Source organism: Chiloscyllium plagiosum, unplaced genomic scaffold (assembly GCF_037043375.1).
Source record: "Chiloscyllium plagiosum isolate Xiang-an unplaced genomic scaffold, Cpla_swu_hap1 HiC_scaffold_1, whole genome shotgun sequence".
Lineage (NCBI taxonomy): Eukaryota > Metazoa > Chordata > Chondrichthyes > Orectolobiformes > Hemiscylliidae > Chiloscyllium > Chiloscyllium plagiosum.
This window is the reverse complement of record NW_028270139.1, coordinates 89,523,849-89,762,507: the sequence shown is the minus strand read 5'-3', so window position 1 is coordinate 89,762,507 and position 238,659 is coordinate 89,523,849. Positions and strand designations below refer to the sequence as shown.

Sequence of the window (238,659 nt, the reverse complement as noted above, 5' to 3'; positions counted from 1 at the left end):
TGAGTATTTTGCATCAGTATTTACTATGGAAAAGGATATGGAAGATATAGACTGTAGGGAAATACATCTTGCAAAATGTCCATATTACAGAGGAGGAAGTGCTGGATGTCTTGAAACGGGTAAAGGTGGATAAATCCCCAGGACCTGATCAGGTGTACCTGAGAACTCTGTGGGAATCTAGAGAAGTGATTGCGGGGCCTCTTGCTGAGATATTTGTATCATCGATAGTCACAGTTGAGGTGTTGGAAGACTGGAGGTTGGCTAACGTGGTGCCACTGTTTAAGAAGGGTGGTAAGGTCACGCCAGGGAACTATAGACCAATGAGCCTGACCTCAGTGGTGGACAAGTTGTTGGACGGAATCCTGAGGGACAGGATGTACATGTGTTTGGAAAGGCAAGGACTGATTAGGGATAGTCAACATGGCTTTGTGCGTGGGAAATCATGTCTCACATATTTGATTGAGTATTGTGAGGAAGCAACAAAGATACTAAGGGCAGAGCGGTAGATGTGATCTATATGGAAGGCATTTGACAAAGTTCCCCATGGGAGACTGATTAGCAAGGTTAGATCTCACGGAATACAGGGAGAACTAGTCATTTGGATACAGAACTGGCTCAAAGGTAGAAGACAGAGTGTGGTGGTGGAGGGTTGTTTTTCAGACTGGAGGCCTGTGCCCAGTGGTGTTGGGTCCTGTACTTTTTGTCATTTACATAAATGATTTGGATGTGAGCCTAAGAGGTACAGTTAGTAAGTTTGCAGATAACACCAAATTTGGAGATGTAGTGGATAGTGAAGAGGGTTACCTCAGATTACAACAGGATCTTGACCAGGTGGGCCAATGGGCTGAGAAGTGGCAGATGGAGTTTAATTTAGATAAATGCGAAGTGCTGCATTTTGGGAAAGCAAATCTTAGCAGGACTTATACACTTAATAGTAAAATCCTAGGGAGTGTTGTGAAACAAAAAGGCCTTGGAGTGTAGGTTCATAGCTCCTTGAAAGTGCAGTCACAGGTAGATAGGATAGTGAAGAAGGCATTTGGTATGCTTTCCTTCATCAGTCAGAGTATTGAGTACAGGAGTTGGGATGTCATGTTGCAGCTGTACAGGACATTGGTTAGGCCACTGTTGGAATATTGCATGCAATTCTGGTTTCCTTCCAATCGGAAAGATGTTGTGAAACTTGAAAGGGTTCAGAAAAGATTTACAAGGATATTGCCAGATATTGGAGGATTTGAGCTATAGGGAGAGGCTGAACAGGCTGGAGCTGTTTTCCCTGGAGCATTGGTGGCTGAGGGGTGACCATATAGAGGTTTACAAAATTATGAGGGGCATGGATAGGGTAAATAGGCAAAGTCTTTTCCCTGGGGCCAGGGGGTCCAGAACTAGAGTGTGAGGGTGAGAGGGGAAAGATATAAAAGAGACCTAGACAGAGGGTGGTACGTGTATGGAATGAGCTGCCAGAGGAAGTGGTTGAGGCTGGTACAATTGCAACATTTAAGAGGCATTTCGATGGGTATATGAATAGGAAGGTTTTGGAGTGATATGGGCCAGGTGCTGGCAGGTGGGACAAGATTGGGTTGGGATATCTGATCGGCATGGACGGGTTGGACCGAAGGGTCTGTTTCCATGCTGTACATCTCTATGACTCTATGAACTTGCCAAGCACCCTAAGAATCATATATGTTTCAATATGATCTCTTCTTTTTTTAAAACTCAAAGGAATACAAACTCTCCAAGTCAGAAAATCACTTTATACCCAGGATCAACCTTCATTACTTCTTGATTCAACTACTGCAATGACTGGTCTCTTTCCCATCGTCTGCCCTCCATGAATTTAAATTCATCCAAAACCGTACTGCTCATGTTTGAACCCACAGCTCAACATCACTCTTTTGTTTGCTTGACTGGGGAACCAGTGAAAGCCAGCAATGTCTTGATTTTAAGATTTTCACGCCTGCCTTCAAATCCCTCCACTGACTTGCTCTTCCTGGCTTTTCTTCAAACCCACAATCCTCTGAAATATTTGACCTTGCAAATAATAAATGGTTCACCATTGCCAGCTGTGTGTTAATTTGACAAGGTGCCTGAACTCACAAATTCCCTCCCAAATCTCTTCACCTCACTTTCTTCCATTAGTTCTTCAAGTTTACCACTTTGACCAGACTTTCAATGGTCTGATCCAATATCTCTTTATCTGATGTAATCGTTTGCATTATCATAGCCATAGACAGCACCTTGGGATATATCATTATGTTCAGGGTATTCTCTAAATAATTGATGTTGCTGCTATGTAAATGTGGCAAAGGAGTTGCTTTTGCAGAGAAGCAGCAGACATGGGCAGGATGGTCTCCTTTAGCACTGAGGCAAAAGTGGGTATTGCAGATGCTGGGGATTAGAGTAGTGCTGGAAAAGCACAGCAGGTCAGGAAGCATTGAGGAGCAGCAAACTCAACATTTCAGGCAAAAGCCCCTTTTTCAGATTCCTGCTTTTCCAGCACTACTCTAATCTTGAGTCCTTTGGCACTGACACTATTCTATGATCTAAATCATTTGTTTTTCCTGGATAAAGTGCTTTCATCCCTTCATCAGGGCTCTGTGTAAAAAACAATTTTCCTGTGGAACTACTGACAAGTGGAGTCAGCTAATAAGCAACCTTGCCCTTCCCTCTTTCTCTAAAGAACTGCATGTGTCACGGCAATTTAGTTAAACTTTATGACAGTATGGAAACAGTCTAACTTCAAAGCTTGCGCAGTGAGCTGCCAAGAATTTTCACTGCTGCCAGATTTGTTGCAACACGGTGTACAGTTGGAAAATAGGAAAAGTGGAGTACTGTGGGAAGTCTGATGAGTAGCACAGCAGAAGGCTGGGCCTCAATTGCTGAAGGATGTAATCGTCATGGAAAGGGCAGCCTTTTTGGACAATTTTTGTGGGCGTTTCGTCTCTGAGGGACACATGTGGAGGGGGCTATTGCAAAATAAAATTAAGCTCGGTCAGTTCCCTGTAGTCTATTCAACTATAAACTAGGGCAAAAAAAAAGTGTCTGGCATTGACACTTCACAGAACACAATCCAATGTTTTTCCACATCCTCCGAGAACGAACGGAAATTGGATTTGGATAGAGCAGGTAATTGCCAGTAAATACAAACTTGATAAGGATTTTCCGGTTACGAAACATGACAATATGCATCGTGCATTTCAATCAGCTGAGACCATTGGAAATGCAAAAGTAGTAACATTTAAAAAGTCTTTACCGCTATTAAGATTTTCAAGAGGAAGTTATGATTTCGAGGGGCCATGTTTGGGGGGGGGGGGGGGGTGGAGAAAGAGAACTGGCGACGAGAATGAAAGTCTTAAGCCAGATTTAAATTTGCTTCGGGTATAATTAACCCAAGAGAAAATATACTCCCGAGGTCCATGTGGACAAAAAGCTCCCAAGCAAAAACCAGCACGATCCAGGACAGCTGGAAAAGCTATGTTGCAAGGGGGAACATTTTGTTTTAAAAAAAGGAGCAGAAACAGGAAGCGAGCCAGTGTCGCTGAGTAGACAACTCCGGGAGTCGCCTCGAGCCGCACAGCCTTTGTTTTGAAGAGCCCAGCGACGTCGACTACCGCCTGCCTTTATATGACGTCACAAAGGCCGGGCCGCCGGGCGGGGGTGGGAGAAAGGATCGCCCACATTCCAGGCACCCCGCCATAAAAGGAGCGCCTGCCTTTATATGGCCGCACAAAGGAAGCGGCCGGACTTTCAAGGGGAAACACCCCCGCATTCTTTCTCCTGGTTAGGTCAGACGCTCCTTTTATGGCGTCACAAAGGCAGCGGCTGTTGTGCTCACCCCTCCCCCTCCTCCCACAAGGAGGGGGGCGTGTCCGTTTGGAATTGAGAATGAGAACGCGGTGACTCGGCCTTCCATTCCCATTATGGATCGAACGCCCATGTAGGGGGTGCGCGCGGGGCAGACGGAGACAGGGGAACGCCCTGCTCCCGCCTATTCCGTCCGACGATGGCAATCAGAGGAGTTCACCGGCGCTGAGGACCGGCCCCCCGGTATCCCCATATTAGGAGTGTGTGACCTTTTTTGCCGCACCGAGGCGCGCCCTCATTGTAAACAGATAAAGGCTTCTCTTATAATGTACATAACTTCCGTTTCAATGTAACAGTAGCGAAGCGAGGCAGTATGGCGGAGCGTGGTCAGCCACCCGCAAAACGGCTCTGCTGCAGGCCCGGCTTTAACCCTTCCAAAGCGCCGCAGAGGGCGGCCCCGACCGGCAAAAGCTACAAGCCGGAGTCGCTGCTGGACATTAGTGCCAGGAAAGTAGCGGAGAAGTGGCCTTTCCAGCAAGTGGAAGAGCGTTTCACCCGCATCCCGGAGCCCGTTCAGAGGCGAATCGTCTACTGGTCGTTCCCCAGGAATGAACGGGAAATTTGCATGTATTCCTCATTCAATTATTCGGCCGAGGACGGAGGGGACGACGAGAGCAGATTGCCTTTTAAACGGGGCATCGCGCTGCTGGAAAGCGGCTGCGTGGACAATGTCCTTCAAGTCGGTAAGTATTCCCCCCCCCCCCCCCATACACATCCCTCCTCCTTTTTCCCCCCTCGGGCTCTTTAACTAGACCTGAAGCCCAGAGGAGAATGCATTCTGTGCCCACGTCAGGAATTTAAAGAGCAAGCCAGGTGAAGAAGTGTGCACAATACACCCTTTCTTTTAAAGGGACAGCATTCCGTCTGATGACTCGGGACAGCGTTGGATTTTAACCCTGTCAACTCTCAGCCTGATGTTTCTTTCAGATACGACACGGAGTTGGTGTAGATTGTTTGAAATGCTCGCTGCCACAAAAGAATTCCCCCCACCCCTCCCCAAAAAAAACACTCCTGATCTTTCAAAAAAGATGGCGTCCTGTTTTGCAGCACTCTTCTTTTTTTTATTATTTGTAAAGATATGTTGTTTTGAAATGTTTGCGAGGATGTGTCACGCTACTGGACAGGGGGCAATCAAAATGTTTGCTTCAGGAGGGAACTCCAAAATTCCTCTCGTCCCACAGAAAGACGGCAGTCTCGGTAACCTTGCAGATCTTAAAAAAACCAGGATCTGGATTCAGGAGTTCCAATGAAAAGGATTGACAATGGGGTGACGGCGGAGGAGCAATGTAGAATATAATATGCACATATATTTCATTTTCACTTTTATTTCCTCTGAAATACTTGAGGAGGGGAGTAGCTTTTGTTGGATCCTGGTTGTTATATTTGTCAATTGCGCATATCAAATAGCCTTCAGGCTTTGCCTTCGCACCGCCTCGTTACTTTGTTCCCATTTTCATGTTTATTATTTGTCCTTTTCTGTTTCTATCACCCTCCACCGTCGGACAATGGAGCTTTCTTCACTGCCTTGTTAAAGTCACTGGGGGGAGAAATGTGTGCAGGCTAGTGACAGACTGGCTGCAGAGATCCTTTCATACCACGAAGAATTGAGAGGGGGATCCATCCAGGGTGCAGGGGATCGGCTGACCAAACCAGATTTAAGTTTGTTCCCCCAAACAACCCACCCCATTTTTCGTCACCAATCTCAATGGTCAGGCTTGTTGCCCCCCCCCCCCCCCCCCCCGTCCGTGGTTAATTGGAATTCAAAAGCAATCTGCAAACGTGATTTTCTGCATGATCATTTATTTTCTAGTGGCTCATTGGGCGCAGTGCCCTTCCGCCTAAAGGGCTTTTAGCCCAGTATGTATTTGGCATTCTTCGCCCCCTTTCTTTTTGAAATATTAGCTTTCACATTGGCTCAGCTTTTATCTTTCGCCATCCCTTTTAAAATAGATCAGTTTTGTTCACGCTGTTATACACACGAAATTAAAAATGAAGTGGTGGCCGGTTCTGTTGGGCTTTTGAGCTTTTTTTGCGCTTGATTCTCCGCATGCAACCGATCAAGAATGACAGCAGCGCGTACAGGGAGGGTTCTTGGCTGATTGCATTTAGCCAGGAATTTACTGTGAAAATAAGCCAAGGGGCGATAAATAAAAGATGCAATCTTCCAGGAGACACAGACGAGCTTTAGTAGCTTTCAGCAGGAACGATGTCAAGGGTTTTAAAGAATTTTCAGAGAGAGGAGGAACCTCTGCAGGATCTGGGCAGCTTTTTTATTTTCCGTGGCTCTGTTAGAGGGAATATTTGGTCCGAGCTCAGTAAATCTTTTAAGATGGGACTTATTTTTGAGTGAGACAAGTTCCTTAGTTTTCTTTCTTACCCCTCCCTCCAAAATTTGATTGCATAGTTTTGACACAGTATTGTCTCACTCTAGTGACAGGCCTCCCTCAGACATTTAACATTTAAGCTGACTTTCTTTTTGATGTCCCCTTTCTTCAGTCCTGCACACACTTAAACATCTTCCCACCTGGATCTGTTTCATATTGCTCAATACATTGTCAGGATTATCTGAGATGGGCTTTGAATGTAATCAGCTGGAGGCTTGAGGTATTTAAAGGAAAGATAGGTACTTTATGGGAATTGAAGGGGTGAACCAAAGGAAACATTTCAGATTTGCTTCAAGTAGCAATACAATATTTGGCATGGCCATTGTTTTGAGAAGCCATCAATCTTAGTCAAACTTATGGCAAATGTCTTTGGTGACAATGGGTAAAGGAAAAATCTTTTACGTAGAATCATATATAGATTAATGAAGGTATATACCTGGATATGTGGGTTTCGAATTTTTGTTTTCATGAAAATATTTAGAACTTTCTGCTCTCAGGAGACAGTAATATTATTGAGGCTAATTTTGGGTGTGACTGGTCAGACTGCAGTTTTGTTATAAACCTGTATCAACATGGTAGTTTGTGCAATGCTTGTAAAATATGTAATTATTGTCAAGGTCATCAAGTGAGTAAAACCACTCCTGAGGCTTTTCTTAGTGTAAAGGTAAAGGCTAAGCTGGCAATCATTATCATAACCATATGAAAAATCAAATTATTACTTTTTTGACTTCATTATCGTATCCTTGTGATAACTCTGACAAGGAGTTGTGTGCACATCCATCTGTGTTCCACTGGCTGGTGTTAGCTGACAATTTATAACTTTGAGAAATGTTTTTTATGGGTTCATCAGTCTCTATAATGGAGGTGATAATGGGCTGCTGAAAGTGTTAAATACAGTATTTGCTATTCTTTTGAGTTTTTAACCGTTTGAATAGATAATGTATATATTGGATTTTGGTTACTGCCACACTGCTTTTAACTGGTAGCTCAGGGCCAACTTTATTTATGGCTGTGCTACTTCAGAGCAAATGAAGAGCACAGTTAGCTGCTGGACAGTTAATAGTTGCCTTTTTTAATGTCATAAATTGTTATATCTCTCTCTTCATTGTATGGCACATTGAATTAGCAGTATCCCTCACTGTAGGCTTGTGTTGAAGTTAGAGTTGAATGTACTATGCAAGTGTTTGGCTCATATATCTTTGTAGTCCATGGTTTAAACCACATTCCTTATGTTTTGAAGGTATTTGTACCTGCCCACATCTCCCTGCACATACAATTTAAAGCCCTTGACACTTCTAATGCATGCCCACTTAAGCTAGATCCTGTTTTTCAGATGATCACTGTGAAAGTTAGCTTGTGTCGTATTTATTGTTTTTGCACTTGTACATATTATTTTCAATAAGCCTTTCTTATACATACATTTCAACACAAAGTAGAAAATTATTTTCAGCTGCTCAGCATTTAAGAATGTAGTTATTTTGTAATCTTGGCCCATGCTTTTTATCTTTAGCACAAACATCTGTACTATTGACTCCCAAAAACCAGTTGATTAAAATCTTAAATTTTGAAAACTAACTATAGTTTAAGTTGATGAACCTGTTATGAGATCAATAAAATGTAATTCCATTTGAATTAGAATGCTTTTGAGTATCCAATATTCCTTTCTGCTGGGAAGAATTTGCTCTCTGCTGTTTATAGGAGTTATTACTTCAGTGTATCTGACTGACTGGGTTTATCCAGTTGAATGAAATGCTAGCTTCCCATACTGACTTATTTTTAATTAGTATAATAACAAATTAAAGAACATATCAAAAACAATTCTTTTAACGTAATTACTCCGGTAGCAGGAAAGAGCGGCGATTATCTTTTATTGTTGTCTTTCCCCAAATTGCTATTATCAAATTACTTGTTTGATGTTAGCCTTTTGTGATCTATTTTTTCTCCAGTGATTGGTTGAAGTACGTATTGTGTAGTGAATTGTAAAAATTTAGTGTGTTTTGATCCATCTTGGTACAATTAATAAAATATAAGATCCTTTTAACTGTTCAACTAAGTTGTACGCTACTATCATATCCCAAATGCAACACCAAGGACCCCTCCCGAGTCTTAGCATACATGAAATGGACTTAAATTAAAATGCAAAATTGCAATAAATTTGAATTTACAGACCAAGTATAAATAAGATCTTCATCTTATATGCATGTTTTATATTTGCTAGAAAGCATTAAGTCGGAGTATTCCTGGTAAGGAATATTATCTAATATTGCCAAGTCAGAACAGGAGCTCTTCACCACTTTTTTGGAAATGGAAGCTATGGAAATAAAATGCTATGTCATGAGATTGTAAAAGTAGATATATGGGTATTGCACTGATTGCGATCCTGGTAAAATAATTATCCTTTAGCACCTAAATATCATGGCGAACAATGGTAACACCTCTAATTGACAGGAAATGAGTGATGAGTGTGCCAGTTTTTAGGAGAACTGAATCTAAAGGGTTTGAAAGTTCTGTATTATTTTGGATGAATTTACAATTACAGCAGACTCCCTTCCAAATTTAGCATTTGCAGGGGTTTATAAAAATTTGTTTGAGTTAGTATAGGCTAACTCATGTGAACATTTTTATTTTCTCTCCTGTAGTGTTTGTTAATGGGAATAGCATGGAATACAGTGTGACATTTTTGTGTATTTAAGATTTGAGAAATTGTCAATTTGATCATTGATTTGCAATTGTTATGAAAATGTGACTTTAATTAGATGCATATCAAACTGATAAGCGGTAGCCATGTTATGCACTTCTGAAATGTGCAATTGCACCTTTCTGTATCTGAGGGGAAAAAGGCACTTTTTAAATCTGTTTTGAGAGGTTTTTTTGTTGTTGCACAATCTCAAGTGAGAATGCAAAGTCATCTGTTTCTGACTGTCTTTGAGCAGTATTGGGCAAATTTGAGAAAGCTGAATTCTCAGTGGGAGAAAAGTGGGAAATATTTGCATTACTTTGACCTTGTTTCCAACTGTGAGCTTTCTGGGGTGTGGGGCAGGTGAGATCGAAAAAGAATTATATATTACAAGTTCTAACAGTGCTACATCAACTTTGTAGACATTCATTCATGAAAAATTCTGTTGAACAATGAATCTTGTGCTATTTGATTTGATATGGAGCTTTCATTTTAGTTTGTGACAAATTCCTGGGAGTCAATTAAGAAGACAGACCTGAAGTCATCCACTCAACTATTTGTGACTAAAGTTGATTCCTGTGCACAAATAATTCTTTTTTGCATTATATTAATTATCTATAATTTGGAGTGCATATGCATACAGAGTTAAAGTTCAGTCACAAATGACATTGTAGTTGACATATTGTTTTGCATTAATTTAGTACAGATGCTGGTAACACATTTTGGATAGAGTAGCTGAAAGAAATTGTGTAATATGAATTTTGAAATTGATAAATGATTTTAGCAAAAGTGTTTTTCACTTTGCTTTGAAGAAGTCTGACTATAAAGAACATCTTTTATCATTTTTTTAATATGCCTTTAGTATAGTGTACACAAAAAAATCAATTCTATCTCTTCAAGCTTGTCTGGCTGCAGTCTAAGGTCAACCAAGGTCAGGTTCAGAGTCAGATATGATTGGCTCAGTATTGTAAGTGATTGGCAGTCAATCATATTAGAGAGCTCAAGGTCAGATGTTGGTATCTTCCTGTTGATTCAAGGCATATGGGATCTACCTTTCCCTATAATCACTTTTTTTTTTCTGCCCCCACCCACCCCTCCATAAATGAACACACTCAACAGCGAGTAATAATTTTGATAAAATGAACAATGCCTGCCCAATGCTACCACTCAAAACAAGAAATTAACTTGAAGGCTATGTTTCTTAATTATTACTGGTGGACTTATTGAACTAAATGTCAGCCTTGACTTTTGGATTCAAAAGGTTGGTAACTCACTGCTTCCTCCAGAGATAGAATATAGAATGTTACAGCGCAGTACAGTCGAATTCGACTGGGACAGCACATCTATCCTGGGACAGGCTAAGCAAAGACATGCCAGAGAATTCCTAGAGGCCTGGCACTCCAACCACAACGCCATAAACAAACACATAGTTCTAGATACCATCTAATCAACCCCTCAGAAAACAAACAGGAAATGACGTCACCAAAAACCCCAGGAACCCCATCCAGGACAAACATGTAAATAAAAAGCAGGAGACAACAGCTTCGCTTCACTTGGAGGTTGCCACTGATGATGTTTCATTACCTGGCTAGGTAACGTCTGGATATCAAACCTACAGCTCAGCGAGCAAACCTACACCCTAAGCAGTACACTTTCTGATGTCCTGACTGACAATGATCCCTTGGTCAACATTGCTAAAAGAATTATTATAAATATTGATAACATTGCAGTTATGTGGTCTTTCTGTGCACAACCAAGAGATTCTGCCTTGCAGGATAACTGTACTTGCAGCATTTCACAGCCTGTGGCATATCAGAGGACCTGGAAAAAGGCAATATTTAAATGGAAAATTGCAGAAACTTCAGTTTTGTTGAAGGATTAGGTATTTCAAAATATTCACTTGTTTTTACTTTTCCGTTGTGGAAAAGAAGGAAGGCCTTGTTGATTCAATTTATTACCTATTGTGTTTATCAGGTTCAATCCACAATGCCACGAATTATTATTTTACCCTTGGCTTATATTGACATCACTTCCTCCTACATTAGTATGCATGGCATTTGCAGAATAAATCCTTCTGAAATGTGGCTTGAGATAGCACCAGAGGACCACCCTTTAGCACACTGCTTTTTTGTATTCTATGCAGAAACCTTACTGTTTCACTCTTGTCAATTTTCACTCACTGTAAATTTTACATGGCCTGTTTTTAGAAATATTTCTGTATGATGCATGGTGTTTGATAAACTCTACATTTGCAGTGTCGGAGCATTGCCATAATCAAATATGAATTAGGTTTGTTGGTTTGTTCAGTCCTGGATATATCCTAACTTTATTATACTTTTCTTGCTTCCTGACCTTAACAGTAAAAGGTCAAGGGCTATATTCTGTGTGAATGGATTTGGTGAAAAAGTATTTTGGTATATTGGCAACTATCTCAAAGACTGCAGCCATGTTACAACCATTTAATAAATATTTTCATAACTGTGCACCAGTAAGAATGTACATATCTTCTTGATTCTAACAAGAAAGTAGTTTGTTTTTTGTACAATAAAATATTGTGCCCTTCGGAGCAAAGGTTTTGGGCAGAAATTTAAGACTGTGGCAGGTTAAAAGAAAAGTTACATTTTAAAAATTTTATTGTTTAACAATTTCTTGTTGATGGCTTGCCCAAGATCTTGTTGTCATTGTTCTGTTGTGACTTTTGTCCTAAATAATTATTCATTTAAACTTGAAATCTCATCAAATGTCTTCAGGGATGCCTGAAATCTGCAGTGAGGCAGCTGCCATGGTGTTTTAAGTTGGCTTTGTTGGGGCACATTAGATTTAAATGTTTATACGCAGAATTTTCTCCTTCCTAGAAGTGGCAAGGCAGGTGATAAGGGTTAATTTGTTTGACAGTTCAGCACTGGCAGGATACTCATTCACATCCCATCACCTCAGCAGCCTAGTTGTAGGCTATTTACAATACTAAGGCCGCAATGCATCTGTCAAGAAGACAGGTGTAAAATATGGCTACTTTCCCTCCAGAGAAACCAAGGCAGCCTACCTGCTGGATTTTTGTAGGTTGGGTGGCATCTGTTTACCTGAATCTGGGGCTAATTGTGGGCATCGATTTGGGAGTGGTGAACGGGTGGTGACTAATGATAGGGATGTAGCTATCGTCCACCTGTGTCCCCATTCCTCTCCCTCAGATCCTCACCTTGCAATTCCTATTTCTTTTAAAATAAATTCACTTGCCTTTGCAGCCTTTTATGACTGGCTACAGGAAAGTAGTGTTGGGTTAGAAAAGCAGCCACAGTCACATTGAATAGGAGGCAAACTTTGAGGGGCTTTATGACCCACTCTGATGTTTATGCTTTTATAATTGTGTATTGTATTCTCATAGCTTAGATTAGCACCTCGAAACTAAATGAGGAACGGAAGTAAGAATTCTATAATAGTTTTTTGAAGAACAGGATTGTATAAGACCTTTCAAGACATTTCGAAGTGGTTTACAGCAAAGTATCTGTTGTGATATAGGAGGAGTTGGCATTCTGGTGGCATGCAGTGAACTCTCTCTATAATAGCAGTTGTGATCATGACCGGGTAACCTTTTTGTAGGTGTGCTGTTGAGGGATAAGTGCTCAGAACACTGGAGAAACTCCCTTGCTGACTTTGAAAATTGTGTTGAGATACCTTTTTAAAACTCATCGGAAATGTTCAACATAGCTCAGATTACACAATTGCACCCAAGATTTTGTGCTGCAGTCTTTGAATGAGTCTTGAAGTCAAAGATTTCTGACTTTATATGAGACAGCTCTGGTTCAACTGGTGGCAAATGCAGGGAGTGACTGCCAATCAAGTCCTTCCTTAATCTTGGGGATCTTGAAACAGAGAAGGTAGGAGCAGGATTAGGTTATCTCACCCCTCAAGCCTACTCTGCCACACATTATGATCATGGTTGATTATTGAGCTCAGTACCACATCCGACCTGTACCTGCATATGAACCAACTGGATGGTAGAACAGGATAAATTCTAGTCTTTAACCAATGCATACAATTCTCTGTCCTGATTAAAATAGATTTGGGCAGATGGATAACTGGTTTTGGAAACAGGTGAAAAGCTAAACTAATGGAGGGTGCTATTTTGAGATAGGAGCTGAGATACTTGTTGGTGCCTACTTTGCATCTTGATGTACAAGTACCTGATGATCTTCATGTTTGATGCTGAAACTGAAGCCTTAAACAGGAAGATTTAATTCTCCAGTGTGAAAATCTCTTGTGTTCGGATCAAATTTATGCATAATTAACCATTTTCATTGAATTTTCCATCCAAATCACCAACCAACTCGTAGGCAGTTAACTGAAATAAATATTGTGAATTTGGAACATTTTTGTTGGCCTTATTTCAACTGCATAAGTATAGGTGGATTTTTTTCAATACTACATTTGGAAACCTACTGCCAGTTTGCCTGCATCCCACCACACACTTGTATGACTGTAACTTGCATGTGAGCAGTGCTTTTTAAAGGGGAAAAAGGTCCTAACTACTTTACAGTGAAACTTCAATTATCTGTGCTATGGTAATCCGTTTCATAGGACAAGCCCCACATGATACTCTATATCCTGCAAATGCCAATCTCTTCAACTTGCCATAAATCATCTTCCCAGTCATAGTCATACAGCATGGAAACAGACCCTTCAGTCCAACCTGTCCATGCCGACCAGATATCCCAACCCAATCTAGTCCCACCTGCCAGCATCTAACCCATATCCCTCCAAACCCTTCCTATTCATACACCCATACAAATGCCTCTTAAATGTTGCAATTGTACCAGCCTCTACCACATCCTCTGACAGCTCATTCCTTACACGTACCACCCTCTGTGTGGAAAAAGTTGCACCTTAGGTCTCTTTTATATCTTCCCCCCTCACCCTAAACCTATGCCCTCTAGTTCTGGACTCCCCCAACCCAATGAAAAGGCTGTCTATTTATCCTATCCATGCCTCTCATAATCTGCCCCTCAGCCTCCGATGCTCCAGAGAAAACAGCCCCAGCCTGTTCAGCCTCTCCCTATAGCTCAAATCCTCCAACCCTAGCAACATCCTTGTAAATCTTTTCTGAACCTTTTCAAGTTTCACAACATCTTTCCGATAGGAAGGAGACCAGAATTGCATGCAATGTTTTAACAGTGGTCTAACTAATGTCCTGTACAGCCGTAACATGACCTCCCAACTCCTGTACTCAATACTCTGACCAATAAAAGGAAGCATACCAAACACCGCCTTTACTAGTTCAAGAAAAGTTTAAATTCACTTTACTGTATTGGCATGGTTATGTCTTTCTTTTCTTCCCTATTGTTGCCCCAGAATCACAAAATCTTTTTCCAGACAGGAGATTGTTGAGCCCATAGTATCATTTGGAGAGCCAACCGATAACCTGTCTTTTTGTGCCTTTCTCTAGCCTTCCCATGGAACCCAGAAATTCTTCCTGAAAATTCCTCAAAGAAAACTACCGTCAAACTCTCAGCTATTGCTGGACCCCATCTCATTGCCATGTGGAAAATGTTTTCCTTAAAATTACTTCTATACAAATTGAAGTATGTGCCTTTTTTCCATGATCCTTTTTATGAATGGGAACATTGTCCTCCTCTTTGTTATGACTCTGATTTTGAAAGCTTCTAACAGATAACCTCTCAGCCTCCTTCTGTCCAAGTCGAATAATCCAAGCTTCTCCGATTCTCTTCCTCCTTGGAGATATTTTCATAAACTTGCTCTTCACATGCATTCACATCCTTTTTCAAGTGTGGTGCCCACACTGGACATAGACTCTAGTATGCCAGCTGCAGCTAATGAGTTCAACATAAGTTCCTAGCTCTTGTGTTCAGTGTCCCTCTTTTTAATTTAAAATAAACCTCAGACACAGTACATTTTGTTAACTGCTCTCAACATTTCTAACCACCGTGCTGAGACTTGTGGTTAAACATATACTCTCTGCCTCTGCACCTCTTTAGAAGTGGGCCCTTTATTTTAAACTCTTTCCATGTTCTTCCTAAAAAATGGATTGCCTCCCACTTCTCTGACCTCTATCTGTCATCTGCCCATCCAATCCACCAGCTTGTCTGTTTTTTCTGAAGTTCTGCACCATCTTCCTATTAACAATGCTTCCAAGTTAATTCCATTTACAAATTTTGAAATTGTCGTATAAGCCAAGGTCTCGATCAATATATTATCAGGAAAAGCAGGATCCCAACATTGGGGAACTCCGCACGAACTCTTCCCTTGCTGTTACAAATCTTCTTCCAGCCTGGGGGAAAAAACCATTAACCATTACACTTTTTCAGTTCATTCCAAATTTTGTATCATTGTTGCTACTGTCTGTCCTTTATTCCATGAGCTCTTTATTTCCTACCACTGTATCCAACATATTTTGGAATGCCATCCACCCCACACCATGATGAACCCTTTCTATTATCTCGAAAAAAAAATCCAGTAAGAAAGTAAAGCATGATTTTGCCCTTGTGGAGAGTCAGGCTGGATTTCATAATTAACCCCTGTTTATTTGTTTGATTATTGACTTTGTCCTGAACTCAATTTTCAAAGCTTCTCAACCACCAAAGTTATATTGATTTGTCTGTCATTGCTTTGCTTATTCTTGCATTTTTTTTTTGAACAAGTACTCAGTATTGCAGTTCTCCAGTCCTTTATTGCCATCATGAGTCTAAGTAAAACTGAAAAATTGTCAGTGCCTTTGCAATTTCCATTCTCATTTCCCTTGGTGTCCATGAATGCATCTTGTCAAGCGCAACCCACCTATCCAATTACCACCATCTTATCAATTTTAAACTCTTAAGACTGAATTCCTTCTCTATGGCCATGCCCTGGGTAGAATAGTTTCCTTTGGTAAGTAAGATACAAAGAAGTCAGTTAGTACACTGGTCATGTTCTCTATATTTAAATCACCGTTTTTCCCAAATCCACCTTCTTTGTAATAAACTTTGAGATTCCCTTTCATGTTAGCTGTCAGTCTCTTTTGTTATTTCCCACTGTGCTTTTTCAATATCCCTCTGAACCTTCTGTATTCGGCCTGACTCTCTCCTGTATTTTCTACCTGATACCTGCCCTAAACATGTTCTTTGTCTATTTCTACCTCCCCTGTCATCCAGTGAACTTTGAATTTGTTTGCTCCGCTGTTTCCTCTGAGAGTACATACCTTGCCTGTGTCCAGACAATCACTTCTTTGAAGGGTATCCATTCTTTGGCAAACCTTTTTTTTTTCCTGCCAACCTTTAAGTCCAATTTATTCCCAAATCAGATTGTTCTTTGTTGAAATTGACTTTCCATCAGTTAATGTGTGTTGTCCTGGTTTGTCAGTTATTCTTTCCCGTAGTCCTGCCTGCACCTTTTATAAAAGTGATCATTGCCCTAAATACACTCAAAATGATACTTGATTTACTTGGTACATTTCTTTCCTAAGAATTAGTAGTGCCTTCTTTCTCCTTGGACTGAAAATATTGTGTAGAACATTCCCCTGAACATATTTAAAGAACTCTTGCCATTTCTATCGTCTTACATGCTTACTGTCCCAAGCTATTCTGATAATTAAACCCCTATTATAATCTATCATTTTCGCACCTCACTGTAATTTCCTTACATACTTATTCCTTCACATCCTTCTCATTAGTTGGTGGCCTTTTAGATTATATTGAACAATGTCATTGCACTTTTTTTGTTCCTTAGTTCCAGTGGGATTGATTCTTCTGGACATTCTCTTTCTCCAGCAGTGGAAGGTTCTCCTTAATTCCCATTCATCTCTTATTTTCATGCTTGTTTATGTTACCTACATTCCTTTTCTCTAGCAATGTCTAACATCCAGTCCTGCCTCTCAAACCAGTATCTGTTTTAGCCACAGTATCATATTTCCACTTGCCAATCACTTTTATCACACTCTATGCATTAACATAAGTGCACAGTAACCCTGACTGAGAACATTATTAATTTTCTTCCAATTCTGACTTCACCTGTGAACTTGCTATTCTGCATTCTAGATCTTTCTATTTCCGTATTCTGTGCACTTGTGTATTCCTTGCTGACATCATCTCATGGTTTCTAAACTTTTTTTTTCTGAACCATCCTTAACAGAACAGTCATAGTGCTGTATGAGGAACTTGGATTCAACTCTGGTTCAGGTGCAAATCATCTGTCCATGTAGGACCCATCTTCCCCAAAGGTGGGCCCAATGTCTCAATCTATATCTTTTCTGTTTGCACCAGTTTTCCAACCATGTAATTGTCTGTTTTATCATCTTGCTTCTAAACTCTACTCCCATTACCACCAGCAGCAATCTTGAGGCCACCTTTGGAAGTCCTACTCCATTTTTTGTTTGATAAATTTTGATACAGTACCACACGTTCCTTTTTCTTCCAATGTAATTGGTCTAGTGTGGATCAAAGCTACTGGCTGTTTGCTCCTATTCTCTGCAGATGCTCTGCAGCCATTTAACAATGACCTTGAATTTGGCACAAGAGAGGCAATGCACCATCCTTGAATCCAAATGTTTTTTTCCCTCACTGAATCATCTTTCATTATGGTTCTTCCTTGTAACCCACTGTGCAGCTGAGCTACCTGTGATGCCATGAATGCCGCATTGTCTACCCTCCCCAGATGAATCATCACTTTCATCATTTATGTGGAACTTGATCCTGGTTGGAGAGTAGGATGCACTTTAATGACTCCTGTACTACTTACCTACTTGATTTAGCTGCTTGGTGATAGTTCATTCCCTCTTAAAGCATACTTTTTAGCTGCAGAGTTACCACATCTAAACATCTATCCATATAGCTTTCAGCCTTACTGAATGCAATGATCCCAGCTACTGGGTAAGTTTTGGAGCTCAAGCTGCTGCAGTGTTTCCTGCACAAGTTGCTTTTCCGGACACACATTTGCATTGAATTCCCACAAAGCAGAGGACGTGCATTTTCAAAACTGAAACAGCATGCCATTCCTTTAGTTATTATCACTATTGTTATTTTTTAAAATAGCTTAAGACTGATAAACCTCCAACCATTAATGATAAAATTACCAGTACTGCTAAATGCAGCTCATACTTAAACTCTTCTAGGTGCAGTAAATCTTAAGGCACTCTTTTCACCATAAGTAGAGTCAAAATTTGGGAATGTTTACATTATCTGGGTGAATTTTCACTATTCTATAGGTGGTTCCTGTCTATCGTGAAGAGTAGAATGTTCATTATCTGCTTCAAAATACTGTTACGATGAAATTTTTCAAACTTCAATAATATTCTGCTACAGGAATTGAAGGCTAGAGGCTGAATTATTCTGTTTCTTCAACTACAGTAATCTTAAGTGAAAAGATAGACCTTAAAGTAATGTTTGTTGCACCTAGAAGAATTTAAATCCGAGTTGCACTTAGCAGTACTGGTAATTTTTTCAATAATGGTTGAAAGGTTTGTTAGTGTTAGTGTTAGTAACTTTTTTTTCCCAAAAAAATAACATTAGTGCTAGTTGCCATATCAATTTTTTTCCAAAATGAAAGGCAGGCTGGAGTTGCATGATCTGAATTTATACTTCAATAGTATTTGAAATTTTAATTTAGCATATGCTGAATTAAAAAGTAATCCCTATGCAATGTTAATTCGCCTGGGGGAAAATCGTGCATGTCTTTTTAACACGTACTGTCATTCAATAAAATGTTAATCCACAGGCCCTAAATATTAAGGGAAAAGTTCATACAATGGCGTAATCATTTTAGTGTAGAATACTAATTCTATTGCTTTACCTTAACAGTGCACACGTACAAAGTTGTATTCTTGATAGCCTTTTAAAATGTCAAAGGATCCGTTGGGTGTTGGGAGGGGACATAATGAATGGTGGTCTGGATTTTGTGGTTCGTGGCCAAGCAGTTGTATTCCCTGCTGCCCTCCTGGAAATCTGCCCATGAAGTTTGACTAATCTTGACCTGAATTTCTCCTTTTCCAACTAAACTTCAGTCAGGTACAGGGCCAGGTGTCCAGCAGAAATGATGCAAGGTAAACAGTGTTTTTTAAGTAAAATGCAGTAAAATGCACTGATTATTATTACTTTTTGGAGTAGAATTCGATTGTGATGTGCAGTGTAACAACTTAAATAAAAGTGAAAAAAAATTACCAAAGAAAAATATAATATTGCACAAAATTAACATTTGTTTTCTTGGTTCAGAGAGCATAGCTATGAATTCTAACATAGCTTAAACTCAAGTTTTTAGGAGATTTTAATTTAAAATTTATCAACCTCAATGTTTTGTTTTTGGAGAAAGCTTGAAGGTTATGTAGCAGCACAAACTGTAGAGGAGCAAAGAATCACTAATATCTTCTGGATTTCCACATTTAAGTTTATGTTGACACCAGAAATTACTGTTAGTTTCATGTGGCACTTCCTGTGAACTCTGTTTTGTTGTCTTTGTTCATAAAATGCAGACAACTAAACTGATTTGTAGCAGGTTGCTACAACCAGTTCAGAGTTTTCCAAACATACCGTGAAGGATTACTTCACATTGAAAACTATATAGAACATCTGCTTATAACAATATTGTGCATAGGTGCCTGACCGATTATTGCAAGTTTTTTCACTAATGTGCTTCTCCAGGAAGCTATTGATATTCATACTTTTCGCTGTAATGGAATTCCAGACATGCTGCCATTTTGTGAATTTATATTTGTTGAATTTAGCAAATTCGTTTTTTAATTACTGTCTACACAAATAGTGTTGTTATGGGATCCTCTTTAGAGCAGTTTCTTACAAAGATTTTTGTCTATTTTCATGAGAAACACTGTTGGGATGACCGCTTACCACCTCCCCTTGCATATTTCTGATGTGGAGGTGCTGATGTTGGACTGGGGCGGACAAAGTCAGAAATCATGTGACATCATGTTTATAGTCCAATAGGTTTGTTTGAAATCTTGAGCTTTCAGACCGTAGTCCCTTTGTCAGGTGAATTAAGGGATAAGGACACAACACAGAATTTATGGGCAGAGAAATCAAGAGTAAAGAGATCAAAAGATCGTGGAAATCGTGTGAGTGATTTTTTTTTTGATCTCTGCCCTTGATCTCTAGACCCATAAATCTTTTGTTTTGTGTCCTTCCGCACCTGATGAAAGGGTTCTGCACCCAAAGCTTGTGATTTTCAAATAAAGCTGTTGGACTATAACATGGTCTGTGATTTCTGGCTTTGCATATTTCTAACAGTAGATGATACCATGGCAGTATTTAAATCTGCATGTAAGGTGCACAAGGAAATTCTTGAGGTTCTACCCCATGCTAAAATTTACTTTAAAATGGAATAATCCAATAAAACTGCTTTATTTGATCTCCTAGTTGAAAAATCTGCAAATAAGTTCTCTCATTGTCCACTGCAAACCCACCATGCAATGAGATTCCTATGGATTTATGTGCTATAAGATTGGTCTTGTCAATAAACTTAAATGCTGCATAAGACATTTGCTAAACATTTAATCTTGATGTTGAAATTCTGTGCATAAAAACTGTCCTATGGGATAATGACCAACTTGATCATTACTAACTGTCTTAAGTAAACTCCTCCCCTTTTGGCACTGAATAGTGAATAGTGTACTGTCTACCTCCTGTTACCCTCAATTTTGAGCTATGGATGAAGTTTCATGCTACTGCTATGCAGTAGCAGCACAAGTAGTATTGTGTCTGCTAATGAATTGTTGCTGTCAAGTCAGGAAGGCAATCCATTTACCACAAGTGAGTAATGTAGTATCTGTTTCAGTGTAATGCCAGTCCGTAGACCATACATTACAACGACTGGTAGATTGTATCAAAAATCATGTCACCCAACTATTCACAATAAGCAGTGCTGATCATATTCAATCAAAATTCAAAACATGATGTCCTCTTGACACTGTAGGTGGACAGAACTTGTTCAAAAGTCTCAAATGTGCTAAGAATGATCCATAATGGTCTTTTTAAGATGATCTATTTCACAACAAGGTTCTCTTAGTTTGCTGAGTGCTGTATATATTCATAGTCTGTGTCCTCCTGCAGACTAGGCCCATATAGTTTATCCAAGCGTCGTGCTTTTCAATTAAGCAATAGCGTGAGGTAACTGCATTCCTCTGCATTTTCCATGACAGTGCCTTGACCAGTTAGAGTCCACTTATCAGCAGTAGTTCCTTGTTATTGTCCTGATGAGTAGCAAGCAAAACAGCTTTTGATAGTAGGAAATGTCTATTTTTTTTTCTTTCTTTCTGTCATACTTAAGTTTACTTTTTTGATTAAAAACCAAGTTGTTGAAGCTGATTTCATAAAGGACAATTGGGACTGCCTTACTTGAGGATGGGGACAAAGTGAGTTCCAGTAACTGGAGTTGTAACATCCCAGTGCTCACTGCATTGTGAATTCATGCAGTGAGCTGACTTCTTGTCATGTTCTGAAATGTTCAGAGAACCATTATTTCATGCAAAACCTACAGTGAACAGCATATTCTTCCAATGTCACTTGCTAGATATTTTCTAATCAACTGGTTCTGAGTTGTTATTATGTTCTTCAGGAGCAGGTGGAACTTGAACCCAAACCTCCAGGTTCAGAGATAGGGACACTATCATTGTGTCAAAAGGGCCCTTGTGTTACTTTTCATAATATCATCTTTGTAAATGAGAGGATATTATACTGTAATTAGTTGCTTGATAAGAGACCATCAACCTATCATAAGCATTTCTTAATCAAACACAGCAATATTCGTTCAGTTTGTGCTTACCTTTCCAACTTAGAAATCACTAGCTATGCAATATGTTTTCTTGTTTCTCAACCTTTTAGAATGCCCATTCATTTACAGATTGATTCAAATGTCCATTTTTGTTCATCTTCCATCTTGATACATAATGGATACATACCTTGTGCATATGAATCTTGGCCTCAGCAAACAAGAATGTTAAGTTGCTCTTTGAGCCAATTTAAAGTCATAGAGATGTCCACCACGGAAACAGACCCTTTGGTCCAACTTGTCCATGCCGACCAGATATACTGACCTAATCTAGTTCCATTTGCTAGCACTTTGCCCATATCCCTCTAAATTCTGCCTATTCATATACTCCTCCAGATGCCTTTTTAAATGCTGTAATTATACCAGCCTCCATCACTTCCTCTGACAGCTCATTCCGTACACGTACCACCTTCTGCGTGAAAAACTGCCTCTTTAGTCGCTTTTATATCTTTCCTTTCTCATCCTCAACCTATGCCCTCTAATTCTGGGCTCCCCCACCTTGTGGAAAAGACCTTGTCTATTTATCATATCCATGCCCCTCATGATTCTGTAAGCGTCTGAGTATAGTTACCCCTCAACTTCTGATGCTCCATTCAGCCTCTCCCATTGGCTCAAATCCTTCAATCCTGGTAAGATCCTCGTAAATATTTTCTGAACCTTTTCAAGTTTCATAACATCCTTCCTATAGGAGGGAGACCAGAATTACACACAATATTCCAAAAGTGGCCAAACCAACATCCCATACAGCTGCAACATGACCTCCCAACTCCTGTACTCACCATTATGACCAATAAAGGAAAGCATATCAAACACCGCCTTCATGATCCTATCTACCTGCTATTCCACTTTCAAGATCTTTGTTCAGCAACACTCCCTCGGGCCTTATCATTAAGTGTATAAGTCCTGCTAAGATGTGCTTTCCCAAAATGCAGCACCTCACATTTTATCTAAATTCCATCTGCCACTCCTCAGCACGTTGGCCCATCTGATCAAGATCCTGTTGTACACTGAAGTAACCCTCTTCGCTGTCCACTACACCTCCAATTTTGGTGTCATGTTCAAACTTACTAATATACCTCCTCTGTTCACATCCAAATCACTTATATAAATGACGAAAAGTAGTGCACCCTGCACCAATCCTTGTGGCACACTGCTGGTCACAGGCCTCCAGTCTGGAAAGCAACCCTCCACCACTACCTTCTGTGTTCTACCATCAGGCTAGTTCTGTATTGAAATGGCTATTTCTCCTTGTCTTCCATGCTAACCAGTCTCCCATGAACCTTGTTGAACGCCTTACTGATGTCCATATAGATTATGCCCACTGCTCTACTCTCATTAGTCCTCTTTGTAACTACTTCAAAAAATCTCAATCAAGTTTGTGAGACATGACCTCCCATGCACAAAGCCATGCTGACTATCCCTAATCCGTCCTTGCCTTTCCAAATCCTGTCCCTCAAAATGTGTTCTTAATATGGAAATTGCCAAAGTACTACAGGTTTCTTAAATCTAACTTCAAATGGTGAATGCTACAAGTAATGCAGTGAGTGATTGTAAGAGTTAAAAGTGGAATGCACTCTCGCATTGCAGTCTTGGTATGGCACATTACTGTCTCCTTTTTCTAGGAATTGGATTACAGGCATTTGACTGCAACTAAATTATAGATTTAAGAGCCAAAAAAAACCATTGGAAACAAACATGTGTTCATGGTTTCCAAAGTTATAATGCCAATGATGAGTTAAAGTATTTTATTAATTATAAATTCACCGCAAGAAAAGGCAGAATTGCCATCTAAAATAGTCTTGTCCTTTCATCAGCAAGAAGATTCAAATATCATCGAAATCACTTTCCCCAAAGGGATTAAACTTGATTATTCTGTGGCTAAATTGGTATATGTGTACAACTAATTGCCCCAAAACTATACGCTGAGTTCTGGCCTTGAGTCAGAAAGCTGTTTGCGTCAAATGTCTTTGGTGCCTTGCCAATCTACTTTTTATTTATCCTCCTCGTGCTATGTACACTTTTAGTTTGAGGGAGTGTCAAAAACTGTTTATGGCCAGACACATGTCAGTACAGTCCAAAGTCAACCATGTTCTGATTATTTCCTTGCAGAACTTTCAAATGCCTTCCTGTTTCAAGAAGATAGAAATGGAGGAGATGTAATGGTTGATTTTCTGAAAGACTGTTTGTTTTTATCTCAGTGATTAAATTAACGTGGAGAGGAATTTTGAGAATGGGTACGTGGAATTTTACAACAGGATCGGATGTTCATCTGGCCAGATTTGTCCTATCCAAGATCTCCTTATGTTATGTTTTGCAATGTGAATAGCCAAGCAAGTATTGCAAAATACTTGCATCAGAAAAAAGTTAGTATAGACTTGATGTGAATTCTTCTTGGAATCCAGCTTCTGACTTTTTTTCCTGATGTGACTGAAAGATGCAATGAGTAGTGCTGAATGTATGTGCTTATTGGCAGGTTAAGGTGTTCTTGGTGGTGATGGTGGGGGAACATGGTACAGCAAGTGGGGTGTGGAGTTTGAAATATGCTTTATCTTTCTAGTTAGCAACAAAATGCATGTTTCTCTTCTGTAGAAATTATTTAATTAGAATAAACATTTTTCATCCTCCATATGTTTATGGAATGAATTTGTCATGGCCAATTTTGAAGTGTCAAAAGGAGGAGAGTAGCCTCATTCTTCACACCCACATACAGTGCAGTAAACACATGAATCTCTCAGAAGGTGAAAGACTTTGACAGGTTTTGAGATAGCTGAAACTTTTTTTTTGCCATTAGAAGTGCATGGGGAATGCTTGACTGGTTCTGACATTAATTGAAAGTATGCAGTGGAGCCTGTCAGCATATCTAAACCCTCACCAGAGCCAACTGATAGATAAAGCGGAAGTTCATTTACTGAATTAATGTGCCGAAAATTCAGGAAATTTTGCCTTTTGTCTTGGTGTGTTTATCAGTCTGCCTATTTACAAAGACTGTTTCATTGTTAATTCAGATCCAGTTTTGAGTTCTGAAATTGTGATTATATTCTGCAATATGTAATTCGTCTATGCGGGGAATAAACAATTTCTGTCCAAAGGCAGTGACTGCAAGTGGTTTTGTTATGTTCAGCTGAATGACTGCATATTCATGACATAAATCAGTTTGCCATTTGATTTTTAAGGAACATGTCCTTGTTTATTTAATGAGATGCAGACCATGAACTGAACAAAATTAATTGTTTTCTACTATTAATTTCCTTCCAAAATCTAATAAATAGCAAGGCCTATTATTACTTACCGTTGTAAGTTTTAGATGCAACAAAACTTGATGAACGAGGTACTGGTTACATACGTGATGTTTTTGATGCTATTGAATGTTTTTTCTTTGCCAAGCTATTTCATAACATTTACTATGGGAACTATGTACTCCTTTGTTATTTGCCTGCTACCTGTGCAAGTTTTCAATCAATGCTTCAGTTTGGTACGTTTCATATGATAGCCTCATACTTGACCTCAAATATTTCTTTTAAAGAATCTACAGTCCACTTTAGTATATTAGGATATATAGCAGTGCTTCTGGGAAACATTTTTGGGAAATTGAGCATTTTCTTTGCACACAAAATAATCTCTCCATTGAATATAAATCTCTTATTCAGTGCTAACCTAAGGTATGCAGCATCTGGAAGTATGTTATGAAGTCCTGTTTTACTGGTCTGTAAACATACCACAACTAAATATTGCCTCCTAATCCTTGAGGACGATTTTGCTTTTTTAAGTTTCTCGACCTAAGAGTTACAAGAAGTTTGTTTTCTGCAGTCTGACTTCATCTTAGTGGTTTTCATTCATTCCATACAATTAAAATTAACCTTGACAGTGAAAAATGTGGTAGTTTGGAATAAGTAGTTCTCACTGTTTTTATAGACATACAGCATGGAAACAGACCCTTTGGTCAAACCAGTGCATGCTAAACATAATCCAATTTGAACTAGTCTCACCTGCTAGCTCCTGGTCCATATTCCTCCAAACCTTTCCTATTCCTGTGCTTATCCAAATGTCTGAAGTATCTGATGTAGCCACATCCACCAGTTCTTGAGGAAGCTCATTCCACATGCGAACTACCCTCTGTCAAAGAAAATGTTTGCTCCTTCATCCTTTTTAAATCTGTCTTCCCACCTTAAAAATGTGCCCCTCGTCTTGAAATGCCCCATCCTTGGGAAAAGACAACTACCATTAACTCTATCTCTACCTCTGCCTCTTATTATTTTATAAACTTTTCTATTGGGTCGCCTCTCAACCTTTTTATGCTGCAGTGAAGTCCTGATGAAGGTCTTATGTGAGAAATGTTGACTCTCCTGCTCAGATACTGCCTGACCTGCTGTGCTTTTCCAGTACCACACTTTTCAACTCTGACTCACCAGCATCTGCAGTCTTCACTTTCTCTTGAAAGAAGTCCCAGTCTTTGTTTATAACTCAAACCTTCCATATCTGGTAACATCCTGATAAATTTCTACTGAAACCTCTCCAGCTTAATAATATCCTTCCTATTACTGGATGTTTAAGAGGAAACAAAGTGGTCATTTTATTTAAGCCATTCAAAGAACATAATTTTGGACTGAGAAGGCAGAGTAAAAGAAATATCTTGCATTATAAGCCCCCTTTAAAGATTTTGGGATTTTTCATAGCAAATAAGTTACTTGTGAAATATTATCACCTTTGTTTAGGAATACATATAATGATGGCAAACATGTTCACCAAAAGGTGCCATAATTTGTAGGTGATTGTAGGCTCAATGAATAAAGTTTGGCATTTGACAAATTCTAGCTCGGGTAATTTTGGAAGAGGCTAATTGCTGCTTGTTTTTCGAGTTTGATAGTCCTCCATTTTGGGAGGAGAGTGTCGTGGTCGTTTAACTGGACTAGTCATCCAGAGGTCCTGGATAATCATTTGGGCCAGAGGTTCAAATACCATCTGGTGAAATTTAAATGTAATTAATTTATAAATTTTGAATCTAATCTCCGTAATAGTGGCCTTGAAACTATCATTGATCATCATAAATTCCCAGTTCACTAAAGTTTTTTTTTTTGGGAAGAAAATTTTGCTAACTGTACCTCATCTGTCCTATGAGATTTCAGACCCACTATCGTGTTGATTCTCAACTTCCCCTTGAAATGACCTGGCAAGCTATTGAGTTCAGGGCAATTGGGAATGGGTGACAAATGCTAGTCTTGGCTACATTGCCCACACCCAATGAAAAAGTTTAAAAACACAATCCTTGGCTTTTTTTTTTTGGAAATGTATTGGTTCTTCGGGATGGGGGTGAAACTTGCAAGACCACATGTATGACTATTTATTGGTTTCCCTGAGGGCATTGACTCAATTGCATCATCTGGCCAAGGAGTCACAAATGGACCACTAGATTATGGTGGTAGTTTCCCTTCTGAAAAGTACATTAGTTAAATAATTTGTGTTTTATATAAATTCAGCTTTAATTGCCATTTTTATTGCATTTTATTGAATTTATAATAAATAAATTTGCTGTGGTAGGTTTTGATCTCTCTCTCCGAAATCCTGCATCAGTTTACCTGTCCAGACTATGAAAGGTGTGAATAATGTTTATTATACAAAGCAAGCTATTGGAAGGTTTCCAAAATGTTATGGATGCAGTATAGTTTGTTTTGGGATGCATATTTATTTTTCTGCAGGTGATTGTGTTCATCTGTTCACCTTAATGATAACGCTTTGCCTGCAGTTTCCTCTGGTGGCATCCCATGATCAAATCATCACCAAAAACATATTATCTATGTTCACAGTGAAATCTAGTTACTTTCTTGGCCATTTCTGTAATCCTTCCTCCACCTGCAAGTCTGTTATTGTATTGTTTAAAAAAAAATGACTGAATTAGCGAAAAATAAAAACAAAGTAGCATTTTTTGACCCATCTGTTTGCTGTGTGAAAATGATAATGGATCATCTTGAACTGCTTCAGTCATAGTCATAGAGATGTACAGCAGGGAAACAGACCCTTCAGTCTACCCTGTCCATGACGACCAGTTATCCCAACCCAATCTGGTCCCACCTACCAGCACTGAGCCCATATCCCTCGAAATCCTTCCTATTTAAATGTTGCAATTGTACCAGACTCCACCACTTCCTCTGGCAGCTCATTCCATACACGTACCACCCTCTGTGTGAAAAGGTTGCCGCTTAGGTCCCTTTTTATATCTTTCCCCTCACCCTAAACCTATGCCCTCTAGTTCTGGACTCCCCCAACCCAGGGGAAAGACTTTGTCTATTTATCCTATCCATGCCCCTCATAATTTTGTAAGCCTCTATAAGGCCACCCCTCAGCCTCCGACGCTCCAGGGAAAACAGCCCCAGCCTGTTCAGCCTCTCCCTATAGCTCAAATCTTCCTACCCTGGCAACATCCTTGTAAATCTTTTCTGAACCCTTTCAAGCTTCACACCATCTTTCTGATAGGAAGGAGACCAGAATTGCATGCAATATTCCAACAGTGGCCTAACCAATGTCCTGTACAGCTGCAACATGACCTCCCAACTCCTGTACTCAATATTCTGACCAATAAAGGAAGCATACCAAACGCCACCTTCACTATCCTATCTACTTGCGACTCCACTTTCAAGGAGCTATGAACCTGCACTCCAAGGGCTCTTTGTTCAGCAACACTCCCCAGGACGTTACCATTAAGTGTATAAGTCCTGCTAAGATTTGCTTTCCCAAAATGCAGCATCTCTCATTTATCTGAATTAAATTCCATCTTCCATTTCTCAGCTCATTGGCCCATCTGGTCCAGATCCTGTTGTAGTCTGAGGTGACCTTTGCTGTCCACTACACCTCCAATTTTGGTGTCATCTACCACATATGCTCAGATCCTGGGAATCTATCCACCCTTATGCATTTGAAGACATCCAGCACTTCCTCCTCTGTAATATGGACATTTTTCAAGATGTCACTATCTATTTCCCTACATTTTATATCTTCCATATCCTTTTCCACAGTAGATACTGATGCAAAATACTAGTTTAGTATCTCCCCCATTTTCTGCGGCTCCACACAAAGGCCGCCTTGCCGATCTTTGAGGGGCCTATTCTCTCCCTGGTTACCCTTCTGTCCTTAATGTATTTGTAAAGACCCTTTGGATATTCCTTAATTCTATTTGCCAAAGCTATCTCATGTCCCCTTCTTGCCCTCTTGATTTCTCTCTTAAGTATACTCCTACTGCCTTTATACTCTTTTAAGGATTCATTCGATCAATCCGGTCCATGCGTGACACATGCTTCCTTCTTTTTCTTCACCAAACCCTCAATTTCTTTAGTCATCCAGCATTCCCTATACCTACCAGCCTTTCCTTTCACCCTAACAGGCATATACTTTCTCTGGACTCTCTCTCATTTCTGAAAGCTTCCCATTTTCCAGCCAAGCCTTTGGGTGCAGATGTTTGCAGGTAATCAGCTTTTGAAAGTTCTTGCCTAATACCGTCAAAATTGGCCTTTCTCCAATTTAGAACTTCAACTTGTAGATCTGGTCTATCCTTTCTCGTCGCTATTTTAAAATCTTGTGAAGATGATGTTGGAGAGGCTGAACAGGCTCGGGCTGTTTTCCCTGGAGCGTCGGAGGCTGAGGGGTGACCTCATAGAGGTTTACAAAATTGAGGGGCATGGATAGGTTAAATCGGCAAGGTCTTTTCCATAGGATGGGGTAGTCCAGAACTAGAGGGCATAGGTTTAAGGTGAGGGGAAAGATATAATAGGGACCTAAGGGGCAACGTTTTCACGCAGAGGGTGGTACATGTATGGAATGAGCTGCAGAGGAAGTGGTGGAGGCTGGTACAATTGCAACATTTAGAAGGCATCTGGATGGATATATAATTAGGAAGGATTTGGAGGGATATGGTTTGGAGTGCTGGCAGGTGGGACTAGATTTGGTTGGGATATCTGGTCAGCGTGGACGGGTTGGACCGAAGGGTCTGTTAGGTGGTGTCACAGCCACCTTGGTGAGTTGCTGCAGTGCATTCTAAAAATATGATATTAGATCTCCACAGCATGCTTGATTGATGGTGAGGATGAATATATGTAATAGAGTTTTTAGTGTTAATATCACTGGTTTAATAATTCAGCATCCCAGTTCTGGGCGAATGTGTTTGAATCCTTAGTTTAAATCTTGTTGTGTGGATCATGGTGAGGTTCTGAGCATCAAAACCTGGATATCCAAACTTCACTTCTGTACCAGTCTGTTGCATTTATGTAGAGCCTTTCAGCCAATGAAATACTTCAAAAGTAATGAAAGAAACCTGCCTCCCATTCGTACGTTGGAAATTCAGGTTTGCCCAATCAAGCTCCTTGCTGGCTTCATCATTGGATGTTCCACATCAATTGATGAGTTCACTGAAAAGTAACATTACTGGTCTTATGATAGAGGAAAACTCACTGATAAAGGAAACAATGATGAGGGTCACATGGAGCCCTTTGTTATGGATAATATGATTGGCCATTAACAACTACCCATTGGAGGGCTTTCCCTCTGTTCTCTATTGATCTAAGTTCTGCTAGATTGCCTTGATGTTGTCAATAATTGAATGATGCCTTGATATTTGAAGACAGCTGTCTAGCCCCTTTCCTTTTGGGTATGGTATCTACTGTTACAGAATGAACATCTAGGCAGTTGTAGTTTCAAATCCCACTTTGGAAATTAAAGGTATTAAATTCAATTCATCTGATTATATTAGATTAGATTACATTACAGTGTGGAAACAGGCCCTTCGGCCCAACAAGTCCACACCGACCCGCCGAAGCGAAACCCACCCATACCCCTACATTTACCCTTTACCTAACACTACGGGCAATTTAGCATGGCCAATTCACCTGACCCTGCACATCTTTGGATGGTGGGAGGAAACCGGAGCACCCGGAGGAAACCCACGCAGACACGGGGAGAACGTGCAAACTCCACACAGTCAGTCGCCTGAGGCGGGAAATGAACCCGGGTCTCAGGCGCTGTGAGGCAGCAGTGCTAACCACTGTGCCACCGGACTGACATCTGAAATAAAGAGTATGACATATGGTGGATTGTTACTAAAGAGCCAACTGGTTTACTAAAGTGCTTTGGAAAGGAAAACTGGAACCCTTATTTTGTTAATGTGATACCTTACTCCAGTGCCACCTAGTTGATCCTTGATTTGCTCTCTTTGTTGGCCAGCTACCTAGGTGTAAAGCAATTACTCCAGCTTAATTTTTAGCCTATGTCTTAAATGTTCTGAAAGCAACTTAATACTGGAAAAATACAATTCACAAGGTGAGAGTGACCCTCTAGTGTATCAACAAAGTCCATCTCAAAGGTACTTGGTGCCTGATCAAGCAACCCAACATTAGGAAAGGAGCCCTCATCAACTCTGCTCTGGTCTGGGTTCCAGGAATGATCTTGTCCTTGGGTGGATGTAATATCATCAGTGGTGCTGCTGGTTAGTAGAGCTGTTGGTCAGCCTATCAGCAAGTGAAACAATCAGGATCCTGATCTTGCAGATGGCATGTCAATGTCCAGTTATGTGCAAGATGTGGTGCATCTTCCTCGTAGGGCTCTTCAGCTTGGGATCATTGTCATCTCCAAAGGATTCTGCTCAATTGACTGTTTCTGAATAATCTCTGTTTTAGTAGGCAAATATGGCTGTCAAGTCAGATGAATAGCATTTTGTGTCCTTGGTTGGGGAGATGAATAGAAGCCCATATTCCATCTATTCAGTGTTTTGGGAATGTTTCATGTACAAGTGAAGTGGTAGGTCGGACTCTGGTTGGTTAATGCCCCCTGCAAAATTGATCTTCTACTGCACTGAAGACTTAACCTAGATTCTTTGCCAAAATCTAGAAACAGACATTCAAACTGTAATCTTCTGATACCAGGAATGCTATCCACTGAGGCAAAATGAGATTTCAACAATGTATAGTTTGTCAAGTTCTTCCCATACTCCAATATAAAATTGCATACTGCACTCACTGTTAATATCCATCCAATCCAGTAAATATGAATCCATAATATCCACTAACCTTTTTTAAACACGTTGGGCTTATAATTCTACTGAAGCCAAAGGGATACTATGATTTTTTTTTAAAGAGGATAATTTTCAAGTGCTGCTTCAAGTGATGCAAAGGTTCTCTTTGCACTGAATGTTAATTAGCTGAGCAGTCTTTCGAAACAGTAGCTGTGCTTCGGATGTGCCATCGTGGCATACTAAAAATGTGCCACAGTTTGTTTAGAAATGAGCACTCTCACTCCACTTTATGCAGGATTTGCTTAATTGTCTGAAAAATGGTTTCTAAACAAATTGAGATCTCCATTAAAATAACTGAACATTTCATTTTAATTGAGTTTTGCTAGTGTTTAGTGATGGGCCTATCATTTGTTTTAATCTCTAAGACCTGGGGCCCTGTTTAGAATAAGCACATTTGAAAAGCACTTGGGTCTTCCTGTGAGGCTGAAAATGATGACCTTCTGACTGAGAAGCCAGAGTTTTGTGTGTTACCCACATTTTTGGAGATATTTTAAAAGAATTTTTTGGAGAATTTTCTCCTTTAGTCCTGCTTTTTGGATGGCATTCAATGTTTTGCCCATGTTATGAAATGTAAATATGTGTTTGGGTTGTTAAGAGTACATAAATAACCTTCTTTTCCAAGACTTATCTTGGCAGAAATGCCCTGTAAATGTAGTCATTGGATGGACCATGTTATATGCGAAAGAGTCTTCATTTCAGTTTTCCAGTGGGAGAGGCTAGAGTTGGTAAACTTCCAAGACGTTGAATAATAAAAGATGACACTTGATTCATGAACTGGTTATAGACAAGAGATTAGAAGTCCATTTACAAACCTCTATTGATATCGCTCTACTTGTACAAAAAAAAGGAAAGACTGAGAGAGACTATCTTTCTAACCTACACTCTAATTCCTCGATTTCTCCAATTCCATGCATTTTACTCCTCGCTACCAATGTTTCCTTAGTCTTTGATGCTAACAGTTTCTCATTTCCTGGGGAGATGTGAACATGTGAGGCCACTGTCTCATGCCGCATGGTACGTTCGCATTCTGAATTAACTGAATCAACATGTCACCCTCTGAAATTTTTATAAAACATTTCATTTTTATTTCTGTTTTGCAGCCCCCCCCCCACTTCCATTTTATCTCAAACTATATATCCCTCCCCCAACAAGGTGCTTTGAACTATTGGGTTTTGTTTCCTTTTTTGTGTACATGTGTATATACCTCTGGAAGTTAACCTTTGAAATATACTGGAGTCCTCAATGAGTTGGATCTCAATTTTTAATTCTAAGTTTCCTTATGTTAAAAATGTCACTATGCTGGCTTCTGTTTGTGGTTTCGATTTTAAAACAAATAATATGAAATGCTGTCTACAGAATCTGACTGTTAAGCTTTTGTTCAGTGTTGACAGTGAGTTGAAAGTGACTAATACTTACAGGTTTGTGGACTGTTGGGTTTTAGACTTGCCAGCGACCTGAGCTTGATATTCACAACACAAATGTATTTAAAGTAATGACCAGGTTTCTAAATACTTGAGGCCAGGCATTCGTTTCCTTGAGCTGATATTGTGTGTTAGCAGTTCTGCAGTTCATATGTTTCAAAACATTCCTTTTAGTTAAGATCTTTGAAACCCGATCATCTCTTCAATGATTAATAGTGCAGGTTGCTTTTCCTGTTTTATTCTGAAATTATCTAATTTTCTCTTAGTAATGGGAGCTAAGATGGAGCCAACTAAGTCGATTTATTGCTTCCCTTCAGACTAGGTGATTTGGAATACTCAGTGTTGATTGGATAGTTTAATTTTCTGAACATGTACAAAAATGTGTTTCTCGAGAAGCCTGCTATTAATGGATGTGATTCTGCTATTTTCTGGCCTTCATTGATACGTGTTAAGTCAGTAGAAATGTGAAGCTTTTCACACGAAAGCTTTACAGATGTTTCTCACTAACACATTGTGCTTTCAGACCACCTCCTGGCGTGCTTTGGGAACCAAATCAAACAAAATGTGAAAATGTGTGCAACACATTGGGGAGGAACAGAGTTGGGGGTAGGGCAAGATGAGTGGAGAACTATTTGCACCTGGTTTAATACTTCAACCTTCCTTTTAATACTGAACAGCTTTGCATACACATCTAAATATATATTAAAACTGTGATTGTAATATTTAATATGTTGGATATTTGTAATTATAGAAGGTTTTGTTTAGTTATTAGAAAAGGGTTTTCTGATTCCTGTTTTTCAGGCAGTGACAATTTGGAAGTGTGTGCTGTCCTCTGAACTGGCTGTTCGAGGATAGTCGTTCTGTAGGAGGTTCTCATACTATGGAAAAGCACAGTACTGTGATCATTTGTTGTGCTACTAAAATACAAAGGGAATATTTTGTGTCGCATTTCACCAATAACACTGGCACAGTTTGTTTGCAGACAGTGTTTGCTGTATTGTTATACAAGCAATTTTACAGTTTTTCATGCTTTTACTTTGTTAATGCACTTTTTTATAGCAGTGTACTTTTTAATCTCCTTTATAAGACATGCTGTAAGTAAATGGTATTTTCTTTGATTTTAAATGTGGGACAAACATGATTCAAAATAAAGATTTGGGTGCACAGCTACAAGTAGTTGTAGCATGTCCTCCCTGTCTGTTTTCTGTTACAAAACCCTTGGCTTTGGAGGCATGTACAGTGGATTCCCTGATATCCATTGAGTTCCCTATGTTAGCTATATTATGTAAAAGCTTGAACTACATGGTTTCCCTAGAGGAAGAAAGAAGGCTAAAGGGGAATGGTTGATTTAATGATGACTGGTGTTAGTATCAGAGCACGAATGGCAGATGTGTAAGAGTTACCTGCCCAGCTAATAGCAGAAAATGGAACATTCGCAAGAAAAATAAGTGAGCAAAGGTAAAGAGACCCAGAAAATTCAGCTTTCACAGTGTGTATAATGTACTGATGGTTGTCTCTTTAAGCATAGAATCTTTTCTAAAGAATAGACAGATGCAATGCAATTTATTTTTTCCTATTTTGAAGAGCAAGAAACACGCCACTAATGTGTTGAATGTTATGCCTCTATGCCCCATACTGAATGATCAAGCTGCACCATAAAGTTATTGGGGTTTTTTGCATATTGGATGATTCATTTATTTAACTTGTCAACCAAATTATAAGTAATCCTGGGAAATTACTTGCCTTCCATTTGGTCTTGCATTAAAATTGGAAGTGAGAAATTTATTTATCAGACATCTTGTTATCATTCAATTCACTTTATTTTGTCACTTTTTTTTTCAGTTTATGCTGGCGCTCTGCAAAAGTAATCCATCTAGTCTCACTCCTTCTCCCATAACCCTGTAATTTTATTCCCTTTTAAGCCTTTTTGGTAGCCTTTGGAAAGCATTGATTTGAATATGCCTCTTCCCTTCAGACAGTGTATTCCAGATCATAACTAGCCACCTGATTTTTTTTAAAAAAAGGTTTTCCTCCTAATGCCCACTTGCCAGTCACCTTAATCAGTGTCTTATTGTTCCAGACCAGTACTGCTTAAACCTTTCTGGTTGGACGACTTTTTTTAAAGTTGTTTAAAATAATGTATAAAATCCATTTAATAACTGTACTTGATACAAATGTACTTGCATGCAAAGAGTGTTTTAGTAATAATTTAAGGAAAGTTATTTGTCCACACTGGATTGATGTGTATGCTTCTCCCAGCATAATTTATCTGTCATTTAGTCTGATGTATGACAGTGACAGTCCTACATCATTTTCCACTTCCAGTCTAGACATGTGCTTTGTGTTCAGCATTGCCATAGCAGAAAATGATGTTCCACAAATGTATATTGTTGAGAAAGGTTGTAATGTTTTGATTATTTTGTTTTAACTTAAGTGTGGATTCTCTGCAGCAACAGGTGGCCAGAGCTGAAACTTAATTTTCAGTGAGCAGCCACAGGATAGTTTCATGCGCTCCCCATCTGTTTTCCATTTGTGCAGCAAAGGACAGGATTTTTGACCCTGCATTGTCTCATCACCCAATGGTGATTTGCTTGAAGTTGAGGAAAAGAAAAAATATCCTTGGGGCGCTGACCCTTCTGGGTTGTCATTGGCAGTTTGTTTCCGTGCATTGGCCAGTACTTGGGTGCCAGTTGGTGGGAGGAGATCCAAGTGCTCACTAAAAATTTCATTTAGTAGGCCCTTGCATTTTCCCTGAATTAGCAAACTGTTGCTTGTGGATGGTTAGCTGTCACCCCCTTCTCCATAACCATCCAATTTTGAAATAACCCATTAGTTTGAACTTTTTTTTAAATTCACTCATGGGACATCGGTGTCGCTGGCTCAGTCAGCATTTATTGACTGTCCTTCATTGCCCTTGGTTAGGTGGTGATGAGCTGCTTTCATGAGTTGTTGCAGTCCACATGCTATAAAGTTGACCCACACTGCCTTCAGGGTGGGAATTCCAGGATTTTGACTCCGTGATAGTGAAGAGATGGTGATACATTTCTAAGTCAGGATGGTGAGTAGCTTCGAGGCGAGCTTGCAGGTTGTGGTATTCTCATGTATCTGCTGCCCTTGTCCTTCTAGATGGAAATGGTTGTGGTTAAGAAGGTGTTCTCTAAGGATCTTTGACTTTTTGCACACTGCTGCAACTGAGTGTTGGTGCTGGAGCAAGTGAATGTGGTACCAGTCTATGGGCTGCTTTGTCCAAAATGCTGTCGAGCTTCTTGAATGTGGAGCTGCATCAAGCTGACAAGCAGGGAGTATTCCATCACATTCATGACTTGTACTTTTTAGATGGTGGACAGACTTTGGGGACTCGGGAGGAAAGATACTTGCTGCAGTATTTTGAGCCACTATATTGATATGGCAAGTCCAGTTGAATTTCTCATCAATGGTGACCCCTCAAGATGCTGGTAGTGAGGGATTTAGTGATGATAACACCATTGGATGTTAAGGGTTGATGATCTGAGTGGAGGTGATCATTGCCTGCATTTGTGTGGTGTGAATGTTACTTGCCACTTATCAGGTCAAACCTGATACTTTCCAGATCTTTTGCATTAGAACAAGAATCTAAGCGTTTACAAATGGTGCTGAACATTGCACAATCAACAAATGTCCCACTTTGACTTTACGATTGACAGAGGTAATGGAAGCAACTAAAGGTTGGACGTAGGACACTACTGAGAGGAACTCCTGCAAACATGTCCTGGAGCTGAGATGATTGACCCTGAACACTGACAGCCATCTTCCTATGTGCCAGGTATGACTCAGTTTGTCCCTTGATCCCCATTGATACCACTTTTGGTCTGGCGTCTTGATGCTACACTGTCACGTGGCCTTGATGCCAAGGACTGCCACTCTCCCCTCATCTTTGGAATTCAGCTCTTTTGTCCATGTTTGAACTGAAGCTGAGTGGCCCTGGTGGAACCTAGACTGGGCATCACTGAGCAGCTTTATAACACTGTCAATGACCCCTTCCATCACTTTACCGATGATAGAATGTGACATGATGGTAATTGTCGAGGTTGGATTGGTCCTGCTTTTTGTGCTCAGGGCAATTTTCCACATTGCTGGGTAGATGCCAGTGTTGTATGTTGGCAAACTGGCCCCTCTCAGCTCTCATTTTTATTGCTGTCCAGTTGCAAATCTCAAATTTTGCCCAATGTATCTAGGAAATGTTGAAACTGGATCTGAACCTAGCTCTACTTCACTTGTTTGTTTACATTATACAAATAAGAAAGAACAACCAACAGTGCAGCACAGGAACAGGCCTTTCGACCCACCAAACCTGCACCAAAATTTGACTCCTTTTTAAACTAAAAGCCTTTTTGCATCCAAGCAGTCTCGATCTCTCTATTCCCTGCATATTTATGTATCAGTCAAGATTGGCTTGAATTGTGCCCCTTATCCCTGCTGCTATCACCACCTCAGGCACTTATCATTCACTGTTTTTTTTTAAAAGAAAACTTCTCTCTCTACTTCTTTAAACGTCTCCCTTTTTATCTTAAGTCTATATACTTAGTAATTGATATTTTTACCCTGGGAAAATGGCTGACGACCCATTCTATCCATTCTTGTCATCACTTTGTAAACTTCTATCAGGTCATCCCTTAGTCTGTTAAGTGCAACTGAAAACAAACCAAATTTGTCCAATCTCTCCTCAAAAATAGCACCCTCCAAACAAGAAGACATCTTGGTAAACCTTTTCTGTACCCCCTCCCTACACACCTTTCTGGTAGTGTGACAAACAGAACTGCACAAAATATTCCAAATGTAGCCTAACTAAAGTTCTTTACAGTTGCAACATGACTTGACAATCTTAATGCTCTGTGCTGATTGATGGAGGCAGGCATACCATAGCCGCCTTGACCACCTCCTGGAAAACACTGCAGTCTTATGTTAACAGAATGATAAAAATGTGATCGAATTAGGACCAGAGGCAGAAATTTTCTGAAGCTGAAAGTGGGTCATCTTTGCGATGAAGAGGACATATTAAATTCTTTATTGTGTTGCCACTTTCAGGGAACTGTGGGCCTCTGTTAATGCTTCTAAGGATAGTGCCATTTACTGCATACTTCCCTCCTGCATTATACCTTCTAAAATGCATCCCCTCTTGTTCTTTTGGATTTAATTCCATCATTCATTTTTCTGACCACATCTGCAGCTGCATCCTCTGGCAATCTTTCTCACCGTCCACAGCTCTCCCAATCTTTCATGTCGCCTGCTAATCAGACCACCTGCATTCTACTCCAAATCATTTATATATTAAAAACAACTGGGGCCCCTGCACTGATCCCTGCAGAACACCAGTGGCCACAGCCCTCCAGTCATAGAGTCATAGAGATGTGTACAGCATTGAAACAGACCCTTCGGTCCAACCCATCCATGCCAACCAGATATCCCAACCCAATCTAGTCCTACCTGCTAGCATCCGGCCCATATCCCTCCAAACCCTTCCAGTTCATATATCCATCCAAATGCCTCTTAAATGTTGCAATTGTACCAGCCTCCTAGACTTCCTCTGGCAGCTCATTCCATACAGGTACCACCCTCTGTGTGAAAAGGTTGCCCCTTAGGTCTCTTTCATATCTTTCCCCTCACCCTAAACCTATGCCCTCTAGTTCTGGACTCCCCGACCCCAGGGAAATGATTTTGTCTATTTATCCTATCCATGCCCCTCATAATTTTGTAAACCTCTATAAGGTCTCCCCACCAGGGAAAACAGCCCCAGCCTGGTCAGCCCCTCCCTACAGCTCACACCTTCCTCCGTCCAAGCCTCCCCCATCCTTATTTCTTCCTCGGCACCAAAACATGGACATGCGCACCTTTTCATGAGCATAAATAGATTTTCCCAGTTACTATCTGATGAAGAGTCACTGAATTCAAAAACTATAACTCTAGTTTCTTTCCACAGGCACTGCCAGATCTGTTGAGTTTTGACAGCAATTTATGTTTTTGTTTCAGATCTCCAGCACCTGCAGTTCTTTTTGTTTTTATTTCAAAATAGCAATATTACCTCCTTAAGTATTGAGATCGTGTCACTCACTTTTTTGAGTTTGGCAAGTGTGATGAAGAAGGTGCTATTGAGGACATTGGTCATTAGAGTCATAGAAAAGTACAGCATGAAAACAGACCCTTCGGTCCAACTCATCCATGCCAATCAGCTATCCCAACCTAATATAGTTCCATTTGCCAGCACCCGGCCCATATCCCTCCAAGCCCTTACTATTCATATTCCCATACAAATGCCTTTTAAATGTTGCAATTGTACCAGCCTCCACCACTTCCTCTGGCAGCTCATTCCATACATACACCACACTCTGGGTGAAAAAGTTGCCCTTTTTGGTCCCTTTTATATCCTAACCCTCTCATCCTCAACCTATGCTCTCTCGTTCTGGACTCTCTCACCCAAGGAAAAGACTTTGTCTATTTATCTAAGCCATGCCCTCATGATTTTCTAACCTCTATAAGGTCACCTCTCAGCCTCCGACAGGAAAACAGCCCCAGCCTATTCAACCTGTCCCTATAGCTCAAATCTTCCAACCCTGGCAACATCCTTTTCGGAACCCTTTCAAGTTTCATAACAGCTTTCCAATAGGAAGGAGACCAGAACTGCACGCAATATTCCAATAGTGGCCTAACCAATGTCCTATACAGCTGCAACATGACCTCCCAACTCCTATAGTCGATACTCTGACTAATAAAGGAAAGCATAACCAAACACCTTCACTATCCTATCTACCTGTGACTACACTTTCAAGGAGCAATGAACCTGCACTCCAAGGTCTCTTTGTTCAGCAATGCTCTCCAGGACCTTACCATTAAGTGTACAGGTCGTACTCTGATTTGCTTTTCCAAAATGCAGTACCTCTCATTTATCTAAGTTAAACTCCGTCTGCCTCTTCTCAATCCATTGGTCCATCTGATCAAGATCCCGTTGTAATCTGAGGTAACTTCCTTCGCTGTCCACTACATCTCCAATTCTGGTGTCATCTACAAACTTACTAATTATGCCTCCTATATTCACATCCAAACCATTTGTATAGATGACGAAAAGTAGTGGACCCAGCACTGATCCTTGTGGCGCTCCACTGGTTACAGGCCTCCAGTCCGATAAGCAACCTTCCACCGCCACCCTCTGTCTTCTACCATCAAGCCAGTTCTGTATCCAATGTTTCTCCACACACCTTGTCAATTTTCTGCTGATTATGGCACTTATTTTGTAGATCTGAGAGAATCTATGCAAAGCTCGAGGGGTCTGTGTACTGTACCTTGGCAACCAAATTTTCTATACCTTTTTTGGTAACGAGACCAGCTTTATTACTGTTCGGTCTTCCTCTGCCCTGAATCCTCATGGCTTTAACTGTCTCTGTCAAGTTACCCCTTCATGTTCTCTGGCGTCAAGAGAACAGCCACAATTTCTCCGATTTGGATCACCAAGGTATCCACCCTTGACTCAGTTTAAATCATAATTTGTAACAGCTGAATGAGGCTCATGTGGTTAATCTAGCTGCCTTCATTCAATAAGATCATGGCTGATCTGTGTATGTTGTGAATTCCACATTGCTATCCACCTTGATATCCTTTTCATTCCCTTAACAAGAATCTATCAACCTCTGCTAAAAATGTTCAATGACTCTGTCCCCACTGTCTTCTGATGTGAAGAGTTCCAAAGTGCATGAACCCTCTGGGTGGGGGTGGGGGAAGAAAAATCCTCCTCTGTCCTGTGACTCTTAACATGAAAACAGCCCCCCACCCCCAGTTCTGGACTCACTCACAAGAGGAAGCATCCTTTCAATGTATGTCTAAGGATCATTCAAGACCTTATACTTAATCAAGTAATTTTCACTCTTCTTAGCTCCAGTGGAAACAAGGTAATCTGTTCAACCTTTCCTCGAAAGACAAAACACACATTACAGCTATTATTTTGGTAAACCTTTGCTGTATTTACGTTCTGCCTTAAATAGGAGACCCAAAGGTGCACAGTATTTGAGACATTGGTGAGATAATGTCCAAGACAAGTGAAGTAGAATATCCTTTTGTGTTCAATTCCTTACTAAGGCTAGCATTCTGCTAGGCTTATTTTTAAATTACTTGTACCTGCTTAACTTTGACTCAAGCACATGGCCATCTAAATCCCTCTGCATCCAAAATTTTGCAGTTGTTTTCTGCTTAAGTATATTTTTTAAAGTGCCAAAATATATTTCACATTTTCCCACATTATAACTGTTTGCCAGATTTTTGCTCGCTCAGTTGACCTGTCTGTATCCATCTGCAACCTCCTGTCCCCTTCACAATCTGTGTTCCTACCTGTATGTTGATTTCAGATTTAGCCACAGTCCTTTACCAAGCTTCTGCTCTTCTTGAATGTCATAGACTCAATATTTAGGACCCAATCCTTGTCCTCCTGCGGCCACTTCTTCACAATGGCTGTCAAATCAGTGTGCACTGTCTATTTGTTTAATTCTTTGAATGTTGTGTATATTCAGATATAGAATCTTAATTTTTGTCATTTTGTTATCATGGTAGCATTTCGTCTTGTGTTGCTATATTATGAGGTCGTTGCCATTCTGACTTTCGTTTTCCATATTACAATGTCGCTCTACTGTTTGATTTCTACATTTACCTAAACTGTTTTGTCGTTCATGTAGTAATCCAGAATTCACTACCTATTTGAGGTTCTGCTTCACATACTCCCTCAAATCTCTTTGCTCCTCCTAGTCTCTGCCTTTGCTACTGAAGTGGACCACAATCACTGAATCTTCCCCCTCCCACTGCAACCAGCTCAGACCAGCTGTCCTGAATCTGGTGGCACAGTAGTTAGCACTGCAGCCTCACAATACCAGTGACCTGGGATTTGATTCTAGCCTTGGGTGACTGTGTGGTTTGCATGTTCTCCCTGTGTCTGTGTAGATTTCTGCTAGGTGCTCTGGCTTCCACCCATAGTCCAAAGATGTGCAGGCTAGGTGGATTGGCCATGGGAAATGTGGGGTTATGGGGGCTATTGCTGTTCCCTTCATGGATCACCATACTTTCAAGCTTTGTCTCATTTGCAAATTTTAAATTGTCCTGTAGACTCGTCATTAAAATGTATCAAAAATGATTATTTCGATGAAGGGTTTGAAACACTAATTCTGTGTCTCTCTACAGATGCTGCCAGACTTGCTGGGTTTCTCCAGCACTTTGTGTTTGTAGTGATCCTGCAACTCTTCCCCTAGGGATCCCATTATGCCGTCTTCCAGACCAAAAAACAAACACATCCCTTCGAGAACCATCCTTCCTTCCTTCCTTTGTTGCTAAACAGTTGATATATCTGGTTATACTCCCGTAAAAGTCATCAAGTGAGATAGTCCCCAGTTTGAATTTTGGCATAAGATCCCCATTTGCTGATCTACAGGGATAAGTCAGGAAGCCTGTATATGGTCAATATGCATATCTGATGTTGACTTGAGTTAAACAATTTTTTAACTCTAAATCAAGCCAACAACTTCCTAGCAATCACTACTGTCTGCTTTTAACTGACAGCACAGTTCTTGCTTTAAGTCTTTGTGAATATCCTTCCTGACATGGAGCAAAACTGGGAATTAGTAATTTGTGATTTGATATGTTGGCTATATTCTCTCTTTTTTTAAAGAAAAGAGAATTTATGGAACTACTGTCAACAGTTATGGCTGATCAGTTTATACTTCTTTGCAAGTGCTCATTCAGCATGTTTGTGTGAATCATTTCACATTTGAATTTTTTGAGAAAAAATACTGTACAAAACTTGTGCTCCCTGGTTTGCAGCTGCTGTCATTGAGGACAGCTGAAAAATCCCATGCATGAGGTTTTCAGTCAACAGCCTGTGCTGGTCAGTTGGGAGACACAAAGGCTTTTGGTGTAAAAGTATCCTGGATATCATTTGGTGGGGGGAGAACAGCCAAATGTGGAAACAGCTGGGAAAACAGCAGAATGACACCAAGGACCTCTGTTTTCAACCCTGTTTTTTTTTGTGTGGGATGGGTGATCAGTGAATTGTGTGGAACTAAAAATTAAAATTCATACAGGCAGCTGTGGATGTACAAGTTCATAAATTCTGTCTCCAAAATATTGAACTCCATTGGGCATGCTGATCAACATGCTCTTGACCTTGATGTCAGGTTATTCATAGATTTTTGTTCAGAACTAGTTTTAGTTTGGAAGACTTGCATGTTGTTGCAGGTATCTCAAATTGCTGAAGAATTTTCAGAAGCAAGTATTTACCAAAAGCAAAAAAGTTGTGTTTTGAAATGTTTAGGGATTTGAGGCTTGTTGTTTTTTCTCAAAGCAAATTATATCCAATGATAGAAACATCAATAGAAATTCTGTTTTGGGGCAGCACTGCTGCCTCACAGCATCAAGGACTCTGGTTTGATTCTAACCTTGGGCGACTGTGTGGAGTTTCCACATTGTCACCATGTCTGCGTGCGTTTCCTCCCATAATCCAAAGAGATGTAGGTCAGGTGAATTGGCCATGCGAAATTGCCCATAGTGTTAGGTGCATTAGTTAGAGGGAAATGGGTCTGGGTGGGTTACTCTTTGGAGGGTCGGTGTGGACTTGATGGGCCAAAGGGTCTATTTCCACACTCTAGGGGATCTAACCTAATCTTAACTCCTTTTTCTCTTGCTTGCGTGCGTGCTGTCTCGCTGTCACTCCTTTCGATCCATTGTATTCATACGTGCAAGTCTTGCCTACTCTCCACAACTTGAAAAATAAGCGATTTGGAGCAGGTAGTATGGACAAGCATGTTTCTTTTGTATCAGTACAATTTCTAATGGTTCAAAATTCTTGGTTCCATAGTTGCCCCAAAGGTTTACATTTCGGATTTCTGTAGGTCACCTAGAAGGGTGTACAATATCATCCTGATCATTGGCATCTGTGGTTTGTATTCTGCAATGATGAACAAGCAACTTCAGTGCCTGTGAATTTTCCAATGAAGATTCATGGACATCTCTGATGATTGGAAGAGATTGTGGAACAGATAATAGAAGTATGGACCGTATTGTCAACCAAGCATTCAGCTGATCTTGCATGTTGTCTTCCTGCTGTCATGGTAACCAGTCTACATGCCAGAATGTGCCTTTTTTTGGAATTGATGTAGGGCTTTATCTGATGTACCTTAAAAGTAAGCAACAGAATAAATTTTTAAAAAAATTGTGATAATGTCCTGATTATTAGTCAATGAGTAATTGAATGTTTGTTATTCTTTCTAGCTCTGCATTTAAACTTGATTTATTCTTTGGATCTGGAGCTGGCAAATCTTCTATGTTTACTTATAGACTATGGTATCTACTTCATATTGTGCAGGTTTGCTTGATAAAGGCTGAGCTGCTTTTAACTTTCTAAACATCATATTGGATCACCTTGCATTGCCTGCTTCTTCAGAACTCCTTTGTCAATCTTCAAGCTATTGATAGGATCACCTTGATGGAATGGATTTTGAATTCAAGGTGTACAATTTGCCTTTTGCCTTGGATGCACATTCTGACGTCAATGACTTGAAATCTTAGATTGTTCCTTGGCCCAACTTCAATGTGGGAGTAAAACCTTGAGGATCATCTGAAATATCATCTAACTTTAATTGAATAGTATTTGGTAAAAGGTCATGTGGACAAACTTTACAGCCAATTCAATTTCAGTTTGTTGTGTTCTGGATTTGCCATCTGATGATGGGTTTGAGCTGATTCTCTAATTCCTTGAATTGTATTGCTTTCTGGTGAATGACTCATAGTGGCATGTGGACAGACACTAAGGCTGCTCTATTCTGAATTAATGCATGAATATCAACATTACCTGGCTCATTCCCCAACTAATGCCTGATGAAAACAGAGGTTCCTTTTGTATTCACTGTTTACGGTCAGTGCTTCTCATTTTTGAGTGTTTCTGGTATTTTAACACTACAGTCAGTAATTGTGGTTAGATCAGATTTTCAATGCAGCTGTATTGTTGACATTTCCTTCTCCACTCCCCACCACTAAGATTTCATTTAAAGTGTGAGTAATACAGGTGTGAAATGTCTGTGCTGCGTCCTGCTTGAGTTGCTACATAAAGTAAAATATGCTAATTAAGTCATGTGACAATACAAGTTGGTTCACAACGGAGTAAAGGCATTGAGAGCAGTTATGCTCTTATAGCAAGAGCTGTGCATGCATTGAAAGCAACACTACTATTTTTTTAAAAAAACACCTGCACTGCTTAGATGTTGTCTGAGGGACGGCTCAGTGGTTAGTACTCCTACCTCACAGCGCCAGGAATCTGAATTCGATCCCACCCTTGGGCAACTGTCTGTGTGGAGTTTGCACATTCTCCCCGTGTCTGCGTGGGTTTCCTCCGGGTGCTCCGGTTTCCTCCCACAATCCAAAGATGTGCAGGTTAGGTGAATTGGCCATGCTAAATTGCCCATAGTGCTAGGTGCATAGTCAGAGGGAAATGGGTCTGGGTGGGTTACTCTTCAGAGGGTTGGTGTGGACTTGTTGGGCTGAAGAGCATGTTTCCACACTGTCTGGATCTAATCTAAAAGCTGGTCTTGATGTGTGTTTGCTTTGCTTGTTGTCCAAATTCTTGTAATTTTCTGAGCTGCTTTTTGCCATTGGATTGGTTCTCCAACAAAAAAATTCCAAGTCCTCATTCATCCGTGATTGCTCTCATTTGCTACCTTACAATTAGCTAAGTTTGTTTGAAAACTTTTAACACTTATTCTGACCAATCTTGTTCATACCTTTGTTCTAGTTGTCAGTATTAATCTGGGTTAAGTTTGGAGCAACCTAGTCTTGGATTTAAAGCGAGGATTAGAATGAAACTTGGATTAGAGTTACTCGGATTACATCCAAGTTCACATTTTGTCCCAAGTCTTCCATTAAGGAAGACAACAGTTGCAGGAGCAGTACCGAGCTGTGGAGGCCCACCCACCCCCTACTCGTAAGACACCCCGATGCCCCAACCCATCCAGAAATTGTTTGAAACTTCTGATTTGAAGTCTCCAGAAAAGTCTCCAATGCTAAAACCAGGATCTGATGTGCTTCCTTGGGAAGGTTTATAGAAACCTCCTTTTTCATTCTGGGATATTTTTAAAACTTCTCTTGTACACTCGTCTCCATTGCCCCAACTTCCACCTGATATCTCTGCACCAATGCCCCCTTTGCACCTCCCCCATACCCGCTCACCTAATTATCTGCCTACCCACTCTTCTCTGTCCCTTTTCCTCATCTCTCCGACTAAATTACCTGCTACTGTCATTATCACCAACTTCACTGAATATGGCAGCGAGTGCTCTAATAAAGGGTTGTACTTTTGCCTCCCCATATGATTCAGCTAGAATGAAGTTCCACAGATCAATTCTGAAGATGCAGCGGTGGAACGCTGGTCCTGAAACTAATGCAGTTTTATGGTAAGAAAGTAGGTGTGACAGCAGAAATCTTGCTTTCAAGGTTAAAGATTTGGGCCTTTATGGCTTAAGAATCCAAAATCTGACAGCACAGAAAGGGGACATAGAATCAACAGTGCTAGCGTTTTGAAGACTATTCAATATGGTCCCTGATCTCCGCTCACCTAATGTTCTCCATTAATGTGTATCCTAGTTTTCTTATGTTAAATTACCTTTTCAAAACACTCAGCAAATTTAATTCAACCAGTCTTTCAGGAATTGTGTTCTGGGTTACAATAACACTCAAACTTTTTTTTTCTCATTTGCAGTCTTTAATTTGCTAATAATTTTAATTCTGAGCAACTTGGAAGAGGAAATGAACCAGACAAGTAAAAAGCTAGCAAAGCTACAATGATGGTACATATGTGGAGACTAGTCTTTATAACAGCATCCTGAGCACAGTAGAGACGGATGACTGAATAATGATTTAGGATAGGAGACCGTGCCATTCATGCCCCCCACTACCACCACCCCACTCTCCTCATGCTTAGTTGTGGTGTGGTTTAACTGCTTCCCTTGTTATCAGTTCACAGCACAACATGGCTTTGCACCATACCTTTTTAATGTATATTTACCCATTGTGCAAGATTTCCAATCTGCAATTGTATTGATATTGCAGCTCTCTAAATTATTCACAATAATAGAGGGCCTTTTACACTTTTTTTGTGATCAATATGTGAATATATAATTGCTTCTGCTAACTAAGCCCATTCCAAAACTGTAGTCTCTACTGCTTTTGGAGGACCTCCAGGTGAGCTCTGTCACCTGCTAGTAAATGGTACAATTTAGACAAACAAAAAGCAGCACTGTGGGAGTACCTTCATTATATAAACTGCGGTGTTTCTCAATGTGACTTGCTGTTGTTTTTCTTTGTTTGAGAGTAACTGGGTATGACGAGTAAATGCTGGCCTTACTACCAAAGTTCATATCAAATGAATGAGAAGATGTTATAAATTTGAGTTTTTAAACAAATGTGTTGATCAGCTGTAAAAGTGTGTTGCTACAGTTTATCCTGAGATGGCTAAAAGTACAATCGAACAAAGTAACAGTCAGGGATGTGTTTCGAGGGTGAGGAACTCAAACCTTAGTTCATAAAGGAGGTAATATTATTCAACATTATTTAAGGTAAGGAGCAGAAGGTTTGGAGAGCATTTAAGGAAAATGTTTCTTGCCCAGAGAGTTGTCAGGGACTGGAACTTGCTGGCTGAAAGGGCAGTGAAGGGGAGAACATTCTACAAAACAGGCCTTGTAACCAAGTGTTGTAGCTTTAAAATAAGCTTCACGCATGTTTCTGTTTGAATCCAACTGACACAAATTATCTGCAATCTACTTCCTAGGAGAGCCAGCAGTTCTGATCACGCATGTTTTAAGATGTGTCCTGTGACCTTCTGCTTTTGTGCACCCAGTGCCAAGTATTTAAAAGTTTTATCCATGTCTACATTCCAGTGAATTATGAATTGGCAGCAAGGGCACTCTGCTTTTTAAAGGATATAGCACTATATTTTTGTTTATTTGCCATTATTTGCTGTTTGACTAGGCAGTTCTCGAAAGCAATGGTAAGTTGCCAGGATTAATTGTTTCTTGCATCGCAAGTTGGTCCCAAAGAATAATTCATTCCAGGACTTAAGAAAGCAAACCTTAAATTTCATGCAAGATGTGACTTCCTTTGGTCTAAAACTAAATGACGCAGAACCTTCCCAAGAGTCATTTAAATAGTCTACTTTCCACACTACCAAGCACCATTTTATTCTTTGTCTGTGAAATTTCTGAAAAGTATGTCTTTCTGCTCTTGTAGAAGTTAAAATCTGATACACCTCATACATTGAAGTAAAATTTGCATTTGATCTAGTACCCTAAATGAAGTGGTTTGACGGATTAAGCATTATAACCACCTAAAACTTGACTGTCTTTCCATATGTTGTATATTTGGTTCAACTTGTTATTGAACTTGCACCTAAATTTTCCCTAACTACACATGTCAAGATCATCAAACCTCTCAATAAGAATTCTATTGTGGCACACTGATGCTGTTCCTACTCCTGGACACAGGTTCAGGTCCCACCTGCTCTAGAGGTGTGTAATAACATCTCTGAACAGGTTAATTAGAAGAGTAGGTTACAAATAGAAAGAGAGCCATGAATGATCTTTGAGTACTGGGGTAGGTTTCTTGACTGGGCAGATGAAATTTAATGGTAGAAAATGATGCTCTGAAAAGCAGAATAAACAGAGGAAATTCACACTGATATATAGCTTTACAAGGATCAGTGAAGAAATGTTGGAGAACAATACATAAATATTTGTGACAGCAAAGGCAAGGTTCTCAGCCATATGTCAGATGGTTTTTCTCCATATCAAAACACAATGTTAAAAATAAAAGATATCTCTCTAAATAAGAGCTGAGGAAGGTTTCAGAATAGTAACACCAGGCAAACATGTTCAATAGTCAAGGTTCTAGCTAGAAAGAAGCAAGGAACAGGTATCAAGGTTGAAAACTTAGACTATTAGACGAGGACACGGTTAAGCTTAGATGGGAAAATTACTGTAGGAAAGTGTATTGAAGCAGGACCAAAATAAGTTAAAACTGTGCATTGGAAGCTAAAAGATATAACTAGACCTGAGTTACTGAAAGATGAGAAAAGCTATAAGGATAAGATTAGAGCACTGAAACAGTAGTAGATGCAATGGATGGGACTATTGACAAAAAACTGACAGGTCAGTAGCTTTCAATCTGCCCAAGAAAGCAAGTGCACAAGCTTACCCAAAGCACCATATGTTAAGTGTAATCAGTCATGCACCTACACTAATACTTGGCATCATCAGGCACAGATATGTGCCTCTCTGAACAGAAGTGGCAGAGGAGCAGTTTGGCTTCCTCCTTGGAAAGAGTACTATTGTTCATGATGCTGTATTTGTGCTCTGAAAACCCATGGAGAAATAGTAAAATAAGCATGAGGCTCAGCTTTCGCTGTATTATCATTGCTTTCCCAGAGCATGAGATACTGTGTTCTAGGTTCAGCCATCTTCAATTGCTTTGTTGATTACTTTCCCTTTATAAGGTCAGAAATGGGGATATTTGCAGATTGCACAATGTTCAGCACCATTTGCTGCTATTCAGATACTGAAGCAGTTAGTGTCCAGGTTGCATCAAGATCTGAACAACAAGTCTTGGACTGACAAGCGACAAAAAACATTTGTGATGCACAAGTGCCAGGCAATGACCATTTTCCATAACGTCCAACTATCACTGCCTTGACATTCAGTAGCACTGCTATGGTGTAGCCCCCACTGTCAACATGCTGATCTTGCCATTGACCAGAAACTAAATTGGACACCCTCACAAACACTTCAGCTACACCTTCTAGGTCAGAGGCTAGGACTGGTGACAAGTAACTTGCTTCCTGTCTCCCCAATATCAGTGCACTACCTACTAGGCACAGGTTAAAAATGTGGTGGAATACTCTTCGCTAATGTTATAATTCTCAAAACCATGCAAGATAATTGTCTTGCTTGATTGGAATAGCATCTCTTTTACCAATGGTGCACAGTGTGCCCTCCAAGATGCACTGCAGCTACTTTACTAAGGCTTCTGAAACAACATCTTTTCAAGCCTGCGATGTCTACCATCTACAAGGACAAGGGGAGCACATGCATGGAAACAACATTGGTTTCCTCGCCAAATCACACATCATCCTGACTTCCAACTACATCAGTACTTCATCAGTATCACTTCTAAACAGCACTGTGGGTGTCCCTGCACCCCCAGGACTGCAGTGGCTCAAGAAGACAGCTCACCACCACCTTTCTCTATGGCAGTTAGGAATGGGCAGGAACTTGCAAGCTATATCCACACTGCATGCTTTTGACCCTGTCCTACATAACACTGTATGGAAAACACTTGGATGCTTTCCTTTATTTTGTGTGGCTATTAGAAGATGCATCAAATTTGATGGGCATTTGCACCAATTCCAGTTTGAGGGGAGTCAAGCAAGGTAATCTTCATTCATGCTGTGTGATGGTAGAAATTATGGTGCAGGCTGAGTTACTGGAGAGATGTGGCTGCATTGTTGGAGTTTGTAACTTTTGGACTCTCTAATAGGTAGACAACATTATACTCTGTGTTGGAATGAAGGAAGAGCCAGAGATTTTGGCATGTCTAGTCTAAATATTTATCATAAAGACCAAAGCTGTGGATCTAAATAGGAATGGGAATGTGAAAATTGGAAGCACAAATTTAGGTAAATTCAGGTAATTTAGCTCAATGTTAACATCGAAGTTGTATCCCCAAGAACAAAGTCCATGTTAGATTTAGCTACTGCAGTAGGTGTGGCTAGTGACTTTAAATAGGGGTAGTGGAATTGAAGTTCAGTGATCCAAAAGAGTTGCTTGAAGTTAAGGGGGAGAGAGAGAGAGAGAGAGAGAGAGAAAGATAACTAAGCATAAGCATTGAAAATATAGACCAGTCCTGGCAACAATTAAAGGAATAATTGAGGATAAAAACAAGAGGGGGAAAAAATGAGTAGGTGGATAACATTAAATGATGGACTGAAGAAAGCTTGTAAAAAAACTAGAGAAGAAACAACAGCTAAAATGAGCTAGCAACAAAACCAAATAGAAGTGGTAAACTATTGATTTTCACTGTCTACTTGGAGTTTTGAGCAGGGGCAGGGACAAACTCAAGGGACTTACTGCTGTTCTTGCCCTGTGTCCCTGACTTGTGGACAGCAGGCCGCCTAGAAGTTTTGGCACAATTATTGGCTTAATGTACTTTTCTGTTCCAGGTGCTGGTTTTGATGGGAATGGGGCTAAGCGGATAGCTTTATCAGAAGAGCAATACAGATGTCTGGTAATTGAGTAACACTAAAGTATTATTAATGAAATAACTTTGAGGTCCTTACCTGGAGCATCAAGTGGATCATTATTTACCTTTCCAAATGAAATCTTCTATTGCTCTGAAATGCATCATTGGCCAATCAAGAGGAATTTGACCTTTTTAGTAATCTTAAATTATGACGAATGATTAATAACTTGCCTCACTTGGAGGGAAATTTAAAACATTTATTTTGGACCCCCTTCATAGCCTAGCTAATGCGAGGTTTTGGTTTCTGTGGACGTCAGGCATCCTCCTAGAATTGAATGATGTCAGGGTTTCAGATGAGAAATTTCTTCTTTTTAAATGGTTCTGTCTCTTTGGAGTTCTTTTATAAAGCCATGAATGCTTAATTGGCAAACATATTCATGAAAAGAGGTTGATAGACTTTTGGTATTAAGGGAATTAAATGATATGAGGATGATGCAGGAAGGTTGATTTAAGGTAGAAGATCAGCCATTATCCTATTGAATGCTGGACGAAGTCCAAAGGGCCTGTTGCCTATTCTGCTCATGTTCCTGTTGTGCTTATATTCATCATTAGCTGGAAGATTTGCACCTACACGTATGTACATTGGATTAGAATTAAGACCTTTCATTCTTTGGTGAAACGTCTAAAGCAGTGCCTTCAAATAAGAAGAGATAAAGTTTACTATAGTATGGTACAGCTTGGAGTCTGAGGCCTTGTTTTTTCACTTTTGCCTTATGTTCGTGTCCATTAGATGGCTGATTGTGACCTTTTCATGGCTGATTCCAATGGCAGTTCCAATTTGGTTTGACTGATGTGACTTGTACTTGTTGATGACAGTTATTCTTGGTGGATGTTTCTTTGTCATGAATCTTGTCAAACTCATAGACTAATGAGCCTTTCCCTATTGAACATGGATAAGTTTTTAAGTAGGTATTTCTGATTTACAAAATACCTTCGGAAACTTTTACTTCAGTGTAAGATGTATGTTCAGATTTGAGATTTGATAGAAAGTAAATTAATAATTTGATTTTAATATTTGAAATTAATAGGTTGATTAACCTGTGAACCTCTAGTAGTTGCTGTTGACTATATTAATACTTGTGTGAAACTGACATATTACATCTTCGAATAGAGGAGAGCAATTAAAGGATGTAATAGAGCATTTAGAAATGCATAATATAACCAAGTAAGGTCAGTATGGCTTCATGAAGGGGAAATCATGTCTGGCAATTTTACTGGAATTCTTTTGAGGACGTAACCTGCATCTTAGATTAAAGGGGAGCCTGTGAATGTAATGTATTTGATTTCTAAAAGGCATTCACGTTGGTACCACATACAAGGCTACTTAATAAAATAAATATACTAATGACTTGAATGAGGGAAGTGACTATACTTTTGCTGTGTTTGATGCAAAAATACATTAGGTTGTAGAGGGAGTGGGCAAAAACTTGACAGGGGGAAAATGTTAGATTATGCACTTTGACAGGCAGAATAGAAGACATTATTTAAATGGAGAAAAGTGTGTGGAAAGCTGCAGCACAATGAGATTTGGGGGTTAAAATGCATGAATCACAAAGAGCTAGCGTAGAAATTCAAGTAGTAGGGAATGTGTAGAATATTATTGATTGATTTTTTTTTTGAAAGACCATGTTTAAAAATAGGGTGGTTTTGCTAAAATATACAAGGCACTAATTTGATCACGTCTAGAATACTTTGAGCAGTTTTGGTTCCCTCAGCTAAGGGACAAACCACTGGCATTGGGGATAGTCCAGAGAAAGTCACTAGGGTTTTCTTGGGAATGGAGGGACTGCCTGAAAGAAGAGATTGAGTGAGTAGGTTGGGCCTGTAACCATTGGGTCTCCAGAAGAATGAGGGGTGACCATATTGTGAAACACAGGATTCTTGGGGACTTGACAGAATAGATGTGGAAAGGCTGTTCCTCTTGTGGGAGGTCTTGGCCAGTGGGCATAATCTGAGTAAGTGGTCACCCATTTGAGACCGATTTAGGAGGAATTTCTTCTCTTGGGATATTGAATTTGTGGAATTCTTTTCAGAGGGCCATAGAGGCTGCGTCATTCAGTCCATTCAAGGCTGAGAAACTGATCCTAATTGAGAGAAAAAGAGCAGGAAAGTAGGTTTGGGGAATAAGATTAGTGATTGAATTGAATGGTGAAGCAGACCTGATGGAACCAATGGCCGACATTTTCTCCCATGTCTCGTGGTCACGCTGTGCAATTTTTAAAAAATTGCTAATATTGCTATAGAGTCATAGCTATGTTTAGAATTTTGACATAACATGCAAATAGTGAATTATCTTAAAAATCATTCATGCAGATAGTTGAAACAACATTAGGTAGCTTGACAACAGTGAAATAGTTTTTACAAGCATTATTTTTCAGTCTTTTTTTTTTCTCTCAATCCATCATAGCCGAGTTAGGGGCTGAGAATGAACTTGGCTGTGATTCTACATTCTACTGCAAAAGCTGCCAAATATTCATTATCCCCTACACACTGTCGTATTAAATCATGATTTTATGTCCTCACTTAATATCTATATGAAAAAACTGATCACTGTTTTGACTTGCAGAGTCTTTAGAACAATCTGTATTATGCAGTGAGGTGGTCCTTGTGCAAATGATGCAACTGTGATGACAAATGGTGTTTGTTTAGTTAGGCTGACACTTCAGTCTAGTCTGTGAATGCAGACTTTTAACTGCATTGATCTCTGCTCTTTCAGCCAATGAGCGTGTAGGAATTTAATAATGCATGCATTCAGTACCCCAGTACTCAATGTTTTAGTTTTCTGGTGGTGTCTAAATCTCCAGGATTTCTACATATTAGCAGCTTCTGAACAAAACACCTTTTCAAAAAGTTGCCTATGACCTACCAACTGCTGTAATGGCATCCTAGTATAAATGACTAAACCTTGGCAAATGTTTGCAATGTGAATAGAACAAACATGCCTGCATATGGAGTTTATTGTAAGATCCGTGCAAGAGTTAGGGAAGCAAGCTCTTCAAAATTGAATGCCTGTTAGGAGTTTATTACTTTCTGAATTATAGTTTGCTATTTAAATACTTTGGGTACAGGAGGCAAAAATACAATTTACCTTGCATGTTCCTTAAAACAAAACAATTGATTTGATAGGAGGAATATGGAAATATGGGATCTTAATTTTCTGCCTCATTTTTCTAGTTATGCTTCTCTTTTTGTTTGTATCATACCATTGTTGAGCTGGCAATTTGCTGTTGGAATAACAACTTTTCAGCTGGTTGCTAGGAAGTATGTGACAGAAGCTTTGAGGGAACCCGCCAGATTTGAACTGTTTGTGTTGGGGAAATATGTGGCTTTTCACTTCTCTATTCCTTTCTCTAAATAATGCAGCCAATCTTGGAAATATGCTGTATGGAAAATTATAGGTAGGAGTCTGTGTTTAATACTTGAAGGGCAGACTGACTTAGAATTCCAAAATACTGTGCTGATAACTAACAAACCAGTTGAAGTGACTGCTGCAAGAATCTGCGCAGAGAATACTTGAGCTTTTTAATCTTGGTTTAAAGAATGCATCCTTAAGAGGGAGTGCTGCATTGCTGAGGTGCTGTTTACAGGAAATGATGCAAAAACAGGTCTATGTCTGCTCCCTAAGACAAAGATGCAAAGCACTCAGTGAAATGTTCAAAGGTGGTCTTTTCCAGCATTTATCCTTCTGCCAACACCAGAACACAATGCCATTTTGTTTTTAGTATCAGACTATGAACTATGTGACCAGGGAGTGTAATTTGTGCATTGATTACAGTTTGAGTCGTGGAGTCATAAAGACATAGAACTCAGAACCAGACCCTTTGGTCCAACTTGTCCATGTTCACCAGATATCCTAATGTAATCTAGTCCCATTTGCCAGCACTTGGCCCATATCCCTCGAAATCCTTCCTATTCGGGTACACCCATCCAGATGCCTTTTTAAATGTTGTAATTGTACCAGCCTCCACCACTTCCTCTGGCAGCTCATTCTATACACTCACCACCCTCTGCATGAAAAAGTTACCTCTTCGGTCCCTTTTTAAATTCTTTCCCTCTCGCCCAAACCTATGCCCTCTAGTTCTGGACTCACCCACCTCAAGGAAAAGACCTTGTCTATTTACCCTATCCATTCCCCTGATGATTTTATCGACCTCTACGATCACCCCTGAGCCTCAGATGCTCTAGGGAAAACAGCCCCAGCCTATTCAACCTCTCCCTATAGCTCAAACCTACCAACCTTGGCAAGATCCTTGTAAATCTTTTCTGAACCCTTTCAAGTTTTCAAATATTTAATTGTCAAGTGCTTTCACCTTTCAGTACATGTTGGTATGAAAGACGTGGTCAGTTTAAGTCCTTGTGTTGATTTTGGCCAGCAAGTTTCATTCATTCTGTGAAGTGAGTTGCTAATGGATAAGTGCTGGGTAGGCCTAAAGTTGTATTCAGTATTTAAATTAAACTGAGAGCTATGGACAGTAAGAGAATCTCCTGCAAGGCTGCTGGAGTTTCAGATGGATGTCGTGAAGGTGCTGGGAGGAAACTAATTATGGGAGGGTGATGGAAGTTGTGATTTGTGATTGGGGGATGGATTGAGAAGGGGAAGGCAAGGACAATATAACATTGCTACAATCAGTTCTGAAAATGTTAACTCTGCTTTCTCTGTAAAGTTGCTGCCAGATCTGCTGAGTTTTGCCAATAATTTCTGTTTCTGATTTTCAGCATCACCGTTCTTTAGTTTTTTTTTTGACAAGGTAATATTGATCTGCAGAAATGGAAAAAACACTATACTTCTCCTACCTCTACATCCAGCTACATAGTTTTTTTTATTAGGAACCTGCCTTTAATTGGAGGTTTGCACAGGCCCAGATTTGGTTGCATGTCGGCATATTTACATTGAATGCAGGAGGCCAATTTTTAAAAGAAGCTCTGAAATATTTGAGATCTCCCTCTTCACATACAATAGACTCCAGTATTTGCTTTATACAGGGACAGGATATCTACATATGCTGCAATACCAATAGGGTAGGCATGCAATATGCATAGCCTATTGGTATTATTGTATAGGTGGATATCCTGTCCCTGTATAAAGCAAGCTGACTGTGTCAATGTCAGATGTGGTGTTCTATACCAGTAAAACAGGTGCAGTGTCAAATAATTCATAGACATTTGTGTTTTCAACCATGAATACACAAGATCAAATTACAGTAAATCTGAATTAATGATATTTTCTTTAAAAATTCCCTTGTCCTGCGAGCTTCATCAAACAAAAATCATGTGTGGTTTATTAACTAGTTCATTACATTCACCACTGCAGCTGTGATTTTGAGGTTTCTGGTTTTCATGGACTGCCTTCCTTGGAATCAAGAGAAATGATAAGTGATAGTGCTTTCGACTGGAGGAAAGCTTTACTGTAATGAGATTGCTTAAGTGTTGGCATTAGGACCCCTTGCTTTACTTTATCTATGTTAATAACTTGGACATACAGGACACATTTGTAGATGACACCGTACTTGGGAAGTATTGTGAACTGAAGACAACCATGTTAAACTTCAAAAAGATCTAAGGGTGGGTAAATGGCAGATTAAATCTGATATAGGAAAGTGTGAGCTGATTCAATTGTTTTTTGGGAAGGGTGAGGAAAGGCAATAAAATTCAAGGTTCCAAAGGCTGCAGGAGCAGAAAGATTTGTACGTACAAATCATTAAAGGTAGCAGGCAAGTTGTGTGAAAGAGTGGGTCATAAAATACACAACATCCTGCACTTTATAAGAGAGGCATAGAGTGCAAAAGTAAGAAAGCTATGATATACATGTATAAAACATTGGTTTCACCCCAGCCAGTGGAGTATGGCTGCATCTTATCAAGAATGTGAACTCGTGAGAGATTGAGAATATTTCTAAAAATGAAGAACTTCAGATATTGCTGAAAAGTGTGGTATTTGTTTGTCATTAAAAAAAAGCCTGGTCCAGATTACTCTGAAAGAGTAAGGTGTTTGAGTAGAGGTAAAGCTTGCTGTTTTAAGCTGGTATAATGCAATAACATGATCGGGTGCTGCCATCAAGGCAAAAGGTTATCCTGCCTATCACATGATGTATAATGTGATAACTGAATTTCTGTGCTGGTGTGATGCCAGGTATGTAGCCCTCCAGTCCCGAAGACTAGTGGATTATATCAAAACAGCATGTGCTTTTCACTGTTCACAACAAGCAACATACTGACTACCCAATTAGCTTGTGCTCGCAAAATTTGCAATATGATGTCTAACATTAGTTGTGATTTGCATTTGGACCACATTTGCTGGATAGTCATGAATGTATGAAAAACTATGCGGGCAATCCATTTGGGATTGCCATTTGAGCTCAATGTGGTGTACCCATTTGTATGGGCAGCTAGATACATTATTTGATAGAGCGTCTACGTACCCTGTGCCCATTTTTAGTTCAACAAAATAGGTGCCAGTCATCTGTCTCTCAGGGCAATGCTCTGACTGAGGGGTTGGTTAGCTCAGTTGATTAGATGTCGCCATATTTTTACCAGTCATAGGGCTGCTCTCTCATTTAGAGAGACAATGAGTGTTTAATCTGAGGCTGTCAGTGCCTCGGGTGGGGAGAGATGTCCAGTCTGTCATGGTAACCTCAGCTAATGCAGGAATTGAACACACATGGCATCATTCTGCATCCACAATGAAAACTCATCTTCTCAACCCCTCTCCTTGCCTGAGGCAAGAAAGAGCAGTCCTATGGCCTGGTCAGAATATGGCAGTTATACCTTTGCTCTAACTAATCAGAATTGATCTGCCTGTTTTAAAATTTAAACAAAGCCTGGCTGTTAGCTGTCAATTATCATTAATGGGTTTGCTTTTTATGGAAATGCCTCTCCAACCAGAGTCATTTGCATAACAATCAGCAATCTTTTCCAATATAATTTTTGGTTTTCCTCTTGAGTTGACAAATGTCCTGATGAATGCAAGTGAGGATCTAAAATCTGGATTTAGGCTGTTGTCAGGAGCAACAAATCTATGTGTGCTTTTATTTACCACAAAATGGCTTTTCAATATAAAGTAACATAACAAAGTGGCTTCAGGTTAATACTGTGCTAAAATGGTTGGAAGCTGCATTCTTGCTTTGAGCTAGCTGAATTAAAGGATAAAGCAGACAATGGAGTCTTCATAATATATAATAAGACATTAACTGACCACCCTGACTAACCTTGAACCACAAGTATGAGGCAATATTGTGCGAAATACCATTTGGATTAATCTGCTGCCCATTGTCACCTTACTCCATTTCCTTGGTTTTCCTTTGTAATAAGGTTGTACAGTCTCTTAAAAGCATTTTATGTTTTTTCTTGTTCAAGTTCAATTGTGCAGTTTCTTGAAGGAACACAAGCTGTTAACCTTTGTGTTGCTGGACACCCTGTGCCCAGCATTGTAATAATCTGTAAAACCTTGCCGAAGCAGACCGTACTCCCAGTGATTCTTCTGACCGATCGCGGAACCGGGAGGTACCTCCTGAGGGTCTAGATTTTCACAAGATGAAAAGCTTTTGGTAAAATGTCATCTTTTCAGCAACACCAAAGTTCTGTGCCACCAAATGAGTACTCCAGTTATGTGGCGAGGTTGAAAATATGGCTGATTTCCTTAAAATAAGGTTGAGATGACTTTTGATTTTTTTTAAATCATGAGAGGTGTGGTTAGGAATAACCTTTTCCCATTGATAGAAGGATTGGCAACTAGAGACACCAGTTTATATTGAATAGCAAAAGAAGCAATGGTGGCATGACAAAAATCTTTTTACAGTGTGTAGTCAGAGTATGGAATGCATTATCAAAGAGTTTGTTGGAGGCAGATTTAGTTATGCCGTATTCTTTTGGAAGCCATAAGGATTATGAGGGAAAGATGGCTGAATTGGACAAGGTCACTTGCTTTTGTAGTGAGCTGTCATAGAAGTAGGCATAATGGCCTGTTCCTGTGTTTCTGTGATTCTAATTAAAACAACGAGGGTTTGGTGTCTGAGCTATCTCTTATCAATAAGCTATGCAAAACATGAGCTGCTGTGCAGTTTGGGTAAGGTTGCTGATTTATCTGCGTGACATGTATTTCAGTCTTTCTTTTGATGAAAGTAGTATCTCTAAGAATGATACATTAAATAAATGTGAACAAACATTGCAGTTCATAGCAGCTAGAAATGTACTCGCGATACTGCTCACTGCTCAATGTCCATGCACGACAAATAGTATTTGCAGCATTAGAAGGGTCGCTCGCACAAGAAAATGCGTGGAGTGTTGGAAGTTGCAACCTGAATTCCTGAAGTGTTGTTTATATCCTATGATCTCATTAAAATGTAGAAGTGGTATTTGAAATTCCTGTTCTAGTGGTATAGAAATTTTGTATTGTGGAAAATGTCTTTCTGATGATTAGCAATATTTTTGTGAAACAAAAGTGATGTAAAGGGAATGACAAAAACAAATACAGCAGTTGGTAAAGTGGTGAGATGTAAACATAATCTTTCATGGGGGAGGACGATCAGTCTAGGATACAGAGGGGGTTGCCCTTGGGAGGTCCATGTTTTATGGAATTCACAAGGGTTGCATCATCTTATATAGTGTAATGGTACAAAACAAACATTTTAAATTCCTACTCTTTGGGGACTTATTTTGATGTGTTTCAGCTTTGATCAGATTATCCAGACTGCCTTTCACCTTTCTGCAGAAATCATTCAAGAAAGAAATGTTTGAATTCCCTCGGTGGGGATCGAAAGGTAAACTTTCTGGGCCTCTTTGCTGCGCCACTGAATTGAACTGCAGCCAGGAACCACACAATTTTAGCATTTGTGATCAACTTTTCATACTATTTGGCAGCTGCTGAAATTCTGTGTTCCACATACCGTCTTCTCTTGACTTAAGCCTGTATTGCAGGATGGGAAGAAGAAATAACTTGATGCAGCTAGACACAATGAACAAGAGAACAATGAGTTGATAAATTTAATATCAGATATTGTAGGTGATAGAAATTCAGGAAATATGCTAGGAGGGCAAGAAAACCAAAGGCTTCTCTTTGCTTAATCTGTGCTCCAGCTCTTATCATGAAACTCCATATTTATGCATATTATTTATTTACATGGAAAATCTATGCATGACGGAATGTCCAGCTGCCACCTGTGGTTAGGATTTACATCATTTATAGTACTCAGTGCTTGACCGATACATTTCTTCTATTTCTTTGTTTCTCTGGGATACTCATTGCAGAAATGGTGATAGTGTATTCTGATTTTCTTCCTGCCTGTCTCGAAGATAATTGCTCAGTTACACTATCACAGCAATGCTCGCTCACTTATACTTGGGTCATGTCATGTGTTTTTGAGCAAGGTCAACCAGCTATATCCACCACTTCCTATCAATCCTTGACTTGATGTCGACATGTATACTTTCTAATGAAGTCTTCTAGATCGTGGGAAAAATAGTGAGTGCCATAATCGTTCTTTCCTTCTCCTCACATCATAAATCAAAAAAGGATTCTATTGCAGCATTAGCATTGTTGCCCTCACTGAAATAATTGACTGTAGAGGTGGTGACAAACACTATCTGATACAGCTCAGTACATTAGCATATGGAACCAAAGAGATTGAATTTTTCACGTTTGGGAATAAACTATCTTCCAAATATACTGCAAGTACTTGGGCCTTAAATGCCTTAGAATTTTTGTACCCAATTAAAGATGTTGAATAAATACAAGTTGTTACTCCTAGCTTGTCCATCTTACTGTAATTCTGAGAACAAGGCTGTTAACTTGGATTTTAGCAGAATATAAGAATAACCCATGGATCTTGTACTGTTTCAAGTCCTACCTGTCCAGGTGGTGTGTCAAAGCATGGTTGAATTGATTGATTAATATAACTTGTAAGACAAACTCAAAACCGTTTACCTGCTTTGAACATTTCAAGGAAAACTTCCAAACAAATTTAGGTTTTTTTTTACTATTAACAGGTGCACTTCATTAGACTGTTCTTCCAACTTAGGAATTAATCAATCCTAGTAAAGCTACTCTGACTCCTATTCAGGAAATGGAGCAGTTCGTAAATACAACAATTGGGCTTCCAGGGCATCTGTAATTGATGTGTAAGAGCTATTTTAAGTCTGTTTTCTGTTGATGATAAGCGACAGTATTGTAATGATCACATTTTACAAGTTTAGCTTTCCATTTCTAAAACTGACTCAGATTTTGAGAAATGAAAATTCAAAAAGCAAAATAACTGATAATAGATATGGTCTATTAAACCTCACTGCTATTTTAAGAGAACTATACTGATCAGTAAAACAGTGAATTGAAATATTTCAGACACGCATTCACCCATTCTCCAACAGTGAAATGTTATTTAATGGCTTCTGAAATTGGACAATTTCATTAATTACTTCAGGTATCCACCCAATATTCAATTCAATTCCATAATCAACCCTGACAAAATCAACTTTTTATTTTCCCCATAACCATACCCTAACACTTTTTTTAAGTCTTCCCTGCAGCAAGGAATCCAGGAGCAGGCTGCCTTGACTCTCTTTTTTTTCCACTCTCTCGCTCGCTCGCTCGCTCTCTTTCTCCCTCTCTCTCTCTCTTGCGCGCGCTCTCCTACCCAGTGAGAAAATCTCTGAAGCCCTGATTGAGATGATGGGTGCTGAACTGCTTGGAGAATTTTATCCTGAAGTGCAGCCTGATATTTTGTGTTGCCTTAGTGTTGCAACTCTATTTTGAGATTCCAGTAACTCTTAATAAGTAGGTTTTGATTGGTGGGATTTATGATCCTGTCTTTTCTGAAGTGTAAATGGAAATTTGCAGTGTAGGAGAAGGTAGGTTATAGCTTAACAGGTGAGGTCTATACCATTTATAAATATGTAATGTGAATCAAATCCTACTGTGGTATGTCAAATAATGAACAGATGTGCATTTTCAAATCAGGATGACAAAGTTTCATAAATTAAAAACTTTAGGTCAATAATATTATTAAATCTTGATTTGTGATGTTTTATGTAGTTGAATTTCATGAATAAAATATTCTTTTAGCTAATCTATCTGGATGGTAATGTATGTGATCTCATGATCCCTGTTTGTTATAAAGCCTGAAAAGAGCTGAAATAACTTCAGAAATTGAATTTTCGTGTACAGCCTGAAAGAACGTGACTCCACCCTCACAAATTGCCACCTTTTTAAAAATGTTTTCATTAACCCTGTGTTGATTTTTTTTTTGTGTGAGGAGATGCCATATCTTCAATGTTTTGTTATACTCGCCCCGGTGCCTTCCAAGCAGTGATTCTAGTTCCATTCCCAGACATCACACTTTTTTCCATTTCCAAAATCTCTTCAAGCTTATGGCCATGCTAGTCTGGAAATGACCAATCTCCTCTGTTCTCAGAAGCTAATTGTACTTGTGCCTGGTTAGTTATTGGATGGTAGACCGGCTGGGAATACTGGGTCCTGCAGCACAGTGACCTACCTTGTGGCCAGAAGTCCCAGGTTCAAACCTAGTCTGGAACACATCATGTCTAAAAAGGCTGTTTAAAAGTAGATAAACACCACCTCCCTATCCCAAAGACCCAATGAATGTTATTAGATAGATATCCCCAATTCGATTTGTTTATTTCTTCGAGTCCAATACTAATTGGGATTAGAAATGGAGGAAACTCATGAACTACCTGGTGTGCCGGGCAGTGAAGGGAGGAGAAAGTACAGATGTTTTGCAGGTACATTGACAATTATTGGTGATAAAAGTCTTTGTGGGACACAGTGTGTAGGGCAGCAAAATCGACGTTTCGGGCAAAAGTGAAGGGCTTTTGCCCGAAACGTCGATTTTGCTGCTCGTCGGATGCTGCCTGAATTGCTGTGCTCTTCCAGCACCACTGATCCAGAATCTGGTTTCCAGCATCTGCAGTCATTGTTTTTACCACAGTGTGTAGGGCGACAATGTTTGTTGTTAGGGCTGTTGCAGAATTAGGAATAGCAGTGGAGGTTCAAATGTTTCACCAATGAATTCAGTAAAAAAGTTTTTTTTTTGAATTGGCAGTAGGTTTGAAGGGTAATTTTCCAGTTCCAATTCATATTTTGTACTACTTTTAAGTTCAAACTGTGTTTCTGAGTTAAGTACATGAAACCTAGAATCGAGTTATAATTTTCATCTTTGCTGATACCATTCCAATTAAAAAAAAACTTTGGCCTCCGTTCGCTACATGACTACTCTGATGCTATTGTGTATTTTAAAAACTGCATGATGGTAAATGTTTGAAATTTGTCTGTCTGGGTGATGAACACATGCTCGTTCTGTTATCTCTTTGTCTTGTTTTCTTTAAATATATCAAACTGATCAGCCTGGAAGGAACAAAAATCAAGAATGAATTTGCATTTATAAAGCACCTTTGCCAACTCTAAGTTCCAAAAGGTCTTGAGTAATCCTTTAGTCATATGTGCACAGCAGGGTCCCATGAACAGGGCAGAAAAATGACTGCGTAATTTGCTTATTTTTGTTGGTGTGGAGGGATTACTGTTGGTTTAAAGTGAACTCTTTCACTTTGGTGTCATTGGATCTTTGCATTTCACTTGGCAAGCAGCATTCTTCCTGCACTGCACTGAACTATCAGTCAAGATTAGTTATTTTAATCAACCTGTTTGAACATGTTTTGACATATCTCTGGCAAATGGGACTTGGACCTGGGCCTCCTTAGCCAAGATTATATGCTTAAATCTTTGGAGCGAGGTTTGGATGTACAACCTCGTTGGTTGAAGACAACCATGCTGTTGTTCAGCAGAACAGTGTGCTTCTGGCTAAGAATAAAATTGTGCATGTAGTTTGGATTTCAAATCAGTTTTTTTAAACAAAAGCATTGACCTTAATGCTGAGTACACAGTAAAAGTTTACTGAGATGCCTCTGTGAGCAAGGGGTTAACTGCTAAAGTGCATTTTATTTTCTCCCATGTGTATCCAATTAAAAAGGCGTCTCTTCCTGGAAGTGTTCAGAGCTGGGCGGTTACATTTTGGTTAATGCAGCCGCATGTTCTTTGGCTCTCCCCAACGTCTCAATTCCAGAGCAGCGCAAGGGGTTAAATTTAGATTTGGTAGAGGCATTATGCAAGCTGTTAAAGTAAAAGGAAGTGCGTTACAAAATGCTTAGCTCAGTAGTCTGGCTCTGAGCCAAGGCTTTGCTTTCTTCACTACAGCTGAGGGCTTTCTAAGCTTCCCACCAGTGGGTTTGTCTGATATGTTTAGGAATGCTGGTTGAGTTGTCGGCTGATGTCAGCACAGGCAGTTCAGCTGAGGGCCAGACCGGATCAGCAGTACAGCTGGGAGTGGCTTTGTAGAGGTGGTGGCACACTCTGCGTGTTAGACTGCTGTACAGCAGGGGGAGGGATGATGGCTATTCCATGAATCTCTATGCAAATACAATAACAATATGAGAAATTTCAGAACCGGTGATGAAATGAATCAGCTTGTATAAGATATAACAAGATTTGTAGTGCAGTTCTGTGTATAGATTAGATTAGATTACTTAGTGTGGAAACAGGCCCTTCAGCCCAACAAGTCCACACCGACCCGCCGAAGCGCAACCCACCCATACCCCTACATTTACCCCTTTTAACCTAACACTACGGGCAATTTAGCATGGCCAATTCACCTAACCCGCACATCTTTGAGAGTGTGGGAGGAAACCGGAGCACCCGGAGGAAACCCATGCAGACACTGGGAGAATGTGCAAACTCCACACAGACAGTCGCCTGAGTCGGGAATTGAACCCGGGTCTCTGGCGCTGTGAGGCAGCAGTGCTAACCACTGCGCCACCGTGCTGCCCAAACGGTATAGGAGAATATTAAAATCTTCACATTTTCTAGTTCAGTGCAATTTGTCTGGTTCAATATAAAACAAGTAGTTGTGTGGATAGTATCTAATAACAGACACCTGCTGCACTATTAGTTCATGTTTGTGTGTGCTGCAGGGGCTAAATTCAAATATTAGACTCATAGAGATGTACGGCATGGAAACAGACCCTTCGGTCCAACCCGTCCATGCCGACCAGATATCCCAATCCAATCCAGTCCCACCTGCCAGCACCTGGCCCATATCACCCCAAACCCTTCCTGTTCATATCCCCATCCAAATGCGTCTTAAATGTTGCAATTGTACCAGCCTCCACCACTTCCTCTAGCAGCTCATTCCATACACGTACCACCCTCTGTGTGGAAAAAGTTGCCCCTTAAGTCTCTTTTATATCTCCCCCCCCCCCCCCTACCCCCTCACCCCCTCACCCCCTCACCCTAAACCTATGTCCTGTAGTTCTGGACTCCCCCCAACCCAGGGAAAAGACTTTGTCTATTTACCTTATCCATGCCTCTCATAATTTTGTAAACCTCTATAAGGTCACACCTCTGCCTCTGACGCTCCAGGGAAAACAGCTCCAGCCTGTTCAGCCTCTCCCTATAGCTCAAATCCTCCAACCCTGGCAACATCCTTGTAAATCTTTTCTGAATCCTTTCAAGTTTCACAACATCTTTTCTGATAGGAAGGAGACCAGAATTGCATGCAATATTCTAACCAATGTCCTATACAGCCACGACATGACCTCCCAACTCCTGTACTCAATACTCTGACCAATAAAAGAAAGCATACCAAACGCTGCCTTCACTATTCTATCTACCTGCGACTCCACTTTATTACTGCAAGTTTACTGATGGAATAGACAGCAAATTGATAAATATAAAGTGAGAATGCTAAAATCTCATCAAATTGGAAGCATGTTTTGTGAATTAAAGTTCATGTAACTTTATTTTGATTTTGCTTTACACATTTGTTATTTGGACCGTTTGGGGCACTGACTTCATTGCATACAATTTGTCTCAAAAAAAGTCTTTCTTTATCGTTAATATAAGCTTCCAGAATTTCAAGCTTGTTTAGCAGGTAGCTTGTTTTGTCTACTTGTTTATTCAAAGAACCGTGTAGTGGAAAGGCAGACATCATGCAATTCTCTAGTGATACTCTATCTCAGTTGAACAGTTTATTTTAGAAAAGCCGCCTTTTGAAAGTTTGCTTTATTGACATAGTAATACTCAAAATGAGTAATCGATATAGCTGAAACATAAGTGATTTTACTTTAAATATAGCATACCTATTAGCTTAAATTTGAAGTATATTTTTGAATGGTTACCTGGTAATTGCAACAAGTGTTTTTTTTTTTGAAGATGAACCTGTTTGAGCCTTGACCTGAATAGATTTTATGGAAAATATACAAATTTTCATGTACCTTTATTGCACCTCCAACTTCTTTTTCATTTTTGTGTTTATATTTTCACTTCTGAAATGGATTTTATAAAGTTTGCATATCTGGAATCTATTGGGCCCTTCCACATGGAGGCTAGTTACATTCTCTTGTTTGTGGTGAACTAAGTATCCTTTTGAAGATGTTTCTCTTGACTGAGTGCATGGTCATCTGCTAGGATGTGTATGTGTTTGTGTGTTGTTTCTTGACTTTTGATGGCTTTCACAAAAATGCTGGTTTTATAATTGATTTTCTATTATTAGTGTTGTTTGTACTTTTATCCAGTTTTGCTCGGTGATAACAACTTGCCAAGATGATCAGAATGGGTGGAACATGGGGAGCTGCATTTTTTTAAAAAAAAACCTACAGGCAATAAAGTCCCGTATGCTGGCAGGAATACTGTCTGGACATTGTAGAAGTTAGTTTATAATGACAAGAATATAAAAGCAAATTTAACAATAGGAGTGTTATTTGATTAGTAAGAATCCAGTTGGGATTCTTTTACGGTTATGAAATTTCTGCTGGGTCAGACCGGCTATTTGGTTTGATTTTTATCAACACAATGCAGTTATAGAAATTGTTGCAGAACATTCTAACGTTATCAATTTTATTTTAGTTTTCTGTTCTAGACCTGCAATTGTTAATGTTAAGTGGGCAATCAGTGTAATCATTTCTGAACCTTGGATCCATATTGCAGATATAGTTTGGTTGAATAATAGTAGCTGCAAGTAAAATAGATTTTAGTTTCCTTAGAATAATGGTAAATATTTGGAAGGTTAAAATTTATTTTAAAAGTTTAGCCAATATTTGGTAAAAGCTAGATCTCAGTAATGTTTCCTACTGTCAATTTATTTTAAAATAGCGGTAAATATTGATTTACATAAAGATGCAATTGATGTGAAGTAGAATATACTCTTCAGTTTCCATGAAAACCACAGTGCCTAACTGGTCACATGGATATTAGTTCTGTACAGCACTGAGCATCTATCATGTCTGTATGCATATAATGCAATCTATTCTAGTTTGCTCAATGGAACAGGTGTTTGGCTGTCCAGGTAAAGTCTGAATAATGGTCCAACAGTTGAGGACAAACAAGTAATAGAGATGAACGAAGCTTGCCAGCTGGTCTTGCTAGTCTTTCCTGGTTTATTAATGAATGGTTTTATTGTAGCGACCTGGAGAAAATCAGTTGTTTAGATGTCCTAATGAGTAGCTGAGATTGTTTTGGAAATTTGCTAACCCTCTGATCACTGAATTGTTCTTGAGTCAAAGTTTTGAAGTGGAGATTGAGGGGATGGATGAAAAGTGTTTTCCTTTGATGTTATGCTCAATTTTGTAAATCACTGCAGCTACACTTTTTTAATTCGTAGCATTTTCAAAAACATTCAACGTTGTTCAATCCTATAGACTCGTAAAAATTGAAACATTACTCTCAGCATTGATTCTTTACGTGATAACGAGAAAAATTTTCAAATTTAGGATTGTTTCTTTAATCTTAAGTCAACACATGCTGCGGTAACTGTAGTTCATTTTACATTTACAAAGCCTCTACCGACTTGGGCAGTAAGTCTATTCGTTGCCTCAATGAATATTTCTATTCGTGCAAGCATTCTTAGGCACCTGAGTTTTCAAACACTTGTTAACCATCTCTCTCTTTTGTCTGCTAATCTGATCACCCGATTCTTGAGGCATTGGGTGTGTCTTGCATAGCATAGAACCTATGAGAATGCTGAATGACTGATGAATTGGAAAATTGGAACATAGCATTGCCAAAACTGAGAAATATAGTACAGTAAGTGTGTCTCAGTAACTAGTAATTCAGACTGTGATTCTGTAGAAATGAATCTAGCAAAATCTCCCCTATCCAGAGTCTGAATGGGCAAATTATTTTTTCAGCACAGGTGTTCCTTTTGATTTTAGTTTGAAATTGTTTTGGTCAAAATATAAATTCATTTTTAACAAAGTGAAAAACTTGCATTTATGTTCTGCATTTTACAATATAAAGGTGTTTTGAAATAATTTACAACTAACATACTTCTAAAATGCAGTTCTTACTGTTACATAGAGAAACATGGCCGTCAGCTCATGTATAGTATGTTCTCTATTAGCAGTGAGGCACTGGCCAAATAATTGGTTTTAATATAGGTCGAGGGATAACTTGGGCAACTGAAAGAAATTGCCTGCTCTTCTTTGAGAGCAGGATTGGATTTTTTTACTGCTACCTTGAAGGAAAGAAGTGGGCTTGGGTTAGCATGTCTTCTGAAACATTGCAGCTCTGACAGTGGAATATCACAGGAACTCTGCATTGATACGTCAGTTCAGATTTGCTATTTGGGTCTTTGGACTGCAACTTAAGACTTTTGACTTGGGCATGTGCGCTATGGTTGAGTCTGACTTTAAAAGATAGAACAGCAGCGATCTTAATGTTACCTGTGTCAGTGCACCCTTCTGGTGCTAGCTGGTGTGATGTGATTTAGTTACCCAAAAATGCTTGCATTCTTTGGAGAAGGTCCTGAGAACAGCTGACTTTGCAAGCCGGAAAACATCCAAGAGCCTGATAACTAGAAGCAATGACATCAACAATCAGTTGTCCCACAGTCTCCCTCTTTCTGTTCTATTGCACTCTGTAGTGACTGGGCAGGAATTGATAGAAGACTCCTTGAGTTTTCATTAACTTTGCTGAGTGTAGGATCAATTGGCCTTGCTAATTGCTTCTTTGCCTTTCGTGTAAGTGCACCCAGAGTTCAACACTTGTCCATTTACTCCAACCTTTTCTTTGGATGTGCCATTTGTACTAACCTTTTTGATGGTTTGATCATGGTTTCTGATATCTGACACCTGGAGCTGCTGATTTTTCTCTACAGCAAAATTGTTGATTTTTTTTTTTGTACTGAAACTATTTTCTCTCCTTGTTCTGTGTTCCCAGCTGTGCATGGGGCATTGTGAAAGAATCTGATGGATACATCTCAAAAACCCAGTTTGGAGTTACCTTGGGTCTGTTGTCCACATACTCTTCAAGAGGGAATTGTTCTATTACCTGTTTAAAATTGCGGAGTGTAACTGACTGGTTGGTTTATAATGTTTTGGCTGTTGGACGTTTTCTATTGGAGGGCTTTAGAAGTGGACAATTTATACCGAATGTGTGACAGTATAACTTGAGAAAATTAGTAATAGGAGTAAAAAATCTGCTTGAATAACTTTGAAATGGTGGCAATAAATCAAGCTATGCCACCATAGTCGCAGAAATCTCTAATGTGAGTGTTGTAAGGCATTTCAACCGATTTGAATACCTTGCCAGAGACTGGGAAGAGACACTTGAGGTCAGACATGTTTGCGGGACGTGACAGAACAGCCCAGCACTTGACCTTGTTTGGCTGCTGAAGTGAAGACTGTATAGCATTAGGTGGATTCAATAATAATTTATCTCTCTGCCATTCGTCAACAGTAATATTTGTGGATCTGCATTGAAACATACCCTGAAGCAGGTGGTTTATGACTTAGTTAACTATTGCAATTGCTATATCAGCACACCTGTACTTTTAAACTAATTGCATTATCAGACTGTCTGCTGACAGAAACCTATATAAAATATTTGTCACGATTACAACTGTGCTTACGGAAATGGTTAGTGGCATTTTTGACCTATCATGATTGGGATGATGTGGTTAGACAAGAATTCACTTGCCTTTATGCCATCAGACTTGCTGTACCAGCAAAAGGAGTAAAAAGAACTTGGGTTTTAATTCTCGGGTTATATGGGGGAGAAATACTGTAGCAGTGTCAGGAAATCTAAATTTCTTGCTGTGAAATAATGCTGTCAATGAAATAACTTATTAAATTCTTTTTTACCTCAAAATTAATAAAATACTTGCGTTATGGCATTGTAGTTTAATCTTAACTTCTCAACTGCAAAACACACACAGTGCACACATTTTAATTTTTAGTTCTGCAAATGAGGTACTAAATTTCTTTTAAACCCAGTTGCTGAAGTCTGCATTTGCATTGCTGCTCACAAGGGGGAATGTGAGCTGCTGGGTGTTGTAATGCCAGTGTACCCACAATGTGGTGTCTATTGGCAGCTTGAGTCATATTGTATGACCTCAATGGCAGTTAAGAAACAGGTGTCTACATGCAGAATTATAGGAAGCCTCTTTTGCAACTAGAACTGTAATGGTATCTCTGTCTGACTTTAACCTCTGGGAGGCTTATTTCAAAACCAGGTGCCTTGTGGAACTGAAGGGATCTGAATTGGAGCTGTACAAACATGAATCATGTACAGCTGTACTTTACAGCCATGTGCTCAGATACAACAGACCAACTGCCACAATACTCCCAGCTTTCAAAGGCAGGGAGGACTGCACGAAGACCACACACGTATATATTGTATATAATGTTTGTTTTTGAGAGTGTACGAGGGTTATTTTAAAGATCTGTCAGTGGCAAATTTGGAATTGTGGTAAGATAGAATTTTTACTTAATTCTAATTAGTTCAACTGGTTATTTAACTCTGAAGCTAAAACCTTATAGCTTGTTTGTACTATTGTAAGATCTTATGTTTGTACTATTGTAAGATCTTATGTTTGTACTATTGTAAGATCTTATGTTTGTACTATTGTAAGATCTTATGTTTGTACTATTGTAAGATCTTATGTTTGTACTATTGTAAGATCTTATGTTTGAATTTGTGAAAGAAGAATATTTCTAATAGATTGTGGTCAGATGGTGATGTGTATATGCTGTCTTTTAAAACGTTAATACATTAAGTGTGAAACTTTTTTATAAAACTGACTTTCCATTATCGATAAAATGGCAGTATTATTTTGTAGATAGGTGTATGCAGGAGACTCATGTTATGAAACAAAACTGTGGATGCTGGAAATCTGAAATGGAAACAAAAACCAAGTTCTGGAGAAACACAGCAGATCTAACAGCATCCATAGAGAATGCAGAATTAATGTTTTGAATCTGGGTGCCCTTTGTCAGAAAGTTTTCAGGTTGTTCCCTTTTTCAAATTGAGAAAGCTAAATAAAGGATAAGATCATTGTGCAAAAAATACAAAATTGATGAGCAGGAAGACAAGACAAGACCCATTTATTGTTTAATAATAAAACTCAAAGAACTGCAGATGCTGTAAATCAGAAACTAAAACAGAAGTTGCTGGAAGTGTTCAGCAGGTCTGGAACATCTGTGAAGAGAAATCAAAGTTAACGATGCATGTCCACTGTCGAATCAGTTAGACTCAAAACGTCAGCTCTTTTCTCTCCTTACAGATGCTGCCAGACCTGCTGAGATTTTCCAGCATTTTCTCTTTTGGATATGAACAGGAAAGGTTTGGAGGGATAAGGGCCGGGTGCTGGCAGGTGGGACTAGATTGGATTGGGATATCTGGTCGGCATTGACAGGTTGGATCAAAGGGTCTGTTTCCATGCTGTACGTCTATGACTCTCTATCACTATGACTCTTCACAGATGCTGCCAGACCTGCTGAGCATTTCCAGCAACTTTTTGTTTATGATTCTCTTTGTTTTTGTTGGTGTTAGGCATAAACTATTTGAATTGATTTGCATCTACAGGTAGGTAATCAATTTTTAATGTTTCTAAAGTTTGTTTTGCTGAAGAAATATTTTAAAATACAGATTGGAGATAAGCGAGTTTTGAGAAGGCTTATAGTTCAGGTTGAGGTTCTGGATGTAGGTTCGTTCCCTGAGCTGGAAGGTTTGTTTTCTCGAAAACAAACCTTCCAGCTCAGCAAGTGAACCTACACCCAGAGATTTGAGGGGCAAGAATTTTGAATGGGATGCGAGGAAATTTCTTTCACCCAGAGGGTGGTAGGAATCTAGAACTCTCTGTCTGTGTAAGGGTCTTAGAGGCCGAAACCCTCACAACATTTGAGAAGTATTTAGATGCGTGCCTGCAATGTCAAGGTATACAAGGCTCTGGGCCAAGAGCTCGAAAATGGGATTCGAATAATTAGGTGGTTGAATTTGCAATTACAAACTATGGACTGAAGGGCCTCTTTCTGTGCAGTAGACTTCTGTGACTCTATATGTCTCTGTTCAAATTGATTGCAGCTTCTGATTCTATTTATTGCCATTTTTAAAAAAAAAATTATTTGTGTCGTTGTGGTTGATGCAGAACGATAGATCAAGTTTGTGTTCTTCTGACTAGGCAGTTATTGGGTTTAAACAGATAAAGGCAGTTTGTTTTTAATTTGGGATTATGATGAACTGTTTAAACAATAATACTCAAGAATATGTAGCATATGTAGATTGCATAGTGCAATTAATACTCAGTGTTATGTGTAATATTGGCAGAGTTACAGCTTTTAATTAGATCCATAATGCTAGCTTTTAAAAGGGAACTCTAATCTCCCTATACCATCAGGGCATTGTCTCACGATCAGTGGGTTGCTCAGTAATATTGCAGGTTTACTCACATTGTAATCATTTAAGTGTGTATTTTACACAAGTTTTGTTAGTTGTGTATATGATGCATATCTAGTTGTCTGGGGTGGGAATAAAGGCAATTGATTTTATGTAGTTGCGAATTGTATCAAATGCAAATAGTTTAAATCTCCTGCTACAAACATACACAAGGACTGAAAACTTCACTTTGAATTTAAAAATGAAATTGTTGAGCTGAGATTAAACCAATTACCACTAATTAGCCAGAACAGGGTTTTTAATTATAGTGTAATTGTATGATGAATACTGTATGTAGCATAACATAAAGGCACTTAGCCCTGTACAAAATGAATTTAGTGAACAGTTAGTAATTAGAACTTTCAATTGTAGGTGCAGCTGGTGATGGCCAAGCATAACCTTAGAAACATACTGGCACAGCAATTGCTTTTAATCAGGTGAAAGCAAATCAAGCCCAAATTTGAAGCAAAACAGAGTTGAATCACTCTTAAGTTAGACAGGTATGCAAAGTAGTGAAGAAGGCAATGGGTGTATGCCTTTATTGATCAGTGCATTGAATATGGGAGTTGGGATATCTTGTGGCTGTGCAGGACGTTGGTTAGGCCACTTTTGGAATACTGTGTGCAAATCTGACCTCCCTGCTACAGCAAAGATTATGTTAAACTTATGTGCAGAAAATATTTACAGGAATATTGCCAGAATTGGAGGATTTGGGTGAGAGGGACGGGCTGAATAGGCTGGACTATTTTCCTAGGAGTGTCAGAGGCTGGGTGTTATAGAGGCTTTACAAGGGGCATGGATAGGGTGAGTAGCTAAGGTCTTTTCCCCAGGTAGGATAGTCCAGAACTAGAGAGCATAGGTTTAGGGTGAGGGCAAAGATTTAAAAGGGACTGAAGGAACAACATTTTCATGCAGAGGGTGGTACTTGTATGGAAAGATCTGCTAGAGGAAGTGATGGGGGCTGTTACAGTTGAAACATTTTAAATGCATCTGGATGGGTACATGATTAAGAAGGGTTTAGAGGGATATCGGTCAAATGGATTAATTTAGAATATCTGGTTGTCATGGATGCATTGGACCAAAGGGTCTATTTCTCTTGAATCTAAACTAGTGTAAATAGGAGTTCTAAATGGTGTGGTGGGACTAGTATGAATAGGCAAGTAACTACATGTCTCCTGAATCAACCAGACTGAAAGCTTATGAAATAAGTGGTGTAAAGGACCAAGAAGAAATAAAAATTAGAATTGCGAACTTGATATTGCAATTTAGTGAGTTAAGCAAGAAGAGAGGAAAAAGGGGCATTGTTTGGTTTTTCTTTTCTCAAAGTTCAAAGAGCATTCCAGACTTCCACCGTTTTAAAGCTGATGAATTGAAACCCTAAGCTTGTACAATAATTTTTGTTTCTGATTATTCTTCAATAATTAAGGCTGACCCCTCTGGTAGCGTTCTTGGACAGTAAAATATAAGTCCTTGATTTTTGCGGTCAGTTTGCATTATATAGGTGCAGGGACTTCACACTGTTCAATGTCTGAATGTATAGTACGGTGCTTTCATTTTTGGGAAAGTGTCAGGAGAGCAAAACTATATTGGATAACTTCCAGATTTTCATGTTTTACCTCCCATTTTTCCCTTGCCTGGTGCTGAGATTTTATAATGAATAAAAGTGAGTTGCTCCTTTATTATATGATTATTAAATTATGCCCCAATGTGAGTAGAATTTCCATCTCCTCCAAAATAGAAAATCTTGTCTTTTTATAAAGAAGTTGAAGTTTAAATAAACTACAGTTTAAAGTTTTGACCACAGCTGTTGCAGAAATGTATACATGGTTACTGTTTATCAAAACAGTCCTGTAACCAGATGGTTATAATATTTGAAATCGTAGAGGGGATGGTTGGCAATAATAACTTTGAAATATCCTGTGTTTCACTGCACACTGAGATGCTTTCAAATCATCCCGTATGTAGGATTATCAGTGTGCGGGCAATTCTGAATGTTTTAACAGGATACATGGGTAAGGATTACCTAACGCCTAGATAACACAGCACTTTGTAATCAGACAGTTCCTTTTGCATTTATATTTCCAGTGTTTTGTCACATTCATTTGCCACTGATTGTTTTAAGTTGTTACCTTGATCCAAAATGACAGAATCTCAGAATTGTTACTGCACAGAAGTGGGCTACCCGGCCTGTCATGTCTACATTGGTTCGCCAAATGAGCATAATGTAGTGCAAATCACCTGCCTTTTCCCAATACTCCTTTGTTTCTATTCAAATAACTATCTAAAACCCTCTTGAATGCCTCCAGTGAACCTGCCACCACTACACTTCCAGTAGTGCATTCCAGACTTGACCTATTTGTTGTGTGCATCTTTTCTAGTTGCAAATGACATTAAATCTGTGCCCTCTGGTTCTCGAACCTTTTTATGAGCTGGAGAGTTTCTTCCTAACTACTCTATCTAGCTTCCTCGTGGCTTTGAAGACTTGTATTAAATCTGCGTTTAATCTTCTCTCCAAGGAGAGAAGTCCTAATTTAACCAACCTATGTTCATGACAAAAATATCTCATCCTGGAACCATTCTTGTAAATATCCTTAATGTGTTCACATCTTTCCTGTGGTGCAGCACTTCGAACTGTACACCATACTGAAATCTAATTAGTGTCTCATACCAGTTCATGATAGCCTCCTTGTTGTATTATAGCCCCCTATTAATAATTCCTAGAATGTTACTTACTTCTACCTGCCATCCTTGATGATTTATGCACATGTACATCAAGATCCCTTTGTACCTGCACCCCCTTTAGAATTGTCCCTCTTGTATTTGGTTCTCATGTTGTACAAGGAACCTTGCACTTGTCTGCACTGAACTTTATCAGCCACCTAACTGCCCATTCCACCAACCTGTCTGTGTCCCTCTGAAATTCTGTACTGTTCTCCTCTCAATTTATAATGTTTAAGTTTTTGTCATCAAAAATCTTTGAAGTTGTCCCCTGCACAGCAAGACCTAGATTAATATATTGCAGGAAAAACAGAGGTGCCAATTTTTACATTTATGTTGCTATTGTTCCTTTTATTCCATGATTTGTGTATCTCAATTTTTTGCTTTTTGTACTGCTCACTTGAACAAAGTTCAAATATTGCTTGAAAGTCATTAAACAGTGTTATCAAAATATTTTCTTTTCTGGATCTGAGACAGCAATTTTGAAAATTGGGGCTTCTTTTTGCAGTTCTGGTGTACTGCAGTGTGTTGTGGCCCTTTTGAATAGTGTCCTAATGCAGCTTCGTTTGTGTGTGTTGGGGTGGTTACTTTCATAGTTTAGGACTTGGTCTGTGTGTGTGGCTTTCCTGTATACCCTTGTAGTGAATTCTCCGTTCAGTGTTCTCTGTACCATCACGTCTAGGAATGGGAGTTGGCTATCCTTTTCTTCTTCTCTCGTGAATCGGATTCCTGTGAGTGTGGCGTTGATGATCCGGTGTGTTTTTTCAGAACTGCAAAAAGAAGAGGAGGAACACCTATACAAGGTATTCGCCAAAAACGGATACCCGCACAACTTCATCAACAGATGCCTAAGAGAAAGACCACGGAACGAGGACATACCAAAACCAAAAGGACTAGCCACACTACCATACATCAGGAGCATCTCAGAACTGACAGCCAGACTACTGCGACCCCTAGGACTCATAACGGCACACAAAACAACAGCCACGCTCAGACAACAACTCACCAGAACGAAGGACCTGATACCCAACATGAGCAAAACTAATGTAGTGTACAAAATACCATGCAAGGACTGCACAAAACACTATATAGGACAAACAGGAAGACAGTTAACAATCCGCATACATGAACATCAACTAGCCACGAAACGACGCGACCAGCTATCCTTAGTAGCCACACGCAGACAACAAGCAACATGAATTCGACTGGGACAACACTACTATCATAGGGCAAGCCAGACAGAACAGCCAGGGAATTCCTAGAGGCATGGCATTCATCCACAAACTCCATCAACAAACACATCGACCTGGACCCAATATACCAACCACTACAGCGGACAGCTGAAACTGACAACCGGAAGCAGCAGGGACAGACCACTACAAACACCGGAGGAAACATCAAAGAAGCGCTTCGCAGGAGGCTCCCAAGCACTGATGATGTCGCCTAGCCAGGGGACGAAACGTTTGCAACAAAAACTTCCAGCTCGGCGAACAGAACCACCACAACGAGCACCCGAGCTACAAATCTTCACACAAACTTTGAATAAGTAACAATTATTCCATGTCTTTCTTTGGCAAGAAGAGGTTAAGTTCTGTTGTTGAAATTATGATGATTTTAGTTCACTCAGGCTCGAGCAATAGTAGAGGCTCCAACATTTTCTGTTTCATAGCTGACCAACCATCTCTGCAGCTTGAAATGCCTGACTTTCTTGAAAGGCTTTGTAGGTTGATACTCGAGCTGTTTGGCTGCATCACGAGCGTACCTTCACTGACCATTAAGCCCTGAGGTGAGACATGAAATCAGCGTTTCTGGTCCATTGCCCCAAGATGTCCTCTTGATCTCGGTGATACAACATAAAGGTTGAAAGATGAATTATGAAACACTATCGTTGGTGATGATGCTGTTCTGTTTAAACCACTGTTCCATCTGCATTTTGAAGAACTTGTCAGTGACTATGTAACATGACAATGCTTGGGAATAAGGCTGTATTCATGTTATTAAAATTGCTGATTTTAAAATATACACTACTGTAAATTAGCAAATGTGATTTGGCATGCTAATTTCTGAAACTGGTATCCGTTATATTGTAACCTTTTGGATGTTGAATTTTCTAGAAATGCATGTGTGCTAAACATGTTTGAGTAATAAACAGTAATGGAGGTGAAAATAATAAGGATTACTTTAAAAATGCAATTTGGTCCCCTGATTGTGGGACTGATGAGAGGAATGAGCTTAAAGTGTGGATCGCCTTTTCTCATCGTGTTTTTAACAATTAGACTGAAGTTTTACCAAAATGGAGAAGGACTTTGACATTATGTTCTATTTTGCTGATTCAATCGTTTGTCCTTAAATATCTTTCCAGTTTGGAATAAAACAGCTTATATAGCATCTATCTTAATCTGTCTGTTCCAAATTGCTTCAGAGTCCATGAAGTACTTTAAATGGCGGCTACTGTGGTTGTGTGTGAAAGTACACTGCAAAATCGACCATGAAATAAGTGAGCATATTACCTGTGTTTTTGATGATTGACTGATTTGACTAGGAGAACCCACATTTCTTCTGGGAGTTCGGTTATGGGATATTTTACAGTCACCCTTAAGGGTAGAAGACTGCATTGATTAATCTCTCACCTGGAAGGTAGCATCTTACTTAATACTTTACTGAAGTGTAAACCAAGATTATATGCATAATTCTCTGGAGAACGGCTCAAAGCCCACAGCCTTTTGACTCAGTTGAGTGAGTGGTTAAGAAGGCATTTAGCACCCTTGCCTTTGTTGCTCAGACCTTTCGAGTATAGGAGTTGGGACGTCATGTTGAGTTTATACAAGATGTTGGTGAGGCTTCTTCTGGAGTACTGTGTGCAGTTCTGGTTGCCTTGTCATGGGAAGGATGTTATTAAACAGGAGAGGGTTCAGAAAAGATTTACCTGGATATTGCTAGGAATGGGGGGGGGGGTTGAGATACAAAAATAGATGGGAAAGGCTGGGGCATTTTTCACTGGAGCATAAGAGGTTGAGTGATGACCTAACAGAAATTGATAAAATCACGTGTGACACAGATTAGGTGAATGATGAGTACTTTTTTTCCCTAGGATGGGGGAGTTCAAACCTAGGGGTCATTATTTTTTAAGGTGAGAGGAGAAAGATTTTAAAAAGACATGAAGTGCAATTTTTTTTTTGTAAGTGGTTGATAATTGGAACAAACTACCAGAGAAAGTGGTGGATGCACTTTCGACATTTAGAAGACATCTGGATAAATACGTGAATAGCAAAGGTTTGGACAGATGTGGCCCAAGTGCAGGCAGGTAGAATTAGTTTAGTTTGGCATGGAATGATTGAAGCGAAGAGTCTGTTTCCATGCTGTGTGACTGTATGGAACTGCGAAAACAAGGCTGATGTTGATTTTTAATCAGTCTCACTCATTGTAAAGAATGTGTTTTGTAAGCTATTGTGTTTATCACTGACATTGAGCAGTAATGAGCTGCTGGGTAAGCTCTGAGTGAGATCTGTACAATTCTGTTCTTTTTTTGGTTCAGGTCAATAAAATTTTAATTTTAAAGCAATAAAGGATGCATCATGATGTGGCTCATGCAGGAGTAGTTTAGAGATTATTGTAGTGCATCATAAGTGGGTGTATGTGTATACATGTTTTTTTAACTCCTACAATCTCAGTAAATATTGCTGAATTTGGGTAAAGTTCCACAGTGTATTAACACAAATTGAGATTGGGGAGAACAAAAAAAATGCCTACAAAAATTTCTTCATCTCTTCAATTTGAGTATCAGTCATCATGTATCATTAACCTGCGTTTTTGATTTCAGTAACTTTATTTCCTTGAAGTTCCAATTCAGTGGGAGGGGAGAGAAATCGTGCGAATTAATAACTCTAAAATTAAGCTTTCACCTGAGCTTGACTTTGTTAAATGAAGGTCTTCTGTACAGAGTTACTGAAATGGAAATATTTGGTGTAGTGATTATGTCCATTTAGTTGTTAATCTTTTTCTGTGGTGTGACATTAAAATATAAATGCAACTAAGCATGATGCAAGTGAAAATTTGATATGAAGTACTAAAGTCTGAGTTCACTGCTCTATTATATTCCTTTATTCATTTGGTTGTGTAAACTCTTATCTATAGTCACCTCGCCGCCCCCCCCCCCCCCCCCCCCCCCCCCCCCAACCTGGTGTGGGGTATGGCCATGCATATCCTGTCATGCTATTTGCCAGCACCTTCTCAACCTTTCCCCTGTACATCTAGAATGAGGAGAGTGCAGCAGATTTACTGGGAATAACACCACTTGCAAGTTCTCCTTCAAACGACATAGTTCCCAGTCATGAGATTATCTCACCCTGCCTTCATTATCACTGTCACTGGGTCGAAATTCTGAACCTACCTTGTTAACAGTACTGTGGGTGTCTCTACATTGTAAGGACTGCAGTGGTTAGAGCAGATACCTCACTCCCACCACCACCTTTCAAAGATAATTAGGAATGGGCAATGTGTTGGCATGGCCAGCGATGCCCACATTGGAATCTGGTCATTAACTTGCTGTTTAAAACTCTATTAGAGCGGTCTCGTGATAAAACATTGGGGAAGCACCTGATATTTGGTGCATCCCCAGCACATGATGGCTCAAATTAGGAGCACATTATGTTGTTTTTATGAAGCCAATAAAGCCACCTTGCTGTGACTTAACACATTGGTACAGAAGTGCATTGAAACTGTTTAAATCTTCCACTTGTCAGATGAGGCAAGGAGGGAGTATACCACTTAAAGCAGGTGCATAAAAATTGTACTACACATTTATTTAATGATTAATATCTCGCGAATGTCAAACGTTTGTCAGATAATGTTTGTTTCCTTGGTGTTGAAATTTTATTTGACTGACTGGTTCCTATATTGCTGGAGTAAGGCCTTCCAGTTGAGTTGACTGCTGTTGGGAAAGTGGGATCACATTTTACTCTTCAGGATATTATTTTGTTGTGATTCACAATTTGCACTGAGGGAAGCTTTGGAGTGGTCTTTGAAAGGCCAAGCACTGAGTTTATGGGAAGCTGTAGGGAAGAAATATGTTTGTCTCTGCTAATAAGACCAGAAGACACAGGTGAAATAGGTCATTCAACCCATCAAGTCTACTCTGTCATTCACTGAGATCATGATTGATTTGATAATCTTCAACTACACTTTTTCCTGCCTTTACCCATAATCCTTGACTCCCTTACTGACTTTAAAAATCCATCTTTCTCAGCTTTAAATATACTTAATGAATTAGCCTTGATAGCCGTCTGTGATAAAGTTGTCTGCAGATTCGCTCCCCTCTGACAGAAGTAAATTCATCTTCATCTCTATCTTCGATGGGTGACCCCTTATTTTGAGATTGTTCTCTGGTCTCAACTTTTCCACAAGGCAGAACAGTCTTCATCTGTCGAAGGAGATTTGCAAATTGGATTTAGAAAGAGCTGAATGGCAGGAAGTAGAGGGTGGTGATTGAGGGGCATTCTGTGACTGGAAACCTGTGAAGAACGGAGTTCTGCAGGGATCAGAGTTGATGCTCTTGCTGTTTGCTCTATACATTTTAGACTTGAATGTAGGAGTGTTGATCAGTAAGTTCGCAGATGGTATAAAAATTGTTGAGGTAGTAAATAGTAGCAAGATAGCATTAGTCTACAAGAAGATATAAACAGATTAGTCAGGTGGGTTAATCAATTGCAAATATAATTAGGTTTGGATAAACAGAGATGATACACTTGAGCAGGACAAACATGGCAAAGGAATATGTGAAGAATGGTAGAGCCCAGGGAATCACTAAGGATCAGAGGGACAAGTAGATCAAATGGATAAGAAAGCATGCAGGATTCTTGTCTCTATTCACTGAGGCATTGAATGTAAGAGCAGGAAGGTGATGTTACAATTATATAAAATGTTGTTTCGGTACAGCTATAGTTTTGCATTTCTGAAATCCACCTAACAGGAGGGATTGGTTGCACTGGAGAGAGTGCAAACGAGATTTGCCAGGATGTTGCCTGAGCTGGAGATTTTCAGTTATGAAGAGAGGTTAATTAGATTGGGATTGTTTTTCCTTGGAGCAAAGGCAATTGAGGAGGGACATGTTTTGAAGTGTACAAAATTGAGGAGCAATAGACAAGATAAATGGGGAAAAAAAACTTCCCTCTTCGTAGAGTAATCAATAACCTCTGGCATACACTTGAAGGGCAGGAAGTTTAGAGGGTATGTGATGAAAAGTTCCCTCACTCAGTGGTTGAAATCGGAAGCTCGTTGCCTGAGGCAGAAACTCTAATATTTAACAAGTATTTGTATGTATGCTTGCAATCCCGTAGCATACCAGGCTGGAAAAAGGGGTTAGAATAGTTAGATGGTTGTTTTTGAATGGTTCAGACTCCATGGGCCAAATCGCCTTTTTTTTGTGCTATAGCCCTCTATGATCCTGTTGAGTTTCCTAGCAATCTTGTATGTATCAATAAGGTTGCCTCTCTGCACTGCCCCCAGCACCATTAAATCTTGCCTTAGGAGGATGCAAAACTCCTCTTGGTATTCAGGCTGGGTTCTGACTAATGCCTTGTAGTTTTAGCAAACGTTCGCTACTTTCATACTCCATTCCCTTTGAATTGAAGATCAACACTTCCTTTGCCCTCCTCATTATCCACTGAATGTTGATGCTAGTTTTGTGATTCATGTATGCAAGACTCTCCAATCCCCCTCTTCCATTGTTTTCTGCAGTCTTTCTCCATTTAAATAATATCTAGCTCATCCTCTTCTGCCAGCGTGCATAACCTCGTGTTTCCCCACATTATATTGCACCTGTCAAGTTTTTGCCCACTTGCTTAACATGTCTACATTCCAGGACAGATTCTGTGTTAACTCACCACTTGCCTTCCTATTAATTTTGTAATGAATTTTGCAAACTTAGCTATTGAATCTTCACTTGTGAATATGAGGAATAGACTGAGGTAGGCTAATCTGATTGTGGCCTCAACTTCACTTTCCTATTGATCAAGGCCCAGGAGGTGGTGAATGCGTTGAGTGCTAATCACCAGAGTCCATGCTTTAAGAGGGGCCAAGGCTTGGACAGCGTTGCCTCTTTTTCTCAATGTATTTGCAAATCTGTGCACGGTGGATGCTCCTCTCTCAGACCAAATTCTGGTTCAAGATCTGATTGTTCTACCAAATTAGTGGCTGTGGGTCTCCGGTTCTGACTTCAAAACAGAGTGCAGCCAAGATCAGACTACAAGATCCAGAATGCATCCTAAGTAGCAATGGTCCCATTGCCCCACGAAGGGCAGCAGCAATTGCAAACTATCGGATTGCCTGCACGGCCCCACCTGAGGTATAAGAACATTTGGGCACTGGGGCAGCCAATAAAAGAAAAGTCACAACAGTGAGCCACGCATCAGTAGCAATGGAGAAGAGTCACCCTCTTATTGGAGGAGCAACGCAGAGCTAGGGAAGGGAGTGCTGGCAGTGAGGGAGTATCTGGGGGTAGCTACCTTCTCCTAGGGTGTGGGAGCCACATTTTGGATATCACTGGGCATTTACTAGGTTTAGGAGAGCAGTAGGAATCCACAAAATGGGTGGGAGGAGTGAGGGGGAGTGCAAAAAAAAAATTTTAAATGTGTCAACAAAAGGAATATTCAGCTAACTGGGAATCAGGATTAAGACTGAATGTTCATCTCTAGTAGGTGCTGTTTTAATGAACATTGTAAATTAGAGTCCGAGCCCAATAGCATGGCGACAGACTCTTTGGCCCAAACTGATCCATGCCAACCAAAATGTCTATCCATGTTCACCCCATTTCCCTACATTTGCCGATATCCTTCTAAACCCTCCCTATCCATGTATTTGTCCAAATGCCTTTTAAATGTTTATGTACCCACTTCAGCTGGCAGCTCATTCCATATGCATACCATGCTCTGTGTAAAAAAAAAAATAAAAAAAAAATAAAAAAAAAAATTGCCCCTCTGGTTCCCTTTTATTCTTTTCCATCTAACCTTAAACTGATGCAGTCTAGTCCTCGATTCCCCAACTCTGGGGGAAAAAGACGGAGTGTGTTTACCCTTATGATCTTTTGCACTACCGTAAGCTCCCCTTTCAGTCGCCTATGCTCTTAAGAAACAAAAGTCCTAACTTGTCCAAACTCTTCCTATTCCTCAGATCCTGGCAACATCCTTTTAAATTTCTTGTGCACTCTTTTCAGTTTAATAACATCCTTCCAATACTCAAACACAATACTCCCAAGTGCAGCCTCAGCAATGTTCTGTGCAACTGCAACATAACTTCCCAATTTATATGCTTTATATACTAATGAAGGCCAATGTGCTAAAGCCGTCTCCATTGCTCTGTCTACCATGACTCTACTTTCAGAGAACCATGCACCTGAACTCCAAGGTCCCTCTGTTCCACTACACTCCTTAAAACCCTGCCATTCGCTATGAAACTCCTACCTTGGTTTGATTTTCCAAAATGCAAGACCTCACACTTATCTGTATTAACCTCCATGTACCATTTCTCAGCCCAGTGCCCCAGCTGATCAAGATCCTGTTGCAATTTGAGAACCTTCCTCACTGTCCACGATACTGCCTATTTTAGCATTATCTGCAAACTTAGTAATATGTCTTGTATATTCTCACCCAAACCATTGGTATAAATAACAAACAGCAAGGGCCCCTGAGGCACTCCACTAATCACGGACCTCTGGTCTGACAAGCATCCTTCTGCTATGACCCTCTACTTCCCACCATCAAGCCAATTATGTATTCAATTTGCCAGCTCAATCTGGATTCCATGCAGTCTAACCTTTTCAGGGCGGCCCACCATGTGGAAACTTACCAAGGACCTTACTGAAATCCATATAGCCTACATCTACCCTCCTCAACCTTCCTGGTCACTTCATCAAAAACTCTTAGGTTTGTGAGGCATGATCTCCCATGCACAAGACCATGCTGACTACTGCTAATCAAATCCTGTCTTTCCAAATGCATTTATATCCTGTCTCTCAGAATCTTCAGGTAACTTACCTACCACAGATGTTAGGCTTACTGGTCTATAGTTCCCAGGCTTTTCTTCACAGCCCTTCTTAAATTGTTACATTTTAATCTTGATTAAGGTCCGGCACAATTTTTGTGTGGGGGGGGAAAAATGTACAAACTGCCTAGATTAAAATCTTCCAGCTTTGCACATAGGAGCAAAGATGAATGGGTTTGTGCTAATTTACTGGAAGCTTACTGACATTTTTAAACTTAGAAGTGAAATCAAAAATTGAGACCATATTACTGTTGTCACTGTTAGTCAAAGATATTATTTGCACATGGGGTTATTTGTCTTGAGATTCGAGCCTTTTGGATGTTGTCACTGTCCGAATATTGATTCAAGACGGTGTGTTTGAAGGAGTAATGCTGTTTGCATTATATGTAGGAAAACAAACTGAGTGATTGCCTGACAAAGCCCCGTTGTAAAGACGAAAATCTAAGTTTAAATGAGTATAAAGTAGAGAAGCCAGCAAACTTTGCCAAACTTGTTTGGAACAGTTTCATTGTAACTATGGATCCTAATTCTGGGCACTCAAAGGTTTGAAGGGATGGGTTAAATGGTGGTAGAGAGTTGGTGGTCATGGGTAATAAGAAGAACAAAGTCCCATGATTTTTCTGCCTGATCCTACCGATTCTCACCATATCTTTCATTCACTTGTCAATCAAAAATCTGTTTAACTTGGCTTATGAAAGATATTCAATGACCCAACCTTCCAGCTATCTGGGGAAGAGTACTCTCAGACTGAACAAACGTCTGGGAGAAATGATGTTCTTCTCAACTCTACCTTAAAAGGAAAATCCCCTTATTTTTAAAGTGTCCTCTAGTTCTGGTCTCTGCCACAAGTGGAAGCATTTTCCCAGCATCCACTTTGACAGTTCCTCTCAGGATCCTGCATGGTTCAACATGATCACCTCCTTTTCTTCTAAAAGTCTAACCTGTATGACAGCAGAAAAATATTTTAAGGAGCGACTTATTCAATTTTGACAGTTTCTTTGATAATCTGACACTTGAAATTTGTGTAACATACTCATGGAAGATTGTTAAAAGATTGTCATTGTCAATTGAACAGACTTTTAACTAGTTATGGGGGATCATGTGGCCTATGTGCGGAATCATACAGTAGTATTCAGACATGAAATGAAGCTTGACTTTATGGTGAAATCCATGGTGTCAATGTTTTATTCTCTAATCCTCTTCCTTCCCTTCTGACAGGAAGGTCCAAAAATAACTACTTTTGGTGCATTGAATGGTCAAATGGAACACATGAATTTTAAATCCGTTTAGGATACTGTCCCTTTTCATTACATACACATTCAACAGAAATAGTACTAAGATATGTGGTATTAGTATAATAGTTATATTATGTTGATAATAGTAGATATCCATTGTGAATAATTGGCTTCTTTGTTCTGAGTGAAGATATAGTAGGTTATTAAATGGCAAAATAAGCTTATAGTTATATAATGCTTTATATAACCAATGGAGGTCTTAAAAGTGCTGTATAATTGATGTTGTACTTGAAGTGTAGCCACTGTTGTGACCAACACAGCTAATTTTTATATAGCAAAAACACTCAAAATAGCAATGTGATAATTGCCAAATAATCTATTTTGATTAAGGGATAAGTATTGCTCAGGACACTGGGGATGGCTGAACAGCTATTCTTCAAAAACTATGTGCAATAATCTTTTGCATTTGAGCAGGCAGATGGGGTTCATTCAGAAGACATTTCCAACAGCGCAGTGCTCTCTCAGACAGCACTGGAGTGTCAGCTTTGATTTTTGGCTTGAATTAAACTTTTGACTCCGGCAAGAGTACTACCAGTTGAGCCATGGTGGTTATAGACTGAAATATGTTTGTGATGCTAGAACTACTAAGATTCATTTCGTGCATCATGATTGGACAATTGCTTAGCACATTCAAGGAGTGCATCTATCTTTCTTTGTGAAACTGAGAGTGACACTTAGCTAGTGTTTTTCCACGAGGCTTAGTTCCGTATCTTACCAGTGCTTAGTAACTACCTTAAGTGTCCTCCTCACTTGATTCTGGACCCATTCTTGCTCTCAAAATATCCAGAACAACTCAGCACTGCAGGGATATCCTGGAATGCAGTGCAGCCCCCTGGTGTTGACACCATCTTGAGAGATCTGCACCTGGATAAGCTTGGTCAGTCCAGTGCTGGCTGATACCACATCTGATAGTGGCACTGGACATGGCAGAGAAGGGAACATGAGCACCCCACTTTGTCAACAGGGATTTGGAAGTCCTGGTGGATGGGGTGGTACAGAAAAGGGACATCCACTGCCCTCTGGTCTGACAGTGGAGGCCACAACACCAGACCATGTCAATCTGGTCAGTACAGAGTGGATCGTTGTGGTGCCCATAGTCAGGAAGAGCACCAACAATGCCACAAGAAGGTTTATGATTTTGTACTTCACAGGAAATACAATCTTCTCTTTGCTGCCACACTGTCTAACTCTCCCATTGTATTCACCTCCCACCAAGGCTCCTTGTCTATCATTTTCAATGTGGCATGCAACATTTCCCTTCAATGCCTCTCATCTAATCCAGTCTGTTTTCTCTCACCCCCACCCCCAACAAATGCACGCGCACACTATAGGTATGATGTTGATGTAATATGGTGCAGCCACATGTCATCCCTTGACTGATTATTGACACCTATGACTCGCTTCTGTCTGCAGTAAAAGACAAGACAAGGCAAGGGGGAGATGATAAAGTAAGTGCAAAGTGAGCAAGTGCTAAAGAAATGAATGAAGTGGCCTGAAATGCACTCTGTACTAATGACTGAGGTGGGTGCCTGCCACTTTGTACAAAGTAGCCTGACAACAGAATTACAATACACATGTGCAGTATTGAAGGTCGATTAAAGTTAGTCCAAGAAAAGCCATCGGAGATTTGTTAGGATTTGCAATGTGGTGGAGGCAGATTCCATAGGTTTGCAAAGAGCTTGATCTATATTTGAGTAATGAGTTTAGAGGACTAAGTTGATAGAGCTATCCAGCTAGTCCCATTCTCCAGCCCTATCAGGAGCCAGTACGGTGCAGACACGATCAATCAAATGGCCTCCTTCTGTATTGTATAATTGTATGATGATACGGTGAGGCTAACGCTTTGCTGATGCTGACTTCTGTGGACAGAGGGTACAGGTGGCCACTGCTGGAGAGTGCTGGCCAACATGGAGGCCTGGACCTGACACTGGTGAGCTGCAGCCAACAGCAATCCCTCTGACTTCCAAGTCAGAAATTGACACGCTTCTCGCTTCTCTCAAGTACCTGGGGAATAGCAACCTGCATATAAATGAGATGAGATCAGGTAATAAGATGCTGATACATGCAAATAGGCCCCTTGTGGCTCCCTAGTGAGATTTTCATCTTGCCGTTAAAATGTTAAGTGAAAAATCAGACCCCCCCCCCCCCCTCCCCCAACTGAAAATCTCATTTTATCACACTGTATTTTCTCAACCTATTGGCTATTGCGCATGCCATTTGGAGGCTGGAAAATTTCCATATTTTCCTGCATCTTTTACCCTTGTAAAGCCGTTTATATGGGTTTGAACTGGTGCGTGAGCAATTTTCAATGCCTTAGAGTGCTTCTGATTTTGAAACGGTGCTTCAGTGATTCTTCGTTCTATCCTTTTCCGTAAGTGGTATTCTGCCTATGATTTGGTGCAAAGCATTCTGTCCAAACCATTGACCTGCACAAATTTGAGACTTAGTAAGACTAAAATGAATGAAACCTGGCTCTGCATATTTCAAATAAATGATGAAAAATTGAGCTGTTTTAATTTTTAATAAACTAAAGATTCAGATTGAAGGAAACAGTGAAGCAAAGTGATGACAATATGACAGCATCAACCTGTAAATAAATCTTTCATTTAAATCATATACATATAATATACATGGTTTAAGACCTTTTACAACGAATTTAATGCAACTTTAAAACGCACCTTTTCAGTGTGAGTGCTGGGTGATCCTACAAGTTACTCCGAGCAGATTTCCTTAATTAAGATGAGCTGTGGCCTTAAAATAGGAGTCTAATTCAGCATTTGCTGATGAATAATCTACAAATGCAGGACTATTCTTGTAGGTACTTATTTGTAATTTTTTTTCTTGAACAAATTACAACCGTATAGTTGAATTGCATACACAAGGAGAAATAGAATTATTTTGCAATTTGAAAGTTTCATTAGCTTTTAATGTAGATTTTGAAGCACTTAGTCAGCGTTACCACCCATCCTTCCACTTTAGCAGCTGAGGGCACAACTCTCTGATACATGTTTGTGGCTGAATGATCTATTCCTGATTGTGTTCCCATTGCTGTTTCTGGGATGGTTATTCATACACTACTTCACCCAGGAGATCTCCCTCCAGGAGGTTAGCAGTAGTTAGCTTTTTTAGATTAGATTAGATTAGATTATTTACAGTGTGGAAACAGGCCCTTCAGCCCAAACAAGTCCACACCGACCCGCCGAAGCGCAATCCACCCAGACCCATTCCCCTACATTTACCCCTTCACCTAACACTACGGGCAATTTAGCATGGCCAATTCACCTAACCTGCACATTTTTGGACTGAGAGGAAACCGGAGCACCTGGAGGAAACCCACGCAGACATGGGGAGAATGTGTAATAATGTATAATGTATAATAAATGGATCAGATGATTTTGAATTGTGCAATTGGAAGTCAAAAATAACAAGGGAGAAAAGACCCAGGTTAGGACAGAGTTAGTTGGAGTGGACTGAGAAAGGAGTTTAGCCGTAAAGATCATTGAGGGAAAATAGAACATGTTTAAGAAAAGATGTCATGCCTAATACAAAGAAAATGAAGAAGAATGATTCTAGGAAGCAGGTAAACCAACCATAGTTAATGAAGGAGGCTAAGGATAATATCAAACTGAAAGAAAGAAAAATACAATGTGAAAAAGATTACTGCTAAACCAGAGGATTGGACAAGTTATGAGTCAACACATGATGACCAAAGAAAAGATAGAAAATAAACTGTAAGACATGGTTAACAAACAATATATATACGGACAATAAGAGCTTCTTTAAACACATAAAAAAAGAAGATCAAGGCCAAAATGAACATTGGTCCCTTCGAGAATGAAGCTAAGCAAATAATAATGGCATACCAGAAAGTGGCAGAAGTTCTGAATAAATACTTTGTGTATCAGTTTTCATGGTAGAAGACACTAATAGCATTCCAAAAATACTTTAAAATTAAAGTTCAAAGTGAGGAACGGTGGAAACAAATACAAGAGGTATCATTAGAGAAAAATGACAAGAGACACGAATGGGGCTACAGGCTGAAGGGTTCCCAAGGAATTGCATCCTAAGGTTTTATAGGAAGTAGCTCCTCAGATAGTGGGCAGTAATCTTGCAAGAAAACTTAGATGCTGGAAACGTCCCAGAGGAATGGAAAACCGTCAATGTATCACCTTTGCGCAAGATGGGAGGGAGACAAAAATGGGTAATAGCAGAACATTTAAAATACAGAATATAGTCAAGCTGAGTCAGCATGCCTAACGAAAGAGGAATCAAGTCTGACAAAATTTAAAGAGATACAAATCAGGTATTAAAGGGAACCAGTAGGTGTAAATGTTCTGCATTTCTAAAAGGTCTTCAGTAAGATACCACCATACATAAGGTCATTTAATAACATCAGTGCCCATGATGTTGGGGTTAGTACATTAGCAAACATAGAGAATTGGCTAATTAATAAAAGACAGAGAATTGTGATGGGGGCATTTTTAATTTTGCAGCCTGTAAGTAGTGGAGTGCTGCAGAGCTAGGTTCTGAGGCCACAATTATTTACAACATGTGATTTAGATGAAGGAAGTGAATATACTATTGGCAAGTTTACAGAGGACACAAAAAATGTGTAGGAAGTCAATTGATGAGTGCTGACACAAAGAGTCTATTGAGAAATATGGACAGATTAAGTGAATGGACAAAAACATGGCAAATGGAATACTGTATGAAAAAAAATGTAAGTTTATGATCTTTGGCAGGAAGAATAGAAGAGTTGAATATTAGTTAAATGTAGAGAGACTGCAGAAAGCTGCAACACAGCTAGAAATGAAAGTGAATTATTCACCTCTGTACATTTCTTCATGATTTCTCTTCCAGGTACCATTGCTTGTCCTAATGCTCCTATCTCAGTGGATGTAGCATGGCTGGTAAAAGGATGGCAAAAGGAATTCCTGATGAAGGGCTTTTGCATGAAATGTTGATTTTCTTGCTCCTCAGATGCTGCCTGACCTATTGTGCTTTTCCAGCACCACTCTGATCTAAACTCTGGTTTCCAGCATCTGCAGTCCTCACTTTTGCCTGGTAAAAGGATAGTCAAGTCTACCAGAGAGACAACAGATGGCCATGTAGAATGACTTAAACTGTGGGCCATACGGATCTGATTTCAGACTGTGGCACCTTGGCATGGTGTCAGCAGCCTGGCCTGGCCAGTTGATGGTGTGAAGTGGCAGTAGTAGGAGGACAAATGCTGCAATCCCGAAAGAGCACAGCAGGTTATGCGGCATGAAATCCCAGCCAGTTTCTGGGGATGTGCCTTAGCAATCTTCACAAGGGGTAAGAGCATAAAATGTTGGACTGTGACATGAGCCTTCAAATACCTTGCATGAAGCAAGTGTGGCAGCAAGAATCAACGACTTCTGTCTGAAGTTCTTTTTTGCCGTCAGAGATTGGGGTCTCTTTTAACTGCATGTATCAGCTTCCATTGCAACCCATTGCATTGTAGTTTAATTTAGATACATGCAAGGTATGCATTTTGGTAGTCAAACTAGGGCAGGACTCACACAGTCAATGGTAGGGCCTTGGGGAGTGTTATAGAACAAAGAGATCTAGGATAGAGGTTCATAGTTCCTTGAAAGTGGAGTCACAGATAGACAGGATGGTGAAGAAGTTTTTTGGCATTCTTTCATCAGTTCAAGCAATGAGTATCGGACTTGGGACATCTTGTTGCAGCTATATAAGACATTGGTGAGGCCATTTTTGGAGTACTGCATGCAGTTCTGGTCACCCTCCTATAGAAAGGATATTATTAAACTAGAAAGAATGCAGAAAAGATTTACTAGAATGATACCTGGACTGGAAGGTTTGAGTTATATGAAGAGGCTGGATAGAGCCATAGTGTCATACTGCACAGAAACAGACCCTTTAGTCCAAGCAGTCCATGCTGAACATAATCCCAAACTGCCTGACGGGTGACTTTATAGAGGTTTAGAAAACCATGAGAGGCACAAATAACATAGAAAGCCAACAGCATTTCCCATGGTAGGGGAGTCTAAAACCAGAGGGCATTGGTGCAAGGTGAGAGGGGAGAGATACTAAAAGGTCCAGAGGAGCAATTTGTTTTGCACAGAGGGCAGTGAATGTCTGGAACCAGTTGCCAGAGGTAGTGGTGGAGGCAAGTACAGTTTTGTCATTGAAGAAACATTTGGACAGGTATGTGGATTGGATAGACATGAATGGATATGGACTAAACATGGGCAAATGGGATGAGTTTAATTGTGAAAACTGGGTAGCATGGAGAAGTTGGGCTGAAAGGCCTGTTTCCATGCTGTAAACCTCCATGACTCTATGACTCAGTCAGAATTGCAGTTGGATCAGTAAGTGATCTCACAGAGTTAGCCACAAGAGTCACAGTCCAAAGCACAGGCTCCAAGTCCTGTCTGCTGCCATGTGCCACATAAGACCTGGACACTTGCATGCTTTGTGACAGTGACAAAGGGTTTGTGTGCAGGTCTGCCAGTGCACCAACTATCTCAGTACACATAACCATCAATGATTTTCTCTATATCAATGTTGGCAATGATTTTATTCCTTCCCACTTGTTTCCAGCTCATCTCAGACGTTGTGTGTATTACCAATTGACCTTATTTGGTAGTATGTCCACCTCTGAGTCAGAAGACTGAGTTTAAATCCCATTCCAGGCACTTGACCAAACATGCTGACACTTTGGAGTCCTGTAGTGTCAGGAACTGCTGCCTTTTCAGATGAGGCATTAAACTGAAACTAACTGGGAATTTTTCAGCTTCACTGGATATCTTGCCTGCTGAAAAGGTGGGAAGGCAACCTCACCTGACTTCTGGGGATAGGCCTGCTCTGCCTTCCTCCAATCAGGTTGTTTTGAAGACAGTGGTGAGTCTTTCTCTGAAATCACACTCAGTGACTGCTGACAGCTCTTGCATTTGGCAGAACCAACCTGAAGGTTTTGACTACTGTCACAAGGAGACCAGAACATCCCAGAAGGGGGTGAGGAAAAACAAAAAAATTGTGGGCACTGTAAATCAGAAACAAAAACAGAAATTGATGGAAAACTCTCAGCCAGTCTGGCAGCATCTGTGGAGAGAAAATAGAATTATGTTTTGAGTCCAGTGACCATTCTTCAGAACTACTACCTCGAAACATTAGCACTGATTTCTCTCGACTGATGTTGCTCGTCCTGCTGAGTTTATCCAGCAATTTTTGTTCCAGACAGGGGAGAAAGAAAACACACTTGTGAATGATCTACTGGTCTGACTTGTACGCCTCAAAATGGAGCTCTAATATATTCATTTACAAGTATGTATTTTTCATTTTCTCCTCCTGGGATATTGACATCCAAAGTTGGAGGCAAAAGATTATTTTGTTTGAATGGAAAGGTGTGTCTCCTGCAAATGGAGATATGCAGATTCGGTGTGGGGAATGGCCCTTAGTACGGGTGCTGGTTGCTATGTCCAGTTGCTTGATGAATAAGTAAATTAGTGATGGTAAAGGGAGCACCCTCCCCTCTGTCTGTCTGACTGCCTGTCCACCCGGATGCATGCTGATCAGGCAGCTGGATCTTGTGCGTCATATGTGCAGTGAATAATTGATCACTGTGGAAGGCAAAGAGCTTGTATTGGACATGAAAGTATAGTCTGTTGTGGGTCTCATGTCACCAGCTGGAAGCCCAACTTATTGATTGGGTTTTCATTCTATCTTTTGATGCACTGCAATATTTGGTTTTATCAAAACAAAGTTCAGTACATTTTAAACTTTCCAAGTTGCTTATTTATTTATCTTTTCAGCAAAAACTCTTTTCTTTCTTGTTTACAATCTTGTTGCATTTTGAGCGCAGCGCAGAAATATAAATGACTGCATTCAAGCAGCATCTGAGAAATGTTGATGGCATCTACACAGGAGCCAGTATGGTCCCAAACAGAACTAGGGAAAAAGAACATTACTTCATTTTTACAACACCAGGATAGTCCTTTGAAGAACTAAACTGCCTTGTGGAAGTGGCTAGATGCTTCAGTTGTAGAAAGGTAATTTAATCAAAGTAAATTAACGCGAGAAGTCGATATCCAAGAACAATTCAGCTAATTTTATAAACTTGCTTTTATCCCTCTTTTGTGTGCTTATCTAGTTCCTTTTTGAAAACCATCACGCTTTTGAGTTACTCCATTCTGGACCCAAACTGTTTACTTGATTGAGTAAAAGCTTTCCCTCATTTTACTGTTGGCACTTTTGCAAGCCACTTTGTGGTTCTTGAGCCTTATGCTAATGGGAACAGTTTCTCTCTATCTACTGTGTAGCCCCTTCATGATTTTGAACACCTCTACCAAATCTCCCCTCTACCTTCTCTCAGGAGAACCACCAGCTTTGCCTGTCTGTCCATCCAGCTGAAGTCCTTCATCCCTGGAATCATTTTTGTAAATCTTTTCTGGGCGTTTTTTTTTCCCCTGAAGCCTAATTAGCCACATTTTAACCATTTTAAGAATCATTTCAGAAATGAGAATTTTTCATTTTACAAAGGTGAATTCACTAAATCACGCCCTCCCAATTGGAAGTGGTGTTTGGAAGTAAGTTAACATTGCTGTGACATTAAAATGCCAATGTGCACTCTGTTTTTGACCAAGGTTTCCTGCTGGAAGCACAGTAATAGTGCCTTACCTTTTTAATGTATTGATATCCCAAAGTCAAGCAGCAATTTAGTGTTTTTGAGATTTTGTTTTCTGACTGTTATTGGTGTGAATGAAATCCAAGTGCTCTTCATGAATTCTTCTAACCATTTGTCTAACATCAAGATTTTTCTTTTTTTTTAAAAAAAACCTTTAACTTTGGATCGTTCAGCATCTTTTGTGGATTTAATTCTCATGCAAGTGGCTAACAGAGCAGAATGCTAAGTATGGTGACCTGATCTTGAGCTGCTCCACAGAGATCTAGTGGGAGCAACCACAGTTTGCACATAATTGCCTTGTGAATGAAATTGTCAGTTTTTTGAATGGAGTATTTTAAATTTGAGCCAACTGTGGTGTTTCTCAGGGTTTCAATGTATTGTAAATCCTAGGGGCCTGTAAATCTGAACTGTGCACAGAAAGAGCTGGAATAGTTTGTTATAATTGAGTAGCAAGACATTTGGCAGGGCAAGCTAAGCAGGTTAGCTTATTGATTTAATCTCTCCTCTTTTCTACCTTTTGTGTCTTTTAGTTTTCGCGCTCCAAAGCTTTCTCAACTGGAAAGGAAGTGACAGGTATTAATATACTGCTCTTTCTAGGTAGTTGTTAAAAGAACAAGTTATGATGTTTCCCCCCCCCCCCCCTGCTGTTTCTCATGGAGATAAAATGCTCATTGGTACGCTCAAAATACTATGCTGCAGAGTGGTCAGATTTACTGTTTCAGTGGATGCCTGGAGATATTTGCCTTTTGAAACTGTGAAGATAAATTGCCAAGTAAGAAACACACCTTTTCAGAGTTTGGATCAAGTGCAATTAGAAGCAATTTGTAAGCAGGTTGTTAGGTTGCATCTGAGAGCGAGAATAGAAAAAAGAAACTTGGCACATTTTTCAGTATATGCATAACAAGAATGTGTATGTTGCTCAGTATTTACCCCTCAGAATGTTGTTGCTAAAGTGCAGTGTGTAAGAACCTCCTGGTCCTCACCTTCTACCCCACCAACCTCTGCATACAATACATCATCCTCCGCCACCTCCAAATGGAGCCCACTACCAAAAATATATTTCCCTCCCCACCCCTATCAGTGTTCCGAAAAGACCATTTCCTTCATGGCTCCCTCATGAGGTCCACACCCTACTCTTGGGACCTTTCCCTGCTACCGCAGGAAGTGCAAAACCTGTGCCCACACTATTCCCTTCACCTCCATCCAAGGCCTCAAGGGATCCTTCCACATCCATCAGAAATTTACCTATACCTCTACCAATGTCATCTACTGCATCTATTGCACTCGTTGTCGTCCCCTCTGCTTTGGGGAGACAGGACGCCTTCTTGCAGATCGTTTCAGAGAACATCTCTGGGACACCTGCACCCACCAACCCCACTGCCCCATGGCATGAATGCTTCAACTCCCCCTCCCATTCAATCAAGGACACGCAGGTCGTGGGCTGGCTCCACTGCCAAACCATGACCACCTGACGTCTGGAGGAGGAATGCCTCATTCTGCCTTGGGACCCTGCAAACACATGGAATAAATGTTGATTTCAACAGCTTCCTCATTCCTCTCCCCCCCCCCCCCCCCCCCCCCCCCCCCACACTCCACATTATCCCAGTCCCAAACCCCCAGCTCGGCACCGCCCTCCCGACCCATCCATCGCTCCCCACTCTGACCTTTCATCTTCTCCTGCACTTTATCCACCTATCGCTTTCTCAGCTACCTCCACGTCCTCCCATTTATCTCTCAGCCCTGACCCACAAGCCTCATTCCTGATGCAGGGCTTATGCCCAAAATGTCGATTCTCCTGCTCCTCAGATGCTGCCTGATCTGTGCTTCTCCACTGTAATAATAATCAGTTTCTCTCCCTTGCCAGTTTCAATAACATACCTGTTGGTGGGTTTATTTGATGAATGCCTCCAGGAGCATGGAGGACTGGAGCAGGTGACCCATGTAAATGGCCATGGTCGGTGGCAGAAACAATGGTTGCGGTGAGGGGTTTGGTCAACAAAAACAGCAGTCCACCCTTAGAGGTGCCCTGACCGGAAAATGTTTCCATTAGGAATGAGAATGATGTGGACGGGGTTACCAAGATTATGAATTGCCTAAAACTGTGATGCTATATTTGATGCTTATTTTCCAAAAGCTATAGCTTTGTGCTAAAAATGAAGATTCTTTGGATTTAAGTGAGAAAGTTTTAGCAAAAAGTTCAGATAAGTTTAACCTAAGACGTCTGTGTTGATTTTAATATGAGAGTAGTAATGGTTTGTCCTCAGATTTTACACACAGTGCTGTTCCAATGGACATAGACCATAAAGAGAGGGCAATTACAATGTTGCAATGAAGCTTGACTCCAGAGCAAAATTGGTAGTTATGAAGCTTTCTTCGGTAATTGATGTTGAAATTATGTCAAGTAGACTTCGAGGAAATTCTTTGAATGAGTTTAAACCGATCAAATGTAAACCTGTCGTTTCTGCTCTGGAGAAAGCAGCTCCCAATTAAACTTTCCCACATTCCTTGACTCTAACCAAGTCACCAGGCCAGATTCTTGACAAGTTTTTAAAAAATACATTTCTTGACCTGTTTGCTTGCAAGCAGCTTTAAGTAACTTTGCCCAGAATGAACAGTTGCATACTGGTAAGAGGTTTGATGTCTAATCTTGTACTTTAGAAGTGCTCTTTCTATAAAGATACTAATATTACTGCAAATTATTTGCGGGTCTCTGTTTTAAGCAATGAGTTTTACAGGATCGCATCATTGCCTGATGGGTCAATAATGAGAAGAGACAGAATTAACCTGGGTGATATAAGAGTCAGAAGTGGCCTTAATTAATATTTTCTTGCAAGAAATGGTTAGGATTTTGAATACACTGATTGGATTGTGAAAGTAGATTCAATACAGCTTTCAAAAGGAAATAGGACATATCTTTTATTTAAGAACCAGGGAGCGAGATTAATTGGATTATTTATCTAAAGAGCCAATGCAATCTGAATGAGAAGACCAGCCACCTTCTGCGCTGTAGGGTTCTATGATTTGATGAAGTTGCTCCTCTGATGCACCATCTAATTGGTCAGGCCAGTACTCATTTCCTTTAATAAGACCATACTGAAGTAACTTTCTCACACTTCGATCCTGTCATATGAATTTATTTTGAGCTGCTGTTTTTTGATGATTTCCATGGTAATTCAGCTTTTTCCTCGTGCATGTGATGATTAATATTTTATGCATGTTGTAATAGACCCCAGATTTGAAAGTAAACAAGGTTTATTAAGCAATATATTGTGTTGTATTTGGGTTAGTAATTAAGCACTTTCTTGATTCTCATATTTGTCACCACCTAAAGGGCAACTGCCTCAAAGAATGAGTTTTGCAAGATAACATCCTTGATTTAATTTCGGACTTGGCATCCATAGAGAATTTTTCTTCTGTATTTCTGGTGCCAGCACATTCCATCCCTTTCCACAACTTTACATTTGTTCTGAAGAACGCAGTGTTAAAACACATGACGATGGTTGGAGTTGTTGATCAGTTCGCTAAGCTGGTTAATTTATTTGCGAACGTTTCGACTCCATTCTGGATGACCTCTTCAGTGCTGTATAGACTCCGGATGAAGTGCTGTTGTTGTGATCTGCCCTGAATTTATATGGTTCTGTCTGTTGTGGCGGGTGGTTCAATTTCCAGTTTTGTACTGTAGTGGTCTGCAGAGGGGGTCTATTTTGCCATGTTTGTTTATGGCACCAGTGGATGAATACTAAGCCTCTGGGAATTCCTAAGCTTGTCTTTATTTTGCCTGTCCCAGTATCATCATGTCCCAGTTGAATTGGTGTCCTTCCTTGTCAGTGTGTATTGACATGAGGGAGAGATGGTCATGTTGGTTTGTTGCAAGCTGACGCTCATCTATTTTGGTGGTGAGTTTCCTGCCCATTTGTCCTATGTATTGTTTCTCACAGTTGCATGGTATTTTGTTTATCACATTCGTCCTGCATGTTGTGGGTATGGGGGTTTTTTGTCTTGGATAGTAGTTGGCGAAGTGTGGCTGTTGGTTTGTGTGGTGTCATTATTTCCAGAGGACATAGGGGTCTTGTAGTCAGTTCTGAGATGTCCCTAATATAGGGTAAGATGGTCAGTGAGTTAGGGTGCACAGTGTCATTTGTTGTTTGTATGTTAGGCACCAGTGCATGAAGCTGTGGTATATGCAAGTGTTGTATATGGGATGCATTGACCTATCATCATCTCTATCTCCCAGAAAACACAGTAATCAGAATGTCACAAGATATTGGCATTGTAGCTACGGGTTCACACCAGTGCAGTGTGGTACTGACTGTCTGTCTGATTTCTGGCTCAATAATTGTACAGCCATTTAAAGTGAGACCTGTATTAATATTCTACTTCATCTTTGGTCATTTATGTAAAAAGGATTGTCATTGAATATGGCTAAATGTTCAAGTTTGAAATTTTAGCTTTTCTTTGTGTTAGTTTTATGGGTCAATAATGTTCATGAATGTATTCTGAATGAAGTTCTTAAACAACGTGAATTTAAAGCAAAATGTGGCTGCAAATTTGGGTGAAAAAGTCATAAGCGTGACAGGTTTTGATAAATGGAGTTGTCAAAATGGTGTAGCTGTGATTACTGGCCTTAAATATAGAGATTGAAGTAGCCTTCTGGAGTAAATTGGGTATCTCATCCATGTTCTTGATTTTGACATAAATGCAACTCCAGACCCATGGCAATGTGGTTGACTTTTAAATGTCCTCTGAATTGGTGTAGCAAGCCACTCAGTTCAGAGGAAGCAATGCTGTCTTGCCAGTGGTGTACATCCCATGAAAGAATAAAGTCTTGTCAGCGCAAACATTTTTAGTCCTTTTCTTCCTTGTCTTTATCCAGGTTTTGCTTTAACTGTACCATTCACCTCAACTCTGTGTGATAACATTTAAACATTTCAATCGCACTACGACCAATACATTTCACCTGAATTCTTTTGATGGATTTAATCTACGTACATCTCCATGTCTACACTGTCATAGCAATATTAGCCAAAAGAAATGAAAGCAGTATTTATTTTCTGCACGTCTCAATAAAAAGTTGAAACCTACCAACAATTTTATTGATTTTTGTGACCAAGTGGTTAGAACAGAATCGGACAAGTGCCTCATTCTACCAGTGGTGCAAACTGCAATTAAAATAGGAAATACTGAAAGGACTACATTTAACGACATCGGAGAAGCTGATGTTTCAATGTTTTCTGTCTTACGAACAATGTGGTATTTAAAAATTGCATTTGTTTAGAGCTAGTGTTGAAATAAAAGTTAAATCAGTGTTTCAAGCAAAATGTTAAAGATCTATGATTTGCTTTTGTCCAGATAAAACTGTACCAGTGTGTACTAATGTTGTCATATCAATCATCAGTTGCATATTAGTTGATGGCTCATTAGGAGTACCCCTCTTGGGGATACTACTTCTACCAGTGAAATTTAAACTTTCACTTCAGGCTCATTATGTGATTGTGTTGAATGAATTAATGGTAAGGTGAGTGAATGGGTATTTGAAATATTAATTCAGCAGTAACTTCTTATTTGGCCTTTTTATTTGGAGTGTGAAGTTATCCACTTTAACAGGGAAAAATAGAAAATTAGTTTTGTTTTAAATGGTGAAAGAATGGGAAATGTGTTCAGCAGGACCTGGGTGTCCTTTTCGTACACATCATAGAAACTAATCATGCAGGTAAAGCAGGCAAATGGTAAGTTGCCTCTTATTGCAAAGTGATTGGAGTACCAATGTAAGCAAGTCTTAATGCAATTTCAGACATTGGTGAGACCACACCTGGAGTCTTGGTCTCCTTATTATAAGAAAGGTCTAATTTCATTAGAGAAAGTCTTCTGCAACTGGGTCTTAGGATGAGGGCGATTGTCCTGTGAGGAAGCTTAAGTAGCATCTACATGTTTCCAGAAGAGTAAAGATGATTGTTATATATTTAGTTTCCTCAACTATGCAGAAATGCAACTTTATTCTGTGTACCAGATTGTGGGAGGTTCTTTACACATGGGTTGGTCTGGTAATACACTGACATCAGTTTCCAGATGCGCTGACCTAGAACATCTGGAAGTCAGAAAAGAAAGGAAGACAGAGAATGTTTTTCAATGTGATTTAAATGTGCCAGCTCCATACCTACAGTGCTTTGCTGTGAGAAGCTTCAACATTTTGTTTCCTTTCTTGGAGGCCAAGCCTAGGTTTAAACAAACTCTCATAATCAAATACTGTACAAAACAGTTGAACATTACTCCTAGTGCTAGGGATCACATTCCATAAAATAGTCAGTCTTTTAGGACTCTCAGAAGAAACTTCTGTACTTAGGATGTGAATCTTCAAAATTGTCTTTTCAAAAAGGGTTTAGTTGCTGTGTTTATTTGACAGATCAATGGATAGGTTTCAAAGGTTATGTGGATAGATGGGGAAGGTGTAGCTGAGTTAGAACATCAGCCATGTCCTTATCGGATGCAACAACCGGTTAGAGAAGCAGAATGTTTACCCCTACTGCCATTTCTTATGTTTAAGTTCTTGGTGCAATAGAATTTTTTTTTGCCAGAGAAAACATTGTTTGAAAAAAAAATTGATTTGAGTTAGTGTCCTATGGTATTGCTGGTTAGAAAATAATTAAACAAATGCTTGATTGATTTTTTTCAACCAACAGTTTGAGTGATGAAACAGGATATTTAGGAAGATTTAAGAATGTAAACCATCATGCATCGCAACAAGGAGTTTTTGATGGTCTTTAAAACTGTCTATCCCATGGTTTATAATCATTTCTTGGAACAATGTCTTTTGGCATGCATCCTTTTGTTCTCAAATACACCAGAGTCTGCCAGTGTGATGAATGATCACTTAAATTTAAGCCTTGATATAAAAATAGGGGAGGCGATGGCTGGATTGTTAATTCAGAGACCTAGGCAATGTTCTGCAGACCTAGGTTCAAATGACGGTGAATTCACTGAAAATCTGGAATTAATGACAGCCATAAAACTGTTAGTCGATTTTTCAGAAAAAACCCATCTGATTCACGAATGTCTTTTTTTGGGTAAGAAAACTACCATCTTTACCTTTGTCTGAAGTAGATATAACTCTTTTTTTTTTAATATCTACTGCTCTAGGATGGGCAATAATTGCTGGCCCGTGAATGAATACAAGAAATTTGATAAACTTATCACGTGCTGATTATCAAATAAACATTTGCATGTGAACAAGTTAGTGTTTTTACTAAGGTTTTTTTAAAGTGCAGTTGAACATATCGGACTGCAAACTTGGCTCTTAGAAACACAACAACATTTTGATATACAAAATATTAGTAATTAAAATTCAAAATGAAATCACTTGACATGTTGGGAATCGGTTCTGCCTGTAAAAATGGTTATGCATGCCCGGTGTGAAAAAATGTTTGCCTAGGAAATTGAGCACGTTTTAAAAAAAATCCCTCAGCTGTAAACAAACATATTCAGAAATTGCTGCTTGGATTTAAAATAAAATTACTGTACTTGGAAAATGGCACTATATAAAACACTGCACATTAATAAATTTAGTTTTAAAATAGTTGTGTAAAATTAGGTAATTCTAAGTAATGCAATCAAAGTACCAAGCAGGATTGTAGCCTTTTCTTAAATCATTTCAGTTTAAACTAAAGTAGGAACACCATCACATGCAAGTTTACCTCCAAGCCATTCACTATCCTGATATGGAAATATATTGCCATTCCTTCACCATTGCTGGCTCAAAATCCTGGAGTTCCCTCCCTAACGGTATTGAGTCTATCTACACCAAATGGACTGCAGTGGTTCAGGAAGGTAGCTTGCCACCACCTTCTAAAGGCTAACCAGAGACGGGCAATAATACAGACCCAGCCTGCACGCCAATGTCCTACAAATGAATCAAGATTTTTTTTTTGAAAATACCATAAAATATCATAATAGTTAACATTTTTGTGTAAGAAAGATCTTGTGATTTTTGCTGGCTGCTAATTGTCTAGCGAGAAAGTAGCTCACCATTTTGGAATCATTGCAAGCTGCCAATTGGAAGAAATGGGTCTTTGAGGAACATGCGAACCATCAGCTCAGTCCATTGACTCCATGTGACGAAACTGGCTCAATCTGCCAATCCCAATTCCTTGATGAAAACCTTGAATAATGTTGTTGTGATTCTTTTTGGACAAATTCCAAGCTTTTCTAGTTATGAGAGAAATGTAAAATGACACACTTGAAATAAAAATGGTCCTTCTTAACACAAAAGATGTATTCCATATATTGCCTTGTATGTCTTACTACAAAATACTTATGATTGTGTATTTGAAACTTTCCATGAGGATCAAGTGCAATAATAGCCCCTTCATGAATGATTATTTTGTAAAACTAAGTTCTGTGTTGGCATCGGTGTTGCTTCACATACTTGCAAATGACAGACTGCTGTTACACTATTGGCTCTGCATTGTTCCCTGGTTAGGTTATTAGAACCCTGTGCTTACCTGTTCATATCTGTGCGAAGAACTGTTACCAGAATCTAAGTATGGTTAAATTTGTACCCAATGTAGAAAACCTGCTGTTCGGTAACACTGAAAGGTTCCTGGGCAGTTCACCTTAAAATTGAAACTTTTGTATGTCATTTGTCAGAATGTGACATGTCTTTTAGAGCAGCAACTTCATTCTCTAATGCAGTGCAGTTGTTGTGACATTGTTTTCACATTGTGCTGACAGAAAAATTACTGAGTACCTGGGGCATAACATTGACGCACTTTCTCCTCCCTGCCATCAAATTAGGACAGCAATTAACAATTTCGAAAGATCAACTCCAGCAGGGAAATAAAATGTGTATCTCCAATTCATTTATTTTTTGCAACTCTGCCATTTATGATAACTTTCAGGTTTTGTGTTTTTTTAGGTTTGAAAAAGTGATTAAGTGAGGAACCTCCCTTAATATGAAATGCAATGCTTTAGTGAATAGGTGAGACCATTGAGTCACGATTGTTTAAGTTTCTGCAGCTTGCTTTAGTGTGTGATGTGTAATTGCACACTCCTAGTACATTGTGTAAAAATGTTGTCAGTGCTACTTATGGATTTTGGTGTTTAATTTTTTTTGTCATGATGCCACAAGAACGTCTGTGTAGCTAAGATATTTCTGGTCCCTTCAAAATTGGCTTTCACCCAGTTGCATAAAATATTTTTCCATTCTTGCTCCTTTATCTTCTGCTTTTTAATAAATCTGGGAATGTTTCTGAAAGGAGTACAGTAGGATGTGTTAGAAACATTTTTGAGGGTGCATTACTCTATTGAAATAATTTCATGAAGAGGCACATATTAGGGGGCTGCATTTTCCACGAATTGGGCTAATTATGGAGACATTTCAAAATGACAGCAGGACCTGTTTCCAGGTCTAGGAGAAAGAGGACTGCAGATGCTAGAGATCAGTCGTCAAATGTGATGCTGAGAAAACACAGCAGGTCAGGCAGCATCCAAAGAGCAGCAGAGTTGACCTTTTCAGTCAGTAGACTTTCATCAGGAATAATCAGATTCCATGTTTTCCAGCAACACTTGCGTTTCGCGCTGTATGGCATTTGCAGCCCACACTCCCAGTCACGACTGATTCCAATTCAGGGTGGGCATCTTGTCTCTCTCTCTCTCTCTCTCTGTGGATTTGGGCCAGCTGGAGAAATAGAAATCCATTGATACAGCTCACTAATGGTTGCCTTATGAGTGCATGGCTGAGCTCTGGGGCTTGTTGATTGATTATCTCAGGAGTGTTTTTTCTTGGGTGAAAGAATGCACTGTTTTCTTTGACATCTTTTGAGATTGTAATTTGACTTTATTACTGTCACATATTGAGATATAGTGAACGTATTGTTTTTCATGCTAATTGGACAAATCACAACTTGCATAAGTAAAAAGTGAATTTGTACTTGCAGAATTACTTTTTTTGCTCAAAAACTGCATGAGCCAATGTAAGCTTCTGTAAATCCCTTTTATTAGAAATCGAATCAGTCTGAACATTGGGGCATAGACAGCATCACACAGGGCACCTCACACCTTCAATACGTTATCTGGGCCAACATGGCATCTATTGTTAAAGTTCACTTGAGAATGTAACTTTTAGAACGAACTGAAACCAATATGCTCATTCTAAAAGATGAAAGACTTAACAAACAACCAAAGTCTTTCTTATATAATATGATTTCAGTTACATCACACTGTAAACTTTTGCTATAAATTGTGGCCTATGATCTTATTCTCCACAACCACCTGATGAAGGAGCAGTGCTGAGAAAGCTAGTGCTTCCAAATAAACCTGTTGGACTATAATCTAGTGTTGTGTAGTTTTTAACTTTATACACCCCAGTCCAACACCAGTATCTTCAAATCATTATATAAGTACATCAGGGTAGTTGAACAGAATGCAGAATGTAATGTTACACAGACTGATAAGGTTGGGAGTAATTTACTCTTTGAACTGTTTCTGTTCAGTGAACAAAATTGAGGTGTGGAATGAAATGCTGTTTCTGTTAATGATACTATAATGGATTTCTTTGCAGGTGAAAGGTTGTAAGAGTAGCAGTGTTTTTTCACAAGAGTTTTGAGTGGTTGTTTGCAAGTGCTGTTTAAGATTTGCCTTTATGATATGACTAATTGATTCTGCAGTGCATACTGGGTGAGTGGCTTGGGGATGCAGGAGAGCTATGGGTGTGTCATGGCAGTGGCTGGGGATGAAATGGTGTTGAGGGTTAGACTGACTTAGAGCCTCTAATATGATTAGGCCTAGACTAGGAGCAGCAATAAACCATTTGGCCAATTTTGAGCCTGAGTGCCACCATCCAGTAAGGTCATGACTGACCTACACTCCTGCCTTTTCCTCATAACCCTCAATTCCTTTCTTCTTTAAGAATGTCTGTCTATCCCACCCATGGATACATGCCATGCTTCAGCCTCAACAGCCCTCTGCAGTAAAGAATCCCATGATTCACTGCTCTGAGGAAGAAATTCCTCCTCTTCACTGTTCTAAACATGACCTAGCCCCTTATTCTCCCTGATCCTCAACTCTCCAACCAAGAGGGAAATAACCTTACTGTAAGGATCTTTTATATTTCAATGCCTCTCATCCTTCTAAATTTCAATGAGTGCAATTGGGACAAAATTCCTCAACACTTGAGGTAGGCTTCCGAGAAACTTGCTTCAGCACTTGCCTCACTCCGTGGAGTCTGCAGATCCAACTCTGTTCCATTCATCCCTCTTCTTGGATTGAAAATAGCCCATGGAGGGACCATTTCTACATAGATGTTCTGTTGGGTCAGATAATTTCCCTACTTTCTTACCATGTCAAATCCAAGTAGGGAAGTAAATGTAACCATGAGGGTCTCGCTCAAGTGGACAGTTTAGGAGATGACCAATTTTTCACGCAAAGTGTGGCAAGCCTATTGAATCCTTCGCCACACAGAATTGTTGAGCATCGACCTCTTGGGGCTAAATGGATCACCGGGTATTGGGAGAAAGCAGGAATGTGTACTGAGTCAAATGATCAATAATATCTTATAGATTAGCAGAGCTGCCTTCAAGAGCTAAATGGCGTACACCTTCTGTTTTACATTTTCTGTGTAGCACTTCCCATCTTGATAGTGAAACTCCAGTCACAGGTATCCAGCTGAGGATGAATTAATAATTTTGAGGGAGACTTTTTAAATTGCATACATGGAGATGGGGTCTTTTGCAATTGAGGGCACTTTTCCTCTCATTTAGGACACCAAAATGCTTTGATATCAGGTGTCTATTCATGTACATCAGTTTTCCTAGGTAATGTGATCCTGCTTTGACATCAAATTGGAAAAAGGTATTGTCATGACATCATATCAACATTTGTCATCGAGAGTTTCAACCACTGTTGCTCAAAACAACAAGATGTGAATGAAATAATAATTCTGAAGAAGTATTATCCAACCATTGGGGACAGGTCACGAAGACTAAATCTTCTCAACAATGTTGATGTAGATGTAATACCATTTTATGGGTTGGCATTCCTACCACACAGAAAACTAGTAAAATCTTAAAATTAAAAACAAACTTATAATCAGTCCATGACATGCACTCATCCTGAAAATACAGCTTTTCAGAATTTACACTCCTGATGTATGCAACATGCTGTTCTGCTTGTGCAGAGAGATCAAGTTGTCTGGTTATATATTAGTGCAATTCCAAGCTATTTTTGGTAAATTATTTTAAACATTGTGACAGTGAGTTAGAGGGTGTTTTTTAGATCCTTTCTGTTCTCCCAGCTGATATCCTATTGCCATTCCTTTTTAAGTTTACACCTCTTATCCTTAGTTACTGCTGACGCACACTATTTTATTTTCACCAGCTTCCAACAGTTTTAAAGAAAGTAGTAGTTTTTGGATTCCTTTTGGTAGTCCAAATGGTTCCATGGCTGGGAAGTAACAATTGAAATTCTTGGACTTTGTGACGTTTTAGAATTGTTAAGTGTCATGCGGGTTGAAATTCTGTGGTGGATGGAAATTTGAGAGATAAATCACTGATGCAGCAGAGTACTACCCTCTTGGAAGGCACTGATTTTGTTTGTTCCATTAAACAAGTGGACATTGATCTCAAATCATCTCTGAGAGAAATATGAATTTTCAGTATGTGTACAAAATATTTATTAAAGATGAAGATTTTGGATACTAATTTGAGAGCTACTGTCCGTAATATGATCTTTTGTTAGTTTTATTATAAAGAGGTTATTCTGACTGTACAGCTGATGCTTATTAATCTGAGTAAAAGTGCTACATTTGCCAGGATGTCTACATGTAATAATAGTGCACATTGGGTGAGGATGGTGCCAGGCCTGAATCTTGTGCACTTTAGTTGGATAGTTTGCTGAGGCTTTCCTTTAGAACAAAGAAATTTGAAGACAATGTAAAAACATGTTGCATATATGTTATATAAATGTCTTTTTTGAAATCAGTGCAGTGGCATCAGTGATTTTAGTGTGAAAGGTTTTATTTATTTTGTTCGAAGTGGCAGAAGATGTAAATATCGTGCATCTGTCTAACATTGGTTTCTACACAAACCCACACATTCAAAACCAGTAACAAAGTTGATGGCTATCATAATCATAGTCAAATAAGTTTCAGTCCATTTCCTTCAAATGTGGTTTGTCTGTTTTTGATATGAAACAAGAACAATTCAGCTTTTTGTACTTGGGTTCTCTTAGCCTTTTTTTTTAACATGTGTGCTTTCCCTGCATCAGTTGCCAATGTGCACTCTTACACAACAAACTGTCCACTGGTTAGAGTCCTATCTGGCACATTAGGAGATGGCTGTGGTTAAAATACAGTATGATACAGCACAGGAACATGCTCTTTGGCCAACTGAACCTGTGCCAATTCCTAGTCCTTATTTAGATCTGCTACTTAATGGAGAGCAGACAAACAGAAGGCTGGAAGAACACAAGCCAGGCAGTATCAGGAGATGGAGAAGTCGACATTCCTCCTTTAGGAATGGAGATGGAGTTGGGGGGAGCTGCAGATAAAGAGGTGTGTTGGGGGGAGAGAAGGGGGGGGGGGAAGGGTCATGGGTAGGAGAGGGGTGGCATGGTGATAGGTGAATACACGTGGTTGATACAACCTGGTTGGTCAGTCGATAGGCAGGGTGAATCTGATTGGTAGCTAGAGGGATGGAAGGGAGGAGGTAGGCTTGGAAAGGGAGTTGGGGAAATGAGTGGAAAGGTAATTTTGAAATTGGAGAACTCCATGTTGAGTCCTCTGTGCTGTGGGTTGCCCAGATGAAATATGAGGTGTCCTTCCAATTAGTGGTCTGATTCACTGTGGCAATGGAGGAGACCAAGGATCAAGGACAGCAGCTGAGGAAGGTCACATGGCTGTAGTAGTGGGTGTGTGTGGTCAAAGAGCTGAAGAGGTCACAGCAGTCTGTCAGGGAGAAAGGGACTCTGTGTTCGTAACTGAGGGAGGCAGAGAACTTATTCAAAGTGGGCATCCTGTGAAAAGATTTCACTGTGATACAAACCTAGTTAGAGACCAAAAAAACTGCAGATGGTGGAATCTAAAGTAGATGATTCCAACATCTGTTTTCTTTTTTTGTCTTTCACTTGGTGGGAGATCATCTCAGTTCCCAGAAATCACTGCAAGAATTCCTCAAGGTGATGTCGTACGCCCAACCATCTAAAGCTGCTCCATCAATGACATTCCCTTGATCATAAGGTCAGGAGTGGGGATGTTCAATGTTCAGCACCAGTCATGACGACTCAGGTACTGAAGTAGTCCATGTTCAAATGCAGCACGACCTGGTCAATAGCCAGGCTTGGGCTGAGAAGTGGTAAGGGACATTGCCTGGCATTTGTGTGGCATGAATGACTGTCACTAATAAGAAATAATCTGACAACTGTCCCTTGATATTCAATGGTGTGACCATCACTGAATCCTCCACTATCAACATCCTGGGGGTCACCATTGGCAGAAACTCAACTGGACTCACCACAAAAACACCAGTGGCAATACGGGCAGGTCAGAGGCAAGGAATACTTTGGCATGTAACTCACCACCTGACGTTTTAAAGCCTGCCCACTAACTATAAGGCACAAGTCAGTAGTGTGATGGAATACTCCCCACTTGCCTGTCTGGATTCAACAATACACGAGCTTAACACCATGCAGAACAAAACCGCTTGCTTGGTTGGCACGGCATCCACTGATGCTCAGCAATAGCAGTGTGTACCATCTAGAAGATGCACTGCAGAAATTCAGAGATCCTCAGACAGCACCTTCCAATCCATGACCACTTCCATCTAGAAGAACAAGGGCAGTAGATAGGAACACCCTCCAAGCCACTCACCATCCTGACTTGGAAAAATATTATTGTTCCTCCACTGTTGGGTCAAAATCCTGAAATTCCCTCCCTCAGGGCATTGTGGCCCAACCCTCAGCAGGTGGGCTGCAACGGTTCAAGAAGGCAGCTCAGCACCATCTACTCGAGGGCAATAATTGTTGGCCAACCAACGAAACCTACATCTCCAAAAAGAAAAAAACACTTGCAAGAAAATTGAATACACAAAATAAAGCAAACCACCATTGTCACCTGTACAATACTGTAGACTGTTACACTGTGAATGCCAGTTACTAGTAGTACTCTGTTCTTTCAACCATGTTAAAAGATACAGCCTATTCTGGCAGAAGTTGAAATTTTTTCTGTATAATCCCAGGTCCTGTTATGAAATGCAGTTCTTTCAGTACACTAAACACATTTTGAACTCCTGAGAATTCCCATTTATCACCTAACATAGATTCTCCTCTTCAGTGGTTTGCTAACAACAATCTGCTTCCTCCACCCCTGTCCCCATCCCCATTCATTCTCTCTCACAGCTCTCTTTTTCTCACCCCTCTCTTTCTGTCTCTCCCAATGCTCAACCCAATGTCATTAGCATATACAACCCTTTCCTAGCTGCTTCTGATTCTGAAATAGGGTCACTGAACTTGAAATGTTGAGTTTTCTCCTCAGCAATATGGCAGCATCTGTGGAATTTCTCCAAGTTGAAAGTCTCTCAACACCAGGTTATAATCCAACAGGTTTAATTTAATTGGAAGCACTATCTTTGAGTGCTGCTCCTTCATCAGGTGCCAGTCCAATACCGGCATCTCCATATCATGTCCAGCAAGTTGTTTGTTTCTTTTAGATCTCCAGCATCTGCAGTTTTTTATTTAAGTTATATGTTCTCATGAACATCGCTTCATTCTGATCCTGTTCCTAAAGGCATAATATATTTTAAACTGAGTTAATCAGACCAGGATGATCTATGCTTGTTGAGGATCTTATTTGGCTGACTTAGGGGGAGGGGAAAGGTTACAATTGCCTACAATCAGCACTCTGAGCCATCATAGGAAGGGCAAAATCCTCAAAGGTTTACATGTCTGATCAAAATCCAGTGAGCATAGCTGGAATGTTTGCATGTGTGAACACCACTTAACTGTGATGATCTGTGGTTGAGAAGCTGCCTGACTTGTTGCACCCATGGTTATCAGATTTGTCTTCAAGCACGTAGTGAAGTTCTGTTTATTAACTTCAACCACCCTTTGAAATTGTTTATGTAGGTTCCTAACATGCTGGAACCCTGAGTTATTAACATATAAAATTTGTCTCATGGTGATGGACTCTGACTCTGACATAAGGAGTTCTAGTTTGTTCTGCATGTGGATGTTCGTCCCAAATTACTCCTCACTTTTGTAATTTATGATTTTGAACATTAGCTGATTGGAAAAGTGTTCTCATAAATATTCACGTGTTGTACAGAACAGCATGGTGGTTTTTACATGTGGTAGGATCCTGAGTTTAATGCTGCCAGCAAGGTTCCTTTTGCTCATTGTGTGCTTCCAGATCTTTATAAACGTTCATAGGTTTCCTATCACAAAGTGGTTTCTTACTGGTGTGTCCCAGATCTGTTGGCACAGGGTGGGGGGAGGGGGAGAGGAAACGTGCTAATAATGGAAAGAAAACTTGGCCACCTTTTGTGCATATTTTGCTGGCTTCTTCTCAGTGGCTTTGGTGCAATGTGTGGTAGGGCACTTCCATGGTTTTTTTTTTTTAGATTAGATTACATTACAGTGTGGAAACAGGCCCTTCGGCCCAACAAGTCCACACCGACCCATCGAAGCACAACCCACCCATACCCCTACATTTACCCCTTCACCTAATACTATGGGCAATTTAGCATGGCCAATTCACCTGACCTGCACATCTTTGGACTGTGGGAGGAAACCGGAGCACCCGGAGGAAACCCACGCAGACACAGGGAGAATGTGCAAACTCCACACAGTCAGTCGTCTGAGGCGGGAATTGAACCCGGGTCTCAGGCGCTGTGAGGCAGCGGTGCCAGCCACCGTGCCGCCCAATAAAATGGTTGATGTGTCATTTTATTACAGCTTGATTCAAGACAAACTTATTTCAGTCCAGCAGAACGTGGACCGCCACTGCATTCTTTTCATAATTATCCATTTAATTGTATGTTTACACCCTTGGGCTATAAGCAACACAAGTAAATACATAAAATCTGGGTTTTACTTCCCAGAATAACCGAGGGGTTATTCTGTTTCTGGATGCTAAAAAAAAAAAAATAAATCCTGCTTTTCAGGTTTTGAAAGGTGACTTCTATAAACCTGCTTTTGCTGTTCTTCCAATAGCATGTTTGGCAAGGAAAATCTCCAATGGAACAGAGGCAGACTTATTTATCTTTTAGAAATTTAGGAGAGTTTTGGATTCAGCACTGACTCTGCTTTTGTGCAAAATTTCTGCACCATTATTCAAGTTGTTTTTATTTTTTTTGCTTTGTATGTTCAGTTATTAGAAGTCCTGGAAATGGAAATATTGCCTGCAGACTTGCTGTAAATAGCTGTAGGAAGTAAGAGGAAAGGGAGCAGTCATCAGGAGCACTTTAACACGAGAGCTGCATGGATGCCCCTGCCTGTTTGAAGGTGACTTCATCAGAGATATGACACTAATAAATTTTCTTTGAGAGGAAGGGAGTGAACTAAGTCTATCAGAGAACTGATATTGATGTTGCACTGAAGGAGGCGATGAAATGCCCACTAGAGATTCCATTTTCTTGGTATTTCAGTCTAACCTGGGAGAAGGGTTTTGTAGACTGTTTTGATTAGGTTTCAAAAGCAGAGATAGAAATTACCCAGATTTGTTGCATTGCTGTTTGTAAGCAGTTCCAACTCTTTGAGAGGGCATTTTTCATAGCAACTGGATCTACACAATGCCTTAGTATCAGGTGCAATGATGTAACTAACAAATATTGAACACTGCTTGTTTTTTGTGTTGCTGAAATGCAGTACAATTTTGTACAAAACATAATTCAATCCAGCTTTAGACTCCAGTCCAAAATCTACAACAATCTGCACCTGAAATGTGATTTAAATGTTTTAATACATGTATTTTATTTACTGTAAAGATGAGCTTTGCACGTTACCTTGAATAGTAGTGTGCAACATAGTTTTCACGTTACATTGAGAAATCTATGGTTTTTAATCAAGTTCAAGATTTAGGCACAAGAAATAAACTCTTGCCTCTGAATTTGAGACGGTACCAGATTGAGTGATGCCTTTTTCCACCCCTCTGTGGTATGTGAGTGGTTACCTCCTTTAAAGAGTTTGCCATGGGAAATTGTTCAGATTTTTATTGTTACTTTCCTGTCAATGGGCACCTCAAATAATGTGTGAACAACGTTTTCAGTACTTTGTGCTTCCTGTATACCGTTGCTTCTCAGCAGTCCTCATTTTATCCATCTCTCAACATGTTTGTGTTTTTGTTTATAGCCCCAGGAATGAAAAGCTGAACATATGAGGAATGTTTGAGGACTCTGGGTCTCAACTCGATGGAGTTTAGAAGGATGAGGGGGTATCTAATTGAAACATACAGAATACTGAATGGCCTGGACAGAGTGGATGTTGGGGAGATGTTTCCATTGATAGGAGAGACTAGGACTCGAGGGCACAACCTTTAGAGTAAAGAGAAGACCTTTCAGAATAGAGATAAGGAGAAACTACTTCAGTCAGAGTGGTGAATATATAGAATTCATTGCCACAGAAGGATGTGGAGGCCAAGTCATTGAGTATATTTGAGACGGAGAGAGAGAGGTTCTTGAGTACCAAGGAGATAAAGGTTACAGGGAGAAAATGGGAGAATAGAGTTGAGAAACTTATCAGCCATAATTGAAAGGCGGAGCAGACTCAATGGCCTAACTTCTGCTCCTATGTCTTATGGTCTTAGAATGTCTTGATGTGTATGGTGACTTTTTATTCTGATTTCTTGCTGAGAAAACTGAAGAAATTAGCACTGCAAATATCCAGACAACATTTATATTCCTCAGGGGCTGCCTTGTAATAACTGGTAGCACCTGACTTATTTAGCTGCGAGGTGCAGCTGTAAATGCCGAGAGTGAAGTAACGTCACAGTATAAAGTGGGATTCATTATTTTGTGCTTCATTTGCACAAACTGGGATACTATAGAGTTGACCAGGAGCAAATCTGGACTCAAGTTTTTGTTTTCGTAAATGCTTGGCCACAGTCTTGCAATTTTAAATCTGAAAAGATACATATGCTGTCTTCCTCTTAGCAATGTACCTTAGCCTCAAAGGCAGCCATCATGGAACTAGATTGAATTTAGCTTTTTTTTTTTTGCTGCTAATCTTGATGGTGTCTATTTCCTCTAAAAGCCTTCCTCTTTCCTGAAATACTGAAAGTTGTGCTGAGATGAGGTTCCATGCGCTATGGTCTCATAGTCATAAAGTCAGAGGTTGACAGCCCAGAAAACAGTCCTTCAGCCCATTGAGTCTGCAGCAGTCAAAAAACTACCATCTAACTATTCTGATCACATTTTCAGATACTTGATGCATAGCTTTTGTATGCCTTGTCTCCCACACTCAGGATGAATAATTTTTTCTCCTCCAAACCTCCTGCCCCGATCTTAAATTTGTGTCCCCAAGTCATTGATCCCTCCACAAGGAAAGGTTTCTTCCTGTCGACTCTATCGATGAGTTTGTACTGCCAAAAAATACCACTACTAACACTAGTCCCACTTTGATGCACTTGGCCCATAACCTTGAATGTTACTGCGTTTCATAGAACATTACAGTGCATTACAGGCCCTTCGGCCCTCTATGTTGCTTTGACCTGTCATACCAATCTGAAGCCCATCTGATCTACACTATTCCATGTACGTCCATATGCTCGTCCAATGACTATTTAAATGTACTTAAATCAACTTAGTTTCATGTTCAAAGTACATATTAAAGGCTCCCTGTTTCAACTACCTTCCCACTTTGGAGTTCTGTTAAATTGTTTAATGATTTTCTGTGCCTGATATCTGCTGTGTGTGCAGGTAAACCAGAGTATGATTACTGAAAAAGGGAAACTAAATTGTAGACAAGTAGCTGTATGCATGATAAAGCATTGATAAAACTCCTGTATGTGAGCACAACATGATATGTCGCCTCTGTGTATCTCAATAGAATACAACAGAAATCTTGCCTTCTGGCCTTCTTGTGTTTTAAAGTTTTTTTAAAAAAAAGTGCTAACTGAGGGATGGACTTTTAATAAAATCTCATGGAATATTAATTTCACTGGCATTTGTTTCTCAAAGCTGCTGTTGGAAGAAGTTCCAGGACTTTGACCTGGTGACATATGGTAAAGAATTAGGAGCAAGGCCATTCGACCCCTCAAGCCTGCTCCACAGCTCTAGCTTAGTGGCTCATCTACTCCAGTCCTCAAAACCTCTTTCGTGCCAGTTTCACATGGAACATGGAACATGACATTATAGCACAGTACTGGCTCTTCAGTCCTCGATGTTGCACCGACCTGTGAAACCAATCTTAATCCCATTTAACCTACACTATTCCATTATCATCCATATGTCTACCCAATGACCATTTAAATGCCCTTAAAGTTGGTGAGTCTACTACTGTTGCAGGCAAGACGTTCCATGCCCTTAATACTCTGAATAAAGAACCGGTTTCTGACATCTGTCCTGTATCTATCACACCTCAATTTAAAGCTGTCACCTCGTGCTAGCCATCACTATCTGAGGAAAAAGACTCTGTCCACTGTATCCAATCCTCTGATCATCTTGTAAGTCTCTATTAAGTCCCCGCTCAACCTATTCTCTAACAAAAACAGCCTTCAATTCCTCAGCCTTTCCTTATAAGATCTTCCCTCCATAACAGGTAACATCCTGGTAAATCTCCTCTGCACAATTTCCAATACTTTCACATCCTTCCTATAATGCAGCGACCAGAACTGTACACAATATTCCAAGTGCGGCTACACCAGAGTTTTGTATAACTGCAACACCCACCTCATGGCTCCAAAACTGAATCCCTCTATCAATAAAAGCTAACATACTATACACCTTAACAACCCTATCAACCTGAGTGGCACCTTTCAGGGATCTATGTATGTGGACACAGATCTCTCTGCTCATCCACACTACCAAGAATCCTGCCATTAGTCCAGTATTCTGTATTCCTGTTACTCCTCCCAAAGTGAATCGCCACACACTTTTCCACATTAAACTCCATTTGCCATGTCACAGCCAGCTCTGCAGCTTATCTATGTCCCTCTCTGAGCTGCAACATCATTCAGCACTATCGACAACTCCACCGACTTTAATGTCATCTAAAGATTTGCTATCCTACTTTATATACCCTCATCCAGGTCATTTATACAAATGACAAACAGCAGTGGCCCCAAAACCGATCCTTGTGGTATATTATTAGTAACTGAACTCCAGGATGAATTTTCCATCAACCACCACCCTCTGTCTCCTTACAACTAGCCAGTTTCTGATCCAAACCGCTAAATCACCCTCAATCACATGCCTTCATGTTTTCTGCAATAGCCTACCATATGGAACCAAATGCTTTACTGAAATCCATAGACACCATGTCAACAGTTTTACTCTTGCCCACCCGTTTGGTCACTTTCTCAAAGAACTCTTCACAAAAGTGTTAACTATCCTGAATTAAATTATTCCTTTCTAAATGACTATCAATTCTTTCTCTAATCTTTTCCAACATTTTACCCACAACTGAAGTTAGGCTCCACTGGTCTATAAATACCAGAGTTGTCTGTACTTCCCTCCTTGAACAAGGAGACAATATTTGCTATCCTCCAGTCTTCTGGCACTATTTCCAGTGGAAAAAGATGACATAAATATCAAAGCCAAAGGCTCCCTAGCTTCCCAGAGAGTCCTGGATAAATCTCATCCGGCCCAGGGGATTTATCTTTTTTCACGCTTTCCAGAATTGAACCTGGGTTCAATTCCTGCCTCAGGCGACTGTGTGTGGAGTTGCACGTTCTCCCCGTGTCTGCGTGGGTTTCCTCCGGGTGCTCTGGTTTCCTCCCACAATCCAAAAGATGTGCAGGTCAGGTGAATTGGCCATGCTAAATTGCCCGTAGTGTTAGGTAAAGGGTAAATGTAGGGGGTATGGGTGGGTTGCGCTTCGGCGGGGCGGTGTGGACTTGTTGGGCCGAAGGGCCTGTTTCCATACTGTAAGTAATCTAATCTAATCTAATTGCTAACACCACTTTATGAACGCCAATCCTATCTAGTCTAATAGCCTGTACCTCAATGCTCCTTGACAACATTGTATTTTTTATGTGTGAAGACTGACAAAAAATATGCATTTAGCGCCTCTCCTAACTCCTCTGACTCCATACACAATTCCCCACTACTGTCCTTGACTGCCCCTAATCTTTCTCTGGTCATTCTTTTATCCCTTATACCTGTAGAAAGCTTTAGGGTTTTCCTTGATCCTGTCTGCCAAAGACTTTTCATATCCCCTCCTGGATGATCTTGGCTCTCTTCTTGGTCCTTCCTGGCTAACTTGTAACTCTCAAGTGCCCGAACTAAGCCTTCATATCTCATCTTTGCATAAGCCACTTCCTTTCTTTTGACAAGAGATTCAACTTCTTTAGTAAACCACAGTTCCCTCACTCGCCCATTTATCAAGGACATTCAGAAGTTGTTCCTTGCAAAAGCTCTGAATTTTAATCATGTCCATCCCCTGCAGTTTCCTTTCCTATCCTATTAATCCTAAATCCTGCCTAGTTGCATCCTAATTGCCTTCCCTCCCCCTCCCCCAGGGTATTGGTAACTCTCTGGTTCAGGAGGAGACAATCCCATTTGTAGAGGTCCCACCTACCCCAAAATGAGCCCCACATTCTCAACACCTCAATATTTCAAAAATCTATCGAACTCAGCTACAAATTCTTTGTGATCGTGCTTCTCTATCTCTGAGGTAGACAATTCTAGGCATTCATTATCCTCTAAGGAGAAGACTTTTTTGGATCTCTGTTTAAAATGAGTGTCCCCTTATAACTCTGTAACCTATATTGAGATTTTCCCCAATGAGTGAGAGCATATGATTATAACAAGTAGCAACAGGAGTGGACCATTTGGCCCCTTGTGCCTGCAGCATGATTCAGTAGGATTATGACTGATCCGACACGCTTAAAATCCATTATACAGCATGGATACAGGCCCTTCGGCCCAACTCTTCCATGTCGACCAGGTTTCCTAAACTGAAGTAGTTCAATTTGCCTGCATTTGGCCCGCATTGCTCTAAACCTTTCCTATCCATGTACCTGTCCAAAAGTTTTAATTAAATGTTTACCTGCCTCTGCCACTTCCTCTGGCAGCTGGTTCCATATGTGCACCATCCTCTCTAAAATGTTGCCCCTCCTGTTCCTTTTAAATCTTTCCCCTGTTACCTTAAACTTCTGGCCTCCAGTTTGGATTTCCCTGGAGAAAAAGACCTTGGCAATTCACCTTATCTATGACCCTCGACCTTTATAAACCTCTAAGGTCACCCCTCAGCCTCCAACTGTCTCAGTAAAACAAAAAGAAAATCCCAACCTATTCAGCATCTCTTTTTTTTTTGTAAAAGCTAACCTTCCAGTCTCTCTAATATCCTTGTAATTTTTTTGTATTTTCTTTCCCAGTTTAATAACATCCTTCCTGTTGCAGGATGACGAGAATTGTCCACAGTAGTCCAAATGTGGCCTTACGCATGTCTTGTACAGTGGTAACATGTCCAAACTCCTATACTTTGCAATTTTAAGCAACTACATACCTGTGCACTGTGGTCTATCTGTTCACTAATACTTCCCAGGGCCCTAGCATTAACTCTGCAAGTCCAGCCCTGGTTTCACTTACCAAAATACATAATCTGAATTAAACTCCATCTGCCATTCCTCAGCCCATTGGCCCAGTTGATAAAGATTCTGTTGTACTCTTAGATAACCTCCTTCGCTGTTCACTACGCCATCAATTTTAGAGTCCTCTGCAAGCTTACAATCAATGATGATAATGCTGTGAAAGGGGTGGTCGTTTGATTTTTCCTTGTTGGAGATTGTCAATGTATAATATTCGTTTGGCAGAAATGCTATTTGTCAATTAATACTTGTTAGGATGATGATCATGTCTTGATGCATGTGAGAGTGGACTGCTCCAATATAGAAGGATTTTGTATTAGTATCTGCTGAGTTGGTTAGCTAAGGAATATTATTGGTTCTTCTGCTATTATGTTTGTATTTAACTTAATAGAAGCTTGGAATTGAATAAAGGATCTGTATGAATGTATCCTTTTAAATTTAGTATCTTGTTGAGCTAATAAGCCTGTGCAGTTTCTGCTTTTTTAAGGTTGAGTTGAATTGTGCTGTGGACATGCAGCTGAGTGAAATTGCCAGATGTAGTAATTAACTGAGGAAAATGTTGATCCCTTTATCCTCAATTTTATCTTAGTTCAATTTGCCAACCTGCTCTGATATCTAATGTCGTGATGTAGTTCCATCTTGCACTGGATTCTTGGAAGTGTTCTAAAATTGTGTGCGATTTTTTTTTCCCTCCGACTCCTTGCAAACATTGTAAATTGATGGCATTGTTGTCCCTTGTGGCCGGGGTCATAATAAATAACAGATCCATGTTCTGGAGCATTAGGCAGAACCGCAACACCTTGGAGCCACCTCACAAATGACTAAATGGAAATTCTAATTCTCTCTTTATATCTGCTTTAATATTCCATTGAGATTCCTAGAATTGAAAGATTCTTAGACTAATGAAGCTTTAATGAGGTTTTAAAATTGTTTGCCTTGAAGTTTGTTTCTTTTTGCCATTTTTCTCGATGCATTTTACTACAGGTTCAGTAGTTGCACATTAAACCACGATAGCTCTTTGCAAAGCCTTTGGTACCAAACGTCAGCTTTAATTTCCTTGTATTCCAGTATACTTAAGATCAATATTGGTTTACTATTTTGACTTTGGGTGTAATGCAGCTTTTAGTTTACTGTTTTTTGTTTTTGGTAATGTAACCTTGATGGATGGAAAACCACTCTAACGTTTACTTGTGCTTGCATGAAATGTCTGTATTTTGTCTTCAGAGTTCCAATTACCATGGCAAATGATCAAAAAATGCTGAAAAATTAGTTATGTCTAAATGCAGTGGTTTGCTAACTTATTTCACATACACTTTTCAAAATAGTCCTTTGAGATTTACACTCCTCTCCACATCTTTGGAAAAAAAATGAACTTGAGCGTTAAACCTGGCTAAGCTTGTTTCTGTACAGAAACATTTTCGATTGTTTTTTTGGCTTAGTTCCCACATTAGATTACTTCCAGTAAATCCTGTTTGTTCCAGAACAATGTAATACGTAGGAACTCAGCTTGCAGTAAGTCTCACCTGTGGGTAAGCAGCACAGCTATTATGGCGCGATCACTGGAAACTGCAAAAACTTCCACTCCTTCGACAAGTTGCAGCAACTCTATCCTGCCTAGCCTCCACTATGCTAGATTGAAGCAAATGGGTGAGGAGGGGGCATAGTTATGGTTTGGGACTGGTTTAACTTGCTTGGCAAATAATTTGTTTGTTGAAAGGTGAAAATGCAACATTTTATATTTCTTGAGTGCTGAAGTTATTTAGAAGTTTCCCTCCCTCAATAGTATTTCATAAAATATGGTTAAAACCATCACCTCTTTCTCTGCTGTAAAGCAAAGCAATTTTTTTTTCATTCTCTTTAATGATCCATGCTTTAATTGTTGATGCATTTTGTATTATGAAAACAAATTTGCATTTCTGTGTGTTTGTAGTTGCCAGTGTATGGCAGGATGAGTGTTTTATTGCATTGATAAATGCTTTCCTCTTTTTTTTCTTTTCAGGATTCCACTTAAGTGGCACAGTAACTGAACCTGCCACACAGTCGGAACCGGAAACTGTTTGCAATGTTGCTATCAGCTTTGATCGTTGCAAAATTACCTCAGTGACCTGTGGCTGCGGAAACAAAGACATCTTTTATTGCGCGCATGTTGTAGCACTCTCGCTGTACCGGATTCGCAAACCCGATCAGGTCAAGTTGCATCTTCCCATTTCAGAGACACTTTTTCAGATGAACAGAGACCAATTGCAGAAATTTGTTCAGTATTTGATCACAGTACATCACACAGAAGTTCTGCCTACTGCCCAAAAACTAGCCGATGAAATTCTCTCTCTCAACTCCGAAATCAACCAAGTACACGGTAGGTTCAGCATGAAGACCTGGCATTAAACTTACTCTTTATTCATTGAATCTGAATTTTTATAATGTATTATTATAACATTTTAACCACTCGATTGTAGACTGTGGTTCAGTATTTATTTATTAAAACTGAAATAAATATATTGAGCATGCTGATCTAAACCATTAGAGAGTGATTGTGTTTTTCATGATGGTCTTCCATTCTGCAAAACATGAAATGTGTACTACCGACAAATAAATCTATAGGAAGTGTCTGTGGTCTGAATTTCGTGACCTTTTTGCTGACATTTTTTGATTTCATGAAATTCCTGGGTGAACATTTAGTGTCTTTTGTTTCGACATTGTGACACATTAGTTGGTATGGCCAGAAGATTTATATACACTTGAAAATATTCTATTTTTTAACTTGCTAATTGTTTCCTCCTCGCGTATTCTGTTATTTCTTTGGTCATTCAGGCATCATTCATGCATTCCAAAGAATCATCATACTGGACTCCAAACAAAAATCGATGCTTTCTTTCTATAGCTGCTGAGTTTCTCCAAAACTTCAATTTCAAAAGTTACTTTTTTTTCTCTTGAATCATTTTTTATTCTATTTATGTATTTTGATTCTGAAATTAATTTATCTCCAATCCTTCAGTTTCCTACTGTTTGGTTCTTTTGGTTCCTGTCATGATATGAATTAACAATATGACATTGAGAAAAGCACCAAAGCAATTTGCTAAGAATCCATGGTGTCAGGCTCCTTTCTTCTGATTTGCTATTGCTCAGCAGAAAAGACCAAGGCTTGGATGAATCTTTCAATGTTTTGCAGTTGACTCCATGGCATTTTTCCAAGGATCTTGTCAGTTGCATGCAGCATTCTTGCCATTTTTGGCAATTTGTTTTGTTTGCTTTTCAGGAATGTGAAATTTGTTTTTCAGAGATGAAGACACCACAATAAACTCCTATTCCCCAATTGCTCCCTTCTCTTTTTTCATTGCTTTGCTTTCCGACAGAAAGATTGGATTATTTTACATCCGCGTGATGAAATTTCCCTCCCAAATAGGATTTGTGTGCCCCATTTGCAAAACGTGTAACCAACTTGCTGCATTCTTGCACGAAGGACAGGCGTAGAGAAATCAGTCCCCAGGCCCTGTGACTAAGTAGTCCATCTGTTTTTAATGCTAGAATTACTAGGTTGATATTACCTTTTTACCCACCACACACTCCCCTGAAAGCCATCTATTTCTTTCACTCTGTTAATATTAGAACTGAATTTAATTTGATACAGATTTAAAAGTTTTCTTCTTTGGATGAAGGTGCCCCTGACCCAACAGCAGGAGCCAGCATTGATGATGAAAACTGTTGGCACTTGGATGAGGAACAGGTTCAGGAACAGGTTAAACTCTTCCTTTCCCAGGGTGGTTACCATGGATCTGGAAAACAGCTGAACTTGTTGTTTGCAAAGGTATGGATTTTTAACTTGTCACTCACCCTGTAGCTGATGTGTATGTATGACAGATCAATACCAAAACTGACAGCTCACAATAAGTTAATCAAACTGTCGACATGAGGTGAAGGAGTAAAATAATCTGAGCCGAAAATATTACCGTGATCAACTGTACCAGACACATTGATAATTTGTTATTCTCATTTGACTTGTTTCTCTTAACGTCTTTTGTAAGTTTTATTTTAAAGGTGTCTTGGAACTCGGTTATTGAGTTTTAACAGAACGGATTTGGCTTGTTGAAATGCTCAGAGGCAAATCCTTTGCACGTGAATCCATAAAATGCTGTAGACTATGTAAAAACAACTCTTCCTTAAAGTCATTGCAGACTGTTTGATAAAATAACTCCTATTATTTGTTTTAATGGATTGTATCTCTTGGTCTGTGATAAATGCTATCTTATATCAGTGTCAATTTCTCTGCAAGTAATAGAAGCAAATAGCTTATCATAGAGTTTCATAACTCCATATTTTTAATGCAGCTACATTGTAGTGCAGGAATTTGAACAGGACAGTATAACCAGCCTAAACTGACATGCATATTATATTTAAAATTCATCACACCAAATGTCCAAGTCTATACTCCTTGTCAGTTTCTGAAATATAAATGGCTTTATAACTTCCTATCCTACATTTTGTTTGCATGTCGTCAAAGACTGCAGAATAAATATACCAATCCTGCCATCCAAGCAGGGAGTCATGTTCAAATGGAATGCAGATCAGAATTAAGAAATGAAGTAGTTGTCAACTTATTTTCATGCATCTACAGCTATAAATGAGCATAACTGTCCACCAGAAATTAGGATTATTGAATTCTCCCTTGCATTTTGACTGTTGTCTTGGAAATGGGTCTCAATTAATCTTTCTTTTGGAGGAGAAATATCTAATGGGAAGTTTAAGCAATTAGATTAATGATTTAAGTTAAAATTCAAAATAAATGTTGATGTCTGCCACGTGTGTCTCCACGTACCATGGTCTTCTCCACAGCTGTAATGTTTGGCTAAAATGGATACATTGCAAAATCTTTCACGGATAGAAGGCATTAAAAATTGTGAACTCTAGCACATTGCTAATTCAAACTCCACCATTCCAATGTAATTTTTCCCCTGGGCCCACCCATATGCTGAGTTTTTGTCTCAGCTGTGCTGACAATGGTGAAATGTCAAGTGAAAGAAAAGCTGGTCCTACCGTAGAACAGGAAATGGCAAGATAATCTCTCTTTACCTTTCTGTTAGCAAAATCCTGACTTCACATTGGTTACTAGACCTCCTTCTGGGTTTTAAAATAGATCCATGGTGACAGTTACAAGGAAGAAAAGCTGTCATTTATTTGTTATTTGTTTCATAAGTAATATGCTTCATGCTCAAATCAGTTTGCAATCATATGGTGTACTTTACATTTTCCCCTCTTGTTGAAGCCCTGAGGGTACATGCAGCAGCTGTCCTCTTCAGTCAAATGGTGAATGTTGATTGGCTAATTAGCTGTGGGAATGTTGACGTTCATCTGAAGTATATGTAGAAATATACAGCAGAGAAATGACCATTTGTCTCGAACAATTCATGCCAGGATCTGTTTCCTTCACCCACCTATTTAATATAAGCTGAAATGTTGACCTAATTTGTTATACCCACCAGTGCCCAAGGATGCCCAAAAACGGCATCCTTTAATTCTTGCCTGAATGTTTGAGTATTAGGTGGCTGTTATTGTGACAGTTTCCTGGCCCTGACCCCAAAGAGTTTTGGTAGTAGACAATTAGTAGGTTGCTTTCATGTTCTCAAATAGATATCGCAGGTTGGCTGTGGAAGCAGGAATCGACGTAGAGGCTGTCACTGGGGCTGTAGTGGGAGCCTGGCAGCGATGCAGAGATTCAAGAGGGAGGGCTACATGGAGAACCTGAAAGGGACTGGAATCACTATCCGCAGTGTACTCTGAGTCTGCTGTAGTGACAGAGGCCACTGTCTATTTGGCTTGTTCTTATTTTCTGGTTATTTTCCAAACGTGTCAATCTGGAGCTGCTGGTTCTTCTTGCTGTGCACTCACTTCTTGTAAGCAGGCGAGTCATGAACACTACCGAGGTCCTGGGTGCCTCTAGGAAAATTGCAGCTTCATCACCAAAATCATCTCCGTATTAAAACACAGAACTTGAAGATGCTGGAGAAATTCAGCAGGTCTGGCAGCAGCTATGGAGAGAAAGCAGAGTTAACGTTTCAAGAGCTAATTCAACATTCTCACTCCCCTCACATCACAGACCTGTTGAGTTTCTCATAGAATCATAGAGATGTAAAGTACTGCAAACAGACCCTTTGGTCCAACTCATCCATGCTAATCAGATATCCTAAATAAATCTGGTCCCATTTGGCCCATAAACCCTTCCTATTCTTATACCCATCCAGATACCCTTTTAAATGTTGTAATTGTGCCAGTCTCCTCCAATTTTTCTGGCAACTCACTCCTTATATGCACCATCCTCCACGTGAAAAGGTTGCCTCTTAGGGCCATTTTAAATCTTTTCCCTCTCACCTTAAGTCGAAGCCCTTTAGTTTTGGACTCCCTGACCCTGGGGAAAAGACCTTGACTATTCACCTTATCCATGCCCCTCATGATTTAATAAACCTCTAAGGTCATCCCTCAACTTTAGATGCTCCAGAGAAAATAGCCCCAGCCTATTCAGCCTCTCCCCATAGTTCAAACCCTCCAACTCTGGTAACATCCTTAAAAATGTTTTCTGAACCCTTTCAAGTTTCACAACATCTTTCCTATAGCAGGAAGACCTGAATTGAACACAGTATTCTAAAAGTGGCCTAACCAACATTCTATACAGCTGCAACATGACATCCTAACTCTTATATTCAATGCACTGACCAATCAAGGTAAGCAAGCCAAATGACCTTCAGCACCCTGTCTGCCTGCGACTTCACTTTCAGGGAACAATACCCCTGCACCCTTGGGCCCCTTTGTATTCCCCAGGGCCCTACCATTAACTGTATGAATTTTGCCCTGATTTGACTTGCCAAAAAACGACAACTCAAATTTGTTTAAATTAACTCCATCTGCCACTTCTTCCAAGGTTCTGTTCGACTCTCTGGTAACCTTCAGTGTCCACTCTGCCACCAATTTTGGTCTAGATTAGAGTGGTGCTGGAAAAGCACAGCAGGTTAGGCAGCATCTGAGGAGCAGGAAAATCAACATTTTGGGCAAAAGCCCTTCATCAGGAATGAGGACTTTTGCCCGAAACGTCGCTTTTCCTGCTCCTCAGATGCTGCCTGACATGCTGTGCTTTTCCAGCACCACTCTAATCTTGACTCTGATCTCCAGCATCTGCAGTCCTCAATTTCGCCACCAATTTTGGTGTCATCTGCAAACTTACTAACTGTACCTCCTATGTTCTCATCCAAATCATTTACATTAAATGAGCAAAAGCAGCGGACCGAACACACATCCTTGCGGCACACTGGTCACAGACCTCCAGTCCAAAAAACAATCCTCTACTGCCACCCTCTGTCTTCTACCTTCAAACCAGTTTTGTAACCAATAGCTCACTCTCCCTGGATCCCATGCGATCTAATTGTACTAGCCATGCAGAACCTTATTGAATGCCTAGCTGAAGTCCATTTGGACAATGTCTACTGCTCTGCCTTTTCCGGCAACTTGTTTTTGCACCAAGTCACCTCCCTTCATGACAGGCAGCATTCCTCTGTTCAAAATATCTTCCTTTTAGATATTTTTATTCAACCTGTTCAGATATGTTATGAAACCTCGGAAAGGAACTTGATGCCTGTGGCATCTTGGTTTTTAAACATTCATCTACTACCTCTCCTTTTGGACCACTCAACTACTAGGAGCTGCCTTTATAAAATTCTGAATGGATGAAACCGAAGGTATAATGCCCTTCTCAAGGGCTGTTAGGGATGAGTAATAAATACTGGCCCACCACTGGTGTCATATAACCTAAAAAGAAACTAACCAAATTGTGTTGGGTCATTCTATAATCTGTTGTAATTTAAAACAACAATACTCTAGTCTCTGTCCTTTCCACTACGATATCTTAATGAATCTGTACCGACCCTTTCTAAAACCTTCATACCTTTGCTATAATGTTTTTAGGCTGATATTGCACCCAGCATTCTAAGTGCAAGTTTTGTTAATATTTAACATGAGCTCATTATTCATGGCTTAGCTTTAATATTCTGTATCGCAAGATAAAAGCTACATTTCTTATTCTATGCCCTTATCTAGTTGGGATACTGTCTTCAGTACTTGATGCACCCTCCAAATTATAGTGCTGTCTTACAGCATCAAGCTTACTTTCATTAATTAACTGCCTTTTTACACCAAAATGCTTCACACCAGCTGACTGCCTTCATTAAGCTCTTGCCTTGAAAGTATCCCTATTCAAGTTCTTTCAGATGTAGTGTTTTGTGCATGTTTGACACCATTCCCTCTGGAACTGCATCTAAATCCTTTGGGTGTAGTGAACAGAAAACAACTCTTATGAGAGACCACTATCCACTCATGACTGCTCTTAAAAATTGTCTTTAACTCCTTTCTATCTTGACCAAGTTTTAATCTGGCTTTCTCTCCTTGCCTAATTCTATTTCACTTTAATCTCTCATAATCTTCCAAATGCTACCTTGTCTAAGTCTTAAAGTTCACTACGTCCACCATATTTTCCAAAATCTATCACCTCTGCTATCTTTCAAGAATTCTGAGCACAATTATCCTGTAAAATCCTTGCTGATTGTGTCAATTTTCTTTATGGTGGTTACATCCTAAAACAAGACTCAAAAGAGAAGTAGGTTAGCTGTTGTGCAAATCCTTAGATTAAGTCAGTTGCCTTTTTTTTTAAAAAAAAAGGCTTGTACAACATTGGCCATTCTCAAATTTTCTGGTGGGCCTCCACAGTTGTTTGAACTTAGAATATAGTGTATAATTGTCCCTTTCAGCCCTTTTTCAGAATCATAATTCATTTAAAGTTTTTTTTGAATCGTAATTTCTCATCTCACTCTCAACACATTTTAGCATTCCATTTCAGCTGGGGTCAGTGACCAGTGGTTGGGTGTGGCTTTTGGGAATGGGGAGGTAGATAATTGACTGACAGCACCTCTTAATCATTCTATTTCAGCCAACAAACCCTTTGAGCAGGTACTCGTTTGCAAAACATTTCAAATATTCTTGTAAATAACCATATCTTTCCTGATGAATTAAGCAGCCATGTATACTCCTGCATCTTTTTGTCTGATCCAAATTTTTTTAATGCTCGTGTACTTATAGAGGACTATTTCTTTGTGTCTAATGTTCTTGATGATCTGCAGCATGAAATGGATGAAAAAATATTCAACCTTGAAAGCACCCACACCCAGGGTAATTTCTTTAGCAGTCCCTTTGGACCAAGATTGATGATCATCCACTCCAGCATGATGGGCGCGTCCACGTCTAACATTTTGAATATCAGTGCACCGTAGTGCCCAAGGCATGGTGAAACTAATATACAGAGGAACCTCTATTTTATCTGAACCTCGATTTTATCTGAACCTGATCACCAAGGTCTCGAAGCTTGGCTAAACTGTGTTATCCAGCATTAGATTATCCGAACAAAATACTCCCCACCCATGTCATTCAGATAATCAAGGTTCTTCTGTAGGTGCCAATGTTAGATGAGTGATTAATTACTATTGAGGAAATAACTGGTGAAAGATCATTTTGTTTTGGCACTCACTTTAAATAATTGTGGCCACTGAAACAATTGAGCAATTAAATTGACAGGGATTTTTGTCTTCCGTGGTTGAAACTGTTTACCAGACCTGATGGCCCATGCAGGAAATTGTCTGCAAATTCATGTTCAACAAATGCATACCTTGGAAGAGAATTAATAAATGGTTCATGATGTCTGCACCTTGTGCTTTAATAAATTGTCTTGTTTTGGCAGGTGCGGGAGATGTTAAAAATGAGGGATTCAAATGGTGCTCGAATGTTAACATTAATAACAGAACAATTTATGGCTGACCCCCGTCTGTCTTTGTGGAGGCAACAAGGAACAGCCATGACTGACAAGTATAGGCAACTCTGGGATGAACTAGGTAAATAAGTTCTGTTGAAGGAAAAATGTTTCATAAATTTTCAAAAGGATTAAGCAGTGAAGGCGTTCTTATCATTTTTGTCTTCTGCCATATTTAGAAACATAATAGATACCCGAATAGTTAAAATTTAGGTCTGTTAGTGATCAAAGTGCAAATCGTTGTCCTGTCTCTGAAGAAATTAGATAGTAGTAAGCGTTCAATTAACACTGACTTTTGTTAGGTTAAAATCATAATCTTGTGGTGTCTTTGCTGTCTATTGTCTGTTAAGTGGGCTGTAAATTCTGAGGAGTGTCTGCCAAGTGAAGCAATGAAACTCCAGAATGCTTATTACTCCACACATGCTGTTCCTTGAAAAATACACCTGACTGGTTGGTTACAAATATTTCCAGCTGAAATCTTGCTGTGATAACCAGGTTTGGTTAAACATGGTTAACTTAAAAACTCTCTTTTCTCTGTTTTGTTAATAAATTAGCTTATCAGAAAGTATTGCGTGGTGCTGCTTGCTATGAATGTCTGAACTCTGGTTGTGGCCTGAGTTTTATTGTAGATTAAGAATGAGAAAGAAATCTATTGTTGCATTGCAAATTACAAGTATTACTTTATACGGAGATAAACAGCCATGAACGAAGAAATTAAAATAATGTGTAAATGCTTTAAATTTTAAGTAAAACGTTTTTCAAAAGAGCAATTTTTTCAAGTGTTGGCCTCTCCTCTCAAAGATTGTCAAGAACTTGTGATCATCTTAGGGACTCAATTATGTTGATAATTTAATTGAGGATGCCTTTCTGTTTGCAGACACCTTTTAATCAGTGTTCTGATGCAATATTGTCATTTACAAAAAAGTGAAGTCATCTGATGCTCATATTTTGCTTCATTTGGTTGATTGGTTTTAATGCATTTTTGGTGTTGGTTAATCTCAATTTAAAGTGAAGATCAGGAGTGTTTAGAGGAGCACAGTGGATGTGGATCTAAGGGGTTAGCATATGGTAACGTTACAAAAGCTTGATTAAATTGATTAAGGCATTCAACTGGCTATATCTGTTGGAGAAATCAGGAAAGAAGGGGCTTGATCATAAAGTTTAGATCTAGGCCACCTCAGCATGACTTCAAGTGACGCACGTTTTGGTAAAAAGGGTATTGGGAATCTCTGACAATCTTTCACAAAATGTAGTGGTCATCAGTTAATTTGAAATCTAAGACTATAATCTGTAGCTTTTAGATCAGTAAGTATATTGAGAAAAGTGAATTAAAGGTAACTAAAAAGAGCAGGGTACAAATCAGTGATAAGCCAATTGAATCGTGGAATAGGCTCAATACCTATTTCCTATTGTTAAATTCCTACCTACTTAGTGGATGGAGGAAAGAAACAATTGCTAGTTTGAACTGAAATTTGCATTTTATTCTTTACCAGCTGATTAGAAAAATTGAGAGCTTGAATAAAATAAGAGATTAAAATGCTTGCCATTGACTGAAGTATCGTTTCCATTAAAACTTTATAAATAGAAGTGGCTGTGGCAATATGAGTTAACTCCTTGGTTAATCCCTAATTTATCTGAGGTTATGTACAGTTCAGATATCACCTTCTTTGGGAGATTTAAAGATTTATTGTGATGGCTTACATTTCCTTCCTGTTTTTACATCTTTGATAGACTTTCTCTATGGATCTCTATTATTATTATTATTATTGTTTTTGAAGTAGAATTTGAAACTAGTTTTCATTGTTTAAAGTGAAGTGTTATGTGTATTAATTGTTTTTGTTCACTCACTACACACTGGCATTGCAGACTGGCCAGCATTTGCTGTTTGTCCCTAGAAGCCCTTGAGAAGATGGTGGTCAGCTGCCACCTTGAACTGCTGAGTCCATGTGCTGTAGGTTGACGCACTGTGGTTGGGGAGGGAGTTCAAGGATTTTAGCCACCAATGTAATTCCACGTCAGAACAGCAAATGGTTTAGAGGAGAATGTTTTGTTTTGTTAATGGTGTTCCCATGGATCTGCTGACCTTGTCTTTCTAGATGGTAGTGGTTTTGAGTTTGGAAGGTGCTTTCTGAGGAACTTTGAATTTCTGCAGTCCATCTTGCAGATGATACTGCTGCTAATGAGCTCTGGTGGTGGAGGGCGTTGCCATATGCGGATATGGTGCCAAAATGTGGACTGCTTTATTCTGGAAGGTGTGAAGCTTCTTGAGTAATTTTGGAGCTGCACCATCCAGGCAAGTTGGGAGGATTCCATCACATTCCCAACTTATAGCTTTTAGATGGTGACTGGCTTTGTGGATCCAGAAAGTGAGTTACTCTCCACATCATCCCTAACATTTTGCCCGGCTGTTGTAGCCATGGTTTATGTTGATTTCCAGTTGAGTTTCTGGGTGATGGTAATGACCAGAATGTTGATAGTGGGAGATTCAATGATGGTCACATCATTGAATGTAAAGGGGCAATGGTTGGACTATCTCTTGGTGTTGGTGTTGGTGTCGGTCATGGACTAGCATTTGTTGGGGGTGTATGTTACTTGTCAGCCCGAGCCTGAATATTTTCAAGGTATTGCCTGTGCTTAGCTAAACGTCTTTAACCCCTATCATTTCTGCCTCCAACACCATCCATGGCAGTATCATCCACACTCTACCACTCTATTTTGAAACAAAAACCTTATCCCCACCCCTCCTTTGAACACCCCACCCCACCACCTCTATAAACCTCTATCAAGTCTCCCTTCAGCCTCCACTGCTCCAAAGATGAAAACCCAAGGTTTTTCTAGCTTCTGCTGTAGCTCATAACCTCTAATCCAGGCAGCATCCTGTTAAATCTCTTCCGCACACTCTGCAAGGCTTCCACATCCTTTCTGTAATGTGGTGACCAGAATTGAATATAATACTCTGTGTGGCCTAACCAAAGACTTTTAAAGCTGCAACATGACATCCCAACTGTTGTACTCAATTCCCTGATTAGAAGAGGCAAGCACGGCATATGCCCTCTTTTCTACCCTATCTAATGGTGTGGCCACTTTGAGGGAGCTATTGACTTGAGCCCCAAGATCCTGTTACATCAATGCTGTTCAGGGTGCTGCCATTAATTGTATACTTTTCCTTAACATTTAATCTCCCAAAGTGCAATACCTGACACTTGCCTGGATTAAACCCCATCTGCCATTTGAGCACCTATAACTGATCCACATCCTGCTGTATCCTTTGACAACCTCCTACACAATCCATGGATTGTTATGTTGTCTGCAAACTTACTAACCCATCCATTTACATTTTCATCCAAGTCATTTATGTACATAACAAACAGCAGAGATCTCAGTACGGAGCCTTGTGGAACATCACTAGTCACTCATCACTACCCTGAAAAACACCTTCCACCACTACCCTCTGCCTTGTAGGGGCAAGTCAATTCTGAATGCACATTGCCAAGTCACTGTGGATCCCGTGCATCTTAATCTTCTGGACGAGCCTATCATGAGGGAACTTGCCAGAAGCCTTACTAAAATCCACGTAGGTAACATCCACTGCTCTACCCTCATTGATCACTTCTGTCACCTTCTTGAAAAATTCAGTCAGGTTACTAAGACACGACCTGCCTGCACAAAGCTGTGCTGACTGTCCCTAATTAAGCCATGTTTTTCCAAATCTGTGTAAATCCTATCTCTTAAAAATTATCTCTGTAACTTCCCAACCATTGGTGTGAGACTCACTGATCTATAATTTCCTGAATTATGTCTATTTTCCTTCTTGAACAGAGGAACAACATTCGCAATTTGCCAGTGCTCTGGGACCTCTCCAGAGGCTAGTGAGGATATAAAGATCTTGGTTAAGCAATCTCTTTTGCCTCTTTCAATAAGCTGGAATAGATCCCATTGGGCCCTGGTGACTTTATCCACCTTAATACATTTCAAAAGATCCAATATCACTCTTGATCTCAAAATGCAGTAGCATATGAGCATGCTCCATACAAATCTCCATATTCTCCATATCCCTCTCCTCGGTGATTACTGTCATAAAGCACTCATTTATCCTTGAGTGGTCCTATCTTCTCCCTAGTTATCCTCTTGTTTATAATATATGTATAGAATGCCTTGGGTTTCTTCTTAACCCTACTTGCCAAGATCCTTTCATGGCCCCTTCTTGCTCTCCTAATTCCCTGCTTGAGTTCCTTCCTGCTTTCTTTATATTCCTCATAAACCCTGTCAAACTTTGTTCCTAAACCATAAGTAACAGCTCCTCCCAATTAACATTCCTTGCCACAAGGTCCTGATTTATCCTTTACATAGCTTCTTAAAAGCTCAAGGAGTTGTGATTACTGTTTCCAAAATCCTTTCCCACTGGAAGGAATCACCTGGCAAGGCTCAATAGCCAGTACAAGATTCAGTATGGCCCCTCCTCTAGTTGGACTATCCACATATTCTTTTAAGAGGAGTTCTGATTGTTGCTGAATATTGTGCAATCATCAATGAGCATCCCCACTTCCCACCTTATGATGAAGGGAAGGTCATTGATGATACAGCTGAAGATGGTTTGGCTTAGGACAGTACCCTGAGGAGCTCCTGAAGAGATGTCCTGGAGCTAAGACGACTTCGCTCTAACAACAACAACCATCTTCCTGTGCCAGGTATGACTCCAAGCATCAGAAAATTGTGTAGCACCTTTATTCAGAAAGGGAAGGAAACTTAAAACTGATAATTATCGACTAGTTAGCTTAAAAGCTGTCATTGAAACAAAAGTGGCATCTATTATAAAGGATGTTATAGCAGAGTATTTAGCAGTACAGTTTAATCAAGCAGAGTTATAACTGCTTCATGAAGGATCAATCATGCCTGACAATCATGCCTGAGAAGGTAACAACAAACAGGTAGACAAAAGGACCCTTTAGTTGTAATATAGGGATTTGAGGGGCAACCTTTGCACATTCAAGGGTGGTTAGTATGTGGAATGAACTGCCAGCAAAAGTGGTAAATGCAGTTAGTTACAACTTTTGAAAAGACATTTGGACAGGAACATGGACAGGAAAGGTTTACGTGCATATAGACCAAACACAGGCAAGTGGTACTCGTTTAGTTTGGGAAAGTTGGTTGGCAAGGACAAGTTGGACTGAAGGCTCTTTTCCTGTGCTGAGAGACTCTGGCTCTATAAAAGGCTTTTGATAAGGTACCGCATAAAAGGCTACTATTTAAGATAGGAGCCTGTAGTGTTGGGTGTATTAAACTAGCACAAATGAAGGATTGGCTAACTAATTGAAGATAGAGTTGGGATAAAGAGGGCATTTTATAGATGGAAAACTTTCAGTGCTGGGACCAGAATTATTTGTAGTAATATCTCAGATGATGGAAATGAATGTACTGTTGCCAGATATGCAGAAGGCACAAAGTAAATGGGAAGGCAAGTTATGAGGATGAGACAAGGGGTATGTAGAGGGATATAAACAGATTAAATGAGAAGGCAAAGACTTAGCAGGTGAAATATAACATTGGGGAAAAAGTGAGGTTGTGCATTTTGGCAGGAAGAATACAACTTCTGAGCATTATTAAAATGAAAAAAGACTGCAGAAAACTGCAGAAAATGGATTTTGGAGTTATGGTATATGAATTACACAAAGCTAGCACCTAAGTTCAGTAATAAGGACAGCAAATGGACTGTTGGCCTTTATTTTAAAGTGAATGGATTATTAAAACAGGCAAGTCTTCGTAAAATTATACGAGGCACTATCCAACTTCAGCTAGAATCCAATCAACTGTTTTGATCCCCTTATCTAAGGAACATTATATACCAGCATTGGAGGCAGTCCAGAGAAGATTAACTAGGTTGATCCTGGGTATGGAACAATTTTGTAATGAGGAAAGGTTGAGTCGGTTGGGCTTGTACTATTTAGAGTTTAGGAGAATGACTGGAGACCTCATTGAAACATAAATTTCAGAGGGAGCTCGACCAGATAGATGTATTGAGATCCTTGTGGGACGAGCTAGGACCAGAAGACACAATTTCAGAAGAGGTTTCCCTTTTAAGACACAGGAATTCTTTGAGTAGTGAATCTGTGGAATACTTTACCGTGAAGCTGTGGATCACTGAGTATATTCAACGTTGAGACAGATTTCATTCAGGGAATCATGGGTTATTGGAATAAAACAAAAAAATGGAGTTGAGGATTATCGCATTAGCAATGATTGTCGCATTGACGCACAGACTTGATGGTCTAAATGGCTTACTTCCCCTCTGTCTTAGTCTAATGGATTATTACTGTGCCACAAGATCCTGCGGTTCACGTGGAGGCTCAGGAACAGAGAGGGTGAGTCATTAGTGGGCATGGGAGGGTCTTGGGTGTGAATGTGGCCCGAAGAGGTATGAAAGAAACATTTGAAGGCATGACAGGCTAAGGTAGAGGGCATGGAGGAGCGAGCTGGGAAGGGCCTGGTCTTCTGGGTGTGTTTAGGATAGTCAAGAAAAAAGCTTAAAAACAGTGACAGTACTGTTTCTATACATTGATTCATCCCAGGGTGTAGGCTGGCAGACTCCTTGCAGGGCTTTGAACTCCCCTTCAACATTAACCCCATGGTGAGTGATCCTGGACAATTATTCATAGGAGGAGCCAGCTGAGCTTGCAAGTTGAACCATGTCCCACAGAGTGGCATATATATGAATATCGATTAAAATGTTAAAGCAAAAACAGTCTCATTTGTTTTCACAATGAAGGTAGTGTGTTTAACTCCTGTAAGTGTGCCAACTATGAGGCATGCTGGTACATCTAGCTCTGAGTAAGCTCGTCTCAGCAAATAACAATGATGTACATGTTACATTTAGCTTAGATTATTCAGATGAAATAGTATGTTAAGAACATTGGAGTTGGGCAGGAAAGTTGTGGCTGAGATGGAGAGACTCCCTGTTTGTTCCAGAGCCACTTTATAGACCACCCACAGTAACAGCAGGTTTCCCCACAGTGTGATTGATTTGTCTCCTGTGTACATTGCTGGCATTTGAAATTTTAATTGGAATCATGTGACAGCCAGTGAAGAAACGAGATCAATGGCGCTCACTTCATCTTCTGACCTAAGTGTGCCACGGTTAAAATAACACTCGAGATTATTAGGATGATAATGGTGAAGCTAAGAGATTTTTTAATTGTCCATAACTATCAAATCTTTAGCCTACCTTGATGAACATTTAAAAATCTCATCTCCTTTCTACTGGGAGGCCACTGTCCCTTTTTAAATTTGAACAGATTTGGACAGGAAAGTTGTGGCTGAGATGGAGAGAACTTCGTGTTCCAGAGGCCGTTATAGATCACTAATACCTGCAACTGACAGCAGGTTTCCCCACTGTGATTGACCTGTCTCCTGCGTATATTGTACCTCATTTCCTTTCGACTGGGGGACTACTGTCCCTTTCTGGTTTTGAACAGAGGTAATTTTTTTTTTAAATTTGAGCTAGCAACATTGATCTGCAAGTAAAGGACTTGACCAGTATTTGACCTTGGTCAGAAGGAACAATGTTTTGGTCAAGCAATACATCCATTGATGTGGTGAAGTACACTGAGCTCATGTGCTGATACACAAAGCCAAACTACCATTGGAATGGAGTGAGATGGCTCATAATCTTTGTCTTTAATAAAGTCATTTCAAGAATTCATTCTTTAGGCATTGTTCAACCTTGGTATGCCTTTTGAAATGGCTGAAGGAGAATATGCACTTAAGGTAATGATCATTAGTGGGTGTGATTTTTACCAGAGTTGAGAGGTCATATGTCTAAATAATAGACAAACCTTTAACAGGAGTTACAAAATTCCAGCTGAGACAATGGTCAATACTTTTCCAGGGACGTTTGAACCTCTCCATTAGACACAAATGGGATTCAGAAGCTTGCATATATTTTCTGATCATCCTATCCAGAGATGTCGTTAGACACCTCTGGATCAGGTGGGACTTGACCCCAGGCTTTCTGGCTCAGCGGTAAGGACACTGCAGCTGCACCACATGAGCCCTTCTGAAGCTTATGTGGGGGGAACACTCTCTTGCCTGTCTTTTTTCCAAGTTGGTCAATTAGTGGCCAGAGGTTTGGCGTGCTGTCCAATTAAGGATGATGAGCAGGCTCTCAAAAAGTGATGGGCAGGGGAACCAATTAGGACATCTTCCAGCTCAAAAGGAGCAACAAGATGTTGCAGGTGTGAGAAGAGCAGCCTAAAATGAAAACATTTCTCTTAAACTTTGGAGGAAAGAAGGCCTTGAAACCTTTGCATCCCAGTCCTCACCTGTGGTTGGGTATGTTATTGACAATATGTGGTGGTTGTTGCTCCTTCTGGTCGGGAGGGTCTTGGAGCCTGCGAGGGGTACTGGGACCTGGGTCCTGATTGAAAAATTCTGATCAGCCACCTTGAAGATTGGAGTCCTGTTTCCCAAACCAACTGCAATCATTCTGTTCCCTCACCACCTCCCCAATCCCATGCTGCCACCTCACTGTTAAAGATGAAGAGTTGAGTGATTGCTGCTTGGCCAGTTACATCTGTGTTCATCACTGAATTGCTCTTTTAAAGTTCTTGAAAACTTATTCAATGTCAGTCATTTGGCACTGACTTAGAGTCATGGACATACTGAAGGAAATTCAGGTGATTGCGTGTTCTAGTGCCAATAACACTTAAAGCCGGTCTGTCTTAAGCAGATCTCCACCTTGCAAAGTATGTTTCTTTTTCAAGTTTCCAGTTGGTCACTGTTAGGATATTCCTCCCTTGCAGCATCGAGCGCGGCCTGGAAGCTGGTTATGGGAATAGGGAGGGGAAAGTTTAGGCTGGGTGGGATGCTTTCGGAGGGTAGGTATGGATGGGCCTGTGGCTTGCTTTTACACTGTAGGGGTTCTATATTCTTACCTATACACTTAGTCTGTCTAAATTCCCTTGCAGCTGCTCTGAATCCTTTTCACAATTCTCAGCCCCACCTAGTTTTGTCATCCACAAGCTTGCAAGTATCGCATTTGAACCACATCTAAATCATTGTTATAGATTTTGAATAATAAGAATGAAAGCACTGACTCTTCTGGTACTCCACTATTTAAACTCTGCTAATTTAAGAATTACCTATTAAATCCTACTGTTCTGTCTACCATCCAGTACTCACTCCATATTGTCACAATTCCCATATGCTTTAAAGTTTGCTCCCCAACATCCTGATGGGGACCTTATCAAATGTCTGTTGAAAATCCAAGTAGGTCATATTTATTGGGTTCCCCATTACCAATTCCTCAAAAACTCTTTAACTTGTCAAACATGTTCTACCTTTCATAAATCAATGACTGTGCTTAATCCTAGCAATATTTTCTAAGTTTCCAGTTATGTATCTTTTATAAGCGATTTGAGCATTTTCTTTACTCATGATGTCATTACTAAGTGGGCTGTCTTTTCTCTCTCCCGCCTTTCTGAAACAGTGGAGTGACATTTGCAGGAGCCATTCTAAAATCTAGATAACTTTGGAAGATGACCACTAATGTACCTAATTTCTCTATAGTCATTCAGTCAATACTCTTGGATGGAGATCATCAGATCCAGAATTTATCCACTTTCAGTCCCATTAATTTCGCCAGTGTTACTTATTTTACAAAACTAATTTATTTCAGTTTCTCGTTGGTCCCTTGGTACTCTTGTACTATATTTCTGAGAGATTTGTTTGTATCGTGAGGCATATAAAGTATTTAATACCTTTGTCATTTCCTTATTCTCCAGATAAATGCTCTTTTTTCTGCTTTAAGATGTGGTACATTTGGCTTTGCTCATCTTTTCCTTCACACATGTCTGTAGAATGCCTATTTTCATATCCTATTTTGTCTTTCAGTTTTTTGGTTCTCTTTTGCTGAATTCTAGAGTGCTGTCAATCCTCAGGCTTACTCATTTATATTTTGGCAGTTTGTTAAGCCTCTTCTAAAAGCAAAGTACTGCTGATGTTCGAAATCTGAAATAAAATCTCAGTGGAGAGCAAACTCCGTTGTCTTGCAGCATCTGTGGAGAGAGTGAATTAATGTTTATGGTTCAGAATGATTTCTAAAGAAGTTTTTTTTTCTACAGATGCTGCCAACGTGAGTTTGTCTAGCATTTCATGTGTTTTATTTATTGTAAGCTTTTTTTCCTTTGTAATATAATCTTTTAACTTTTGTATGTTAACCATGGTTGGATCATCTTTCTTCTTTGCTTTTGTTCTTAAAAGATACAAATTTATTATGAAAAATGTTATTTCAATGCCAGCCCCCCTCAATGTCTTGATAAAAGTTTCCCAACTGAACACAGACATTTTGGCCCTCATACACTTGTAGCTTGCTTTGTTTAGATTTAAGATACTATAAGATTTGGGACCTGAAGTAGGCCATTCAGCCCATCAAGTCTGCTCCACATTCTATTAGATTATGGCTGATACCCTAATCCTCAATCCCACTTTCTTCCCTTTTACCCATAACTCTTGATTCTCTTACTGATTTAAAAACCGGTCTTCTCAGGCTTGAGTATACTTGATGATCCAGTATCTACAACCCTCCGTGGCAAAGAATTCTGCAGATGCACTATCTCTGAGGGGGGTGGGGGGAGTGGAGAATCCTCCTCTTGTATATCTTAAATGGGCAGCCCCTTTTTCTGAGATTATGCCCTTTTGTCTTAGAATCTGTTGCAAGGAGAAAGAGCATTTCGGCATCCACCCTGTCAGGTCTCTTAAATTTGTATGTTTCAATAGGTTGCCCCTCATTCTTCTGAACTCAATTGAATGCAAGCCCAACCTACTCAACCTCCTCTCATAAAATAGTTCCTTCATACCTTGCATGGACCTGGTGAACCTTCTGCCTTGCCTCTAATGCTAGTGTATCTTGCCTTGGTTAAGGGGCTCAAACCTGTTCAGTGTTTCAGCTGTGGTCTTGCTAATGTCTTGTGTAATTCTAGCAAAACCAGCTTACTTTTATACTCTATTCCCTTTTTTAAATTCGTGGTCAACATTCCATTTACCCTCCCTGTTACTTGCTGAACTTGTGTGCTCACTTTTTGTGGTTTATGTATGAGGTATCTCAAATCCATCTGCTGCAAATTTCTGCAGTCTTTCTCCATTTAAGTAATATTCAGTTCCTGTATTCTTCCTGTCAAAGTGAATAACCTCATTTTTCTGCACTTTGTATTCCATCAACTAACGTCTTGCTTGCTTAACCCAATCTCTGATTGAACTACAACGCTTTCAAAATTGCAAAATTCTATTGTGTTGTAGTCACTCTTCCTTAGAGACTCCTTTTACGACAAATTATTAATTAGCAACATTTCTTTTACAAAGCCCTTTAATAGTTTTGACCTGGAGGCCCGAATCTCTCGTTCTCAAATGAGTAATGTTGTCTGTTTCTTTTTTCACTTTTAAAAGCCACTTTCAAAACAACCACCAAGTACTAGTTGTGACTGTTATTGCAGGTTTGTGAATAGAAGAAGTTTTCATTGTCCTCTTAGAGGGAAGCTAATCTAAATATGTGGGTTTTGTGACGCTAAGTTTTTTTGGGGGGGTGGGATATGAATTCAGACTTCCAAGCATATTTAGACAAGAAAAAGTTCTCTCAAATTTTCCATTATGCCAATTCTGATCTGTGCTATGTTGATCTTGATAACATGAGATCGCTATTTGGAATATATAGTTTTTGGCTGTTATAGCTGCAGGTTTTTTATTTGAGATTTTGACAAGTCCTCAAGTGTTGTGTTTGCAGCTGATGTTAATACTAGAAAAGTAAAATTCTAGAGTTAAACCTGGATTGATTGGACCATAAGCTGTCTTTTTGCAATTTGTTCACTGATGGTCAATCACTAAACATATAATGGCCTGCCAATGTACAGAGGAACCTTGATTAGTTGACATTCGATTAAACGAGTTTCAGCTTATCCGAGCTAGATCGCAAGGTCCCGATACTTGGCTAACTGTTAGCTGGCATTCGACTAACCGAGTGAAATACTCCCTGCCCATGTCCTTTGGATAATTGAGGTTCCTCTGTACTTAAATGTTGATAATTTAGTAATTGCACACAAGGGAAACAAACAAACTATCTTAAACTATACAAGAACTATTTGCGATGCAGAATTAATAATATCAGAAATAAGATCCAACACTTCTACTTTAACAGCCTTAGAGACACAAACCTGAATGGAGGGCCACTCTGTTTCATATGAACACAGGAGTGGATTTTGTTCCTTGTTCTGTGTGCATGGCTCTGTATTTTCTGGCAAACTTCTGCATTCATTTAATGCTATTTTTTCTATTTAATGTGTTAAGAAAAAAAATCTGTGTGAGCAGTCAGTAAGAGCTCGTAAATTTAGCAGCCTTGTAGGTTTCTTTCTGCTTGACTTAAAGCTTTCTATGTCAGGTGTTTCTCTCCATTTCAAAATCATTCAGGGTCTCTTCTTTCCTGACTGTGACACTTCACTACTGATGACATTAGAGCCCTTATCTCTAATCTGCTTCTCTCTGAAAGAAACCTGCACACACTTTGACCTGGATGGCTTTCTCTTTCTACAATTAATATTTTTCTGACTCCATCATCTTATGTCATAAGACACCCATAATAGCCCTTTTTCCCCTCTTTTGTTTTCGAGTGCTGAGCAATTCTTAAGCTTTTTTAAGACACTTTTAAATGCGTGTAAACCAGTTTTCCAGACAATCCATTATCTGTCACAGAACTCAAAAATAAAACAAAACTGTCTTCCCTTCTCAACACCTATATCGAAATATTAATCAAACTTAAAATTATTCCTGGTTCAATCCATTTTATGTATGAATACAAGTAGTAGCAGCAAAAGTTAACCATCCATCTCCTTGAGCCTGCTCTGCCATTCAGTAAGATCAAAGCTGATCTTTTGAGTTTTGAATTCAACATTCCTATCAACCACTGATAATCCTTGATTACTTCTGCCCGACAATAATCTATCAACCTCTATCTTAAATATTCAATGGCCCATCGCCTCCACACTCTGAGGCAGAGTCACCCAACCCTCAAGGAGAAAAATAGTCCCTTCCTTTCTGTCCTGAAAGAGTGACCCCTAATATTAAAGCAGTGCCCCCGAGTTCTGGACTGACCCACAAGAGAAAAGATTGTTTCCATGTTCACCTGGTCAAGCCAATTATACACATCATCTACACTTCTATAAAGTCGCCAATCAATGTCAGTCAAGGTGGTAGATGAGAATATGGAATTTGAAGCACAAGAGTTCTGTGATCTTATTGAATGATGAAGCAGGTTCAAAAGGCCAAGTGGTCAATTTTTTTGCTTTTTTTTTGTATTTGTATATAAAATGGACTGAACCAGGTATAATTTTAAAGTTTAATTTGTATTTATATATTGTCAGAGGGGAAACCGTTTTAATTTTTACTTTTCTTTGAGTCTGAAATTGGTAGAGTGTTGTCTGGAAATGTTGTTTGCATGCATGTAAATGAGCCTTCAGTCATACACTGCAAAACTCTTGGGGAAACAAAACAAATCCAGTGTGTCCAATCTATCTTCTTAAAACCACACATTCATTTCAGTTAGCAAATTATTAGACATCCTCTGAGCCACCTCCAATGCATTTATGTCCCACAGTGGTACTTGTAATGTCATTGGACCAGCAATCCAGAACCCTGGGTTAACTAACATTCTTGAGATGTAGGTTCGAATCCCACCAGAACAAATCAATAAAATTTGAATTCACTAAAAATCCAGAATGAAAAGATAATTGTGTAGGCAATCCAGAATGACAGGAAAACCATCTTGTTCATTAGCTTCCTTTTTTTTAGCGAAGGGAAACTGCTATCTTTAGTTGACCTGGTCTACATGTGACTCCAAATCCACAGTAATATGATTACCCAGAAGACAGTTAAGAGACAATTAGGAGTGTGTAATAAGTGCTGTCCTTGCCGATGATACACCTATCCTCCTTGAAGTATGGAACCAAAACTGCATGTAGTATTCACCAACACACTGTACAGTTGAAGCGTAAACATCCTTACTTTTTATGTTCAATTCTTATCTCATTAGCCACCTTTTACTATGGTGCTGTACCTGCGTAAGATTGCTTTTGTGTCTCATGCACTAGGAACTCCTCGATCCCTCAAACTCTGAATTCTGTATTTGTTTTCCACTTGAATATTTTCTTGCATTGCAGTTGATCTACCAGACTTTTCCCCCTTCACTGAGCCTATCAATATCTGTCTGCAACCTCCTTATGTTTTCTTCACAACCTACTTTCCTACTAATCTTGGGTCATCTGTAAATTTAGCTACAATTCCTTCTCTTTCCTGGTCAGAGTCATTGATGTAAATTGTAAATGTTTTTGAGACTCCTACACAGGTCTCTGTGGAACTAGATTTATCACATCCTGCCAATCAGACAGAGCGCCACTTAGCATACTCTGTTTTCTGACCGCCAACAGATCTCCTATCCATGCCAACATACTCCCTACACTGACATTTTACTTTCTGCAGTAGCCCATGTAACAACTTAGCAAGCCACGTCTGGAAATCCAAGTACAGTACCTATAGGATACCCTTTGTCAAACAATTCCAATAAATTGGTATGACTTGATTTCCCTTTGATAAAACCATGTTGACTGTTTCCAATTAAATGAGCTTTAAATGTGCAAGTATACTCCCCTTTTAATGATTGATTACAACATCTTTCCCATAACAGACATCATCAAGCTAACTGGCCTATAGTTTCCTGTTTTCTGCCTCCCTCTTTGATGACTCCTGAGGCTGATGGAAGGAAGTTTGGAAAATTAACACCAAAAATCTATTAGCTCACTAGCAAACCCTAAGATGAAATCCATCTGAGGACATATAAGCATGCAGCTCTTGTCTGTTTGCTGAGTATCACTTCCTTGCAATTGTGATTTCATCAAGCTCTTCTCTCCCTTCCACCTCATGATTTACAGTTTCTGCAATGTTTTTATGTAGAATTGGCACTCTTCCTTTGCGCAATTATACACTTGTTTTTTCTTGAGTTATATACGTTCTGTAACTTGTTTAGTTATCCATAGCAGTGAGTCTTCACTTCTTTATGGTGGGAATATGCTTATTCTGAAATATCCCCTTAAATGTCTGTCACTGTGATTCTAATGGTCTTTCTCCTAGCCTGGTTATGTCAGCCAACTCAACTTTCCATTCTACTCTGGGCACAGCTGAACGGGATCATTAATCATGAAATATTACACAATACCAAGTTACTCATAACTTGCTCCCTGGTTGATTCCAGAATGTGGTTTAAGAATCTGCTGTAAGGAACTATTTCTGAAGCCTTCTATGAGCTCCTCACCCAGGCTTCTGCTAACCTTATGATTTTTTCCAGTTTATATGTTGATGAGACTGAACCATAATTATTGCTATTTCTTTTGCATAGTTGTCCAATGCTTGAATACTTCGCCCATATTGTGGTAAGTGTCAGGAAGCCTGTAGGACACCTTTCAATAGTGATTTATTTCCCCAATTATTTTTCATACTACCCAAATGGATTCTCCCTCCTGATCTCTTGAACCAAGGTCATCAACTATTAAAAATGCCATCCTTGATTTAATAGAGCTACTTATCCACCTTTCAAAAAGAACAGGAAGCTTGATGAAGTTTTAATACCCCTGACATCCAAGACCCTTGTTGCCCTGCAACCAGCTTTATGTAATGGATATAGGATTGTACTTATTGACCTGAATGTGTGCTATCAATTTCTTCACTTCTTTATGATGCTATGTGTATTCACCTACAGAGCCTATAGTTTTATTGTCTTGTTGTCTCTGGAACATCTAGTTTTGATTGTTAATGTATCTCTAGGATTTTTCCCTCGCTGCCCTTTTGCTTTCATTCTATGACCCTTGGTTCTGTTCTCTTTTCTTTCCTTATCTTTCTTCTTTGAAAGAGCACATAGTCATACAGAATGGAAACACACACTTTGGTCCAACTCATCCATGCTGACCAGGTTTCCTAAACTGAGCTAGTCTCATTTGCTGGTGTTTTATCCATTCTCTAAATCTTTCCTATTGCTATACCTGTCCAAGTGTCTTGTAAATGTTAAAATCATACTCGTCTCTACTATTTCCTCTGGCAGCTCGTTCCATATATGTACCATCCTCTGACCCAGTTGCCCCTCCGGTTCCTTTTCAAATCTTTCTCCTCCCACCATAAACCAATGCCCTCTAGTTTGGAATCCCCTACTGTGGGGAAAAGACCTTACCTATTCACCTTATCTATGCATCTCATGATTCTAAAAAGCCTGAGGTGACCAGTCAGCCTCCCGAATCTACAAAATAAAAACCGAAAGAACTGTGGAGGTTGTAAATCAGAAACAAAGGCAGAAGTTGCTGGAAAAGCTCCGCAGTCTGACAACATCTATGGAGAGAAATCAAAGTTAGTGTTTCTGGTCCGATGACTCTCCCTCGGAAAACCAGAGGAAGGGTTACCGGACCCGAAATGCTAACTTTGATTTCTCTGCATAGCTGCTGCCCGACCTGCTGAGGTTTTCCAGCAACCTCTGTTTTTGCTCCCAAATCTATTAGCCTGCCTTATATCGGTGAAGAAACTTGGGATAGTTATTTTAGAGATGCTGCATAAAAATGCTTTGTTAAATAATTTAATAAACGATTACATTGATAATAGGAAAGAACTTGCATTTATGTACCTCCTGACACAAGCTCAAGCTGTGACGAAAGCATTTTACAGTCAAACTGCTACTTGAAGTAGTCATTGTTGCAATCCAGGAAACACAGCTGCCACAGTGCGCACACAGGTTCCACTTGTAGCAGCGAGACAAGGACTAGACCAGGGCTTCCCAAAGTTGGGGCCAGGACCCCAAGTGGGCTAATGAACTGAAATATTGGGATGATATGCTCTGAGATAGCAATGGCCACCATAGGACACTGCCTAAATTGAAATACATTCAACCCTGCTGCATCCAATCAGTCGCCACTCCCTCTTCTCCATTCTTCCTGAAGAGCTGTAACAATGTTCAAGCATCTTTCCACATTTGATCTCTTGCTCCAAACTTCCAAATAATAGTAATAATCATCATATCATAAACCTTCATCATTAAAGGAGATAGTGCACTGACTATTTCTAAATAGTTATAGCATTTCCAAAAATATTTTGGTGTTGATTAGCAGAGTCAAATTTGTTGTGCATCTCCACAGAATACTATGTCCATCTTCATGGCGAAGATTCATAAAATTCTCAGCTTGCGATTGTGCTTGGCAATTGGGAATGTGCTCTGTATCCTCCTTCGCCATTCTCAACATACCTCCTGAACACTTAAAGTTTAGCATTAGTGTTAGTCTGGGAGCAAGCCTGAGGAGTAGTACTTGCTTGAAAACAAAGAATGCAAAAGGGATAACTTTAAATTACGAAGCTGGCAGGGATGAAGGTACTTAGATCTTACAATTGGCTCATGAATAATAATTATAATTATGCACAAGTGTTACTTTTCCCAGACGTAAAATGCTACAAGAGTGTTTTAATAGCAGTGACAATCTTTTTGTAATGTTCCCCCTCAATAATTGTTCTGAGGTTATTTGGGCAAAATCTCTGAAAGGATAAAGCAATTGACCTTAATCCCAGTGCAAAGTGCATTGAAATCTTCTGTTGTGAATTGAATAGGTTCTTGCCTACGGTGGTTATACCTGCTGATCCCTTAAAGCTCTCATTGCCTCCTGGTCTATATGTATGGGCTCTATGAATTGGCTTTGAAATGAAGGGAACCTTTTCCGATACCTTTTCATTGACTTGAGGCTTGATAAAGTTGCTGCTCATGACAGAGGTTATGATTTTGTACAATAACGAAAGGTGACATGTAGAATGCTGAAGTGAATAGGGTTTCCATGTAAGCCAAATGGCTCAGTTAACTCTGTGTGCTAGTGACAGCATCACATTGCTTCAAGGCTGCTTTCGAATTAAATGCTGAGCACTGCTAGATACTAGGCATTGCAGTAAAGCTGATTTTTTTTTTGTCAGCAAATGGGATCTGCAAGTTAATTGGTGTTTCTGCAGGCTTCTGGCTGTGAAATGAAATTGGAAGCCCTTTAGCCACATGGAAAAGCAGGACCTGAATACAAATGTCACGAGTTACTGTCTGAAGCTGACTATGAGATGAACGCTTTCTCACTCTGAAGATAGTCTGTTTATAGATGATTTGACTATAGGGATTACGTTTGAGGCAGAATTCCCCATTTATCATGAACAAGGGCATGCTACATTCTGATGTCCTTGTGCCAAGATAAATAAAATCATTTAAACCTTTGTCGTTTTGACAAAAATAGACCTTCTGTATAGTGGTAGGTTCAGAATTTTCATGAAGAAACATCTAGTGAAAGAGTTAAATAAAAAATACATTTAAAATGTTACTGCAAAAGAACTATTTGCTGTAGTGTAGTATGGAAGATTCATTATATTTGTCATTCCTAAAAACAGATCCTGTTACCAAAGCTGGGCCATTCTCATGACGGCCTAATAAAGCTGAAACTCTTAAATTAAATCCCTGATGCTTAATCTGATGAAACCACTGAGGTAGAAGAATATTAGATGAGTGTCTGCTATACTTCAGAGTGATGGACCCCCAAACAGCTTGTCAACACAGGGATTACAATAACAAATTTAATGGTAGACTAACTCTGCCTTAACAAATATTGGAAACGCCAACCAAGATCCCATCTTCAGGATAAATTAGTTAACATTCCTCAATTTTCACTTGCTTTTTATTTTAACTGTGAACTGACCTCATTTGAAGAGTATTCAATTGTTTTATATTTTAACAGTTCACAGCAGAGACAAACCATAAGCAGTTTTTGATCTGATTTCACATAATCTGTGTTTGTCAGTTCTCATTTTTCTTCACCCAAACAGTTGCTTGATAGCTTGGATAAATTGTTTCGATTTGATTTTGCATCATAGAACAAAGAGCAATTATATTTGTTTTATTTGTGACTCTCCTCCACCTCTTTCTTCCCTCCTTGCGAACCAAGCCCCTAACTTCAATGGTTCAAAACTAACAGGAAATATTTGTGTGAAAATGTATTTAGATGCTGCATTCAAAAACATTTCATGAAGTCTGTTAATTTACTTTAACTTGGGTTGTTTTTTAATGCAGTATGTAGTCTGCTTTTCAACAAATGAAAAGTGTAGTTTGGAAAAGGGCAATGATTCCCACTTGCCTTCGATAGCCCAGGTAATCTATTGCATTAATCAGACAGCCACTGTAAAATGCACAGGGAGTGATTAAAGTATCATACACAATACAATCAGCTTGAAGCAGATGTCAAGACCAATACATCAAAGTTTAATTCAATAATGGAGTGAATTAGGACAAAAAATCAAACATTCAGTCATCTGAGGACCCTGAGTCCATACCATGACACTCTTCTGAGAGAAGGCTGTATGCTGAGGGCTTGCCTGCTGCACATGATCAAGCTTTGTCTTTGAAGAAAATGTAAATTGTATAATTACCCGGAATGGCGACCTATTGTTAGTGGGCAACGTTTGCAGTATTTCAACTATACTGTTGTGTGAGTGGATAGTTACCCTGAAGCCTTTTTTCAATAAATTTGTATATCCTTTTTGTTATCAAGTTGCTGTCAGAATTATTGGTAATTGAAATGCTGCAAATACTGCTATTAGGCTCATGGATTCCTGAATTAAACCACATTACTGCATGGTATTATCATCACTGTTCTTATGTTTGAAACTTCTCTATTCATAAATGGAACGTTTACTCAAAATACAAGGGAAGCTCATTGCCCAGTTCACGCCGCCTGTTATGTGATGCTGTGTGACATGATCAATACCAAGATGCCTCTGACTCCACATCCTCTACACCACTGAGATGACGCTCAGTGATTAGTGCTGCTGCCTCACAGCACCAGGGTCCCAGGTTCAATTCCAGCCTTGGGCGACAGTCTGTGTGGAGTTTGTATGTTCTCCCAGGTGGGTTTCCTCCAGGTGCTCCGGTTTCCTCCCACAGTCCAAAGATGTGCAGGTCAGGTGAATTGGCCATGCTAAATTACCCATCGTGTTAGGTACATTAGTCAGAGGGTTGGGCCCAGGTTGGTTACTCTTCGGAGGGTTGGTGTGGACTTGTTGGGACGAAGGGCCTGTTTCCACACTGCAGGGGATCTAATCACATTGCCTACCTTTGCCATTTGTGATTAAACTATTGAAATATTTTTATAGGGGAACCTCGATTATCTGAACGTAATGGGCGGGCACTATTTCGTTCGGATAATCAATTATTCGGTTAATCGATTAAATGCCTTTCCTCTGGGGCTCGGAGTTTTTAAAGTCTGCTTCCCGTTCAGGGGACTGCAGCAGCACACAGCACTCGAAGTCCCCTGACGTCCCCTCCCCCGCCCCCAACAAACCCTGTGCAACACTGCCCTCCTGCCGGCTCCCCAACCCCGCGCACCCCTGCCCCCTTTCCGAGGCAGCCAGACTGTACACCAACAACAAGACTGCTGCTGCCTTTGTGGGGTAAGTCGCCAAATACCGCGTGTGTACACAACATTTTACTGCAACTTTTTGACCGGTTCCACCTTTGCCCTGTACAGAATAACCGAATAATTGATTATCCGAACGAAATAGTGCCCGCCCATTACGTTCAGATAATCGAGGTTCCCCTATAAAAATATTTCAATAGTTTAATCACAAATGGCAAAGGTAGGCAATGTTGGAGAGATTATTTAGGGAAGGAGGGTTTAGGGTACATGCCTGTGTAGAACTCCAGGGAAAGTGTGGAGAGAGAGAGGGGGCAGGAGGTCAGTCATTTAGAGACCGTGCCTGTTTAATCATTGTAAACAAAAGATGCGATCACTGTTGGAAACATGTCTTTGATGTAATGTTTCCATTGGGACCTGGAGATCTCCTTCGGATAATTGGTATTCGGATAATCAAGGTTCCTCTGTATTGGCTTGTTACCTCCAAGACTGTGACTCGAAGTCACTCCAGACAGTTTTCAGCTCATTCGAGCTCTGCCTGTGTCTCATCCCAAACCAAACCAAGTCTATCTTACGTGTCCTTACTGACCTGCATTTATCACTTGCCTTATTATTTTAAACACCAGGACCAGGCCTGCAACAGCAAAATACAGCCAGTGGTACAGGAGAGCTTGTCAATTCAGGCTATAGTTTCAAATGTGTGACTGGTTGTAACTAAGCAATTGACAAATCACACAATTTTGATCTGCTTGTAAACTTTATTGGAATTAATTATTGTTGAAATGGAAGGGTTATCACAATCTTTTTAAAACCTTTTTAGCAGCATGTTTGTTTTTTGTCTCTTTTCCTCTGGTAACAGAAGCTGAACTAACATTTCTCTGGAGCTTTGCTATACATCAGTTGTAATTTATTCGTACTGTTTCCCCAGTGGCATGAATATGAAATTGCATAGCGCTGTGTGAGTTAGTATCCAGTTATTTAATGGGAAACATGATATTTGCATACTTACACTAAAGAATCTCTTATGTACCAGTCAAACACAATTTGAATTCTTTATAAATTATCCTGGATATAAAACTAAATGGTGTCGTTAGACTTTGAGTTCAGCTGTATGGTTCAAAGTAGCCAATCATGTTATGACTATGAATCAAATGGAAGTTTGTTTTCCACCAGAATTATACTTTGTATTGGATGATCAAAATCTGTTTGCTCTATTTCGTCATGAATCCATTAAGACCATGATGCAGTGAAGAAGTTGTGCTTCTCCCTCATACCCCCCAGTTTTTGTTTAGGCAAGAGAAGTGCATTTTAGCCACACACAGGCTGCAGTAGTAATTGGTATGTGGTTGCGACAGTCCATCTAAATTTGTGGCAGTTGTAGCCTTAAATAGGTGTGCATTAGCAGTGATCTGCACATTGTCAAGCATGGATTAATTATTTAGAAGCATGCGTGCTGTAGTGAATGGGGGAAGGGGTGTGAGCCAAGAGCTGCACAATCCATCTCCCTGTCTCTCAAAATTGACACTTGTGCATTTTTTTTCATTACTTTTGAATTGCAAGCCTAAATTGAGCTGCAGGCTCCCAAATCATTCTGCAGTAGATGAATGTAATGCTTTTATTCATAAAAGTTTGTTTGCTGAGGCCCACAGTTTTGCACACCTGTGCAAACACTCATTGCTAACCAGGCAACAATTAATGAAGAGTGTGTAAAATGATTAATTTAGACCTTGTTCGGAGCCATTTATTCTGAGGCTGACCAATGGGTCAAAAATTGATATTTATTGTTCATTGTAATAGCAAATTATTCTGACTACATGTTATCTTTGTTCCTGCCAAGACCACTTCATGGTATTTAGTTTGGAATTATATTATGTTCAACGCTTTCTGCCCTGATGGCTTCATGTTGTGATAAGGTGGGCATTGGACAGGAGCTAAGTTGTGAAAACCACATCTGACACTTAGTACCAGCGTTTCTGTGGTCTGACCAAAACATTCTTTTTCCATTCACTACAAGGTTTCGCTGGCTAGGCAAGCCTTTTTCCATAGTTGCTCTTGACGAGGTGGTGGTGAGCTGCTGCCTTGACCAACTGCAGTCCATGTGCTGTGTAAGAGCACCCATGTTACTGTTAGTGTTTGACCTGGCGAAGCTGAAGAAATAGCTGTGTATTTCCAATTTGGAATAATGTGTGGCTTGCAAGGAACTTGTAGATAATGCTGTTGCCATGTATCTGCTGATCTTGTCCTTCTGGACAGAAGGTTATGGGTTTGGAAGGTGTTGTCTTACGAATCTTGGGACTTTCTGCAATGTATCTTGTGAATGATGCACAACCTATTACTGTATGTCAGTAGAGAAGAGAATAAATGTTAAAGGTAGTGGATATAGTACCAATCAAGCAGGTTGCTTTGTCCTGGGTCAAGCTTCTTGAGTGTTTGGACCATGTTTGCAATGAGGTCAGGAGCTGAATGATCACGGCAGAGTCCATGTTGAACACTTCCAAGGCAAGTTTTTTTAAAATTCATTCATGTGACGTAGGTATTGCTGTCTGGCCAACATTTATTGTCCATCCCTAGTTGCCCTTGAAGGTGGTGGTTAGCTACCACCTTGAGGCACTGCAGTCCATGTGTTGTAGGTTTTCCCATCATGCCATTAAGGATGGAATTCCAGGATTTTGACCCAGGCACAGTGAAGGGATGTTGATACATTTCCAAGCCAGGATGGTGAGTAGCTTGGAGGGGAACTTGCTGCTTGTGATATTACTCTTGCCCTTCGAGATGGAAGTAGTCATGGGTTTGGAAGATTCTGTCTGAGATCTTTGGATTTTTTTTGCGGTTAATCTTATAGATAGGTGACACTACTGCTGAGTGTTGGTGGTGGCGGATTGGTGCTTGTGGATGTCGTAAAGGTACAACTATGTAAACAGATTATGGAAAGACTTAGAGCAATAGGGTGGTGGTGATAGGAGATTTGAATTTTCCCAACATTGACTGGGATTTACTTAGTGTTGGAGGTCTAGATGGAGCAGAATTTGTAAGGAGAATCCAGAAGGGTTTCCTCGAGCGGTATGTAATTAGTCCAATTTGGGAAGGACCATACTGGACCTGCTGTTGGGGAATGAGCCTGGCCAGGTGGTTGAAGTTTCAGTAGGGGATTACTTTGGGCATAGTGATCACAATTCCATAAATTTTAGAATACTCATGGACAAATATGCGAGTGGTCTTAAAGAAAAAGTGCTAAATTGGGGGAAGCCAACTATACCAAACTTCAGTAGGAGCTGGGGAATGTAGATTGGGAGCAGCAGCTTGAGGGTAAATCCACATTTAATATGTGGGTGACTTTTAAAGAGAGGTTGATTGGAGTTTAGGAGAGCTATGTTCCTGCGAAAATGAGGGATAGAAATGGCAAGGTTAGGGAACCATGGATGACAGATGAAATTGAGACTAGCTAAGTGGAAAAATGAAGTGTGTATATGGACAAAGGCAAGTTATGCATGGAGTCAGAAAATGGATGAGATTCTGAGAGTTATCTGCATCGGTATTCACCAAGGAGAGGGACATGACTGATGTTGAGGTTAGGGATAGATATTTGATTAGGTTAAGTCGGCATAAGAAGGGAGGAAGTGTTGGGTATTCTAAAAGGCATTAAGGTGGACAAGTCTCCATGTCCGGATGGGATCTATCCCAGGTTACTGAGGGAAGCGAGAAAGAAAACAGAACTTTGCAGTATCCTTGAACACTGGTGAGGTCCCGGAGGACTGCTAATTGCTAATGTCGTCCCCTTGTTTAAGAAGGGTAGCAGGAATAATCTAGATGGTAATAGACTGGTGGGCCTGACATCAGTGATTGGGAAGCTGCTGGAGAAGATACTGAGGGATAGAATCTATTCCCATTTGGAAGAAAATGGGCTTATCAGTGATAGCCAAAATGATTTTGTGCAGAGAAGGTCATGTCTTACCAACTTAATAGAATTCTTTTGAGGAAGTGACAAAGTTGGTTGGTTGAGGGAAGGGCTGTAGATATCATTTACATGGACTTCAGTAAGGCATTTAATACCATGCGACTTCACCCTCTCCGTGGAAGGCTGCTAAAGAAGGTGAAGTTGCATGGGATCTAGAGTTCTAGCTAGATGGATGGAGAATTGGCTGGGCAACAGGAGATAGAGTAGTCGTGTAAGGGAGTTTCTCAAAATGGAGACCTGTGACCAGTGGTGTTCCACAGGGTTCTGTGCTGAGACCATTGTTGTTTGTGATATGCATAAATGATTTTGGAGGAAGCTATAAGTTGTCCAATTTGCATGTTTGCAATGACACTAAGATTGGTGGAATAGCAGATAGTGAAGGTGACTGTCAGAGAATACTGCCTAATATGAATAGATTGGAAAGTTGGGTAGAAAAATGGCAGATGGAGTTCAATCTGAGCAAATGCAAGGTGATGCAGTTTGGAAGATTCAATTCAAGAGCAAACTAAACAGTAAATGGAAAAGCCCTAGGGAAAATTGATGTACAGAGATCTGGGTGTTCGGGTTCATTATTCACTGAAGGTAGCAACACCGATCAATAGAATGGTCAGGAAGGCATACGCCATGCTTTCCTTCATTGGATGGAGTATTGAATGCAAGAGTTGAAAGGTCATGTTACAGTTGTATCAGACTTTGGTTTGGCCACATTTGAAATACCATGTACAATTCTAGTCACCACATATCCAAAAGAATGTGACTGCTTTGGCGAGGGTGCAGAGGAGGTTCACCAGGATGTTGCCTGGTATGGAGGGTGCTAGCTATGAAGAGAGGTTGAGTAGATTAGGATTATTTTCATTGGAAAGACGGAGGTTGGGTGGTGGGGGGGGGGGGGGGGGGGGGAGGCGGGGAGACCTGATTTAAGGTCTACAAAATCATGAGCAGTATCAACAGGGTGGATAGCAAGAAGTTTTTTCCCCAGAGTAGGGGATTCCATTATTAGGGGTCACTGGTTCAAAGTGAGGGGGGAAAGTTTAAGCGAAATACGTGTGGAAAGTTCTTGATGCAGAGGGTGGTGGATGCCTGGAACACATTGCCAGCAGAGGTGTTAGATGCAGGCACGATAGTATTGTTAACAAAGTTGTTAGGCAGATACATGAATGGGCAGGGAGCAAGAGGATAGAGATCCTTAGAAAATAGGTGACAGGTTTAGATGGAAGATCTGGATCAGTGCAAGCTTGGAGGGCTGAAGGGCCTGTTCCTGTGCTGTAACTTTGTTCTTTGTGTCAATCAAGTAAACTGCTTTGCGCTGGGTAGTGTCAAGTGCCTGTTTGTTGGACTGTTTGCCTGTAAATAACACTTCAAGCTGTTTAACTGCTTTCAACAAAGTGTGGTCTACATAGAGTATTGCTCAAGAACTGATTGGTTTTTGATGATGCGATGGATCCATATTCTGCAATCCTGTTTTTAAAAGGATCCATTGACATTGGGAGGTGAGACAAATTCACTTTATTTTCGAACCCTGTGGAATTTCTCAGTTGCTGTGGTGTTGCTTGTCACAGCTGTCAAAATTTGATCAGAGTTTTCTAAGCAGATTGGGTGATTGGTCTGAAGTTTATTCCGATAGGAGTTCTTAATTACAAAGCTAAGAAAAACTTTATTATAGAACATCAACCAGGCACACAAATGTCACATCTTTATCACTGAATTACATAATTAATGACGTAAAAATATGCTAGAAGTACGTTGTTTAATTTCTGGTGAATAGTGTGGTGAATGTATATGCTGTGTGCACTCTCTTAACTTTATCAAAAGCTTTGCGCACTGAGATTTCTGTCGCCCTTGTGTTTATTTAGCATATTTGCTCTGTAAAAATGATATTCTAATAGCTGGTTAAATTCCAGTTATGAGACACTTTATCATGAGTTAATTTCCATTGAGAAATGAAAAATGCCAAATACTAAAAGGCCTTTTTGCTATTTATGTAAATTGGCACGATGACTGGAGACTATTTACTCTCAATATTTATTAATGCTGATAAAAATTTAAATTTCCAGTTTGTTTCAAAGTTGAGATTTTGTTGGCATCGTTTTAATGTCTCTGTTTTTGGTTTCTTAGGTGCTCTGTGGATGTGTATAGTCTTAAATCCCCATTGCAAGCCTGAACAGAAAGCAGGTTGGCTAAAGCAGCTCAAAAAATGGAACTGTGTTGATGTTTGTCCCTGGGAGGATGGAAACCATGGCAATGAGCTGCCCAATTTAACCAATGCTTTGCCTCAGGGTGCAAATGCTAACCAAGGTGAGGAATAATTTAAGGACTTATTCTCCAGTCAATTATAATGCACTAGTGCTCTTTCTGGTTGTTCCAACTTAGCGTTGTTTGGTGCTGATGGTAGGAATCGAGATGGGCATGTGCCCGAAACGTCGAATCTTCTGTTCCCTAGATGCTGCCTGACCTGCTGTGCTGTTCCAGCAATAAAGTTTCAGCTAGGAATCGAGATGCAAATGGAATGGTCTGACTTCTCGAGGGCAGTTAGAAAGCCACATCAAATGCTGTCCTTGACAGTGGTGCTTGCATATTATGAAGCAATATATTTATAATGTTGTGTGTCAAGCTGGGACTCCTTCACCTAGTATTCAAAAGCCAATACAAAGGCACATAACTGTTGGAGGATTTTGCTAAAGTAAATAAGGAAACAATGTTTTCATGGGCTAGTAAGTAAGTAGCTGGAGGACATGAGTGTAAAGTTATTACCAAAAGGGTGCAGTTGGAATTATTTATTATGTATTTACTTAGAGGAAATGGAATGCATCCTAGAAATGTGGGTGTAAACAAACACCAAACTATTGTTTAAATGCACAGTGGATACATATTTTTAAGAAATGAAGTTGATGGAGGTGTAAGGGGAAAAAGGTTTGAGTAAGAAACTACAGATATATAGATTTAAAAACTCAAAACTACGAACAAATTTTCATATCTCTTCTGGAGGTTCAAGTTTAAACTTTTGTACAACTGAGATAAACAGACCATGACTGTCTCAAATTTAATTAGAACTGAAGGAAAATAATTTTATTGAAGTAATTTTCCATTTTGGTAATGACTAAATCTGGAATGATTGTAATTTGTGATATCTGATTGTTGAGTTTAGAGTTTTTAGAATGTGTGGAAAATCCAGCACTTAGAAGTGACTTTCACATCATTATGTTTCATAGACCATGAAAAGATTTTTTGCAACTAGGAGCAGGAGATCCCTGATTCAGTGGAGTTCCTGGTAATGTGCAATCTGCTCAATTTGCAGAAGAGTGCAAATGCCATAGTACCAGCAGCTGCAGAAAAAAAAATTCAAGTTGTCATTTTCAGCACTTATTTTTCCTGAATGCTAGGAAAACCAGTGTGTAAGAGTATAAAACACAGCAACTAGAAGAGGCCATTCAGCCGCTGGAGTCATTCTGTTTGTGCTTAATCTAATCTAAACTTCATAGTCATTTACCAACTTGTTCTGCAGCCCTTGATATATTTAGCTAGAGGACGATATCTACCTAGATCTTGAAATTCTCAAGGATCTCTGCATCCTTGCCTTTGGAAGATTCCAGTTTCATATTTGTGGGGCTGAGAAAATGCTCTGGATTTCTCACCGGAATGGCCTACCTGAAACTGAATATTCTGTTCCTTTCTTGATTCTTCCCAACGGTGACAAGCGTTTCTCTATCGTTGCTGTGTTGATTTCTCTTAACCTTTTGAATTCTCTCGACTGGAATGGCTCTGTACAGCTGAAGAAGCTCTTCCCATTTTTTAATCCAGCCTCCTTAGAATTAGGCCAAGTGTTTCAGCAGTTTCTTTGATTACTCTTTTATTTTTTTAAAACCTATGGACCAAATTCTGAGACTTGTATGCATAGGCAACCTTGCTCCTCCACAGCTCCTGTTCTTTGTTAAGCACATATCTTTGATTTTTTTTTAGATTAGATTAGATTACATTACATTACAGTGTGGAAACAGGCCCTTCGGCCCAACAAGTCCACACCGACCCGCCGAAGCGCAACCCACCCATACCCCTATATTTACCCCTTACCTAACACTACGGGCAATTTAGCATAGCCAATTCACCTAACCTGCACATCTTTGGACTGTGGGAGGAAACCGGAGCACCCGGAGGAAACCCACGCAGACACTGGGAGAACGTGCAAACTCCACACAGTCAGTCGCCTGAGGCGGGAATTGAACCCGGGTCTCTGGTGCTGTGAGGCAGCAGTGCTAACCACTGTGCCACCGTGCCGCAATCACTGTGCCACCATGCCGCAAGTAGATTGAATTTCTTTCAATCTACTTAGTGGATGACCTTTTCACTTTCTTGCATTATCTCCCACTTTAGCCCACTCACTTGATCAATGTATCTTTGTAACTTACTGTTTCCATCTTCACCACTCTCTTCTAACCTAGATAAAAAACTTGATTCTCGACAGAGCTGTCTCTTGCACATTACATTATAGTGCTGATTACAGGCTGCAGCAGCTAGTGGGCTACATATGCTTACTTGCATCTGTCAGGATGCCCCAAGCCTACTTCGTGTCCATAAGTTATGGCTTAATGTATGAAATTCTGGTGCAATTGCTTGGCATGCACGTATTATTCTGTCTATGTTCACAATTCAGTTTGACGTGTTGTTAAGAGAAAGGCATAGAGACCACAGTGATTTACACAGAAGTGAATTCTGTTAGCTGCTGTTTTTATGTTTTCCTTTTAACAATGGAAACAATTGACATATCTTTCTCAAATCACTGACAGATACTGCAAATAGGCCTCATCGGACTGTGTTCACACGCGCCATTGAGGCATGTGATCTCCACTGGCAGGACAACCATTTACAGCACATTATCAGCAGTGACCTCTACACAAACTACTGTTACCATGGTGATGGTGAAAATTCACTATTTGACTCTCATGGTTGGCCCCTATGGCATGGTAAGTGGCTAAACCAGAAATACATTTGCATGCCTTGAGATTTTGTCCAGTGTTTGTTACTTGAGGCCTGACTGTGAATACAATGCCTGTTTTTAACTGCGGCTCCATTAATATGGAGCTTCTGCCAGGATCTGAATTGTTGTCAGATGGAGTCATTGCACTAATTTTTTTTCTCTTTTACAATTCCCTGCACTCCCTTGGAATTATAGAGCATGTCCCTACAGCTTGTGCTCGGGTAGATGCATTGCGGTCTCATGGATATCCCAGAGAAGCGTTGAGACTAGCCATAGCAATTGTCAATACACTGAGGCGACAGCAACAAAAACAGCTCGAAATTTTTCAGGCACAGAGGAAAGGTAAGCAGAGTAACATTGTAACTTCCATATTTCAAATATCCACTTTGATCACAATTTCATGTTTTCAGTTCAGGTGTGACTGTAGCCTTGGTAAGCTAGCCCCTCCTTGTCCTTCTCAATAGTGTTTGATCCGATTGACCACACCATCCTCATTTCAGTGCCTCCTGTTCATTCTCTATGAATGGTCTGATGCTGAAGCAGACTGATTGCAGCTTTGGTATCATGTTTCACTTTCAGCCATGTACACTTCTGTCAGCGGGTCTGTGAATTCCAACTCTGTAATATCACCCAACTCAACCCCTGCATTACTTCCACTATCACTGAATTCCTTATTCATGCCTTCAGTACCACTCAACTTGCCTACTCTTGTACTTTGCCGGTCAGCCTGTGTAAACTTGACTTTATTCAAGAAACTGATATTGGCTCATGCCTAGTCCTCTCTACTCTCACCAGTGCTTTCTGACTTGCAGTGACTCCTGGTCCGATAATACTTCAATTTTAAAATGTTTACCCTTGTTTTCAGATCCCACTATGGTCTCATATCCTCACTCTTGCTGTCTCAGTCATCTCCTCAAACCTTACAGCTTGCTTAGATCTCTGTGTTCCTCTAATGTTAGCAACGTGGAATGAGAGCTAATCTCTCCATCATTGGCAATTGTGCCAAAGAATTCCAGAGATTAAGACTATCACTAAACCTCTCCATCTTACTACCCCTGTCTCTTAGGTTTGTGGTGATTTCCATAATATTCCCTCAAGTGGCTCAGTGTCAGATGGTGTTTTATGCTCCAACTGAATACTTGGAGTGCTTTTTCACATTAAAGGCACTTGTGAATGGCTTGTCATTTTGAGAAGGGGTTCAATTTTATTATTTATATTATTGAATTAAATGGGTTTGAAGAAGGCTGTCCTTTCCACTGATCCCCTGCAGATGCTAAAGCAGACAAATTAGAGACAGTTCTTTTGTCATCTATTTTAGTAATATGAAATCTCAGTTCTGATTTATAGTACAATTCAAGTGCAGGAACCTAGAAAAGATGCATTGATGATCTATCAATGTTTGTAGTTAGAAAGTGGATAGTTATTACAGTTTAGCAATGGATTGCTTCCACATAAACACTTGAGTCTTTTCACAAAGGAATCACGACAATAACCAACCTTGAAGGCTGGGTAGGTCATCCGCTGGACCCTATTGGCTGTCTCTTCAGCACGCTAATGGATGCTTGCAGAGTGGATGATGAAAGTTCTGGATTTTCTGAATTTACAGGTATGTGCGACCCAGGCAGCATGGTTCAAAGAATTAATGAAAGAGCACTTTATTTTTGTCAAATGTTTTTGTCATGCAATGCAAAGATAATAGTCAAACTATTGCCCACGACTAGTCTGATTTCATGCAGTAGCAGGGTTTTAGTATAGTGAAGTTGAAGAAGCACAATATGTAATTTCACTTGTAATTTTGAGTTGCAGTGTGAAGAACATGAGCTGCAGGAGTATGCCATGTAGCTGATTGGGCCAGTTTTTGTATTCAATAAAATCATTGAACATTCACTGTCAACTCCACTTTCTGAAACTCTCTTAAATCTCCATCTCTAAAAGTTTCAGTCTCAGTCATTGAATGTGCAGATCAACTGAGTATCTGTAATTCCTGGCGGTAGTGAATTCCAAAGGTTCACAACCATCTGAGCAGACACTCTATTAGTTAGATTGCAATTCCATTAAAGTTCTGTTTATCCATCTTTGCTGTTTTCTGTCCAATCACCTATACTGTATTCAGATTTGCTATCCTATGCATATGACCATTGGTTAAATGAAGGTCAAAAACCAATGCATCTGTTGCCTTGACAGCCATCCCTTCTCAGATCTAAGGTGCAGCCCATCAGGTCTAGACATTCATCAGTTGTTTTTTTTTTTTGTTTTCTTTATTCTTCTTGGGATGTGGATATATCCAGTTATGGTAGCATTTATTGCCTATCCCTAATTGCCCTTCGACTGAGCTGACTAGACTATTTCAGAGGGAGGTAAATCTTAAAGTGAATGTTATTTTGTGCATGTCTTTCAATGCCTAATTTTATTAATTGCATTTAAATCACACCAGCTGAAGGCAGTGATTCAGATCCATGCCATCAGAGCCTGTACTTCCAGAGTACTCATTCAGTGTCATTACAACTTTTGGTTCCTCACTTTCATATTCCCCATAAAATCTAATCAGTGTTGTACAACACAGAACCAAACCCTTTCGCCCAACCAGTTCATGCTGACCATAATCAAAATCTAAACCGGTCCCGCCTGTCTGCACTTGGTCCATATACCTCCAAAAGTTTTGTTGTTCATGTACTTACCTAAATGTCTTTTATTCATTGAAACTGCACCCGCATCCACCACTACCTCTAAGTTTATTCCACACGCACCATTGTGTTTATATAAAAAAAAAATGCCCCATGTCTTTTTAAAATCTATGTTCTTTCACCTTAAAACAAAAGTCCCCTAGTCTTGAAATCCTCCACTCTGGGGAAAGGCTACCTGTCATTCACCTTCTCTGTACCCCTCCTTATTTTGTAAACCTCTGAGGTCACCTCTTAGCTGCCTATGCTCCAGTGGGGGGTGGGGTTTATCTTCACAGTTTTAAACAAACTTATATGTTTAATTCTTCTGCCGTTTCCTTATTCCTCCACATAATTTCTTCTGTTATCACCTATGAACAAATAGGCTGCTCCATCATTCAATAAGGTCATGACTGATCTGACCATTGCTTTTATCAATAATCTATCGACTTCTGCCTCAAAAATATTCAAGGACTCTGCTAATTTGAGACTTGTCCTTTGTTTAAATTTAAGTAGTTGTTTGGCATTCCTGTCTTCATTGCTCAGCCCATTGAGGATGTCACATTGAGATTGTGTAAAATGTTGGTGAGGCATCTTCTGGAGTATTGTGTGCAGCCCTGCTATAGGAACTAGACCATTAAATGTGGGGAGAGTTCAGAAAAGATTTGAGGATGTTGCCAGGATTGAAAGTTTGAGTTTTAAGGGGAGGCTAGATAGTCGGGACCTTTTTCCCTTGGAACATGGGAGGTGGAGCAGTGACTTTATAGAGGCTTATTATAAGGGGCATAGATAATGTGAATAGTCAAGGTCTTTCCCCAAGGTAGGGGAGTACAAAGCTGGAGGTCATATTTTTAAAATGAGAGGAAAGATTTAAAAGGGATATGAGGGGCAACTTTTTCATGCAGCAGATGGTTCATATGTGGAATGAACTGCCAGAGAAAGTGGTGGATGCAGGTACAATTACAACATTTTTTTTTTAAAATTGGGCAGGTGCATGAATAGGAAAGGTTTCAAGGGATATAGGACTAGTTTAGTTTGGGAAACTTGGTCAGCATGGATGAGTTGGACTGGAAGCTGTTTCCATGCTATATAACTCTGACTCTAATTAAGAACTTAACCAGATGTTTGAATTTATTCCTATCTAAATCCTCTCCACCCTTGTCTTATTGTCTTAAGGTTGAGAGTGTGTTGCTGGAAAAGCATAGCAGGTCAACCAGCAACCAAGGAGCAGGAAATTCAACGTTTCGGGCTGGCGCCCTAACACTGATTTTCCTGCTCCTCTGATGCTGCCTGACCTGCTGTACTTTTCCAGCAACACACTCAACTGTGATCTCCAGCATCTGCATACCTCACTGTCTCCTTATTAACTTAAAGCCCGATTTCTGACCTAACTAAACTAGTTGTTTAATTTGCCAGGGCAGTGCTTCCTGCCCAATTTAGTTAGTGTCAGTTTCCAGTTTGCTCTGTACCAGTATTCGTGGTCCAGGAAGCAAGTCTTGTCTTGTCGCTCTTGGCTATCGCCATGCATCTAACCCTCTGATCTCTTTTTCTCTCTAGCAATTTGTGCTTGGCCCAGGTACAAATCCAGAGAATGTTACTTTTGAGCTGTAATAAATCTTCAAACTCCTGCAGCTCCTACATCGGACATAACAATGGATTCTTTTCCCCTTCCAAAATCTTTCTCCAGCATGAGGAGCTGCCCTTAACTCTGACACAGGCAGCACAGCTTTCAGAACTCCTGTTCACAACTGGACATTTCCCTGCCATGATCCCATTTCTTTCTACTTCTCCCATTGAATCACCTCCGTAACATTATGCCATAGTCCACTTGTTCATCCTCCAGTTATGGAAGCTTGAGCTGAAACTTTGGTTGGAATAATCACTGTGGCACATCCATGAGGCTGAGGGACTACTTGGATAGCACATTGGGAGCAGTGATCACACAGGAGGAATTATGAGGAATAAAGAAACAGCAGAGTCATTAACCAAAGCATTTGCTTTTTCTTTAAACTTTGAAGAGAGAAACTTACAGATTCTCGACAAAATCTAAAAATTGAGGAATTTGAGTTGGCGATTTCATTGAACGAGTACTCCAGAAGCGCAGGCTTTGATGGCATGGATTCAAAGTCAAGATTAGCACTGCTGGAAAGGCACAGCAGGTCAGGCAGTATCTGAGAAGCAAGAACATCGATGTTTCAGGCAAAAGCCCTTCATCAGGAAATCGTTTCCTACTGTGCTTTTCCTGCACCACTTATCTTGACTCTGACTCCAATCTCCAGCATCTGCAGTACTCACTTTCGCCTGCCATGGATTCAAACCTCAACACAATAGCTGGTGGAATTTAAAAGGCTAAGGATCAGTCCCTGGAACATGGATTTAGAATGGGCAGCTAGTTTATTTTAGAAATTTTTCTTTCTAGTCGAGTGTAGACACAATTACCTCTTTCTGTGTCATACCTTTTCTACAATCCAACTTGCTTGTGCCAACTCTTCCTGATCCTCTGTGTTGTCTGCACTTTGATCTCTAGCTCGACCACTTTAAGGCTCTGAGCCAAAGTGTTACAGACACTTGAAACAAGATGTTGTTACAGTATGGCTCTTGCAATGCTATCTCTAGATATTTTCTAAGCAACCTTGTCAGAGATGTCATGACAACCTCTGTAACAAGTGGGACCACTAGGGGTCAGTGTTTCCACCACAGTGATTCACGGTATTATATTAGATTACTTTCATACGTTAACAATCTGGGCAAAAGAACTGAACTCACTGTTGCTAAGTTTGCAGATAATTAAAAGTGATGGGGCAGGTAATGTTGAGCAAGTGGAAAGGCTGTAGAAGAATTTGGACAAGCTAGGAGAGTGGGCACAGAAGTGACAGCTGGAATACAGTGTGGCAAAGTGTGAGGTTATGCACTTTGGAGGCATGGCCTATTTTCGAAACTGGGAAAGACTTTGGAAATCTGAAGCACAAGTCCTAGTTCAGGATTCTCTTAAGGTTGACATGCAGATTTAGTTGGCTGTTGGGAAGGCAAATGCAATGTTTGCATTCATTTCTAGAGGGCTAGAATACAAATGCAGAAATGTACTGCTGAGGCCGTATAAAGCTCTGGTCAGACCATATTTGCAACATGACAAGCAGTTTTGGGCAAATATCTAAGGGAGGATGTGCTGACATTGGAGGAGGTCTGGAGGAGGTTTACAAGAATGATCCTGGGGATGAAAAGCTTGTCATAGGAGCATTTGAAGACCATGGGTCTGTTCTTTCAAACAAAAACAAAGTTGCTGGCAGCATCTGTGAAGAGAAATCGAAAGTTAACATTTCAGGTTGGGTGACCCTTCTGTTCTTGAGTTTAGAAGGATATGGGGGATCTGACTGAAGCTTACAGAATACTGAGGGGCCAAGGTAGAGTGAATGTGGAGAAGGTGCTTGCAGTAGTAGGAGAGTCTAGGGTCCAAAGGCATAGCCTCAGGTTGAAGGGATGACCCTTTTAAAACTGAGATGAGGAATTTCTTCAACCAGAGGGTGCTGAATCTGTGGAACTCATTGTCAGAGAAAGCTGTGGAGGCCAAGTCATTGAGTGTATTTGAGAGAGAGATTCTCGATTAGTAAGAGCGTGGATCAAGGGTTACCCATAGAAGATAGGAGGATAGGGTTGAGATACATATCAGCCATGATTGAATGACCGAGCAGACTAGATGGACTGAATGGCCTATTTCTGTTCCTCTATTTTATAGTCAGTGGATATTTCTCAGACTATAAGAAGATTTATAGTGTATTAGGACTCTTGCTTTTCCTGATCAATGTTAATAATCTAATCTTTGTTGTAAGTAGACAATTTCAAAGTTTGCAGCTGACACTTAACTGGGAAGAACTGTGAAGAATGTTGTGGAATTCCCAAAGGACATTGACGAGTTGGTGGAGTTGCAGATGAGGTTCACTGTTCGAAAGTGTGTTGTACTTTGGTTACAAGAACATTGAAAGGACAATATAAAATAGAGGATACAATTCGGGATACCGTGCAATAGCAGAATGACCTGTCTGAGTGCACATATTATTGAAGGTAGCAGGACTGGTGAAGAGAGCAGTTAATACAATGTTATCATCCTTATTAATGGGTTTATGGAGTACATAGCATAAAGTATGAGAGGGAGAAAATTATTCAGCCCTTTTTGAGCCAGCTTTGCCATTCGTTACGTTGGATGATTGTCCAAGCTCAGTACCCCTGTTCCTGCTTTCTCCCTGTACCCTTAGATTGCTTTCGTCCCAAAAACTATATCTAATTCCTTGAAACCACTTGGATGTTTTGCCCTCGGTTGCTTTGCCACACAACCACTTTCTATGGCAGAGAATTCCATAGTCCCCACTATCTGGTGAAGACATTTCTCCTCACCATGGTATTAAATGGCTCACCCTATTGTACATGTGGGTGATGTTGGACTTGTACAAGACACTTGTTGGACCTGAGCTGGCATATTTGTGTAAAGCTGTGGGTGCTACTTTGAAGGAAAGATGAGAATGTGTCAGAGAGAACACAAGTGATCTACAAAGATAATTCTAAGAATAAAAAAAACTCAGTTGAGGGTGGATTAAAATCTTCGAGGAGAAAGTGAGGTCTGCAGATGCTGGAGATCAAAGTTGAAACTTTATTGCTGGAACAGCACAGCAGGTCAGGCAGCATCCAGGGAACAGGAGATTCGACGTTTCGGGCACAGGCCCTTCTTCAGGAATGAGCAGAGAGTGTTCAGCAGGAGAAGATAAAAGGTAGGGAGGAGGGACTTGGAGGAGGGGAGTTGGAAATGTGATAGGAAATGTGATACCTATCACATTTCCAACTCCCCTCCTCCAAGTCCCTCCTCCCTACCTTTTATCTTCTCCTGCTGAACACTCTCTGCTCATTCCTGAAGAAGGGCCTGTGCCCGAAACGTCGAATCTCCTGTTCCCTGGATGCTGCCTGACCTGCTGTGCTGTTCCAGCAATAAAGTTTCAACTGAGGGTGGATTAAAGAAATTGGTACTGTTCTCCTTGGAGCGCAGGTTGACTAGGGATTTGAGAGTTTTTCAAACTTGCGTGGACTGGAGAGACTATAGAGGGAGAAGCTGTTCCTGCTTATAAAAACAAAAAGAGTGAGAGGACATAAGTTTAAAATGATGTGCAACAAAACAAGAGTGATGTGAGGGGGAAAAAAACAACTTCGCACAGCAAGTAGTTAGGGCATGGAATTCACTGTCTGGAAGTGTGGTCGAGGCAGGTTCATTTGAAGAATTCGAGGGCTTTGGGTGATTTATTTGTACAGAAATAATGTACAGGTATGTGGGGCAAAGGAGGGGGGGGAGTATTGGCACTAGGTAGCAATTTTTTTAAAAATGAGCTAAATGCCTGTGTAAGTCTCGAACGTACTTTGCATGTGTAGTCCTTGAAGTTACTTAAAACAAGTCTGGGACTGGCAAGAGCTAACTTCATTCAGAGCCCCTGGGGGGGCGTGGCATGTGGGATACCAGAGAATTGGTCTGATCTATCGAATACTGTGGAGCACATTTTGTTACAGTTTGACAAGTGGGTCATAAGTTCCTTGGACAGAAGTGTGTGCTCAGTTTTTTTTATTCACCCTGTGAGATCCCTCTAGTGGTCTGATCCAGAAATGACTAAGCCTGATTTGACAGTGGTTTTCAGATCAGCCTGTGCTTGAATATCCCATGGAGAGAGATGCTTTGACAATTCCGTTCTCCGATTATACAATGCTCTCTCATTGTCAGTTTTATTCAATCACGCTATGAACTGGGATTGTTAATAAATTATCTAAAGTTATTTCGTTCCTTGTTTCATCTGAGATGGGAGTAGCTGATGAAGTTTGTTCATGACTAAACAAACAGACTGTCACTCCATATTTTTCAGGCAAAAGTGTAAATCAATATTTGAATAAAATGTAAATGCACAACTTTGAATTATGCCAGAAAGCCAAATGTTTTGGTATATGGATTTTAAAAAAAGCTTAATATTTGACAAACCTATTCATCTCCCCCCCCCCCACCACACGCACCCTTTTTCCTTCTCTGTACTGTTTTCCCATCAGCCACTAGCTATTTCCTTTGCGTCAATGAGCTGCTTCCAGGTTTTGAAACAATTTATAGGTGATGTGCGGACTTGTTTGGCTGAATGAGCCTCAATTATTCTAAAACTTGTTTTTTGAGAAAGCACCATTTCATTTTACATGATGGTTATATTTTTAAAATGTGATCTGATAAGCATTTATTGCTGGTTTCCCTCAATTGTGCTTGGGTATAAAACCATGGACTTTGAGGCCAACAATTCTGGTCATCTTGGCTGTGATCAATCAGCTTAACATAGATTAGATTCTCGACAGTGTGGAAACAGGCCCTTTGGCCCAACAAGTCCACACCGACCCGCCGAAGCGCAACCCACCCATACCCCTACATTTACCCCTTTTACCTAACATTATGGGCAATTTAGCATGGCCAATTCACCTGACCTGCACATCTTTGGACTGTGGGAGGAAACCGGAGCACCCAGAGGAAACCCACGCAGACATGGGGAGAATGTGCAAACTCCACACAGTCAGTCGCCTGAGTCGGGAATTGAACCACTGTGCCGCCAAATAGTAGTTTGTTTACCATTTTGAAGAGTGGTGTGGTTGGATTTTCGAATGGATGTTGGTTGATTCCATGAATCTAATGCAGTCACATGATTTGTTTCTCTCAGAAACGATGGGGCAGTTGAAACTGCTGGAGTATCAGCATCTACCAGCCCACAAGTTCCTGGAAGATGGGGAATCTTATTTAACACTAGCTGTTGAAATAGCATTGATTGGATTGGGTCAGCAACGAATAATGCCCGATGGCTTGTATGCCCAGGAGAAAGTCTGTCGCAATGAAGAGCAACTGATTGCAAAGCTGCAAGAGATAGAATTAGATGACATTCTGGTGAAAATTTTCCGAAAACAAGCAGTCTTCCTGTTAGAAGGTAATTTAACGTTAGTCAGTTTCACCTTTATTATAATAGCGGAGGCTTTGTTGTATATGTATTGACTGTTTTCCTAAGTTCCTTGACCCTATCCAGCATAATCTTTTGGGGATTTTTTATTTAGATTGGGCATGTGATGCAGGGTAATTAATGGAAGGAAAAGCAAATCTACCCTTTGTAGCATGATGGGATATTCTGTTGAACAAACTTAGAGTACTAACTGATTACATTGTAGTGGGATGGATTACTATTCTTTTACTCATGAGAAAGATTGTGTAATTTTATTAATGGTTTTAAATTTGTAATTTGATTTGTTGCATTCTCAATTATTTTCAATTTACCGCATCAAAAGTTCTTTCAGACGGGAATTTATTCAGAGGAATTTTTAGTGCAGAAGATAATAAACAATTTGCACAATATGTTACTCTAAATTCCAGTCATTGTTTAACTGGAGCTTGAATTATTTCATTAATCTACTGTTCCTTCCTTTATCAAAAATTCTCTAGTTACCCTAAGTGTTTCAAAACACACTTTCTTTTCTAAATATAACCTGCTTATGTTCAAATATACATGTCATTCTGTGCCATCAGGTATGTGCATCTGCGACAGCATAGTTCTATTTGTGACTGTGCTAAGGAAGCAGTTGGGGCCTGGTATGCTCAGGAAGTGAGATAACTTAAGACTTGTAGCTTGAAGGAGCAAAGAGCTAATGGTCAGTAGACTAGTTAAATGATTCAGGCTCCAGTTAAACAGTGACTGAAATTTAGAGAAAATATTTTAGTGGTGGGTCAAACATTTAACTTTTTAATGTATAGAACTATGTCCTGAGGAGATGTTATGAAGTAGGCATAGGAACCGATTACCCTGCTGCTTCAGGCATGGCATGGTCTCTGGAACTGGTGGGAAATTGGAGTCGATAAATGTTGATGTTAGCCTTAGGCATGCACTAGAGAAAATAAATTTTATTAATGTAGCACCTTCCACTTCCTTTGGAAGTCTTGAGTGCTTTGCAATTTTATGTTAGAATAATGTGAAAAACATGGCAACCTTTTAGTTCACAGCAAGATTCCACAGATCGCAATTAAATAATGTTGCGGGATAAATATTTGGCTTGAACAATGGGAGAACACTTTTTTGTTCTTGTGTTAATTAGTGCCATGGGATCCTGAAATATTTCATCTGCAACACTGGTTTAACATCTCATCTGAAAGATTGAGTGTTCTACTGTACAGTACTTGACTATCGACCTAGATTATGAGCTCAAAGCTCTAGAATATTACCTGTAATAAATGGAAACAACGTATGAATAAACTTTCCTCTATGGAAGTCATTTAAATTAAATAAAATAGCAACAATGCTCATTTTGTATGAAATGGATATTATACTTTGGGAAAGTGACACTTTGAATCATCCTTTTGCCCTCTGTTAAGTATTTGTCAGTTGAAATTGGGATTTGGTTGGTTTGATAAAAGTGCAATTATTTGTACTTACCATCATACCTTGTTGTTTACTAACAATTTTCCAGTCATAACCTGTCATGTTTGCTACTTTGTTGAGTTTCTCTCCAGTGTTTGAGAAATACTTTACAGTGGTGGGTCAAGCATTTAACTTTTTTTTTAATGTACAGAACTGTGTCCTAGAAATGGCAGAGGTAAGCACACACGAGCTTACTGCAAATCATCTAAACAAGTCAGAAGCAAATGCAAGTTGTTGAGATGAATATTTGCTTTCCTGTGCAGGTGGGCCTTATAGCGGCCTGGGTGAAATAATCTACCGAGAGAGTGTCCCAATGCACACCTTTGCCAAGTATCTCTTCACATCTCTCCTACCTCATGATGCTGAGTTGGCATACAAGATTGCACTGAGAGCAATGCGGTGAGTATGGGCCATTGCTGCAGCATCACTTTTAACAGTGCTGACATATTGACTTAATTGAATGATCCTTTAAACTGCTTATGTGTCCATGATATAGTCCAGCAAATGGCTGCAGTAAGGGAAAGAGAGAATGCTGTACTTGCATCTCTCAAATCCAGTCTGCCTGTCAGGTCTGATGCCGCTATTATGGAATCTGACCATGTTTGAGTGGCAGTTTCAAGAAGTATTTAATCATGAACTGGCCTTAAACAAACCTTGTTTAATTATTCATAGACTGAAATCTCATTTTCAGTAAGCCTCTGAATAATAAATATGCTTTTACAGCTTTGATCTAGACCTTTAGAATAGTGATGATCACAACAATTGCCTTTGTTTGGACCCCCTTACTCCACTCCCAACTGCTTTCCCTATCACTCTGCTTGAAAGACAATTGATTACTGTTTATATTCACTGTGCTCCTCAGTAGTGGTGAAAAATTGTTAATCATCTGCACAGTGACCTGCTTAACAGGATATAAAGGAAGGTTTTTCCCACTACTACTCCTTATTTGAGGATCTGCACTTTAAAAGTTCCAGATGTGGTGCTGATTCAGTCACCTGATTAATTTGGTTAATTTCGAACAGAAACTACAGTGGCCCTGAATTTGGGGGGAGAAAAGTAGTGATGTGTCCAAGTGTTGTAATTTTCTTAGTCAGGCAATCATTTTTTTTTTTGCGGTTGCAGGCCTAGAAATTAAGTACTTTTTGAAGAAGAAAAGATAACTTGTTTTTAGTCTTATGCATTTTGTTTTCTGATTTAAATACAGATTCAAATTCTTGTTGCACGAAACAATTAACAATTTATGGATACCTAATGGGACTTTGCTCTGTTAAGTTTGGGGTTTTCTGGATAATATCCATCAAATTGCAGTACTGTCACTTGATTTTAGATAGCTTTGAGTATGGAATGGCATATTTTATTCATTTAATAGTGTAGGTATCTCTGGCATTTATTGCTCATCCCTAATTGCCAAGAGTGGGAGTTAGGAGACTGGAGTTACTGTATGTCTGGAGTTACATGTAGGCCAGACCAGGTAAGGATGGCAGATTTCCTTCCCTAATGGATATTTATGAACCATATGGATTTTTATAACTATCAACAGTGGTCACTATTTGATCTTTCTATTGAATTCAAATTTCAGCATCTGAACTGGTGCAATTTGAAACCATGTACCCTGGGTGTTCGCCTGAGGTTCTGGATTACTAGTCCAGTGACATTACCACTATATCACCTATGATTTGGAAGGTTACAATTTTCCCTTTGGTGCATAAGGAAAAATGTTGGCAGTCTCTGTGCGGAATGTAAGCTCTTCATAGAAGAATTTGACCCAAAGCTGTTTGATTCATCGTTGTTGTTAGCAAAGCAGCTGAGAGATTTGGGTTGGAGGTGGTGGTTCTGGTGAATGGACAAAACTATTTTCTGGTCTGATCAAATCTAAAATTGCTGTGATGACAGAGATAGAGGTTAAAGTGAAGCAGATAAAGTGTGCCAATGACTGATGTCAGGTGGATAATTCAATGGAGAGTCAGGCCAAATGTAGAAATTTAGGAGGGGAACTAAAATATCAAATTTCTAAAAAATAGAGTGGCAGTTGATCTAAAAAGGAATCTAGATGATACCTTTGACACATCAACAGTAGAAGGGTAATAAAAGGCTGAGGGGGTGAGTTGGGAATTAAGAGGAGGATTCATGCATGGAGGCAGGTGGAATGTTTGAAATGCTTTTCTTAGTGTTTCATGGAACTTGGACATTGCTGGCTAGGTCAATGTCTATTGCCTCATTCCGAATTGCTCTTGAGCTAGTAATGAGTAGCTGCCTTGAACCACTGCACCCCACTGTGGTCTTAGGAAGACAGTTCCAAGGATTTGACCTAATGACATTGAAGGAGCAATGATATATGGCTTGGAGGGAAACTTTCAGTTTGTGGTGTTCCCATGCTTTTGCTCTCTTTTGAACTTCTATGGTAAAGGTCCCAGGTTTAGGAGGGGTTGATGAGGGAGTTGGTGAGTGCATTGCTGCAGTGCATCTTGTATATGGCACACACTGCTTCACATGTAAGGGGCAATAATGTTTAAGGTGGTGAAATGGAGATTAGAGTCAAGAGTGTGGTGCTGGAAAAGCACCACACTAATCTCCTTCTAATCTCCTTCTCTTGGATGCTGAGCTGGAAATGTGTTGCTGGAAAAGCGCAGCAGGTCAGGCAGCATCCAGGGAACAGGAGAATCGTCGTTTCGGGCATAAGCCCTTCTTCAGGAAGAAGGGTTTGTGCCCGAAACGTCGATTCTCCTGTTCCCTGGATGCTGCCTGACCTGCTGCGCTTTTTCAGCAACACATTTCCAGCTCTGATCTCCAGCATCTGCAGACCTCATTTTCTTCTCTTGGATGCTGTCAAACTGTGTTGTTGGAGCTGCACCCAGCCGGCAACTCCTAACTTATCCTTTGCTGATGGTGGACAGGCTTCGAGGAGTTAGGTGGTGAGTTACTCACTGTAGTATTCTTGGCTAGTTTTAGATTGATGCTAATCCTGGGTTATTGATAGTGGGGATTCAGTGATGCAAATATCATTGAATGTGAAATATCAGTAGTTAGATTCTTTCTTGTTGGACATGGTCACAGAAGTCCAGTGGCTCAGTGGTTAGCTCTGCTGCCTCAGTGCCAGGGACCCAGGTTCGATTCCAACCTCCGGTGACTGTGCAAACTCCGCACGACATTCTCCCAGTATCTGTGTGGGTTTCCTCTGGGTGCTCTGGCTTCCTCCTGCAGTCCAAAGATGTGCAGGTTGGGTGAATTGGCCATGCTAAATTGTGTAAGCTAGGTGCGTTAGTCAGGGGAATTGTAGAGTGATTGGGGTAGGGGAATAGGTCTGGGTGGGATGCTGTTCGGAGGGTCAATGTGGACTTGTTGGGCCTACTGTCATGTCTGGGGCTGGATAAGCACAGCAGGTCAGGCAGCATCTGAGGAGCAGGAAAATTGCAGGAAACGTCGCTTTTCCTGCTCCTCTGCTGCCTGAAATGTGCTTTTCCAGCACCACACTCTTGACTCTAATCTCCAGCATCTGCAGTACTCACTTTTACCTCGTTGGGCCTAACGGCCTATTTTTACACTGTAGGGATTTTGTGATTCCATGAAGTACCATACAAGGACAGAAATGTTACTTGCCATTTATCAACTTTTTGGCCTGAATGTTGTCCAAGTGCTGCTGCGTTTAGGACTCAGACCGCTTGAGTATCTTTAGCTGCAATAGGTGCCGCACATCCATGAAATCCCCACTTCTGACCTGTATGATACAGGGAAGGTCATTGAAGCAGCTGAAGATGGTTGGGTCATAGATACTCCCCTGAGGAACTCCTGCAGAGATTTCCTGGGACTGAGATGACTGGTCCCTCTCCTCTTCCCCAACTACTGGGTATGACTCTAGTCAGTTGAAAGGTTTTCCCTGATTCCCATTGTCTCCAGTTTGGCTTGTGCTCCATGATGCCACACTGTCAAATACTGTTTTGATGTCAAGGACATTTATCCTCGCTTCCTCTCAAATCCAGCTCTTTTGTCCATGTTTGTATCACTGTTCTAATGAGTTATGGAGCTGAATGGCCCAAACAGAACCCAAACTGAGTATCAGTTAGCAAGTAATTGTTGTGTACGTACTGCTTGATTACGTGTTTAACATTTTGTGCTTGTATTGATCAAGGAAGATGCCATCCAAATCATGCTGGAGGAGGGGGTTCTCCTGCTTGAAGAGTTGAGAATTGTAAAATGGGCTATAGGATAGGTTGTCTGTATTTGAAAATGTCATTCCACTGTTCAGTAAAGGATATTAAGATAAATCCAGCAACTACAGACCAAACTGTTAACCTTGGCGGTGGAGATGCTCTGAGAAACTGTTTCAGAACAAAAGTAATAGTCACATCAGCATATGCAGGAAAACCAGGATGAATTTGAGGGAAACTGCCTTTAATTAACTAAAGTATTTTGATGAGCTGGAAAGAGTTAGTGAGGATAATGCTGTTGATGTGGTGTACATGGACTTCTAGAAGGCATTTGAGAAAGATGTAATTCATGGTATAAAAGGAACAGCAGCAGCATGAATATGGAATTGACTCAGTGACCGGAAGTAGCAGTAGTTTTTCAAACTGGAAGAAAGATTGGAACTGGAGTTATCCAGGAGTCAGTGTTAGGACCCCTGCTCTTCCTGATATGTGCAATAACTAACTCAACTTCATCTGGAATTCTGTGTCCAGTTCCAGCCACTATATTTTAGTAAAAATGTCTGTTTTAAAGAGTGCAGAAAAGATTCCTGGAAGTGATTCCAGGGATGAGGAGCCTCTGTTACTTAGTAAAATTGGAGATATTGGGACTGTTCACAAAATCATGAGAAGTCTGGACAGAGTAGTTAAGAAATGCTGTTCCACCAGTGGATGGGTCGTAAAGATGAGGGCATAGATGTGACTGTAATTGAGAAAGGAGACAGTGGTGTGCATTTTTTTTTTAAATGAAGCAAATGGTTGTGATCTGAAATATGCTGCCTGAGTGGTAAATGCAGGGTCAACTCAGGCACTCAAAAGAGAATTGGATCGTTTTGAGAAGAAAACATATATGCAGGGGATTGAAAGTGGCGTTAGATGAATGGGTTCCTTCAGAAAGGCAGCAAAAGATGTGATGGGCTGAATGAACTTTCTTTTGTACTGTAAATGTTCTAAAAAGTCTCAAAGAATGTTAGACTTTAACATAAGCAGTGCAACGTGAAGCTAAAGGGGTGCTGCTCCAAATGTACAGAACACTGGTCAGGTGTCATATGGGATATTCAGTTGAGTTTTGGCCACCTCACAAACCTTTTGGAAAGTTCAGCAACAGCTTTCTTATGCACCACTTTTTGATATGAAAAGGCACCAAAGCACTTCATAAGAGGATGATTGATGAGGCATTGAAGGAGATATTAGAATAACTGATCAAAAGCCTGGACAAGGCTTTGCTTTTAGGCATTTTTTAAAGAGAAAAGTTTTGAGAGATATGTAAGCAAGGGCAAGAATTTTAAAGTTGATTATTGGCTACCTGCAAGGCAGTTCACATCACTGAACATGATGTAGTGGATGAACAGGAATTAATGCAAGTTAGGGTATGAACAGCAGAGCTTTGAATGATATGATATTATGTTTTGGGGAGTGGAAGATAGGTGGCTGGCCATATCTGCATTTGGATAGTCAATGTATAGAGATATTAAAGACATGGATAAGTATTTCTGCAGCACGCAAGCTGAGCCAGCTGCAAAGTTGAGCAATGTTATGGATATGAGAATAGGTACTTGTATAGGTGATGCCACTGATTATATTCAATGAATATAAGCTCAAATACAGCACCTAGGCTGCAACAGCCTGATTCAACCTCTGAGAATTGCCAAAAAGAATGAATATGTCTGTGGTCACTAAATGAGTTCGTAGTATAGTCAAAGGTAATGGTTCTAATCTTCCTGTTATTTAGGTTGCAGGTAGCCAATAATCAATTGTAAAGTTCTTGTCCTTGACTGTAAAAATCAACAATGCCTGTAATCAATATACACATAGTGTCTGATAAGTTTTTGAATAACAACATTGATCAGCACTACACAGGAGTGGGGCACAAGGATCGGTACTTGATGAACACCAAAAGTGACAATCTGAGAACAGGAAGAGAAGCCTGTTATGGTGGTTAGAGATATAAAAATGGAACCAAGTGAGGCAGTCCCACCCAGTCAATTGAGGATTGGGAGGTTTTTGAGTCGGATAGTGTAGTCATGTTGAAAAAGGAATACATTCCCTTGTCACAGTCCAGAGTGATATTTGGGACATGTGTATTGAGGTATAGTGAGAGACCTGGGCTGTATTCCCTGAGAGGAGATAAAGTGTGATCAAACCATCAAGCTTGAAAATAATTGTTATATATAGATTATGCATTCTCTCATCTTTAAGCATATAGATGTTTTCATTTGTGTTGAGAATTGTGAGACAATTCAATGAATATAAGTACACCATAATACCTGTTATGTGGTACTTGTATTTTATGTTTGTCATGAATCCTGAGCATTTTTAAAAGAAAAACCTGTCGCCTTTAAGGAAAGGATTAAGGGATAAGCACTTAGTTTAAAAAAAAATCATCAGTAATTTGATGTCTGCCATTGCTTTTTTTAAAAAACAGGAAATACTCAAATATTTGATCACCTAAACTGGTGCTGTTATGTAAAGTTCGTTGATTGCTAGATCTGTAGTGATTAGAATTTAGAATTGGGTTTGCTGTCCCATGTACTTTAATTACAAAACAACAGGAGTACAGTGAAAAGTGTACAATGTCGCCAACATAACGCCATCTTAGATGCAAAGTACCTAGGTATAAATCTTAGTACAAAAAATAGAGAAAATAAAGCAAAACATTACATGACATTACCGATAAAGTTAGGTAAATAAGAAGTAAAGCTAAAAAGATGGACATTGTAGCCTTTTCTGGAAGGGCTTCCATGTTGTCTGACTGGCTCCCAACCACCAGCCCCGCTCTGCCTTGGGCCCGCTGACCGCCGAGGATAAAGAAGGGAAAAAAAAAATGTATGGACAGAGCTTTCTATTCTGTTGCGATCTTGTCTGATATTCTTGCAACATCCGGTTAGATTTAACCTAGAATTGTTGTGTTTTATTATTTTAATAAAAATGTTGCTGAATTGTGGTTGTGGAAATAGTCATTTTAAAAAAAAACTCTTAATTTTGAAAGATGCAGATGGGTATTTTCACCTTTCTGCATTTTTCTGGTACATGTTACCACTGGGGGAAAACTCCACTGCAAATGGAGTGGCGTTGAGTTTGTAAATAAACTCAGAAGGTATTGGAATGACTATTGGCACTGTCAAATCGTGCATATTTTGAAGATTAGTTGACTAAATTGCATCTTGATGGCATTAACTCCTTTGCCTTTAGTTTTTGCTAAGAGCTGGACTTTAAAACATTTGTGATTTTTGTTTAGAAAAAGGTATGAACTATTTTCAGACTACAGAAGCAGGTCGTCAGAGACCTATCAAGCATCGGATTTCTTCCTGCTGTCAAACTGTCCAGATTCTGGTCCTGGCATTTTTCAAAATAAAATGAATTGCTTGGAAGACTGTTACTTCACCTTCTTCCTGGAGCTGTTTTTCTTGCATTGAAGTAGTGTCCTGTCCTTGGTAAAGGTTATCATAATAGTGGATTGTGCAACAAAAATTCAAACTTAATTATCAACCATAAAATATAGCTATTGCTTTAACTTTGCTCTGTATATTCTGTCATTCTGTTTTCTACACTGAATTGTATATAATATTTGTATCTTTATTATGTTGTTTTGCTTGAAATATACTTAAGGGAATAAGAAATTTCAAATGTCAACATTGCTTAACCAACACCTTCATTCTGTTTACCTAAAGAAACAAATAGAATAGTGGAGTGCCTCAGTAAATATGCTAATGAAAATTGAGAGACGTTAAAAGATTTAGCTAATTAAGTAGTAAACCTATTGGTGTTAATTTTACAAAATTCACTGGATTCTGTAAAGATTTTGTCAGACTGAAAAGTGGTGAAAATAATTCCTCAATTCAAGAAAGAGACGGAGGCAGAGAGCCAGCAACTGTATGCTAATCAGCTTCAAATCAGCCATAGGAAAGTCTTTACAATTGGTCGTCATTAAGGAGATTTTAGCTGGGCATTTAAAAAAAAAAGTTAAGGTATCCAGGAAGAGCTGGCATGGCTTTGTGAAACAGAAGTCATGTTTAACTAATTTATTGGAGCTCTTTACAGGAGTCATGTGCTGCAGATGAAGGTGAACCTGTTGGTGTAGCATAAGTGGATGTTCAGAGAGTGTTTGAGAAGGTGCCATATAAACAATCAGTGTGCGAAGTAGGAGCTGGTGTCAGGGTAACATCTCAGCGTGGAAAGAAGATTGGCTGCCCAGTCGAAAACAATGAATAAATAGGAACATAAACATAAATTACACAAACATTACATAACTCCGGTCTCTCAGCATGTATGGGAAGAAAGCCGTGTTAATGTTTCCAGTCTTACCTCTGCTTTCTTCCCAGAGATGCAGTCAGAATTGCTGAGTTTTTTCCAGTAATTTGTTATTGTTTCACATCTCCAGTCTCAGCAGTTCTTTGCTTTATTTTTGGTGAAGTTGGCGCTTTTCTGATTTGCAGGATGTAATGAAGGGAGGGAGTCCACAGGGGTCTATACTAGGCCTTCAATAAGAACATAAATATGAGCAGAAGTAGACCATTTCAATATCATCATGGCTGATCTTTTCATCAACTCAACTCGACTTACCATGGCACAATGGCTCAGAACTTAGCACTGTTGCCTCATAGCACCAGGGACCCAGGTTCAATTCCAGCCTTGAGTGACTGTGTGGAGTTCGCATGTTCTCCTTGTGTCTGCATGGGTTTCCTCCCACAATCCAAAGGTGTGCAGGTTAGGTGAATTGGCCATGCTAAATTGCCCATAGTGTTCAGGGATGTGTAGGTTAAGTACATTAGTCAGTGCGAATGTAGACTAATAGGGGAGGGGAATGGGTTTGGGTGGGATACTCTTTGGAGGGTCAGTGTGGACTTGTTGGGCCGAAGGGCCTGTTTCCACACTGTATGGGTTCTGCGATTCTACCTGCCTGCTTGTTTTGCAATTGTTATCAATCACTTTAACTGAGGGGAGTGAAAGCATGATTGCTAAATTTGCACAAAGGTCAATACAAGCCTTGTGAAGACATAAGGAGTTGACGATTAGATGTAGATAGGTTAAACAAATGGGAAAGATCCTAAACAAAGATTGTAATAAGGGGAAGTATGAAGTTAATCTCTTTGGCAAGAAGAATAAAAAAGCATATTTTAATTCAAATGAAGAGTTACTAATGAGTTCTAATGTGCAGAGGAATTTTTGTTGTAGCACAAGAAAATATGGATTTTGCAAGAGAAACAGATCCGCTGTGACCTTTTTGAATCGCAGAGTATATTCAAGGGCTGACCGGCCTACCTCTGTTTCTGACTTTTATGATTTAAAAAATTGGTTTTAAAGGGACTGTGTCCCACATCATCTTTTACAATCAAAATGAAACTAATGTGCAGAAAGTTACTCAAACATTGGAGTTCTAATGAAAATTGTTGATTTGTTCATTGGAAGAGTAAGCTCTATATCCAGACCATTGTTGAAAATAGGCAGATAAAAGCACATACAGTAGCACCATTTAAGAGGCATCTTGGCAGATACGTGAATAGACAGAGAGTAGAGGAATGTGGATTGTTTAGGCAAAATGTTTTTAGTTTAGAAAGGCATGTGTCAGTGCAGGCTTGGTGGCCCGAAGGACCTGGCCCTGTGCTGTAGTGTTTGTTCGTTCTTTGTTTTCTATGTGCCTTTGAGTGCTGTCAAATTTTACAATCAGAATGTTTTACAGTCTGTAGGTGATGGATTGAGCAAGTTGTGTTCTTGTTTACCATGATGAGATGTAGTCATCTTAAAACAGAAACATATCCCTAACTCTCCACTGCTTGGTGGTCATAAAAATTCTACGTCCACGCAAACAGTAATGTGCTAGTTTTATTGCTGAAAAATGTGTGCTCAATGCAGACTCGTAGTTTATCTTGATTGTCTACAAGGCTTAATTTGTGCAGTGAGGTATTTGAATTATGTCCTTGAACCTAAGGATATGTCACTGTGAAATGCAAGCCCTCTAATATGGCTTGCAACTTTATATAATACTAATTACTTAGCTTTATAGATTCCTGAGTACACCTCTATCCCACAGGAGCTAAATATTAATTTCATTGCAAGCATGCAAGACTAACTCTGGAATAGAATATTTCTTCTGACCTCTCGCTTATACATGACCTCAATGCTCCAACAGTCCTAAATGTATCTTTGACTATACCCATTTATTTCACTCCTGCATTTTCTATGTTAATTCATCTCCTTTGGGATCTGTGCAATTTTTGTGATAACAGCCTATGGCCAACTTGAGACTTGTGTTGAATTTAAAGTATTGCTCTCCCGTTCCTTGCTGCCCCCTGCAATTTCACCCACACGTGGGTTGTCAAGACTTCATGGGTAGTGAGGAAGAAGTGACTGGTTTTTGAAAACAACACTCTGAGAACTGGAAAGTAGCAACAGTGTAATGTCATACAGTTTTGGCTAATACCAAGAAGTGTTCTCATCCAAAGTGAAGGGTGTGCGCTGCTTGTGAAGGTCATTTCAATGCCCAAGTTCCATCTTGGGGCTTAAAAGAGAATTTATTAATGTGCTGATTTCAGTCTAGTCAGGAGCCTTACAATTATTCATTTCAATCAATGTATTTTTAGGTCCAAATCTTGAGAATTTGGAGCATTTATAGTAGATGAGGTGAAGAAAGAAACTTCAAAGTAAAGCATTTGGATAAAAGGATCATTATATTTTGAAAACCAGGCTTGATCAGGATTTGAGTTTTCAGAGTTGGAATGTGTGACTTGAGTAACTTTTTGAATTTGACTTGTAGAACATTAGAAAGGTCAAAGGCTATTGTATGTCTAATGAGGTTAAAAATCCAGACCAAGTCTGAAATTTTGTTTAAGAAAATATACTACTGAGAAAGATGATTTTGAATTTCATGACATTTGTGAAGAGGCCTGATTTTTAAACAATTGTCATGCTGTTCACCTACTGAAAAGAAAGCTTTGGGTTAGTGAAACAGGCATCTTGAAAAACTAGCATTAAGAGTGAGTGTTATATATGAAACACCAATATGAATTCTCTGCATCAACTGTTGGTGTAACATTACATCTTTCTGGTGATATCCTGCATTTTAACACTCCGCTCTGGATATATTCTAAATTCATTCAAAAGGTTTCACAGATTAGCTGAAATCTGCCCTTGATTTTATAGTGTCCTCTTTTCCTTTGCCCCGGCCCATGATTTTTATGTTTATAATTTTGGCTTTATTAGTTACCCTTCTCTGGATCAAAAGGTTGCTTTCTAGGAGGATAGGCTTAGGAGGCCTCTAATTTAATAGTTGTGCATTTATTAAATAAAAACCTTTTTTTATTCAACTTTGCAACAATTAGCTGTCAAAAACAGCTAGGTTTCGATCTTCAATCTTCAATTGTTCATGTCGTTAAAACTATGAAAAGCTAATTGTATCTGGAGGAATCAAAATCTCAAGTTATTTTATTAATTTACAGGCTGCCCGTATTGGAATCCACAGCACCAACAGGAGATGTATCACGACCCCATCACATTGCCTCTGTTGTTCCAAACCGTTATCCACGCTGGTTCACTTTAAGCCACATTGAGTCTCAGCAATGTGAGCTGGCTTCTACAATGTTAACAGCTGCTAAAGGTAACTTCAATTCAGGAGTAATTTAAAAGTAATTTAACTGATGAAAGGGACTTCTTTTCAAATTCTTGTACCTTCTCAAAAGTTTGTTTTGTTTTCGGTTCAAACGTTTTGATTTGTTTTTACAGCTTCCCCAAGTTCTTTTGGCCCATTTCTGATATTAGAGGACACTATAAATGGTTCCTTCAACAGATGGAACAGTCAAGTTAAAGCTTCGATACATCAAGTGTTTGGATGGGCATTCACATTCTGATCTCTGATAGGCACTGCTGAGCTGGGCTCTGATATGTTGCTCATAACAGTGACAATCTGAGACAGTCTCCCAGTGTAGGGTGCCCATATTTAGCAGCAGTATGAGTGCTGGTTTCAGAGACTACATCTACCGTTATCAGCCAAGCCAATGCAGGGGAATCCATTAACTAACATCTTGAAAGACCAAGAATTTTTTTCATACATTTGATAAATGTAACATTAACACATTGAAAATATACCTGCAGTCAATACAATGTAGTAAATTTAAATGTAATTTGTTATAGTTAGAAGTGGTTGTAATAGGTATCAGGAAAATTGGCTCTGCCACCCTGCTACTACAGCAGTAGTAAGTCCAGATCAAAAATACAGAAAACTTTGGAAATACAAAATGAGAATGGAGTTAGTGTATGCAGAAAGGGCATGTTAATACTTGGGGTAGAACACTACTTCCAAGCTGCAAAGAAATGCTGTATAAGCATACAGCAGGTATGAAAGGAGGGGAGAGATGTTTAATGGTTCGATCATAGGAGATTAATGAGGTGAGTAGCCTTTTGAGCTGCTTCAATAAAGGTTGTACAATGATACAAAAGAGAAACTCGGGCAGGCATTTACGACACAACAAAAATCCATGAACAAAAGTGTAAAAGAAAGGGATAACTTTGAGAGAAGCAGAAACGAGGCATGATAGGCACTGAGTTGACATTAAGACTGAAATGTGAAAATACAGGCACAGGATGTCAGCTTGTCTCTGACAGTGCTGCTCCTTGTGTCATTGTCCCTAGCTTCAAACCTTTTGCAAGCACTGGATTTCAGGACTCAAGGTCACATTGGATTGGCTGAGGTGCCGGCTTAAAAATGAGCCTGTTATTTGATTGCGTCTGTGTTTGCCATGTTTAGTATGGCTGCAAGTGGGATCCTGATGCTGTCAGTCCAACCCAATCCAAAAGGTTGGCACCTCTGCAGTTTTAGTGGGAAAGTTGGATGCTGCTGAGTTTGGGAATATGCGAGAGTGCTGCAGTTTGGAGATGCCCAGTCCTGACTTGGAGTTGCAGAAACAAACAAAATAAAGGCTGGCAGGTGAACATAAATGATTGCGATCTGGAATGGTTTGTGCACAGTTGTGACCATTATGCACAAGGCCATTCTCCTTGTGGTATGGAACCTGTAACTTTAACAGTTTCTCCTGCGGCTGGGATGACTCCTCTATTGAGCAGGTAGTCTCAAAATGTGGCAGGTTACGATTGCTATTGGCAACATGTCGGCACAAAACTTAACTGTGACCTTAACGTGTGATTAATTGACTGCCCACCTCCAGAATGAAAGCCAGTCCCGTTTCAAGCCTGCCCCAGGAAACTCCCCTATTGGCAGAATTGCATCAAGTGCCCTCTCAGCACTGAGGTTTCTGCTGTTCTCCCTGCGCCCCCTTAGTTTCTGGCCTTTGCTCCACTTAGACCGCCATCAAGAAGCCAAGAGCATTCAGCCCAGTATCTCTTGTCTGAGGATGTCAGCCCTATAGTTTAAACAATGAATTCAGAACTCTGAATTTTGTGTGTTTTACCCTATTTTCCGTTAGTGCAAGGAGTAATGTGATCTTGTGCCATGTTGTTTACATAGATTCTGGCATGTTCAATCACATGTCCTTTTGGCTTAAGTGTTCCACCCCACATTGACCATGCAACAAATCTATTCTCCAGCACATCACTGACCTAGACTGTGAGAGAGCAAATAACCTTTTGTTCAGCATTGATTGTTCAAGAATTTCCTCCTTTTGTTTATAAATAAATAACAAAAAATACAAAAAATGAAGAATACATTTTCATTATTCTAATGTTTTTCATCTTTCATGGATTGCTACCAGCAGTGTCCTGGAGCTTCGTCCTTATTTTCTGAATATTATGGGGCAATCATGCAAGATTGGAATTTCTGATATTAGAACCAGTAGTAGCCCTGTGGAAGAGGAGTTCCCACTCTATAGTTACAAGTGTTTTATTTTTGATGGAGGATTGATGCACCCAATGTGCCTCTGGCATTTCTGTTTTCAGTTCAGAATCACATCTGTAGACTTCCTATTTTTTTGTTTTCTTGTGTGTCGTTGGGTTCCTTGTCTTAACTGTGGGCTATTTTATTTGTTTTCCTGTCTGACCTGATCATTCATATCAATTGCCTGCTTTTCCATTTAAGGATGTTGCAAATTATTCAACACATTAACTTATCTTGATTGAACAGATTGCTTATCCCCTCGCTGTTCCTTGCTTACCTCCTAGTTTTGCAGTTCTTCTGGCCCACAAATTAATTTGTCTTTGCTCACTGAAATTGTTGTACTTTCAGGAGTCTTTAATTTCATTTGATTTGTTGTATTGGTTATTTTCCTATTTATATTCTTTATCAAGAAGTCTGGGGTATAAACAAAAGCAGGACGACATGTCTTTTGCCTTAACCGTAAAAGTTAATAAGCAGAGCATTAAATTTGATAACTGGATTATTCAATGGAGCAAATGTCCTTTGGATCACTGCCTGGGGTGATGGTGCTATTCAAGTTGCATTTGCCTTATCCCTTGAAACTGGGTCGTGACATTGTGACACATTTTCGACACACAGCATGTGACTAGTAAAGGGAACTAGATTTGCAGCTTAGTGGGGTGTGTTAGTTGGGCCCTCTGCCCCAGATATTCCAACTGCTGGTGATTTTTATAATGAAGGATGCAATTCCTCACCATTATTGAGCCTTTCTCCTAATCTCACAAGTGGGCTGTAATTGGGGCTGTTTCAAAGAGATCTCTATGCCCTTGGCAATCAAATTAAATTGTCACCAATTGCTTGAGCCTTCGTCTTTTGTCTAACAACATTATGCTCCTGTTACAAAGCTTAAAATGGGATTTCAAACAAAGCTAGTAGCTACTAGTCTGCATTTTCCTTTCAATGGCTGCTCAGTGTTCTAGGTCAGATCCAGGTGATGCCTTGCTGCCTGCTGAATAGTGACAGTTTCGGGGAGCTCTATGAAATCCCAAAGTTGATGCTGACTTTGATTATACATTACGCTCACCTCTCTGACCCCCTTTCCACAAAATAGCTCTCATCACTTTGTGAAGAGGTAACTATCTCTCAGTTGTTGACATCCCAGCTTTACAGTGAATGAATAGCTTATATTTTCCTACACTGGCCTTTTGCATAAAACATGTAATAGCAACTATGTATGGAGGATCACCGATTCGATCTGTGTACCTATCATCATTATTCTGATTCGAGGGGGTCTTGCAATGCAGTGTTGTCGCCTCTACCTCTGAGCCTGAAGGTGTGCATAGAAGTCCTGTCTGCCACAGATGTGTTTTATAACATGTCCAGCAGGTTAAATTAAATTTTTTTTCTCTCATTCTATTCACCGTTGTCTGACAGATGTCCAAGGGCTTTCAAGCCTGCAAGTATGGCTAAAACTGAGAAAGTTAAATGATGTTGATTGACGAGGTAGTGAAATTGATCTAGCAAGTGGAGAACTTAGTCAGAGAATTTTACCACATTGGAAACAGACTCTTCGGTCCAACTTGTCCATGTGGGCCAGGTATTGTAAACTGATCTAGTCCCATTTGCCAGCATTTGGTCCATATCCCTCTAAACCTTTCCTATTCATATACGCATACAGATGCCTTTTAAATGTTGTAATTGTAACTGCCTCCACCACTTCCTTTGGCAGCTTGTTCCATACATGCCCAACCCTCTGTGAAAAGTTTGCCCCTCAAGTCATTTTTCTTAAAAATCTTTCCCCTCTCACCTTAAACATATGCCTTCTAGTTTTGAACTCTTCAACCCTAGGAAACAGACCTTGGTTATTTGTCCTATCCATGCCCCTCATGATGTTTATAAACCTCTGTTAAGTTACTTCTTGGGCTTTGCTCCAGAGGACAACAGCTAAAAATGTGTTGCTGGAAAAGCGCAGCAGGTCAGGCAGCATCCAGGGAACAGGAAAATCGACATTTCGGGCATAAGCCCTTCTTCGTCGATTCTCCTGTTCCCTGGATGCTGCCTGACCTGCTGTGCTTTTCCAGCAACATATTTTCAGCTCTGATCTCCAGCATCTGCAGTCCTCACTTTCTCCTCCAGAGGACAACACCCCAGCTTTTCGGTCTTTCCCTTTAACGCAACAAGGATGTTGCCAGGACTTCAGGGTGTAAGTCTTTTCTGCACCATCTCAATTATAACAAGTCCTTCCTAAAGAAGGATGACCAGAATTATACATCGTATTCTAAAAGTGGCCTCACCAATCCCCTGTACAGCCGTAGCATGACATCCCAACTCCTATACTTAATGTTTTGACTAATGAAAGCAAGTGTGTCAAATGCTGCCTTCACCACCCTATCTACCTGCGACTCAGTTTTCAAGGAACTATGCACCTGCAACTCTAGGTCTCTTTGTTCAGCAACAATTCCCAGTACTCTACTATTAAGTGTGAAAGTCCCTGATTCACCTTAGCAAAATGTGACACCTCAGATTAGTCTAAATTAAACTTCATTTGCCACTCCTCAGGCCAATTGTCCAATGTACAAATCAAAAAGCATACATTTATTAAGGAGTTGGAGATGCCGTGTTGAGTTTGTCAACCATTCTATAAAACACACTGAACATTTTGGAGCAGTTGGATAAGCAGACCTCCTCTGCAGCAGAACAAAGAGAAGAACAGCTGCCTATCCTAATATTGAAGATGTTCTGCTAAACGTGGTTCAAGGCCACTTGAGCAAAGAATGTTCCCGACTGAAGGACCGAGGCCATAATAAGGAGTTCACCTTCAGCAATAGATGGCTTACCCCACCTTGCTTCCCTAGCTGAAGAGATGCTCTGGGATTTTGCACTGTAACACAAAAGCATAGAAAACATGGTTAATAGCATGGTGCATTGTATTATACTTATCTGAAGGCAGCACTTTAGAAAATATTCACTGGATCTTTTTGGTTCTATCCGCCAACATTTTGCCAAGCCTTTTTCTTGTATGAGGTCAGGCTATTGTAAGGTGTGAACAAGTTGAAAGTAATGATACTAACTTTTTTTTTTACTGTTTTCATTATTGGTTTGTTTTTTGGACAGTGTTGTAGACAAATTGGGTTACACAGGTGCCTCCTCCCCTATCTCGAAGCTCTGTGAGACATTTACTTGTCAGTAGATACCTCAGGATTTGACTCCTCAAGAGTTTACTGTAGTTAACTGTTAGGCTAACTAAGTACAGTTTTGTCTTCCAAGTTGATACCTCAAAGAGATCTCCCCTATAATAGCTCTATATTGAGCTCATTTCTTTTGAGTCTCTCACTGCTAGTGCCTGGACTCTGTTGCTATGGCCATGCCTTATCTTTAAAAAGTTAAGCTCACACCGCCAAACCACAATGTATGTTAGTGTAACTCTAATGAATCATCAGTGGGTCTTCTAATACCGTCTAATCAGTGGAGATCTAGAAGTCTTTTCTGGGGCTAACATAACTCTCTCTCTTACTGGGACCTTTAAATGTTGTTAAATTTGCAAGTATTTTGTTAAATTAGACACTTTTGCTGAGTCTGAATGATAAAGCAGAGATGGTTGTTCCTGCTTGAAAACCCCTATTTCACTAGTTTAATTGTAGTGTAAGCAATGCTAGTCTGAAACCTAGATTTATGTCATGGAGAGATGAACAGCCTCTCTGTTGAGATGAAAATGTCAGATGAGCACAGGCAAACACACATTTCCCGTTTTTTTGCGGAATAGATGGACTTGATTTGCATTTTCATTATTTAAAATTACTTTAGCGTCTAGATGATTAAGGGCTGAGGCTTGGCTAGGACTGTTCCAGTTGCTTATGTAGCTTTCTGTCACTATGATGGTTTATATTGGGCTAGAACACCAGTGAACACTCATACAAGTGGCCTGGAGACCCATTAGCACTTGAATGGACACTGAGTTTTTCCTGAGTCTTGAAGCTGTCAACTGGACTTCTTTTATAACCAAATGTACAGAATAACAGTAATTATTTAAATTTTGATAGACTGGGAAATGTTGACGTAGAAAGGATGCGTGCAGCTCCAATACCAGTCAAAGCTTGATACCATCCAGGACGAAAGAGCCCCCAGCTCCACATCCGCATCATTCACTCCCTCTATGACTAATGCATAGTGGTCATAATGTATACCATATGCGAGATGCACTGCAGCAACTTACAAAAGGCTCCTTCATCGTCATCTTCCAAACTCATGACCGCAACTATCTAGAAGGAGAAGGGCAGCAGATACATGGGAACACCATCACCTCTTCGTTTTCCTTCAAGCCGGTCACTGTCCTCACTTGAAATATCTCTCCATTCCTTCAGTGTCACTGGACCAAACTATTGGAATTCTCTCCAACAGTATTGTTGGTCAACTGGCACCAAATGTACTGTAACAGTTTAAAGAGGCAACCCACCAGCAACAACTTAAGGGCAGCTAGATAATGAATACTGCCCAGTCAGTGAAGCTGACATCCCAGGAATGAATTTTAAAAGGTGTCCTTGTATAGCATCCCTGAAAATAAGTTTGCAGATGCAATAAGCAGTTAGGAGGGCAAAAGGCAGTTTCATTGCAAGATTGTATGAGTACTTCTGCAGCTTATAGGTGCTTAGTGACTTTACATCTGCACTTATTGTGTCCTTATGCAAGAAAAAAAAGTGTCCTTTTTAGTTGAGGAAGTGCAGTGAATGTTAACCAGATTGATTTTTAGGATGGCAGGTTTGATGTATGAAGAGAGATTGGACCAGTATTCACTAGAGTTTAGAAGAATGAAAGAGCACACACAAAATTCTGACAGGCCTGGGCAGTCTGAAAATAGGGATAATGTTTCTCCTGACCAGTGGCCCAGAACAAGCGATCGATGTCAGGATGCGCAGTAGGCCATTTCAGACTGAAATGAGGAGAAATGTATTCACTCCACTCCAGGTTGTCAATTTATGGAATTATCTACTACAGAAATCTTTGAAGTGCAAGACTTGGAATATGTTAAATAAATAGATTCCACAGGCTAAATGTGACCAGATATGGAGAGAGTGCAGGGGTATGGTATTGAGACAGAGGATCAGCCATGATCATGTTGAATAATGGAGTGTGCTCAAAAGGCTAAATGGCCTGTTCCTGCTCAGTTTTCTTGTGTTTTTGTTAGGTGATTCTGCAGCTTTCATTGCAGGGGAGTGAGACTATAGCACATCTTCCTGTGTTGTAACATTTAAGCCAGCAAGAAAATCTTTAACCCATAGAAAACTGAATTGACAGATCAGCCAAGATAAGGGGAACAGCTTTAGCAAGGTTAATACAGGGAGTGACTGCACAGATCCAATGATAAAACTGCAGAACTCACCAATATAAAAGCAAGTAACTCGCTTTCTTTCCTTGTGAAATATTAATCAATCTTAATTTAGAATGGAAGCAGAAAAAAGTTAATTGGGAGTTGGGTGTATGGAAATCCGAGATCTTTGAAAAATCATCTTCTGTATCTGTGTCATAGATACACTTAATCCCATGATTTATCATATGTGACCTGTTGCACTTAATCTCTAAATTTTAAGTGGTTTATCTAATCTCCATATTGTTTTTCCCCAAACGTAAATCAATGATATTTTTGAGTTTGGGATTGACATTTCTCTACAAAACACTGCAAAGCAGACAAATTGTGAAGTGGCAGCTTATCTTTTGCTATGCTGAATCTTCTCACTGAAATTCATAAAATTATAGTTCAAATTGAGTTTGAAATTCTTTTTCCCCAGTTTTACTGCTGTTTTTACTTGATTTTAAATTAGAAAATAATTTGCAATATTTTCCAAGGCAGTGGCAAATGAAAATTGATGTGGTGAAAAGATTGAATTGCTGCAAGTCCATTTTACGCTGCTGGCATGGCCAATGTCAGCCCCATTACCCACAGATTTATGTAATAAGATGTTGGCATTAGTCCAGCTAAATGAGGTCAAAACACACTGAAGGGAGTAGCTAAATAGCTATAGGTTAAGCTAACGAACAGTCTGTGAAACATTGGATTGGTACTAGGTACCCTCTGAATGAAATATTACTGAATTGCTGCCTCTGCAGTATATTGTAAACAGCCGTAATGGGTCTTGTGGGCAACTTATGTATAGACCTCCACTGTAGTGTGTGCTCACTGTATGCATAACCCTAACTATTGCATTCTGAACATCAGTACAACTTCTGTGTGGTCACTCTATTGCCCAGTTTACATCTAATGATGTTTCACACTGGATGTAGTGCAGCTTCTCAAGGGGAGAATAATCATGTGAAAATGTGCATCTTCTATAAAATGCTGTATTTAATATTGTTTAAAAAAAATTCTAGTTTGTCATTGGAAACACTGGTTGAATCACACTGCTTCAAAATGTACAATATCTTAGCCTAGTCTTATTTCATTACAATGATAAAGTTTACATCAGATCATCTTTTTTAACGTAACTGCATATTTAGTTATGTTGGTCTGGAAACAACTGAGCAAAAATGCATATTTTCAAATAATTGCAGGAGATGTAATGAGGCTGGAAACAGTGTTAGAATCCATACAAAAGAACATTCACTCCTCATCACATATCTTCAAGCTCGCCCAGGATGCATTTAAAATAGCAACTCCTATGGACAGTTTGCCCGATATTACCCTTCTCAAAGTGTCCCTGGAGCTGGGTCTTCAGGTAAGTCCACAATTGTATACTGAGATTAGTGATTTTTTTTAATCCAATTTTGGTGGTTGAGTTATATCCAAATAGGTTCTTATGACAGATGTTTAGCCATCCTAGAAAGATATTCCTAAATTATTGATCAAGTAATATGTTTCAATCTTTCTCTCTCCCAGACTGGCCAAAAAAGTGGTTTGCTTTGATATGCCATATAAATATTGCTCCAATGTAGAGTACCTATTAATAACAACTTGAGATCATATTGTGACAATCACAAATCATGTTAATTTCCTTAGAAGTTAATTGAGTTTTTAAAAATCAAAATTTTATGGGTATGAGCTCCTTTTGGTAAAACATGTAGTAATGGCATGTGTTCAGTTTCCATAAAGTGATTGTCAAATGTGTTACTGACTGGCGGGGAGTGGGGACATGTGATATTAAATGAACCCATCCTCATGAGCCTTGCCCTCTGACATGTGGGTTTAGCTAAATGGGAGAGGGTAACTTGTTCCAGGCTTTAATCACCCAATGAGCCATTTGGTAACTCCAATATGTATCGCTCTCCTGGCCTTTTCATGGCATGTTCTCCTGCTTTTGAGTTGTTATCTTTGCTGAACTTTCCCAGTTGCAATCTTCTGAATGGAGTTTTGTTATCTGGAGATACGTACTCTCCATTTGCACCGAAAACCTTCCCTGCCCTTGTATCTCCTGTTATGTGTGCAACAGACTTTGCTTTATTCATTCTAGTTTATGGTGAAGTTATCTCCCTTTTTAGGAAGGTGTGTCTTAAACTGATGCAGAATCCATTCTGTGACTGTTTTTGCCACTTGGTCTCTTGCAGATGGCTGCTCCCTCCATTTATATTCTCTATCACAAATAGCATTCAAAATTAATTGAGTACATTAAGGACCAAGAGCTGAGGTTGACCTAAATCTGCTTTTTAATAAACTAATTAACCATCCTTTCTTTTCCTTGAAGTTTCCCTTCCTGCTGACATTTTCCAGCATCTTGTCCAACCGTATAAATGCATGTTCGTTCTTTATAGTCCACCATGTTTTACATCCTGCTCCTTCTGGAGTTCCATTCCGAAATCCATACCATCTCCCTCTGCTTTCAACATCTTACTATCTCCTTATTAACTCCTCTTACATTTTTTGCTTTATCTCCTAAAGTTATCCTTTGCTTTCTTTATTATCAGTGAACATTAATTTATCCAGTTTGTAAAATGAGCTGTGATGTATTTCCAAAGATATCAAATTGCATTTTTGACCACCCCATGAGATAAATTCGAGTCAGTTTTGTTGGGGATGTGCTTCCAGATCAAAGTGGCACTTAGTTTGGAATTATATCGGCCACTGACTCGAACCAGTGAATGGAAAGACTGGTGCTGGAAATAGGAGTTATATTGGTGCAATAGGTTGCAGTTTCTGAGGTTAGGACTGTGTATGCTGTATCTCTACTCTGTTATATGTGACTTGAAAGCACTTCTTGCTGATGTTGAAAGCAAGAAATTGTGCTAATAACCCAGTATCAACACCCCATGTGATGTTGCACACAACTTACATTGTTTTTTTAAAGTAGCTGATCTTTACTATCCCTGAGCAAAATGCAGAAATCATCCTTCAAGAAAGAATATCTGAATGTAAACAATCTTCCAGTTACTTTTCATTAGTAACTTTGAAAAACCTAAACTTCCATTTTAATACTATTCTATTGCAGGTTATGCGAATGACATTATCAACATTAAATTGGCGCCGTCGTGAGATGGTGCGATGGTTGGTAACATGTGCTACAGAAGTAGGTGAGTCAAAAGTTGTAATTCACGGTGAACAGCTGTATTAAAGAGAGGCTGTGAACAAAACAGATATCGATGCAACAGAAAGCAGTGACTTTAGACAAAGGATTGAAGTATAAAAGCAAGAAATGCTGAAATCTGAATTTAAAAACAAACATCCAATAGTTGAGGCAACATCTGCCTAGTTTGTGATCTTGTTTTTCTAGTTTCCTATTTTTAATTAATATGATTCTGTCGAGAGCCTCCCAGTTAACCATTGTGGTGTTGGTGGATGATCCAAGGAGATACTGGAGGGATAGTATATTATTTGATGTAAATATTAGTATAATATTTGATGGGGAGAGCCTTATTTTGTATGGTTAATTATTCTATTTGAATTACATAATGTAAATAGTGGTTTCCAAAAGGAGTCTAAATTGATGTATAGAATTAGATTGTAACAAGCATGTTGGGAAACCAGTTTAAAGCTATTTGGTGATTTTCCTGCATAGCAAATTCTCAGACATCAAGGGAGGTAGCAAGCAGGTACTTCCTCATGCCCTGTAGGGCAAACAAAACCAACCTTGTCTTGCACATCTTCAAGTAGTAGAACTACAAAGGCTTTGTTTCAGGCCTTGCCAAAACTGCCTGATCTGTTGCAAAGAAATGATACAATAAGGACAAAACTGCAAAAAAAAAAAAGTTGCGATCAGTACCATACAAAAGTCGTTGTGACTAGCTTTAAATTTAATAATTCTCACCACTGTTACCAGTATTTATGCTAAGCTATGCTCGTGTGCAGCATGTCAATATTCTGGGGTTACCGTTGACCAGAGTCCTAACGAGACTAGTCATCTAAATACTGTGGATATAGCAGCAGGTCAAGGCTAGGAATACTGAAACTTGATTCACTTCCTATCTGCCCAGTGCCAGTCCACAATTTCCAAGTCAGGAGCATAAAAGAATTCACTCCACTTGCCTACATGTATGCAACTCCAGCAATACGCAAGAAACTTGACACCATCCAGGACAAAATAGCTCATTTGATTTAAAATGTTGCAACATTTTAAACAATCACTTCCCCCACCAAAGACAAACAGTGGCCACTCTGTGTACCTTCTACAAGATGCACTACAGCAAGTCACCAACTTTCCTCTCTCAGCACTTTTCAAACTCTCACCTCTGGCACCGAGAAAGTCAGGAGCAGCATGTCTTAGTCTTTTATGCCACAGATTTCTTTGTAATGTTGGGATAATACATACAATGCCAGGAGTGCCTTCAAGCCACACAAAACCAGAACTGAATAGTGTTTCTGTCAATGGATTAATTTCCTGGAGCTTGCTCCCTACCAGCACTATAGCGAACCAACCCACTATGAACTGCATCACCACCACCCCCAAGACAGTTGGGAATGGGCTTTAATTACTAGCTGAACAAATGAAACCCATGTGTCATGAATTATTAAAAGTTTAACAAACCTGAACGTATTTCATATGCCAGTTCAAAACTGAACTGTTTAAGATAGTACATATATTGCAGTTATACAAAAACAAAAGAGGGAATTGCATTTTGGAAGAAATGGGCATTGCATATCAAGGAAAATATAGAGATCATTGGTGGCTTATGATCACATGTAGTGTCGCAAATTTATAAATTTGATTTGTAAATTTGTTAGAATAGGTTTAATAACTTATTATATACTCTCATATACATGCTTTACAATTACAAAACAACCTCGGTTATCTGAACGAGATGGCCGGGGGGAGTGTTTTGCTCGGCTAACTGGATAATGGGTAACATTTTTACAGGACTTTGAGATCTTGTTTGGATAATCCAAAATTCGAGTAATTGACGTTTGGATAATTAAGGTTGTTCTGTATGTGTATGCATGTTGTCTTTTCCTTTCCTTCTATCTGTTTTGTTTTTGCTTTCTTTTACTGTGCTCCTGTCTTTTGTCCATTTGCAACTTCTCCCGACTCCCATACAGTGTCTCCTTTTACTCTGCCTGTAGCACTACCACATGCCATGACTTGTTACTGTGTGTTCATGAACACCTGGCATTGTAACAGTTCATTGGTTTGTGTGGATTGTTACAGCATTACAAAGATATCTGTGGCATAAAAGACCAAAATAAAAAGCACCTGGCTATCAGGAAGCAGCCAAGATTAATGGAAGGGTTGCTGTGAAAGGCCATTTTGTGAGTCAGTTTCATGTTCTCTCTCCTCTTCAAACTTGTGAAATCCTGCCAGAGTGAAGAAGTGAAAACGTCCGTCAGCCAGTTGTAATGTTCCGACTCGAAATGACTAATACATTTCTATTCATCAGTAATATGCTGCACTAAACTTTTCCAAATTTAACTGTGTTGATTAAGAAACCACAGCATGTTTCGCTTGGCATTCTTATAATATTTCCCAGGTCCAACTTCTGGGTGTTTTGCACTGATTGGTAAATTATGTTGACGCACACTACTGAATGATCTGGATCTTTACTTCTGATCCTTGTATCCGCTTGACACTTCCATTCAGTCTCACTCGGGCATGATCATTCCTTCTCGTCCATAGCTCTGTGCCCCACAAGGCCTTTTATCTTACTCTCTAGTTTCTGCCTTTTGGCATGTAACTATTATTTCTTCCAGCTCTGTCACCAAATGCTAAACCCAGATCTGTTTTTTTTCCACCAGATGTCATGTATGATTAAATTCTTGTTCAATTAGGTTGATGAATATAATGCAGTAGATACAGTGTGCACGGCCCAGGTTCAAATCCCATCTGCTTCACAGGTGTGCAATAGCATCTGTGAACAGGTTGACTAGAAAATATCTGCAGTATATTAGGATTTTCAGGAGACATTCAACAAGATGTTTCCTAAGTTAGAAATATTAAGGCATATAGTATGTAAGAAAATATGGCAGCTTGGTAGAGAGTTAGCAGGTGGATAGGTAAAAGTAAATTAATTCTGCTCTGATTGGAAGTACTGCACCTAAAGGTGTCAGTGCTGGCTCGACTTTCTTTTGTGCTTTGCAGGCAATTTCAATTTGCTGATGACACAAAACTATGTGTGAACTAGGAGAAGGAAGCTACTCTGCTGTTCGTTGAGATGATCATCTGAAAATGGCTTCAACTCTATATTCCCATCTTCCCAGATAACCTTCGATTATTGATTGTCAATGGGGTCAATCATCTCAACCCTTTAAAAATATCCAATGACTATGCCTGCACCAGTCTCTGGTGAAGAACATTCCAAAGAATCATAACTCCTGAGACAAACATTTTCTCCACATCTTGATCTTGCGTGGAAGGCTCTTTGTTGTTATACCATGTTCTCTAATTCTAGTTTCTCCCACAATGGGAATTGTGGTATCCATTTTGGTATCCACCTTGTCAAGTTCTCTCAGTATCTTATACATCTCAGAATGATCATCTGAGTCTTCTGAGCTCCAGTAGATGAAGGCACATTTTCTCATGAGATATCAATTACCACCACCACCCTACCCCCAAGCCATGCTATTGGGGGAGAAGATTCGCAGTACTTGGTTTTACAGAAAACAATGAAGATTGCAATAGTCTATGGGGAAAAGTATGGAATGGGCAAATGCGGCAGCTGCACTTTGGCTGTCTCACACTTATCCACAATTTGGTGGAGGGGGGAGAGGCAGAGGAGGTGGAATGTTGGGGTAGGGGGGAGAAGCACAGGGGGGGTGGAATATTGGGGAGGTGGAAAAGGAACAACCACTTAATGAAAGATGCTGAAGGGTGTGGATGATCTGAAGCCTCAAATACATTATTGCAAATGCTTGTAATGAATAAGACTGAATGATTTGGACACTTTAGTTGAAAGCTGGATCTGCTTGAAAAAGATGATATTCCTACACAGAATGTGTATGTATGTCACTGGACTGGTAATCTAGAGGTGTTGGTGGATAATCTTAAAAATAAACTGATATGGATAAAAGATAACCATGATCCTATGGAATTGTAACTTTATCTGAACTGGTTCATTAATTCCAATTCGGGAAGGAAATCTGCAATCCTTACCCACTCTAGCCTATATCTAGCTCTAATTAGCAGCTACTCAAGTAGTTTAGCAAAACAGTTGGTGTCACCACCCTCTCAATGCATCTAGAGATTGTGATTAAATGCCAGTATGACATGGGGAGAATTTGTTTTAACAGTGGATGTGGTGCAGAGCTAAGAATTTAGTTACTGATTACTGTAGCAAAAATCTGGGTAAAATGCAATTGGCTGTCTTTTGTGTTCTAAGCTTCTATAACACCATTTGAATTGTTATAAAGCCAAATCTAGTGGAAGGCCCTTTTCACCTGCCCTTACCTCAAAAGAATACCCCTGATTTGACAATGTGACATTTTTTTCTATTTCTGTCCCAAGTATAGTTGAATTCCCTTAGAATCATAAGATAGCAACAACCCAGATGGGGACTATGTTCAGCCTGTTGTTTCCCTTTCCCTCGGGTAGGGGAGTTCAAAACTAGGGCATATTTTTAAGGTGAGGGGAGAAAATTTTTAAAAGGACATGGAGGTGGGGGGGCAGCATTTTATACAAATTACTTCGTGTGGAATGAACTGTCAGAGGAAATGGTATATGCAGGTACAGTTACAACATTTAAAAGACATTTGGAGAAGTACATGAATAGGAAGGGTTTGGAAGAATATAGGCCAAGCTCAGGCAGTTGGGTCTAAAACAATTCTGTTTGGAAATGTGGTTGACATGGACTGGCTGGACCGAATGGTCTGCTTTGGTCCTGTATGATTATGCCATCACTCTGTGGAGGTAACCTGGCTACTCTAACTCCTGCAAATATTTTCAGTTCAGAAAATTGTGCAGTCCTTATTAAAAGCTTCAATAAATCTGTCTCCTTCGCACTCTCTTTTTGCAGGACCTGGAATGCATTGCCAGTGTTTCAGCATTTTTTTTCCACCTCTGATTTTGTCATCGCTTTAAATTGGTGACCCCTGATTTTCAATCTTCCCCCGTCTTCTGTCCTGAATCCCCTCTTGATTTTGGACCTCTTTATCAAATCTCCCCTTGGCCAGCTTTTCTCTAAGAACAGCAGCTCCGCCTTCTCCAGTTTGTCCATATAACTGAAGGCTGCTCATTTTGAGGCATCCTCCTGTTCTCCTACCTGTCTCAGCAGTGTCTACTGGTGGAGCTGCCAGTCAGTAGCATTATGATTCCACCATCAGATATAGGAAGGGGGGGAAACACAAACATGGCCACTTAGGACAGTGCTGTAGATCCAGCTTTGCTGCCAGCAAATGCAAGCTGGTGAGCCCCTAGAAGATGGCATTAGGGCCCTGAACTCATGGGAATATCCAGTTCAGTCAATAAAGTAGGTGGCACAGAGCTTTTTCAAACACTTAGTTATGGTTGTATGATTACTGAATGAAGATGGCTAAGTTCCGCATCTTTCGAAGGTCTGCTTTTCCTATGTTTGACGGGCAGAATGGATTTCCGTGCAGACTGAAACCAAAGTGCTGTTATAAAAGGGAAACTGATTTGTTAAAGTAGAATTTAAAGTTGCTCAGAGTTTTAGGCCAAATTGGATAAATAATTGGAAAACTTATTTATTTCATATTTTTATCATGGTACCTCTCCTTCAGCAATTATAGAATTGCATTTGAGGGAGAGAGGCTTTGCCTGTTACATTAACTACTTGTGTTCCTACAGTCTTTTATGTTTTCCCTTTCCCTCGCTTTCCACTGCCCCTACCAAAGAAAGCATTTGCAGCTATTTGAAACCGGTAGAAATTCCTGAAGATATGGGTGTACTTGTATTTGTTGGAAGCTGCAGAGTTTGTTCATTACCCAGAAGCCTGATCTGCACACAGGATCGCAATTCTTTGATGGTAATTGTTCAAGGAATAATATAGCTGAACCTTTTTCTTTTGTCTTTTCAGGTGTTTATGCATTGGACAGCATTATGCAAAGTTGGTTTACATTATTCACCCCAACTGAAGCTACCAGTATTGTTGCCACTACAGTAATGTCTCATAGCACAGTTGTTAGATTGAACCTGGACTATAACCAACGGGAGAAACTAGCCAGCAGTGCAAGGACGCTTGCACTGCAGTGTGCAATGAAGGATCCTCAGAACTGTGCCCTCTCTGCTCTAACCCTGTGTGAAAAGGACCATATAGCTTTTGAGACTGCTTACCAAATAGTTCTAGATGCTGCCACGACTGGTATGAGTTATACACAGCTCTTCACAATTGCTCGATACATGGAGCACCGTGGTTACCCAATGCGGGCCTATAAGCTAGCCACCTTGGCAATGACGCATCTCAACCTGGGTTACAATCAGGATACACACCCTGCCATTAATGACGTCCTATGGGCATGTGCACTTAGCCATTCCCTTGGGAAGAATGAGCTAGCAGCTATAATACCTCTGGTGGTTAAAAGTGTTCAGTGTGCCACAGTACTTTCTGACATTCTTCGCCGGTGCACTTTGACCACACCAGGAATGGTGGGACTACATGGACGGAGGAACTCTGGGAAATTAATGTCACTGGACAAAGCACCACTCCGACAGCTCCTGGATGCCACTATTGGGGCCTATATAAATACAACACATTCACGGCTTACGCACATTAGTCCACGGCACTATAGTGAGTTTATAGAGTTCCTAAGCAAGGCTCGAGAGACCTTCTTGATGGCTCACGATGGACACATCCAGTTTACACAGTTTATTGACAACCTGAAGCAAATTTACAAAGGCAAAAAGAAACTCATGATGTTAGTGCGAGAGCGATTTGGTTGATCAGCACGCTGTCATATCTTTTTATTGAGCCTGCCTTTGTACCCTTTTTAACCTAAACCAGAGCCACACCGGTATTATATGTGTATAGTAATGAACAGTTCACAAACTTTAACCCTGTTGATTGTGAGATTTATGTGTGTTTTTTTGTATGAGAGAAGAAAAGAATCAGTTTACACTGAGTACATGTTGTCAAGTGGCAAAAGTCCACGTCGCTCCTGTCCTTTGTATGTACATTCACAGCCTAAGAGTATGGCTTTAAACCAAACAGACACCTCCATCCTCAGTGATAAGTACCTCGTATGGATTCAGCTTTACTCCTTCGTCACTCATCCTTACATTTCAGTGTATTAAAAATACAAGGCTGACCACGTGGCTTTGCAGTGCTGTTCATCCAGAAGCATGGCACACGTTGCTCGTGCATGTGTAATTAGCGACTGTCAACATACATTCTCAGGGATTTATCGAAGAAAGAATGAGAGCATTTATTGTACTGTATATATTATAGTATATGTCTGAATATTGAAAAAATATACGTAACATTTTAATTTATAAAATATTCTATGTAATGCAAAATACTTGAAGCTGCAGTAGCTTGGTATAAAAACATATCAGAAGGACTAAAGTGCGCCTTGCTTCAGGTTGGCTCAGGTGGAGAATTGTGTGCTGGGCATCTATGCAGAGCCACCACCTCTGTTGCATGATTGGACTGATAATTAGTCTGAGAAAACATAAATTTTAATAAAGAAAAAAATCTGCTTGTAACAAACACCATAGTTAAAAGGGGCAAAAAAAACAAATTACAGCCAGAGCAGTAAGCCTTAGCATTAAAAGTATTTGCCAGAATTGGGCTTTGTGCCTCCTAGTCTAGAACTGAACTACAACAATTTAAGACATCCTTGAAAAGGTTGAACTATGTGTTTTACAATAAAAAAGATGTTACAGTAGGCCTTTGCAGTGGTATAGTGAAATGCTACTTATGTGCTCAATAACATATATTAATCTGCATTGGGAACTGACTTTGTGCAGGACAGGAAGTTGCTGTGTAGTAAGACTGTTCTACTTTTTTTCCTCCTATAGAATTCCTCGAGAGAGAGAACAGCCTTCTATCTTGCCTTGTCTTAATGCTTTAAAAAAAATAACCAAACTGGACATCTAACTACCAAACTGTTCATTAAAAATGACTTTGGTTTCTATTTTGAGTCTTTAATTTAGCAGAACTGTTCTGTATCTTGTGCTTTATAAAAGAGTTTTTACGTTGGGTGCAAAATGTTACTAGTGTCACTTGTTCCTTCCACTAGGGAAAATGCTAGAGGTATGTTCTGTAGCTTTTTTTGCTGTTTAGGAAAAGAAGATTATAATTTCTTGCTCACCATTTTATTTATTATAGTAGGTGAAAGATTGTACTTCATCGCCCGTGTAAACATGCTCTTGAAGTTTAAAAGTAATTAAGATTTGATACACTGATATCAATTTATTTATGTAACTAAATCACTGTTTTATAAACTTGTTAATGATTCAACAATTTTTTTGTTTTGATTAAAATTAGTTTTTTGAAAGTTAATGATGTCTCTGTGTATAATATAATTTACTTCGGGCTGTGAACATGCAAAATAGAGTTGTGAACAGCCCGGTGAAAATATAACTATCTTTTTGTTTTAAAGTGCATGCTTATTCATTATAGAACTGAAAGGGTCTCACTAGCACTCTGGATTGGATGGCTGTTTCTAGAACTAACTGATTAAGTTTGTAAATGCAAATTATAGAGGAATGCCACAAGCGTGTGTTAACAGATAGATATAATCAATCTGATTGAATTTTCAGCCCCGTATTAATTGCTGCTTCTAAATTTCACCTTTATTTAAAAACTATCTGGGGAGAAAGATCAATAACATGTGAATGGCAGAGTGGCTAATAGCTTGTCACTAATTACCTTTTCTGTCTATAACTTGGTTACTTTAATAACTGCAGTAAATGTTTCAATGGGCTTTTATTTCTTTTGCATCTTGCTCTGTTTTTAAGTCACTGCAGGACAGTCTCTGGTGGTTTGCACACTCTACATAAACTTACCTGAAATGCAAGAAAATGGATGTGCGGAAATCGGCAAGTTAGAGGAATTCCTACTGCAACATTGAACAGGAGGATCTCTGTTCCTAATCGACTGGACTGCGGCTTCAGTATCAGCAATAGGGCTGTCAAATACATTGAAATGATTTTGATACAATACAAACTTAGAACCTTTTTGCAAATTTTAGTTTCTGTCAACCAAACACTTTTGACAATAAAATATTTACTGATTGCTTTATTCTTTGTATTTGCAAAAATATTACAGTTCCTGCATTAGTTTCTGTCCAGTTTTTGTATCATTGTCCAGTGTGTACTGTGTGAACCATAATGTTTGTTTGTTTCAGCAGCTGTAATATCTACTTGTAAGTTAAGCCTGATGTCTGACAAGAAACCATTGTGCATTTTAGTTTTAATGTAACTAGCTATTGATATAGTAATGAGTTAAATAAGTTAATAACTTTGTTTAGAATATAGGTTTCAATAGCTAATTTACTGACACTAGTGTTTGTTCTGATTTACACAAATACAAAAACTGATTCATGATAAAAATCAACCATTAGCTGCAAGAAAAATGGTACTTAAACCAACTTGCTTTGTAAGGCAGTTTCTTGTGTAAAGATTTTAATTCATAACGGAGTTGTTTCCAACTGCACCCCCCTCACCCCCCCTTACCCAACCCAATCCATCAGAGGCTAATCCGCAACCGCCATCTATTTTAATTGTTCTGTTTAAAATACTTTATCCAACTGAACTGTTGACATGTACTATATTCAAAAAATGCTTAACAAGTTTCAGAGCCTCTTATTCAGAGCCAAGATAAGCAAACCTTTAAATTTCTGGAATTGAGTTTTTTTAATATTTCAACTTAAATTATATTTAATGACTTTGGAATTCTAATCTGCCAGTATTGTAGTTAATAGTGAAATACCATCTAAAAAGAGTCGTTTAATACAGGTATGTAATTAAAGTGCAGTAATGTTCCTCACATTTTGGGTCCTGTTTTACGTGGATGAAATTAAGGCACAATTTCTATTCCCTATATAATTTATCGAGATCTGATTCAATAGACTCAATGAATACTTACTTTAACAGGTGGTTGAGCAAGATTCATTAATAACCTGTCTTGTGTTTTTAAAATGTACAGGTGTTATGAAATCCTTGTAGATTTGCTCCATGGTACATTCTAAAGAACACAGTTGTTTATTTTTAATGACCTAGGAGGTGCCAGTGTTGGACTAAAGTGTACAAAGTTAAAAATCCCACAACACCATATTACAGTCCATCAAGTTTATTGGGAGCACTAGCTTTCGGAGCGCTGCTCCTTCGTTAGATGGTCGTTGTGACAGTCTGAAGGAGCAGCTCTCTGAAAGCTAGTGCTTCTAAATAAACCTGTCAGACTATAACTTGGTGTTATGATTTTTAACTATATTTTTAAAGATTAATTTCCAGAACATATGTGCTGCTGGCAAAGCAACTTTCTTATGTTCATCCCTAGTTGCTCTGAGGAAGTGGTACTGGACTACTACCTCGAATTTTGCAGTTGTTATGATGGTTAGCCCCTTGAGAGATTAAGTAAATTGTGGAATCAAACATTGTAATCTTAGTCTAGTGGACAGTTTTCAGATTAGTATGTGATGGAGATTTTAAGGAAGCAGTTTGCACAAGAGGAGTCATTGCAATTGTGTCGGGTCATTGTCTAACATGAAAATTTCACAGCTCATCTTACCTGAAGAGGACCTTGCATACTGGTAGAAAAAGATGCATTTTGTCGAGCCGTTTCATCTTGTGCACACCAGGAAAATTCCCAAAAAAGCCAATGTAAAAGTAAAGCACTTGTACTATGTGTGAGTAGAGTGCTGGCTGGTTGGCAAATGCATTATGGTAAATGCATGAATACAATGGAGAATACTGTAGTTTGATTGACTTGGCAGTTAACTATTAACCTGCCTGGATTATAATTTGAAGACTCCGTTGTCAATCATTTAACCTGTGCATCCTCCACAGTAACACTTCTACCAATCAGTGTCTAATTACCAACCAATCAGCACTCTACTTTCATATAACATAATGTTTTATTTTTACAGCAGTAATTGTTCTGGTGGGCAAGCTTCAACAAAGGTGTTACCTCTCAGCAATACTAAAGAGCATCTTTGTTAACTTGTGACTTTTCTTTCTCTGGTATATGGTGAATGCTGGTAAGTATCTCTGGATATAATTGTTGTTCAAGAATGGCTCCAGACTACTTGGTGTGCATTCACTGTATACCTGCATATTTGTTATGGGGAAGGGAGCAGAAACCAGTGCTCTTGCTTGCTGTAACAAGTTGATTTTTTTTTCCCAGTGAACAGGCCCAGAAAAGTTGGGGCTAGGCCAGTAGTAATTCTGAGGTTCTTTGCCTTCAAACCAGGATAACTACATGTGAGAACTTGGCCAAATTCCCTTCTGACTGCAAGCTTTCTGATCACTATTGCCTGAGATTGGATAGAATTTGTGAAGTCATTTGTTCTTTAATTTGTGATCTCTCTGGTGTTGAAGAGCGAGTTTGCTTCTACAGCTATCTTCAGTTAATCTTCACTACCTAGAGTTGAAGAAGGTGTTTGTACCTGACATCCTGAAAGGTTCTACCCATTAGATGTAAAGAACTGTTTCTCAGGAGTTTCTAAGGAATCCTCCAGTGTTTTTGTATCACTGTCCAGTGTGTACTGTTGTGTGAACCATAATGTTTGTTTGTTTCAGCAGCTGTAATATCTACTTGTAAGTTAAGCCTGATGTCTGACAAGAAACCATTGTGCATTTCAGTTTTAATGTAACTAGCTATTAAGTAATCGGTAGTGAGTCTATTTCATTTTCATTGACCATATTTTATACCAAAAACAAGATTTGATCATCTTTTCCCACATAATATCGAACAATGGCTGAGACGAATATACATCATGGCAGTGAAACAATCCAGTGTTTCTGAGCCGCACCTTTTCCAATATAGTGAACAGCAGTGAGGAATTGCCAATTATAAACTTAGCAGCCAGAGTATACTACTCCATCCTCTAATTGTTTTTGGCTCCCAATTCCTAAAGAAGACCTTATGGTTGAAATGTTAACTGTCCTGCTCCTTGGATGCTGCCTGGCTGGCTGCGCTTTTCCAGCACCACACTCTTCCACTCTGATCTCCAGCATTTGCAGACCTCACTTTATCCTTTGGCTCCCAATCTCAGGTACTGCTCCTAGCTATTTATTTTTAAAAAGTGATATCGAATGTAGTCAGGATATATAATCCTGCCCCCCAAAAAACCAACAAATATGGATGCTGGAAATTTGAAAAAAATTGCTGGAGAAACTCAGGTCTGGTAGTATCTGCGGAGAGAAAATAGTCAATCTTTCAGGTCCAGTGACCCTCCTTCAGAACTATATTCATCTAGATACTGCCAGACCTGTTGAGTTTCTGCAGCAATTTGTTTTTGTTACACATCTGAAACGTTGACATTGATTCCCGAGACTCCACTTTTACTTCCCAAATGTAACCAGTACCTTCAAAGTAAGCATTTGTTTTAAGGTTCAAAATACCATGCTATAAATGCTGTGTCACTTGCTAATGTCTTTGATTTATAGATTTTTTTTGTAATTAAGGGTATCATGGGATTTGGAACAAAGCTGGTTAAATGGAGTTGAGGTATAGATCAGTCATGATTTAACTAAATGACTGAACAGACTTAAAAAGCCTAATCCTGTCTGTGTTGCTTCAGTTTAATTAGTGTTGTTTCTCTGTTCCTACGTAAGCTGACTGCTCACTCAGTAATGTATCTTCTCCACCCCATAGTTCTAAACTGTGTCTCCATGTTTTGAAATTATTTCAATTTCCATTACAGAACAATACAGGAAACAAAAAAGCTTTGTTTTAAACTTGTATTTGTTGTAGGTTTTAAATCTTCTGGAGTCCAAACAGTAACTTCTCATCTAACACTCCTATTTTAAGTCTGATGGTATCCACTAAACACAACAGTTGTCATCTCTGCAAATAAAACTAGTTTATTCCTGTTTTGTAGTTGTAAGATTATTGTGGTCATAATGATCTCTCAAGAAGCTAGTTATGACGGTAATGTAAAGGAAGTGATATGGTACTATTTTAAATTAGTGGCCATTCACTTCAGGAGTATATCTGCTTCCTCATTCCGGAAATACAGGTGGTAAAAATCGGCTGTTGACAGCAACTCCCTAAACATGTTTTAAATGTGGTAGTGAGCTTTGATCTTTCATTGGGAAAGAATCACATTTCGGCAAACCTTTAAAGGCATTCAGTGGGTTTGCATAATTTATAGCAGCAAGCAACTCTTACGATCTCTTCACTGCCAGTATTGAATTGTTTTTAATTTGCTGACCCAAAATGTCAGCTTATCTGTAAGAAAGGACAGAACAGTGAAAGGTATTGTTTCATCCCTTGAACATTGTCCAATTGCTTAACACTGTAAAAGACATGGAAAAATTCCAGTGTTCGCTTGACTGGTCTTCCACTTTCCATTTACCTAAGTCCATCTAAGACTGCCCATAAACCATGTTGCAACAAGTCCATTCAGCCATCGTATTTATGTTCACAACCCTATATTGATTTGTGACCCTGCAATTTCAAAAGCACTTATGCTGGTTTTCAAATTCTCCACAGCCTTAATCTTCTCCTTGCTGTCTTCCAACTCCAGAACCCCCTCCCTTCTCTGCATTCCATCCTAGTTGCTTGCACATCCCTGTTGACATTGACAGTTTTGCTTTTGACTACTTGCACTTTAAACTTCTGGATTAAGTTCATGTGGCTCTGTCTAATTTTGATGCTTTAATGTAGAAACATTTTTGTCTGCTTTATTATAGTAAAGTTGCTGTATCAATGCACATTATTCATGAGTCTATTTCTTTTGCCTTAACCTCTGCCTTTCAGTCAATGGAAATGTCACTGGAGTTACAAAAACTTAACAGATTTTGAAATATTGGAAATGCATAACTTTTGTGGCCTGTATTATCACAAAGGTTATTGTACTGTTGTGCCCATTTCACAGTATTTGATAATGAATGTAACCCGTCTTTCCAGCATGAAGTTAGAGCCCACCTTATTGTAAAGGTCGAAGATGAAGAAGTGAGTCAACATATTTTGCCATTTTAAGCATTACAATGCTATCTTAAAATCTAGAGAAGAGAGAAGCATAAACATTTGGATGTTTATATTAGAGAGGGAAGACCCATTAGTCGAGTGTTTTTTTTTTATTCATTCATAGGATGTGGCTGTCACTGACTAGGCCAGCATTCATTGGCCATCCCTAATTGCCCAGACCGCAGTTGAGTGTCGTTGCTGTGTGTCTGGAGTTAGATGTAGACCAGATCAGGTGAGGATGGCAGATTTCCTTCTCTGAAGTTCATTAGTCAGTCAGATGTTTTTTTCTGACAATTGACAATGGTTTCATGATCATCTATAGATTCTTAATTCCTGATATTTTTAAACTGGTCTCAAATTCCACCATCTGCTATTGTTAATTTGAACCCAGGTCCTTGGAATGTCTGGATTAATAGTCCATGATAATACCATGAGGCCAATGTTTCCCTTTAATGTCAACTTGTGAGAATCCAATACAACCCTTGCTATTTCCCCACTGCTTTCACATACATCAGCCTAGACAAAAGAGCCAGAAATAGGACATTTAACCCATGAGAGCATGGCTGATCTGATCCTCAACAATACGTTCCAAATTTTTCTCCCATACCCCTTCAAAATCTGTCTTTCTCAGCTTCTGCAGCCCTCTGTGATAAAGAATTCCATAGATTCACACCCGTCAGAGAAGAAATTGCTCCTCATATCTTATAATTGATCAACTCTTTACTCAGATCATGCCCTATCCTTCTAGATTCTTGTGAAAGGTGAAACAACCTTTCTACACTGCCCTGTCAAGTCCTCTAAGAATCTTATGTTTCAATAACTTCACATCTTATTCTTCAAATTCTGAAGGTATAGGCCCAATCTACTCTCTTTCCCCTCATAAATCAGTCACTGCATAGCCAGGATAAGCCGAGGTGAGACTCCTCTGGGCAGGAGTCTCTAATGCCAGTAATCTTTTGTTAGATCAGGATCCCTAAAGTTGTTCACAGTATTCTAGCTGTAGTCTGACTAGTGCGTATATAGTTTTGGCAAAACCTCCCATTTTTCTAGTCTATTCCTTTTGAAATAAAGGCAACATTCCCTTTGTCTTCCACATTACCTGCTGAATTTAGATGCTAGCTTTTTGCAATTAATGGATAAGCTCTTCCAAATCCCTCTGTAGATTTCTGCAATATTTCTCCATTTAAATAACATTCATCTCTACTTTTCTTGCCAAAGTGCATGGCTTCACATTTCCCTATGTTATATTCCATCTGGCAAGTTTTTGCCCACTCACTTAACCTGTCATTATCTCTGCAGACTGATGGTCATCCTCACCATTCGCCTTCTCATCTACTTTCAAGTCCACCATTGTGTGTTTTAAGAAGGAGCTAGATACAGCTGTCTTGGCTAAAAGGATGTAAGGTTGTGGAGGGAAGATGGGATTAAGGTATTGAGCTCTATGATCAGCCATGATCATATTGAATGGTGAAACAGGCTAGAGGGGTTGAATTGCTCTTGCTCTTCTGTTTCTGTGTAGCAAATATCAGTCCACTATTTAAGAAGGGAGGGAGAGAAAACTGAGAACTATAGATGTCTGCCTTACATCAGCAGTATGGAAAATGTTGGAATCTGTTAAGAACACAAATAGAAACATAGTTGATAATGGTCTGAGCATAGCATGGATTTATGAATGGGAAATCATTTGACAACAGATTCTTTTTGAAAATGTTACTAACAATATCAATAAAGGATGGCAGATGGATCTAGTACATACAGATTTTCAGAAGACAATTGTTAATTACTTCCTATCTCATGGCCTTTATTCCAAGCGGCTGTTTAGAAAAGTTAATGTAGTGGCATGGATTGTTTATTGGCTAACAGACAGAAACTAGAGAAGGAATAAATGGGCCATTCTCATATTAGCAGACTGATTACTTGAGCACCACCAGGATCAATACTTGGATAATGGGGAAACCGAGCAAAGGCTATAACAACAGATGAATGGGCACTGCACAACAATCAACAGACAGGAGCGTTCCCTCCCAGTTGGGGAGCACTTCAGTAGTCCAGGACATTCAGCCTCAGATCTTCGGGTCACCATCCTCCAAGGTGGACTTCAGGACAGGCAGCAGAGGAAAGTGGCCGAGCGGAGGAAAGTGGCCGAGCAGAGGCTGATAGCTAAGTTCGGTACCCATAGGGAAGGCCTCAACCGGGACCTTGGGTTCATGTCACATTATAGGTGATCACCATTGCACTACACACACACACACAGATATTCCTATACACACACACACTCTCACATAAACACGGACACAGGTACACACCGCGCACACAGACACCCCCACACATGCGCCCCCTCACAGACTTAAGACACTCTGCACTCACCACACAGACACACTTTCTCTCACACACACAGACAAAGACCCACATGCACACATATATTTTGTGTGGTGAATTTGTACTTGCAGAGTTACATTGCACTTTGCTCAAAAGCTGCATACATTCATGAATTTATGTAAAACTCTGTTATCTCACTTTTTAGATTAGAATCAATCTAAACATCAGGTCATAGACAGAGAACAGAGGAGGCTAACACCTTCAACATATTGTCTAGCTATCACCATTGTTAACGGCTAATCCGAGAATGCAACTTTTAAAAAAAAAAAAAGGTTTTGTGATTTACACATGAAAGAAGTGAAACTATCACTGTATTCTAACAGATGAAAGGATTAACAGACAATCAATTTTTCAATGTATAATTTCAGTTACATCACACTGCAAATTTTTGCTATAAATTCTGTGTTACGATCGAGCCCTCCACAATCACTTGATGAAGGAGCGTCGCTCCGAAAGCTAGTGTGCTTCCAATTAAACCTGTTGGACTATAACCTGGTGTTGTGTGATTTTTAACTTTGTACACCCCAGTCCAACACCGGCATCTCCAAATCATGGATAATGACTGTTTATAAAATTTATCAATATATATCGATAATCTGGGGTTGGGGACCAAATGTCAAATTTCTCAGATAAAGATTATTTCTTTTTATTCAGAAGGTCCTCAACTTTTGGGATTCTCTACCACCAGAGTGCTGTGGGAAAAAAAACACAGGCTTTGAGAATGTTTATGGTAGAGATTGATAGATTTCTGATTACCAATGGTTTACAGGGCCATGGGAATGGATTGTTTGATTAACTATGATTATTAAATTGGAATGTAGGCTTGACAAGCTGATTGTACTCCTGTTCGAATGTTCCTCATCTATCCACCAAAAAGCTATCAGTGAAATTACAGAGACTGTTACAGACTCATCAAATGATTAGTGCAAATAGGTCAATAAAAATTTCTTTGACCATTCATGTTGTCTCTAAAATGACATACTTACCTTTGCTGCATTGCATCTGTATCTCAAACAAGGAAAGGGATTAAGTTTCTGACAGCCAATGATGGTATTGAACAAAGATTTAGTATCTAGAGCTTGTGATGGTGCTGAATCTGAATGTATTATAAAGATTATGCATTGATTATCACAAGGTCAACAGGGTAGCAAAGGTGGATTCCTATCCAATTACTTTACTAAATGTTTGGACACGCCATTTGATCCCAAAAATAAATTGTTAACAGGATATTGGCAAGTTTCATTGACTAACAGAGCCAAAGAACTAGCTTTTGTACCATTAGGTGGACCCCAGTATTGATGGAAGAGTACTAATAATGGGAATGAAAGTGTACCAGCAACTTTACAACAATTAACGAACAAAATTTAATGAAGAATTGTTTATACAGAAGACTTGGTTGTGTTCAGCCAGAAGTTGAAAGAACATTTGTGCTATCTGAATGAACTATTTAATTGGTTACAAAGAGCAATTCTTGATATATATCTAGCAAAAAATGAATTTGCCCAAGCAAAATTGACTTATTTCAACCATACTCTGGGGTTAGGTCAATAGTATCTAAGGAAGTAAACATATCTTGGATTTTCTTGTCTCTAACACAAAATGAAAAACTCTAATATACTACTGAAATAATATACTAAGGAATCACAAATATGTTCAACACTGTGCAATCATCAGCAAACATCCCCACTTCTGACCATATGGTAGAGTAAAGGATTTCAAACACAACTTTGAAGTTTACTTATTTAAGAATTCTGAAGAGATTGCTTTTTGTACAGACCATTATCTGTCAGGTTTTTGTTTCGGAGAGTTTGCATGTCAAAAATTTAAAACTGTTTCTTGGAGTTTAATTTCAGGCAAAAGCCCTTCATCAGAATGCTTGTATAGTATTTGATTATTGTTCAAGTCAGTGTACATTTAATGTAAATATATAATTACTGTTTACCACAGCGATAATGTTAAAAACTTCATAGATTATGATAGAATCCCTACAGTGTGGAAACGGACCATTTGGCCCAACAAGTCAACACTGACCCTCAGAGTATCCTCCCCTATCAATTTCCCTACCCTATTACTCTACATTTCCCTAGACTAATGCACCTAGTCTACACATCCCTGAATACAATGGACAATTTAGCATGGCCAATTCACCTAACCTGCACACTATTGGACAGTGGGAGGAAACCCACACAGACCCTGGGAGAATGTGCAAAAATCCACACTGACAGTCACCCGAGGCTAGAATTGAACCTGGGTCCCTGGAGTTATGAGACAGCAGTGCTAACCACTGAGCCAACATGCTGCTGCTTGATAGAAAAATGAAGATTAAGGAGTCCTTTTTCATTTTCCTTTGGGAGAAGGTATGATGAAAGGTACTTAGTACTACAATTTTTTATATTTGGATTTCAAAAATGGAAGCAAATGGCTGTGAATCAGTTTGGAATATTGTCATAATTATCAGTTCGATTAAAAAATGTCAATGCAGTTGAGTGCACAGGAGGACGTCTATGTTCCTAATTAATGAAGTTCTTATACTATTAGGTTTATGATATAAACACTAGTTTTGCCCTTGACATCTGAAAAAAATGTAAGTTTTGGTTCAGGAGGACTAATACTTTCTTTCAGAACAGAAGTTTTTTTCTCAGCAGGAGAACCAGATACTTTCAGATCAGCTTCTGAGGGCTTGGTTAGAAATCATCAAACCATTAGAACAGGAAAGCCTTTGGCCTTCAGAATTGTGCAAGGTTCAATCCAAAAGAGAAATTGAAAAACATCAGTTAATATCTGAAAAGTGTGTTCAGTACTACCATTATGGTGATCAAAATTGTTCAATCTATTGTTATGGCCCAGCCAGACCCCTCAAAACATTTCCAGAAGGTAGCCCAAACCCTAACTTTGCTCGTTGTTTTAGCAGGTGTAAGTGGATATTCCAGGAGTGACACAGCTAGCCCAACCACTAAGTATTTTAACAAAACAGAATTTATTTGCAAGATTACTAAATGAACCACAAACAAACAATACAGAATATAGAATAACTTAACTATTTAAAAATCTAATCGATTCTATCTCCACTTAATGATGTTCCAAATACTGGCAATTCCATAAACATGCCCCTTGGCAAAAAACGTAAAATTTAACACAGGTCCTTATGGGAGAGGTGTCAGAGAGAGACAGGATCAGCATGTAACTGCTTCTTTGACCAACAGTGTCAAAAACACTGCTTGTTAAAACCAAACCAAAACAAGTCAGAGAAAAGCTGAGATGGGAGAACTGGGCACTCCCCTTTCATTGTACAAGTGTTTTTTTTTGAAACTTAAAAGCTTCTCCCAAATCCAGACATGTCAGAACAATTTGTTTATAACCCCTCTTTTAAAAAAAAACAAGGATAGAATAACCTTGTCAAAGGCATAACATTGTCTCACACTGTTCTAATTAAGATATTAATACCCTGTCTATTTTTGGGCACCTAAAACTGCCCTGTTTTGATCTTTTTTGAGCTGAGGGACCTGTTTCAATCCCATGTGACTTTCTCTTTCTCTGATTTTGAATTTTGGCCTCAACAATATATTCTATAATTTCATCGTTATTTCTTTTCTTGCATTATTGTAATCCATCTTTTTTTTAAAAAATCAATGTATTTATTTGTTCATGGACTGTGGACATCACTGGCTAAGCAAACATTTATTTCCCATCCCTAATTGCTCAGAAGGCAGTTAATAAAGGACATTTAATGAAGCAGATGTAAATTTGCTACAATGCTTATTTGGACACCATTTAGACCAGCTCTCTCTATTAAACTCAAATTTCACCATCTCAATGGATTTGATCCCTTTTCCCCACCACATGGCTCTATGTTCCTGGTATCCTAGTTCAGAGATATTACCATTATACCACTGCCTCTCCTGTAGTTCCTTCATCTGTATTTGAATTTACTTGCCTTTATCTCGGTGTAAGAAGGAACTAAGGTCAATTGTAGGGGTATATCACCTTTTATAGCCACTTTAAAACAGATTAAGAATGGAACTGGGATGGTATTATTTTGTATGGCTGCACTAAATGAAATCACCTGAGCCCTTTTGGAAATGTTTATATTTTTAAGCTCAAACAAATAACTTTTTGGAGCATAGAAATAAGTAGTTTCAAAAGATCTAGTACTACAATCATAAATTAATACTGAATTTATAAATGCTATTTAAAAATGAGATAATAGTCTCTTGCAAAAACAAGAATATTTAATGAAATGTTTTAAGTTGCCTAAAACAGCTTCAGATTTGATCATTTTTAAAGTGCTATCTTAAATTAATAAGGAGTTTCCAATTCAAAAATCTATTGCATTACCACTCCACACTTTGGCAGTGTTGAATTCAAAAATCACATTCTCACAAACAAATGACACCTAAATGTATCATTTTTGACCTTTAGAAATATATACAGCCTTTTGTCTGACCTTTTGCTCAGCTGAAAATGTAAACAGAAGTATCTTATTACATTTGGAATTTTATGTAGTAACAAAATTGTATTGAGTGAAGTTATGAATTATAGCCATGATTCGGAAAGCATAGTCATTTTGATAAAATATAAATACTTGATAGTTTGAGGGATTGTCTATTTAAAGTTCTCCAGTTACTTATGATGTGTCTTACTAAGTACAGGAGGGAATTGCTTTGTTGGAAAATTAGTCGCTATGATTAGTCACGGGTGGTACAGTGGCTATGTGGTTAGCACTGCTACCTCACAGCACCCAGACCCCAGATTCAATTCTCGTCTCAGTGACTGTTCGTTTGGAGTTTGCAGATTCTCTCCATATCTCTGTGGGTTTCTGCTGGTGCTCTGATTTCCTCTCAGTCTAAAGATATGCAGGCTGCATGGATTGGCCATGTGGGAATAGGAGAAAGTGAGGTCTGCAGATGCTGGAGATCAGAGCTGAAAATGTGTTGCTGGAAAAGCGCAGCAGGTCAGGCAGCATCCAGGGAACAGGAGAATCGACGTTTCGGGCATAAGCCCTTCTTCAGGAATGAGGAAAGTTTGTCCAGCAGGCTAAGATAAAAGGTAGGGAGGAGGGACTTTGGGGAGGGGCCTCCTCCCTACCTTTTATCTTAGCCTGCTGGACAAACTTTCCTCATTCCTGAAGAAGGGCTTATGCCCGAAACGTCGATTCTCCTGTTCCCTGGATGCTGCCTGACCTGCTGCGCTTTTCCAGCAACACATTTTCAGCATGTGGGAATAAGGTAGGGGTCTGTGTGGGATACTCTTCAGAGGCGCAGTCTTGATGTAATGTGTCATAATGGCCTTTTTTCCACGTTGTAGGGATTCTAAGATTTTGACTCAACTACAAGTGTGTGACCTTGCTATGGATAAAGTTTGTGCAACTGCTGTCTATTATAAATTTAAAATATCTGGTGTGTTGCTTATTGTGGAATTGCAATCACTTGACTTTTGTTCAATTAGATTTAACCAACTTAATATTAACTTTCAAATAAAAATAAATAACACTAAATTCTCTAAAATATATAGGCAAGACCATCAACCACACAATCTATGGAACTGGTTTCAAGATAGTCACCTAATGCTGGTGTTCAGGTATATATTACAAATGTTCTTGATCTTTTTAAAGTATTAGCTAAAGCTTGTAATGAAATTGTTCTATTGTAACCTCTCTGGGTGTGTTACTGTCTAGACTACACATTTAGATTTGGGAAACTTATTTGGAGTAAATCAATTTTTAAAATGTTGGGTGTTATGTCATGTAAAATATTCTTCAAATGGTGTGTAGACATTAGTCCATGCTCATGCATTATGTAGTTTTGCCATAGCTCATTATTAAAACTAATTGGTTTAGGATTTTTGCATTGTGTCCTGCCTGGAAGTGCGAAAACGATTTTAAATAAACCTCTAGTTTAAAATAAAGTAGTAATATTTTGTAATTAACTAGTAATTAACTTAATTTTTCATTCATTGTCACAATGCCACACTTTTGTAGTCTCTCAATTTCATGATTAAAATAGAAAAGAGATTTATTGGATTAGCAGGTGCTGACATTCTTTGATTTTTTTTAAAAAACAAGGAAGAGCAGAGCAATTTAAATGTCAATTTAAACAAATCATCAAAAATGAGTACATAATAAAAGAAAATCAGAAAAGGTTATTCAAATGTTCACTTTTGTCTTAAGAGGACTGGAATGCAAAGGGAAAGAAGAGATGTTTTAGTTCTACAGAGACTTGTCCAGATTCCATCTGGAGTATTGCATCGTTCGAAGTTTGTGACTTTGAACCTTAAAAGCCTTGAAATGGGTGAGTGTGATTTGATCAGAATAATACCTGGGGTAAAAGGGTTAAATTTTATCAGTCTGTATAAATTTGGCTTCCATTCACTTTAGCTGAGAAGGTCGACAGGTGAGTTGATCCTGAACTTTAACATCATTCAGGATGTGGTGGATTATAATTGAATGAACTATTAATCTTAAATGGAAAATCCAGAAGGCCATATAACAGGAACATTTGGTCCATCGAGTCTGCTCTGCCATTCAGTAATGGCTCATATGTTTCTCATCCCCATTCTCCTGCCTTCTCCCTGTAACCCTGGATCCCCTTACTAATTAAGAACCTATCTATCTCTGTCTTAAATACTCATGGTCTCCACAGTCTTCTGTGACAATGAGTTCCACTGATTTACCACCTTCTGGCTGAAGGAATTCCACCTCATCTCAGTTCTGAATGGTCATCCCTTCACTTGAGGCTGTGCCTTTGGGTTCTTGTCTCCCCTACTAGAGGAAACATCACCTTAACATGCACTCTATCCAGGTCTTGGTACTCTGTAAGTTTCAATCAGACCTCTCCTGTCATCCTTCTAAACCCCATCGAGTACAGACCCAGGGTCATCAACCACTCCTCATGTGATAAGCCTTTCATTGTCAGGATCTTTCTTGTAAACCCCCTCTGGACCTCTTCTAACTCCAGAACCTCCTTCCTTAGACACTGAGCCCGACACTACACACAATATGCAGTCTAACCATCTCACTAAACAAAAAGAAGAGAAAGACTCAAGATCAGAAATTGCTGGAAAAACTCAGGTCTGGCAGCATCTGTGAAGAGAAAGCTGAACCTTCTGTTCTGGAGAAAGGTCACTGGACTCAAAACAATAACTTTATTTTCTCGCCTCAGATGCTGTCAGACCTGCTGAGTTTTTCCAGTAATTTCTGATTCTACTTTTGATTTCCAGCAAAAGAATTTTGGTTTATTAAGCAGGCCTGACTCTGGGATTGGACTTGTCCAATGTTACTGTCAGCTTGGATCAAAGCAGGATCACCACGTACAAATATTACCAACTCATTGGAACCATTCAAAATCAGTGTATATAGTTCAAACTGACAGCTGAGAGAGTCCTGCATTTTGACAGATGTGATTTTTCCCTTTAACATGCAATTGCTTCCTTCATCACAGAGAGATCACCCTCAGCCAACACCAAACAGATAGACAATAATAAAATGAATAATCAGTTAACTATGCCCAATTTAACTAGTATAATTGCAAAATACCCTTAAATGCATGTAATTAAACCAAGTTAAATTAAATGCATTGTATGTAAAGTCCTTTGGACCGAATCTTAAACAAACTCATTCTCTCCAAAATGGTACAGCTTCAACTGTCAGTTTCATCTTGGCCTCATTATTACAATTCTATAGGGTGATTTGACTACTGTTGTTGCTGGAAAGCATAAGTCATTGAAGACCTAGGCAGATTGTACAAATTAACTACAATATTACTTGTCTTATTTGGCCTTTTTCTGCATTTATTTTTATGCAATTCTCCCCTTTAACTCTTGCTGTCAACCATGGCTGATCTGTGTATTAAAATCACTTACTCCACTTTGGTCTATATCCTTGGACACATACCTCACAAAAATCTATTGCAGCATTGTTGATATGTTTGCAGTTCACACATTTTGCTGGAAATCAGAAATTGTGGAAAAACTCAGCAGGTCTGACAGCATCTGGGGGCGAAAAAGTAAAGTTATCATTTTAAGTCCAGAACAAAAGTTCAGCTTTCTCTTCACAGCTGCTGCCAGACCTGTTTAAAAAAATCTAAAATCAATGTCCCCCCATTAGCAAAATTAAAATATAGTATAAACTTCCTTTACAATGCACACTTATTTTCTCTCTCTCAAAATCTTTAGATGTTCGTTCATGACCCAATAACCAGGCAGTCATCAAAGTGAAGAATCCAAACATCTCTCTTTGACATTCACTAAGTGTACCATTCACTCTGTACCCCCTCATCAACATTCTGTGGGTTCCCATTGACCTGAGCCAACCATATACATACTGTGGCTAAAAGAGTTCAGAGGCCAGGAATCCTCCAGGGAGTAACTCATCTCGTCTCCTGATCTACAAGGTACAAGATACAAGTGTGATGGAATAATCTGGACTCGTCTCTGACAACACTCAAGAAGCTTGAACACCATCCAGAACAAAGCACCATGCTTGATTGGCACTGCATTCACCATCTTTGACATTCCCTTCCTTCACCATTGATACACAGGAACACTATCATTCACCAAGGCTCTTTCAATGGCACCTTCTAAACTGATGACCTCCACTATCTGGGAGGACAAGGGCGGCAGATAAATAGGAGTAAGTTCCCCTCTAAGCCATTCAGTATTCATCATTCAAACTTTATCACCGTTCTTCACTGTTGGGTGTTTCTACACAATGTGGATTGCAGTGACAATTAGAAACAGTTGGTAAATGCTGACATTGCCAGCAACATTCATATCGTTTTTAAAAAATCCCTCCCGGAATGTTTCTTTCCCCTCCCTTTCTTCTTTTAAGATGCTCTATGTCTAGCTCTTTGACCAAACTTGTCTTCATTTGCATTAATCTCTCCTCATATGGCTGATTATTAAATTTTACTCTGTAGTACCACTGTAAAGAAGGGCTGAAGAAGGACTTATGCCCGAAACGTCGATTCTCCTGTTCCCTGGATGCTGCCTGACCTGCTGCGCTTCTCCAGCAACACATTTTCAGCTCTGATCTCCAGCATCTGCAGACCTCACTTTCTCCTACCACTGTAAAGCACCATCTGACATTTTGTGACAATAGAACGCTACATAAATACAAGCTGTATTTTGTAATGTTTAAATCCCATTCTGTGTGGAGTTAGCCAAATCCATAGAAGAGCCAATACTGAATCTGTGAAACCAAGGCTAGAAAGTGCCAACCGTCCAGGCTTTCTTCACTAGACGGTTATTCAATGAATCCTGCTGGCAAATATTAGATAGCCATATAGGGAGAAACCACAAGTGAATGGACAAACAAAACGTCAGTGTCTCTCTATTGGTAATGTTGCCAAACCCTGCCGACTTGATCGTCAAGTGAAAGGAAATGGTTTGTGGTAGTCACTGCCAAAGAGGTTAAAACTTTGCATTAAACGAAAACAGAAAATGCTGGAACTACTCAACATGTCCGACAGCATCTGTGGAGAAACAAATGGAGTTAATGTTTAGATCTGTGACTTGTCACAACACTTTTCTCTTTTTACTCCAGATTTCCATCATCTGCAGTTTTTTGCTTCTGTTTTGCCTGGGTGCAGGAGGTAAAGAGTCCCTGTAGCAATGTATACAAAGGGACTACTATTTATAAAGCAGAGATGGCCAGAGATTCTATCCTCGAGTTCATAGAGGAACATTTTTGCAATGGTTGAGAATGGTACATTGAGTTCTGACAACTGGTTTTATAGTTATTCCAAAGAATGGTTTCCAAATATACAGCAAAGGCACATCATAATTTTGTATAAGTTTGGAACACTTTGTGAAATTTGGATGAGCCTTTTACTCTCCTGGCCTACACAGTCAAATGGCCTGTTTCCATTCACCATATTGCCTCATACATGAAGAATGCTGCTGGGAGTGCCCCAAGGGCTGATGGTATATTTAACATGCACCATAATTTACAGGAAGATAGGAAAATGAAGAAGCAAGGATGAAGTGTTAACATTCACTTTTTTTGACTTCAACTTCGTAATGGTCAGATTTGTAACTCTTTCAATTTGAGAACCATTGCCAATTTTGTGTACAATATTTGTGTTTACTATTTGGTTTCAAATAATGCAGTTTACAACGTAATACTGTGAACTATGAATACCAATGAAAAATAGATTTTTTTGATAAGAAAATATTTACAAGACTGAATTTAACAATCCAGTAATTGAATAAAGACTCTGCCATGAAAAGACTGCTAAATTGTCAAACAGTGATGGTCTTGCATTGCTTGGCCTTTAAGCATTGCAGGATTCACTGCTAAACTAAACAATTTCCTGTAATAGTGCCAATTAATATATAGGTTAAGATATTGTGTTACAAGCCGTATTGATGTGTGTATCATTCTTATATAAAATTTTTATTTCTATTCGTATAGTGTAACCTTAGGACAAAGTGTTTTGAATGCTGTTGCACCTTTATAAAACAGGGAATAATGTGTTCAAAACAGCTGCTGTAAAAACATAGGGATGCTTCAGATCAAAAAAAGGCAGTTGTAAACAATTTGGTTCATATGCAGTAAATAGAGTGTGAGGAGTAAGCGATAGGTGGAGATAGAGCCCAAAGAGAGAAGAGCAATTGGACGGACAATGGAGTGGATAGCAATCTGGCTCGGAGGGTGAATAAGTTATTAATGGGGACAGATAGTAGCTAACAATGGGTGGTGTGTAATAACAGACTGTGGTATGTGGTAATAAGACCTGTTCATGGGTGTTGAGGTAAGGACATGGGAGAGCTCAAACCCTGAAGTTACTGAACTTGAAGTTGAGTTTGGAGGCCTGCAGGGTCCCCAAGTGGAAAATAAGGTGCTGTTCTTTCAGCTTGCGCTGCGTGTCGCTGAGACAGATATTGGCCAGGGAACAGGGTGGTGTGTTAAAGTGGCAGACAACTGGAAGCTCAGGATCATTTGTGTGAACAAAACACAAGTATTCTCTGAAGCATTTCACCCAGTCTATGCTTTGTTTCCCCAGTGTAGAGGAGAACATATTGTGAGCAGCGAATGCTGTAGACAAAGTTGTGTGAAATGCAGGTAAAGTGCTGTTTCACCTGGAAGGTATGTTTGGGCCCTTGGACAGTGAGGAGGTAAATGGGGCAGGTGTTATACATTCTACAATTGCAATAGAAGATGCCATGAAGCTGTCTGGGTGATGTTGGGAGTAAGGGAAGAGTGGACCAGGGTATCCCAGAGAGAATGGTCCCTGCGGAAGGCTGACAAGGGGAGGGGAGGGGAGGGGAGGTTGATGGTGGGTGGGGACGGTTCAGGCCTTTGCTCCAGGAAGAAGCAGAGAGCCTGAGACCATCCTGGTGAGGGATGGGTGTGTAAAGGGATTGCGTGCCCACAGCAAAAAGGAGGCGACTGGAGCCCGCAAACTGGAAATTCTGAAACTAGAATAAAGTGTCAGAGGAATAGCAGATGTGACTGGGCAGGGACTAGACCAGTTTCCTCATTTTCCCCTCCCCCCACCTTGCCTCAGTTCCAACCTTCCAGCTCAGCACTGTCCTCATGACCTGTCCTACCTGTCAATCTCCCTTCCCACCTATCCCCTCCACCCCCCTCTCTGACCTATCACCGCCATCCCCACCCCCATCCATCCATTGTACTCTTTGCTACCTTCTCCCCAGCCACCCCTCCATTTATCCCTCCACCCTGGAGGCCTCCTGCCTCTGTTCCTGATGAAGAGCTTTTGTCCAAAATGTCGATTTTCCTGCTCCTCAGATGCTGCTTGATCTGCTATGCTTTTCCAGCACCACTCTGATCTAAACCCTTTGTCTCAAGTGTGTACTGCTAAAAAATATACTGCTACTTATACTAGTCCCACTTTCCCACATTAGGCCCATAGCCTTGAATGTTATGACACTTCACATGCTCATTGAAGTACTTTTTAAAGGTTGTGAGGTTACCCACTCTCCTACCACACTCTGGGTGAAAGGTTTTCCCTCAAATATCTCTCTCAACTTCCTGATTTTTATTTAAAATTATTCCTCCTTGTTATTGACCCTTCAATAAGTGGAACAGATGCTTTCTATTCACCCTGTCTATGCCCCTCATAATTTCGCTCTTACTCTTGTTCTCTCTCTCTCCAAAGTGCTCACGAGAATCCTAAAGTGCAGTGACCAGATAACCACCTTATTTTTGTGATCTGTACCTGCACACATAAAGCCCAGGGTTCTGTATGCTTCTTTAACCATGTTCTCAGCTTGTTCTGACAGCTTCAATAATGTCTGTATAATGTCCTAGTATAAATACTTCCCTATTTCTCCCTTTTTTTAGCTTTAACAAAGGGTCAGTTAGACTCGAAACGTCAGCTCTTTTCTCTCCTTACAAATGTTGCCAGACCTGCTGAGATTTTTCAGCATTTTCTCTTTTTTGTTTTCAGATTCCAGCATCCTCAGTAATTTGGTTTTATTCAGTAATGTCTGCCTGGTTAGGCCCAGGTTTCTCTATCTGAATTTGAATTTTTCCTTATTTTACTCCTCTTTGTTCTTTTCTTACCAAAATGTATCATTTCACCCTTCCCTATATTAAATGTAATCCTTCAGAAGGTTTTCATGTGAGCACATACAACATTGTTTAATGCTCTTTAAAACAAATGTTCAAATTCAGCAAGAGGAAATATTCATCAGGATTGCAGAATGGATTGCTAGTTATCCTGCCAATGTTCGACTGGTTGTAAAACCGTAGCAAGTGGAAGATTCAGCCATTTTGTTCTGAGAATCTACATCATTCACTGTCCCAATATCAAATGCTACATTTCAAATTGAGTCAACATTTAACTGTGCCTGCACATTGCTCTTTGTGTAGGTTCAGCTTTTATGGCAGTATAATTGCCAATTAGCTAACCCTAGTCTACAGAGGAGGACTCATGGCTAAGTGTTAATGGCTTTCTGTCCATTTTTGTTTTAATCTGACAAAAAACAACAAGAGAGCCTAACGATGAGAGAACTGAGGAGTGTAAGAAATAGATAGCATGGTGATTATTAATAACTAACTAACTATTAATAGGAATTCCAGTGTTTCAGTGTGGAATAAAAGGATGATACTGAAAGAATGGTTGGTAGCCCAGCTGATGGGAGAACATTGGCTTCCTACCCTGACTCATCTGAATAGTTGAAAAATGTGTTGCTGGAAAAGCGCAGCAGGTCAGGCAGCATCCAAGGAGCAGGAGAATCGACGTTTCGGGCATAAGCCCTTCTTCAGGAATGAGGAAAGTGTGTCCAGCAGGCTAAGATAAAAGGTAGGGAGGAGGGACTTGGGGGAGGGGCATTGGAATTGCGATAGGTGGAGGGAGGTCAAGGTGAGGGTGATAGGCCGGAGTGGGGTGGGGGCAGAGAGGTCAGGAAGAAGATTGCAGGTTAGGAAGGCGGTCCTGAGTTTGAGGGATTTGACTGAGACAAGGTGGGGGGAGGGGAAATGAGGAAACTGGAGAAATCTGAGTTCATCCCTTGTGGTTGGAGGGTTCCCAGGCAGAAGATGAGATGCTCTTCCTCCAACTGTCATGTTGCCATGGTCTGGTGATGGAGGAGTCCAAGGACCTGCATGTCCTGGGTGGAGTGGGAGGGGGAGTTAAAGTGTTGGACTACGGGTTGGTTGGTCCGGGTGTCCCAGAAGTGTTCTCTGAAACGTTCCGCAAGTAGGCGGCCTGTCTCCCCAACATAGAGGAGGCCACATCGGGTGCAGCGGATGCAATAGATGATGTGTGTGGAGGTGCAGGTGAATTTGTGGCAGATATGGAAGTATCCCTTGGGGCCTTGGAGAGAAGTAAGGGGGGAGGTGTGGGCGCAAGTTTTGCATTTCTTGTGGTTGCAGGGGAAATTGGAGGAAGAGCGCCTCATCTTCTGCCTGGGAATCCTCCAACCACAAGGGATGAACTCAGATTTCTCCAGTTTCCTCATTTCCCCTTGTCTCAGTCAAATCCCTCGAACTCAGCACCACCTTCCTAACCTGCAATCATCTTCCTGATCTCTCCGCCCCCACCCCACTCCGGCCTATCACCCTCACCTTGACCTTCCTCCACCTATCACAATTCCAATGCCCCTCCCCCAAGTCTCTCCTCCCTACCTTTTATCTTAGTCTGCTGGACACACTTTCCTCATTCCTGAAGATGAGTTATGCCCGAAATGTCGATTCTCCTGTTCCTTGGATGCTGCCTGACCTGCTGCGCTTTTCCAGCAACACACTTTCAGCTCTGATCTCCAGCATCTGCAGTCCTCACTTTCTCCTCATCTGAATAGTTGCAAGTAACTAGTTGGGAGAGTTAAGCTGTGGTAGGATGGTTTTCATTGTGGAATGTGTAACTTGTGAAAATGTAAAGTCATGAAAGTTTCATATGTTGAACAGGAACACATCTGAACTAAGTGTCACTAGCTGCATAAGCCTAAGCTCTGAGTTACTGAGCTTGAGGACTGGCTGGGCACACTGTGATGCAGAGGGAGAGGTAGAGATCTGTCCGGATGTGAAGTTTCAGGAGGTGGTCACACTGCAGCCTAGAGGTGTACAGGTATGTGAACAGAATAGGTGACCACCAGGAAGTCCCAGAGAACCAGGCAAGCAGTGGAGGAGTCTCCTGATGTTTGCAAATTGTTTCCCACTTTGGATAATGGTTAGGGCAATGGGTCATGACAAGAGCATAGTCAGCCAAGTCAGGGATAAATGGGTGGCTCTGCTGTCCAGGAGTGGAAGAGCAGCATGTAGCCTTCCTGGTCCCAGCATCAAGGATGCAGCACATTCTTCTGGGGAGGGTTAATAGACAGAGGTCATGCTCCTTGTCAGGAAGGGGGAATGGTGTCCTGGAAGTAGTTTTAGAAAGCTAAGAAAGGATACCAAAAAGTAGGATCTCCAAAGCAGGAATATCAGGATCACTCCCAGTCCCAGACACTAATAAGCATGTAAACAGAAGAATTGAATGACTGAACACATGACTAGAAAACTGGCGTGGGATGAAAGGTGACAGATTTCGGAGGCATTGGGATTTCTTTAAGATGGACGGGTTGCATCTTAGCAAGACAGGCACTAACATCCTCACGGGGTGTTGGAGTGGGGGTCTGAGATTGGTGAGGAATGGAAATCTAAGAGGGAGCTCAGATTCAAGGGAAGCAAAACTATGAAAGCCATTAGTAGATTAGTAAGCAAAAACAGCAGACTGACAAAGCAACAGTAAATATCAAATTAAATCAAAATAGGGAAGAGTTGAATTAAAGGCTGAAATAAACACACTTGACCAGAACCAGTAGGGCATGACCTGTAGGGCAAGGGGAACAGATAAATGGAAGCTTGCAAATTCCCCTTCAAGCTACTCATCATCCTGACTTGGAAATAAACTACTATTCCTTTTGTGTCATTCAGTCAGAATCCTGGAATTTCCTCCCTTGTTTCAGGGATTGACTGTAACTGTACCTAATGGACTGTAATGGTTCAAGATCTAATCTAATCTAATCTAAAACCAACTCGTTGAGTAGATTTCAGGGCCAGTTACATTTAAGAAGAAAAAAGTGGGTGGCACGGTGGCACAGTGGTTAGCACTGCTGCCTCACAGCGCCAGAGACCCGGGTTCAATTCCCGCCTCAGGCGACTGACTGTGTGGAGTTTGCACGTTCTCCCCGTGTCTGCGTGGGTTTCCTCCGGGTGCTCCGGTTTCCTCCCACCATCCAAAGATGTGCAGGGTCAGGTGAATTGGCCATACTAAATTGCTTGTAGTGTTAGGTAAGGGGTAAATGTAGGGGTATGGGTGGGTTTCGCTTCGGCGGGTCGGTGTGGACTTGTTGGGCCGAAGGGCCTGTTTCCACACTGTAATCTAATCTAATCTAAAGAAAGCAGCCCAACTCAAGGGCAATTAAGGATGAATTGGTGGCATGGTGGCTCAGTGCTTCACAATGCAAAGGATCTGGGTTTGATTCCCACCTTGGGCAGCATTCTATTTGTTTGTGCATTCTCTGCCTGGGTTTCCTCTGAGTGCTCCAGCTTCCTCCGAAGATGTCCAGGTTAGTTGGATTAGTCATGGGAAATGCAGCATTATGGGGATAGGGTGGGATGCTCTCCTGACGATCAATACAGACTTGCTGGGCACTGTAGGGATTCTACAATTCTATGAATACACGCTGGGCTAGCTAGTGAAGCCCGCGTCCCATTAAATAAGTTTTAGAAAAAATGTTTCCTCACCATCAAAGTTAAACTGAATAGCTTGTTGGCCTATATTTACAACCTTTTTTGAACATATGCTAAATGTTTGCAATTCTCCAGTTATCCAGCGTAACCCCAAGAAGTCTAGGAAAATGGAAAGATCATTGTAAATTTTAGTGCTGATTTCCTTCAATATCCTTGGATACAACTCATCCGGACTTAATTCCTTATCACCTTTAAGACCTGACAGCTATCTAATACCACTTCCGAATTAATTTTAAACCATTCTAGTGACTGCATTCCACTTCTGTCATTATGGTCTGTCATGAAGACTGATCAGAGCCTTAAAGTACTGTGGACTTTGTTAATACTTAACTTCAGAATGTGCTTTTTAAAGGAAGTCTGCTGTCACCAAAAGCTTCATTTACTGTCTGACAAAGTTCCAAGAGGGATACATGGAATGTCGTGCCTGCAGAGTGTCAGAGAAACATTAATCAGGGAGAGAAATAAGAGCTAAGAGGGATGACTATCTCCCCTCTCCCAGCAAAAGGCTACCATTTGGAGGGATATGGGCTGGGTGCTGGCAGGTGGGACTAGATTGGGTTGGGATATCTGGTCAGCATGGACGGGTTGGACCGAAGGGTCTGTTTCCATGCTGTACATCTCTATGATTCTATGACTCAATTTGCAGAATTGCTTGTTTTGGTATTCCAGGAATATACAACAGATTAAAAGCTGACTGTAACACTGTGTTTCAATGGCCTGGTGATCTAGGTTGTTGTCTGGTATGCTGTGAAGATTGCAGTTGAAAGCCATCATTAAATACCTCTGTAATGCAGGCAAAGAGAAAGGGAAAGAAACTCAGTTTCTCTGAGTGCTAGAACCCAGATAATCAGCAGTCATTATCAAAAGGATCAAAGGAAGAATGCGGGAAATAGGTACTGAGTTGAATAATCAGCCATACCCATATTGAATGATGCAGCAGGTTCAAAGGGCCAAATGGCCGAATCCACCTCCTATTTTCTATGTTTCAATGAATCAGAATCGAACAGTTACAATCAAACTACAAAGCCAAGAATCTCTAAATCAACTGTTCAAGCACTAGTGGTAACATTCCTGGTTACTGATTACATTCACTGCCAAAGCTGCAAAGTTTTACTATCCACTTGGCATGACCAATTCAGAGATGGATCCAAATTTGTAGACTCATTTCGGACACTCGTCTTATTTCTAATCTGTGTATTATATTACTATTTCTTCCTGAGCTTAGTAATTCCAATGCTTACTATTTCTGTTAATTCAAGGATGTCTGTTTCGTTCAAAACATAAATTAATTTGGGTCTGGGAGAAAGTTATTTATAAGGGAAGCAATCCTTTTAGAATTAACCTTGCTATAACAACTCTTCACCAAGGAGCATAACAGGCATCCTGTCTGGAACCATAATAAATTCAGGAACATCACCCAGGAATTGGTGGTGACAGGTTGCAACTTAGGAAGGATGGATGTGTTACCCTATCTGGTGAGTCTAAAATTAGGAATGGGAGTCTGGGGGATTAAGGCAGGATGTGGGGAGGACATTTAAAATGGAGATGAGCAGAAATGTAATCTCTCAGATGCTGGTGAATTTTTGAAATTCTCTATCCATGAAGGGAATGAAGGGTCAATCATTGAGCTTGTTCAAGATAGAAAGCTATAGATTTGTGGAGATTACTGAATTAATGGATATGGACTGTGGAAAAGTCACTGGGGAGATGTTCATCCATCATCTAATTGAATGGCAGGGCAGGCTCAATGGGCTGTATGGCTTACTCCAGTATTTACAATCTACGTTCGAGACACCACCCACGCCCTCCACCTCCTCCAAGACTTCTGTTTCCCCGGCCCCCAACGCCTCATCTTCACCATGGATATCCAATCCCTCTACACCTCCAGCCGCCATGACCAGGGCCTCCAAGCCCTCCGTTTTTTCCTCTCCATACGTCCCCAACAGTACCCTTCCACCAACACTCTCATTCGTTTGGCCGAACTGGTCCTCACCCTTAACAATTTCTCCTTCGAATCCTTCCACTTCCTCCAGACCAAAGGGGTAGCCATGGGCACATGTATGGGCCCCAGCTATGCCTGTCTCTTTGTTGGCTACGTAGAGCAGTCGATCTTCCGTAATTACACCGGCACCACTCCCCACCTCTTCCTCCGCTACATTGATGACTGCATTGGCGCAACCTCGTGCTCCTGCGAGGAGGTTAAGCAATTCATCAACTTCACCAACACATTCCACCCTGACCTTAAATTTACCTGGACCATCTCTGACACCTCCCTCCCCTTCCTGGACCTCTCCATCTCCATCAGTGACGACCAACTTTACACTGACATTTTTTTACAAACCCACTGACTCCCACAGCTACCTGGATTACACCTCTTCCCACCCTACCTCCTGCAAAAATGCCATCCCGTATTCCCAATTCCTCCGCCTCCGCCGTATCTGCTCCCAGGAGGACCAGTTCCACCACAGAACACACCAGATGGCCTCCTTTTTTAGAGACCGCAATTTCCCTTCCCATGTGGTTAAGGATGCCCTCCAACGCATCTCGTCCACATCCCGCACCACCGCCCTCAGACCCCACCCCTCCAACCATAACAAGGACAGAATGCCCCTGGTGCTCACCTTCCACCCTACCAACCTTTGCATAAACCAAATCATCCGCCGACATTTCCGCCACCTCCAAACGGATCCCACCACCAGGGATATATTTCCCTCCCCACCCCTTTCCGCCTTTCGCAAAGACCGTCCCCTCCGTGACTACCTGGTCAGGTCCACGGCCCCCAACAACCCACCCTCCCATTCTGGCACCTTTCCCTGCCACTGCAGGAATTGCAAAACCTGCGCCCACACCTCCTCCCTCACCTCCATCCAAGGCCCTAAAAGAGCCTTCCACATCCATCAAAGTTTTACCTGCACATCCACCACTATCATTTATTGTATCCATTGCTCCCGATGCGGTCTCCTCTACATTGGGGAGACTGGACGCCTCCTAGCAGAGCACTTTAGGGGACATCTCCGGGACACCCGCACCAATCAACCACACCGCCCTGTGTCCCAACATTTCAATTCCCCCTCCCACTCTGTCGAGGACATGGAGGTCCTGGGCCTCCTTCACCGCCGCTCCCTCACCACCAGACGCCTGGAGGAAGAACGCCTCATCTTCCGCCTCGGAACACTTCAACCCCAGGGCATCAATATGGACTTCAACAGTTTCCTCATTTCTCCTTCCCCCACCTCACCCTAGTTCCAAACTTCCAGCTCAGCACTGTCCCCATGACTTGTCCTACCTGCCTATCTTCTGTTCCACCTATCCACTACACCCTCCCCCCTCCGACCTATCACTTTCATCCCCTCCCCCATTCACCTATTATACTCTATGCTACTTTCTCCCCACCCCCACCCTCCTCTAACTTATCTCTCCACCCTTCAGGCTCTCTGCCTGTATTCCTGATGAAGGGCTTTTGCCCGAAACGACGATTTTACTGCCTGAACTGCTGTGCTCTTCCAGCACCACTCTAATCTAGACTCTACAATCTATGTTCTTATCTTGGCCTAATTGGGCATGCGTTGATAGTTCTCATCAAAGCATTTATTATTACAGGCAGGAAGGAGAGAGAGTGGAGAAAGAAAAGTTGCCTACCTTGCAGAAATACATCTATGTTTTATTGACCATAGTCATTACTTAACAGCACTTGTTAACTCTACTAAACAAAATATGAAGTTTGGTATGGGAGGGATAATGTATTTGGAGAAGTAATGGCTTTGTGAAAGTCCCTGGCATTATGTTTTCTGAACACAATTTTGCATTAAGGATAAATTCAAAACAAAAATGGTATGCTCTGGGAAAGGAACGGGAAAATAGGTCCAATTGAATAAAGCCTTCAATGAGCTGAGAGATTGAATAACCTCCTTCTATAATGTCTGTATTCATTCACAAAGCTGGGAAGCCTCACACTGAAAATGAACATGTGAGCTGTTAAAAAAGTAGTGCCAGATGCAGGTGTTCTGACAGAGTAATAGGTGCTGTTTCTATTTATTTACTTTTGTCATATTGGTTGCCTAAGTACTTTGAAGAGTAGTTTTATTTACACTGTACAAAGAAAGAATTCTAAATCTAAGTACTCAGGGGAGCATTGCCCTCCATTTATCATGAATAGGATAAGCAAAGCTTAGTCTTTTTTAGCCTTTTATAAAATGTTATGTCACTTCATATACTCCAGTAAAATTACTTACTCATTTTCAGTGGAAGTGCAAAGTATTAATCTCTATTATCTGCTCCAGTATTACTCTCCATTATTCTCTACATAGATTAGCAGATCTTAACCGCTTCAAAATGATTAAAGAGATCTGTTATAAGTAAAATGCAGTCTCAGAAGATTATTAGGAAAAACCTGAGAGCAGGTCACTCTCTAAGTACTGGCTGTCCCATAGCTCAGCAAAATAATTTGAAAGGAGAGGAGAAACATATTAAGAGGGACTTTGTATCAAATAGTTTCTCCAATGTGTTTGTAATGTTACACAAATATAATATGACATAAGAAGTGGGAGCGAAGCTTAATAGGGCCTCCATCAGAAGGTGGCGATGATGATGGAGGGCACTGAGCAAGGGAGCTGAACCATTCTCTGGGACTTTCCACCAGCAGGTGGCAATGTTGAGAGAGGGCATTTGGAGCTGAAGAAGAAAGTGTCTTTGGTGAAGACAATGCTGATGGCAATGGGATGGAGTCAGCCAAAGGAATTCCCCAACCCAATGCAACCCACACAGTCATTCTATGTATATGGTGTAAATAATTCCTTGGTTAATTTCCCTTCCTGCTTGTATCGACTTGATATCAATGGAATAAAGAACCCCTGCTTCATAACCTTTGCAAAAGGTAGAACATAAGGACCCTCAAACTGCTCCACCATTCAATAAGATCAATGTTGACTTGTTTGTAACTTTATCTCATCCAGCTCAGACTGTTGGAACTTTTCTCTTATTCATTAATGGGATGTAGGTGTCATTGGGTAGGCCAATATTTTCTACGTGGCTATAACTGCCCTGATGAAGGGAGTGATGAGTTGTCAACTTGAACTGTCACAATTCTTGGGGAGTAGGGAAATCACCCCAAGCTGTTTATGAAGGGAGATCCAGGACTTTGATAGTGAAGGAGCAGTGATATGGTTTCAAATCTGATGTGTTCTCAAAGCCATAGTATTTATATGGCCAGTTCAGTTCTGCATCTGGTCATTGGTAGCTTCCAGAATATATAGTGAGGAATTCAGTGCTGATTATGAGAAGTCAAAAGTAATTTGTTTGAATGTATATTTTCCTGTTCTAGATGGTAAAGTGCTACATACAGTAGGTTCATGTAGGCTCAGAGCCACAAGTTTAAGTACTGAGCGGGTAATGAAGTAAGAAGTGACCTTTTAAATTTGGAGTTGACCTGCAGTATTTTGACTACAAAAGCAAAATGTTACTCTGTATTGTGTCCATGCTTCACCCATCTTCGAATGGATGATATTTATGTAGCATTTCAGTTTGGGAACAAAACTCACCAAATGGAAGTCTCGTTTTGGAAAGTGGGCTGTTATACACTGTAATGTAAGGTGTGCAATAGGCATGTTATTTGGATTTTGAATTAGTGGTATGTTAATATTTCTGCATTCATTTTTTTAAAAAATGAGTGAGGGTGTCCCTGAGGTGATAATCAGAAATTGTTTGCAATAGAAATGTTTTCAAGCAGACAAAGCTTAGAAAGCATTTGTTATTCAGTTTTCAGAGGTCCATGTGAAGTTAGTTCTGTGAAAAAGCTTGTCCTGGAGAAAGCATATAGTTTAGAACTGTTAGGAAATAGGTTGCCATGTGCAAGGATTTTAGTTTGAAAGGTCTCGACTTAGAAGTGTTTAGTTACCCTGAAGGGATTATTTGAAGTTAAGAAAGTCTAAGCTCAGTTGTGTAAATAATCAAGGAAGAGGTTATCAAACTCTTAAGATTGAGAATTGAAAAGAAACAGTTAAATTAAATCTATAGATGTAATAGAGAAGAAAACTCTGGTGTATGAGTATTGTAAAGTGATGGAGTTGGGATAGATGGTATTATAATTTTACCATATGTTTCAAACTCTTCAGATTATGTTATATGTAAATAGCTTGATTTATTCTATTTTATTTTCTCTTATTTGATGTATACATTCTGTTTCTTGATAAATCAAAATCTGCTATATTGTGTACATGTATTTCAATGAGAGACCACTTTCTTATATGTATTTAAATAAGGTTGATATTGTAAGTCAGATTTCAATAATAGATTTAAGACTTGTCCAGTAATAACATCAGCCTGGAGCATAATGGGGACTCTTTAGCGATATGCATCCATTGGATTTAAGAGGGATTTGTGTCTTTCTTTCTAATATAACAGTAATTTTTCTAGACATAAAACAGCTACGCTGTAGTGGTGTTTGCTTAGAATTTTCTGTAACTGGAAGATATAACAATAGATTATTTGAAATCTTTGGCTAATGCTAAATTGAGAGATGGTTAGCAGATGAATTGATGATAGAAGTAAAGGAACTTGTAAAAATGAAATGCTTCAAATGATTATCCAATGTAGAATTGGGACAAAGGCAATCTGTGGCAGCTGGAACTAGCTAAGAAACAATTAGAAATGAAAACATTTGCATTCAAAGAAAATCAGAGGATAATATCAATTGAGGAAACAGAAAACAAAGGAGGAAGGCAAGTGTGGAGAAAGAAAAGTAGAAAACATTGGAAAAGGGCATCAAATAAAGAAACTTGAAATTCTAGGAAGGAGAAAAGAAAGCAAGGAGATGGAATTAATAAGATTTGAACTCCAAAAAAATAGGAGACTCATGATATGAGTTGGCCATATGAAAGCTTAAAGCAAAGAAGGAAGGACTTAATAGTACAGAAGTTGATTCTGATTCCAATGAGAGATTTGATTTAATTACAAACCTATGCTTCGTCCCTAAATTTATTGAGGATAGAGTCATAAATTATTTTACTTTATTTGAGAAAATAACTGGACAGATAAAATGGCAAAAAAATGTTTAGATGCTGGGAAACAGAGTACCTTGACTCGTACATCAATTGCTGTGTACACCAATTTTCAAAAGAAGATTGTGCAAAGGACAAAATTGTCAAATAGCAATATTCAATATTTATGAGCTTGTGCCTGAAGCTTATCAATTAAAATTTATGGCTACAAGAATGGAATTTAATCAAACATTTGTTGAGTTTGCAAAGAAAATCCACAAGCAAATTGGAGCAATGGAAAATTTACAGATGGAAGAGGTACTAATTCCAAAAAACAGACAGAAGGAAGCTGAACTAATATAAGTGAAAGGTTGGAACCAAAATGTGGTATAAAGAAGTTAACGTTATTCCATTGTAATAAGATTGTAAGTTCCAAAGCCAATTGCTGGACATTAACTAATTGCAGTATTAGGAATGTCAAAGAAATCTTCAAAAAAGGACTCATCAGGAAAAAGAATAGTTATAAAATTATAATGGGAGTACAGAGAAAATGTTTTTTCAGGATATATTAATAAGGAAAAGATGGCCGTAGGACTAACAGGAAAATTTGACTTTGAGTACTGACAAAGAGAATCAGAACGCTAGAGGACTTTGAGTATTTTATTTCAAAAGGGTGAAGCATTTCCTCATGCTTCAAATCAAGGAAGTAGACCAGCAAAGATATTGAGAGAGACTGGAGCTCGTCAGTTACTGATGGCGGCTGATTTAGCCTCCAGAGGGTTTAATGAAGTAGAAAATATTAATTGGAGATATACATTGAGATTACAAGGCAGTTTCGTTATATCGAGTTCAATTAAAGAATGACTTGTTAAATAAAGAGGTTGTAGTTGAAGTAGTGAGGCAAATTCCTATAGAAGGAATTGATTTTATTGTAGAAAATGACCTAGCAGGTTCAAGAATATAAATTTTTCACCAACAGTGGTGGATCAACTGGTGAAAGTAAGATAAACTGAGATGTTACAAGAAGAACATCTTAGATTGTTTTCTGACTGTCCCACGATTAAACCTCAAGCCCATAGTTAAGCAGAAAGAAAAGCTATTGATGAAACAGCAAGAAGATTTGGAAATTCAGTCATCGGATACAATGTTCAAGTATTTACTGAAAATAGATAAAGGTTAAGAGGATGTGCTGACATGTTTAATCCATTTTCTTTAATAAAATTTCATGAAATAGATTCGGAATTGTAAATGTTATGCTAAACAGCTACTCAGAAATTGAATCAGAAACATACTTGAGCATTATTATTTGAAAGAAATATATTGATGAGAAAATGTTAGATTTCCCAAAAAAAGATAAGGAATGAGAAATGATCCATCAAATAATAGCTATATCTGAGTATTGTAATAAAATTTTAGGCTCAAAAAATTCCAATAGGGATTCACTTGGGTATTAGGAAAACCCAGGGTAACATATCAAAACATTTTTTTATCAGTCAGGATTACAGGATAAAAATATAATGAAGTTTTCCCAGACAAACCATACTTGTCAGGCAACAGGGAAATCCCAAACCTCAATTAAACCTGTCTGTTAATTCTGATAATAACTTCTGAAGAAATGTTTAGTTGGCTCTTATTAGATGTGTAGGACTCCTACCCTAAAATCAGGAATGGGAATCAATATCTTGTATGCAGGTTTTCACAAGATTTTCTGAAGCAGAGCCTTTAGGAAAAGTTACTGAACAAATGATAATGGAAAATTTCATTCAATTTTTTTTTGAGAAATGGATTACCCAAAGAAATACAATTAGGTCAGCATTTAAGTTGTACATCACAAATATTGAAAGCCATGATGACTAATTTGGGAATAAAATATTTATATCTTCTGCTGATTACTTGCAAACTTGAGGTGCATTGGAAAGATAGCATCAAACTTTGAAAAACACAGTTATAGCTTATTGTCAAGAGTGTCCTAATGAACTTTTGACTAACATGAAGTGAGAGGACCAATTATATGAATTAATGAGGTGATAATCGAAAACTTGGAGATTATAATTTTAACCTATATTTCAACTTTCAGATGGAAACTGACCGAAATATGTGAGTTTGTGAAAAAAACATCTGAATTGTGCTCAAACATCCATTAAACAACAACGGGTAAAAAAAAGCCAAAATTTGAAACTTTATTGCTGGAGGTAATGTGTTGTAATCTGTCTCTGGGAATCATTAAAAGCAAAGTTCACTGGCCTTATCAAATCAAAAAGAAACAAAAGTATGTGAATTATGTGTACTGGTGGATATTTCAGACAGTGAGTGTATCACTCTAACATGTAAATATGACAGGGATGATAGACAGGGAAACGTATATCTATGCTAATGAAAGAATGTTGGAGTGAAATGGAAATAGCAGAACAATTAGAGGATCAAAAGAAATTGAAAATTCTAAAGATGAACTTGCAGCAATCAGATTGGATAATAGTGTCTAAAAGCTTGGATAGCATCATATTTTGTATATTCCAGAATACTATCAAAGTGACTTACAAAGTCTATTGCAAAATCATAAATCAATTTAACTGGTTCACATGGATTTCAGTAAGGTCATTGACAAGGTATTATATGGAAGTCCAATGCATCCAAAGCAATTTGGCAATTTGGATCCAAAATTGGCTTACAAATAGGAGGCAAGAAACCTGTGACCAGACGTGTACTACAGGGATATCATAGATGTTACCCAGAGTAGATGTTATCCCAAGTTTGTACCAAACTTCAGCACCATCATTGTACCTTTAATAAATTTGTCAGACAAAGCAGAAAACGTGAATGTTTGTAGAAGAGTCTGAGAGCCTCTGAAAACTTCAAAGCTGTGCTGACAACGATACATTAAATTATGAGAAGCTGTTCAAACTGGTTGTTGGCTCCAGTGACATGGGGGGTGTGGTGGGGGTCTGTGTGTGTGTTTGTTGGTGAGGGGGGGGGGGCAGGCATTTTAATGCAAGATGATGAAATGGAGATTGAATAGTCCTTTTTTTCAAAGAAACTGACCACATGTTAGGAAAATAATCAATGATAGAGATGTCAACATTTAGTCCTGTGTTAGCTGTACATAATTTTCAAATATACATCATTAACAATGTAGAAGATACTGTTCTTTATACAGCCCGCAATTCTTTGAATTTCTCAGGAACTGTTACAGGGTGAGAAATTATGATTATTTGTATGGAGCTTAATTCTCCAATTATAAAATTTGAAAATCATTCATGAGCCCGGGAAAGATAATGTAATGGTGAAGGCATTATTTGAAGTTGAGAAAGTCTAATTTCAGTTGTTAGTAACCAATTGGAAGTTACCAAACTCTCATGACCTGGATTTAAAAGAAACAGTTAAGATAAACCTATAGATGTGATAGACAAGTGAACACTCGTTGGTGTAGAGTACTGTAAAATGATGGTTTTGGCATAGATGGCATTTTATTTTTGATATGTATTTCAAACCCCCAAAATATGTTATATGTATGTAACTTGGTTTATTCTCTTCTATCTTCTTTTTGTTTGCATAATAAACTTTTGTAAGGTGTTAAAGGCAAAACAGCAGCATTGTATACTTACTTTTCAATGGAAGATTACCTTGATAAATGAAGAAAAAGGACATCATCCATGAAGCCAGATTTTAGGCTGCAAAGTTACTTGTCCAATAATAGTATCAGCATAGGATCATAACAATACTCAATTCAGTTGAACCATAAGAAAATCTGTCTGCACAGTAGTTTTCATTTTCATGGGCATAAAGTCTGTAGAATTTACATAAATTACTTAGATGAAGAGGCTGCATGTATAGTTGCTAAATTTGCTGATTGCACAAAAATAGTTAAGAAATAAGTTGAAAAAGAGCAGGTAGAGAGTCTGCAAAATGGTATTAACAGCTTAAATGATTGGCAGATGGAATACAATGTGGGAAGGAATGAATTTGTCCACTTTGAATAGAATATGAAGAATAAAAAAGCAATACATTGTTTAAGTGAAGTGATATTGCAGCTGACACAGAAGCACATGGAATACATGATACATGAGTTACAGTAAGTTAGTTTACAGGTACAGCAAGTAATTAGGAAGGCAATTAAAATGTTTATTGCAAAGGGAATGTTAACAAAAGTAAGGACGTTTTGCTTCACCTGGACAGGGCTTTGGTGAGACCACATGGAGTATTGTACAGTTTTTGTTTCCGTTTTGAAAAGGGTGTATAGTTATATTAGAGGTTCAGAGAAGGTTCACTCATCTCATCCTAAACCTAAAGCCTTATCCAATGGGGAATGGTTGAACAGGATGGGCCTATTGAAACTTAGAAGAATGAAACGTCTTCTTATTAAAGAAATGAGTGTATCTCCTTTTATGGAAGAAAATAGCACTATGGACACATTTTATAACCAGGATGGAGCTTTGGATAAATATTGTCTAGGAAGATCAGTTTGTGAAAATCACATCCTCACAAAGAATTACTGGCTGAATCATTGAAATGATTCTATGTATGAGTTAAATAGAATTTTGGTGGACCCAGAGTTGAGGGTTCAGTGAGGTACACAAGGGAAGCCAAGCTCAGTCACTTAACATTCAGACATGAACTTATCGAAAGGCACTACAGGGTCAAAGGGCTGATCGGCCAACTCATGCTCCCAATTCCTATGTTCCAAAGCTGTGATTCATCACTGTTTACAGAATCAACTGCCAACTAATATGACCATAATCTATTTGAAAACTAATAATTTTCCTTAGAAATGTATTACTTTGTGCTGCCAAATTTGCATCTTTCAAAGAAAAATGTATAGAATTTGTGGCTAATTTGCTGTTTTGCTGGAATACTGCAGGTAGCTGCTCTGCTTTGATTCTGTTAAGATATATTTTTCCAATGCTTTGTTCTTTCAGTGGGCTGGCTGGATTATGTGCACTGAGTGTGTGTTTTCATTTCGAAACAGATGGAAGGTGAAGGGTCAAGGAGACCATCAAGTTGACAGTTTAAAATAAAAGAAAAGCTAAATCAAGAAATAGTGATAGATAAACTGAACATAGCATTTTAAAATGGTGTTGGATTGGAAGAAGAACAGGAAGACCAATAATGTGGATAAACAACTACAAATATCTGACATGTGAAATGAAAGATTAAATGCTAATTCCTTTCAATTGTGGATTTTTGATTTGATTTCTGACTGTCACGTGTACCGAGGTACAGTGAAAAGTGTTGCCTTACATGTTTTACTGACAAATTGTACGATATTAGTGTATCAGGATAATAGAACAGAGTGCAGGATACAATGTTACAGCTGCCGAGAAGGTGCAGATAGAGATCAGCATTAACATTGAACAGGTCCATTCAAAAGTCTAATAACTGCAGGGCAGAAGCTGTCCTTGAATCTGTTCATACGTGTATTCAAACTTTTATATCTTCTGCCCAGTGGAAGAGAATATAACAGGGGTGGATGGGGTCTTTGATTATGTTGGTTGCTTTCCCAAGGCAGCAGGAAGAGTAATAGATGGAGTCAATAGATGGAAGACTGGTTTACGTGATGGACTGGGCTGTGTACACAACTCTCTGTAGTTTCTTATGGTCTTGGGCAGAGCAGTTGCCATACCAAGCCATGATGCGTCTGGATAGAATGCTTTGTGTGGTGCGTCTATAAAAATTTGAAAGTGTCTTTATGTATGTACTGAATTTCCTTAGCCTCCTGAGGAAGTAGAGGTGTAGCTGTGCTTTCTCAACCATAGTGTCAATGTGGGTAGACCAGGACAGATTGTTGGTGATCGTCACTCCCAGGAACTTGACAATCCTGACCATCTCTACCTCAGCACCATTGATACAGACAGGGGCATGCCCTCCACTCTGCTTCCTGAAGCCATTGACCAGCTCTATCATTTAGCTGATGTTGATGGAGAAATTGTTGTCTTTACACCATTCCGCTAAGCAGTCTGTCTCCTTTCCTGTACTCTGTTAAAATGGTGGTGTCATCAGCAACTATGTAAATTAAGTTACAAAAACAGAAGTAGCTGGCAAAGCTCAGCAGGTCTGGCAGCATCCATGCAGAGTTACAGTTTCCTCAGAACATGAGGAAGGGTCACCGGTTACCTGCCCTCGACCTCTTCGTTTCCAACTGCCGCCGGAACATTAACCGCCTCAACCTGTCGACTCCCCTCCCCCACTCCAACCGCTCATCCTCACAACCCGCAGCCCTCCAATCCCTCTGCTCCAATCCTGACCTCACCATCAAGCCAGCGGACAAAGGGGGCGCAGTGGTAGTCTGGCGCACTTACCTCTACATCGCTGAAGCCAAACGCCAACTCGAGGACACCTCTTCCTACCGCCCCCTTGACCATGACCCCACCCCCCATCACCAAACCATCATCTCCCAGACCATACAGAACCTCATCACCTCAGGAGATCTCCCACCCACAGCTTCCAACCTCATAGTCCGGGAACCCCGCACTGCCCGGTTCTACCTCCTTCCCAAGATCCAGATGCCTGACCACCCTGGCCGACCCATTGTCTCAGCATGCTCCTGCCCCACTGAACTCATCTCTACCTACCTCGACACTGTCCTATCCCCCCTAGTCCAGGAACTCCCCACATAAGTTCGAGACACCACCCACGCCCTCCACCTCCTCCAAGACTTCCGTTTCCCCGGCCCCCAACGCCTCATCTTCACCATGGATATCCAATCCCTCTACACCTCCATCCGCCATGACCAGGGCATCCAAGCCCTCCGTTTTTTCCTCTCCAGACGTTCCCAACAGTACCCTTCCACCGACACTCTCATTCATTTGGCCGAACTGGTCCTCACCCTTAACAATTTCTCCTTTGAATCCTCCCACTTCCTCCAGACCAAAGGGGTAGCCATGGGCACACGTATGGGCCCCAGCTATGCCTGTCTCTTTGTTGGCTACGTAGAGCAATTGATCTTCCGTAATTACACCGGCACCACTCCACACCTCTTCCTCCGCTACATTGATGACTGCATTGGCGCCACCTCGTGCTCCCGCGAGGAGGTTGAGCAATTCATCAACTTCACCAACACATTCCACCCTGACCTTACATTTACCTGGACCATCTCTGACACCTCCCTCCCCTTCCTGGACCTCTCCATCTCCATCAGTGACGACCGACTTGACACTGACATTTTCTACAAACCCACCGACTCCCACAGCTACCTGGATTACACCTCTTCCCACCCTACCTCTTGCAAAAATGCCATCTCGTATTCCCAATTCCTCCGCCTCCGCCGTATCTGCTCCCAGGAGGAGCAGTTCCACCACAGAACACACCAGATGGCCTCCTTCTTTAGAGACCGCAATTTCCCTTCCCATGTCCTTGCAAAGATGCCCTCCAACGCATCTCGTCCACATCCCGCACCTCCGCCCTCAGACCCAACCCCTCCAACCGCAACAAGGACAGAACGCACCTGGTGCTCACCTTCCACCCTACCAACCTTCGCATAAACCAAATCATCCGCCGACATTTCCGCCACCTCCAAACAGACCCCACCACCAGGGATATATTTCCCTCCCCACCCCTCTCCACCTTCCGCAAAGACCGTTCCCTCCGTGACTACCTGGTCAGGTCCACGCTCCCCTACGACCCACCCTCCCATCCTGGCACTTTCCCCTGCCACCGCAGGAACTGTAAAACCTGTGCCC

General features: G+C 39.8%; 1 protein-coding gene across 1 annotated transcript; it reads left to right on the top strand.

The window, feature by feature from the left end:
* The first annotated feature begins 3,958 nt into the window (after positions 1-3,958).
* Positions 3,959-199,807, top strand: zswim6 (zinc finger, SWIM-type containing 6). Its single transcript, XM_087988736.1, has 14 exons — positions 3,959-4,544; positions 120,651-121,007; positions 122,308-122,456; positions 128,421-128,571; positions 155,052-155,231; positions 157,718-157,894; positions 158,104-158,250; positions 159,386-159,514; positions 167,285-167,545; positions 169,285-169,420; positions 180,639-180,796; positions 189,548-189,711; positions 191,416-191,497; positions 197,384-199,807. Exons 1-14 carry the CDS (start codon positions 4,175-4,177, stop codon positions 198,244-198,246), a joined length of 3,324 nt encoding a protein of 1,107 aa, XP_087844862.1. The 5' UTR covers positions 3,959-4,174; the 3' UTR covers positions 198,247-199,807.
* The last annotated feature ends 38,852 nt before the right edge of the window (positions 199,808-238,659 follow it).

Coding starts and splice junctions, on each gene's coding strand:
- zswim6 (XM_087988736.1), top strand. CDS start 4,175: ATGGCGGAGCGTGGTCAGCCACCCGCAAAACGGCTCTGCTGCAGGCCC. Junction 158,251..159,385: donor TTTTCAGGCACAGAGGAAAG/GTAAGCAGAGTA, acceptor CTTTTCACAAAG/GAATCACGACAATAACCAAC. Junction 180,797..189,547: donor AATGTTAACAGCTGCTAAAG/GTAACTTCAATT, acceptor AAATAATTGCAG/GAGATGTAATGAGGCTGGAA.